This window comes from Schistocerca nitens, chromosome 7 (genome assembly GCF_023898315.1).
Source record: "Schistocerca nitens isolate TAMUIC-IGC-003100 chromosome 7, iqSchNite1.1, whole genome shotgun sequence".
Taxonomy (NCBI): domain Eukaryota; kingdom Metazoa; phylum Arthropoda; class Insecta; order Orthoptera; family Acrididae; genus Schistocerca; species Schistocerca nitens.
Window position 1 is genome coordinate 203,612,645 of NC_064620.1, and position 288,358 is coordinate 203,901,002.

General features: G+C 41.8%; 1 protein-coding gene and 1 non-coding gene across 2 annotated transcripts; both read left to right on the forward strand.

The window, feature by feature from the left end:
• The first annotated feature begins 12,046 nt into the window (after nt 1-12,046).
• Nucleotides 12,047-135,668, forward strand: LOC126194633 (T-complex protein 1 subunit theta). The gene is made up of 9 exons (XM_049932801.1): nt 12,047-12,214; nt 57,320-57,622; nt 78,590-78,788; nt 91,139-91,200; nt 91,278-91,415; nt 105,978-106,223; nt 119,063-119,266; nt 130,326-130,562; nt 135,292-135,668. Exons 1-9 carry the CDS (start codon nt 12,155-12,157, stop codon nt 135,478-135,480), a joined length of 1,638 nt encoding a protein of 545 aa, XP_049788758.1. The 5' UTR covers nt 12,047-12,154; the 3' UTR covers nt 135,481-135,668.
• Nucleotides 135,669-200,495: 64,827 nt separating this feature from the next.
• Trnat-agu (transfer RNA threonine (anticodon AGU)) lies at nt 200,496-200,567 on the forward strand. Its single transcript has one exon. It is a non-coding gene; the product is annotated as a tRNA-Thr (tRNA).
• Nucleotides 200,568-288,358: the final 87,791 nt, after the last annotated feature.

Here is a 288,358-nt window from a genome sequence, read left to right on the forward strand (position 1 = left end):
CATTGATGCTCTTGATCAGTATTTCGACCCTCAGGTGTTGGTCGCCTCTGCTCGTTATAAATTTTTTGCACAAAACTCCAGTCTTCCCATTCATACCGGCAACGGCTCATGGAGTTGCTTGGTATGACCCGGACATGCAAATTTGTCTGTCCCTGTGGAAATTCACATGCTGACACTATGTAGCAGGGTGCTATTCTTCAAAATTTTACTGATTACCGACTTTGTGCGTCGTAGACAAGTAGATAAGAAAGTCGTAGATAAGAAAGTTCAGTGTGAATACGAACTGGTAAAGTACTCTCTTCCTTTTGTGCCACCATTCGCCGAAATATAGTTTCGATATCTCGAGGGGCTTATCTAGGGCGTGAGACCGGAAGTGAATGCGCTACATAGAATCCATATTCTCGAGACCGGAGACAGGTAGAGACCTCCTCCCAAGTCTAAAGAAAAATTCAATATGATAGCTAAATTTCATACACAGTAACATATAGTGTATTACTCACCAAGCGCAAAATCATAGCGACCCTATTTTTCATTGCAAACTTTTGGAATTTTGTGTAGTGTCTTACTAAAATGTGTATATCAAAATAAGTATGACCATTAGCGAGATGATGGGAAATTCACCACGAAGCTGACACATAACGCTATAAGTAATGCAAACATCAAATATATTCACTAAATAATTTCTGTAAAATCGTTCGAGAAACATTACAGGGCGCGCGCGCTTCGGTTCTGTAAGCGCAGAGTGTCGTCAATTGGCGCGTGCGAAGTATGTGTACGCATCACAATATGCGCAGGATTAGCGGAACGCGGGGGGCGTGCTGTAGTGTCGTGTCTCGTCACACGTGCTATATGCATCTCAATTTGCGCTTAGCCTAAATAACCCACCTCACGTCCACGACAGCTCTGTCCCATAGGCAAGTTGCAAGCCTGCCCTCAGTGCTACATTTCCCATGATGGGGATGTCTGTCGTTTTCGCCGCGCCCGATGTTTGTTTTCAAGAAGGTTAAGCACATTCGAGAAGTTAGCTCCAAGAGATTGTGCGGCCTATCTGTCCCTCGGTCCACTTGTGGCTCGGAGGCAATGGATGTCAGTCAGTTAAGATCGCCAGTCACGGTACACCACTCGTATGACAGTCCAAACATTTTTGGCCTTAACGTCTCTGACATTTTTGGTCTCCAGATCTCAGATAATGTGGCAATGGTTAACTATTACGACAACATCACGAAGCTCGGTGACAAATTCAGCCAGCTTTTCGAGGACTCTTTAGGTAGGGCTAAAGGTTTTTTCGCTCACATTACCTTGAAGGATGCGACCCAGCGATACTTCATCAAAGCTCGGGAACCCTCACGCTATTCGGAACACCGATGCAGCGGAGTTGCGTTGTGTGCAGGGCCTGGGGGTGCTTATGTCCATTTTTGCTAGTCAATGGGCGTCACCTCTATTCATTGTCAGGAAACCCGATGCCCGTCTTTGCCCATGCGCTGATTTTACATCCACCATTAATGGACGGTCTATCATAGATTCCTATCCTCTCCGTAGTCCCAAGCAGTTAATGGGCAAATTACAAGGGGGCATATTCTTTTCCACGATCGATCTCTGGGTTGCTTACTTGCAACTCCCGTTGGATGATGAGACGAAGTCCTTCCTTGTTGTCAGCACTCACATCAAGCTGTTCCAATATCAGCATCTCCCCTTTGGCAGTTTTTCTGTCCCGGCCATCTTCCAACGATTTGTGAAGCATCTGACATCGAAAATACCGTTTTGTGCCAATTATCTGGACCACATTGTTGTCTCCGACAGGATTCCAGAGGAGCATCTCCAGAACCTGGAGAGCCTCTTCCTGACTCTTACTGGTGGTGTTATCAGGTGCAACCAGGAGAAATGCGGGTTTTTTGTACCCAAATCCAATATCTCGGTCACATCATCGACGCACAGGGTGTTTGCCCTTCTGCCACATAGTTGGAGGCTATTTAGGTGCTCCGTTCCCTGAAGAATCACTCTGAGCCTCAAGCTGTTCTCGGAAAGATATGACATCCAGTACTTGAACAGAGAAAATCTCCCACCCAGCCGAGAATCGAACCAGGGCTCGCTGCATGGCGTTCTGCTGCATGGGGGCGGACTCTCCAAAGGTAGAAGTATACAAAACATGTAATATATCTGAACAGAAATGGCAAAAATCGTTCAAACATTTGGAAAACAGCCTGCAGGTAAAGAGTCTGAACAAATCAGCCAACCCAGTGGTGTATCTAGAAACAGTAATGCAGTCATTTGCATCAGTCAACTACCATTCTGTAAGCAATGGTACAGAAAACACAACCCCAGCTGAAGTGACAACAGAAACAAAAACAACAGAAGCAGTAGGATTAGCTGCAAAAATGAAACCACCAGAAAGTGTACCAGAAGTGGATCCCCTCCACACCCACATCAAACGGTGATCATCACAAAAAGTTCTACTGTCACCTCTGCAATATGGTCAGTTTTCAAATGTAGACATCACAACAACTGTGATGTCATCCATACACATTGTAAGTAGGCTATTTAGGTTTTTATGTTGGTAACGCCACGTAGTACTCTGTATGAAAATCGCTGACTGCACTGTGGGCTGTCTGTGGCTGATTGGACTCATTGTTGGTATATTCGCTTGTGTAGTGTTGGGCAGTTGGATGTAAACAGCGCATAGCGTTGTGCAGTTGGAGGTGAGCGGCCAGCAGTGGTGGATGTGGGTAGAGAGATGGCAGAGTTATGAGAGCTTACGATCTGGACGTGTGTCCATCAGAAAAAGGAAATTTGTAAGACTGGATGTCATGAACTAATATATATATATATATATATATATATATATATATATATATATATATATATATATATTTTCTGATGGACACACGTCCAGATCGTAAGCTCTCATAACTCTGCCATCTCTCTACCCACATCCACCACTGCTGGCCGCTCACCTCCAACTGCACAACGCTATGCGCTGTTTACATCCAACTGCCCAACACTACACAAGAGAATATACCAACAATGAGTCCAATCAATATATATATGTTGTTGTTGTTGTTGTGGTCTTCAGTCCAGAGACTGGTTTGATGCAGCTCTCCATACTACTCTATCCTGTGCAAGCTTCTTCATCTCCCAGTACCTACTGCAACCTACATCCTTCTGAATCTGCTTAGTGTATTCATCTCTTGGTCTCCCTCTACGATTTTTACCCTCCACGCTGCCCTCCAATGCTAAATTTGTGATCCCTTGATGCCTCAAAACATGTCCTACCAACCGATCCCTTCTTCTAGTCAAGTTGTGCCACAAACTTCTCTTCTCCCCAATTCTATTCAATACCTCCTCATTTGTTACGTGATCTACCCACCTCATCTCCAGCATTCTTCTGTAGCACCACATTTCGAAAGCTTCTATTCTCTTCTTGTCCAAACTGGTTATCGTCCACGTTTCACTTCCATACATGGCTACACTCCATACAAATACTTTCAGAAACGACTTCCTGACACTTAAATCTATACTCGATGTTAACAAATTTCTCTTCTTCAGAAACGATTTCCTTGCCATTGCCAGTCTACATTTTATATCCTCTCTACTTCGACCATCATCAGTTATTTTACTCCCTAAATAGCAAAACTCCTTTACTACTTTAAGTGTCTCATTTCCTAATCTAATTCCCTCAGCATCACCCGATTTAATTTGACTACATTCCATTATCCTCGTTTTGCTTTTGTTGATGTTCATCTTATATCCTCCTTTCAAGACACTGTCCATTCCGTTCAACTGCTCTTCCAAGTCCTTTGCTGTCTCTGACAGAATTACAATGTCATCGGCGAACCTCAAAGTTTTTACTTCTTCTCCATGAATTTTAATACCTACTCCGAATTTTTCTTTTGTTTCCTTTACTGCTTGCTCAATATACAGATTGAATAACATCAGGGAGAGGCTACAACCCTGTCTTACTCCTTTCCCAACCACTGCTTCCCTTTCATGCCCCTCGACTCTTATAACTGCCATCTGGTTTCTGTACAAATTTTAAATAGCCTTTCGCTCCCTGTATTTTACCCCTGCCACCTTTAGAATTTGAAAGAGAGTATTCCAGTCAACATTGTCAAAAGCTTTCTCTAAGTCTACAAATGCTAGAAACGTAGGTTTGCCTTTCCTTAATCTTTCTTCTAAGATAAGCCGTAAGGTCAGTATTGTCTCACGTGTTCCAACATTTCTATGGAATCCAAACTGATCTTCCCCGAGGTCGGCTTCTACCAGTTTTTCCATTCGTCTGTAAAGAATTCGCGTTAGTATTTTGCAGCTGTGACTTATTAAACTGATAGTTCGGTAATTTTCACATCTGTCAACACCTGCTTTCTTTGGGATTGGAATTATTATATTCTTCTTGAAGTCTGAGGGTATTTCGCCTGACTCATACATCTTGCTTACCAGATGGTAGAGTTTTGTCATGACTGGCTCTCCCAAGGCCATCAGTAGTTCTAATGGAATGTTGTCTACTCCTGGGACCTTGTTTCGACTCAGGTCTTTCAGTGCTCTGTCAAACTCTTCACGCAGTATCTTATCTCCCATTTCGTCTTCATCTACATCCTCTTCCATTTCCATAAAATTGTCCTCAAGCACATCGCCCTTGTATAAACCCTCTATATACTCCTTCCACCTTTCTGCCTTCCCTTCTTTGCTTAGAACTAGGTTGCCACCTGAGTTCTTGATATTCATACAAGTGGTTCTCTATCTCCAAAGTCTCTTTAATTTTCCTGTAGGCAGTATCTATCTTACCCCTAGTTCAAAATGGTTCAAATTGCTCTGAGCACTATGGGACTCAACTGCTGTGGTCATAAGTCCCCTAGAACTTAGAACTACTTAAACCTAACTAACCTAAGGACAACACACAACACCCAGCCATCACGAGGCAGAGAAAATCCCTGACCCCGCCGGGAATCGAACCCGGGAACCCGGGCGTGGGAAGCGAGAACGCTACCGCACGACCACGAGATGCGGGCTTACCCCTAGTGAGACAAGCCTCTACATCCTTACATTTGTCCTCTAGCCATCCCTGCTTAGCGATTTTGCACTTCCTGTCGATCTCATTTTTGAGACGTTTGTATTCCTTTTTGCCTGCTTCATTTACTGCATTTTTATATCTTCTCCTTTCATCAATTAAATTCAATATTTCTTCTGTTACCCAAGGATTTCTATTAGCCCTCGTCTTTTTACCCACTTGATCGTCTGCTGCCTGCACTACTTCATCCCTCAGAACTACCCATTCTTCTTCTACTGTATTTCTTTCCCCCATTCCTGTCAATTGTTCCCTTATGCTCTCCCTGAAACTCTGTACGACCTCTGGTTTAGTCAGTTTATCCAGGTCCCATCTCCTTAAATTTCCACCTTTTTGCAGTATCTTCAATTTCAATCTGCAGTTCATAACCAATAGATTGTGGTCAGAATTCACATCTGCCCCTGGAAATGTCTTACAATTTAAAACCTGGTTCCTAAATCTCTGTCTTACCATTATATAATCGATCTGATACCTTTTAGTATCTCCAGGATTCTTCCATGTATACAACCTTCTTTTATGATTCTTGAACCAAGTGTTAGCTATGATTAAGTTATGCTCTGTGCAAAATTCTACAAGGCGGCTTCCTCTTTCATTTCTTCCCCCCAATCCATATTCACCTACTATGTTTCCTTCTCTCCCTTTTCCTACTGACGAATTCCAGTCACCCATGACTATTAAATTTTCGTCTCCCTTCACTACCTGAATAATTTCTTTTATCTCGTCATACATTTCATTTATGTCTTCATCATCTGCAGAGCTAGTTGGCATATAAACTTGTACTACTGTAGTAGGCATGGGCTTTGTGTCTATCTTGGCCACAATAATGCGTTCACTATGCTGTTTGCAGTAGCTAACCCGCACTCCTATTTTTATTTTTTATTCATTATTAAACCTACTCCTGCATTACCCCTATTTGATTTTGTATTTATAACCCTGTAATCACCTGACCAAAAGTCTTGTTCCTCCTGCCACCGAACTTCACTAATTCCCACTATATCTAACTTTAACCTATCCATTTCCCTTTTTAAATTTTCTAACCTACCTGCCCAATTAAGGGATCTGACATTCCACACTCCGATCCATAGAACGCCAGTTTTCTTTCTCCTGATAACGACGTCCTCTTGAGTAGTCCCCGCCCGGAGATCCGAATGGGGGACTATTTTACCTCCGGAATATTTTACCCAAGAGGACGCCATCATCATTTAATCATACAGTAAAGCTGCATTTCCTCGGGAAAAATTACGGCTGTAGTTTCCCCTTGCTTTCAGCCATTCGCAGTACCAGCACAGCAAGGCTGTTTTGGTTAATGTTACAAGGCCAGATCAGTCAATCATCCAGACTTGCCCCTGCAACTACTGAAAAGGCTGCTGCCCCTCTTCAGGAGCCACATGTTTGTCTGGCCTCTCAACAGATACCCCTCCGTTGTGGTTGCACCTACGGTATGGCCATCTGTATCGCTGAGGCACGCAAGCCTCCCCACCAACGGCAAGGTCCATATATATACATACATATATATATATATATATATATATATATATATATATATATATATATATATATATATATATATATATACACATATATATCAGTTCATGACATCCAGGCTTACAATATATATATATATATATATATATATATATATATATATATATATATATATATATATATATATATATATATATATATATATATATATGATCACTTTCGAACATTATTAAGGTAAGTACATTGTTCTCTATCAAAATCTTTCCTTTTGCTAACTATGCCTATCAGTAGTTAGTGACTTCAGTAGTTAGAATCTTTTATTTAGCTGACAGTATTGGCGCTCTCTGTAATGCAGTAGTTCGAGTAAAGTAGATTTTTGTGTGGTAAGTGATTCATGAAAGGTATAGGTTATTGTTAGTCAGGGCCATTCTTTTGTAGGGATTATTGAAAGTCAGGTTGCGTTGTGCTAAACATATTGTGTGTCAGTTCAGTGATGATCAGAATAAGTAAAGAGAGAAATGTCTGAGTACACTCAGTTTTGCTCAGCTGTTTGAAAATCAAATAACGTAGAAGTTTACCAGCACAGTAATTCATAATTTTCCAATGGGGACCTTTCATCATACATAATTTTCCAAAGGGGACAGTTCAACGTGAGCACAGTCACTCACTAATTCGGTTCCATTTAGGACATACCTGACAGAAAGCGATTGAAGGGTAGTGGTTTTAAGGACAGAGGGAAAATGCCGTGGGAAAAAACCCTGCACTACTTTGGGTGGTTAGAAGTGCTGCTGGGTGGTTTGTGCCACTAGTGACGGTTTGTGCTTGGGAGAGGTATTGCCATTGTAGCAGTCTCTGACGAAATCTCCAGGCACAGCTGCAGCATCAGTGTACCTGTAACATACCACGTTGTCATCTGAGTGATCAATTTGATTACAAAATTTTCTGCAGGTTGTGTGGAGTTTGTTTGTATCTTGCGTGTTCGACTTTTCTGTTAAAGTTTTCTAGTTGGCTTTAAGAGCAAAGATGGCAGTACCAGTCAGGTTTGCTGTGATATAGGGGTTTGCATATGTAGGAGTATCAGACCCAGTCCCTACAGAAACAACTGAGTAGTTATCAGCATCAGAAACATTTGAGCAGGCATCAGCATAACTACAAAACCTGCAGTATCAACATTGGCTACAGCAGTACAAGCAAAGGGAGAGGAGACATCCAATGTAGAAGAAACACAATCAAAATATTGTATGAATTAGGAAATAGTGCAGCCTGCTAGCTTGTATAATTTTTTGACTGAAGGCAGAACGAAGGGAAGCACACAACATAAGCGATACTAGTACAAATAATATATTTAGTAACATAATTAATATTTAGACACTGGTGTAAGGGTCCATCTCTGTGTTACAAAAGTCTACACAGGCATACCTCTTTTACAGAGACATTCACTGTAGTTTACAGAAAAAATCTGATAAAGGTTTTAAATTTATAGCACTTCACCAAAATGTACAATATACTTTCAATAAATCAGATGAAGCTACCAAGATGCAAAGTGTTCTTGTTAAGACAGAGCATGGGCTAAAGGGAAATGAAATTACGCTGTGTAATCTACAAGGGTATAAAATGGCCCATTAGTGTAGAAGTAATCACAAACGTAGTGATGTAGCTGTATATGTTGAGGATAACATAATAGAATGTTCTGCATACCATATACCTAACCATGCAGAACTAGTGACCGAAGCAACAGCCATTCAAATAAAGCTCTTAGGAAATTTAATATGATGGGAGGAAATGTTTCTGCAAGAAGTTGCCTTGATATATCAAGCTCATTCAACCTGCAGACGCACATAAAGAGGCCAAAATGATGTATATGTACACTAGATACTATTATAGATCATGTAATCAGTAACATACCTGAGAACATACTGACTGTCTCTAATGACTTGGATGTCAATGAGATGTTAAATGTTAATTTTCCTTCCTTTCTTCCTTCCTTCAGAACGCCCTTAGTGTACAATTTGTAAACAAAGTAATTGGTGACCATTATGACCAATCAATATCTTAGTTTTATGGACTATATCCAAGAAAGCCATTTGACTACATACTGAAATCAACAAAAAAGTCTGTGGTACTTTCATTGAGTTCAGAGCATGAGTAAACAATTAAACTGGTAGCAAAATAAGCATACTTCGAACAGATAATGGAAATGAGTTTGTCAATCAGCTTATGAAGTAATTGTTGAAAGCGAATGGAATTCTACATGAAACGACAATTTCTTACACATCAGAACAAAATGGAGTTGCGGAACTCCTGAGTCAGATGACTGTTGGAAAAACAAGTCAGAGTTGACTGATACAGGATCGAGCAATTTCTGGGCTGAAGTCGTTAACAAAGCAGTTTATCTGAAGAATCGATCTCCAATGAAAGCAGTTCAAAATGTTACCCTAGAAAAACTATGCAGGGATGATGTAATAAATGACAGTCATTTAGGAATCCTTCAACGTCGAGCGTTTTTACATATGCCGATAGAAAAACGAATGAACGTAGAAGACAAATCCAAGGAACTTATCTTTGTTGGGTATTGCGAAGCTTCTAAAGCATAAAGTCTCACTGATCCAAATTCACCAAAGACAGTCGTGAAGGCCCATGACGTGCAATTCATTGAAAAATCATAGTGCGACTGCGGAAACAGCAACCCAAACATTAATCCAATTGACGATAATGGCATGGGAAACGCCCAGCTGGTGGTAACACATACCATCGTTGAAGGGGCAACGAAACAATCCCAGCCAGTTGATCTTGAATTAGCGCAACGTAACAATGAGCAGATAGTGAATGTCAACTTAGATAGGGAAACTAGTCAATCAGATACAGAAGCTGAACAGTCAGAAATTAGAAATTCTTAATGCGAAAGAAAACTGAATCCTTCAAATTTCAGGTAAAATCTGTTATATTCAGCCATCTCTATCTGTGATAGCAATTGAAACATAGAGCCTGTACAGCGCTGTATGTCTATACTATGAAACGTGTATGTAATTATTTTCATTACAGTCAGTAACTGCAAACAGCTACACTATTTGTGACAGTAATTGAAACAAGGAACATGTACAGCGTCATAAAAATTTTCTAAATTGAATGTTCTGTGGGATTATTTTCGTTACAGTCAGTAAGTGCAAACAGAGATTTGCCTTAGAAACTGCACTTGAAATATATACATACACTACTAGCCATTAAAATTGCTACACCAAGAAGAAATGCAGATGATAAACGGGTATTCAATGGACAAATATATTATACTAGAACTGACATGTGATTACATTTTCACGCAATTTGGGTGCATATATCCTGAGAAATCAGTACCCAGAACAACCACCTCTGGCCGTAATGACGGCCTTGATACGCCTGGCCATTGAGTCAAACAAAGCTTGGATGGCGTGTACAGGTACAGCTGCCCATGTAGCTTCTACATGATACCTCTGTTCATCAAGAGTAGTGACTGACGTATTGTGACGAGCCAGTTGCTCGGCCACCATTGATCAGACGTTTTCAGTTGTTGAGAGATCTGGAGAATGTGCACGCCAGGGCAGCAGTCGAACCTTTTCTGTAACAAGAAAGGCCCATACAGGACCTGCATTATCCTGCTAAAATGTAGGGTTTCGCAGGGATCAAATGAAGGGTAGAGCCACGGGTCGTAACACATCTGAAATGTAACGTCCACTGTTCAAAGTGCCGTCAATGCGAACAAGAGGTGACCGAGACGTGTAACCAATGGCACCCCGTACCATTACGCCAGATGATACGCCAGTATGGTGATGACGAATACACACTTCCAATGTGCGTTACCGCGATGTCGCCAAACACGGGTGCGACCACCATGAAGCTGTACACAGAACCTGGATTCATCCGAAAAAATGACGTTTTTCCATTCGTGCACCCAGGTTCGTCGTTGAGTACACCATCGCAGGCGCTCCTGTCTGTGATGCAGCGTCAAGGGTAACCGCAGCCATGGTCTCCGAGGTGATAGTCCATGCTGCTGCCAACGTAGTCGAACTGTTCGTGCAGATGGTTGTTGTCTTGCAAACGTCCCCATCTGTTGACTCAGGGATCGAGACATGGCTGCACGATACGCTACATCCATGCGCATAAGATGCCTGTCACCTCGACTGCTAGTGATACGAGGCCGTTGGGATCCAGCACGGCGTTCCATATTATCCTGCTGAACCTACCGATTCCATATTCTGCTAATAGTCATTAGATCTCGACCAACGCGAGCAGCAATGTCGCGATACGATAAACCGCAATCGCGATAGGCTACAATCCGACCTTTATCAAAGTCGGAAATGTGATGGTACGCATTTCTCCTCCTTACACGAGGCATCACAACAACGTTTCACCAGGCAACGCCGGTCAACTGCTGTTTGTGTATGAGAATTCGGTTGGAAACTTTCCTCATGTCAGGACGTTGTAGGTGTCGCCACCGGCGCCAACTTGTGTGAATGCACTGAAAAGCTAATCATTTGTATATCACATCATCTTCTTCCTGTCGGTTAAAATTCGCGTGTGTGGCACGTCATCTTCCTGGTGTAACAATTTTAATGGCCGGTAGTGTATACACTGAAAACCAAAGAAACTGATAAATCTGCCTAACATTGTGTAGGGCCCCCGTGAGCACGCAGAAGTGCCTCAACACGACGTGGCATGGACTCGACTAATGTCGGAAGTACTGCTGGAGGATACTGACACCATGAATCCTGTAGGGCTGTCCCTAAATCCGTAAGACTGCGAGGTTGGAGATCTCTTCTGAACAGCACGGTGCAAGGCATCCCAGATAAGCTCAAAAATCTTCATGTCTAGGGAGTTTGATGGTCAGCGGAAGTACAGATAGTGTGGCTGAATACCACACATTTTACTTGGAGATTTATAATAAGAATGTTATGGACGATGCAGCGGTTTCATACACTGTTAGTTGCATTTATAATACTACATGTGGTCTGAAGATGATGGTTAAGGTACTGGTACTGGTCGCAATTTGTAAAGATTTTTTTAAATGTTAAATGTGATTAAGACAATATACAGAAAATTTTAGAAAGTGTATTAGAAAGTTTTTGTAAATTTACGATCTATATTTTATTGTTTGCTTACCCTCGCTTGCTCTTATTCTGCTAATATATTCACGTATCACTTACTTCGTGTTTTAGTGTACATGTATGAATTCTTTTTTATAAGAAACTCAAGAATGGATTTTTGAAGATTGCTGATTAGTCAAAATAACGATATATGAAACGTAAACTATAGACTGGCGTATCTTATCTAGGTCTCGCCAAAATAATGCTATATGAAACGTAAACTGTAGATTGGCGTATCTTATGGAGCTACAATGGACTGGCGCCAATGAAATTTAGGCTGAACTTTCCTGCAAGTTGGAAGCTTGGCAGAAGGGACTGTGGCAGAAGTGTGTAAATGTGTTTTCTCTTTCTTTTGTGTGTATTAACTTTCGGCGAAATTCTTTGGTAGTGTTTCGGTGTAGTCCTGTGTCAGAAGCGTGTGTGGTAGCGTGCATTGCCATTTACGGCAGTATTTCTGTAAAAGAGAGTTCTTGATTGTATTTATTATTTAATCATGGCCTTACATGTTCCCAAAGCGCCAGGAATGGCGCAGATGCTTAAAGACGGTGCCAGAGTAAGTATGTGTTCGGAACGAACGTAATGTTTGTTATGAAATTGGTGACTTTCTAGAAGTATCATCGTCTGCGGATAACGACTGTTATAACGTTAGCAAGCTGGTTTCATAAACACGCATCTTGTGCAAGCGTCAGCATATTGCAAAATAATGTGGAAGCCCGAGAACGGCGTGTAGGAGTATTTGTAATTTTTGGCTCCCTAATAACTCAGGGTTGGAGACTTCAACTAATTCCATAAGCCACCGATTTAACGTTTCTTAATAGGCGTTCTGTTTAATGCCGTACCTCGTTGAACGTCGAATTAAACATCACGTTCAAGTCATGTTAATAGGGTAGCTGAAACACCTGAAAATATTGTCCCAAACGCAATAGTGAGTTTGAACAAATTCGCCATTAGGACACCGATATATCTCGTAGTCATCACATCTCAGAATGGAACTGTCATTGAAATAAAAGTGATTAACTCCAAACTTCAAGATATTGATAATTATACTCATTCGATGGTCAAATACACGACGCCCAGAAAATACAAAGAACCACATAGATGGCCGTCAGTCATGAAATCCTAACGCACGGAGGAATTTCAGATGTTTTTATTAAATAAGAAAAATCGCTGTATGGTGACATTTGTCTAGAGTACAAAAAGCAGTTGATATGTACGGGGACATATATATATTTGGATGAGTATCTGGACAAAAATGGAACTAGTGGTTGGCTGTGGCCTGTAATAGAAGTATCCTGTCATTTGCATGAAGCCTACTAGTCGAAGGAAACCATGAAAAACCTAAAACAGGATGGCCGAACTGTGCTTCGAATCTCTATACTAGTGCTTTGTGTCTCCATACTCGCAAATACGAGGTCACTCTGCAGGAACTTATGTTAAAGCTGCTTCTCAATTGTCAACACTGTCACAGAATAAAATGTATAAAATTAGTTTTACACTCTGCTGTCATTTCTCAACATCACTACAGAAAGTTCTGCAGCTTCCCATTTAATTGCAAAAAAAAGTCCGTATTTCTCCATAAGAAGACATATGTTGCATTTAGGATGATAATATATTGTCATATGCACAATTTCCTCCCCCCCATGAACCATGGACCTTGCCGTTGGTGGGGAGGCTTGCGTGCCTCAGCAATACAGATGGCCGTACCGTAGGTGCAACCACAACGGAGGGGTATCTGTTGAGAGGCCAGACAAACATGTGGTTCCTGAAGAGGGGCAGCAGCCTTTTCAGTAGTTGCAGGGGCAACAGTCTGTATGATTGACTGATCTGGCCTTGTAACATTAACCAAAACGGCCTTGCTGTGCTGGTACTGCGAACGGCTGAAAGCAAGGGGAAACTACAGCCGTAATTTTTCCCGAGGAAATGCAGTTTTACTGTATGATTAAATGATGATGGCGTCCTCTTGGGTAAAATATTCCGGAGGTAAAATAGTCCCCCATTCGGATCTCCGGGCGGGGACTACTCAAGAGGACATCGTTATCAGGAGAAAGAAAACTGGCGTTCTACGGATCGGAGCGTGGAATGTCAGATCCCTTAATCGGGCAGGTAGGTTAGAAAATTTAAAAAGGGAAATGGATAGGTTAAAGTTAGATATAGTGGGAATTAGTGAAGTTCGGTGGCAGGAGGAACAAGACTTTTGGTCAGGTGATTACAGGGTTATAAATACAAAATCAAATAGGGGTAATGCAGGAGTAGGTTTAATAATGAATAAAAAATAAAAATAGGAGTGCGGGTTAGCTACTGCAAACAGCATAGTGAACGCATTATTGTGGCCAAGATAGACACAAAGCCCATGTCTACTACAGTAGTACAACTTTATATGCAAACTAGCTCTGCAGATGATGAAGACATAAATGAAATGTATGACGAGATAAAAGAAATTATTCAGGTAGTGAAGGGAGACGAAAATTTAATAGTCATGGGTGACTGGAATTCGTCAGTAGGAAAAGGGAGAGAAGGAAACATAGTAGGTGAATATGGATTGGGGGGAAGAAATGAAAGAGGAAGCCGCCTTGTAGAATTTTGCACAGAGCATAACTTAATCATAGCTAACACTTGGTTCAAGAATCATAAAAGAAGGTTGTATACATGGAAGAATCCTGGAGATACTAAAAGGTATCAGATAGATTATATAATGGTAAGACAGAGATTTAGGAACCAGGTTTTAAATTGTAAGACATTTCCAAAGGCAGATGTGGATTCTGACCACAATCTCTTGGTTATGAACTGCAGATTGAAACTGAAGAAACTGCAAAAAGGCGGGAATCTAAGGAGATGGGACCTGGATAAACTGAAAAAACCAGATTTTGTAGAGAGTTTCAGGGAGAGCATAAGGGAACAATTGACAGGAATGGGGGAAAGAAATACAGTAGAAGAAGAATGGGTAGTTCTGAGGGATGAAGTAGTGAAGGCAGCAGACGATCAAGTGGGTAAAAAGACGAGGGCTAATAGAAATCCTTGGGTACCAGAAGAAATATTGAATTTAATTGATGAAAGGAGAAGATATAAAAATGCAGTAAATGAAGCAGGCAAAAAGGAATACAAACGTCTCAAAAATGAGATCGACAGGAAGTGCAAAATCGCTAAGCAGGGATGGCTAGAGGACAAATATAAGGATGTAGAGGCTTGTCTCACTAGGGGTAAGATAGATACTGCCTACAGGAAAATTAAAGAGGCCTTTGGAGATAGAGAACCACTTGTATGAATATCAAGAGCTCAGATGGCAACCCAGTTCTAAGCAAAGAAGGGAAGGCAGAAAGGTGGAAGGAGTATATAGAGGGTTTATACAAGGGCGATGTACTTGAGGACAATATTATGGAAATGGAAGAGGATGTAGGTGAAGATGAAATTGGATATATGATACTGCGTGAAGAGTTTGACAGAGCACTGAAAGACCTGAGTCGAAACAAGGCCCCGGGAGTAGACAACATTACATTAGAACTACTGATGACCTTGGGAGAGCCAGTCATGACAAAACTCTACCATCTGGTGAGCAAGATGTATGAGACAAGCGAAATACCCACAGACTTCAAGAAGAATATAATAATTCCAATCCCAAAGAAAGCAGGTGTTGACAGATGTGAAAATTACCGAAGTATCAGTTTAATAAGTCACAGCTGCAAAATACTAACGCGAATTCTTTACAGACGAATGGAAAAACTAGTAGAAGCGGACCTCGGGGAAGATCAGTTTGGATTCCGTAGAAATGTTGGAACACGTGAGGCAATACTAACCTTATGACTTATCTTAGAAGAAAGATTAAGAAAAGGCAAACCTACGTTCCTAGCATTTGTAGACTTAGAGAAAGCTTTTGACAACGTTAACTGGAATACTCTCTTTCAAATTCTGAAGGTGGCAGGGGTAAAATACAGTGAGCGAAAGGCTATTTACAATTTGTACAGAAACCAGATGGCAGTTATAAGAGTCGAGGGGCATGAAAGGGAAGCAGTGGTTGGGAAAGGAGTGAGACAGGGTTGTAGCCTCTCCCCGATGTTATTCAATTTGTATATTGAGCAAGCAGTAAAGGAAACAAAAGAAAAATTCGGAGTAGGTATTAAAATTCATGGAGAAGAAGTAAAAACTTTGAGGTTCGCCGATGACATTGTAATTCTGTCAGACAGCAAAGGACTTGGAAGAGCAGTTGAACGGGATGGACAGTGTCTTGAAAGGAGGATATAAGATGAACATCAACAAAAGCAAAACGAGGATAATGGAATGTAGTCAAATTAAATCGGGTGAAATGAGACACTTATAGTAAAGGAGTTTTGCTATTTAGGGAGTAAAATAACTGATGATGGTCGAAGTAGAGAGGATATAAAATGTAGACTGGCAATGGCAAGGAAATCGTTTCTGAAGAAGAGAAATGCGTAAACATCGAGTATAGATTTAAGTGTCAGGAAGTCGTTTCTGAAAGTATTTGTATGGAGTGTAGCCATGTATGGAAGTGAAACGTGGACGATAACCAGTTTGGACAAGAAGAGAATAAAAGCTTTCGAAATGTGGTGCTACAGAAGAATGCTGAAGATAAGGTGGGTAGATCACGTAACTAATGAGGAGGTATTGAATAGGATTGGGGAGAAGAGAAGTTTGTGGCACAACTTGACTAGAAGAAGGGATTGGTTGGTAGGACATGTTTTGAGGCGTCAAGGGATCACAAATTTAGTATTGGAGGGCAGTGTGGAGGGTAAAAATTGTAGAGGGAGACCAAGAGATGATTACACTAAGCAGATTCAGAAGGATGTAGGTTGCAGTAGGTACTGGGAGATGAAGAAGCTTGCACAGGATAGAGTAGCATGGAGAGCTGCATCAAACCAGTCTCAGGACTGAAGAGCACAACAACAATAATGCACAATTTGCACTTCCTTGGAGTGATTGATGTATTGGCTGACTTAGTGTTAGTATGGACTGTTTCTGCATGTTGCCAAACTGAGCTATGGTGCCAGTAAAGCAAGCCATAAGAATATGAGCGTGTAGTAGGCATTGTGACTGCAGTGTGGCTCTTGGTGTAGTGCTTACCTTGCAGAGAGACAGCGTTAGTTCTTCCAGCACCTCTCATTTTTCCACAACTGTGCTTGTGCTGGCTGATGATTGTCTTCTGACTCTCTCAGCACCCCCTAAAATTTGTACAAATTTATGTTCTGTGTATAGTAGCTATTATATCACCAAAATTAAAGAGTGGTATTCCTTGTTACTGTCGTAGGGATATCTGTATTTACCTCAAAATATACCATTGCATTAAAGATTTTAAGTTTCCTATGTAATCTGTGAAAAATATAACCCCCTCCTCAAGACGTCCACTTCATGGGATGTAGTGGACGACTGCTATGGCTGGCTGCTTAACTATCTATCTAGCAAATGCTTTAATTATGCGCACCTCTAGAACATCTGCTCCCTTGGGTAAACAAGGCAAACACCATGCCTATCGTGGCAGTCAGTAGTTTTAAGACCTTAGGATAGTGGCAGTTAACAGCTTTTGAAAACTCTACAATTTTATCTAAGTTGATTTGACTTGAAAACTTAGAACATTTAATCTAGTTGTGGCAACATGGACACGTGGATGTTTATTTTTATGATACAATATTTTTGCGGCATTCTTGTTTATTTCATCAGCAGATGAATACTCATTCTTCAACTATACATTTATGACTTTGAGATAGGCTATTTTAATTCTGCGTTGAGTAGCTAAAGTTCACAGATGTTCCTTGCTCTATCCACTTAATGTTTTTAGAGTGAATTACTTTACTGTGGATGACATTTTTAACCTCTGCGTAGGTAATGGCCTGTGTGTGTGGGTTTCCAGTCTTTCTTCAAGAGTAGCACAGCTAGAAAATTTAATCTGCCATATACATTCATCCTCTATGGTTAACTGAGCATTTGGATTAATCCTATTGAGTTGTTACTGAAAACAACCTAGGTCCTCCCTGCCATGTCTCCACAAAACAAATGCTTGTAGCCAGGAGACAACCGTCTAATTGAACTTACAGAAATGTCAGCTAATAGTGGATAGTATGATAGGCTATACATACAGGTGATAGAGATTCCTAACATGCCGATAATTGCAAGTGGAAGGCGGTTTGTGTTATACTTATTGATATCTGGAGACACGTTTTAAAGGTTTCTACTAGTCTGTCACTGAGGGGCAATAGCAGGTGACAGTGATTAATGAAGTCCAGTTGTGCTCGAATTTTCAAAATGTGATGTCATTCCTCTGCACTGTAGCAGGTGGAAATGAAATTTTACTTCAGCCAGCAGTGAGCCAGAGTGTGGATCGTACAGTCATAAAACCTTAACCGCAACCTGCTCCATTCTTGAACATGTCTTTCTCAGATGCGCATGAAACAGTGGGTTTCTGCTACAAATTTTGCAACAGCACAATATTACCAACATGGTCCATCAAACTGCACATAAAGCAATGCCCAAGTTATAATCTGAAGGCTTGTGGATTTGAAGGATGTGCTGCACAAACAGTTCCAATCTTTATCATTCAGAATACATTGTGAAATTCATGGTTCCACTTGATAGGGTTTTTTCCCATTCCAATTACAAATGGGGTTCAGAAATGATTGAATACCTTTGTACTGGCTGTAATTAGTTTGTCTCCCCCCTGCCCCCCATCTTATGTTTTGTTTGGTCTTTTGTGCTGTTTTGTCCCCATTTTTCTTGGATCTTCTTTCTCTAGTATTGGCCTCATTGTGTCATGATCATGGTATGGTGTGGAGATATGGATGATTAAACAGCAGTGCCAGCTACTTGTAGTGCTTAGCGCCTCTGATGCATACCCTGGTCTCATCCCTCCCTCCTTCCCCCTTCGGTTCTTTACGCTTCCTGCCACCCCAATGTTCCTTCTGCCTCTTTGTTTGTTTTCTTCCTCCAGTGACTGGGCTGTGCTGCTGGTATTCCTCCCTTAGTTTCTGCCACCACCTTAGATCGTGGGACCGATATCATTGCTGTTTGGAACTCTCTCTCTCTCCCCCCCCCCCCCCCCCGCCCTCAAAAAATCAAGTAACTGACCAACAATTTTTTAACACTAAATATACAGAGTTCAGTATGACCCCTGTCTAAATTTCTTTTTGGTTTTTGAGTGTAACATTTATGAAAATAGAATCATTACTGTCACACTGAACTGTAGTGTGTGTTTTTGTATTAGTTTACTGCCTTCATATCCAGTGTAAATCACATTGGCTCTATAAGGCACCAGTGTTACATGGTTTTGTGTGTGTGTGTGTGTGTGTGTGTGTGTGTGTGTGTGTGTGTGTGTGTGTGAGAGAGAGAGAGAGAGAGAGAGAGAGAGAGAGAGAGAGAGAGGGGGGGTGGGGGGGGGGGAGACCTGGTGCCAGGAGGGTTATTTTGAGCCATTTCAACTGTTTCTCAGTACCACAAGCACTTCGGGATATTTAAAGCAAGTTGCCAATCTTTGCACCATTTCGAAATCTTATCAAGCTCTGATTGAATGTTTATGTGGCTTCTTTGAGACAGTACTTTGTTATAAAGAGTACAACTGCATCATCTGCAAGAAGCGTGAGGGTACTATTAATATTGCCTGCAATGTGATTAATATACAATATAAACAGCAAGGGTCCCAACAGACTTTCTTGGGGTACACTGGAAGTTACTTCTGATGGTGACTCTCCATTCAAGATAACATGCTGTGTCATTTGTACCAAAAAGCCCTAATCCAGTCACAAACTTCACTTGATATCCCATATGAGCCTGCTTTTGACAATAACTGTAGGTGTGACACTGAGTGAGATGCTTTTCAGAAAATAAGAAATACTGCATCTGACAGCCTTGGTCCAAAGGAGAAAAGTGCAGTTGCTTTTCACATGATAAATATTTTCAGGATTTGTGCTGGTTGGCATGGAGAAGGTCATTCTGTTTGAGATACCTCACTGTTTGAGCCCAGAATACATTGTAAAATTCTACAACAGATCAGTGTCAGGGATACTGGGTGGTAGTTTCACAGATAACTTCTATTACCCTTCTTGCAGAGGGTGTGACACTCTTCCAACTACTGGACATAATTATTTGTTTGAGGGAACTGCAATAGGTTATAGTTAGAAGAGGGGCTAACTCAGCCACAGATTCAGTGTAGAATCTGTAAAGAATTCAATCTGGCCCTGGGGCTTTGTTTAGTTTTATCTATAGTGAAGGGGAAGGAAATAAAAATTAATGACACAGCAGTGGGACTTGGACACTCCTTATAAAACTAATATGTATATCAAACAATGGAAAATCCAGGATGGAATGTAACAATATTATGAAAAGGAAATTTGCTACTCACCATTCAGCAGAGATGCTGAGTCGCAGATAGGCACAACAAGAGTGTCACAAACACAGCTTTTGGCCAGTGAGGCCTTTGTCAAACACACACACACACACACACACACACACAATCTACCAAACCACACACACACACACACACACACACACACATGGCTGCAGTCTCAGGCAACTGAAGCTGCAGTGTGAGCAGCAGCACCAGTGCATGATGGGAGTGGCGACTGGTTGGGGGTAAGGGGGGGGGGTGCGCAGGGACGGGATGGACAGAGGGTAGGGCAGCTATATGCAGTCGGGAGGTTAGAAGGGGAGGGGAGGGGGATGGAAAAGGAGAGAAGTAAAAAGATTGGGTGTAATAGTGCAATGAGGGCTGTGTTGTGCTGGAATGGGAACAGGGAAGGGGCTGGATGGGTGAGGACAGTGACTAACAAAGGTTGAGACCAGGAGGGTTATGGGAACATAAGATATATTGCAGAGAAAGTTCCCACCTGTGCAATTCAGAAAGGTTGGTGTTGGTGGGAAGGGCCCATATGGTACAGGCTGTGAGAAGCACTCATTGAAATTGTGTGTAATGTTTGGCAGCGTGCTCAGTTACAGGGTGGTCCACTTGTTTCTTGGCCTCAGTTTTTTGGTGGCCGTTCATGCAGACAGACTTCTTGTTGGTGTTCGTCCACATAGAATGCAGGACAGTGGATGCAGCTTAGCTTGTGCATCACAGGACTGGTTTCAGAGGTAGCCGTGCCTTTGATGGGATAGGTGATGTTTGTGACTGGACTGGAGTAGGTGGTGGTGGGAGGATGTATGGGATAGGTCTCACATCTAGGTCTATTACAGGGTATGAGGCTTGAGGTAAGGGGTTGGAAGCATATCTTTGTGACTTCATACCAATTTTAGTGAGTTTCCGTCTTTCGCTATTGTCTGCTCTCTCAGATTTAGTCTTGTTTCTCCCCTCTTACATCCATTTCATCCCCCCCCCCCCTAGGGGGTCCACAACTCTTTTGTGCCCCCTGCGGGTCCGGGGTAAAAATATGCCCGAGGTATTCCTGCCTGTCATAAGAGGCGACTAAAAGGAGTTTCAACCATTTCGGCCTTCCATGTGATGGTCCCCCTTGGGGTTTGACCTCCATTTTTTTCAAAATTCTACAGAAGTACGAGCCTTTTGGGGAAGGACGCCTTACGTGATGTACCACTGGTCCTCAGTGCACTAAGACCTTGGCACTCAGCATTTGTACCGGCGTTGTAACCATACCCACTATTCCTCAAATTGGGCCTAAACGCCTGATGGGTTGTACAAGTTACGCCCATAGTGCGTCCCCATCTGCACCTACGATCATGATGGACTTTCCATGGCACCAGAAATCCAGCACGGTAGCCAGCCCGTTGTGGTGGGGTCGTCATGTACCCTCTAGGTTGTAGCCCCCTGACAACACAGGGATCGTACTGCCGATACCTGAGCTGCACCCTCCCCACGTCGGCCAAGGAGTAGATGCCCGTCTCCTTGGGGCATCAGGACTCCCGGCAACGGTCATCCTGCCAGGTGGCCCTTGCTGAGACTGGGTGGCGCCCGTGGGGAGAGCCCCTGGTCGGAGTGGGTGGTATCGGGGCAGACGTTTCGCAGATGAAACGTCAACACGTATCAGGTAGCTCTGCGGCGGAGTCTTTCAAAAGGAAAGGTACTGTCTCTAGTTCTGGTTCTCCTGCCCTTTCCCCCTTGGCCACTCCCTGGGAGGAGGGACAGGCCCGCCGGCTTGGGGCGAAGTACTTCCCCCGCTATTTGGTCTGTTCTCGAACCGATGGGGGGACGTTCGCCACCTCCAAGCCCATGTTCTTTGTTCAGCACATTGAGGACATCTTCGGGGAAATCGAGGCTCTCAGTAAGATGCGTTCGGGGTCCGTTCTTATAAAGACCACCTCCGCCACACAGTCGGCGGTGCTCCAGGCGTGCGACCGCCTAGGGGATATCCCAGTGTCCATTGTCCCGCATCTGGCACTAAATAGGACGCAGGGGGTTATTTTTCATCGGGACCTCCTGCTGCAATCTGATGAGGAGCTCAGGGCCAACCTGGAGCGCCGAGGCGTGCATTTCGTCCGGCGAGTCCAGCGCGGCCCCAAAGACCGTTGCATCCTCACCGGAGCCTTTATCCTTGCCTTCGAGGGGGACGTTCTCCCGGAGAAGGTAAAGGTGATGTGCTACCGGTGCGACGTGTGACCTTACGTCCCGCCTCCTATGTGCTGTTTTTGGTGTTTGCGCTTTGTGCACATGTCGTCACGGTGTGAGGCTGAGCCCCTTTGTGGCGATTGTGGATGTCCTCTTCGTGAGGAACATACATGCACCCCACCACCTCGGTGCGTTAATCGTCCTGGCATCCACTCGCCTAGATCCTCAGACTGCCCCGCATATCAGGAGGAGAAGAAGATACAAGAACTCACAACTTTGGATCGTCTCTCTTATTCTGAGGCCAGGAAGAAGTATGACCGCCTCCATCCCTTGCCGTTGACCACTTCGTTTGCTTCAGTTGTGTCCCCTCCTTCCGCGGTATCGTCACCCCTATCCTGTCCCCCCTCCGCCTCCTCCCCCCATCCGGGGTCTCTGCCTCCGCCTCCCAAATCCCTCCCTTCCAAATCCTCCTCCCCCGTGGCCCCCGCCCCCTCTGCCCCAGGGGCCACCCACCCTTCCTCCTCCTCCTCCTCCCCCCCCCCCCTCCCCGCCGCCTGAGAAGCGATCATCTTCTCAGGTGTCCATCGGGGAAACGTTCCGGACCCCAGCTTCCGAGGTCCGGCGTTCCAAAACGGACCCCGCGCGTAAGGACCTTCTTCGGGTCCAGCCCACCAACCCTGTGCCTCCTCGGACTTCCAAGAAGGCCCCCAAGAAGTCTCTACCCCCCCTCTCCACCCTGGCGCGTTTCGTCTGACGCTCCATCCGTGAGTCGCTGCTCCCGGCCGTCCTGTTTCGCCGGGACGCTCTGCTGCCAGGCGCTCAGCTGGCCTCTCGTCCGCAAATGATGCTGCCCCTCCTGCACCACCAGGGACAGCGGCCGCTGCTGGCGACGACTCGATGGAACAGGATCCACCTCCCGCCGGTTGTAGCTTTGTTCTCTCGAAACCTGGCCCTCCGTGGCCGTCGAGGTGACCAGCTCTTCCCCCGTCTCGTTCCCCCTCTTTTTTGACTAGCGATGGCCTTGTTACATTGAACATAAGAGGTATTCGATCTAATCGGGAGGAATTACAACTGCTCCTCCGCCTGCACTGTCCGCTCGTCCTTGGTCTCCAGGAAACCAAGTTGCGCCCGACTGACCGTATTGCCTTTACCCACTATACCTCGGAGCGGTATGACCTCACCCCTGTGGACGGTATCCCAGCTCATGGTGGGGTCATGTTGCTCGTTCGGGACGATGTCTATTACCATCCCATCCCATTTGTATCCCACTCCAAGCAATAGCTGTCCGTATTACTCTTTCTGCTTTTACTTTTTCAGTTTGTACCATCTACACTCCATCGTCATCCGCTGTTAGTCGGGCTGACATGATGCACCTGATCGTTCAGCTTCCCCCGCCGTTTTTATTGTTTGGCGACTTCAATGCCCATCATCCCCTTTGGGGCTCTCCTGCATCCTGTCAAAGAGGCTTACTCTTGGCGGATGTCTTCAACCATCTCAATCTTGTCTGCCTCAATACTGGCGCTGCGACTTTCCTCTCAGACTCTACTCATACCTACTCCCACTTGGACCTCTCGATCTGTTCTACCACTCTTGCCCGTCGGTTCGAGTGGTATGTCCTTTCTGACACCTATTCGAGCGACCACTTCCCCCGTGTCGTTCGTCTCCAGCACCACACCCCATCCCCACGTCCTTCGAGCTGGAACATACCGAAAGCTGACTGGGGTCTTTACTCCTCCCTGGCGACCTTTCAGGACCACGATTTTCTCAGTTGTGACAGTCAGGTCGAATACCTCACGACTGTTATCATCAATGCTGCCGAACGTTCCATTCCTCGTACTACCTCTTCTTCACGTCGCGTTTCCGTCCCCTGGTGGAACAAGGCTTGTAGAGACGCTATCCGTGCTCGACGATGTGCTTTACGCACCTTTCGCCGCCATCCTACGTTGGCGAATTGTATTGGATACAAACGACTCCGAGCGCAATGCCGTAGAGTCATCAAAGACAGCAAAAAAGCTTGTTGGGCCTCTTTCACCAGCTCCTTTAACAGTTTTACTCCCTCTTCTGTCGTCTGGGGTGGCCTGCGCCGGCTGTCGGGCATTAAGGCCCACTCCTCGGTACCTGGCCTGACCTCAGGTAATGAGGTCCTCGTTGATCCTGTGGCTGTCTCCAACGCCTTCGGCCAGTTTTTCGCGGAGGTTTCAAGCTCCGCCCATTACCACCCTGCCTTCCTTCCCAGGAAAGAGGCAGAAGAGGCTCGGCGACCTTCCTTCCACTCGCTGAATCTGGAAACTTATAATGCCCCCTTTACTATACGGGAACTCGAACGTGCGCTTGCACTGTCCCGGTCCTCTGCTCCGGGGCCAGATGCCATTCACGTTCAGATGCTGGCACACCTTTCTCCGGTGGGCAAAAGCTTCCTTCTTCGTACCTACAATCGCGTCTGGACCGAAGGTCAGGTCCCCATGCGTTGGCGTGACGCCGTCGTTGTTCCTATACCCAAACCCGGGAAGGATAGACACCGTCCTTCTAGTTACTGCCCCATTTCTCTTACAAGCTGTGTCTGTAAGGTGATGGAGCGCATGGTTCATGCTCGGTTAGTTTGGATTCTTGAATCTCGATGGCTGCTTACCAATGTCCAATGCGGCTTTCGTCGCCGCCGCTCCGCTGTTGACCACCTTGTGACCTTGTCGACATTCATCATGAACAACTTTTTGCGAAGGCGCCAAACGGTAGCAGTGTTCTTCGATTTGGAGAAGGCTTATGATACCTGTTGGAGAGGAGGTATCCTCCGCACTATGCACAGGTGGGACCTACGCGGTCGCCTGCCCCTTTTTATTGATTCCTTTTTAACGGATCGAAAGTTTAGGGTACGTGTGGGTTCCGTATTGTCCGACGTCTTCTTCCAGGAGAACAGAGTGCCTCAGGGCTCCGTCTTGAGCGTAGCCCTTTTTGCCATCGCGATCAATCCAATTATGGATTGCATTCCACCTAATGTCTCAGGCTCTCTGTCGATGACTTCGCGATCTACTGCAGTGCCCAGAGAACATGCCTCCTGGAGGGCTGCCTTCAGCGTTGTCTAGACAGCCTATACTCATGGAGCGTGGCAAATGGCTTCCGGTTCTCTGAAGAGAAGACGGTTTGTATCAACTTTTGGCGATATAAAGCGTTCCTTCCGCCAGCCTTACATCTCGGTCCCGTTGTTCTCCCATTCGTGGAAACAACTAAGTTTCTAGGGCTCACGTTGGACAGGAAACTCTGTTGGTCTCCGCATGTCTCTTATTTGGCGGCCTGTTGTACACGTTCCCTTAATGTCCTCAGAGTTCTTAGTGGTTCATCTTGGGGAGTGGATCGCACTGTCCTGCTTCGCTTGTATCAGTCCATAGTCCGATTGAAGCTGGATTATGGGAGCTTCGTCTGCTCGGCCATCCCTCTTACGCCGTCTCAACTCCATCCACCATTGGGGGTTACGTCTTGCGACCGGAGCCTTCTACACTAGTCCTGTCGAGAGTCTTTATGCTGAAGCTGCCGAATTACCATTGACCTACCGGCGCGACGTACTGCTGTGTCGGTATGCCTGCCGGCTGTTGTCTATGTCCGACCACCCCTCTTACCAGTCCTTCTTCTCCGATTCTCTCGACCGTCAGTACGGGTTTTGTGTGTCTGCCCTGCTGCCCCCCGGAGTCCGCTTCCGTCGCCTGCTTCGACAATTGGATTTTGCCCTCCCTACCACCTTCAGAGAGGGTGAGAGCCCGACACCACCTTGGCTCCAGGCTCCGGTTCATATTTATCTCGACCTCAGCTCTCTCCCGAAGGAGGGTACTCCGGCTGCAGTGTATTGCTCACGGTTTGTCGAACTTCGTGCTCGACTTGCCAGTCACACCTTTATTTATACCGATGGCTCCAAAACTGTCGATGGTGTCGGCTGTGCCTTTGTCGTCGGGGCCGCCAACTTTAAATACCGGCTCCTCGACCAATGTTCGAGCTTTACGGCCGAGCTTTTTGCTCTCCATCAGGCCGTTCAGTATGCCCGCCGCCACCGCCATTCATCGTATGTACTCTGCTCTGACTCACTCAGTGCTCTTCACAGCCTTGGAGCTCCCTATCCGGTCCATCCCTTGGCTCAACGGATACAGCAGTCCCTCCATTCTTTCGCTGATAATAGTTCTCCTGTCAGCTTTCTGTGGGTTCCCGGACATGTAGGAGTGCCTGGGAATGAGGCTGCGGATGCTGCAGCCAAGGCTGCAGTCCTCCTGCCTCGGCCAGCCTCCCATTGTGTCCCGTCATCTGACGTTCGTGGGGATGTTTGTAAGAGGCTTGTGTCGTTGTGGTGGGATGCTTGGTCATCCCTCCAAGGAAACAGGCTCCGGGCAGTAAAACCGCTCCCAACTGCTTGGACAACCTCCTCCCGACCATCTCGGCGAGAGGAGGTCCTTCTGACCAGGTTGCGGATTGGGCATTGCCGGTTTAGCCACCGCTACCTGCTTTCCGGTGACCCAGCCCCACAGTGCCCTTGTGGTCAGGCATTAACAGTGCGCCATGTTTTATTGTCGTGTCCCCGCTTTAGTCAATCTCATGTTGTCCTGTCCCTGCCGCTCGAGCAGCTGCTCGTGTTCTGCGTTTTATAACTTTGACTGGCTTGTCCAAAGACATCTAACCTTTTTACTTATTTTATCTACATCTTTGTTAGGTCTTTCTGGTGTCCCCCCCTCCCCTTGAGTTTTAATAGATTCCCTGTGCTCTAACAACAGTGACTGGGCACTAATGACCTCAGTAGTTGAGCGCCCTTAAAAACTCTTTTGTGGATACGTGCGTAGCGAGCACGCGACCCCGAGCTAATGTGGCCCTCCCTCCTTTCCGGGCTGCATACCTTCCTTTTCCGCATCCTTCCCTATCCCCCATCTTCGCCCCCCCTCCCCTCCCCTCACCTCTGGCTCTTTCCTTCCCTTTCTCCCCCTCTGGGAGTATGGTTTGTGCCTACGTCCGGAGACGGATGCTCATCAATGTAACGCATTCTTCGCCTTCTCTGCTTGTATGTCTTCATCCTTCCTTTGTCCTTCTCTTTACCTTACCTCTTCTCTTTACCCTTTTCTCCGCTGCGGCATTTGAGACCCCTCTTCTTTCAATCCCTTTCTTTGTTTTTCCCTTTCTCTTTCTTCCCCCCTGTGCGTGTCTGAAGGCCGACCCAGACGGGGTAACGCGTAATTCCCCGCCCCGGGTAGACAGGTAGGACACGTACGTACCCTCTGGTAATGGCCAGGCCCAGGGAGGGGTGATTACCCGAGCTGATACCTTCTGAAAGTGCCGATTGGTCCCTCCGTCCGTTTGTCGGGAGGTGTGACCTGAGGTGTGAACAAACACCTAAGGCGGGAGTGCCCTCAGAGAGGGCCCCCACAAGGGAGGAGCGTGCCATCGGAGACGCCGGTAATCGTGGGGGATTCTTCCGCAATGGTTTCCTCACCTTCCACTATGTCCGCTCACAAGCGTAAGTTCATTGAGTCTCAGCCACAGACAGTTCTTCCATCATTGCCACAGTTCCTTGTTGTTTCTCGGTCTGATGAAGGTCACGACTCCTCCACGGTCAACCCTTTCATTATCCAGAAAGGTGTCGACGCAATTGCAAGTCTGGTAAAGTCTTGTTCCAGATTACGGAATGGCACCTTGTTGTTACAAACGGTCAGTGCCCTCCAGGCACAAAAATTGCTGCGTACTTCACTTCTCCACACCTTCCCTGTCCGGGTGGAACCGCACCGTACTTTAAATTGCTCGCGTGGAGTCTTTTATACACGCTCCCTTGATGGATTGTCTGACAACGAAATTCAGCACTACCTGTCTGACCAGGGCGTAACGGCTGTTCATAGAGTTATGAAAAGGGTTGACACGAACATCATTCCAACCCGCACTGTCTTCTTGATATTTGACAAAGTTCAACTCCCATCGAAAATCAAAGCAGGCTATGAGATAATTTCCGTTCGCCCTTATGTCCCAAACCCTACGCGTTGCTATCGGTGTCAGCGGTTCAATCACACCAGCCAGTCCTGTTCCAATCCGGCCAAGTGTGTTACGTGTGGCAAGGATGCCCATGAGGGTGCTTGTCCACCTCCATCCCCTCGCTGCATCAACTGTATGGGTGACCACGCTGCTTCCTCTCAAGATTGCCCCCATTTTTAAAGACGAAAAGCTCATCCAGGAAATAAGAGTGAAGGAAAAGGTGTCGACCTTTGCTGCTCGAAAGTTATTCGCCAGTCGACAGCCCACCGTGCCTCAGACAGGAAAATACAGCACTGTCCTTGCTTCTCCTCAGCTAACAAAGGAGGCGGCCACGCAGACTTGCGACCTCACCTTTAGTGCCACGGTTGTCAGATCCGCCAGCGCAAAGATTGCCCATTCAACCTCACCACTTTCGCCTGCCCACTCTCTGGCTCACCCTTCGTCGGGTTCTGCTAAATCTCGAGCCCAAAAGTCAGACACCAAGACTTCGAAAAAAGAGCATACTCGTGAAGATTTTCTACGTACCCCAACTTCACAACCATTGGTTCCTCCTTTATCTAAACATCATACTTCCAAGAAGGCTACAAAGAAACCCAGTTCATCTCCTTCTCTGCGAAGGCGTGTCCCATCTACAGCACCACCTGGCGGAAATCGCCCTCGGCAGTCTTCTGTGTCGCCGAGGCGCACTGCTGGCGGCTGATCAACCGGCCGATTGCTGGTGGCAGGAGCTGCTCCTGAACAACCTATGGATCAGGATATTCTGCCTTCGGCTGAATGCCATTCCATGCTGTCGGTTGCAAGCTCTGAGCAGTCGTTGAGTTGACAGCAACCTTGGTCACATTCGTCCATTTTCTGTTCACCCTATGTCCATTATCCACAGGAATATCCGCAGCATTCGAGCCAATCGGGATGAATTGTCGACCCTCTTATGATCCTACTCGCCAGTCATCTTCTGTCTTCAGGAAACAAAGCTGCATCCCCATGACCGCTTTGTTCTCCCTTATTTTCAGACCGTCCGATATTATCTCCCCTCTGTTGAAGGCATTCCAGCCCATGGAGGACTCATGATTCTTCTCCATGATACTCTCCATTATCACCCAATCCACTTAAACACTTCCTTCCCAGCTGTCGCTGTCCGTCTTTCCCTTTCTGGATACACATTCTCTCTTTGTACTGTATACATTCCATCGTCCACACCAATGGCACGAGCTGATCTCCTTCATCTTCTTGGTCAGCTTCCACCCCCCTATTTGCTGGTTGGGGACTTCAATGCCCACCACCCGCTTTCGGGATTTCCACATCCTTGTCCACGTGGCTCACTATTCCTAGACGTCTTCCACCAAGCGGATCTAGTTTGCCTCAACACTGGGGTCCCTACATTTTTGTCTGCCTCCACGGCAAATTATCTCATTTGGACCTTGTGGTCAGTACTGTTCCGCTAGCTCGGCACTTCGAATGGTTCGCCCTTGACGATACACACTCGAGTGACCACTTTCCATGTGTCCTTAGACTGCAGCCTCAACTGCCATATATGCGCCCGCGACGCTTGAAGTTTGCCCAAGCCGATTGGACACTTTTTTCGTCTCTAGCGACATTCGATGACCGTCACTTTCCCAGTGTCGACGATGAGGTCACACATATTACTGACGTTATTCTTACAGCTGCGGAACGTTCTATACCACGCACCTCGGAATTGCCCCGGCGCCCCCCCCCCTTCCCCCGTTCCTTGGTGGAACGAGGCATGCCGTGACGCAATACATGAGCGGCGACGTGCTCTCCGCGTTTTCCGCCACCATCCTACTTTGGCCAACTGTATCTGCTATAAGCATTTCCGTGCGCGATGCCGTCGTGTCATCCGCGATAGCAAGAAGGCAAGCTGGAAATTCTTTATTAGCTCATTTAACACCTTCACTCCCTCCTCGGAAGAATGGAGTCGGCTTCGACGGTTCTCAGGCGCGCCTAGTTTCTCCACGGCCTCTGGGCTCACTGTCGTGCATGATACATCAGTGGACCCCGTTGCAATTTCTAACTCATTGGGTCAGCACTTTGCTGAGATTTCGAGCTCTTCAAATTACCCGCCAGCGTTTCTCCCGAAGAAACGTGCAGCGGAAGTGCGACCTCTTGCTTTCTCCTCTCAAAATCGCAAAAGCTACAATACTGTTTTCTCCATGCGGGAACTCCAACATGCACTCTCTTCTTCTTGCTCTTCTGCCCCAGGACCGGATGGTATCCACGTCCAAATGTTGCTGCATTTATCAACCCATAGTCTGCGATACCTCCTTCGCCTTTATAATCGAATTTGGACCGACAGTACTTTTCCCAGACGATGGCGGGAAGCTATCGTTGCTCCTGTTCCGAAACCTGGAAAGGACAAACATCTCCCCTCTAGCTATCGTCCCATTTCTCTCACAAGTAGTGTCTGTAAGGTTTTGGAGCGTATGGTGAATTACTGTTTAGCTTGGTGGCTGGAATCCCGCAGTCTTTTAACACCTGGCCAATGCGGATTCCGAAAGCATCTTGTTGCTCTCTCCACTTATATCATGAACAATTTTCTCCGGAAACGCCAAACAGTAGCAATATTTTTTGATCTGGAGAGAGCATACGATACCTGTTGGAGGACAGGCATCCTCCGCACACTGTTCTCTTGGGGCTTTCGAGGTCGGCTGCCCCTTTTTCTTCGCGAATTTATGGCAGAGCGCACATTTAGAGTGCGGGTGAACACTACACTCTCCCGTACTTTCTCCCAAGAAAACGGGGTACCCCAGGGCTCGGTGCTGAGTGTTGTACTGTTTGCCATTGCCATAAATCCAATTATGGATTGTCTCCTTCCTGATGTCTCGGGCTCCCTCTTTGTGGACGATTTTGCGATCTACTACAGCTCTCAACGGACCAGCCTTCTTGAACGACGTCTTCAAGGATGTCTCGATCGCCTCCACTCTTTGAGCATCGAAACCGGCTTCCGTTTTTCTCCCAGTAAGACCGTTTGTGTTAATTTTTGGCGACGTAAGGAGTTTCTTCCGCCGTCCTTGCATCTAGGTCCTGTCAACTTTCCGTTTTCAGACGTCGCTAAATTCTTGGGTCTTATGTTTGACAGAAAACTGTGCTGGTCCTCCCACGTTTCCTATCTTTCGGCTCGCTGTCTGCGATCCCTCAACACCCTCCGTGTCCTGAATGGTACCTCCTGGGGAGCGGACCGAGTGGTCCTTCTCCGCCTCTATCGTGCCTTAGTGCGCTCAAAATTGGACTACGGAAGCATAGTCTACGCCTCTGCTCGGCTGTCTATTCTTTGGCGTCTCGACTCTATCCACCACCGTGGATTATGTTTAGTGTCTGGAGCTTTTTACACCAGCCCTGTGGAAAGCCTTTATGCTGAGACTGCTGAACCTCCGCTGTCCAATCGGCGAGCAGTCCTTCTGAGTCGTTATGCTAGCCATCTGTCTTCCATGCCTGCTAATCCAGCCCATGACATTTTTTTCGACGCCTCCTTTGATGTAGGGTATGCAGGCCGCCCCTCTTCCCTACTACCACCGGGAGTCCGCTTCCGTCAACTGCTCCATTCTCTTTCCTTCCGCTTTCCTAAAACCTTCTTGGCAACTTCGGGTACAGCACCGCCTTGGCTCCGTCCCCGGATCTGCCTGCTCCGTGACCTTTGTCGATTTCCGAAGGATGGTACCCCTTCACTTGTTTATCGTCGGGCATTTTCTGCTCTATGTGCACAAATGAGGACGGCACATTTATTTACACCGACGGCTCAAAAACATCATTAGGTGTAGGGAGTGCCTATATTGTTGGCGACACCCCAAATCTCTTTCGGCTTCCTGACCAGTGTTCGGTTTATACTGCAGAGCTTTACGCTGTTCTCCAGGCTGTCCACTACATCCGCCGCCATCAGCGGATACAGTACCTAATCTGCTCAGATTCTCTCAGCTCTCTCCTCAGTCTCCAAGCTCTTTACCCTGTGCACCCTCTGGTCCACCGGATTCAGGACTTTCTGCGCTTGCTCCACCTGGGGGGCGTCTCGGTGGCGTTCCTCTGGCTCCCGGGACACGTTGGTATCTGTGGAAATGAGGCGGCCGATGTTGCAGCCAAGGTGGCAGTCTCTTTTCTTCGGCCAGCTATTCAATCGATTCCTTTCGCCGATCTACGGAGCGTTTTATGTCGTCATGTTGTTCATTTATGGCACGCGCATTGGTCAACACTTCCCCATAATAAATTGCGGGACGTGAAAGCTCTTCCTTGTGCTTGGACCTCTTCCTCCCGAACGCATCGTCGGGAGGAGGTAATTTTAACTAGACTCTGGGTAGGGCACTGTCTTTTTAGCCATCGACATCTTTTAAGCGGCGATCCTCCCCCACTCTGTCCCCACTGCTCTCAGCTGTGGACGGTAAGACACCTTTTAATTGAGTGCCCCTATTTTAATCCGTTACGCTCCCGTCTACAGCTGTCGCCTGATATATCGTCGATTTTAGCAGATGACACGCGCTCAGCCGATCGCGTTCTTGAGTTTTAGTGCCAGTGAAATGACGTCAGTCATTTAAGCCTTTTTTGGAGACAACCAACCCCATTCTGTAGTGGATTTTTAAGCCTTCCTTCTGTTTTTAGTTTCTCCAATTTTATGACTTTGTTCCCATTGCTGCTGGTTTTCAATTTCGGTTTTTTACTGTTTCCTAAGTCACGGGCTGGGCGCTAATGACCATAGAAGTTTTGCGCCCTAAAAAAAAAAAAAAAACAAAAAAAAAAACACTGAAACTTGTTCCCCCCAGGAACTAGAGCAACATGTCCATTGTCACCTCAGAAAGCTCTTGACCCTGCTCACTTCCTACTCCCACCTTTCCCACCTTGAAGTACCACTGTCCACCACCTTTACCAAACCACCTCCAAACTTCCCCCACGCCCCTTCGTAGCTGACACACCCTGTCTCGCAGACCTACTACATTTACCCCAACCTCCAAAACTCACTCCCACCACTACACAGAGTCTCGAACCTAAACAGACCTAAAACACAGTCATGAACCTTTCCTACAGAAGCTTTAGCCCCACAGAAATATCAGTCCTTTCCAAAGGCCTCACCTTTTGCCCCACTCCCAAATTCAATCATGCAGGCCTTGTTAAAGACCTTCTCTCCTCCCGGTCGCTACAGTGGAAATACTTTTCGCTACCACCCCTACCAATCAGACTCGACCAAAGACCAATGTCGAACCCTGACTAACTCAGTTCACTCCTCCATCATCCAACCATGATCTCCCCCTCAAATCAACCCCTATTAACTTTCCAGAGTTTCTTAACCTCGAACCTTGTGTCACTATCATTCCCCAAATCTCTCAACATGCAAACTAACCTTACATCTGCAGAAGGAACTGCAGTCCACCATCTAAAAACTGATCCCGACCTTATAATCCTACCTGTGGACAAAGGTGCCACCACTGTAGTTTTGAACTGCAAGAATTACTTGGCAGAAGGACTCTGCTAGCTGTCAGATACAGCCACCTACAAACCTTGCCACAGTGACCCCATTCCAGAAATCCAGCAGAATCTCCAGTCACTCAAATCCTTAGGCCTATCACAGAACCTCTCCCTGGAGTCCATCTCCTACCACTCCCCACACTCCTACCTTCTACATTCTTCCTGAAGTCCATAAACTGAACCAGGACGCCGCATTGTGGCTGGTTACTGTGCCCGCACTGAGAGAATCTCTGCTGTCGCAGACAAGCACCTTCAACCTATTACTCAGAACCTACCCTCCTCTATAAAAGATACCAACCATTTCCTCCACAGACTCTCCACAGTTCCTGTCCCTTTACCACACAGTGCCCTGCTCGTCACTATTGATGCCATCTCCCTTTACACTAACATCCCTAATGCCCCTGGCCTTACTGCTATTGAACACTACCTTTCCCAATGCTCAATTGATTCCAAACCAACTACTTCCTTCCTAGTTGCCATCACCAACTATATCCTCACACACAATTACTTTTTCTTTGAAGGCATTACCTACAAAGAAATCTGGGGTACAGCTATAGGCATCCACATGGCACTATCCTATGCCAACCTATTCAAGGGCTATCCTGAGGAATCTTTCCTACGTGCCCAGAATCATAGACACCTCACCTGGATCAGATTCATTGATATCTTTGTGATCTGGATCCATATTCCTCCAGAATCTCAACTACTCCCCTATTTGCTTCACCTGGTCCTACTCAACCCAACAAGTCACCTTCCCAGATATTGAACTCTACCTCAAAAGATGGCTACATCTGTACCTCCATCCACATCAAACCACCTAACCACCAGCAGTACCTCCACTTTGACAGCTGCCACCCGTTCCACACCAGAAGTCCTTTCCATACAGCCTAGCCACCTGAGGTCGTCACATCTGCAGTGATGAGCGATCCCTCTCAGAATATACCGAGGGTCTTGCTGAAGTCTTCACAGACCATAATTATCCTCCCAACCTTGTACAAAAGCAAATCTCCCGTGCCTTGTCGTTTGTCTCCCTCCACCTCCCAAAGTCCCACCATCTGGCTATAAAAGGGTATTCCCCTCATAACTCAGTACTACGCAGGACTGGAGCAACTGAATTACATTCTCCACCAGGGTTTTGACTGCCTCTCGTCGTGCCCCCCCCTCCCCCCCCCCAAACACACACAGCGGTATTCCGCCGTCCACCGAACACAGTGTACTTATCCATCCCTACACAACCCCTGCTCCAATCCCTTACCTCTTGGCTCATACTCCTATAATAGACCTAGATGCAAGATGTGACCCATACATCCTCCCACCACCACCTCCTACTCCAGTTCGGTCACAAACATCACCTATTCCATCGAAGGCTGTGCTACCTGTGAAACCAATAATGTGATCTACAAGCTAAGCTGCAACCAGTGTGCTGCATTCTATGTGGGCATGAACACCAACAAGAAGTCTGTCTGTATGAATGGCCACCAACAAACTGTGGCCAAGAAATGAGAGGACCACTATGTTACTGAGCACGCTGCCAAACATGGCATCCTTCATTTCAATGACTGCTTCACAGCCTTGTGCCATATGGATCCTTCCCACCATCAGCAGCTTTCCTGAATTGCACAGGAGGGAACTTTTCGTGCAGTATATCCTACATTCCCATAACCCTCCTGGCCTTAACCTTCATTAGTCATTGCCCTCACCCATCCAGTCCCTTCTCTGTTCCCATTCCAGCACTACACAGCCCGTAATGCACTACTGCACCCAGTCTTGTATATTCTCTCCTTTTCCACTACCCCTCCCCCCCTCTCCCCCCTCCCCAACTCTTTCCTGCCCACCATCTCCCAACTGTACAGAGCTGCCCTACCATGTGTCCATGTCATGTCATCCCTGTGTGCACCCCCCCCGCCACACCCCCCCACCCGACCCCAGCAGAACTTCTGTCTGCCACCCCTACCCTACTATCCCTCCACCTCCCTGCCCCAGCCTCCTCCTTACCCCCACCCAATTGTCACTCCCATCATGCACTGTTGCTCCCAGTGAGGCTTCAGTTGCATGAGACTGCACTGTGTGCGTGTGCGTGTGGGACTGGCCGAAAGCTTTGTGACAATCTTTTTGTTGTGCCTATCTGTGACTGCATCTCTGCTATATGGTGAGTAGCAACTTTCCTTTTGTAATGTGTGTATCTTCCTTAGTAAACAAATATTTGAAAATGGAGTTAATTTCTCATTTTGCTTTTCTCTCCTCAGTTTCGTATGGTGTCTTCCATTAGTGTCTGCACATTTTTGGAGCACTGACAGTCTTCTTGTATTACCAAGAATTTTATGAGACATCTTTCTTAAGGTTCTGTTACAGTAATCATTGAAGGCTTCATTCATTGTCCTCTTGACAGCCAGATGTACGAGGTGCGGCTAGAAAAAAACCGGACTGATGCTGGAAAAAACATTTATTTACAATTATTTACAATTTCATGTTATCTCCTTCAATGTACTCTCCTCCTCCGTCTCTACACCGCTCCATATGAATTTTCCACTGTTCATAGCAATGCTGCAGATCATTTTCGGTAAGTCCATACATTACTTCCGTCGCTTTTTCTTTTACTGCTTCAACAGTCTCAAATCTAGCTCCTTTCAAAGCTGACTTGACTTCAGGGAAAAGAAAAAAGTCACAGGGGGCCAAATCAGGTGAGTAGGGTGGATGATCTAAGATGGGAATGTTGTGTTTGGCCAAAAACGTCTTCACTGACAACGCACTGTGAGCTGGGGCATTGTCTTGGTGAAGGATCCATGACTTTTTTCTCCACAAATCGTTCAGTTTTCTCCGTACTCGCTCACGTAGGGTAGCCAGGACGCTAATGTAGTAATGCTGATTCACTGTTTGTCCCTCTGGTACCCAATCAATGTGCACAATCCCTTTGATGTCAAAAAAAAAAAACAATCATCATTGCCTTGAATTTCGATTTTGACATTCGTGCTTTTTTTTGTCGTGGAGAACCAGGAGTTTTCCAATGCATCGATTGGCGTTTAGTTTCGGGATCGTAAGTAAAAAACCACGATTCATCGCAAGTAATAACATTTTGTAAGAAGGTGGGATCACTTTCAATGTTTTCCAGGATGTCAGAACAAATCATTCTTCGGCGTTCCTTCTGTTCAATTGTGTGACACTTTGGAACCATTTTTGAACACACTTTGTTCATGTTGAAACTTTCATGAAGAATCTGCCTAACACTTTCCTTGTCAACTCCTGTTAACTCAGACACTGCTCTGATTGTTAAACGGCGATCTTGTCGAACAAGTTTACCGATTTTTTCAATGTTTGCATCAGTTTTTGCTGACAATGGTCTGCCAGTGCGAGTGTCATCACTGGTGTCTTCGCGGCCATCTTTAAATCATTTAAACCACTCAAACACTTGTGTTCGCGATAAACAATCATCGCCGTACACTTGTTGTAACATTACAAACGTTTCACTTGCAGATTTTCCTAGTTTGAAACAAAATTTGATGTTAACACGCTGTTCTTTCTGTACACTCAACATTTTCCGACGCACAGACAAAACGTCAACTACTTAAAACAGATGCCACGGGCAGACTGAGTGCAGGAGGCAGATGAAACTCGAGCAGTAGGCGGAGCGAGAGTCACGTGACAGGCCACGCGACTTTCAGCCTTATTGCATTCGTTTTATTGTTTCACCAGTACTAGTCCGGTTTTTTTCTAGCCACACCTCGTATTTCATTCAGCATCTACACTCATGCTCATAAATTAAGGATAATGCTGATACATGGTGAAACAACGCTCTGATTGATGACGTTGTGAGGAATAGAGTACTAGAGCGATTGGAGGCTGGTCAAACACAGCAGGTCGTAGCACGGGCTCTCCATGTGTCACAAAGTGTGATCTCTAGATCATGGCAATGATTCCAGCAGACAGGAAACGTCTCCAGGTGCTACAGTATATGGGACATCCACAGTGTACAACACAAGAAGAAGACCGATATCTCACCATCAGTGCTCGAAGACGGTCACGGAGTACTACAGGTAGCCTTGCTCGGGACCTTACTGCAGCCACTGGAACAGTTGTCTCCAGACACACTGTGTACAGATGACTGAACAGACATGGTTTATTTGCCTGGAGACCTGCAAGGTGCATTCCACTGACCCGTGGTCACAGGGAGCCCGTAAAGCCTGGTGTCAAGAACATAGTACATTGTCATTGGAACAGTGGTTCCAGTTTATGTTGATGGGCGAACTGTAACAAGTCAGGTGTATCGGGACGTCATTTTGCACCAGTATGTCCGCCTTTTCAGGTCTGCAGTGGGTCCCGCCTTCCTCCTGGTGGGTGATAATGCACGGCCCCACAGAGCTGCCATTGTGGACGAGTACCTGGAAACAGAAGATATCAGGTGAATGTAGTGGCCTGTCTGTTCTGCAAACCTAAACCCCATTGAGCACATCTGGGATGCTCTGTCAATGTATCACTGCATGTCTTCAAACCCCTACGACACTTCAGGAGCCCCGACAGGTACTGGTGCAAGAATGGGAGGTTATACCCCAGCAGCTTCTCGACCACCTGATCCATAGTATGCCAACCCATTGTGCGGCCTGTGTACGTGTGCATGGTGATAATGTCCCACATTGATGTCGGGGTACATGTGCAGGAAACAGCGGCCTTTTGTAGAACGTGTTTCGGGGTGGTTTTCCAACTTATCACCAACACAGTGGACTTACAGATCTGTGTCGTGTATGTTCCCTATGTGCCTATGCTATTAGCACCAGTTTTGTGTAGTGCCATGGTGTGTGGCACCACATTCTGCAATTATCCTTAATTTATGAGCATGAGTGTATATAAAGCACTATGCTTTTAATCTTAGTAGGCAGAAGTCAGTTTTTTAGATTTTTACAGTCACTAGCCTATATTTACATACAGTATTTCTGTTGGCAATACTGGAATTTTGCCTCCTGAAGGTAAATTCTGATTGGCCATCTTTTATATTTACTGTCAAAACATTTGCTCAAGTGTGGTAGTTTTCCTGAACAAATTGTCTTACTTATAGTTCACTATACATACTGCAATTCATTAATATGAAATGGACTAATATTCTGGAAGTATTTTATGCTTGCACAAAAGGTTTTGTGACTTCCACTGTAACTTAACCTGTGTCTGGTGTAGAAAGGTGCAAATAATGTAGTGATAAAAATATTCAACAATAATTATAGTGAGTTAAAGCTGCTGGTAGCCGATAAGAATGAGAACACACTTATTGTGCAACCTGTGGACGAGATTCAGATGGCTCATTAGTGTGTGATCTGTTGAGCCATTGTTCAGCAGACTTTTGAGTTCTTGTACCATAATTACTGACAGCAACAAGACCATTTGGGATCTGATCTGAGGAGTACCTCACAGATTAGGAGCAGCAAACATCTGTGTACAAGACTGGGTCAAGTTTATTTTATAGCTGAGACATGCTGATCCTCTTGTCATAGTTTTTATTTATGTGATCTGTAGCAATTTGTTTCTGAAGGCTACTATGATTTTTAGAAATTGCGTCTGTGCTTGTGAGAAACTACAGTGACATTCAGCATTGAAATACTCACTCTCATAATATTCAGATGAAATTAAGAAATACAACAGCCACACGTTGAAACATTGGGATTTATGTGTTATGCAGATTTGAAACAAATAATGTTCTCTTCAAGCACATTTTGTAGTGTCATCTCCCTCTTCCATGGCTGTGACATTTATACATTAATCTCAGAATATAGGTGAATGACCTGAACTTTGTCTTTCCCAAATACACCGTTGTCTAATATTTCATTTTGAACACTACCGGTAATAATCAGGTCAGTTTTAAATATAGCTGTCAATGACCTCCTTTGGAGAAATGTTTTCCACAATGCAGAGAAGGATGATACACACATTGATTGTTGCTGATGTAATTATTATCCAACAAGCCTGTTGAGGAAAATTAGGCAAAGAAACTTTTTTTGCAAGTATCTGAGACTAAATTTATCTTGGAAGTTAATGTTCCATTTTTCCTCTTTTAACTCTTAACTGTAACATCAGAGTGACATATTATTGCGTACTTCACCATATACACTCCTGGAAATGGAAAAAAGAACATATTGACACCGCTGTGTCAGACCCACCATACTTGCTCCGGACACTGCGAGAGGGCTGTACAAGCAATGATCACACGCACGGCACAGCGGACACACCAGGAACCGCGGTGTTGGCCGTCGAATGGCGCTAGCTGCGCAGCATTTGTGCACCGCCGCCGTCAGTGTCAGCCAGTTTGCCGTGGCATACGGAGCTCCATCGCAGTCTTTAACACTGGTAGCATGCCGCGACAGCGTGGACGTGAACCGTATGTGCAGTTGACTGACTTTGAGCGAGGGCGTATAGTGGGCATGCGGGAGGCCGGGTGGACGTACCGCCGAATTGCTCAACACGTGGGGCGTGAGGTCTCCACAGTACATCGATGTTGTCGCCAGTGGTCGGCGGAAGGTGCACGTGCCCGTCGACCTGGGACCGGACCGCAGCGACGCACGGATGCACGCCAAGACCGTAGGATCCTACGCAGTGCCGTAGGGGACCGCACCGCCACTTCCCAGCAAATTAGGGACACTGTTGCTCCTGGGGTATCGGCGAGGACCATTCACAACTGTCTCCATGAAGCTGGGCTACGGTCCCGCACACCGTTAGGCTGTCTTCCGCTCACGCCCCAACATCGTGCAGCCCGCCTCCAGTGGTGTCGCGACAGGCGTGAATGGAGGGACGAATGGAGACGTGTCGTCTTCAGCGATGAGAGTCGCTTCTGCCTTGGTGCCAATGATGGTCGTATGCGTGTTTGGCGCCGTGCAGGTGAGCGCCACAATCAGGACTGCATACGACCGAGGCACACAGGGCCAACACCCGGCATCATGTTGTGGGGAGCGATCTCCTACACTGGCCGTACACCACTGGTGATCGTCGAGGGGACACTGAATAGTGCACGGTACATCCAAACCGTCATCGAACCCGTCGTTCTACCATTCCTAGACCGGCAAGGGAACTTGCTGTTCCAACAGGACAATGCACGTCCGCATGTATCCCGTGCCACCCAACGTGCTCTAGAAGGTGTAAGTCAACTACCCTGGCCAGCAAGATCTCCGGATCTGTCCCCCATTGAGCATGTTTGGGACTGGATGAAGCTTCGTCTCACGCGGTCTGCACGTCCAGCACGAACGCTGGTCCAACTGAGGTGCCAGGTGGAAATGGCATGGCAAGCCGTTCCACAGGACTACATCCAGCATCTCTACGATCGTCTCCATGGGAGAATAGCAGCCTGCATTGCTGCGAAAGGTGGATATACACTGTACTAGTGCCGACATTGTGCATGCTCTGTTGCCTGTGTCTATGTGCCTGTGGTTCTGTCAGTGTGATCACGTGATGTATCTGACCCCAGGAATGTGTCAATAAAGTTTCCCCTTCCTGGGACAATGAATTCACGGTGTTCTTATTTCAATTTCCAGGAGTGTATTTTCCATTATTGTTGTAATTCTAGAATTAACTCAGTTTCTACCATTCACACAAACTGAAAAAAAGGTCAGTTAATTATTTTCTCTACCTTTTTAAAGTCCTTCCAAGTGGGACAGCATAGTAGTTAAGTCACTGGACTTAACATTCAGGAGGTGCTAATGTGTGATATTGCATAACATTCATAAACTACACAAAATCTATGGGTGGCATCGGATGATGAGCATCAAGGAGCTTAGCCAAATGTGGTGTAGTAGTACATGTGAGCTCTGAGCACGAATCAGTGACGAGAGCAGAATATACTACAGGAGTTCGTTTAACCACCTAGGTCAGATAGATTACATAATCTTTCCAAAACTGTCCATTAGGAAGTGACCTGTATGCTGACGAGTGCCTGTTAAGGCAAAACAGTTGGTAGCAGGCAACCTGTGGGCATATAGCCACATAAAAAAAGTATTGGGGTTGCTGAGGAATGAGTCAGTGTTACTGGGGAAGTTTATACAGTTCCTTAGCTTTTTGTGGAAGCTAGATGAATCCTCCAAATGCTTCTTTTAGTTTTGTTAAGTCATTTCTGGTAGAAGACAGTATTCCTATGGATTTGGTCAGTTTCTTCTCAAAGCCTTCTTTAGCCTAAGATTGTGATCACACTATAATGAAGAAGTTGTTAATGGGATGGCAATGATCTTTCAAATTCCTTTTCTGAATGTTCTGTTGGAGTAGGACAGTTAAAAGAAACTGACATGGAATTATACGAAGTAGTAACTGTTCCGAAAGAACAGATACCAGTGATGACCAAGCAGCTTCTCTAGAAAGAAATGATAATTAATCAAAACTCTCAGCTGCCAACAGATGTTGTTGATTTACCTCAATGGGGACAGCTGAAAATATATGCCCTGACCAGGACTCGAACCCAGGATCTCCTGCTTACATGGCAGATGCTCTATCCATCTGAACCACCGAGGGCACAGAGGATAGCGCGACTGCAGGGACTTATCCCTTGCATGCTTCCTGTGAGACCCACATTCCCAACTGTCCACAACCTACATTTGTAATGTTCCACAGTTGGGAATGTGGGTCTCACGGTAAGCGTGCAAGGGATAAGTCCCTGCAGTCGTGCTATCCTCTGTGCCCTCGGTGGTTCAGATGGATAGATCTGCCATGTAAGCAGCAGATCCCGGGTTAGAGTCCAGGTCGGGGCACACATTTTCAGCTGTCCCAGTTGAGGTATATCAACACCACCTGCTGGCAGCTGAGTGGTTAGATTATCATTTCTGATGTGGAATTGCTAAGCTGAATGCAAACACAATTGGAAATTTTCTGAGGTGGTGGGTTTGTGTGATTCAGTTTTACAAGCCAGTGGATACATTTAAAACTTCAGATCTGCAGAAAAAGTAGCTTAACTAAGGGATATGTGAAGTGAAAAACATAATTGTATCGAAACCTTTGTTTTGGGCTAATATTTGAGTTGCATAATTTGTTCAGGCTTATTAACGCTATCTGTTTGTTCTAACTCAGCAGTTAATTTTTTATGATCTTCATTTGATCATTTTAGGCAATTTTATAAAATGGATTTTCAGTTTCCTGTTGGCACATTACTTCATTCCCTTGGCTCTCAACTCAAGTCACCTTTCCTATTGTCCTTAAGTTTTGTAGTCTAGTTAGTTTATCTTTGAGTTATTTGACTTTCCTGTTTTGTTTCTAAATCTTCTGTCATAATTTGTAGTTCCCTCACATCTTCTCTGGATCTAGGTTCTTTAATCCATCTGATGTTGTTGTTAATGTTCCATAATTTATTTATTATTTTTCTGATTATGTTCTCGGTATTGAATAGGATTGGGGAGAAGAGAAGTTTGTGGCACAACTTGACCAGAAGAAGGGATCGGTTGGTAGGACATGTTCTGAGGCATCAAGGGATCACCAATTTAGTATTGGAGGGAAAAAATAGTAGAGGGAGACCAAGAGATGAATACACTAAGCAGATTCAGAAGGATGTAGGTTGCAGTAGGTACTGGGAGATGAAGCTTGCACAGGATAGAGTAGCATGGAGAGCTGCATCAAACCAGTCTCAGGACTGAAGACCACAACAACAACAACAACAACAACAACAACAACCCTTTTTAAATGCCTGAAGAATGAAATGTCTCGTCCTGACGGTGCTTGTTACTTGCTCTATTTCCTTGTAGACTGCTGCATTTAAAGTTAGTCTCCAGTGTCTTGTTTTCTTGGTATTCTTTTTTTATTTACACACATTTTGATTTTTCTTCTATCTTGAATATTCTGCTCGACACGTGTGATATTTTGTCACTTGTAAACCCCCCTCCCATGCTCCCCGTGGAGATCAGCATTCGTTTTCTTGGTATGGACTTGGCAAACCCAGATTTCTTGAGCTGGAGGCTGTTGAGTGCCACTAGCCCTTTGTAACTGTAACCTTTAGGCATGCCTTAATGACCCCTGTGGGGGAGGTGGTGGAATGTTTTGTGTCTCAGGGAACTGGGCTCTATCCTTAACTACCTGGATTGCAAGGATGGTAAAAACCTCTATATAAACACTTCAGTCTCAAGGTGTGCTGCATGACAATGAGATTGGAATGCTGTTTAGGCGGAACAGTTATTAGTGGGCAGGCAACCTCTGGGAAACCGGCTGTACCTCTGTTGTATAAGGTTTACCCAGGCAAGCATGGGTCTGTCTGGATGTATGCTTGCTTCCCCTTCTGCTCATGTGGTTTCAATGTAGTCTGAATCACTTTTCTGTACTCCCAGTAGTTTGAGTGATCCAGTGGGAACTATTGACACCCAAACCCAAAGAGGTCTCATGTAGCTAGTCCACCTGAGAGGTCTTTGAATATCAGTCCAAGCTGTAATGATAATGGAACACATTCTGTGGGAAGGTAATAAACTTATTGTTGTTAAACTTGTCAAAGGTGACTCTGCATAGGTTCAAGTGCCTTCTGACTGCACAAACATTGTGGCCTTTCAGGCAGAGATGGCGAACTATCGATGAATAATTAAGAGATGTCAAAAAGAGTTCATGGCAACAGTTCCTGACCACCAAGAATTGTTCCACTAATAATAAAGTTGAATGGGAGACCATCAGGAGGATTTCTTTCTTTCTTCTTTTTTTTTTTGGGGGGGGGGGGGGGGGTGGGGGTGCCCAGTAGGTCCTTTAGTGGGAGTTGGAAGGCTCCAGACTAACACGAGACATTTCCCAGTCTATAGCAGCTTATTTTGCAGTTACCTCCACAACCACTGTGGTCTAGGGGTAGTGTCTATATCTAATAATGAAAACACCCTGGGTCTATGTTCAAACCCAGCCACTACTGAAAAGAAGCCACCCTTGTCCTGCCAACAGCTTCGTCAAAGAGGATGGAGGAATGGACTGAGGCTCAGGGCACTCTTTGCCCTTGGCGTGGGAAATTGCCCCTAAAAGGCAGAGGGATCAGCAGTGATCAACGGCATGGGAATGCAGAAGGCGATGGAAACAACTAGATTAAAGAGACATATCTACATGAAGTGTGGCCTATATTTGAAGAAAGTGTCATGATGATCTGTACCTTTGCAAAAGACTCTAGATTAGTCCTCCACTTGGATTTTCACCTGTTATGTGCTCAGAATTCGTTTACTGGGTATGGGCTTGGTGACCCCTGGGGTTCCTGAGCTGTGGCAGGTAAGTGCTGCCAGTCCCGTCACCTTAAGCTCTGGGTGTGCTTCAGTGACCTCTGTGCAATGTGGCAGTGGAACATTGTGTGTCATAGGGAACGGGGATCTTGGCCTGACCCGCAGATCACGAAGATGGTACAAACATCTATAGAAAACCTCCCAATCTTAAGGTGGGCTGCACACTGATGAGATGCAAGGCTGTTGAGGTGGAACAGTCGTTAGTGCACAATCTCTGGGGATCCTGCTGTACCTTAGTTGTATAAGGCTTACCTAGGCATGCGGGACTATGTCTAGGTCGACTTTTATTTCCCTAGCAACTCGTGGGACCAGCATAGACCCTTCGAAAATTTCCTCCCCTTTCAGTGGAAAGGTTGGGCACTGGTAGATACCAACACACAGTCAAACAAGAGGGCTCATGTAGCAAGTCCTCCAGACTTAGGAATTACGTAGACTCTTTCAATATCTATACGAAGACAGTAACTTGTTCTCAAAAGAACAGTTACTATTGATGACCATACAGCTTTTTCCTGGAATAAATGACAACCTCAGCTGCTGACAGGTGTTGTTTATATCTCGATGTGGACAGCTGAAAATGTGTGCCCCGACTGGGACTCGAACCCAGGATCTCCTGCTTACATGGCGGATGCTCTATCCATCTGAGCCACCGAGGACACAGATGAATAGCGCGACTGCAGGGACTTATCCCTTGCATGCTTCCTGTGAGACTCAAATTCCCAACTGTCCACAATTCTACATATGTATTGTACCTTATAGACATGTGAGTCTCACGGGAAGCATGCAAGGGATAAGTCTCTGCAGTCGCGCTATTCATCTGTGTCCTCGGTGGCTCAGATGGATAAAGCGTCCGCCATGTAAGCAGGAGACCCCGGGTTCGAGTCCTGGTCGGGGCACACATTTTCAGCTGTCCACATCGAGGTATATCAATAACACCTGTCGGCAGCTGAGGTTGTCAGTTAGTCATCTTTCAATATCGAGTAACAAACACGTGCTGGTGGCCAGAAAGTGTTTCTTATAATTAATTGGAAAGAGAGGAACTTTCTTAAAGTTTCACCTTTTTTTAATACAAAATTGGTTAGAGAGAATTGCTGGAAGCTTAAAATCTGTCAGGCACTTGCGAAACGGGACCGTGTTGGTAGAATCGTCCAATTTGCAAACAAGTGAAGAACATCCAGAAAGCTCTTTGCCTCGGGAAGTGTGCTATAGAAAGTGAACTGCACAACACCTTGAACTGTAGTAAAGGTGTTGTTACATGTAGGGATTTGGTCCACATTCCCCAAGAAGAGCTGAAAGCTGAGTGGTCCCAAGAAGGCATCGTTGATGTACAGAGCATAATGATAAGGGTGGATGGCGATCTTGTGAAATCAGTCATTTATACTGACTTCCAGTAGCACAAAACTTCCTGAGCATGTTAAGGCTGGTTTCTTCCGACTCAGCATGTTGTCTTATTTTCCTAACCCAGTGCACTGTTCTACATGCCAGCACTTTCGGCATATCACCTCAGGTTGTAAGGGAGCAGCCACTTGGGACAAATGTGGTAAGACCACCCATGAAGGTGTTGGTTGTTCATCTCCTCCAAAGTGTGGTCTTCCTTGAAGAAAGGAAGATACAAGAGATCAAAACAACTAAGAGTGTCTCGTATGGTGAGGCCAAAAGGATCTATGAGGCTATGCAGCCCCCAGAGTTTGCAACCCCCTCTTAAACAACCAGTTCAGAAGACCGATGCTGCTACCCAAATGGAGGTTGCTAGTGTCAACACTAGCACCTACTTTGCCAGTGCACCTGTTGTTGCAGTTCCTTCAAAGCCTATACATCCTCCCAAACCATCAGACAAGTCTGTTGTTGCTAACATTGTGGAGCTTGCAGAGCTCCCTGCTCCTCCAGAGGTTCCACCATCCAGCACACTGCTACTACTGCCGTGATTTTGGTTCCAAAGCCTACCCAGGGCAGGAAATCAAAGGCCAAGTGTCAGAGTTGGGAAGAAACCAGTCAGACAGTAACGGCATCATACTATCTCATGTCTATCTTGACCCTTTGGTAGAGCTAATGGAGCTTGATGTTGGACTGGGGCAATCATCTTACCCCAAGCTGGAACCCCCACCCATTATGGGCTGCCTTCCGCGGCAGAAAGACAGGGTGAAAGTGCAACCCCCATGATGGTTCCTCTATTACAGTGGAACTTTTCATGACACTTGTAGACGAAGTGAAACTACTAGTGCTAGAATGCCCCACGTGCCTGTGTTTACAAGAAACACATTTTAAAGCCACCAGCACTCCTGTGCTATGCGGCTGTACCATTCACTGAAAGGATGACGTGACTGGGGAGAGAGCCAGGGAAGGGGTTGCTGTGTTTGTCAGTAACATGCATCATTTGGATTACTCTTTACTCACTGTATCTACCTCTGCCAAATGCAATAGACTTTCCACTACATATTCACCTCTACTTGCCCTAGGGGTCGGGTTTTGGAGAGCCTCATGATGTCTCATGAGCTCTGCCTCCTCAACACAGGTACACACACTCATTTTTGCATTGGTATTCAGTCAGTCTCAGCCATCGACCTCTCTTTCTGCTCTCCAGCCCTCGCAGACTGTTCAGTGGGAGGTCTTGGATGACATTCATTCCAGTGACCACTTTCCACTACATATTCACCTACTGGATTCACCTGAAGAGAAGCCACCAACATGGATGTACAGCTGGGCTAACTGGATGCTGTACAGCCAGCTGCTGTGTTTGAGCATCACAACTGTGTCCATGAATGGGTGGACCACATCATGTGAGTGATCCATTATGCCATGGACTTATCCATCCCAAAGTCCTCAAGTCATCGTAGGAAGCTATCTGTACCTTGGTGGACAGATGAGTGCTATTCAGCCATCCAGGGAAGATGCGTGGCTCTTTGATAATTTAAATGCTGCCGCACAGCAGACAGCCTCATAGCATTTAGAGTCGCGAGAGCCAAGTCTCGACCCATAGTTAAGGAGAGCAAGAAAAGATCATGACAAGCATTCCTGGACTCTGTCGACCGTTCCACTTGTTCTGCAAAAGTATGGGAAGCCATCAGGAGGATTTCTGGTAAGCACAGCCGTTTACCAATAGCAGTGGTGCTGAAACAGGGAGATCTCAAAACAGCACCCAGAGACATCATTCAAACACTGAAAGAGAATTTTACACAAACCACTGACAACCAAATCCAGTACTGCATATTTAGACATTTGCCAGCAGCGTCATAGGAAATCATTCTTGAATGTTTTAATCTTATGTGGCATACAGGTAACTTCCCCAGTTTGTGTGGAGAGGCACTGTTTGATTCCGCTCCTCAAACCAGGAAAGGACCACACATGTCCCAGAAGTTATCGGAGAATCACTTTAGCAAGCTATCTAGGAAAGACCCTGGAGTGAATGGCTGACCGTTGTTTGGTCTAGTTGTTAAGAGACCAGGCAACTCCTTAGCTGCTCTGTGTGATTCTGGAGATTTCGGTCTACTGTCAACAACCTAGAGGCAATTATTCAGCAGGCCTTCCTTCGTAAACAGTGTGTCGGCATATTCCTTGACATCAGTAGGGCATACATTACTACTTGGAGACACTGTGTTCTTACACAACTGTGTCACTGGGGCTTTTGTGGCCATCTCCCTATCTTCATACAATCTTTCCTATCTCAGCAGTTTTTAGGACCAGAGTTGGTGAGACACTGTCAGATCGATTTGAGCAAGAGAGTGGTGTCCCTCAGGGCAGGGTTCCAGTTTTATGCAGATAAGTGTGCATGTGTGTATGTTCATTTTAATCATTGTTGTCGTATTTTTAATTTATCTGTTTTGCATATGAGGGACATCATCCTACATTTTAGACACTCAGTGAGGTTTCTAGGCCTCATTTTTTACTCAGAATTGTTGTTCGCCATGCCAGAGATACCTAAAAGCCAGAACCGTGAAGGCATTGAATATCTTAGTGACTTAGCTACAGGTCTTGGGAGTGTACAACATGCGTCTGCTCCAGTTTTATAGGGTTTTGGTGAATTCACAGCTGGGCTATGGATGCACAGTGTATAGATCAGTGTGGCCTTCATATTTGAAGATCATTGACACACTCAACCATGAGAGGATTTGGCTGGCTACAGGTGCTTATAGGACCAGTTCCATACCCATTCTCCGTGCTTAGGGCAGGGAACTACCATTCGCCATCCGGTGGCAGCTCCTCATTGTGCATCAGGCTTGTAAGTTCTCCACAGCCCTGGCCTCGCCCGCATACCAAACTGTTGCTCGTTATCCTCTGGAACATTTTCTATCCAACTGTCCATGAGCCACATGCTCTTTGGATCTGCATGTAGCATGTGCTGGAGTTACTTGGTGTGGAGCAAATACAACCCCAAAGCCATGGTTTTTACCATCTGCTGCCCTGGTTACTGCAGAGGCCCAGCATAAGTTAGATTTAATGCAGTACAGGAGAGACTGGTATCCTCCTCCTGTTTTTAATGCAATATTTTCTGACATTTTATGTAAGCATCACAGCTATATAGCTATGGGTCTGAGCAGAGGTACTCTGTTGGTTGCTCTATCTATTTCCTGGACCGTGACTGCCTCTAGAATGTACTGTTTTCGTTGTAGAATTATATGCTATCTTGCAGGCACTGAAGCAGATGAGACATTTTGCCAGTAGTAAATTTCTTGTCTGTTCTGATTCTCTGAGTGCCCTTCACTCTCCAACGTTTGTACCCTTGTTACCAGCCAATAAAGTAATCCAGAATATCCAGGATGCCCTCCTCCAACTAAGACGATTGGGGAAGGTGTCTTTCTGCTGGGTACTATGGCAAATGGGTATTGCGCGAAATGAAAGGGCAGAGATAGCAACCAAGGAGGCATGTCCTGATCCTCAGTTCTTTCAGTGTGCCATCCCCCTGCATGGTATCACCTCGCTGCTGAAATACAAAGCCATGCGTCAATGGGAAGACGATTGACTGGAAGTGACCAACAATAAGCTCCATATAGAGAGCCCACAACTTGGCTGTGGCATACCTCCTTCCAGCCATGTCAATGGGATGAGATCCTCCTTAATTATCTTTCCATAGGCCATTCCCTGGGATGCATGTTCTTAATCCGGTGAGAGGACCTTCAGTGTGTGGTGCTTGTGGCGTACATACCACTGTACGTCAGTGGATTTGCTGAAGGATCTACCCGCTATTTAAGTAACATTCAAACGAATGTCATTTAAGTTTTAAAGTTTTGTGAATCATCCAGCATCCTTCCTAGATTTTAAGGAGATTGTTTCAATGCATTAACAGGGTGACAAGCTCATCCATATTTTTTGTAAGTAGTCAGCCACTGATGTTTACCTGTACCTATGTTGTAGCTCCCTTCTCGTTTTACATGTGTTTTAACCTCATGTATACTTCTACTTTTTCACTGTTGTTTTAGCGCATGTGAGATAGTGATTTTGTGGTCAGTTCAAGTGCATGAGTGAGCAATTTTCCACTGTTTAGCCACATTTGTTTGTTTTAATGAGTGTAAGTGCACTGATAACCTCACAGTTGAGCACCCATAAGCTCAAGTGATGGGGTAACATTCTATGACTTGGAGCACAGAATGTCAATAGTATGAGTGTAGTAGCAAAGGCTAGAAAATCTGAAAAGGGAAAGGCTTAGTCTAAGTATAATGGGAGACAGTGAAGTCAAATGGACTAAAAATGAGGATTTCTAGTCAGCCGAATACAATGTAATATCAACAGCTGCAAAAAATGGTGTAACAGGAGTAGGATTAATGGTGATTAGGAAAGTATGGCAGAATGTGAGTTATTGCGGACAATTAAGTGGTAATGTTCTTCTCATTAGAATTATCAACAAACCAACGCCAGTAACAGTAGTTCAGGTGTACATGCTGAAGGATATTGAACGGGTAGTTCAGTATGTAAGAGAGGATGATGATTTAATAATCTTGAGGGATTGTAATGTGGTTATTGGGGAAGGAGTAGAAGAAAGATTCTTTGGAGGTTATGGGCTTGCCAGTAGAAATGAGAGAGGACAAAGACTAACTGAATTCTGCAAGAAATTTCAGATGTAATATTGAGTATCTTGTTCAAGAAACACAAGAGGAGGATGTATACTTGGAAAAGATCTAGAGGTGCGGAAAAATTCCAGCTGGATTACTTCATGGTCAGACAGTGATTCTGAAATCAGATATTGGACTCAGATCACAATTTAGTAATGAAGATGAGTAGATTGAAGTTTAAGTGAATTGTACTGAAGAATCAGTATGGAAGAAAGCAGGATATTGAAGTACTGAGAAATGATGAGACGTATTTGAAGTCTGCTGAGGATGTGGATACTGTGATAAGAAATACCATAGCAGTGAGTTCAGTTGAAGAGGAGTGGACAAAACAGGGAATCACCTATGTTGGACAATCGACCATCAGTACAAGGAAGCTCACAGCAAAGAAACACTAGGTTAGAGAAGAAATACTTAAATGGATCGATGAAAGAAGGAAGTACAAAAACATTCAGGGAAAGAGAGGAATACAGCAATAAAAATCCCTGAGGTAAAAATAAACACGAAGTGCAGGACTGTCAAGGCGAAATGGCTGCAGGGAAGACATGAAGAAATAGAAAAAGAAATGCTCGTCAGGAGAACAGACTCGGCATATAGAAAGTCAAAACAGTCTTCACTGAAATTAAAAGCAAGGGTGATAATGTTAAGAGTGCAGTGCGAACTCCACAGAGGAAAGATTGGATAGGTGGAAAGAGCACAATCAAGGGCTCTGTGAGAGAGGTCTGCTTTGATGACTGGATAGAGGAAGAAACTGGAGTTGAAAAGGAATAGGTAGGGAGTTCACTATTGGAGTCAGAATTTAAAATGGTGCTTGAAGACTTGAGCTCAAATAAGGTGTAAAGGATAGATAACATTCCATTGGAATTTCTAAAATCATTTGGGGAAGTGGCAACCAAACAACTGTTCAGGGTGGTTTGTAGAATCTACGAGACTGGTGATGTATCACCAGACTATCGAAAACATCATCCACACAATTCTAAGGATAGCAAAGCAAATTAAGTGCAAGAAATCTCACACAATGCATCCAAGCTGCTGACAGGAATAATATACAGAAGAATAGAAAAGGTAGTTGACAATCTTTTAGATGATAATCAGTTTGGCATTAGGAAAAGTGAAGGCACCAGAAAGGCAGTTCAGACTTTGAACTTAGTAGTGGAAGCAACACTGAAGAAAAATAGACATGCTCATAGGATTTGTAAACCTAGAAAGGCATTCAACAGTTTAAAATGGTGTAAGATGTTCAAAATTCTGAGGAAAACGAAATTAGGCTGTAGGGAAATACTGGTAATATACAATATGTACTAAAACCAAGGGGAACATTAAGATTGGAAGACAAGTGATTAGATTAAAAAATGATGTAAGACAGGGGTGCACTTTTTTGTCCCTGCTGTGCAATCTGTTCAATGAAGAAGCAGTGATGGAAATAAAAGAAAGGTTCAAGAGTGGGATTAAAATTCAGGTTGAAAGAAAGTCAATGATGCGATTCATTGATGACATTGCTATCATCATACAAGTGAAGAAGAATTACGGGATCCGTAGAATGGAATGAACCAGTTGCGGCTTGTAATTAAAGGCTCTGAGGCGGAGCTGCCCCAAAATATATATTGAAATAATTTTCTCAATAACATATTACAGAATTTAAAGTATCGGAACACATTTCACATATTTCCCACACAGATCAGTGTTTTCAGATCTGTTGATATGTGATGTCATTTTTTCAAACAGTTAGTAACTAGTCTTAAGGTTGCACCTTGAAATACCACGTAGCTCATGTAGTAGAGGTTTGGGGGCAGAGTACAGCTCTTATGGGCATCCTGAAGTCTGGTGTTTCAGCCTAAGGGTGTCCTCCTACCAACCTGCACACAGTTTTCACGTTCCACTACTTACATCAAAAGGGAATGGACAGAGTAGCTGAAATACACCAACGACTCCGTGTCTCTATATATCTCTGTTAGAGATATAGCAAGAGAACCACACTGGAAATGGCTGCGGAGAAGCCCTTGGACGTTGGTGCGCCAGGTACATATAGGTAAGACCTCGGCTGGTGACCTTGTGCTGGTGAAATGTCAGAAAAATCATCAAACTTTGGCCGAAAAACCTGAGACAGAAGCAAACAAGCAGTTCGTCAACAAGTGGCCACGAAAGCCTTAACAATTTTGTATCTCTGTTACACTTTGATTCATCTTTAATCAATCTTTAATACTGTTTTGATAGTGTTTAAGACAGTTTCTTTTTTTCTTTCTGCAGTTGGCTATTCTATTGACTGTTGGTATAAGTTTGCAAATGTCTTGCCAGAGTGCACTAGAGTGTGGTACCTCCACCTAATGAGAGTTTCATGAATGCCTAGAAGAGAAAGTGTGTGAGTGTGAAATACACCACTTGTACAAAATATGTCCCATTGCTTTAGTTTCCTTGCTCGTTTCCTTGTATTATGCATGACTTTAGTGAGTTTTACTTTCTTGCGAATAACAGCAGCATACCACAAGTTCAAAAACAACACAGTATGAATTCAGTGTGCAGTTTACCTTGTAAAATTTTGGAACATGTGATTAGGATGAAAGTGAGGGAACTTGGTGCACCCTGATCTGATGTAAACGTGAATCAAAAACAAAACAGTATAAATACAGGCAAGGGTATACATACAAGTCTAACAGAGCAGTGTACAGTGCAGCTGAGTGGCTGTGTGTGTTATATCACTTGAAATGCATATTTTTGTAATACACAAGTTTAAAGAAAACAAATATGGTACATAAATTTCCATGGCGGTTGCTCGGGTTGACACAGTGGCAGCCAATCATAGCACAATATCTGTGACAACATGGAAACATTACTGTTTCGCCACACAAACTCATAAACACCATATTTGAGGGAACAAAACATTGTCTGAAGTTTAGAAATGAAAATACCAAAAACATTAAGCATTCAGCAAAGCTAACATACACCACATTAAAGATCTCTTCAAATCACATCGTTTAGTACAATTTGTTGTTGCAAACTGTTGGGAAATGTGACATTGAGGGATAAATAAGCTACCTATAGATTTTATCTTGGAGTTAGCATATGATATTATTTAGTATTTGATTATGAAACTGAAAGAGGACACAATATGTAAACGTTTGACTAGAGTGTAATATGCGCTGCCCGACCGCCCCCACCCCCCTTCCCCCCTTCGCCCCGTTTCTTGAAATCTTTGGTTGTGGTGACAGATCTGTAGTGCAGCCTGAAGTCTAGGTTATTTTTGATAGATAAGTCTAATGACTACAGAACACGGATTGATAGTAAACTGGAAAAAGACAAATGGAATGAGAAGTAGCAGAAATGAGAGTAGTGAGACACTTAACATTAAAATTGATCAAAAAGTCAATGGAGTTAGGGAATTGTGCCACCTTGGAAGTAAAATAACCCTTGATGGACAAAGAAAGGACAACATATAAAGCAGGCTAGTAGAGGCAAAGAGGGTATTCCTGAATTCCTGACAAAGATAATTGTACTGGTATCGAGCATAGGTCTTAATCTGAGGAAGAAATTTCTGAGAATTTACATTTGGAATGCAGCATTGTATGGTACTGAATCAAGCACTGCTGGAAAACCAGAACAGATGAGAATGACCATTTGAAATGCGGTGTTACAGCAAAATGTTGAAAATTAGGTGGGCTGATGAGGAATGAGGAGGCTCTCTGCAGAATCGGTGAAGAAAAGAACGTATGGGAAACACTGACAGGAAGTAGTGACAGGATGATGTGACATGTTAAGACAAACTCTGAGGTACTAGAGGACACTGTAGAGGGTAAACACGTTAGGGGAAGACAAACTGGAATATATCCAGTGAATAACTGAGGACATAGGGTGCAAGGGCTACTCTGAAATGGTGTAGGTAAGGAGAGGAACTAACAGCAAGCCACTTCAAACCAGTCAGAAAACTGATGACACTAAAACTGCCACTATCAGTCAGCATTCCACTTTCCAGTGCTGTATGGTAGCTGCTGAGATGGGCAGTTTGGACTTCAGTTCCACCACTGATGAAGAATAAGACTGCCCTCTCTTCATGTTGGAGCTTGATTCTGCATTATCTGCAGCTTGTGATACATCACATGGCCACAGTGGAGTTCTTTATAGTATGTTACAGCAATCTCACAGGGTGGAACAAAGAACTCCTGTTTGCCCTTCTTAATATCATTTGGGTGTCTGGACACTTCTCCAAGTTGTTTTAATTCCCCTTTTAAAACCTGTTAAGGATCACACAGGCCTGAGTAGTTATCATAGTGTTGTCCCCATTAGCTGCGGGGAAAGACCTGGGAGCAGATGGTCAACTGGCATTTTGTCTGGCTCTTAGAATTCAGGTGGCTTCTTAGTTGGTTTCAGCATGGGTTCAGGAGGTATCACTCCACCTTTGATAACCTAGCCATCCTGGAGGCAGCTCTACAATAAACTTTCCTTTGGTGGCATCACCTCCTGGATAGGTGCAATATTTTAGCATAAAGAAGGCCTGAAGTAGAACATGGAGGCATCTTATCCTTTGGCAGCTCCATCTTCATCTATGTCTACGTAGATACTCTGCAAATCACTCTTAAGTGCCTGACAGAGGGTTCATCATACTTCTTTCCAATTTCTCATCTCAATTTCTGTTGATACTTCTTTGAATTCAAGCCACTTCTGGTCTACACTTACATTGTTAATTTGGAAGGAGTGGAGATTGTCTATCAGAAAGGCATCAAGTGAATTTTTATCTGCTTTTTTGAATAAATATATTTTTTGTTTATTTTTGGAGGATTTAGGGGTTACAATATTCGGTCTCACTATGATAACCCTGTGTTCACTAATCCCTATACCCATTTTGATGCTCATTATTAGCTCAGGATTATTTGTTGGTAAGAGGTCAAGTATGTTTGCACAACCATTTACAGTTTGTGTGGCCTCATGAACTAATTGCTTGAAATAATTTTCAGAGAATGGATTTAGCATAACTTAGGGTGATGTTTTATGTGTACCGCCATAAATGATGTTTTTGAGGATGTCTTCCCATTTTAATGTGGTCCCTCTCCTCACCGCGTGTATTTCGGATATTGAGTTGGTGAAGTCTTCTTGAATTGCTTTGAGCTAGAGAATGGTGTCCCATAAGTGTGCCAGTAGGTGAGTTCTATCCTGTGTTCTTTGTCTGTTGAAGACTTCTCAGTCTCTTGTTCCCCCCTGAGCCTTGTGACAACTCGTTAGTTTCAATTGGCTCTTTGACAGTTGGATGAATGGACTGAAAAGGACAGGTATACACTAATGCGCGCCCCCCTCCCACACACACACACACACACACACACACACACACACACACACACACACACACACACGTGCGCGCGCGAGTGTATACCTATCCTTTTTCCCCCCTAAGGTAAGTCTTTCCGCTCCCGGGATTGGAATGACTCTATACCCTCTCCCTTAAAACCCACATCCTTTCGTCTGTCCCTCTCTTTCCCTCTTTCTTGATGAAGCAACCTTGGGTTGCGAAAGATTAACATTTGTGTGTTTTTCATTGTGTCTATCAACATGCCATCGCTTTCTAGTTTGGTAAGTTAACAGCATCTTTGTTTCTTATATATAATTTTTTATATTAGGTTTACGTATGTGGTTAGGGACTATGATACCTAACCTTCAAAGAGTTAACCATGGGAGCTTGTTTTTTGTAATTGTCTACTAAAGGTTTACAAAAGCAATAGTGTTTGTGATAGTTTTCTTTTATTGAAATAATGAGTTTTTTCTTGACGCCGGCCATGGTGGCCAAGCGTTCTAGGCACTACAGTATGGAACCGCGCGACTGCTACGGTTGCAGATTCGAATCCTGCCTCGGGCATGGATGTGTGTGATGTCCTTAGGTTAGTTAGGTTTAATTAGTTCTAAGTTCTAGGGGACTGATGACCTCAGCAGTTAAGTCCCATAGTGCTCAGAGCCATTTGAACCATTTTTTTTCTTGACATTTACTTGTAATTCAGCTGATAATTTGTATGAATTTTTGTGATATTTTTGATATTTGTTATTTGCTTCTGTTTTATGTTCGAAATTTTAACATACCTCATGTCTTCTCTTTTGAAGTCTGCCAGACAGATCTTTTACATGAATTTTAAGTGGGCTAAATTTTTAGCGTCTTGTGTGACAATTAGTATCAGTTCTTCTAAATAGTCTCTTAATTCAATGGTTCGTGCAATTTCTTGATAACTGTTGTTTCTGATTAACTGAAGTGGGTCATAATTCTTTTTTCATTGGTTCCATTATCTTTTTCATTAGAAGTGTGAATTACTGTCAGTCCTTCTTTAAATTCTTTATGTTGTGACAGTCTTTATGTTGTTGTTGTATTCTTAAGATTTATATCAGTTTTATGGAGTATCTTTTTTTGTAAGAAATAATGATCTATGGTGCCAGAGCTACACATGGAGCTTTCAAAGTTTGCCTTAACTTTCTCTTGAATTTATTTGATCAGCTTTGGTTTACCTTTTTTTCTCAATTTTCAGTATTTTTCTGGTCTGGAAGAAGCTGTTTATCGAAACATAAATGCATGCAAACAGTTCTCACAAACAGTAAGAACTGCATATGGGCCAAATGGGATGAATAAGATGGTGATAAATCACATAGAAAAACTGTTTGTTACAAATGATGCAGCTACAATAATAAGGGAGTTGGAAGTGGAGCATCCAGCTGCTAAATTAATGATACTTGCTTCACAAATGCAGGAGCAAGAAGTCGGAGATGGCACCAATTTTGTAATTATTCTTTCAGGAGCTCTGTTAGAAGCAGCTGAAGAATTACTGAGGATGGTGAGTTTACGAAACACTATTTTATATATTGTTTTATTTAATGTGCATTTAATTGTTTTATTTAATGCATCACTAAAAATTAATGTTTATATTTGTTTCAAGTTGCAAAATAGAATTTAGACTGCAAATGTAGTGTATTGAGCCCTCTCTCATCACCATAATATCTGTTGTATTGACACGGAAAACCCTGAGGACATTCTTGAACTGTGTGCTGGACAGTGCTTTTCAGCACTGCAGTCACAACTTGGAAAAGTGATTTTCTTCCACTTATGCAGACAATCAGAACAGCTGCCAGTGCCGGTTCTTATTCGGTTAAGAACTGAGCAGATCTTGCATGGCAAGTTAAGACTATAAAATGTATAAATTAAAGTCTGTAGATAATGAGGTGAAAAAAATTAATCTCAGTGGCTGCTGTGAAAATTTCCAATAGGTTGGATAACAAAACTTTACTTCTTTGTAATCATATTATTTGCATCAGTCACTTCATAAAGACAACAGTATTTGTCTTTCCAGGCCATGGCTGATGGATTTCATGTCAGTGCCATGGCTGGAGTAATTTGTTAAATCCTAAGCCTAGTAGATGGTTAGACTTACTGCACCATCTACTGTTGTACAGTAGATTTCCTACGTTCTCGGTTAATGGGTTTACAGCATGGTTGAAATTGGGGTACAATCATAAGCTGAGGGTGTGAAGAAAATGGGGGGAGGGGGGAGGGAAGGGGAGGGGGGATTTCATGTGATACATTAATGAGGAGGAAGAAGCAAAGACAGAATATATTACATAGGTTTGGATGATCTTTCAGCATTTGGTGAAGGAGAACGTTAAATTTAGCAGAGAGAGGAAGAAGTGATAAGGTTACTCACATCAGATTTTCATTCTGCTGCTCAAGGTTTAAGTTACGTTACCTAGAAAAAACTTCACTCTACAATGTATCTGCCTTTATGTCTGATGGAGCTAGATGGTGCAATAGTTAAAACGATGGGCTTATATGCAGGACAAGCAGGTTTCAAATTGCTGCCTGTTCAGTAGATTTAAATTATATAGTGTTTTCAAATCACTTCAGCTAATGCCAGAATTATTGTTTCACACAGTGTGGATGATTTTCTGTTCCTTATCTGGCTCAATAAATAATAAAGAGAAGAAAAAGAAATTGGATTGGGCATATATTAAGAAAGAATGACGGACTGATAAAAACAGTTTTAGAAGGTTATGTAGAAGGGAAAAGGAAGCGAGGAAGGAAGAGATTCCAGATACTGGATGACATGATGGACGGTACAACATACAGCAGCCTTAAGAAGGAAGCAATGGATCGCAGAAAATGGAGAGGCAAAGGACCTGCTAATATAGCAGATAACTGATGATGATGATCCAGCTCAAGCTTGTGATTTGTGTCCAACATTTCATTTTTCTTGAGACTTTGTCGTAGAATTCCTTCCTTCTATTATATCTTGAATAACTGCACACAAAGTAATTCCCTATAAATCTTCTCTCTTCCAGTCCCTGGTTTTTTGTGTGAGAGATTGCATCATCATCTTGGCAATCCTCTCTCTTACTGGTTTTACTACAAGCTGACATATACTTTTTAGTTTGTAGTATTTAAAATTCACAATGTTCATATGTCTTTTTCTGTGTTATAGATGCTGCACTGTTTACATCCCCTTCCTGTTATTTTTGACTTCATCTGTGCTTTCAGAAGTTTCCACTAATTTTGTTGACTGTTCTTTCTTCTGAATCTAGTAGTATTATTTGTGACTGAAGAGAACCACTTTCTTAGAAACTACCAGAAGTGGGACAGTTGGACTAGGGCTGACAGGGGAATGATACATTAAAAATCATTTTTTCCTGCCAGTTTCATTAGAAAACTGTGGTATTGGTATATTTTTCAGTTGTGCATCAGTTATCTAAAACAGTATTTTCTATTTTTCATCACCCCATTGTGAATGTTTCTTAGTAGTTCTTGCCCGATTTACCACATTTATCGTGTGATTCTCCTATTTTCACTGCCCTTGGAAGATTTTTCTGTGCATCTTTTAACTTTTCCTGCCAATATAGTCCTAAATTTTGGATGCCCTAATCTTTGTTCTATTTTCCTGTATTTTAAAAATAAGTATCCGTTTATTGCCAGAAATTGTAACTTGATAATTTTGTGTGGAATACTATTATGAGTCCTGTGTAGTACACACTAGGGCCTTGCAACTGCATGGCCTATCCATGTGGCCTGTATGTACCTGTGCTGTGTGAGTGACAGCGTGAAAATGCTTTGCAAATACCGGCAAAAGTTGCCGAAGAATACTGATTCTAATCTCAGCCTCATGAGTGTATGTGCACCAGTCGCATGGCTGGCACAGTCGCAAGAGGCTTTGTCCACAGTCATGCGGATTTCATGTGCCTGCATTCACTTTCACATATGTTGCAAATTTGGTTTGTGCACATGGGCAGTGTGCTTTATCACCGGGCTTATTATTTGTAAATAACAAGTATTATGCAAAACATTATTCACTTACATGAACAAAAACACTTACTTGTCATCTGTGAATAAAAAGTGTATAGAATAATTGATAAATTTAAAATCCAGTTGCATTTATTGTTCAAATTCTTTGTAATTTATTAAACGAATTTACTTTTCATTTCTTTTAAATTAGTTTTCAGGACAATTCTTTTGCAGTGTCTCATGAGAAACTTTACTTGATTTACAGATATTTACCCTTGTGACTCTAAAGAAAATATGCTCTACACGTACAATGCACTCCTGAATTTGTCTTTAACTCTGCAGTAGGTGCGTGCTGTATCATTACAGAGTTAGGTGCGTTTGGGACTCCTGTCCTGCATTTGTGTTTATGAATTACTCATTGACATGATTATCAAATTTTCTTTAGTTGCTGTTTTTATGTTTGTATTATGTATAGGGATGGAAATAAAACACAAATTTCCAAAGAAATATTTCAATAGTTTATTTCAGAGACAGTTAACACATACGATATGCAAATGAGGCACACACATCCACCTTTTACATTAATGACACCATTTTCTAGTTGACTTGGTTTTCTGTCTTCCACACTTGCAGCAACGTCCTTTGGAACCTTCTCGGGGATTGTCTTGTGGTGTAACTGTTGAATTTATGCCTAGTAGAACACATGCATGCCACCGTAATTCAATGGGAATTTGAGGGACAGCAGATCTGTACTGAATTTGAGGTTTCATCATTTCCCAGGCCAACATCAGCAGAAACTCCATTCTTTTCAATGATTTAGGTGTTCTAGAACTTGCTCGGTATATGCACAGTGTGTTCATGGCAGAAACATTAAGTAAATTACAGAAAACAACCATAGACCGCATATGAGTCTTTCATGACACATCATTTTTTTAAATTAGTTGATCAAGTAAATCAACTCCAAACTTTGTCATACTGTAAAAAGTTACAATTTCTTGTTTTAGTGAATCTCTTGTATCTTTATCAATGGTATCATCGTGATGTAATGTAGATATCAAGAGAACAGCTTATTTAACTTTAGGACAGTATGAAACAGGCATGAAACTCTCTTGGAAGCCAATTAAAAAAGAATCTGTTTCATACATCTTGCTCACCAGATGGTAGAGTTTTGTCAGGACTGGCTCTCCCAAGGCCGTCAGTAGTTCCAATGGAATGTTGTCTACTCCAGGGGCCTTGTTTCGACTCAGGTCTTTCAGTGCTGTGTCAAACTCTTCACGCAGTATCGTATCTCCCATTTCATCTTGATCTACATCCTCTTCCATTTCCATAATATTGTTCTCAAGTACATCGCCCTTGTACAGACCCTCTATATACTCCTTCCACCTTTCTGCTTTCCCTTCTTTGCTTAGAACTGGGTTGCCATCTGAGCTCTTGATGTTCATACAAGTGGTTCTCTATCTCCAAAGGTCTCTTTAATTTTCCTGTAGGCAGTGTCTATCTTACCCCTAGTGAGATAAGCCTCTACATCCTTACATTTGTCCTCTAGCCATCCCTGCTTAGCCATTTTGCACTTCCTGTCGATCTCATTTTTGAGACGTTTGTATTCCTTTTTGCCTGCTTCATTTACTGCATTTTTATATTTTCTCCTTTCATCAATTAAATTCAATATTTCTTCTGGTACCCAAGGATTTCTACTAGCCCTCGTCTTTTTACCTACTTGATCCTCTGCTGCCTTCACTACTTCATCCCTCAAAGCTACCCATTCTTCTTCTACTGTATTTCTTTCCCCCATTCCTGTCAATTGTTCCCTTATGCTCTCCCTGAAACTCTCTACAACCTCTGGTTCTTTCAGTTTATCCAGGTCCCATCTCCTTAAATTCCCACCTTTTTGCAGTTTCTTCAGTTTTAATCTACAGGTCATAACCAATAGATTGTGGTCAGAGTCCACATCTGCCCCTGGAAATGTCTTACAATTTAAAACCTGGTTCCTAAATCTCTGTCTTACCATTATATAATCTATCTGATACCTTTTAGTATCTCCAGGGTTCTTCCATGTATACAACCTTCTATCATGATTCTTAAACCAAGTGTTAGCTATGATTAAGTTGTGCTCTGTGCAAAATTCTACCAGGCGGCTTCCTCTTTCATTTCTTCCCCCCAATCCATATTCACCTACTACGTTTCCTTCTCTCCCTTTTCCTACACTTGAATTCCAGTCACCCATGACTATTAAATTTTCGTCTCCCTTCACTATCTGAATAATTTCTTTTATTTCATCATACATTTCTTCAATTTCTTCGTCATCTGCAGAGCTAGTTGGCATATAAACTTGTACTACTGTAGTAGGTGTGGGCTTCGTATCTATCTTGGCCACAATAATGCGTTCACTAAGCTGTTTGTAGTAGCTTACCCGCATTCCTATTTTCCTATTCATTATTAAACCTACTCCTGCATTACCCCTATTTGACTTTGTGTTTATAACCCTGTAATCACCTGACCAAAAGTCTTGTTCCTTCCGCCACCGAACTTCACTAATTCCCACAATATCTAACTTTAATCTATCCATTTCCCTTTTCAAATTTTCTAACCTACCTGCCCGATTAAGGGACCTGACATTCCACGCTCCGATCCGTAGAATGCCAGTTTTCTTTCTCCTGATAACGACGTCCTCTTGAGTAGTCCCCGCTCGGAGATCCGATTGGGGACTATTTTACCTCCGGAATATTTTACCCAAGAGGACGCCATCATCATTTGATCATACAGTAAAGCTGCATGCCCTCGGGAAAAATTACGGCCGTAGTTTCCCCTTGCTTTCAGCCGTTCGCAGTACCAGCACAGCAAGGCTGTTTTGGTTATTGTTACAAGGCCAGATCAGTCAATCATCCAGACTGTTGCCCTTGCAACTACTGAAAAGGCTGCTGCCTGTTTGTCTGGCCTCTCAACAGATACCCCTCCATTGTGGTTGTACCTACGGTACGGCTATCTGTATCGTTGAGGCACGCAAGCCTCCCCACCAACGGCAAGGTCCATGGTTCATGGGGGGAGGCGTGAAGTGCTAGGGTGCTTTAATCCCACTAGGTAGATCTTGGCCTTTATGACTTCGTGGAGGAGTCAATGTGGCCCGCGGACTAAAGTTTGGAGACCCCTGCTCTAGAGTTATCCCAGAGCATGCTAGTGTTTTTTCTAAAACTTCTTAGGGTTCCTATTAGGTAGAGTATGCCAAAAAGTGCTCTTATTTCAGTCTCATCAGTGAAGTTATCATCTCTGTCTCTGAAATTTGCTTTTCAAATTTCTTACATATATATTTGTGCAGCTAACTATAATTTTGAAAATGCTGCTGTCTAAGAAAAGATAACTTATCTTCAGAAAGTATTGCTGATGCTTGCATCTTGGGGCCATGTAGATGAGTTGTTATATTCTCTGAGCTTGTTCTCATGTTTCTTTTAGGAAAAGACATAGACCACTTTGTTTTACTGACCTTCTCAAGATAATAGGAAGTAGTAGTAGACTCACCGTTCTTATTATCGTATTCATCTGCAGATCGTTCAGTTTCAGTATCACGATCGCTTTCCATTAGTTGATCATCTTCGTTTGAATCAGATTCTTCAGAATCAAATACGTCATTTTCATCACTCTCTGCATCTTCTTCGAGCCACCTCATCCGCACTTCAGGGTCGGAAGACACATCCACTCTTGTTTTGTTCAGATCTGACGTCACTAAAATAAAAACATGTTTATGATTATCAATTTCTGTAAATTATGGTACGTGTTGAAGGCTGCATAAGTAATCACTTTAGTTAACGTAGATATTTTATTCAGATTAATAAAAATTTTTAATATTGTACTTACAATGAATTTAGTGTGAAAAATGTTAAAAAAAAAAAAAAAACACCTACCATAAGAGATTGTTACGTAGATAGGCATGTGGTGGACAGTTGTACCCCAACTCAACTTCAACGTCCTGCTGCTCTGTGTAGCTGTCCAACTGACATTAGCTGTTAACGGATCTTCAACAATGCATCCATTTGAAAGGTACTGAGTGAGGGAATGCTGCAACTTTAAATGTAACGGAAATAATCACAATGTAAAACCGCTGGGTGACGGGTGTATCCACGCACTCACTCCAGGGTTAATCATGACTTTGACGTTTGACTTTGTTTACAGTCTTCAACAAAAATTGAGAAATCATCAATTCTACTGTAGTTTCTGGCAGTTAATTTGTTGTAATTCCACTTTAACTCCACTTTTCAAATCATATTACAAATAAAATCTTTTTTTTTTCTTTTTTCTTTTCCCCTTTTTTTCCCTTTTTTTTTTTTTTTTTTTTTTTTTACCTCATAATGTCATTTGAAACTCGTGACCTGATTTCTTTGACATTTCTGTGGCTACTACATATCTGAAGTTTGTTGTAATCCTCTCTTGATCATGGACAGTAATAGAGGTGTGACCTAATCATCTTTAAATGGTAGGTAATACTTTGCTACAATAATTGCAGTTGGTGTAGAAAGGTGAAAAAGTGTTCCAGTTGTCTCTTGACACTTTTAGGACACAAAAGTTGCAAGTGTGCTATAGTATTATGAACTCTTTTATATACTTGCACCCAGTTTCCCTTTTGAAATTTTTGAATTCAAAGCTCTATGTAATACCATAGACAGATATATGATGCCCATGTTCTAATGGAAAGCCTACTCATAATTAATCCTAAACACTTTGGATGGCTTTGGATGTCCAGCATCATTCCATAAACATTTTGAGAGACTTTAGATTTTTTGTTTGGTGGTGATGTTAGTCATTAGGAACCACTAAATTATTGCTTGGGTCACTCATTCTGTAGCACTACAATCACGAGTTCTGTAATTATATCAAGGAGATGCGCATATCCTATAGTTTTAGCTCTCTAAGAAAAAGTGTTGAATATTGAGTCTTTTTATTGGCTGCATTCTCAGGCGTTTGTAGAGTTCATGTGCCATGTTAGAAGTGGGAGAGGGAGACATATTGGCATGTACAGAGACAGTTGAAGGGGCCCAAGTCAGTAGAGTTAAAGGTGTAAAGCACTAGCCAGGCCATCTGTGGCAGGTAAAAAAGATGACATACATTTTAGTCAGGCCAAATGGGCAGCTGAGATTTCATGGCTCTGTGCTGCCAGTTGTGAGCAGGTTGCCTCTTGGACAACGCATGTGGCTGCCTTCAGTCTCTGCGCACTTGTCGAAGCACCAAACTTGCTTGCATCCTGAAAAAAATTTCATGACTACTTTCGACAGCTTGTAGAAGATGGGAATTTCCATTTCTGGAGAGAGATACAGTTTGTATTCGAATTTATAGCCCTCTCTTTGTGGCACCTTATTTTGTAAACCACAGCATTGGGTTATTATGGAAATGGCAAATTTTTCTCAAACATCCATTGGGTGAAGAAAAATCCTCCGTTCTTGGTTTACGACCTTTATGGACAGTTTCTTGCTTGATTATTCCCAAGTGGTTTACTATTTGTCTTGATTCAAATATGTACCAGTAAATGCTTGGGATTTAGTGTAATCAACACTTATGACAAGTGTTCTTGCTATTGATGAGCTATTTTTGACCTTAACTATATGACTTAAATTTGAATAACAGTGTTACTTTTAAACAATTTCCTATAACAGACTCTTTACACTTATTGTTGATTATTTTCCTTTACTTTCATCACATTTTTCCACTTTACTCATCATCTACATTATTTTCATAGTTCCTATTGATATTACTCCACATAACTCTACTGCTCTAGCTCACAGAAAAAAAAAAGGAAACCACATATTCACGCTTGAATGGAGGAATTCAAATTGTTAAAACTGCAGTGCCCAGTAAATGTTAATCTGGTCGCAAAAGGACTTGGTGTGGTATATATGGCACCCTCACAACTGCCTACACTGCCTACACTGCCTGATACAGCGTTATGGTTATTTGGGGCACTTCGCAGAATTACATCGGAGTGCAACAACAGTAATAGTTACCTTCATGAGAGCTGTATGCCCACCTGTTTTTGGTCTAGTGCACACCATTGTACTCCACGTAAAGAGAAATCATAATGAAATTTCCTGGTAGATTAAAACTATGTGCCGGATCGAGACTCTAACTCGGGACCTTTTCCTTTTGCGGGCAAGTGCTCTACCAAGTGAGCTACCCAAGCACGACTCACTGTCCTCACAGCTTCAATTCTGCCAGTACCTCGTCTCCTACATTCCAAACTTGACAGAAGCTCTTTTGCGAACCTCTGGAAACATCCCTCAGGCTGTGGCTAAGCCATGTCTCCGCAATATCCTTTCGTCCAGGAGTGCTAGTTCTGCAAGATTTGCAGAAGAGCTTCTGTGAAGTTTGGAATGTAGGAGACGAGGTACTGACAGAATTGAAGCTGTGAGGACGGGTTGAGAGTTGTGCTTGGGTAGCTCACTTGGTAGAGCACTTGCCTGCGAAAGCCAAAGGTTCAGAGTTCGAGTCTTGGTCCGGCACACAGTTTTAATCTGCCAGGAAATTTCATACGAGTGCACACTCCACTGCAGAGTGAAAATCTCATTCTGGAGAAATCATAATGACTGATGCAATACACAGCATTTGGCACTTTATTGCTGCTTTTGTTTTTCTCTGAAAAGGATATGTTGCTATTCACCATTTAGAGAACATGAAACATGACACACACACACACACACACACACACACACACACACACACACACACACACACACACGGCCACTGTCTCTGTCCATGTGGCCAAATGGCAGCAGCAATCTGGTGTGGATGGTGGAGAGTTGGGTTGGCAGTGTGGGGTGGGGGAAGCTGCAGGGCAGCTTGTGGGAGCATGTGGGGATGTGTGTTGGGACAGGGTAGGACTGCTGGGTTCAGTTGGATAGTTTTGGGAGGGGGGAGGAAGGAGAGTGGAAGAGGAGGAAAGTAGATGAGGGTAAAAGGATCATTGGGTGGAATAGAAGGCTTGAGTGGTGCTTGAGTGGGAGCAAGGAAGGGGATAGGTAAGTGGAGGACAGGGACTAGCGAAGGCCAGAGGTTACTGGAGCTTAGGATATATTGCAGTAGTAGTTCCCACCTGTCCACTTTCGAAAAGCTGGTGTTGGTAGGAGGGATCCAGGTGGCACAGGGTGCGTAGCAGCCATAGAAGCACATCGTGTTGGGCAGCACGTGCCACAACTATGTGGTCCAGCTCTCTCTTGGCCATTTATGGAAATTGACTGCTTGTTAATTGTCATGACCATATAGAAAGCAGCGCAATGTTTTGCAGCTTAGTTTGTGGATCACATCACTGCTTTCACAGGTAGCCCTGCCTTTGATGGTATAGGAATGCCTGTGACTGGACTGAAATAGGTGGTGGTTAGTGGATGTATGGGATGGTGTTGTATCTAGGCCTGTTGCAGGGTTAAGAGTTGTGAGGCAAGGGGTTGAGAGCAGGGGTGGAGTGTAGGATAGGGCTGGACAAGGATATTGTGTAGGTTTGGTGGGCAGTGGATTTCCATTGTGAGAGGGGTGGCAAGCATAAAGGGTAGGATATACCTCATTGCAGGAAACGTTGAGAGGTAGTCTATTCCTCATTTCAGTGTATGATGAGAGACAGTCGAAACCCTGACGGAAATGTGATTCAGTTGCTCCAATCTGGGTGATGCTGACTCATGGAGTGAGTGCTCCTTTATGTCCAGATGATGGGTTTGTGGGAGATGACTGGAGCGACAAGGAGATCTGTTTCTGTATGAGTTTGGGTGATTTCAGTTGGAAGGCCCCATTGAGACCCTTGGTATATTTTGAGAGGGACTGTTTATCACTGCAGATGCAACACCCTCAGGTGGCTAGATGTGAGGGGCTACTTGGAATGGAATGGTTGGCAGCTATTTGAAGTATATGTATGTCTGATGGTATGTAGGTTTAATATGGACAGAGGTACTGATGTAACCCTCTGTGAGGTTGATGTCAACATCGAGAAAGGTGGTTTGTTGGGTTGAGGACCACCAGGTGAGGAAAATGGGGAGGAGGAGGAGGAGGTGGTGGTGGTGGTGGTGGTGGTGGTGGTGGTGATGATGATGATGATCTGGAGGAACATGGATATGGTGTCCTCACTCTTGGTCCACATCACGAAGATGTCATTAATGAATCTGAACCAGTGAGGGGTTTGGATCCTGTGGGTTAGGAAGGATTCCTCTAGATCTCCCATGAATATCATATTTACCCAAATGTAAGCCTACCTTGGACACAAGCTGCACCCTAGAAATGAGAACTGAAAAAAAAAAAAAATACTTGTTGCACAGTACAACCGCTGTTAACCAAACTAAAGGGGGGGGGGGGGGGGCGAAGCCATGTGGGATAGCAGTTTTTTCAGTTCTGCCATGAACATCTTATAAGTGCTACATTATTTTGTTTGATAATATTACAATACGTATTTTTGACAGGGTTTGGAAGGAGAAATACTGTTTCTATTATTTCTTGATTCTTGATTTCTTGCGAATCGTCCACAACAATCCATTCATCAACTTTGCATGTATCCAAGTCTTTGCACTCGGGAATTCTTTTTACTTTTTCTGTCATGTATTCAAAATTTTTCTAAGTCCTCTCCTTAAAAAGTATCATACAGTTTTCCCCTGTCCCCTTGAAGAGTTTCTGGTTTCACATTATTCCATGCTTGGGCAAACCAGTGAACTACTGTACATTTACATATTTTTACTGCATTCAACACTTGATTCACATTTTTGTTTTGCATGTCGCCATCCTGCAGGATGTTTCTCAAACACCGCTCACGGTAGTGCAGATTAAATTCTGCTATTGTGCCTTGATCTAGTGGCTGAATTAGACTGGTAACATTTGGGGGAAGGAAACCCACAACAAATCAACACTTTTTAACTAACAAGGATATCCAGGTGCACAGTCATTTAATATGTGCTTTTTTGGCAAGACCTTTTTTAGGTAAAAACTTTTCAACTTTCTGTAGAACTGATAACTAAAACATTCAGCCAATAGTTAGCAAAACATTCAAGGTATTTCTTGGGTTTCGTAAAAACCTGGTAATGTATTTCGGTCGAATATCCTTCAACATTTAAGGTTTCTCAACTTTCTGATATGCACTCTAAATGTGCCAGAATTGTTTGATGCCAAAAGAACAGTTTTCCATTTTCCCATGTTGTCTCCGGAGGCAGACATTTCTTTTAATGAAGTTAAGAAACTTGTGGGCATCATCTGAAAATCATCATCCATTTCATTGGCACTGAAAATATGGTCCTTAGTGTAGCCTCGGCTGGTAATCTTCAAATTCTGTTTCAAAATATCAATTGCATCCGGGTCTACAGATTTCTCCACATACATTAAATTGCCAAATGCCCTATCTGTTTTCAAACCTGTCTAACCATCCAGGTAATCATTTTAGCTTTTTCTTGCATTGTTGAGCCACAGAAAGGCAAGCCTTTTTTCCAGATAAAGAGCCTTGCTTACTTTTTCAAGTCAAATGCTTTCAGTGTTTTTCTGCAAAGGTTTTTCACAGCTTTCTCTTGAAATTTAGGCTTCACCCTTTCCACCATATTGCAGTGGCTGTGGTGTTCAGAAGTTCAATGCAATGTTGCTTCGGACATGCATGCAATAAGCAAGAAATCAGGGTTAGAGTCCTGGTCCGGCACAAATTTCCATTGTCATTATTCCATTATACAGCTGATAGTTGTCTATATCCGCAACTGCAAATACATATCTTGTAGCTCTATAATTAACCACGTAGTCAGTGTAGCCAGATTTAGACTGGCGAGTTGGTAGCTGAGGAAGCAACTTAAGGTCGGGTGCCTACTCTCCCTATAAGCTTTAGCTCAGAACACTGTTACCCTTGAATTATTTCCATGCAGTACAATATTAATTTTTTGGTTTGTGATTTTTGAAGATTTTCGGATGATCTGAGTTTCAGGTCAGAGCTTGGTTAACTGAGGCTTTGCTATAATTTGCATGGAATTAAGATTAGTCTGTTGGACACTTAAAATTGCTGATACATTGCAGACAGTACCAGAAGTCAGAATTCATGATGTCTATCAAAATATTTCAAGTGGAACTTGGGCAGCTGGGGTCATAAGACTTTCACAGACTGTACCGCTACTAGTGTTTGTCATACGCCAGTCTTTCCATATCCCATGAATGTCTTCTGAAGTATTTCTTCTTTCAGTAATGTAGTGTTCTCATCCAAGAAAGTTACATTTTGGCTTGACAGGGTATCACATTTGATTTAAGGGATGTAAATTTGGCAAAGAGCAATAGACATATTCAAGACAGTTTTGTGTCCTCTCTGGAAGGATTGGACTGGGTACTTCATTAGAATACTTTTTTAACATTTATACACAATCATTTCCAGCACAAGTGACCCATACCAAGTGTGAACTGAACTGTAAATATTGTCATCACTTTGGAAAATCTTTGTCCTGCGACGTCTCTTATGTCTCTGTGTTGTTCGACAAGGTATGGCATGTCCACCTAAAATACAAGGGGCCATAATTAGAAACTACAAATGGGTGGGCCATGAGCAGTGAAGTCAGAGGCAAGTCTCGCTGGACCATATTCTGGAATTCAGCTTGGATTTTTTCATGTTTTCTTTTATGGTCAGTGAAATTCTAGTATAAAGCCTCTGAAGGTCATCAGCTTCTTTCAACATCTAGGAGGGTACCTCTCTCTCTCTCTCTCTCTCTCTCTCTCTCTCTCTCTCTCTCTCTCTCTCTCTCTGGGGAAAGAGGCTCACAAAGGCTTATGGTAAACCAGACACACGTGCTAAGGAGAAACCCCCAATAAAGAGGCAAATAAGAATACAAATTTAAAGCCCATAACAGAACAAAAATAAGTGAATAACTCACATAAATGCATATGTAAAACACACACACACACACCAATGTCTTTTCGTTAGTAGTAGCATAGGCTCACTGACTGGTTGGATGGATACCGTCACACATCTACAAAGAAAATTACTGGTAAAAGAAAAGCAGAAGTTCAATACAGAAATTTTATGGAACTATCATAAACATGTATGTACTGTTTTTAACCATCACTCAGATGATTGTCATCATCACTTGTTTCATTGTCACTACTATCTCTTCATAGAGAGAATTGTCCTCTAAGCCATCAAATGCATTAGAAACACAGCATTTTTAAATGCGTACTGGACATTTTTATTCGGGATACCTTCCCAAGATTGGTCAATCCACTCATACACGTGAGACAAGATTGCGTGCGTAACACATCCTGTAGGCATTAAATGCATATTTTCTTTCATTAACCATTGCATGTACATATTTTTAAGTTTTTCCTTAAATAGTTTGTTTAAACAAACATGTAATGGTTTTATAATTGACATTGTCCCTCCTCGAAATACAACAAAATCCATTCTATCCTTTACTACTTTTCTCTTTACAGTCACAGTAGTATGACCTGCACATGTATCTAGTACAAGCATGTTTGGCAAAACCTAACAAGGCACCAGGACATAGTTCTCATAAAAGTCTAATCCAATCTGATACCACATCTTCTGTGAACCAGCCACTTTTGGTTTGTACATACAATAATGTGTTTTGGATATACGTCAGACTTACATAATGTCTTGTGTTTTAAAACAATGAATGTTGCAGTTTGTGACAACTGGCTGTGCAAGCGAGCTTGACAGATATGCGCTGCTTTTCACCAGCTGCGGGCAGCATCTTGACATATTTGTTGCCTTCTGCTTCTACAGTGTATTTTGTTGGCATATCAAAATACAACAGAGCTTGGTCTGCATTACCTGTATGACCAAGAAGATAATTATTTTTGGTGCGCTGTCTGATTGTGAAACGCTGATATTAGAGTTTTTCCACGTAGTTTTCTGGTGGCAGCTTCTGTGCAATGGCCTTAAGACAAGAAAATCACCAACATTTCACAAAACAGGCAACCCAATTTAGGCTTCATTTGAAATTTGTGATGACAAGCAACTTGGATAATTTCTGTGCTCACGAGTAAGCACTTCTGTCACTGCCCCCTCACAAAATAATTCAGCACAACTTGTAACACATAATAGCAGCCACATTTTTGCCCAGAAAATGTACTTTTATTTCTGGAACAATCAAAAAGTTGTTCCTTTTGATGTCTCTATCTCGAGTTAACTCATCGATCCCGGATCACTGACATGGAGCACAATTTGATGTTTTCTCAGTGAGAGAAATAACTTCTTTTTTCAACCTTGTAGTATGGTGAACATTCTTCACCATGATGGGCTAAAACCTGGTACTTCACAAAAGTGCTTAAGTAGACAGAAACTGAGGATGAAATCCAGATGTACTGTCTGCAAACATTGTAAAGAGCACTGCTCTCATTGGCCCAGAGGTTAGTGGAAGTAACAGAAATGAAGTTACGGGAGGGGTTGAACGTGGGCTTGTGCCCTGTGGAGCGGATAACAATGTGATTCGTATCGATTATCTGTTATGGTAGAAATATCTCACAGAAGTAACTAGATTCCGTAAAAGCTCATTTATAAGGGTGCTCACGTTCAAATGTGGAACTTATTTCTATTTATGAATATGAAATTAAGGCAGTTACTATTGTCGCATCATGAATATTGCTAGCATAGAGAAATAGCTTGATTACAACAGGAGCTGTCGAAGTGTAAAACTTTACTTACCATGTTTGCCAACTTCTTGCGAGTTTCTTAAAAAGGTCCAGTTTGATTTAATTTTGTGTGTGTGTGTGTGTGTGTGTGTGTGTGTGTGTGTGTGTGTGTGTGTGTAGATATTTATTTTTATTGCTATGAATATTTGAAAAACTGCTAAATTCAGAGATGAGCAATATTAAATTTTAATTCCCCCGTCATAAAAAAGTAATTCACATTCAATACTCAAAAACTAACACAACAGCTTCTGTGGCAAAAAACTACTTACAGCAGCTTCTAGTTACATTTTTCAGAACTTCCTTAGGCTTCGCTCATGAAACTAAGCTGCAGCCACATTTTTGGCTTGCAAAAATCTGGAAAAAAGGTTGGCTTTAATTTGGGTGAATACTTGTAGGTTGGCATGGGATGACATGTGGGCACGCATTTCTGTACCACTGATTCATTTGTAATTGATGCCTTCAAAGGAGAAGTAATTGTGGTTAAGGATGCAGTCGTTCATGGTGACCAGGAAGGAGGTTGTAGGTTTGGAGTCAGTCGGGCTTTGTAGTAGTAGTAGTAGTAGTAGTATTCAGTGGTGGTAGTTCCATGGGCATTGGGATGTTTGTGTAGACAAAGATGGCACCAACACTTATGAGCAGGGTGCCATGTGGTAAAGGAAAATGAACTACGGTGATTTGTAGAAGAAATATTTGGTGTCTTCTATGCGGTAGGTTATGGGTAATAGGCTGAAGGTCCACTAGAGCCGAGATTGTCTCAATAGGAGCACAGTAACCAGCCACAATGGGGCCTCTTGGGTGGTTGGGTTTGTGGACTTCAGGAAGCAGGTAAAATGTAGCAGTCAGGGAGTGTTGGAGTGAGGTTGACTCAAGGGAGAGGTTCTGGGATGAACCTAAGGATTTGAGGAGGGGCTAGGAATCCTGTTGCATTTTGGTGGAATGTGGTCAGGTGTTATAGGTGGATGAATCTTGACAATTGGCAGAGTCCTTCCACCAGTTAATCCCTGTGATTCAGAAACAACAATAGTGGGGCCCTCGTCAGCAGGATTATAAGGTCAGAATTAGTTTGTAGGTGGTGGATTGTTTTTCCCTCTATGGATGTAAGATTGCTTTTGATTCTGAGGTGTTTGCGGAAAGATGGTGAATCAAGATTTGAGGGTAAGAAATTCTGGAATATTAACAGGGTGGTGATTTGGTGGTAGTGGGGTGGATCACAATTCGATGGAGGAGTGAACTGAGTCAAGCATGATTCAGTATCAGTTTTGGGTTGAGTCTGATTGGTAGGAAAAGGAAAGGTCATTAACAAGTCCAACATGATTGAATTTGGGAGTGGGGCAAAAGGTAAGGCCCTTGCAAAGGACTTAAACTTCTGTGGGAGTAAGGCTTTTTCAGGAAAGATTCATTACTGTTTGGGTTTTGAGTTCTGTGCAGTTGTAGAAGGGAGCTAGTGTGTGGTAAATGCAGTAGGTCTGAGTGTCAGGGTTTGTTGACTAAGAGGCAATGTGCGATGCTTGGGGGCTTATGTAGAAGGGGTGGTTAGTGGTAGTCCAAGGTGGGAGTAGGAAGTGAATGGTTGGAGTTTGAGGGGGCATTGTGCATGTCACTCTGTTTCCATGATGGCAAGAGTTCCAGTGTGACAGATGGGATGCAGGAATTTGGGATTGCAGAGCAGGAGAATTTTATGGATGGAGAGGAGATATTGCAAGAAATTCTGGGCCAGTTTTACATGGTTTTGCAAGACTAGGGTGGTCAGGACTATTGATTAATGTAATTTGAAAGATAGTGGTCGTGGAAGACGAGTTGCAGCCAGTGATGGGTAATTTGATAGTCAGGCCATTTGATGCTGTTCCACATGTTAGGCAGCAATGCAGGAACAGTGTGTTCTGGCAGGGATAGGAAATTTTTTGGTATTGGCACAGGTGGAAGGAGCAAGGAGCCATAGTGGAAAATGAAAACAGTAAAAACCTGTAAAATACATGGGAAAAATTCAGGAAAATATGTAAAATTATGTGGGAAAAACTCAAAGGGTGGAATGGATGAAGTATTTTGGACTTGTGATGTTCGCGTGCTTTATTTCTTCATTGATGGTCCTCAGTGTCGATTTACTGCGTTGCTATACTGGCTGAAAACAGGGGGGTGGAAGTTCAACGCTGATTATTATAAATGATGTAGCCGACAGTTGCACAGTTGCATTTCATAGCTATTTACTTTCATTGTTCACAACCCCCCTCCCCCTAATACACAGTTACGTGGCCAGTTAACTATTGGAAAATTTTGATAAGCCTCATTAATAGTTTGCAAGCATACATCAGCATACTGCTACAATATTTTACTGCTGAATATCTGATCAGTAAAAACCTAACTACACAGTTCTCGCAGAATAATACGGTACATATTGAACAGACACTGTCATTGTTTTAACACACGGCCTATTCATCTTAAACCTATTTCACAGTTAAGTTGAAGCATTATTGTTTTTCTAACCAATACGGGTTCCTTGTGTGTAACTCGGCTGTGGACTGACTATCTCTGGACCAAAATACGGGCCTTTATATATCATCACAGTAATAGGCACTTAAAACTATACATTGTTCGATGTTGAAGTTCCAGGAATTACAATTGAAACATACTTGATTCAATTCACTGAATATATAGAAAACTCCCTTCTTTTTAACAGTTTCTTCTACTGCAAGGGTTAAGCTGAATTATTTGTTTAAATGATGAAATTAACAGATATAGGTGTACAAACAGTACTTTTGTCAAAACTCGTAGTTACTTTGGAATTTATTAAGGGCTGGCTTTAACATGTTTTCGAATAAAGCCAAATAAATATTTAAAGAATACTGTTGTTGTTCTCCAAATGTTTAAAATTATTATATAAAAACAAAGATGATGTGACTTACCATACGAAAGCGCTGGCAGGTCGATAGAAACACAAACAAACACATTCATACACACAAAATTCTAGCTTTCGCAACAAATGGTTGCTTCGTCAGGAAAGAGGGAAGGAGAGGGAAAGACGAAAGGATGTGAAGGAGAGGGAAAGACGAAAGGATGTGGGTTTTAAGGGAGAGGGTAAGGAGTCATTCCAATCCCGGGAGCGGAAAGACTTACCTTAGGGGGAAAAAAGGGCAGGTATACACTTGCGCGCGCGTGCGCGCACACACACACACATCCATCCGCACATACACAGACACAAGCAGACACGAAAATGTCTGCTTGTGTCTGTGTATGTGCGGATGGATGTGTGTGTGTGTGTGTGTGTGTGTGTGTGTGTGTGTGTGCGCGCGCGCGCGAGTGTATACCTGTCCTTTTTTCCCCCTAAGGTAAGTCTTTCCGCTCCCGGGATTGGAATGACTCCTTACCCTCTCCCTTAAAACCCACATCCTTTCGTCTTTCCCTCTCCTTCTCTCTTTCCTGACGAAGCAACCATTGGTTGCGAAAGCTAGAATTTTGTGTGTATGAATGTGTTTGTTTGTGTTTCTATCAACCTTTGTTTTTAAATATATTTTTCCCGCGTGGAATGTTTCCCTATTATATTCAAATTATTATATAATGTAGACTGGCAATGGCAAGGAAAGTGTTTCTGAAGAAGAGAAATTTGTTAACATAGAGTATAGATTTAAGTGTCAGGAAGTCGTTTCTGAAAGCATTTGTATGGAGTGTAACCATGTATGGAAGTGAAATGCGGACGATAAATAGTTTGGAAAGAAGAGAATAGAAGCTTTTGAAATGTGGTGCTACAGAAGAATGCTGAAGATTAGATGGGTAGATCACATAACTAACGAGGAGGTATTGAACAGAATTGGTGAGAAGAGAAATTTGTGGCACAACTTTACTAGAAGAAGGGATAGGTTGGTAGGGCATATTCTGAGGCATCAAGGGATCACCAATTTAGTATTGGAGGGCAGCGTGGAGGGTAAAAATCGTAGACTGAGACAAAGAGATGAATTCACTAAACAGATTCAGAAGGATGTAGGTTGCAGTAGGTACTGGGAGATGATGAAGCTTGCACAGGATAGAGTAGCATGGAGAGCTGCATCAAACCAGTCTCAGGACTGAAGACCACAACAACAACAATTTATATTTGTTTGTAGGTCAACAATAGAATTTAAGTTGTGTAACAATTACTGATTTCACCCAATAACAAGAGAGATTAACTAGGAATAGTCTAAATAAATTAGAAAATCAATTACATACCTAAAACTAAGCACAAAATTAGATCTGGTGTTATATTCTTTAAAACTGAGGGTCAACATTTTTGTTTTATGACAAAGCAGATCATACTCGTGTATGTTAATGGTAATTAGATGTGAAAATATGAATTTTAAGGAGGCAGGTGGCAAAACAAGAGGGGAAGTAAAAATACACTATGTGATCAAAAGTATCCAGACACCACCAAAAACATACATTTTTAATGCATTGTACTGCTACCTATTGCCAGGTATCCATATCAGTGACCTCAGTAGTAATTAGACATTGTGAGAGAGCAGACTGGGGTCCACCGCAGAGCTCACAGACTTCGTATGCGTTCAGGTGATTGGGTGTGACTTGTCATACAGCTGTATTTCCACACTTGTAAACATCCCTAGGTGCACTGTTTCTGATGTGACTGTGAAGTGAAAACATGAAAACATGACGGGACACGTGCAGTACAAAAGCTTACAGGCTGACCTCATCTGTTTACTGACAGAGCACCCAACAGTTAGTGTCATAATGTGTAATAGGCAGACATCTATCCAGACCGTCAAACAGAAATTCCACACTGCATCAGCTCCACTGCAAGTACTATGACAGTTAGGCGGGAGGTGAGAAAACTTGGATTTCATGATTGAGCGGCTGCTCATATATCACACATCATGCCGGTAAATGCCAAATGACGCCTTGCTTGGTGTAAGGAGCATAAAAATTGTACTATTGAACAGTGGAAAAATGTTGTGTGAAGTGACAATTCATGCTACACAATGTGGCGATCCAATGGCAGAGTGGGGGTATGATGAATGCCCGGTGAATGTCATCTGCATGTGTAGTGCAAACAGTAAAATTTGGAGGCGGTGGTGTTATGGTGTGGTCATGTTTTTCATTGTTTTGTGTGGCACTATCACAGCACAGGCCTACATTGATGTTTTAAGCACCTTCTTGCTTCTCACTGTTTAAGAGCAATTCAGTGATGGTGATTGCATCTTTCAACATGATCGAGCACCTGTTCTTAATGAACGGCCTGTGGCAGATTGGTTACATGACAATAACATCCCTGTAATGGACTGGCCTGCACAGAATCCTGATGTGAGTCCTACAGAACACGTTTTGGGATGATTTGGAATGCCGACTTTGTGCCAGGCATCACTGACCGACATCAATATCTCTCGTTAGTGCAGCACACTGTGAAGAACGGGCTGCCATTCCCCAAGAAACCTTCCAGCATGTGATTGAATGTATGCCTGGGAGAGTGGAAGATGTCATCAAGGCTAAGGGTGGGCAAACACCATGTTGAATTCCAGCATTACCAATGGAGGGCGCCACGAACTTGCTTCATCACAGACTTCCCCTTTTTTTCAGTCTCTATTCTGTCATTAGCAACAGTGTTTCAGACACGTGAAATTGGAATATTACAGTCTGTGAAATCCTTGTTTGCCACTAGGCAGATTACAGCTAGGTTATCTGTGTAAAAGAGTGAGCCTTCACTTTCCTACTATTTTGCCATATTAACTTTGACTACACTCTATTGACATTTGTCAGTGTCTTTTGTGGCTTGTGGTTGCTACCAGTTTCTCACTCTTTCTTTAACTGCAAACAAGTAATTGTTTTTTGATCACTTGTGGAACTTCTGTTGGTTTTCAGAAATCTTTTATCAGCAGTTCCAGCAATCAGATAAGAAGACTTGTATATATATAATTTTTTGTATCTCAATTATTTACAGGGCTTAACCTCATCAGAAATTGTTGATGGATATGAACTTGCCTTGGAGAAGGCATTAGAAATCTTACCAACACTCACATGTTACGAAATTAAGGATTATAGAAAAGAGGAAGATACAGCAAGAGGTATTAAGCCAGCAATAATGAGCAAGCAGTATGGAAACGAAGATTTCCTTACAAAGTTAATAACAAAGGCTTGTGGTAAGTTTTGTGCTAAAGATTAACAGTTTATCTTAAAATTGCGGGCGTGTGTGCATTTGCGTGTGTGTGTGTGTGTGTGGGGGGGGAGGGATTTCATATACTGGATTCATATTTTGGAAGAACAGTGTTCAAGTCCCCTTCCTGCCATCCTCTTTAGTTTCATGGTTTTGTTTATAGCTGAAACTAATCACATAACATTATTTATTTATATATTTTTGTTGTCTGTAGAATCATAGCAGTATGTGTTTCAAACTTAACTTCGTATGGTGCCTAACGCACAAGAAGTCTGTATGCTGTAGAATTAAAATGAAATGTATCTTAACTTAAGCTGTTGTAGCAGTCTGTTTGCTGTTTGTAGTTTTGTCCTTTACCAGCTGCTGGGCTGCCTCAACTGAAGCAACAAGGTAATACAGGGTTAGCCAGTGAAACGGGCAGATTGGAGATGGCCTTGACAGCTGGAATGTGAGTGGTGGGGGTAATGGTGACCGGCTCCGTTCTACCTGCATGTCCTGCCATTTAGTTGTGATGGATCTTTGGATGGGTGAATATTGCAGCTAAGTGGTTAAAGCATATTATACGAATGGTGAGAGTTTGGTGAAAATGCGACGTGCTTTTTGATGCCATTTCAACCGCGCAGCAGGCCTGTTCCCCTGGATAACGCAATTCGTTCATGGATAAACAACCTTGAACAGACTGGATCAATGTCTAAAAAATGAGGTGGGAGTGCAAAAACCGTTCGAACCCCTCAAAACATCGCTGCTGTTCAACAGGCAATACTCAGAAGTCCACGCCGATCTGCCAAGCAACATGCTCTGTCTTGGAATAAGTACCATTTCGGTGAGAAGGATTCTTCATAAAGATTTACATTTTCACCCATACAAAATACAGATCGTGCAATCTCTCAAACCAAGTGACTATCAAAAACGATTACAATTTGGTGAGGAAATGGCCAGAAGACTTGAAGAAAATGACTACCAAGTAAAGAACTTGTGGATGAGCGATGAGGCACATTTCTGTCCCCTCTGGATTTGTTAATAAACAAAACTTTAGATACTGGTCAGAGGAAAACCCTGGTGCACTTCATGAAACGCCTCTTCATGCTCAAAAAGTGACGGTTTGGTGCGGAATGTTCGCAAGAGGAATCGTAGGCCCATTTTTCTTCGAGGATATCAATGGAAGTGCTGTGACCGTTAACTCTGTGCATTGTGTTGTAATGATCCAGAACTTTCTTACGCCAGAACTCGCCCGTTTTTCCAGTGAATGAACACACAATGTTCCAACAAGATGGGGCAACAAGCCACACTGCAAGAGTTGCATGAATGCTGTGAATGCTTCGTTTCCAGGCGGCATCATTTACCGAAACGGGGATATCCCTTGGCCCCCTCGCTCTCCAGATTTGACAGCCTGCGACTTTTTCCTATGGGGTTACTTAAAAACAAGAGTTTTTCAGAATGATCCACCCAGATCTATCCCAGCCATAAAACAATGAATTTGGGACGAAATTGGAGGAATACCAGTCAATATGCTGCAAAATGTCATGGGAAACTTCCAGGCCCGCCCGCAGAAGTGCATAGATTTTAATGGAGTACATTTGGCAGATGTTATATTCAAAAAAATATTTTTTTTCGCTTATTGTACAGTAAATGGCTACCTTTTACTTTATATTTATAACCATTAAATTAAAATATAAATTTTCTTAAAGAATTAGTTACTTATTTAAATCTTCCCGTTTCACTGGCTAACCCTGTAGTATGCAAGGGTGCTAATGGAAAAATAAATATTTAAATGGAAAACCTTGCTGCAAAACAAATAATGGGAAGCACGAAGGTTAACATCTTATCTATTCTAGAAGCACTCAGTGGTCATAGGCACATGGCTAAAAAGTTAATGAATTCGTGGTCTCGTAGTGATATGGCTATTAAAATCTTGGCCTCCATCTGTGTCAGCTGTTCAGCTAAAATATGCCAATTTGTGAAGCCTGTGAAAGGTAATGTAGGCCTCAGAACTTGCAGCATTTACAGTGTACACGATATTAGTTTTGGCAGTGCGTAAGCATGGTAGGCCAACACTGAATTGAACATGAACCATTTGTGACTATGCTACCCATTGAAATTGGCAATAGCTAAATATGCTTTAGAAAATTGGCTTGATGTGACATTCAACATCACATCTATTGTCACGAGGGCTAACAACTTCTGGGATAGTGTAATTAAAGAAGATATGTTTATATCTAATAACAGCTTCATTAAATATGGTGATTTGCAACTGAGTGCAATGTGTAACCCTGCCGTCGAGAGTACAGTGTAACTACCAATGGTGTCATAGTTTGGACTGTGGCTGAGAACAAATCTGCTCAAAGCTCCTAAGTGTATAACCAGTTGATACGGCTAGAAGCCCGATCATATTTCGTTGAAGACTGAAAAGTATTGTGCACATTCTGTTACATTTATAAATTATAGAGTGCAGCAAGCAGTTGTCCTTTTTTTAGATTTTATTATGCAGATCCAGATTTCGGCTAGTAACTACCATTCTCAATGCTAAAAATGAAAGAAGTACATAGTCAGATGATGTAATAAAAAGTTACAACTAATGGCACAACTTACATGGCTTGTATATTACATACCACTATTTTCTATTCTTAATGCATGTCAGTCCCTCCGAATGGAAGGTAACCTTCTGTTACATTGTTCTAGTTGCCTACATTTTAATGTCACTCCTACTCTGCTGGTTGGGGGGAGGGGGGTCTGTTGCATGAAGTTTGTGAGATGAGAAGAGGGCCAGGAGGGAGAGATGGAGGGGAAGTAACTAATGGAGAGAGAGAGAGGGAGCAGGGGACAGGATACGAATGTAACATGAGTGAGCTTGCTCTGGTGTAGGCAGGGAGTTTTGAGTATAGCATACAATGAGACTGCGGAGAGGATTGGGAGTGGGAGGTAGAACAGAGGAAGGAGAGACTGCAGAGAGGAGAGTGAGAGTGCAAAATGTGTGTGGGGGTCAAGGGGTCAGGAATGAAGACGAGTGTGCTGCAGGTGTGATCAGTGATAAAGGTCAGTAGGATTGTGGGATTGAAGGGTGTATTGTGAAGACTGTTCTTGCCTATGTAATTCAGAGAAGCTGGTATTGGATTTTGGAGGGGAGAGGGATGCAGGTGGCATGGGTTGTGAAGCAACAATTGAAGTCAGATGAGTTGTGCTCAGTAGCATGTTCTGCCACTGGATGATCATTTCTGCACTGGGCTACAGTTTGGCAGTGGGCATTCATTTGTGTGGGCAGCTTGTGAACCCTCCATGAAACTTCTGTCTATCCCTCATAGCACCCAGATCGCACCTTGCTGACTTCCATCTGTCGCATCCCCCCAACCTCAGTCTCAACATTGCGTGATTCCAGAATCTAAGCAAACCCACAACACTGTTGGTAGCTCATTACCAAAAAGTTCTGTACCAGAGCCAGAGACTTAGGTCTTCAACCCTATTGTAGACCTTACTTTCTGACCCACACCCAAATTAAACAATGCCATACGGGTTGGTTTAAGATTTGCTCTCTTCCTACCGTGGCAAAATATTTTTGCCACTCCCCCCACTCGGACAAAAACGGACTAAACACCAACTCTGAACGTGGCCTCTCCCAGTGTTTGGTTGGCTTCTTCTAACCATAACCATCCCTCACCCCCACCCACCCTGCTCCTGATCACTTTCCAGGAACTACTTACCTCTAATCTGCCCTGCACTTCTTTTGTAGGTCCTTTCCCTACAACATAAACATCTTGGTGGATTAAATGAGAGCCATCCACAACTTTGAGACAGGCGCTGTGGACAAAGGCTTCAACTGTCACGTTGAACATTACTGGACAGAAGGTATTAGCCAACTGTTGGACTCTTCGCCTACAGGTCCTGCCACAGTGATCGGATCCAACTCTCTCTCTCTCTCTCTCTCTCTCTCTCTCTCTCTCTCACACACACACACACACACACACACACACACACACACACACACACCTGCTGTTAAGCAGCCCTCCATCCTCTCCCCTTGTTGCCAGTATTGCCACAGAGTGGATTAATTTAAGGCACATGTTTCACCAGGGCTCAACCTGTTAGAGATCCAGGATGCCCTCCTCCAACTATAGCGACTGGGGAAGGTGGTGTCTTTCTGGTGGGTACCAGGGCACTTGAGAATTCTGGGGAATGAAAGGGCTGATCGAGCAGCCAAGGAGACGTCATGACCGTCAGGTCTTTCCGTGTGCTGTCCCCCAGCATGCCCCCACCTCGCTGTTGCAGTATAAAGTCCTGTGTTGCTGGGAACATGAGTGGCTAGAAGTGACCGATGACAATCTCCGTGTCGTCAGGCTCACAACTCGGCCGTGATGTACTTTCTTCCAGCCATGTTGATGGGACGAGGTCCTCCTTACTCGTTTTTGCTTCGGCCACAGCCATATGACACATGGATTTTTACTCCAGTGAGAGGACCCTCCGATGTGTGGTGCTTGTGGCTTGCAGATCACGGTGCACCACATTTTATTTGCTGACCAGCGGACTGCAGTGGATGTGCCGGCAGATCTGAAGTATATTTTATGCAATGATCAAATGAATGTGGTTCACATTTTAAATTTTTGTGAATTGTCCCACATTTTTAACAAGATTTTGGGGAGATGTTTTTAATGCGTCAACAGGGTGGCTGGCTCACCCAAGTTTTTTGTAAGTGGTCAGCCAGTCACATTTCCCTGTGCTGTTCTTTTAGCTCTTCTGTGTTTTGTTTTCCCTGTTTTAATTTCTTGATTAGCTATCTGGCATCCTCATTGGTTTTAGTGCATGTGGGAGTGCCTGTGCGATAGAGTAATTGTGTGGTCATTTTGTGTGCATGTGTGTAAGACAGTTTTTGTTCTTGTCCACATTCGTTTATTTTAATCATTGTTAGGGTGCTGATAACCTCGTCGTTGGGCGTCCATAAGATCCCCCAAACCACACATCTGGCTTCTGCAATAACAGTTAACAGAAATTTGACAAACTGAATACTATCCATGCAGTGTAACGTGACACTTCACAAGCATATATAATTGAATCTGCCTATTCTTCTGCTTCCAGCTTTCCTGTGGGAAGTTCCAAGTTACTTATTGCATGTAGTGCTTGCAGCTGGGTGGTAATCTCTAAAGGTATAATTAACACCATAAAAAAGTAGCATGAAGCCAGTGTTACTGAGATTGTACACATGGACAGTGATATTGGCAGTACAATAGCTTCTGTGGTTAATCCTCCACTTGTTTTAAACAACAAATTGACTTTCTGTATGGCAGATTCTAAAGTGGAATTCTTACTGTTTGCACCTTACAATGAAATATGAAAATAACTCGATGGTTGTTTTTGCTTCAGTTTTACAGTATTCCATTAGCAATCTTGTTGCTCTCAAAGTATAAATTTGGACATGAATTGTAATGAGGAAGTAAGTAGCTGGGTTGTGTAGGGAGTGGCAAGTTGCTGGACTACCATAACAATAACTTCAATTTAAACAACTACAATTTATTTATCAAAATGACTGTGCATTTTATAACTGAATATTGCCAGTGGAGATTGGCCAAATCTGAATATGAGAAAACAGTGAAGCTTACAATAAAAAGACACACCAGTGAACTGAAACATGTACACAGTTATTATGATGATGATGATGATAATGACGATGACAACGATAATAAAATGGATGATGATGATGATGATGATGATGATGATGATGATAATAATATCAATTCCAAGGATCTCCCAGAGGCTCAGTTTGTAAATCGAAATATCAATACAAAAACACAGTAGCTCTGATTAATTATAATGATTATTCAAATCAATTTACAACAAGGAAAGCAATTTCACTTCCAGATTAATAAAAAATTTTATGACCTATCGCCAGAAGTAACATGAATTTTCTTAGTTGTAGAGGGCAAAGGTTTAAAAATGAACACGAGCGCGCGCGCGCGCACACGCACACACAAATATGTTTAGGTCTTGGGGTGTTTTAAATTTGCCCGCAGCAACATTTGTCAGCATGATTGAACAACTCTGAGGCATAAAAATTTCCAATGAAGCCGACAACTTACGTCAAAGTAAATCCTCTTTGGCAAATCAGTGTGCTATTCTCCCATATAGCACGCTCCACTGAATGAACAAAGTACAAACACCAGGTCACCACACCGTAAAGAAATACAAGGACAAAATATTTATTACTGAAAACTGCAAGAGACAACCAAATATTTTATCAAAAAGTGCTATAGATGTATTCCCTATATGAGGGGCGTTTGAAAAGTTCGTGCCGAGTCCGAGAGATGGCACCACCGGAGCGTATCGAGGTCATGTTTAGTTAGTAGCATCTTTGAAAAGAACACATGCTAAGTTTCAGCTGTATTGGTCTATTTCTTTGTGTTTGGCATCCCTGTGAATCAAGAAAGTAGAGTGATTGTCAAAAAATGGACGAAAAAGAATTTCGTGCGGGGATTAAACTTTACTTTATGAAGGCAAAACGCCTCAGGAGACTAAAGAGAAGCTTGATAAACATTACGGTTAATCTGAACCTTCAATTAGAACAGTTTATAAGTTCTTTCAAAATTTTCGGAGTGGCCATATGGGTACAAGTGATGCTGAACGTTCTGGACGCCCTGTGGAGGTTAAGAGTCCAGAAATCATTGATAAAATCCGTGATATGGTGATGGATGATAGAAGAGTTAAGGTGCGTGAGATTGCTAGTGCTGTGGGCATCTTGAGTGAACGGGTACATAATATTTTGCATAAATATTTGGACATGAGAAAGCTATCTGCAAGATGGGTTCCGCGATTGCTCACGCTTGAACAAAAACGGAATCATGTGAAGTGTCGCAAGGATAGTTTGCAGTTGTTCAGGAAGAATCCGCACGACTTCAAGCGTCGTTTCGTCACTGGATGAAACATGGATACACTACTATACTCCTGAGACCAAAGAACAATCTAAACAGTGGGTTTCCAAGGGAGAATCTGCACCAAAAAAGGCGAAGACCATTCCTTCGGCCGGAAAGGTTATGGTGACAGCCTTTTGGGATTCGCAAGGGATAATCCTCAACAACTACCTGGAAAAGGGTAAAACTATTACAGGTGCATATTATTGATTGTTATTGGACCGTATGAAAATCGAGCTGCAAGTAAAATGCCAGCGATTGGACCACATAAGTCTTTTCCATCACGACAATGCACCAGCACACAGCTCAGCAGTTGTTAATGGATATAGGATTCCAACTCGTTTCACATCCCCCCTATTCTCCAGACTTAGCTCCCTTGGACTATTATTTGTTCCCCAATTTGAAGATATGGCTAGTGGGGCAAAGATTTTATTCAAACGAGGAGGTGTTGCAGCAACTAATAGCTATTTTGCAGACTTGGACAATTCCTATTATTTGGAAGGGATCAACAAACTAGAACAGCATTGGACAAAGTGTATAAGTCTAAAAGGAGACTCTCGAAAAATAAAAAAGGTTTACTTCAAACACGTAAGTACTTTTTATTTTTGTACGGACTTATCAAATGCCCCTCATAGTGCAATTCGAATGATTTTTACATGTTGTTGTGAGCCATCTAGTTTAAGTCAAGAGACATCCAATTAAATAATTTGGCATTTTCTGCGCAACTGATAATTACAAGGAAGGTTGCAGTTAGTTAATAAAACTATTGCTCTAACTAGATCTGCTTAACAGAAGTTTTGTTTCCTTTTTTCATTCCTGGGCAGTCATGCCCAACAGCCAAAAGTGTTGCAAAGTTTCAAACAGCATAAGGTTAACACTATGCTGGATGGCAGTAGGAGGCTTTAAAAGCAAAAACAAATAAGTTCACTAGACGTGAGACTAAACTAAAGCTCAATGGCTCTCATATCTAATGGTGTAGTTGTCCTTTTCTGAAACATTCAGTGTGCCAAACTGACATAGCCATAATTCATAGTGCATTGTGTGTCCAGGATCTTGAGAGGTAACTTCATGAATGGATGGATAAACTTCAGATTATGTGTTGTGACTTAATATTAGGAGAGAGAGAATTGTAGAAATCACCTGTAAAATATCTTAAGTCTGTTATGATTAAGATGAAGCGGTGAATTCTGCTACTGCTGTTTGTGAGAATTCCATAAAGAATGCTTACACAAATCATTTCTATATTTGCAGGTTGAAACATGTGTCATGGTTTTCTGTTTTCTACAAGAGTAATTCAGAATATGGTATTACCATGTATGTCCAAATAATCGAAGATGACTATGAATGCATGACGACCCAAGCCCGTTTCCCCGTTGAACAAGGGATTGCAGAACAAAATGTATACAAATACTAGATTTATTTTGAAAACTTTCAAATGGTTCCTAATTACAGGTAACTGAAGGACACAAACTACTGATACACACAAAATAAAACCATATAAAGATGGCCCATCTGCCCCTTAGATACAGATGCCACTTAGTCCTCCTTACACAGAATCTACAGTAACACTGCCACTGTTATGGATAGCTTATATTTATTCCCATAGTAGATTGTGCATTTGTTGCAAAGCACGTGTTAAAGCAATTCAAAAAGGCTGACTGTTTGTGGTTCAAAGTGCTGAGCTAAAAGTGCCAAGGAGTCTTGAACGGCCACTTTCGTGAAAAGCTACATCAAATCGAAGCTCACGAGTAGGTCCTCCCTTTGTAGTCACATGTCCCTGAGTATTTTTATGAATTCGGCTGTGTTTCTCACATGGTGGCTGCAGTGTCCCATAAGGGGTTTGAGCAGTGTCGCTAGCTATTTTGATATTTTACGACTTCTAGGCAAATACAATATCAAAACCATTCTCCTCCCAACACCAAAGACAAGGGAGCTCCTAGGTTCTGCCAAAGACCTGCTGAAGCTTAACGCACCAGGAATATACAGCATACCATGCAAATGTGGTAAACAATACATTGGACAAACACAGTACTGTATATCTAAATGCTGCGAAGAAAATATCAGATCTGTGCGACTAGGTCACACAGAAAAATCAGCCATAGCAGAACACAGCATAATTGAAGAACATACCTTCAAATCTGAAAACATGAAGGTGCTGTGCCGAGCATCTGGCTTCTGGGAAAGTATTATGAAAGGATCCATAGAAATAAGGATTCACGACAACCTGGTTGACAGGGATGAGGGATACCAACTCAGTGCAGCATGGAACCATGCGATAGCGGCAATCCGTTGGGAGCACCCGTCAACGTCCTCCACTGCGGACGCAGACAGAATGCTTATACCGAGAACCGAATGCAGCCGCTGGGGGCGACTGCTACCCCCACCACTGCGCGCGCACTGCCAGTCCACCGCAGCCTCCCGGGGCCTAGTGGAGGGGGGCGACTGCGCATATAAATGCACCGCTCTCCGTGAATCTCGACACTTCACCAGTAGATGGGTAGTATGACACTTCCTGAAATGTTGCGATATATCAATGCTACCATACAGCTGGAGATCTGAGAAACCTTCATCAACTGCTGTACAGCTGTTTCTAATGGTCTTCGAGTGGATTAGTCATCACCACATCTAACACTTGTTGCAAAATCATGCCTCATGCGATGTCGATAAGATTTGTTTAATTTCGGGATTTCTACCTTCATTGCAAGTGTCAGATGCCCCTTGAAACACCAAAGATAAACATTCCACAATTCTTTAGAACAGCACCAGGTGTCCTGCTCCTGACTATAAAAAGCCATTTTATAACCAACTCATTGGTAATGCATCCTTTTCCATTGTAAGGAAATATGACACCAGGCAGCAGTTTTTTCTTTGGCAAACTTTTCCAGTTTAGGATGATATATGGTTGCATCTTCGTTCCATCGGCAAGTGCACACATCACCACAGTGATCCACGTTTCTCATTGCCCATAGTTTGAACCAATACACTCTTGGCACTTCTCTTTGCAGTCGTAGCAAAGAACATCCTTACAGGTAAGGATGTTCTGTTGTCAGTCTTATAAAATGTTGCTGATACTCGACAAAATCACATATGATGCTGGAAGACACTGAGCAAGAGACGTTCATCATCGCAACACAAGTCCATTACATTGTGTCATCCATGTACACCGTCAAGAGCTGGCTTTAAATTGAATACTCTGTTCCTGTGCTAATTCGTGTGCTTTATTTTGTACGAAATTGCAGAAAACTTCCATTCCTTGAGAATTTTTGAAATATCTGCTGTGGGCCACTGAAATATTTCCTAGTCAGTTTCACATTATTCAGATGTCCTTCGCCCTTTTGCCACCTCCAAACATTGGCTTTCTTGACTTTGTACTTCCTTGAAGACCCACAATCCCCTGTTGCTTGTACATGTCAGACAACAATGATTTTGAAATTTGTGTAATGGTAATGCCTGCATCCAATTGAAAAACTCGATGCTGAAACTGTTGTTCCACAACACACTCCGTTACACACTTACTACGCAGTTCAGAAGTGGGCTCTCCAAAGACAAACAACTGTTAAAAAAAAAATGCTGCATCAAACATTTCCTGCTGTCGTACAGTGATGCTCAAGGTGCCTGCGGATGTTTAGGGTTAAAGCAGTAGGCATGGCAGACAATAGAGTTACAGCTTAATGGAAGCTTGAGGTTCTATTTGGTAAAGGAAAGAAACTCCACATTACGTGCTGCGAATGCAAAACTATTCCCTACTTCTGGACACGAAATTTTGGAAAAAATCCTTGTCTTGAATTCGGAGATATACAGTAAATGATAATGTCTACTTAAACAGTTTTTATAATGATTCTACAATTTCAGTCCAGAAAGTTCAGTGAATGTGTTTATATTGCAAATGGATTGTTGGCTTGCATGAAACAGCAGTCACTGTCATTCGAAATAATCCCCATTGATGGTAATGCTTTAGGGATAGTCTTCAGGTGGGTTGTAAAATTATGTTGGACATTCAAAAGTCCAAAGACCCCTGGTCTTTCAGCGCTGTTTTCAGTATAGGGAACAAGAATAATATATGAATGTGTGGTGTCTGTTCTTTTGGATGTGTGATACATATTATGTAAACTGAAGATTGAAGAGGGAGCAAGGACAGGAAAGAGAAGGAACTATTGACATCAGCTGCATAGGGACATTGGGTGGAATCAGTGGTGCTAAATGAAAATGCATAGTGTCTGTTTTTTTGGTCTGAGTGACAACTCACCTTTTGGCAAAGAACTGCTGCACCAGAAGGGCATTGTGTGGCCAGGTATTGTCATGGAGAAGGGTCCAGCCACCTTGTTTGGCATAATGGGCTTGTACCCAGTGGATTTGTTACAGCAGATGTTTCAGTATTTCCACATATGTAGCATTGTTTAATGTAGTCCCCACAGGGAAGAATTATTTATGGATTAGACGCTCACAGTCAAAGAACATCATGAGCATTGTTTCGATTTGGGATCACTCATTGCACACCTTCTTGCTTTTCGCCAAGCGTGAACTGCACCACTCCACATTTCGACACTTGCCTTTGGTGCCATACCCCAGGCACCAGGGCTAATCACCTGTGACGATGGCCATCGTGAAAGTTGCGTTTCAGTTAGTCGTGAGGTCTCTACAGGTGCCATGTTGAATTTGTATTTGTTCTGGCATCAGAGTGTGAGGTATGAGTCTGGAACAAGGCTTGCATTTACCCAAATCCTGGGACAATGTGAGGGGCTATCTCACGGCGAGTTCACGCATCTTGGGCTGTCATTTGTACTGTCACATGATAATCCTGGGATGAAAGTGACTTTACTTTGTGTACGTTGTGCAGTGTTGGCGCAGTCACAAGCCAGCCAGTTCGGGTAGGGTCTCCTATTGTCCCTCTTCCTTCTTGGAAGTGTTTAAACCACTCACAAAGTGTGTGTGTGTTTGGGGTGAGGGATTTGATGGTGGCTCCGTCTTATAACTGTGAGCCGTATGACGTCATTACTCAAACTTTGTGTACAAGCATAAAACACTGATTTATATTCTTTATTCCGATCACATACCATTCTTAAATCTAGTGTAAATATAAAAAATCAGAGTTTGTAGCGTGTAATGTTGCAGAATCTAGAACACAAAAAGTGTCGAATAAACATTATTGTTGAAAACATCATGGGATTTCACAATCTGATCCAGTGCATGACCTGGAAAACTATACAGTTAACATCCACTGAGAATGCCTGATGATGATTAATAACAATCATACCCTATATTTGCAAGAATATGGGGCATCAGATGCTATGTTTGTTTTTAACGTCAGACTCGGGAATGTCAACTGTCTTTGTTAGAAAATATTGAAAACTTTTGTGAAATAGTGTGCCATTTTCATGTATTCTTATAACTGCTAAATTTTTATTTTTGTATTATGTATTACTGACTTAAGTTCTGTATTTTTCAGTGTCAAATGTTCCTGAAAAGACTACCTTTAATGTGGATAACATCAGAGTGTGCAAGATTTTGGTAAGTTGTGTCCTGTGTGGTTAAATTTGACTAGGCATTAATAATGAAGGCATTTACTTATGTGCTGCTTGCTTTAGGGTTCGGGACTGCAAAATTCAGACGTTGTGCAGGGGATGGTATTTAAACGTACGGTTGACAGTGATGTTTTGAAAAAATCACCAGCCAAAGTGGCAGTATTTACGTGTGCAGTGGACATCATGCAGACAGAAACGAAGGTAATCCTTCTTTTCATTGAACTTCTTTCTTTCTCAGTATTAGAGGAATACACCTGTGATAATTTCTGTTGGTATAACACTCATAATTAAGTGCAGTAGTTTAGTGTCAACGGTTAGAAAGAATAGCTTGTGTGTGTGTGTGTGTGTGTGTGTGTGTGTGTGTGTGTGTGTGTGTGGCCGGGGGGGGGGGGAGGAGGAGAGGAGGTGGCTAATTAAAGACCAGCTTTTGTTATTGCTGAGAAGGGAGATTTTGAACAATATTTTTATCCAATGGAAGTGCGCTATGCACGTAAACTGGAAAAAGATGGTTTGAAAACTAATGGCATTATCTGCGATTTTACATATGTGTAAGCATGAACTATCAATCAGCTGCAGGTGAGTGATAGCCTATATTCATTTGTGCGATTTTCTCTTGTTTTCCCCTAACATCTCTGTAGTAATGTCCTCCTTTATCATAAGTTGTACATATTTCCAGTGTCCCTTAAAAAATTTAGGAACTATTTTCTGGTGGTTGACCCTGGGATTGGTGTCAGCATTGCATTTATCACTTTATTTTTTTGCGTTCACGACTTATGCTTGGGTGTAATGAGTTTGATAAGTTTGTCATATAGTGCCCTTTCATGGGTATATCTTGCAATTTCTTAGCAGTAAAGATGAAAACACCATGATGCTGATTTATACAGCAGTCTCCTTGCCCATCAGCTTCCACATGTCGAGTCTTTTGACTAATTTGATACTCAAGAAGCTGAGGAGTGAACCAACTGAAGAGACTTGCAACTTTAATGTTTCTTATTTTTTTCCCTTTTCAAATTGAAACTTAATTTGAATTGTAATAAAGATTTGTGCAGAATTTCTACTAAATTATTATCCTATCACCATGAATTGTGCATGAAAATATGTATTTTTTCAGAGCTTATGTAACTAAAGAAAAATATATGCTAGGTTTTGTTGACCAAAAACTGGCAGTTTCAGAATCCAACAACTACGGTTTTTATGGGAGCTGCTTGGCCAATCTTAAGTCAACTTCATTATTAGAAAGTGATGTGCACAAAGCAGAAAAGTAGTGATTTTTGAAATCAGACATATAATTTAATATTTAGTCTGTGTTTAAATGTTTGCCACACTATTTCATCAAGTTACCTTTTTTTGGTTAATTGAAGGAACTCAAGGTGAACCTTTTTTGGTTGTATGCTCACTTTCATGACAAATAAAGCAATTACTAACACAACAAGTGGTGCTAAATTGTTCTAATATGATAGCTTGCATAATTTAAAGTTGCAATTTAGCATTACACAAGTTTGTCGCTCGTGGTGGCAGAGCTGTTCTAGGCCCTTCAGTCCGGAACCGCGCACCTGCTACAGTCGCAGGTTCGAATCCTGCCTTGAGCAAGGATGTGTGTGATGTCCTTAGGTTAGTCAAGTTTAAGTAGTTTCTAAGTCTAGGGGACTGAGGACCTCCGATTGTTAAGTCCTATAATGCTTAGAGCCATTTGAACCATTACACAAGTTTATTGCAGTATGTGTGGCAGATTTGTACTAAGTATTTGTGGTAGGACAAGCTCTGCCAAGGTTTAGTTAGGTTGGATTGTGATAACTTGTTTTTCACTATTTCAGTTGGTGTGCAACTCTTGAGTTGCAGTTAGCTGATGCCATTGCTTTCGTAACAGTATATTGGCTTACTGCAAAACTCAAATTTGGCAGTTTTAAGTAAAAGTAATTTCAATTAGTAACTTAATTGTTAAAATACACCTTTTCAAGTGAATGCTGCTATAAGGTGTTTTTGGAAATGTGTGCTTGTGTGCACACGCGCGTTCACAGAATTGTTTATCCTGGCAACAATGGGACAAGAACCATACCAGGCCACTGTTTCTGATTCTGGCTCACTGTAGATAAATTTATATATTCAGGAAAATATCACTGCTGCTTCTTAATATGATACTTGTTGCAATTACTTTCTGCTACCCATAATGAATTCTACAGTCATTAAGTACCATCACCATACCTAAACTAACATGAAAATAAATTTTAAATGATGCACGTGCAGAGCAAAGTGCATGTGTCAATCACATGTGGCATAATGACACTGTTAGCTCCGGTGTCTCATTGTACACTGTTTCTTGCCTGCTACTCCTTATATTCTTAAGTGTACGCCACTAAAAAAATATTTCATTACACATTCGTCATAATGTTTCTTTTGTGCTATGTACTCTAGTTCTCACTTATCATCTGTGCTTTTTCACAGGAAAACTGTTAGCAGTGTTTGAGTGAAGTCATGCAAATAATAATAATAATAATAATAATAATAATAATAATAATAATAATAAACTACAGGAGTCATACCACACAATATCCACCAATACATCAATGCAATACAGCTACATCCAAACATATATATACAATTACAGAAATCCGTAATTATTGATACATGTTCAATTACCCGAAAGTTCCTAAATGCAATATAACATATACCGTACAGCAAAAAGGAAGTGACGCTTGATAAAGGTCCGCGTCACTCCATTCCTCACCAGACTTAACGTCTGAGAAAGTAAAGATAATAATAATAATAATAATGCATGTCTGAAAGAACAGACACCAATTGAAACCTGCAGCTGTGATACATTAGATGTGAATTGAAGACGGAAGGGAAGGGGAAGGGGAATCCATTGCCCATCTAGGCAGTCCACAGTGTGGACACACAAATACATCCGACCTTACGCGGAATCTGAGTAGCGAGGATGGAGGAAATGGACAATGACTGCAGATAGGTGGCACTCGGTGGGAGTGTGGGTCAGCCATGAGAAGTGTCCAGGTAGTACGTGCAGTTGTGATAACTGTCCTGGATGGCACAGTGGGTAACGTACCTGCCTAGTAAGCAGGAGATCCCAGATTTGAATCCCAGTCTGGTAAACCTTTTCACTCGTCTCTGCTGATTATGTGTGATTTCCCTATGCAGCTGACTTCAGTAATTCCATTTCCCTTTCCCTTCCCTTTCTTTGTCCCCTCCACTTTCAATTTATATGTAGTAGTACTAACTACTACTAGTACTACTACTACTACTACTACTACTACTACTACTACTACAACAACAAATAACAATAACAGTAATAAAGGGAGGTGCACCAGTGGTCTACGGATAACATCTTTGACTAGTAATCAAAACATCCTCGGTCCTGGGTTTGAACCTTGCCAACTGCTTAAATTTGGTATAAAAGTCATAAGCAATGGTGTGGCTGATGATTTTTGGCATAAGAAGTCACCCTCGTTATGCCAGCAGCCTAGTCAAAGAGGGCAGAGGAGTGGACAGAGGTTCAGGGTACACTCTTGCCCTTGGGTGGGAAATTGCCCCTAAGAGCAGAAGAATCAGAAATGATAAATGGCATGAGAATGCAGAAGGCAGTGGAAACCACTGCATTAGATGACACGATGTGTATCCCCATGAACGTGGCCTGTAATTAAAGAAATGTAATGATCATCTCTTCATTGGCAAAATATGGTGGACTGGGTCCACATTTGTATCTCGAGGAGGGGACTGCCAAGGCTGAGGTGAAAAAGATAGAATAACCAATAAAGGATAAAGTTATAAAAGCTGACTTGTGAAATGGCAAAGTTTGAATGTGGCAGGGAAGCTAGGAAATCTGAGAAGGGAAATGCTAAGGCTCAATCTAGATATAATGTGGTGTGGTGAAGTGAAATGGAAAAAAGACAAGGATTTCTGTAGGCAGAGCATGAAAAGATAGTGAGTATATAAGGATATTGAATGGGTAATTCAATTATAAGGATAGATGAAAATCTAATGGTCGTGGGGGTTGGAATGCAGTTGTAGGGAACGGAGTAGGAGAAAGGGTTATGGGAGAATATGGGCTTCATAGTAGGAATGAGAGTGGAGAAAGAATAATTCAGTTCTACAATAAACATCAGTTAGTAACCGCGAATACTCCGTTCAAGAATCACAGAAGGAAGATGTATACTTTAGGAGCAGATACTGGCTCCGATCACAATTTGTTACTGATGAAGAGTAGGCTGAAGTTCAAGCTATTGGTCAGGAAGCGTCAGTGCACAAAGAAGTGGGATACTGAAGTAGTAAGGAATGAAGAGAGACTCTTGAATTTCTCTAGAGCTGTCTGTAGTGTAATAATGAATAGCTCAGTAGGCAGTTCAGTTGAACAGGAATGGACGTTAGTTAAAAGAGCAAAGGAAACCATAGGTATAAGGAAGGCAACAGTGAAGAAACTGAAACCATAGACAATAGATCTATCTACATCTACATCCATACTCCGCAAACCACCTGACGGTGTGTGGCAAAGGGTACTTTGAGTATCTCTATCCGTTCTCCCTTCTAGATGAGATACTTCAGCTGATTGACGAAAGAAAGAGGTACAGAAATGTTCAGGGAAGTTCAGGAATGCAGAAGTCAGTCACTCAGGAACAAAATGAATATCAAGTGCAGAGAAGCTAAGGCAAACTGACGGCATGAAAAATGTGAAGAAATTGAAAAAGATATGAGCATCGGTAGGATGGATTCAGCATACAGAAATAGGAAAATAATCTTCGGCGAAATTAAAAGCAAGATACAAAGAGATTTCCACTTTTAAATGAAAAGGAGAGAGAGTAGATCGCTGGAAAGACTACATTGAAGGCTTGTACAAGGGGGAAGACTTGTCCGATGACGTGATAGAAGAATAAACTGGAGTCGACAGGGAAGAGCGATGGGATCCAGTATTATGATCAGAATTTAAAAGAGCTTTGGAAGACTTAAGATGAAATAAGTCAGAAGGGATTGATAACATTCCATCGCAACTTCTTGAATCATTGGGAGAAGTGGCAAGTTGTAGAATGTATGAGACTGGCGTTTGGAAAACATCATCCACACAATTTCCAAGATAGCAAGAGGCAACAAGTGATAGAATTATTGCACAATCAGGTTAACAGCCCATGCATCCAAGCTGCTGACAAGAATAATAAACAAAAGAATGATGGTTAGTTTGGCTTTAGGAAAGGTAAAGGCACCAGAGTGTCAGTTTTGATGTTGCAGTTGGTAATGGAAGCAAAACTGAGGAAAAATCAGGACACGTTCATAGGATTTGCCGACCTGAAAAAGTGTTCTACACTGTAAAATGGTGTGAGATGTTCAAAATTCTGATAAAAATGGAGAAAAACTATAGGGAGAGATGGGTAATATGCAGTATGTTCGACAACCAAGAGGCAATAATGAGACTGGAAGACTAAGAATGAAATGCTTGGATCAAAAAGGGTCTAAGGCAGGGACATAGTCTTTTGTCCCTACTGTTCAGTCCATACATCGAAGAAGTGATGAGGGAAATAAAAGAAAGGTTCAAGAGTGGGATTAAAATCCAGGATGAAAGGATATCAATGATGAGATTTGCTGATAAATTGCTACCGTCAGTGAAAGTGACGTCATAGTACTGGATGTGTTGGAGTGAACAATCTAATAAGTACAGAACATGGATTGAGAGTAACTCAATGAGAAGTAGTAGAAATGAGAACAGCGAGAAACGTACCAGAATTGAGGATCATGAAGTAGACGAAGTGAAAGAAGTCTGCTAATTAGGTAGCAAAAAACCCATGACAGACAGAGCAATGAGGACATATTAAGCAAACTAGCACTGGCCAAGAGAAATCCGCTAGTATCAAACATAGGCCTTAATTTCAGGAAGAAATTTCTGTGAATCTACAATGAGAAGCAAAAAGATTGCCCGGCCTGAGTCCAAGAACAGCACATTGTGCATGCCCAAGTTAAGAAGTGCCAGACCCTGAGTCTGTGAGCTTCAGCTTGGTGTTTACATTGTCAAATAGAAGTAATACAATAGTTAGAATACAGTATATGGCGAGATTAATTGCAAATTCTCATCGTATCATTTCTTTTGAAAATCATTATTCAAGCACTTATAAACATTTGAAATATAAGAACTTAACATCAGTAGAATTAATATGACTACAACCGTTTCACATCTGTTTCAATGGCTGAGTTTATGAACGTAAAGGATGAGTGTTCGAATCTAACTGGATTCAGCTGTCCCCCCTCCCCCCCCCCCCCCCCCCCACCACCACCACCCCCACCACCATCACCACCACCACACCTTTATGTGCAGGTAATATTTTGAACTTTTAATTCACTACAAATTGTGCAGTTGTAGGCATTTTGAGGGTAGCACATTTTACCAGAGGGTGGAGGGGCTTGGTGTGGGGAAGGGAAGTGCCATGAGGTGCAAGCTGGTGCTATATAAGACTTACTTCCCACCCATACTAATTTATGGCTCAGAGACTTGGACTATGACTATAAGAGAGGAGAGTAGGATACAATGCAGTGAAATGAAGTTTCTGAGAAGTATGCTAGGGAAGACGAGGAGAGACCTAGTGAAAAAGGAAGATGTTAGGAAGGAAATTGGAGTGGAGAAGTTGACTGAGAAAATTGAAAATAATAGATTAAAATGGTTTGGGCATGTGAATAGGATGGGAGAGTGAAGAATACCAAGAAGTATGATGGAGTTCAAGATTAAGGGCAAGAGGCCAAGAGGAAGACCGAGAACAAGATGGATTGATACAATAAAGATGAGTTTGAGGAGGAGGAACCTGCTATGGAACCAAATTGTGGAAGAGGGACAGTGGAAAGACCAAGTAAAGTGGCGAAGTACCATTGATACCCTAACCCAACCAGATGTTGGATAGAGGGGAAACGAAGATGATGATGTAAGATTAGTGAGTGAATAATTGCTCTTTCTGAAAATGGTGTTACTGCATCTGAGGCAGGGCATCGTTATGGTGTTGATACTTCTACAGCAAGGAGATGGATAAACGATTTAGAGACAATGGTAATGTAATGAGATGTCCAGTACCTAGAAGATGACAAGTCTGTAGGTGGAGATAGGTGGAGAATTGGTCAGCATGGTCCAGTGTGTTCCATTGTCAGTCATCTGGGAACTAAGGAGAGCTTCACATTTCCCAAACTCGTTGAGAACTGCTCTCAGAAGATTAAAGGACCATGGAATCAGGTCCTGTCATGCTCTTATCAAAGAACTGTTGTGTGACAAACAAGCTATGGGTAGACTAGAAATTGTGAACTCGTGGGAAGATGTCAATTGGAGGAATGTCATTTTCCCCAATGAGTGCACATTGATTCCATGAGCAGAAGTCCTGCTCTTGTTCACCACACATATCGGCAATGATATGACACGCGCTTTGTGGCCACACATGCTAGAAGTGGATGCATGGGTGTGAAATTTTGGGGCTGGATATCTTACAAGGGTGCAGAAACTTTAAAATTTATCAAAGGCAAGTTCAATTCAGCATGCTGTGAACATAGCCTTGAAAATGTAATCACCCTGGAGCTTGACTTTAGTACCATGAAGGATGTCTCACTCACCTACACAATAATCATCCATCACACACTATCATCAGGATACGGAGCTGGTTTCAGAGGAGGAACAATATTATTCAGTGCCTTCCTTGGCCTCCAAAGATACCTGTGTTCAATTCCACAGAGCACATATGGGCTCAGCTTAAGAAGACTCTCTGGGACAATTGACCAGACCTCCTCTGGGAACTGTGAATGCCCTGTGGGATTTAGTTCATTCTTCATGGGAGAGAAATGCCACAAATGAGGACTGGAGAAACTTGTAAATTCTATGCTTTGAAGATTCCAAGCTGTTCTTGATGCCAATGGCATGTGGACAAAACAGACACTGTACGTATCCTACTCTTCATTTTATTTCATTTTTCTGTTAAAGGCATGTATAGGTATTTGGCCAACAATATTAATTTCAAAATACAAATCTACTTGCTACTATATAATTTGAGTTTTTACAAGAGTCAGATGAATATCAACCTTCAGGGCTGATTATTTTTATTATGGGATGTCAGGTAAATATTACCTTCAAAGAAAGATTAATTTTAGACATCAAATTCACAAACCATAATTAGTTGTTTATTGAAAAGAATATTGAAAAAAGTAAAAAAAAAATATAATTCAACAACAAAAAGCAAATAAAGCAAGAAACATTTGTCACACAATTAAAAAGGCTGCAGTGATATTCGATATGACACATACTACAGCTATCGGCACAGTACGCTGACATGCTGTCAACGAGCTACAGATCTCTTCTTTTTAGCGTAAGGGCCGAGCAGGCCTACTGTAGTTGAAGAATGAATATTAAACTGGAAACAGAGACTGAAAGGAAGGCACATCTACTTGCTTGTATAAAATATGCCAGTCAGCTAGAACAGTTCTCTTAGCTGAAAACTATACACACACCAGGTGACGGTCGAAGTAATTACAAACAAATACATCCATTTGCAATATTTTTGACTATGACCATTTGTCTGTTTAAAGATTAGACTATTATAAAATGGAATCTTTTGAAAGAATGTGGAACCTAGAAAAGCCTACAACTGCACAATTTGTAGTGAATTAAGGCTTAAAATATTACCTGAACAGATCTAAATTAAAAAACATTTAACTCTATTTGGATTCGAAAGGTCATCCTTTATGTTCGTAAAACATCAGCCTACCCACTCAGCTGTTGAAATGGATGTGAAATACTCAACAATGTAGTATTTCTACTGATGTGGAGTTCTCATATTTCAACTGTTTCTACATGCTCAAAGAATGATTTTCAAAAGAAATTATATGATGAATTAATTTACAGTGAATCTTGAAATGTACTGTATTCTAACTATTAAAAAATAATGCTTCTATTTGACGATATAACAACGAAGCTGAAGCTCTGCAGACTGCTGGACTTGTGAACACTGGCACTTCTGAACCTGGGCATGCGCAATGCTTTGTTCTTGGACTCTAAATTATTCAGGCTGGGTAATCTCTTTGCCTCTCACTGTATATAGGGAGCACAGCATAGTATGTTAGTAAGACGTGGGCTGTGGGAAAACCAGAACAGAAAATTTTTATGAATATTGATATTTCCAGTTTTTGTGCTGTCATAAAGGTAAGCTATTAGTTTAGTACAAATTACTCATTAAATATGTGTGTCAGTGCATTTTTAAGCTTACTATTAAAGCTATAACTTTCCTTTGTGTATTAGTCCGAAAATTCGAAAAGATTGTAGAGTTGGTGGTGGTGGTGGTGGTGGTGGTGGTGGTGGTAGATGTATTTTTTTCTTTGGCACAATTAACTTTGAGAATCCTGCTAAATTGTTCTGTTTCCCTTTCCAACAATTTAATTTGAGTGTGGCGATTCACTGTTAAGTTTGTATTTCTGGAAAGTAGCGTAAATATTAATTTGTTTGATTTAGAATCTTTTGCACTAGTTGATTGTTTACATGCAGCTTGTGTACAATAAAGTTACGTTCTATTGTGATTAAGATAGTTTAACAGACACTGCACTTGAGTGAGTGCTAAGTTTTTGTTGTGAGCAGAAATAAATAACTTTTTACATTGCGTCATACAGCTGAAGCGCTAATCTGTAGGCCAAATTTTTGCTGCTCATAAGTAATGAAAATTTGTCTAGTGTAAATTATGTTAGGTGATTTAATTGTATTTTTAATCATGTAATCTGTGTTGCAATGTGTGATAAGTGTGGATGCTGCCACAGGACAATCAAAGAGGGATTGGTATGTGTAGACTGTGTGTTGGAATTTCACGGGGGTGACTGTAGTGGGGATCTGAATGGGGAACTCAGTGAGGCTCTCCCATGGAACTGTAAGCTTTGCAGTAAAGACAAGAGAATCACTGAGCAGGAGGCAAAGATTCGTGCCCTTCAGGCTGAATTAAGTCACACGAAATTTGAATTAGATAGGTTGAAGGGGAAAAGGATCTTGGGAGCTGGATAGAGCCTAAAGGTAACAAGTAGTGGGCAAAAGGAGAACAGTCCTTAAAAGTTCATCTACATTTGAGCAACATAGCTAATAAATTTGAATTGTTACCTGAAGTAGGTGGGGAAGAGCCTCATCCAGCTGTCAGTCACAGTGGGGTGCAGCAGACATCTAGCAAGGAAACTCAAAGTAGGTCGGTACTGAAAGAGAGTAGGAAGAAGAGTCTTGCTGCTAGGTAGTAGTCATAGGAAGAGTGTAAACCAAACAGTACAGGACAAATTAGGGACAAAGTCACAAGTATTGTGAAGCCAGGTGTCAGCCTTAGCTGGGTGACAGAGGACATAGGGAACTTGTTCAAAGGGTATCAGATTATTATGGTTGGTGGAGCAGGGAACAGCCTGGCTAAGAACAATAATTACAGCATTGGGGATGACCTTGATGAAAAAGGAGTAGCAACTACACACTCAAAGGGTTTTTTGTGGAGGTCCTGCAGCGCCATGACCAGTGCTGGGTAAACTTGCTGTGAAGTGTGAACATTGAGTTGAGCAGGCTGTTGTTGACTGTAATGAAATCTCATATGAGTGCAGTGCCAGTCACTGCAATTGGGAGATGGGAATATACTAGATGTGGCCTACGCCTGAGCAGGAGAGGGAAAGATAGGTTGGTTGAGCTTATTGCAGGTAATACTGATATACAAGGGCTGCCATCATACATAGCAAGATCCCTATGGTTACTGGTGTCAGAGGGGCACCTGTTGTAGGTTAGAATTAGGATTCAGGCACCCTGTCGTGAAAGAAGTGAAAATAACAAAGCCCCAGAAAATGCTTAATAACACACAAAGAAGTAAATACAGCTTATTTCATCAAAATAGTAGAGGACTGAATAACAAGGTAGAAGAGCTTCTTGGTTGTCTGGAAAATGTAGAACACTCTGAAAAAGATGACCCCTCTGCCTGTATGAGCACGACATAACCATATGTTGAAATGAAATGAAATGAAATGAAATGTCGTGTGGCTAGGGCCTCCCATCGGGTAGACCGTTCGCCTGGTGCAGGTCTTTCGATTTGACGCTACTTCGGCGACCTCCGCGTCGATGGGGATGAAATGATGATGATTAGGACAACACAACACCCAGTCCCTGAGCGGAGAAAATCTCCGACCCAGCCGGGAATCGAACCCGGGACCTTAGGATTGACATTCCGTCACGCTGACCACTCAGCTACCGGGGCTGGACAACCATATGTTAGATAAGTTACATAGGAAAAGGAGTTGTAACATATATTGAGACAGAAAGCAAGTTCAAAAACATTGAGACAAGTAGATTTTGAAGTGATCAGCAAATAGAAGTATGTGCATGTGAATTAATGCTGAAAAATAGTTCACTTTTAAATATAACTATTAAAAGATCCCCACTGAACATTTATGGGGAATTCCTTTTTGTGCTATCTGTCAGACAGCAGCAAGCAATTAATAGTCTGTGGTGACGGCAGTGTAGATTTCCTAAAGAATTCCTATAGGAAAAATGATCTTGTGATATGGATTATAAAATTTGATATTAACTTTTCAACATGTGTGGATAAAGACGGTACGACTCTAATTGATAATGTTTTCTTTGATGAAACTCAAAGTAGTAAAATAACTGTTTATCCCGATAAATAACATAGTGCCGTACAGTATTGATACTCCTCATTGGAAATCAGAATAGTTAATGACTCCAGGGCAAATATTTTTAAAATTAGTTTAAAGGAGATGCTTGGAATGTAATTTACAATGAACCAAATGCTAACAGAAAATTTAATCTATTCCATGATAAATTCGTATCATTATTTGAAAATAGCTTTCTGCATAAGCTAATCATAAAGGACACTAAACACGCATGTAAAAAACCATGGATCACTAGAGGAATAAAAGTATGTCGTGAAAGGAAAAGGGAAATGTATCTTCTGGCAAGAGCAAGTTGGAGTCCTGCAGTAGTTGCACATCACAAAAACTACTCAAAATTACTAAGAAAGGTTATTAAAAAAATCAAAGAATATGCACAGAATGTCAGAAATCAGTACTTATGATAACAGAGAAGGCCATGTGGAATGTGCTGAAATGAGACAGGACAACCAGCCATAGAACAAGATATCACCACTATTGAACTGAATGGGGGGCTATAATTGAGGAGTCACAGGTAGCAAACCCATTTAATAAGTATTTTTTAAATGCAGTATTATGAAAAGAAAAATCGTCACTCACCATATAGCAGAGATGCTGAGTTGCATATAGGCACAACAAAAAGACTGTCACAAATAAAGCTTTTAGTCCGTAAGACCCTCATCAAAAAATCAAATAGATGACAGACACGCACACGCACACGCAAACGCAACTCACGCGATTCACGGATTGTGTGTGAGAGTTGCAGTTGCGCGGGTGTGGCCGCGGGTGTGCGTGTGTGCGTGCGCGACGAAGACCTAATGGGCCGAAAGTTTTATTTGTGACAGTCTTTTTGCTGTGCATATTTGTGACCCAGCTTCTTTGCTATATGGTGAGTGGTAACTTTCCTTTCCATAATATTGTTACATTCCATCCTGAATTTTCAGTTTCATTTCTAAAATACATTAGAAAGCCTAGGGACAAGCAGTTAGAGTAAAATCACAGCAGTTCATTGAAAATGTAACTTTCATAAAATTCAGTCATGTGAATGTATCAACTACTTCTCCTCCTGAAATTAAGAAAATGACAGATTCTCTCAAAAATAGCTCATCTGGTTTTAATAGTGTTTCCAGTAGAGTACTAAAAGTTTGTTTCCATGTAATAAGCCCAGTCTTATCTGCAATATGTAATGCATAGCTAACTCGAGGCATTTTTCGAGACAGACGGAAATATGCCATTGTTAAACCCCTGTTTAACAAAGGTGGTAAGAGAGCTGTCAATAACCACTGGCCTGTTTCACTGCCAATATCATTCTCCAAAATTTTTGAGAAGACGGTGTAGTCTAGAATAGTATCTTACCTTAGCAACAATAGTACCCTGAGCAAATCACAGTTTGGGTTTCAAAAGGGTTGCTCTATTGAGAATGCCATTTACGTGTTTACTCGCCAGATTTTACAAGCGTTAAATAATAAAATAGTGCAGGTTAGTATTTTCTGTGACTCCTCTAAGGCTTTTTAACTGTGTGAATCACAGTAGTCTCCTAGATAAATTGATGTTTTATTGAATTCATGGTATAGCCAACCAATGGGTAATGTCAAATCTGATCAAAAGAATACAGAATACTTAGTAATTCAAGAAGTATAGTTCAGGGACATAATTCTGACTGGGACAAAAAAATATATATATATTATCATAACATATGGGGCTCCCTAAGGTTCAATTTTAGGTCCACCAGTGTTCCTCATACATGTAAATGATCTTCCATCTAGTATACAAGAAGCATAATTAGTTCTTTTTGCAGATGACACTGCAATCTAAGCTTACATACAGGAGCAGAAGAAATGGTGAACAAAGTTCTTAAAAGTATCATTGACTGGTTTTCTGCGAAAGGTCTCGTTCTCAATTTTAAGAAGACACAACATATTTAGTTTTGCACATCTAGCGGTACTACACCAATGATAGTGTAACATATGGTGAGGAACCAATAAATAGGGTGGAAACTTCAACATTCTTATGGGTCCATGTTGATGAGAATTTAAATAGGAGAGGAAAAAAAAACCACCACACACATTTTGGAACTCTTAAAACAACTTAGTCACATTTGCATTTAGAATCATTGCAAATATCAGGGAGAGAGAAATCAGTAAGTTGACGTATGTTCATATTTTCATTCAATAATGTTGTATGGAATAATGTTCTGGGGTAGCTCATATTTAAGAAAGTCTTCATTACAGAAAAAACAGGCTGTAAGAATAATATGTGGTGCTCACTCACGACCATCTTGTAGGCCTCTGTGGGGTATTCTGACTACTGCTTCACAGTATATGTATTCCCTCATGCAGTTTGTTGTAAATAATACACTACACTTCAAAAGGAACAATGAGGTACATAATTAAAATACCAGAAAGAAAAATGACATTCATTGATCCACGTAAAGCTTGTCTTTAGCACAATGTTGCAACAAAAAATTTTGATCTCTTACCCAGTGATATAAATTGTCTGACAGCATAGTAAAACAAACTTACAAAGTTTCTCCTTGACAGTTGCTTCTTTTCCACAGCATAATTCCTATTGCTGTAATGTGTGAAAGGTGGTGGGTAGAAATTACTAACTTGCATCTGTATATCTTTTATTCTTTTTGGAAAAAGAAACCCCCTTAGACCCCTTAGAAATGTTCAGAAACTAACTGTATGTACAAATTAATATGTGATGTGAATGTAAAATGGCTGTTTCACATTGTTACAATCTACCTTGCAAAATGATCCATGGAACATGTAACTAACAAACTATCCAGTGTAGTGATACATTGATAGTTGCCATGTTTACAAAATTCTCATATTCAGTATACCTGTAATCCATAATTTATCAGTCTCTTCAAAAGAGTCAGATCACAACATTTGTCTTGTGCAGATTGCTATTCTGGCACAAAGAAACCATTACTCCATTTAAAGATAGACAATTTTGATGATGCCTGTATCCTGATGTTTGTAAGTGACATATTTTCTGTGTGTTGCAGCAGTGTATCATAAATTTTGTTCTTTGTAAGATTGTGTTTAAGTTATTTTAATATTAGGATGTGTATGCACTTACAAAAGACGTGAATATGCATAATTTAGAAATTTTATTTTGTTTTTATTTAAGGGCACTGTACTCATCAAATCAGCTGATGAGTTAATGCAGTTCAGCAGAGGTGAGGAAAATTTATTAGAAAATCAAATAAAAGCCATTGCTGATGCTGGTGCTGACGTTATTGTAAGCGGAGGAAAGTTTGGAGACATGGCACTCCATTACATAAACAAGTATAATATGATGGCTGTTAAATTATCCAGCAAATGGGACATCAGAAGAGTTTGCAAAACAGTTGGTGCCACAGCTCTTCCTAGACTAGTAAGTTCAACATTCTTCCTGTGATAATATAAAGAGCACTTACTCATTTCTCAAAACATAATACAGTAACACATTAGAAATTGTTCATAGTCTAAAAAACATCCGGTTAACATCAAGTAGTACTTGCACATGAAGGTTTCCTTACGCACTTAATTATGTTTATAATGATGTGAATATAATAGAGGGAAACATTCCACTTGGGAAAAATATATCTAAAAACAAAGATTATGTGACTTACCAAACGAAAGCGCTGGCAGGTTGATAGACACTCAAACAAACACAAACATACACACAAAATTCAAGCTTTCGCAACCAACGGTTGCTTCATCAGGAAAGAGGGAAGGAGAGGGAAAGACGAAAGGATGTGGGTTTAAAGGGAGAGGGTAAGGAGTCATTCCAATCCTGGGAGCGGAAAGACTTATCTTAGGGGGGAAAAAGGACAGGTGCTCGCTCGCGCGCGCGCGCACACACATATCCATCTGCACATACACAGACACAAGCAGACATTTGTAAAGGCAAAGAGTTTGGGCAGAGATGTCAGTCGAGGCAGAAGTACAGAGGCAAAGATGTTGTTGAAAGACAGGTGAGGTATGAGCGGCGGCAACTTGAAATTAGCGGAGGTTGAGGCCTGACAGATAACGAGAAGAGAGGATATACTGAAGGGCAAGTTCCCATCTCCGGAGTTCTGACAGGTTGGTGTTAGTGGGAAGTATCCAGATAACCCGGACGGTGTAACACTGTGCCAAGATGTGCTGGCTGTGCACCAAGGCATGTTTAGCCACAGGGTGATCCTCATTACCAACAAACACTATCTGCCTGTGTCCATTCATGCGAATGGACAGTTTGTTGCTGGTCATTCCCACATAGAAAGCTTCACAGTGTATTAAAGATAACACTATTTTTTTTATATTTGCATAGCAGTATATTGCAGACTAGGTCTCGTGTCAGGTACTGATCATAGTCTATCTTCAGTATGATTCTCAAGCGATGATTTGCAGCTTGATCAGATCTCTCCAATTGCCATTACATACATGTCTGAAGCATTCAGTTAGCAATTCTTTCATATTACATGGTGACGTGGTCTTCAGTCCGAAGATTGGTTTGATGCAGCTGGCCATGCTACTCTTTCTTGTGCGAGCCTCTTCATCTCCAAATAGCTCCTGCAACCTACATTCTTCTCAGTCTGCTTACTGTAATCATCTCGAGGTCTCCCTCTACTATTTTTACCCCCAACACTTCCCTCCAATACTAAATTGATCACTGTCTCAAGAGTGTGTCCTATCAACCAATCCCTTCTTTTGGCCAAGTTGCACCACAAATTTCTTGTCTCCCCAATTCTGTTCAGTACCTGCTCATTAGTTACTTGATGGACCCTTTAATCTTCAACATACTTCTGTAGCACCACAATTTGAAAACTTCTATTTTCTTTTTGTCTAAACTATTTATCATCCATGTTTCACTTCCATACGGGGCTGCACTCCAAACAAATGTTTTCAGAAAATACTTCCTAACATTTAAGTCTGCATTTTTAAATATTCTATTTTCATCAATTAAATTCAATATCTCTTGTGTTATCCAAGTATTTCTATTAGGGCTAGTCTTTTTACCTGTTCGATCATTTGCTGCCTTCACTATTTCATCTCTTACAGCTACCCATCCGTCTTCTACTGTATTCTTTTCTCCTGCTCTAGTCATCTGTTGCGTAATGCTCCCTCTGAAACCCAGCAGCCCCTAGTTCTTTCAACTTAATCCAAGTCCCATCTCCTTAATGTTGTACCTTTTTGTAATCTGTTCAGTTTTAATCTATAGTCCATAACCAATAAATTGTGGTCAATCCACTTTTACCCCTGGAAATGTCTTAAATTTTAAGTTCTGGTTCTTAATCTCTGCCTAACCATTATATAATCAGTCTGAAACATTCTTGTGTCTCTTCTATGTTCTTAATCCAAGTGTTGTGATGACTGAATTATGTTCTGTGCAGTATTCTACCAGGCGTCTTCCACTTTCATTCCTTTCACCCACTCCATATTCGCCTACTATTTTTCCTTATCTTCCTTCTCCTACTATCGAATTCCAGTCCCCCATCAGAATTAAATTTTTGTCTCCTTTAACTATTTGAATAACTTGTTTTATCTCATCATACATTTCTTAAGTCTCTTCATCTGCAGAACTAGTTGGCGTAGGAAATTGTACTACTGTGCTAGGAGTGTGCTTTGTGTCTATTTTGGCTATGATAATGTGTTCACTGAGTTGTTCATAGTAGCGTACTTGCATTCCTATTTTCATATTCTTTATTAAACCGCCTCCCGCATTACCCCTATTTGACTTTGTGTTTATAAACTTGTATTCACCTGACCAGAAGTTCTCTTTCTCCTGTCACTGAACTTCACTAATTCCCACTATATCTAACTTCATCATATCCATTTCTCTTTTTAAATTTTATAACCTACCTTTTCGATTAAGTGATCTAACATTCCATGCTCTGATCCATAGAATGCCAGTTTCATTTCTCTTGATGACATCTTGCTTAGTAGTCCCCACCTGAGATCTGAATGGGGACTATTATACCTCCAGAATATTTTTACCCAAGGGGACACCATCATCATTTAACTAGACTGCATTGGGAGGAATTATGGCTGTAGTTTCCTGTTGCCAGCGGTTCGCAGTACCAACCCAGTGAGGATATTTTGGTAGATGTTACAAGGCTAGGTCAGTCAATCATCCAGACTGTTGGCACTGCAACTTCTGAAAGGGGCTGCTGCCTCACTTCACGAACTGAACATTTTTCTGGCCTGTCAACAGATAAATCCTTCACTGTGGCTGTACCTACGTTATGGCTATCTGTATTGTTGAGGCACACAAGCCACTCTAACAGCAGCTATGTGCATGCTTCATGAGGGTTTACATGGTAGGATAGCCCCAACAGGCTGCATTACATGATAGCACAATGAAATGAAATATACATATTTACAGTGACCTTTCGAGGTATCCTACACACTCGTCCTAGGAGTAGGCAATTTTATAAACAGTAGTTAGCAAGGGAAGTTTGCAGTCTCATAGACAGTGGTGTCCAAAGTTAAAGCAACAAACGGAAATTTTGCAATTTTGCAGGTTTGCATTTATTTTGCCACAAAATGGTATAAACAGGTGATAGCAAAGTAGAAACAGTGTAAAAAATACAGAAAGTAAACAACTGCAACATGCAGAACAGTAGACGAACGTGTTCTTTGTTTTTTCCAACTTAGCAGATTTGCATACACTTTCCGACAATTGTTTAATGTGTTCACTATGGGATGTGACTACCTCTGGCAGCCATAAAGGTCTGACAATGATGGAGCATGCAGTGAAAAACGTCATCAATGTCACATTGAGGCAATAACGCCCATTCTTCCTGCGGAGCTGCTCGCTAGTTTGGAGATTGGTTAGTGGATGCTGACGTGATATAACCCATCTCCCTAGTGCATTCCAGAAATGCTTTATGGGATTCAATTCTGAGGAGCAAGCAGGCCACACCATGTTTGCAGTATCTTCTGTTTCCAAGAAAACATCAACCACTGTGCTCTATGAAGTCTAGCATTATCGTCCATCAGTACGCGCAGCATCTTGCAGCAACCAAACATGAAGTCCCAAGACCTTGTCACGGTACCTGACAGCAGCTAAACCTTGCTGATTTACCTGTCCATTTCATTAAGAGGTATTTGAGTGGTCCACAGAATCCATGCCCCCACGATTAGCGCTCCTCCTCAATATCGTTCTCCTTCCACAATGTTCAGGTCTCAGAATGGTTTTCCACATTCCCTTCAGATGCGAATCCATCAAGAATCACTTCCCAGACCAAATCGGGATTATTGTGTGAAAGTGCACGCTGAAAGTGATGTGATCTGGTACTGAATTAGAAACGTGAAACTCTGAAATACCTGACAGTAATGCTTGTCTGGGGCTCTCAATTTAAGAAGTGCTGTGTAAATTGTGTATTGAAGTTCACTTCATGAGATTATCAGGAGTGTATTGGGTGTCCCACTTGTATGGGGTCCCAGAAGAAGCATTATAAAATTCTTAATAAAACAGGACATGAAACCAAATTTGTACATGAAATACCTTTATGGTTGAGAAATGAAGCTATAGTGCAAGAAGTGCTACATGTTTGTGAATGTTGCTGCCAGAGTATTTGGCATGATTGACTGGTTTTCCTGACAGATGTTCTCATGTAACTCATTTATGTTGTGTGGTTTGTTCTTGTACACATTACCTTTAAGGTGACCAACAGAAAGAAGCCAGGCATCAAGGTTTAAGTCAAATGACTATGGGGCCTGTAATCCTTTGGAAATCACTCTGTGTCAAGAAGAAATGATTCCACTGCACCCATACTCTATTTAGATATGTGGCATGTTCGCCCATCTTGGTGGTACCAGCCAAGTGTCAGTTCCTCATCATCCAACCTACTTCACAAATTCATGAAGCAATATCTACTAAACTGGTGACTAGCATAAAAAAAATGGTCTGATGCTGCACTGCAGTGATAATGCACAGAAAACTTAAACAGAAGACCCATACACAGCTCATGAAACTCATTGTCGCCACAGTTCACAGCTGCTGCCATGTCGATGAGTTACATGAGAACATCTTCTGTGAAATGCAATACTCAGGCAGAAACATTCTCAAAAATACAGCGACTTGTTGAACTGTGTATACTAGTGGAAGAAGTGATTTCCAGCACCTTTTGTGATGTACCTTCATTTCTCTGTCGTAAAGGAATGTTGTGCACAATTTTTGTTTCAGTGAGTGTGCGTGTGTGTGTGCGTGTGTGCGTTTGTGTAAACCAACCGAACACAGTAGAATGTGTTATGAGATATTAAGATTTTTATAATACGTTTCCCGGGGCTCCTTAAGAGCGGGAAACCCTGTATTTCTGGTACTGTCACAGAATACATGTACCCAGTTTGGTACTCAACATTTCATGTTGAACAAGTGGTCATCTACAGAAACTTGCAGTGATACCCCCACCTAGTAGTCTGAGGAGTAGCTGTGAATAAGGAAAGAACAGGATTAAGATATGTAAAGGCCTGTACACTGCATGGAGATATAAGGCCAGTTAAGGAACAACTTACTGCAAATATCACTGGGAATAATTAAATTACTTGGACATGTGGACTGTTGTGAGTAGGCAAGATTCTCTATATGCTTCCCAGAACATAGACAGTTATGGAGAAGGTACGACCTGGTTCCAGTGAAAATCTTTGAACAAATGAGAATAGAAGTTGCCAGCTTGAAAGCAAACCAAATGAGGACTTCTATCAATCCTGAAAACATCAATTGTGAGCTGAAGACCAAATTGAATGAGGTGGCACAGTGGTTAACACACTGGACTAGAGTTTGGCCACCCTGATGTAGGTTTCCCACCATTTGCCAAAATTGCTTCAGGTAAATGCCAGGATGGTTCCTGTGAAAGGGCACAGGCAATTTCCTTCCCAAATCCGAACTTGTGCAGCATCTCTAATGACCTCATTGTTGACGGGATTGCAAGCACTAATCTCTTTATCCTCCAAAGAACATATTGTGAAACATTATGCTCCAGTTCTTCAGTTTCAACATTTCGTTTAATTTTGATTTGGTAACAGGCATGTGTGGATTGTTTCATTCATCCTGAAACATTTATAGAGCATGTGTTGCCACTCGGTCTTTAATATTAAGATAGGCACTTTCAGTGCAGCCTCAGTAGGCCAGGCTTGAAAATGAACCTGTAAGTTTTGAAACTAGTCACCTAATAAATACTGCAACTGTTGACAGAACCATTAATAAACATTTTAAGAAATTGTGCTCCAGTCTTTAGCTTGCCCTCCCATCGTCGTCGTTGTTGTTGTTGTTGTTGTTGTTGTTGTTGTTGTTGTTGTGGTCTTCAGTCCTGAGACTGGTTTGATGCAGCTCTCCATGCTACTCTATCGTGTGCAAGCTGCTTCTTCTCCCAGTACCTAGTGCAACCTACATCCTTCTTAATCTGTTTAGTGTATTCATCTCTTGGTCTCCCTTTATGATTTTTACCCTCCACGCTGCCCTCCAATACTAAATTGGTGATCCCTCGATGTCTCAGAACATGTCCTACCAACCGATCCCTTCTTCTAGTCAAGTTGTGCCACAAGCTCCTCTTCTCCCCAATTCTATTAAATACCTCCTCATTAGTTATGTGATCAACCCATCTAATCTTCAGCATTCTTCTGTAGCACCACATTTCGAAAGCTTCTATTCTCTTCTTGTCTAAGCTATTTATCGTCCACGTTTCACTTCCTGACACTTAAATCAATACTCGATGTTAACAAATTTCTCTTCTTAAGAAACGCTTTCCTTGCCATTGCCAGTCTACATTGTATATCCTCTCTACTTCGACCATCGTCAGTTATTTTGCTCCCCAAATAGCAAAACTCCTTTACATACTTTAAGTATGTCATTTCCTAATCTAATTCCCTCAGCACCACCCGACTTTGACTACATTCCATTATCCTCGTTTTGCTTTTGTTGATGTTCATCTTATACCCTCCTTTCAAGACACTGTCCTTCCTTCCTTTCCGGGCTGCATACCTTCCCTTTCCGCATCCTTCCCCATCACCCATCTTCGCCCCCCCCCCCCCTCTCACCTCTGGCTCTTTCCTTCCCTTTCTCCCCCTCTGGGAGTATGGTTTGTGCCTACGTCCGGAGACGGACGCTCGTAAATGTACCGCATTCTTCGCCTTCCTTGCTTGTATGTCTTCCTCCTTCCTTTGTCCTTCTCTTTTCCTTACGTCTTCTCTTTACCCTTTTCTCCGCTGCGGCGTTTGAGACCTCTCTTCTTTCCTTTCCCTTTCTCTTTCTTCCTCCCTGTGCGTGTCTGAAGGCCGACCCATGCATTTTTGTGCGTAGCCGGTGACGGGATAACGCGTAATTCCCTGCCGCGGGTAGACAGGTAGGACACGTACGTACCCCCGGTAACGGCCAGGCCCAGGGAGGGGTGATTACCCGAGCTGATACCTTCCGAAAGTGCCGATTGGTCCCTCCGTCAGTTTGTCGGGAGGTGTGACCTGAGGTGTGAACAATCACCTAAGGCGGGAGTGCCCTCAGAGAGGGCCCCCACAAGGGAGGAGCACGCCATCGGAGACGCCGGTAATCATGAGGGATTCTTCCGCAATGGTTTCCTCACCTTCTACTATGTCTGCTCACAAGCGTAAGTTCACTGAGTCTCAGCCACAGATAGTTCTTCCATCATTGCCACAGTTCCTTGTTGTTTCTCGGTCTGACGAAGGTCACGACTTCTCCACGGTCAACCCTTTCATTATTCAGAAAGGTGTCGACGCAATTGCAGGTCCTGTAAAGTCTTGTTCCAGATTACGGAATGGCACCTTGTTGTTAGAAACAGTCGGTGCCCTCCAGGCACAAAAATTGCTGCGTACTTCACTGCTCCACACCTTCCCTGTCCGGGTTGAACCGCACCACACTTTAAATTCCTCGCATGGAGTCGTTTATACACGCTCCCTCGATGGATTGTCTGACGAAGAAATTCAGCACTACCTGTCTGACCACGGCGTAACGGCTGTTCATAGAGTTATGAAAAGGGTTGACACGAACCTCATTCCAACCCGCACTGTCTTCTTGACATTTGACAAAGTTCAACTCCCATCGAAAATCAAAGCAGGCTATGAGATAATTTCCGTTCGCCCTTACGTCCCGAACCCTACGCGTTGCTATTGGTGTCAGCGGTTCAATCACACCAGCCAGTCCTGTTCCAATCCGGCCAAATGTGTTAAGTGTGGCAAGGATGCCCATGAGGGTGCTTGTTCACCTCCATCCCCTCGCTGCATCAACTGTATGGGTGACCACGCTGCTTCCTCTCGTGATTGCCCCGTTTTTAAGGACGAAAAGCTCATCCAGGAAATCAGAGTGAAGGAAAAGGTGTCGACCTTTGCTGCTCGAAAATTATTCGCCAGTCGACAGCCCACCGTGCCTCAGACAGGAAAATACAGCACTGTTCTTGCTTCTCCTCGGCCAACAAAGGAGGCGGCCATGCAGACTTGTGACCTCACCTTTAGTACCACGGCCAGCGCAAAGATTGCCCGTTCAACCTCACCACTTTCGCCTGCCCACTCTATGGCTCACCCTTCATCGGGTTCTGCTAAATCTCGAGCCCACAAGTCAGACACCAAGACTTCGAAAAAAGAGCATACTCGTGAAGATTTTTTACGTACCCCAACTTTACAACCATCGGTACCTCCTTCATCTAAACATCATATTTCCAAGAAGGCTAATAAGAAACCCAGTTCATCTCCTTCTCCGCCAAGGCATGTCTCATCTACAGCTCCACCTGGTGGAAATCGCCCTCGGCCGTCTTCTGTGTCGCCGAGGCGCACTGCTGGCAGCCGATCAACCGGCCGATCGCTGGTGGCAGGAGCTGCTCCTGAACAACCTATGGACCAGGATCTTCTGCTTTCGGCTGAATGCCATTCCATGCTGTCCGTCGCAAGCTCTGAGCAGTCGTTGAGTTGACAGCAACTTTGGTCACATTCCTCCATTTTGTGTTCACCCTATGTCCATTATCCACTGGAATATCCGCGGCATTCGAGCCAATGCCCACCACCCGCTTTGGGGATCTCCACATCCTTGTCCACGTGGCTCACTATTGCTAGACGTCTTCCACCAAGCGGATCTAGTTTGCCTCAACACTGGGTTCCCCACATTTTTGTCTGCCTCCACGACAAATTTATCTCATTTGGACCTTGCGGTCGGTACTGTTCCGCTAGCTCGGCGCTTCGAATGGTTCACCCTTGATGATACACACTCGAGTGACCACTTTCCATGTGTCCTTAGACTGCAGCCTCAACTGCCATATATGCGCCCGCGACGCTGGAAGTTTGCCCAAGCTGATTGGACACTTTTTTCCCAGCGTCGACGATATGGTCATACATATTACCGACGTTATTCTTACAGCTGCGGAAAGTTCAATACCACGCACCTCCGAATTGCCCCGGCACCCTCCAGTTCCTTGGTGGAACGAGGCATGCCGTGACGCAATACGTGAGCGGCGACGTGCTCTTCGCATTTTCCGCCACCATCCTACTTTGGCCAACTGTATCCGCTATAAGCAGTTCCGTGCGCGATGCCGTCGCGCCATCCGTGATAGCAAGAAGGCAAGCTGAAAATTCTTTATTAGCTCATTTAACACCTTCACTCCCTCCTCGGAAGTTTGGAGTCGGCTTCGACGGTTCTCAGGCGCGCCTAGTTTCTCCCCGGTCTCTGGGCTCACTGTCGCGCATGATACATTAGTGGACCCCGTCGCAATTTCTACCTCATTGGGTCAGCACTTTGCTGCGATTTCAAGCTCTTCAAATTACTCGCCAGCGTTTCTCCCGAAGAAATGTGCAGCGGAAGTGCGACATCTTGCTTTCTCCTCTCAAAATCGCGAAAGCTACAATATACTGTTTTCTACATGCGGGAACTCCAACATGCACTCTCTTCTTCTCGCTCTTCCGCCCCAGGACCGGATGGTATCCACGTCCAAATGTTGCTGCATTTATCAACCCATAGTCTGTGTTTCCTCCTTCGCCTTTATAATCGAATTTGGACCGACAGTACTTTTCCCAGACGATGGCGGGAAGCTATCGTCGTTCCCGTTCCGAAACCTGGAAAGGACAAACATCTCCCCTCTAGCTATCGCCCCATTTCTCTCACGAGTAGTGTCTGTAAGGTTTTGGAGCGTATGGTGAATTACCGTTTAGCTTGGTGGCTGGAATCCCGCAGTCTTTTAACACCTGCCCAATGCGGATTCTGAAAGCATCGTTCTGCAGTTGACCATCTTGTTGCTCTCTCCACTTATATCATGAACAATTTCATCCGGAAACGCCAAACGGTAGCAATATTTTTTGATCTGGAGAGAGCATACCATACCTGTTGGAGGACAGGCATCCTCCGCACACTGTTCTCTTGAGGCTTTCGAGGCCGACTGCCCCTTTTTCTTCGCGAATTTATGGCAGAGCGCACATTTAGGATGCGGGTGAACACTACTCTCTCCCGTACCTTCTCCCAAGAAAATGGGGTACCCCAGGGCTCGGTGCTGAGTGTTGTACTGTTTGCCATTGCCATAAATTCAATTATGGATTGTCTCCTTCCTGATGTCTCGGGCTCCCTCTTTGTGGACGATTTTGCGATCTACTACAGCTCTCAACGGACCAGCCTTCTTGAACGACGTCTTCAAGGATGTCTCGATCGCCTCCACTCTTGGAGCATCGAAACCGGCTTCCGTTTTTCTCCCAGTAAGACCGTATGTGTTAATTTTTGGCGACGTAAGGAGTTTATTTCGCCCTCCTTACATCTAGGACCTATCAACCTTCCGTTTTCAGACGTCGCTAAATTCTTGGGTCTTATGTTTGACAGAAAACTGTGCTGGTACTCCCACGTTTCCTATCTTTCGGCTCGCTGTCTGCGATCCCTCAACACCCTCCGTGTCCTGAATGGTACCTCCTGGGGAGCGGACCGAGTGGTCCTTCTCCGCCTCTATCGCACCTTGGTGCGCTCGAAATTGGACTATGGAAGCATAGTCTACTCCTCTGCTCGGCCGTCTATTCTTCGGCGTCTCGACTCTATCCACCACCGTGGATTACGTTTGGTGTCTGGAGCTTTTTACACCAGCCCTGTGGAAAGTCTTTATGCTGAGACTGCTGAACCTCCGCTGTCCAATCGGCGAGCAGTCCTTCTGAGTCATTATGCTAGCCATCTGTCTTCCATGCCTGCTAATCCAGCCCATGACATTTTTTTCGACGCCTCCTTTGATGTAGGGTATGCAGGCCGCCCCTCCTCCCTACTACCACCGGGAGTCCGCTTCTGTCAACTGCTCCATTCTCTTTCCTTCCGCTTTCCTAAAACTTTCTTGACAACTTGGGGTACAGCACCGCCTTGGCTCCGTCCCCGGATCTGCCTGCTCCGTGACCTTTGTCGATTTCCCAAGGATGGTACCCCTTCACTTGTTTATCATCGGGCATTTGCTGCTCTATGTGCACAAATGACGGGCGCCACATTTATTTACACCGACGGCTCGATAACATCGTTAGGTGTAGGGAGTGCCTATATTGTTGGCGCCACCCCAAATCACTTTCGGCTTCCCGACCAGTGTTCGGTTTATACTGCGGAGCTTTACGCTGTTCTCCAGGCTGTCCACTACATCCGCCGCCATCAGCGGATACAGTACGTAATCTGCTCAGATTCTCTCAGCTCTCTCCTCAGTCTCCAAGCTCTTTACCCCGTCCACCCTCTGGTCCACCGAATTCAGGACTGTCTGCGCTTGCTCCACCTGGGGGGCTTTTTGGTGGCGTTCCTCTGGCTCCCGGGTCACGCTGGTATCTGTGGGAATGAGGCGGCCGATATAGCGGCCAAGGCTGCAGTCTCTCTTCTTCGGCCGGCTATTCAGTCGATTCCCTTCACCGATCTACGGAGCACTTTATGTCGTAGAGTTGTTCTTTTATGGTACGCACATTGGTCGACACTTCCCCATAATAAATTGCGGGACGTGAAAGCTCTTCCTTGTGCTTGGACCTCTTCCTCCCGAACGCGTCGTCGGGAGGAGGTCATTTTAACTAGACTCCGGATAGGGCACTGTCTGTTTAGCCATCAACATCTTTTAAGCGGCGATCCTCCCCCACTCTGTCCCCACTGCTCTCAGCTGTGGACGGTAAGACACCTTTTAATTGAGTGCCCCTATTTAACTCTGTTACGCGCCCGTCTCCAGCTGTCGCCTGATATATCGTCAATTTTAGCAGATGACACGCGCTCGGCCGATCGTGTTCTCGAGTTTATTAGTGACAGTGAAATGACGTCAGTCATTGGAAGTTTTTTTTGGGGACCACCAACCCCTTTCTGTAGTGGAATTTTAAGCCTTCTTTCTGCTTTTAGTTTCTCCAATTTTTTTTTAGTTTCGTTCCCATTTCTGCTGTTTTCCATTTTCGGTTTCTATTATTTCCTAAGTCACAGACCGGGCGCTATTGACCATAGCAGTTTTGCGCCCTAAAACCTAAAACCAAAACCAAGACACTGTCCATTCCGTTCAACTGCTATTCCAAGTCCTTTGCTGTCTCTGACAGAATTACAATGTCATCGGCGAACCTCAAAGTTTTTATTTCTTCTCCATGAATTTTAATACCTACTCCGAACTTTTCTTTTGTTTCCTTTATTGCTTGCTCAATATACAGATTGAATATCATCGGGGATAGGCTACAACCCTGTCTCACTCCCTTCCCAACCACTGCTTCCCTTTCGTGTCCCTGGACTCTTATAACTGCCATCTGGTTTCTGTACAAATTGTAAATAGCCTTTTGCTCTCTGTATTTTACCCCTGCCACCTTCAGAATCTTTATATTGCGAAATGAATTGTTTCCGGTGCAGTATATGCTCATTGCATCAAAGTATTATATTGTTTCATTGTAATATTTAACTGTGTAAAAAGATGTTTGTCATAAATAATAACTATAACAACAACAACAACAACAACATTTGGAGCACAAACTAAGAAAATCAGCTTGTGGCATGTTGCTTGTATGTACTGCAGGCTTATTGTTGTTTATTCTGGCACATTCCAGTTCAGATTTGAAGCAGATCTTGGAATTAGTCCTTTGTCACAGTTTTATTTTCAACAAATGGCTACAGTTATGTAGCTGTTTTTTGTTGATGTAGTCAGTCAGCTAGTACACACAGCTAGGTGTTACTTATAAACATAAGTTTGCCATTTCATTTTGCAGGTATATGTTGATTTATTTGATGTATTTTATCGATGCTAGCATGAATTCAGCATAATAATTATGATCAAAGACTGACTTTTTTTAAATTTATAGACAGCTCCAACTAAAGAAGAATTAGGGTATGCTGACCACGTGTATGTTGATGAACTTGGTGACACTTCGGTAGTAGTTTTTAAGTTAGAAGGACGAGAGTCTCGAATTGCAACCATTGTTATTCGTGGCTCAACTGACAATTATATGGATGATATAGAACGTGCTGTGGACGATGGTGTGAATACCTTCAAGGGCATCACAAGGGTAAGTTTGGCTTGCGGATACTTTAGTTTCTTGCTTTTTAGAGTTGTGATAGCTATACTGTTACCTTAATTGATTTTATTTTGTGGACTTAAGCACAGACTCAAATGCTGTAATCTCTAAGAGTTATATATCAGATTTAGTGTTATTATCAGCCCTAATGCATGTGGTGAAGTAACAGTAGTTGTGGGTACGAGTGTCAGGATTTTAAAAGCGGAAGTACTTGTGTGTGCATGTAATAATGATCCTATGACTGAACTCTTTGCACAGTTCCAAGAAAAGGAAAAAGTGTCCTTCGTTTAACAATAACTCAAAGGAATAGGAGTTTGATGATACTGTACTCACATTGTTTATAGGATACAACATATGTTGGAACTAAATAGGGAGCAGCCTACAAAATTTTATATAAATATTTTTAACAACTGATAAAAGGAAAATTGCTACTCACTGTATAGTGGAGATGCTGTGTCGCAGATACACACAGCAAAAAGACTGTTGTACCTATCTGCGACTCAGCATCTCCGCTGTATGGTGAGTAGCAACTTTCCTTTTCATAATATTGCTACACTCCATTCTGAATTTTCCATTGTTTAAGGAACTTTAAATGCGAACATTTTTAGGTTAGGCTTTACCGTGACTGTTACTGACATTAAATGAAACAACAAGTTCACTGTTGCCAGTCACCGTTTTATTTATTTCCACGACGTGTTTCGAAGGTTTAAACCTCCATCATCGGGTGGATTTACATTAGTAAGTATTACATTTGTGTGTGTGTTGTGTTAAGATTTTGGAGGAACTTGTGGCATTGCCTAGTGGAGAAACGAGACGCTATTTCAGAATATGGTTTAGGATTACTTTTGACGAAAAATTACACTGATATCTAATGGTAAACATTAAATAAATAAACTACAGTACCTTCAGTGATCACAGGTTCCTTTTGCTGTCGTAACACATCACATGTATACTGCCACATTTGTAAACAAATATGGCGTCTGGAATCAGCTGGGTGCAAGGTTCGTATAGCAGAAGTGAAGACATAATCGCAAAGTGCAAAGAATATACATAACTATATTATTACAGAATAATTGCTTTAAGCATTTAGTGGTGTTTGTTTTGAGGTGTCAAATATATGTGTGTGTACTTCAGGTGGTATATAAATCCAATTCTGACAAGTTAAAACAGCAAACATTCGTACTCGTTTATACAATCAGGTGAAATGTTAAAATGGCTTAAACTTCATACTTATTGATAACAATTAGGTGAAATGTTACAGACTATAATTACAATGATCATATTGGCTACAACAGAAAAATCATACATACATTACACTCTTTGATTGGGGTTAATAAACAGATGTGAAGTGAGGGGCTGGAGGCAGAAGGAGAGGTAGAGAGAGAGGAAAAGTGTGTGTGTGTGTGTGTGTGTGTGTGTGTGTGTGTGTGTGTGTGTGAAAGGGAGAGGGGGGGGAGAGAGAGAGAGAGAGAGAGAGAGAGAGAGAGAGAGAGAGAGAGAGAAAAGAGTGATTATATGAGAGAAAACATTTACATGGGAAGGAGTCTTAAGATTGCATGTTGCATATATTAGCTGCCTAAAGGTTGGGGTAATACATTGGTTAATGCTATAAAATATGCAGATAGATATACATTTGTGCCAGTAGTTGATGTACATACAGTTTTAAGCTGACAAGGGGTACAAGCTGTTGGTGTGATGAATTATCTGTGAATGAGGTCAATCTCTTGTAGTCTTGGCAGCTGTAAATATTTATGGTAAATATTAGGTGTGTGTGTGTGTGTGTGTGTGTGTGTGTGTGTGTGTGTGTGTGTGTGTGCGCATTTTTATGAGTGTAGGCAGTTGCTGAAAACGGAGATGATACTATTGTAAATATTGTCCTTTTTGTCATTTAAGATAGATTCTGGTTGTTTCATTTGATGTTTGTATATTTGGAGTGTTTCAAGGATGTCTAGTTTTCTGCCTTTTGGTTGGATGTGTAAGATGCTAATACTTGTGTTGTTAACATGGTGTTTTGTTTCATGCAGGTGGGTAGCTATTGCTGATGTGTGATATTTTTTGTTTTTTAGTGCTGCCATGTGTTCCTTGAACCTAATCTCAAATGATCTGCCTGTCTGGCCTATGTAGAAGCAGTCACAGTCCAAACATTCAATTTTGTACACACCTGTGTGATGAAGTGGGTGTCATGTGCCGATGTTGTGGGGTAACTTCTGTCCAATCTTGTTGTCTGTTGTAAAGGATATGCTTATGCCTTTCCGTTTGAAGGCATTGGCAATCTGGTATGAAATGTTACCCAGAAAGGGGATTGTATGGAAGATGTTATTTTCTTTTTGTTTTTTGTGTTGTGATTCCTTTGCCATTATTGAGTGTTTTAGGGTGTCTACTATGGAGCTGTTATAACCATTTTCAATAGCTGTTTGTTTCATTATTTCAATTTCTTGATCACATTTATCTTCTGAGAGTGGTAGTTGGATAGCTCTATTAATCATGTACCGGAATGCTGCCATTTTGTGTGCTGCGGGGTGGCAAGAGGAGTTGTGGATTGTGGTATGTGTTGTTGTAGGCTTCCGATAAATTTCAAACTGATGTCTGTTATTCTTTATTCTAATGGTAAGGTCTAGGAAATTTATACTGTCGTCTTTTTGGTGTTCAACTGTGAATTTTATGTTTTCATGGGAGTTGTTGAAAAACTGATTCAACTCACTGATGTCATCTTTAGTGCCTTTGATTAAAATGATGGTATCATCTACATATCTGTAGTAGTAGATGATATTTTTGAGGAGGTGGTGATTGGAATTCAGGATTTTGTCTTCTAGGTTACTTATAAATATTTCTGCTAGCAATCTGGAAAGATTTGAGCCCATTGCCAGACCATCTGTTTGTTGGTAGATTTTATTGTTAAATTTAAAATAGTTGTGTGAAAGTGTGAATTCAAGCAGGTCCATTAGTTCATTAATGTTAGTTGAAGGGATATTTTTGTGTTTATGCAGGTTGGTATTAATTATCTGTAGTGTGGGATCTATTGGCACAGAGGAATATAGGTTTTGTATGTCAAATGAGGCAAGTGTGGCTCCATCAGGTACATATATGTTTTTGACATATTGTGTAAATTCTGTTGTGTTTTTAAGTGTTCTCTCATTATTGAATGTGTATGCTTGTTTGAGAATTCTGAAGAGTATTTTATTGAGCTTGAATGTTGGGCTGTTCCTACAGTTCACTATGGGCCTGATGGGGGTCCCGTTTTTGTGGATCTTTGGTTGTGATCTAAGGCAAGGTGCTTGTGGGCTCATTGTTACAATGTTTCTTGCTTCTTGGATGGTGAGTAGGAAGTTAATGTTGTTTGAAATGTGTTAATTCTCCTTTTGTATTCTGGCTGTTGGATCTTTATGTATTTCAGTTATGTTGCTGGTTTGGAAGAAGTCTAAAGTTTTTTCTATGTATGTTGTTCTGTCCATTACAACAGTTGTGTTGCCCTTGTCAGCTTTTACAATTATTGCATTATTCACGTTTAATTTAGTCTTAATGGTACGTGTAAGGGCTTCTTCTCTTTTCTTGTATGCTGGGAAAGGTTTTGCAATTTCCTTTTCAATGATTTCGTTAATTTTGTGGCAGGCTGATATTCTGTCAGTTTGCTTCTTAAAGGCGATGGTCGAGATCTGTGTTGCACAAGTGATGAGCTTTTCTTGGTTCTTTTGATCCAGCGGAGCTTGAACATTGTGTTTTAAGCCTTTGCAGAGTAGTGCCTCTTCTTCTGCAGTGAATTTTATGTTCGTGTTGTTGAGGAAGGGTGTGTAGAATGTGTGTTTCTTTTGGCTGTTTTGGTTCGGTTTGGGAGGTAATTGTTGCTTTATAAGATTGGCTTGTTTTCTCTTCTGTGTAGTTTTCGTTTTCTGTACGATGAACTCAGTGTACTCTTTGACTCTTTTGGTTATGGAATCATATTCTAATCTATGAAGCAACTTTCCCAACTGTAATTCTGCATTATAAAGCTGTGTATTGAACATCTGTTTTTTAATATAAAGTTCTTTCAGTTCATTTTTCACCCAGAGTTTTCGTGCGATTTCCGGTGTTTTCTTCGCAGTAGTTGTGTTTGTTTTGATGTCAATCTTGACATAATTTGGGATGACGTTATTCTTGAGACAATTCCTATTGAAGTGTATGTGTTGTGTTGTCATTGCGACCTTTTCTGCACTGTTTTTGTACTCGAAAATAGCCTTGATTGCCTGACTGGGCAGATTAACTTTAAATGCGAACATTTTTAGGTTAGGCTTTATTGTGACTGTTACTGACATTAAATGAAACAACAAGTTCACTGTTACCAGTCACCGTTTTATTTATTTCCACGACGCGTTTCGAAGGTTTAAACCTCCATCATCGGGTGGATTTACATTAGTAAGTATTACATTTGTGTGTGTGTTGTGTTACGATTTTGGAGGAACTTGTGGCACTGCCTAGTGGAGAAACGAGACGCTATTTCAGAATATGGTTTAGGATTACTTTTGACGAAAAATTAAACTGATATCTAATGGTAAACATTAAATAAGTAAACTACAGTACCTTCAGTGATCACAGGTTCCTTTTGCTGTCGTAACACATCACATGTGTACTGCCACATTTGTAAACAAATATGGCGTCTGGAATCAGCTGGGTGCAAGGTTCGTATAGCAGAAGTGAAGACATAATCCCAAAGTGCAAAGAATATACATAACTATATTATTGCAGAATAATTGCTTTAAGCATTTAGAGGTGTTTGTTTTGAGGTGTCAATATATGTGTGTGTACTTCAGGTGGTATGTTGTTGTTGTGGTCTTCAGTCCTGAGACTGGTTTGATGCAGCTCTCCATGCTACTCTATCCTGTGCAAGCTTCTTCATCTCCCAGTACCTACTGCAACCTACATCCTTCTGAATCTGCTTAGTGTATTGATCTCTTGGTCTCCCTCTACGATTTTTACCCTCCACGCTGCCCTCCAATGCTAAATTTGTGATCCCTTGATGCCTCAAAACATGTCCTACCAACCGATCCCTTCTCCTAGTCAAGTTGTGCCACAAACTTCTCTTCTCCCCAATCCTATTCAATACCTCCTCATTAGTTACGTGATCTACCCACCTTATCTTCAGCATTCTTCTGTAGCACCACATTTCGAAAGCTTCTATTCTCTTCTTGTCCAAACTGGTTATCGTCCATGTTTCACTTCCATACATGGCTACACTCCATACAAATACTTTCAGAAACGACTTCCTGACACTTAAATCTATACTCGATGTTAACAAATTTCTCTTCTTCAAAAACGATTTCCTTGCCATTGCCAGTCTACATTTTATATCCTCTCTACTTCGACCATCATCAGTTATTTTACTCCCTAAATAGCAAAACTCCTTTACTACTTTAAGTGTCTCATTTCCTAATCTAATCCCCTCAGCATCACCCGATTTAATTTGACTACATTCCATTATCCTCGTTTTGCTTTTGTTGATGTTCATCTTATATCCTCCTTTCAAGACAGTGTCCATTCCGTTCAACTGCTCTTTTAAGTCCTTTGCTGTCTCTGACAGAATTACAATGTCATCGGCGAACCTCAAAGTTTTTACTCCTTCTCCATGAATTTTAATACCTACTCCGAATTTTTCTTTTGTTTCCTTTACTGCTTGCTCAATATACAGATTGAATAACATCGGGGAGAGGCTACAACCCTGTCTCACTCCTTTCCCAACCACTGCTTCCCTTTCATGCCCCTCGACTCTTATAACTGCCATCTGGTTTCTGTACAAATTGTAAATAGCCTTTCGCTCCCTGTATTTTACCCCTGCCACCTTCAGAATTTGAAAGAGAGTATTCCAGTTAACGTTGTCAAAAGCTTTCTCTAAGTCTACAAATGCTAGAAACGTAGGTTTGCCTTTTCTTAATCTTTCTTCTAAGATAAGTCGTAAGGTTAGTATTGCCTCACGTGTTCCAACATTTCTACGGAATCCAAACTGATCTTCCCCGAGGTCCGCTTCTACCAGTTTTTCCATTCGTCTGTAAAGAATTCGCGTTAGTATTTTGCAGCTGTGACTTATTAAACTGATAGTTCGGTAATTTTCACATCTGTCAACACCTGCTTTCTTTGGTATTGGAATTATTATATTCTTCTTGAAGTCTGTGGGTATTTCGCCTGTCTCATACATCTTGCTCACCAGATGGTAGAGTTTTGTCATGACTGGCTCTCCCAAGGCCATCAGTAGTTCTAATGGAATTTTGTCTACTCCCGGGGCCTTGTTTCGACTCAGGTCTTTCAGTGCTCTGTCAAACTCTTCACGCAGTATCTTATCTCCCATTTCATCTTCATCTACATCCTCTTCCATTTCCATAATACTGTCCTCAAGTACATCGCCCTTGTATAAACCCTCTATATACTCCTTCCACCTTTCTGCCTTCCCTTCTTTGCTTAGAACTGGGTTGCCATCTGAGCTCTTGATATTCATACAAGTGGTTCTCTTCTCTCCAAAGGTCTCTTTAATTTTCCTGTAGGCAGTATCTATCTTACCCCTAGTGAGACAAGCCTCTACATCCTTACATTTGTCCTCTAGCCATCCCTGCTTAGCCATTTTGCACTTTCTGTCGATCTCATTTTTGAGACGTTTGTATTCCCTTTTGCCTGCTTCATTTAATGCATTTTTATATTTTCTCCTTTCATCAATTAAATTCAATATTTCTTCTGTTACCCAAGGATTTCTATTAGCCCTCGTCTTTTTACCTACTTGATCCTCTGCTGCCTTCACTACTTCATCCCTCAGAGCTACCCATTCTTCTTCTACTGTATTTCTTTCCCACATTCCTGTCAATTGTTCCCTTATGCTCTCCCTGAAACTCTCTACAACCTCTGGTTCTTTCAGTTTATCCAGGTCCCATCTCCTTAAATTCCCACCTTTTTGCAGTTTCTTCAGTTTCAATCTGCAGTTCATAACCAATAGATTGTGGTCAGAATCCACATCTGCCCCTGGAAATGTCTTACAATTTAAAACCTGGTTCCTAAATCTCTGTCTTACCATTATATAATCTATCTGATACCTATTAGTATCTCCAGGATTCTTCCAGGTATACAACCTTCTTTTATGATTCTTGAACCAAGTGTTAGCTATGATTAAGTTATGCTCTGTGCAAAATTCTACAAGGCGGCTTCCTCTTTCATTTCTTCCCCCCAATCCATATTCACCTACTATGTTTCCTTCTCTCCCTTTTCCTACTGACGAATTCCAGTCACCCATGACTATTAAATTTTCGTCTCCCTTCACTACCTGAATAATTTCTTTTATCTCGTCATACATTTCATCAATTTCTTCATCATCTGCAGAGCTAGTTGGCATATAAACTTGTACTACTGTAGTAGGCATGGGCTTTGTGTCTATCTTGGCCACAATAATGCGTTCACTATGCTGTTTGTAGTAGCTAACCCGCACTCCTATTTTTTTATTCATTATTAAACCTACTCCTGCATTACCCCTATTTGATTTTGTATTTATAACCCTGTAATCACCTGACCAAAAGTCTTGTTCCTCCTGCCACCGAACTTCACTAATTCCCACTATATCTAACTTTAACCTATCCATTTCCCTTTTTAAATTTTCTAACCTACCTGCCCGATTAAGGGATCTGACATTCCACGCTCCGATCCGTAGAATGCCAGTTTTCTTTCTCCTGATAACGACGTCCTCTTGAGTAGTCCCCGCCCGGAGATCCGAATGGGGGACTATTTTACCTCCGGAATATTTTACCCAAGAGGACGCCATCATCATTTAATCATACAGTAAAGCTGCATGCCCTCGGGAAAAATTACGGCCGTAGTTTCCCCTTGCTTTCAGCCGTTCGCAGTACCAGCACAGCAAGGCCGTTTTGGTTAATGTTACAAGGCCAGATCAGTCAATCATCCAGACTGTTGCCCCTGCAACTACTGAAAAGGCTGCTGCCCCTCTTCAGGAACCACGTGTTTGTCTGGCCTCTCAACAGATACCCCTCCGTTGTGGTTGCACCTACGGTACGGCCATCTGTATCGCTGAGGCACGCAAGCCTCCCCACCAACGGCAAGGTCCATGGTTCATGGGGGAAGTCAGGTGGTATATAAATCCAATTCTGACAAGTTAAAACAGCAAACATTCGTACTCGTTTATACAATCAGGTGAAATGTTAAAATGGCTTAAACTTCATACTTATTGATAACAATTAGGTGAAATGTTACAGACTATAATTACAATGATCATATTGGCTACAACAGAAAAATCATACATACATTACACTCTTTGATTGGGGTTAATAAACAGATGTGAAGTGAGGGGCTGGAGGCAGAAGGAGAGGTAGAGAGAGAGAAAAAGTGTGTGTGTGTGTGTGTGTGTGTGTGTGTGTGTGTGTGTGTGTGTGTGTGTGTGTGTGTGTGTGTGAAAGGGGGAGAGAGAGAGAGAGGGAGAGAGAGAGAGAGAGAGAGAGAGAGAGAGAGAGAGAGAGAGAGAGAGAAAAGAGTGATTATATGAGAGGAAACATTTACATGGGAAGGAGTCTTAAGATTGCATGTTGCATATATTAGCTGCCTAAAGGTTGGGGTAATACATTGGTTAATGCTATAAAATATGCAGATAGATATACATTTGTGCCAGTAGTTGATGTACATACAGTTTTTGTTGCGTGCACGGCGCGGTTTAGGTGCGCTCGCCGCGGCTGCGGCGCGTGAGCTGGATGTCCTTGGGCATGATGGTGACGCGCTTGGCGTGGAATGCGCACAAGTTGGTGTCTTCGAAGAGGCCGACGAGGTAGGCCTCTCTGGCCTCCTGCAGGGCCATGACTGCGGAGCTCTGGAAGCGCAGGTCGGTCTTGAAGTCCTGGGCGATCTCGCGCACTAGGCGCTGGAACGGCAGCTTGCGGATGAGCAGCTCTGTGCTCTTCTGGTAGCGCCTGATTTCTCGCAGGGCGACGGTGCCCGGCCTGTAGCGGTGGGCCTTCTTGATGCCGCCGGTGGCGGGCGCTCTTCCTCGCCGCCTTGGTGGCGAGCTGTTTGCGCGGCGCCTTTCCGCCGGTGGACTTGCGGGCCGTTTGCTTTGTGCGGGCCATAGCGGTTACAGTGAACTTGTTGTTTCATTTAATTGTTTAAGGTACTTGTGAAATGGAACAAGAAATGGATAAGTCACTTTGATTGGCAAAGTACCTAAATGAGCAACATTTCTTTAAACACCATTCTAATATATCTAGTTCTGCAAATAATTATTATTAACACAATTTTTAATTTTCATTTCGGGACACTCGGATTGCACAACATTTGGAAAGGGACCCTGTCTAGGTTAGTTGTGAGGATAATTAAATAATAGAAAAGTTCTGGTAAAATTTAGGTTATTATTCCACCGAACAAACACAGTTCACTCTCTGATCCATACAAAGACAGTACTAAAAGTTTCAACCTGCTAGAATCGATGTGGCGGTTGGCTGGTGGCAAGATGATGGCGAAGCACAGAGCACGCATACAACCACAGCTATGGCTCTTGATGTATTGGCACTTTAATTCTTCTTAGCATCGCCATACTTTTCCATTTAGTGCCTATGGAATTTTGGAACAGCATAGCCGAGGCTCAGTGAAGCTATGTCTTCCAGGAGTGTCTCCTCGCTCCAGAAAGTGTTGCTCAAACCAGTGCCAAACTCCAACTACTACTGTGCCCGTTATGCCGTGCAGTGCCCGCGGGCATTTTCCCGCGCTCGCCTGCCATGCACCTTTTACCGCTCCCTGACAGAATGGGTATTCACCTGAGGTTTTGCATTCTATGTATCCTAACACATTGCCTAAGTATCGACCAGATGCACAGTTAAAATTTTAAACATCTTACAACAGTTTCAACATTTGTTACATTTCAATTCTATTACAATATTACTTGACATTTGACATAAACATTAATATTCACATTGAAGTTTATATACAGTTTTCTTAACATAATGGCATGAAACAAAAAGAAATGAAATCAGAACATCAATTACACAAGTTTATCGTAAAATCAGATGAAAAGAATTACTTATATGTACAATAGTACAGTCGTTGTTATTACAGGTGGACGTGATTATTTAGAATGTAAAAAATTTCTACATTTTAAATGGGAATTATTTCTAGTGCCATGGTATGTTTACTCAGTATTTGTGTAAAGTTTAATTTTATTGAGGTATGGTGATGACTTCTGTAGCTGAATGGTTATCATCACTGCCTTTGGTGTGGAAGCACCCAGGCTCGATTTGGTCAGTCAGAACAGGCCTAAGGCCTAATCCATGAGGTGGTGGTGGTTGATGTGAGTTGTCAGAGTAGACTGTCTGGGACAAATTTTATTGTCAGGCCTAGATCTGAAGTTGAGAAAAATAGTTATCAGTGAAAACACTTTTAGGGTAGTGCGACATAGGTTTACCCGACAGTGAGGGTCTTGGGTACACAAGAAAGGTTTTTCAAAGAAGTTGGGGTTACTGGCAGAGTAGTTTATGGTAGAGCAGTTTACATTTTTGGGTAAAACAGCTCTGATGGAGAAGGCAATTAATGTACTCCATGTAGTTTTCTCTAGGCAATGATAGTACAATGACAAAACAAAACAGGTTAGCAAAACGATGCTATGTTGAGGGATACTATGAGGCTACATGACTGCATATGTCTTATGAATGTGGGGAACGCATTTGACAACAATAATATATATTGTTGTTTGAGTGTCACTGGGAAGGAATTGAGACTTAAGACTTTTGGGATCCAATGATCAGCTTGTATCCCTTCAACTGGTCAAAATTGAATTTAGGATTAGTAATTGTGGCTTAATAAAAAGGCAAAGAATGTGGCTAAGTGATTAGTATGTAGCTTTATGGGCTCTGAAAAATAATGTAAGAAACAGATGTTGAATAATGACATCCATGAGTGAGTGAGTGTTAGTGTTATATGAATTAATGACATTAGGTCAATATTGATCTGCTGTACTTGCCAGCTGTGGTTTCCTACTCATAATTTTTAAATAAGAGAGTATTGTAGTAAATTTGTATGCTGAGAAGAATTATTTCTAATTTTGTCCCTTTAGGATGGAAGATTTGTTCCTGGAGCAGGTGCAACAGAAATAGAACTTGCACGCCAAATAGCGTCTTTTGCAGAAACTCGACCTGGCTTGGAGCAATATGCCATTAAAAAATTTGCTACTGCATTGGAAACCTTTGTAAAATGTCTTGCAGAAAATTCTGGTGTGAAGTCAAGTGAAGTTGTCTCAAAACTGTATGCTGCACATGAAGAAGGAAAAAAGAATCATGGATTTGACATTGAGGTAATTACACGATTGAGTACTTTTTATCTATTATCTTATTGAAGGACATTGTGCTTAGTACTGAGAGTTGCTATTGTGTTTTCATGCATATGTTACTTGTATTAAACTGTTTGCATTAAGAGATTATTTTGTTGTTTACACATTAATGGGAAGTCTGTTTACAGAAAATGGATCAGTAATTTTAGGAAAATGTTCACATATCATTCCCCCTGTCAGCATGGCTCTGATGGGCTATATTAGGATACTTTTTTTTCACTTTATCAATATGACTTTAAAATCACTAGAAAAAGAGTTGTCCAAATGTTAAACTTTATGGTTCATTGGTAATTAAAATCCCCACTCGGAAGGTGCTAAGTTATGCACATATCTTGTAAAAGGTCCTCAAAAATAATGCCACTGTGCAGTGGTTGATGTACCTGCCTTCAAAACAGGAGATCCAGCTTTGAATCTTGGTCCGGCACTCGTTTTCACTCATCGCTGCTGATTCCACGTAATGTCCCGATGCAACTGACATCATTAATCTCTTCCCTCCCCTTTCCTTTCTCCCCCTCCACATTCAATTTATGTGTAATGAATCACAGCTGTGGATTTTGCGCAAACAAACAGAAAAATAATTGTGTGACTTAATTTTTTAAATTGATAGTTGTAACTTTGAAGTTGTAACTTTAATTGTCCCTAGTAATAAGTGACTGAAGCACTGGAATCCCAGTTTGATGGAGCACTGTTTTTAGATTGATACTTGAAGTTCTTGACGTATAGAAAGTAAAAACTTCTTTGATCTAGTATTTAATACCTATGGGCGATTTACCATATTTCCAGAAAGTTTTACTATCATATTATTGGAAGTGCTAACAGATAAATGTAGGAAATATTTGATGACAAGCCTGACATTTAAACCTTACAAATTCTTATTAGAGTTACACATGAAGGGAAAGAAGAATGGGAGAGAGATGAGTTTGATTTTTTTTAAAAAAAGTGGAAATACTTTAACAATAATGGGATTTTGATTGAGAACTGCTTATGATTAGATACAAAACAAACAAATCCAAGAAGAGACAGAACAAGAAATCATCAAACAATTAATCTCTCACAAAATGCATGAGAATATTTATAATAGTGGATATACATAAATCTATTCACCAAGTTGCGGTAGATGGAAAAAGGTAAAATTTTCTCGCTGTAGGAATTAGGGGTTCCTTCTACACTCTTTTTGACAGCTAGCCATTTTTGCATCTCTCTGTTTCCATCTGTTTCTGCACAAGAAGTAGAATTTTCTGTATCAATATTGTAAAATAAAGGGTGTTTCAAAGAGATTTATCTTGTTCCACTAGACTAATCTTCTATGTGAGTGAAGATATAAACGTACGGTAAATTTTAACTAACAAATGAGGCTACAAAATTTTTATTTTCAAAATAACCATCTGAAACTGCACGAGTAAATGTTCTATAGCCTGCAGTTACAACCCTGTGATATTTGTTATATCTAAATTTAGTATGAAAGTTTTCATTTACCTTCTACAAATGTTGATGATGGCCTCCACTTGACACATGACAAAAATCCAGGGGGATGTCACACTTGAATGAGCACACCTGGTGTTCCTGCATTCACTGCTGTTGCTATAGAGTGAGTGGGAGGGGGAGGGAGAGGGGGTCAGACAATTTTGGAGGCCAACAATACTTTATTGAGGCAGGTGATTATTAGAAATGCTCTTACATACTTCTGATAGTGTGGTGGTCCTCCTGTTGAAAGCTGAAATTTTCAGCATGTTCTTGCATGATCTCCAATATAATCTGGTACGTGATTCCTGTATTTTTTCTGCAAAAGAGAATGGGCTGCAAATATTTCCTCATGAAACATATGAAGCTCTGGAGAGTGTAACTCATGTTGACTGTGGTGTGTGGTTGCTGTGTTTTTCAGATTCTTTCATTGCGCCAGTTCATTTTTCCACTTCAATGAAACAGTCTTATGATTGAACATTAAATGTGAAGGGAAGTTGCTGTCCTCCATTTCTGCGCCCAGAATGTATTTGCAAAATTCTATACATGAAGACCTTTTAGCAATTGAAATGTTTAGTTCGAAAAACAAATGTTGTTACAAAATGCATCTACCCAACACATGAGGAATGGCTAACTCTTGACTGGCAGGATGAGTAGACTTCTATGGATCCTACCCAAAACACTGTTGAATGCACTCTGCTTCTTCAACAAGTACACGGAAACAGCCTGTGGATTTTCTCTTACATAAACAACCGTTGTCTTGTAACTGCTGGTGCCATGGTCAAATTTTGTGAACTGTAAGAGGTACTGAGAGACTATCAACAAAAATCATACTGCACAGCTTTAAGGTGATTGCTCCTGTTGAAACGACAAAAACAAATTCTTTTTGTTGTGATATTGTCACTATCTTGAATCCATACACATTGGATAGTGAATAAATGTGTGAGCTATCTGCAGGAGAGAGATCCCTACTGGTAACTATGTGAAGCAGCAATTTGTAACTGGCTCTAAGGTAAACTTGTTTTCATGTGCAAGTTACAATTTATCTTAAGTTTTTTGCCTTCATTATGTAGTTATAAACTTGTGAAATTGTATAATCATATTGAAATATCCTACTTGTTTAGTTCATTGAGTATTCTCACGAAAAATGCATGAAGATTTGTTTTTGATGGAATGTAAATAATGGAAGGAGCAGAGGTAACAACGCACTGTGTGATTGAGGTGTTCAGTGGTTAACGGCGTGTGAGTGGAACAGAAAAAGTTAATGAGCTCTTGGATGATACCCTCCTTCAGATCTAATAGAATACACACATGGCTGCGTAGCCACATTATTGTGGCCAACTAGATTGCAGCTAGACTGCTTAATTGAGATATTTCTCAGGGTTGTATATGACTGTTCTGTCTTCCTTTGAGATGTTTGTGTTATTGAGAGCTGGGGAGGGGGGGGGGGGAGAGGCAAATTGAAGGTAAGGAATACCTGGTGGTGTAAACAGGGTTAGGGGTTGTTGAGGAGCGATACAGTCGGGCAGATGCATGAACTGGAAAAGGCAAGGTTAAGTGTTGGCTTTTGGCCAAATTATGTCAGGAGGGCTAGTTGGTGTGTGTGTGTGTGTGTGTGTGTGTGTGTGTGTGTGTGTGTGTGTGTCAATTTTTCAGTTGACTACTATAAGGAGACTTGTTGATTTGCTCCTGTCATTATTTATGATACTGCACTTCACTGCTTAGAAAGCATTGATGGCACAACAGTGGGCAGTAAGAATATGTGATGTTAACTGTGCCTTCACCACACACACACACACACACACACACACACACACACACACACACACACATACGCACTGCCGGGGGTGGGTGGGGAGTACACCTGGAAAGATGAAATTGATTTTGATCTGATGATGGCCTGTGCCACCTGGGGGTTAGTAGATGTACTGATAAAGGTTTCAGTGTTGTCTGCCAATGTGTAGCGTAATAGCTACCAGCGCAGCAGTGGCAGATTGTACAGCTACCACAGTACAGATGAGAGGGTTTGTGAGCCCAGATTGTGAACACAAACTGTTGTGAACCAATTGTTAACAGTGGGACCAGCCCGTCTTACACTCACACCACAGCATTGATGTACATGACTCGACTGGTGCTGTCAGAGGATCACCTGGAAGTTGGTATGCTGGATCGTGTTCTGCAGCAATGATGGTAGATTCTGCCTGCCCGCAAGTGATGGTCTCTTGAACGCACAATGTAGACCTGATGAATGCAACCATAGAGTGCATTTGTCTAAGACACACTGCCCCCACCCCAGGCTTTATGGTCTGGCTTTTGGCCAACTTCCCTGGCCAGCACAGTCTGTGAACTTGTCTCCAATTGAACACGAGTAGGATATGATGGGACAAGATGTGACTTGTGCGACTTGTCAACCAAGAACTCTTACAGAACTAGCTGAACTGGTTGAGCAGTGAGGCATAACATATCACAGAACAATATTTGCCATCTGAACAGTTGACTCGATGTTGTAGTCAGCACCTGCATTGCCGCCTTCGGAGTGTACACCAGGTACTAATATGGGTGTTTCAACATAGGTTGATACATGGTACCTCAGAACCACTTGTGTTATTGATCTGTATATGTACCCCATATGCACTGTTGCAACAGTAAAATGTGAATGAATTTGAAACCTCTAAAAGGGTGTACTAATTTTTTTTCTGGCAGTGTATATTCACTAATGAAATTTGCCATAAATAATTTGTTACAATTAAACTGTCTGACAGGTAGTAAAGAAAGTTTTAATGTAAGTTAAAATCATTTCTTCTAGACAATTGCCTCTATTCCATAGACAGTTTTATTTAAAGCCAATAGCTTAAAAAACCTGGTTTTTAAGTTTAGTTGCATGAGTAGGACTGAAAAAATAAGACATTCTATTATGTTAAAACTAATAATATATAAATATCCTACAAACTTCCCCATTCCACATATTTTAGAACCATATAAGATGATGGCCTGCACAATGTTAGGAATATAAACAGTGAGATAATTTCTTTGATTGATATAAATTCTTTGATCTTAATGTTAGTATCATTGTGCACAATGGTGCCTTTTTCAGTGTTGGTAGGCAGTGGGCCAATAACCTGAAATCTAGGTGAAATAATTTGTGAAACGTGGTGAAAATAGCTGTTATTCCTGTGTTTTTTAAGCTTTGTGAATTATTATTACAATCTTTTGTTTTCTCTTTTTTATACAGGGTGAAGGTGCAGCTATCATAGATGTTGCCGAAGCAGGAATTATTGATTTGTATCTTACAAAAATGTGGGGACTGAAATATGCAACTAATGCAGCATGCACTATACTGAAAGTTGATCAAATAATAATGGCAAAACGAGCTGGTGGTCCAAAAGCACCTCAAGCAGGAGGCCAGAATGATGAAGATTAAAGACATTCCTCTTATTTAAACAGTTGTTACTAAACCACAATCATTATTACAAAAATCACTTCTTTACTTGTCTGAAATGTTACATTATTGGCTCTGTCAGTTGCTTTTGTACAAAACTATTTAACTCATTAATTTGCTCACATTGATCTGCATTACCAATAAAGTTTTTTTATTTAAGAAAACTACAATTACTCTTTGTTCTACAGTGCTACAACCTTAGTTCTCTGGCAGTAACATTGATTTTATTGAATTTTTCGATTAGTGGAGAAACAAGAGTATGAAGGTCACAGCATTTTGCTTCGGGAGACTTTTAGCCTGAACTATTGAAATTATATTTGTGAGGGTCCGGTGTTGCACATTACTGTAGAACTGTAATTATCCGTTCAGAAGTTTATTTCTTGATTTATGTTTTGGACTAATTTCCAAATTAAACTCACTAAATGCATTCCTTTCTGGAACCACACTTGGATACTTGATTTTCAGTTGACAGTAAATTAGACATTCCATTTGATGGACCAAGGATTTCAGTGACACACTATAAGTAATGTTCACTTTTTGTAATTAACATTAGTGTGAAGTTTACAGGAGCTCAGCTCAATACATGAAGTCTTAAAGAATAACAGTAACTGAAAAAAATCATTGTATTGAAAATACTTATTTGGAGTCAGTGTTACAACACTGTGTTCTCTTTGTATGTTCTTTCAAAGCCTCCATCCAAGCACCCGGCAGTGGCCAGCATACCAAGCTCACACATGGTGTCAAACTTGGCATGTGGGTGCCACTGGAAACTCTGAAACTCTCAATAAAACTGAATCTGAATTAGCATTAATGACAACATATCATGGGTCTGGTGATGAACACATCAGCTTTTTTTAAAAATACAAGAAAGATGCTAAGACTTTGTACCCTTCCACATTGTATGTTAGTAACTGAACAAAACTAGATTTGAGATCAATGGTAAACTTTCTTCTCACATATGGAAGAAACAAGAGTACAAGCTCATCAGGTGGGCAGCAATAATGAGCAAATGTTTCAACTTGTTTATTACAGAACATCATTAAATTTTTACAATAATAATGGAAAAATTGATCAATTTCTATATAGAATACCATAAACTGGGGCAGCTTTGCCACATTTATGTTCTGCCTGGTTTACGTAGTAATGCAAAAAGGTTTTGAAACCATCCTAAGACATGTCCTGATCTGTAGTTTTGTAGCATGTGAAGATGTGTGTTCATAGATTAAAACTATAAAAATTCTGTCTGTCCAAGTTACCTGACAAACTGGACAACTTCGTTAATTGTATTAAAATCAGTGTGAGTCATCAAAGCAATTACAGGAAAAGAAGTTTAAAGAACTGGAAACAGTTTACACATTGGTATTAAACACTGTAAGGAAGGTTAAACAAAAAGGTACATACAAAAATTAAAATCTTAGAAGTTTGACTTTACATCAGAAAAGAAAAAAATTGCCTTGGTTTTGACTGTAAGGAGGATTAATTATGTGTACAATGTCTTACATTCAGGGATGCTTCATCTGGCATATCTGGGAACTAAAAACTTTTCTCCTTGTGTTGGACTAAAGAACAATAATTCGAACTCTCCATCTCAATTGAATTGAGTAAGTTTACCAAGAAAATGCTTGATACTTCTATCATAACAAACGTTCCAAGCCTTAGCCATGTAAAATTATGGTCATTCTGGCATTTGTTTCATTATGTTTATCAGTGGGTGAATTATGATCCTCTTCACAGAAAAAAATTTTGAAAACTTCATGCTCCCAGTTTAGTTCGAATGAGCCTTTGGCAGTTTAATGACATGTACAGAAATCCAAAAATGCTTGATTAAAAAAAGTGTGAAAAGGGAAGAAAGAAAACAAAATTCTAGATTGACAAAGTTGTCCTATTTCTACCAAGCTTTCTGGTGCAACTTTCCCGAGTTACATTATTATACTAAATACACCACACAGTTTTATTTCTAAAAGTGATTCTGAAATGTAATCATACAGGATGCTCTTAAGTTCCCTTTACAAACTTCTAGCAATTGTAGAGGGTACTGAGTGGATAATATTTTGAATTGGAATCCATGTGTGAAATGTTTTGTTTTGTGCTACAACCATCCAAAAACATGTTGGTAATGTGACCACTTCTACAAGTAATTAATTAGGCATGACACAGTACATCACTTGTTTTACAATTCCATTCTGGTTAGAGAAACAAAAACGAAATTGAATTATTTTTCATGAACACTTTTTTACTGTTAACCTTAAACCATTTTTGGCCATGGGTTAGCATTCTGATCCAGTAACGAGTATGGTTCAATTTGGCTTCCATAGAGTTCAGTGCACACATTTACCTACGAATGATGTACAAACACAATATCTCAGCTGGCTTCTGCAATCTTTACTGCAATGACCACAACTCGTACCAACATATCTTGTGCCTCTGTAGAAGTCTCATAAATCAAACTCTTCATTCAGCTCCAGAGGGGAAAGACCAATGGAATGAAATCCAGTGATCATGAAAGCCGCTGATTGGACCACCTCAGCCTATCTACCTGCGTCTGAATCGTTGGTCCAGATGTTTCCGAACATGATGTGAAAATTGAGCGCATCTGCCATCATATCGAAACCACACGTAAAAGGGGCTCGAAACAGGTCAGAGAGGTAGGATAGACATCAAATGATAACTGATCCAATGTAAGCAACCCCTACATTATTGGATACCTACCTAGCAAACATGTTTTCAAATGGCTGTCTACTAGGTCCCTTCTACAAGTCCTCGAAGTTTGTAAGGAGAAGTTTAGAGCTCTGAAGACAAGAAGTACTGTAGTTTTCGCTTACAGCAGAATGAGTGAGTAGGACGAGACACTTTTGTAGACTACCAGAAGATGCGTGTTATACAAGCTGAAAGAAAATACACTGCAAAGACCAGGAAACAATAACTAAACCTAAAATGCATACCAAATCATTCATTGTTTGTCCTGTGCAATGAAAGATTGGTGCCTCTATTGGATAATTAAGGGCACCAAACACAAGTGGCAAAGTTGCTCTGCTTGGCAAAGTTGTCCCAGTTTATGGTACACTTTTTCTTTTAAGCTATTTAGAGGTAAATTTTGATCACAATTTTGTTGTAATTGTTCAGCTGTATTATTTAAAGTACACTGCTTTAAGTGTTTCAGTATTTGGCTATTATTATTTTCTGACAAAATTTGAAAATATTTATCTGCTTACGAATCCATACTCTTCATGCCTTATGTAAAATAAAATTCTATGCCAATGACAAGCTGAATACCTCTGTCCACTAATTAATTATTGAGTGTGATTCATATCTGATTCTACCTTTGTGTACATACTTTGCAAGCCATTGTGAAATGCATAGCAGAGGATACTTTGTACCATTGCTAGTCATTCCCATTTCTGTTGTACTCGCACATGGAGCAAGGGGAAAATTTACAATCTGTATTGTGTGTACGGACCATAATCTCCTTTATTTTTTTCGTTACGTGATATGAAAATTGGAGTCAGTCAGAATTGTTCTGCAGTGCGCCCCAAATTCCGGTTCTCTGAACTTTTTCAGTAATGCTCAGTCTTCTGTGAGAGATTCATCTTCTTCATTGTTTTCAATGCCAAAGCATACTGTGGATGGATGTTTCACATTTACATCTGTGAAAAAAACTTTGACTGCAAATGTGGTTTGAGGAACAATACGGGGCTTACCTCAACAAATGCTTCAAAACTTTACCTTGCGTTTTTACAAATCATTTTTAAAGTTACTGCCTATTCTTTCATTCATGTGTTCCCGAATCCAGGTAGAAAGCATTACTATCTCTTCATTAACTGAACTGTTGTACAAAAACTGCCTAGGTGACGATGACGTCATTAGAGATAAAGCACAAGCTAGGATTAGGTAAGGAAGGGGAAGTGAATCAGACATGCCCTCTCAAAGAAACTATCCCGGCATTTGCGTGAAGTGATTTAGCAAAATCACAGAAAGCATAAGTCAGCATGGCCTGATGTGGTTTTGAACCGTCGTCGTCCTGAAAGCGAGTCCAGTGTGCTAACCCCTGCGCCACCTCACTCGGTGAGAGGAAAGTAATTTGTTGCAAATACCATGACTTAGTACTGACGTATCTTTGATTTGTTGGCTAAGATTGAAAAACTGATGTGACTGTCTTTCAGAAGTTTCTGCAAGAATTGTTTCGGCAACCATGAGCCAGACAACCTTGAGTAACTGAGGTAATACCTCTGTATGTGGTGTAACATGTCATTTACACTACATTTCTTGGGTGTCCTTTTGAAGTTCTTCAGATGACTTGGGTGATATTAGTGATGATAATTGTGAACAGTTCTACTAGTACATTAGTTAAATGGAAAAAGTCTTGTCAAGGCAAATGCGGTGCTGCAATGTTCTCTGACTGTTGCTGTAACCTTCAAAGAAATATGCCTGAGACAAAATGCATTTGGATCTCTTTGTGAGTGGTTATCATTTTTCTGGAAACATTTTACAAATATATCACACCTTGGCAATAAAAGTGAGAAAATTAAAAAAAAAGGCAATTTTTGTCACCGAAAAAATATTGAAATGTACATGAAAAAATATTGAAATGTACTGCCAATAATATTTACTTGAAATTTTAAGGACGCTTATATCATTTCAGTATAAATTTGAATTAAAAAAAAAAAGTCCATGTTGGAATATCAAAAATATTATAAAAGGATAGTGTGCTACTTACCATAAAGATAACACATTGAGTTACAGACAGACACAATGAGAAGACTGTTACACTTTAAGCTGGGGACTGTTTAACAACCTTTCTTTAGGACATGCTGATTTTAACTGTTTCTTGGTAATTTATGCATGGGTATTTTAATCATGTACAAAAATATGTATGTTTCTGTACTCAGTCTAGTAGTATACACAAAAATACACAGGCGTGTTTCCTTTTCTTTGTTAATGAAACTGGAGTATGAACTTAAGTACTAGTATTTTATTAGGTATGGCTTGAAAAAATGACTGACATATTGTAACATACAGAAAAGGTGGTAAAGATGTTTCCTGCCTCATTAAGAGCCAAAGTTCTGATGCTGTAAGAGTGAATACAAATGTTAAAATATTTTCTCGTAAGCCTAAAAGTGTAAAGATGCTAAAATGAGAATTTTGTTTTTGAATCCCAGTAATAATTATTCACATTCCTCTCAGCAACATTTGAAAATAGAAAAAGTGATGTTTTTAACAGCTGCTGCAATTTATAGTGCCATAATAAGTTCAAAATATGACCACATTTTTATTTTGAATGTGCTTCTGCACTTCATTCACAATGCACAATCATTTCTCAGTGTTTATGCAGGCCAGCCACTTGGTGGCACTGCAGTAGCAAAACTGCAAAAACGTGCTGAAAAATGTGGGAGCTTCATGATTCAACAGCGAGTTAGAAAAAGAAAAAAATATCAGAATTGGGCTATTTGCAGTGTCATATTATTCATTTTAGTCGTAGATGATCTGCGGTGTTGGTACTGTAGTTCTTACAGTTGTTTACAAATTATCTGTTTTGATTGTGTATTGATGGTTATTGTGTGGAATTAACACAGTAGAAAAAAAATCATGGTAGTTTTGCCTAAAAGAAAGGTCTACAGTCAGAGTTAGTGAAAAGAGTGGGAAAACGACATGGAGTTCAAACGTTGATTGAAGCCTGTGCCAGGTAACGCAACTAAAGCCTATTGTAGCCATTGCCAGTCCGAAATGTGTATAGAACTTAATGATTTGAAGAAAGATTTGGAAACAAAAAAAAATGTAGAGCAAAATATGAAATGATTTCTCAAAATAAGCAGCTGACATTTTCATTGGTACCAGTGAAAACAGACAGCTGTTGTGCAAGAGCTGAGTGTACGTTAACTTTGCACATTGCTGAATATAGTTCAATTTCCAACATCGATCACTTGACTGATGTTGGGGGAAAAAAAAAAATAGCCGTAAGGCTTAGAAATCAACAAATGATATGAAATTATGTAGAACCAAACAAACAGAGCTAATAAATTATATTCTAGCACTCTTAAGTGACTTAAGTGGCCAAAAATGTAGCTCATTAGTAGGTGACTCAACGGATTTGAACGTCAGGAAATAGTCGTAAGGTAGTTTGAAACAGAAATAGTAGTATCTGGGTTGTAGCTTCGCAGTTTCTGGAAAGTTCTGATGCCATTGGAATGGTGTCAGTTCTGAAACAGTGTTTAAGTTCATGACCTCAAACTACACAACATTTAATTACAGTAGGAACTGATAATGCAGCTCTAATGACTGGTTCCAGTCTCAGCATGAATGCAATTGTGAAAATGCAATGTAATCTTCCGTATCTGATTTTGATACATTGTGTCTGTCACTCAATACTGTTGGGAGTAACGCTCACATTGGAAATTACTTTGCCACGAAACATAGAGTTTCTGGTCCGTGAAACATACGCCTGGTTCTCATACACATCAAAGTGCCAAACCGAGTATAAAAATGTATTTGAGCTTACTAATTTCCGTGATGCACCATTAAAAATATTCAAGGTGTGTGACACACAATGGCTGTCTATCGATCCAGCTATAGCAAGAATTTTATTGCAGTGGGATGAATTAAAATTGCATATTATGACTACTGACTACTAAAGACCAATGTCACACAGCAGAGGTGCTTTATAATATACACTTTTTGAAAACTGTTCTTAGTGAGGTACAAGAGAGATTCAAAATCTTTGAGAGAGAAAAAGCAAACTCTGTAAAATAGTTAAGTTCTGTGGCAGATTTGCTATGTTCAGTCGTCTGCCAAACGATTCTGTTGCCGACGGCAGCAACAACCGACTTAAGACTACATAGATCTCAAAATTAGAGACCACCTCATTACCGTCCCATACCTCGGAAATTTTTTTTTTAGTCACATGTGCAGAAACTTCATCATATGTCAGTGTTGATTTTAATGTGAAGTTAGGAGAAGAAATCCAAAAACAACTTCCAATCAATTACAAAGCTTCAGAAGGAATGACACTCTTGAGTGAGAAAGAAACTTTGAAAGGATCAGAAGACACTTTGCTTCATTAACTGATAGTGTAAAGGAAGTGGGATACTCTGAAGAAAAAGCTGACAAAATCTTGCAGCAGGTGGCAGATATTCTCTTTGTTGATTGGAATCTCCTAAATTATTAGATTTTGGGCTAAAGTAGCCGAATATAAAAAAGTGATTGGAATAAAGAATTTAAGTGATTTCACTATTGCTGTTCCATCCCTATCACATTCTAATGCTGAAGCAGAAAGGATGTTTAGCTTCATACTGTGAAAAACAGACTCTCCAAACAAACTGAATGGTAAATTCTCTTCTTCGCATCAGAAACCAACTAAAGATTAAAAACATGAGTTGCTTGACATACGATGTTCCAGAAGATGTTATTAACCAAGTTGGTAAAGGAAGACCAAGTGAAATTGGAGAGGCTTCAACTTCTTTTTCAGTTAGCACAGTTGATGATCCTGGAGACTTCTTATGTGATTTTGAAATTTAAGTAGAAACATCTAACTAGTAATTATATTTTCTTTTATGAATGCGTTGCATAATACGTACACCGTGACATGTCATCAAAAGTCTGCTCAATATACTCATCATTGCGAGCAAATTTTATTATGGGACCAGCCGTGAGATCACAAAAAATTAGCTGTTTCATACTTTTTTTTGGGGTGTCATTGACCTTTTAATATGGAACAGGCAGGATTGGTCTCAATAAAAGTTGGAGTTATGAGTGCGTTATCCGGGCTTTCAAGGTAACACATTTAAAATGTCACAGTGTATGAATTTTATTAACAATTTCATGTACATAATTAAGCTAGAAGTTTTTAACAGCAAAAAGTATACTTTTGTATTTACGGATAGAAGGTGTGAGACATGAATAATTTGCAATTTAGGCTGGTGGAGCTTTTAAAGGCATTATTCAGAGATTTAATTTTTTCAGATTTTTGTAACTGCATATGTTAGAATTAATTTTGTTGTTAATAATAATAATAATAATAATAAATCAATAAAGTAATGTGAGTTTTAGTATATCATACCAAGTTTGTGAAATATCACTAGAATAAAAGAAAAATAGGATCATTAAAAATATCTTGTAGTACATTACTATCTGGCAATAACCCAGAGCTCAAAATAAACATAATTTCCCGCCCCTGACATTATCTTTGCCATTAAGTAAGTTTACCAACATCTAACGGATTTTAGTGAACATTATTTTACATATCTAGTGGAATTTTTAACACTAGCGACTTTAAATTTTATGCAGTGACCCTAACCACCACTGGAGCAATATCGGAGAAACAAATGCTACAGCTTTTCGCTATCTCTGAGGTAATGGTGTTGGACTGTAAAGTGAAGATTGCACTGGTTCTTGGTTTCAGTCTCGAATGAAGCCAGTGTTTTTACCTATTCTACGACAAAGCTACAAGCACCCACACCGAAAAACATTAAGGAAGTCTCGAGAATACTCCTGCATCATAAGTCCTCTGCTTCCAAGATGCCACATTGTAAGAGGAAAAAACTTATGATATTGCACACTCGATAATCCCTTTTTCTGCTGCCAATTCTTGGTTTTTGTAAATACACAATTTTATTTATGAAACTGTGGTGCGGAACAATTTTCTAACTGGGCTTCTTAATCCATCTAACCCAAGTGCCAAATTTCCATACTACTTTAGCATGACACAAGACAGAAAGTAAGTATGACCTTTTGGAGCCCAAAGTGTGTAATAGCTTGCTAATGTGTTCTGATTTGGGATGATCATATTATATACACTTTGTTTTATTAAAACAGATTATAGCGTAAGTTGTAGTTCATTTGTATTTGTTTTTGTGCATATTTTAATAGTGTTTTTCCATTAGTTTAATGACCACAACAGTAAACAACAAGAGAGGAATGAAATATCAACAACATATTGTCAACATTCTCTAAAACACACTGACAATGGCTAAGTAATTTTCCAATTCCATGTCTGTAGAAATCTACTTGTTCGAAGTTAAAGTTATTGCCAAACCAGGTTTGAAATGAATTTTCGTCTGGAAAGGAATTTTGTTGATGGTTGTTAGACTGGGAATGGGAAGGGTAAACATTTGAGGGTGCACTGGTGAGTAACAGTTTATTTATTTAATTTGCTCGTAACACGTAATTTTTACATGCGTGTGCCTTTCTCAACAAAGTATATAAAGAATAAAAGTGAAATTTTTACAATTAGAGTTTTCATTTTACATTATTTCTTATTACATTATAAATGTATGTAAAGTATATAAAACAATAAAAATTAATTTCTTATTACATCATAAATGTATATAAAGTATATAAAAAATAAAAATTAATTTTTTCAATTAGAATTTTCTTTTTACATTATTTCTTATTACATCTGCATTCTTATTACATCATAATTCATTTAGGTCCAGATTATAGGGGCATTTTTTAGTAAGCCACTGCTTGACGCACTTTAAAAGTATGGCCCGTCACTATTTTGATTTCATCCGGTAATGAATTGCGGAAGACAGCTCCGTGGATATAAGGACTTTTAGCTGTTAGAGTTAATCTTCTGGTAACAGTATGAAAATCTTTTTTATGCCTCATTTCATAGTGGTGGATGTCCATATTTCTTTTAGTGATCTTAGTGTCTTCTTTCACTAGCATTATGGTTTCTAGTATATACATGGCATAAACTGTAAGAATATTGTGTCTAGTGACACTTTTGCTACAATCCTTAAGGCTCGCTTTTGCCGTATGAAGACTCTTATGATATTTGTTTGGCATGTGCTGCCACACAGCACTATCTTATATGACAAGAAAGAGTATACTAACCCATAATATACAGTCCTTAGAGTTTCCAAATTGAGATATGGTGATAATCTTCTTAGTAGATATAGACTTGATGTTATTTTTTTGCAGACATAGTCAGCTTGCTGCTTCCATGAGAGTCTGTCATCTATGTATAGTCCCAAGAATTTACAATCTGAACAGCTATTTGACAGAGTTTCCTTAGTCTCAATGTTGTGCCTGTTTATACCACTGGGCTTAAAATGAATGATATTTGTTTTTTTCCATTTTTACTTTCAATTTGTCTTTTTCGAAGTGTGCTCTTGCCTTTTCAATAAAGGTACGAATTTCTTCGACTAGGCCGGTCTCACTGTCTGCACAACAGACACCAGATGTATCATCGGCATACATAGTGACCAATTACTTACTGTCTAGAGAACTTGTGAAATCATTTACGTAACATATGAATAGGACTGGACCTAAAATGGTGCCCTGGGGAACCCCAAGATGTATTTTCGTGTACTTGACCTTTACTGCTCTAGTATTTCTCCATTGTAATATAGGGTTTCTGTGCACTGTTGCCTGCCTTTTAAATATGTTTCAAGCAATTGCATGGGTTTTCCAGTGACACCACTCTTGGCAATTTTTGACAAGAGTACATCATGGTGTACTCTGTCAAAAGCTTTTGAGAGGTCCAAGAATACTCCTGCCTTTTCAGACTTTTCATTTATGTTTTCAAGTACGTGGTGAACAAATTTGACAGCTGCTGACTTGGTACTTCGACCCTTCCTGAAACCATGTTGGAAATCACCTAGTATGTCAGCGTTATTGTAGTGTTCCAGGATTCTTTTTAATATTATTTTTTCTATCAGTTTGCTAAATGTTGAGATAAGGGCTATGGGCCTGTAGGTCTGTACATGCTTTCGTTCCCCTTTTTTGTGTAATGGTTTAATTACAGCCAGTTTCAACCTGTCAGGGAACACACCTTCTTCAAGTGTACAGTTTATAAAATGAAGTAGTGGTTTCAACAGTTCATGTTTGCATTTCTTCATTAGATATGGAGAACTTTCATCTATTCCTGCTGATTTTTTGTTTTTGAGGCTATCAATGTGCTCCAAAATATCATAAGCACTTTCTGCGGGTAGTGTACTACTGCAGTTCTGTTTGTAACTACTCGTGAATATGTGCTGTTTATCCTGTTTCATACATACATCATTTTCGACAATGTCTATGAAGTAATTATTGAAAATATTGCTGACCAGAAAGGGATCAGAAATGAAATTATTGTTTGTGGTTAATTCTACATTATTAATTTTAGTGTCTGTTTCCTTATTTCTTATTTTATTTACAAGTGACCAGCAAGACTTTGAGACATTATCTGAGTTTCGTATCTCTTGGCTGATTCTTTCTGCTTTTAATTTTATGACTTCTTTGCGGTACTTGTATTTGGACTACGTGTAGGTTTCTTTATGTACCTCTGAGTCAGTTAGTCTGTGTAAGCGATACATGTTTTCCATTTTTTCTTTTAGATCTTTTGTTTTACAGTCTAATGGTACAGGTTTTGATGTTAAAGGTTGGTTTTTGTGAATGTTTATTTTTGTTATTGGCATGGTCCTTTTTAGGTGCCCAGTCAGGATTTCTACAAATTCATTCCATTTATTGTTCCATTGGTAGTAATAACTGATTCCCATGATTCCTGACTTAAATTAAGTCGTATCTTGGCAATGTTGTTTGCAGATAGTATTCGCTTGTGCTCATACATTTTTCTTGGTTTGAACTTGGTATTACATTTTAGTACTAGTGTTTGGCCTAAACGATCTGAAAGGTGACCATTTATGATGTCTGCTGAGATGTTATGGTCATAATTTGTAATGATATGATCAATTGATGTGGCTCTGTTAGACATTCTAGTGGGTGCTAGTCCAAGAATGTCTTTAGCCCCATTGAAGAGGATGTTGTTGTTGTTGTTGTTGTTGTGGTCTTCAGTCCTGAGACTGGTTTGATGCAGCTCTCCATGCTACTCTATCCTGTGCAAGCTTCTTCATCTCCCAGTACCTACTGCAACCTACATCCTTCTGAATCTGCTTAGTGTATTCATCTCTTGGTCTCCCTCTACGATTTTTATCCTCCACGCAGCCCTCCAATGCTAAATTTGTGATCCCTTGATGCCTCAAAACATGTCCTACCAACCGATCCCTTCTTCTAGTCAAGTTGTGCCACAAACTTCTCTTCTCCCCAATCCTATTCAGTACCTCCTCATTAGTTACGTGATCTACCCACCTTATCTTCAGCATTCTTCTGTAGCACCACATTTCGAAAGCTTCAATTCTCTTCTTGTCCAAACTAGTTATCGTCCATGTTTCACTTCCATACATGGCTACACTCCATACAAATACTTTCAGAAACGACTTCCTGACACTTAAATCTATACTTGATGTTAACAAATTTCTCTTCTTGAGGAACGCTTTCCTTGCCATTGCCAGTCTACATTTTATATCCTCTCTACTTCGACCATCATCGGTTATTTTACTCCCTAAATAGCAAAACTCCTTTACTACTTTAAATGTCTCATTTCCTAACCTAATTCCCTCAGCATCGCCCGACTTAATTTGACTACATTCCATTATCCTCGTTTTGCTTTTGTTGATGTTCATCTTATATCCTCCTTTCAAGACACTGTCCATTCCGTTCAACTGCTCTTCCAAGTCCTTTGCTGTCTCTGACAGAATTACAATGTCATCGGAGAACCTCAAAGTTTTTACTTCTTCTCCATGAATTTTAATACCTACTCCGAATTTTTCTTTTGTTTCCTTTACTGCTTGATCAATATACAGATTGAATAACATCGGGGAGAGGCTACAACCCTGTCTCACTCCCTTCCCAACCACTGCTTCCCTTTCATGTCCCTCGACTCTTATAACGGCCATCTGGTTTCTGTACAAATTGTAAATAGCCTTTCGCTCCCTGTATTTTACCCCTGCCACCTTCAGAATTTGAAAGAGTATTCCAGTTAACATTGTCAAAAGCTTTCTCTAAGTCTTCAAATGCTAGAAACGTAGGTTTGCCTTTTCTTAATCTTTCTTCTAAGATAAGTCTTAAGGTCAGTATTGCCTCACGCGTTCCAACATTTCTACGGAATTCAAACTGATCTTCCCCGAGGTCGGCTTCTATCAGTTTTTCCATTCGTCTGTAAAGAATTCGCGTTAGTATTTTGCAGCTGTGACTTATTAAACTGATAGTCCGGTAATTTTCACATCTGTCAACACCTGCTTTCTTTGGGATTGGAATTATTATATTCTTCTTGAAGTCTGAGGGTATTTCGCCTGTCTCATACATCGTGCTCACCAGATGGTAGAGTTTTGTCATGACTGGCTCTCCCGAAGCCATCAGTAGTTCTAATGGAATGTTGTCTACTCCCGGGGCCTTGTTTTGACTCAGGTCTTTCAGTGCTCCGTCAAACTCTTCACGCAGTATCTTATCTCCCATTTCGTCTTCATCTACATCCTCTTAAATTTCCATAATATTGTCCTCAAGTACATCACTCTTGTATAAACCCTCTATATACTCCTTCCACCTTTCTGCCTTCCCTTCTTTGCTTAGAACTGGGTTGCCATCTGAGCTCTTGATATTCATACAAGTGGTTCTCTTCTCTCCAAAGGTCTCTTTAATTTTCCTGTAGGCAGTATCTATCTTACCCCTCGTGAGATAAGCCTCTACATCCTTACATTTGTCCTCTAGCCATCCCTGCTTAGCCATTTTCCACTTCCTGTCAATCTCATTTTTGAGACGTTTGTATTCCTTTTTGCCTGCTTCATTTACTGCATTTTTATATTTTCTCCTTTCATCAATTAAATTCAGTATTTCTTCTGTTACCCAAGGATTTCTATTAGCCCTCATCTTTTTACCCACTTGATCCTCTGCTGCCTTCACTACTTCATCCCTCAAAGCTATCCATTCTTCTTCTACTGTATTTCTTTCCCCCATTCCTGTCAATTGTTCCCTTATGCTCTCCCTGAAACTCTCTACAACCTCTGGTTCTTTCAGTTTATCCAGGTCCCATCTCCTTAAATTCCCACCTTTTTGCAGTTTCTTCAGTTTCAATCTGCAGTTCATAACCAATAGATTGTGGTCAGAATCCACATCTGCCCCAGGAAATGTCTTACAGTTTAAAAACTGGTTCCTAAATCTCTGTCTTACCATTATATAATCTATCTGATACCTTTTAGTATCTCCAGGATTCTTCCAGGTATACAACCTTCTTTTATGATTCTTGAACCAAGTGTTAGCTATGATTAAGTTATGTTCTGTGCAAAATTCTACAAGGCGGCTTCCTCTTTCATTCCTTCCCCCCAATCCATATTCACCTACTATGTTTCCTTCTCTCTCTTTTCCTACTGACGAATTCCAGTCACCCATGACTATTAAATTTTCGTCTCCCTTCACTACCTGAATAATTTCTTTTATCTTGTCATACATTTCATCAATTTCTTCATCATCTGCAAAGCTAGTTGGCATATAAACCTGTACTACTGTAGTAGGCATGGGCTTTGTGTCTATCTTGGCCACAATAATGCGTTCACTATGCTGTTTGTAGTAGCTAACCCGCACTCCTATTTTTTTATTCATTATTAAACCTACTCCTGCATTACCCCTATTTGATTATGTATTTATAACCCTGTAATCACCTGACCAAAAGTCTTGTTCCTCCTGCCACCGAACTTCACTAATTCCCACTATATCTAACTTTAACCTATCCATTTCCCTTTTTAAATTTTCTAACCTACCTGCCCGATTAAGGGACCTGACATTCCACGCTCCGATCCGTAGAATGCCAGTTTTCGCTCTCCTGATAACGACGTCCTCCTGAGTAGTCCCCGCCCGGAGATCCGAATGGGGGACTATTTTACCTCCGGAATATTTTACCCAAGAGGACGCCATCATCATTTAATCATACAGTAGAGCTGCATGTCCTCGGGAAAAATTATGGCTGTAGTTTCCCCTTGCTTTCAGCCGTTCGCAGTACCAGTACAGCAAGGCCGTTTTGGTTAATATTACAAGGCCAGATCAGTCAATCATCCAGAGAGGATACAATCTGCAAAATGCTTGCTTTCCTGGTTGTCGAGTAAGGTGTTTATGTTCAGATCTCCAAGTATGATAACATTTACTTTTCTGCAACCTGACATTGATTTACTTAGAACTGCATCAAGTGATTCCAGGAAAGCATCAAAGTTTCCACTCGGGGATCTATATATACCTATAAAAGTGAACGAAACAGTACAAAATGTGAGTATAAGAGCTGTAATTTTGAAATCTTTGTCAGCATTGAATTTTTTTGTCCGTAACACTTTTTCTGTGGCTGTTATTAACTTACATTTTCTCACGTAAATGGCGACACCACCTCCTTTATTTTGTGTTCGACAGTAGAATGTTGCTAGGTTATAGTCTTCTAATTTGAAATGATGCATGTTGTCTACTGTTTTTTGGTGTCATGTGACTATTACTGCATGTGGAGCTAGCTGTGTGATGATTGATTCAAATGCATCTATTTTGTTTCCTAAACCCTGTAGCCTACATTATAATGCAGAAACGATAAATTGCATTCATTTGAACTGAGGTCTGCTTGAGGTATATGTGGATCACGTTCACTCGCATCTGGTGTTGCACTGGTGGAAAGTTTTATTGTCCTAAAAAAAGTCACTTTCGTCCTGCTGATGTATTGTATTACTGACCTGGTATTTCGTGTTGATTCATCCATAAATTCGTGATTTTTGTCCTTGAGAGGGATGGCCACTGTAGCATAACATTCCGCATTCAGTTTGTTGTTTACTATTTCTTTGATCCGTGTTATAACCAAGTTTTTCCCTAGTTTGTTGAGGTGTAGACCATGGGTTGTGTGGAAACAGTTTGAGAGATGACTTCCCACACAAACTCCTGGATAGTTTTGTTTGTGAAACAAGTAGACTTTGATATCATGTAGTAGATAGAGACAATTGGGGCTGTTTTGTTACTCATTTTTCTTTGCAGAGAAGTTTGTAGTGCATAGCACCCATTTGTGTGATTGGATGGAAAAATTACCTTTTCACACCACCCTTTGCTGGAGGAGATGTCTTTTTTCTTACAGCTCAATCATTAATTCCTTCTTTTATGAATATTTATAATGACACGTCACCAGTAACAATATTTTGTAGGAATGCTCAGTGACCAAAATGATGATGATGATCAAGCCAAAGTACAGTAACATTCACTCATTTGATTTCTGTTGCTTTGAATCAGGAAATGCAATAGCCTACTTCAAAGTAGCCTATTTAACGCAAATGTTGCAGTATATCAGATAATATGTGAATTATCGAGGCTTCCTGAATGTAAAAAATTATTCATGCCACAACGATCTTCCGTGAAACAAGGAAATAGGATTGCACCCGCCAACACATTGAGCCGCACTGAGGTGATATCCTGTGCCCCCCCTCCCGCCAGAAAATTTATATTTCTGCAATTTTTTTTCCTATTTACATTTAGGACATTTTGTAAGGTAGATTGAATAAAAATAAAGTGTTATTGAAAAATATTGCTGAAATGTTCTAAAAAGTCATTCAAATTCTCACTGCCACAAGGCCAAACAACAAAAGTATCGTCTAGCTATCTGAAAAACGAAAAAAAAAACACAGTTTCAAAGCTGCAGACTCCAAAGCATATTCCTTGAAATCCTCCATAGATAGGTAGACGATACTATTGTTGCTTGGCCTCATAGCAGTGAAAATTTGAACAACGACTTAGAACACACAAATTCAGTCTACCTGAATATTCGTTTCCCGATGGAGGTGGAAAAGGACCGCTGTCTTTCCTTCCTTGATGTATCGGTCAGGAGGAAGGTGGATGGTACGTATGTTGGGACATGCCGTTTGTAGGAATCCGACTCACACTGAGTTGTATCTGCAGGCAGGTAGTTGTCACCATTCGGTTCAATGTAAATGTAAAGGGGTACGTAGTACCTTGGTTCACACGGCCCATGTCATCTCAGGCCCTAAGAGTTTGTCAGCTGAGTTAGCCCATTTCGAAGACACCTTTCGTCGGAATGATTATAGTGAAAGACAGGTAAGACGTGAGTTGTGCTGTCGACCAACTGTATACCAGGTGAGTGATGATTATGCCGAGATGGTACCAAAGTCTATGGCCTTTTTTCCTTACCTAGGGAGCATTTCGAACAGGATTGATCGTATGTTGCGGAATATGATGTGAAGTGTGTGTTTAGACCGCCATCTAAGATCAAGGTTCTGTAAAGGATGATCTCGTTTTGCGTAAGGCGAATGTCTGCCGTGTTCCTTGGAGTTGTGGCGTCTTATTGGTTAGACTGTGAGGACTGCGGAGGACCGGTGTACTGAGCATAGGCGGCACACTTGCTTACGACAACCGAGCAAAACCGCCTGCAGGACATTGTCTTCGCACCGGTAATCCTGTAGAATATAACAACAAGGAGATTCTGACAGGCACTTCCAGCTACTGAGATAGTGTGATTAAGGAAGCTGTTGAAATTAAATTAGCAAATAACCTTATAAATTGAGATGATTTTCGTATGAATTCTGTATGGACTCCAGCTCTCGCAGTTGTCGAAAAACAGGACAGTACTATCTCACCTGTTGATTATTAATTTCACTATCGATAACTTGAATGTTACCTTTCCGGAGATTCTTTGAAAACCGCGGTTTTAGGCTAGGCGCAAATTGAGAAGCGTATAGCACGTGTGACGTGACATGACACTACAGCGCGACACGCACGTGCCGCACGTGTCGCGCGGATCCAGCGCATATTGCGACACGTACTCCATACTTCGCACGCCCCCGACTGGCGACGCTCTCCGCTGACTGAACCGAAGCGCGCTCAACCTCTTATCTTTCTCAAACGATTTTACAGAAACTATTCTCTGAAAATATATGATTTTAGCCTTACATGTAGCGTTATATGTCAGCTTCGTGACGAAGTGCTGATCACCTCGCTAATGACCATTCTTATTGTGATGTACACATTTTAGTAAGACACTACGCAAAACTCAAAAAGTTTGCAACGAAATTTAGGGGTCGCTATGATTTTGCGTTTGGTGCGTATTACACCATATGTTTCTGCGTATGAAATTTAGCTAATATGCTGAATTTTTGTTTAGACTTGGGAGGAGATCTCTATCTGCCTCCGATCTCGAGAAAATGGATCCCATGTAGCGCACTCACTTTCGATCTCACGCCCGCGACAATGAAATACTCGCAACATCTCTCGTATCTCCTAAACCACTCGAGACATCGAAACGAAAGTTTGGCGAATGATAGCACACAAGGAGGAGAGTGTTTTGCCAATTATTAAACACACGGAACTTTCTTATCTATGGCGATATATCACTACTTATACTTCTTTTTTTATTTATTTCACTTCAGTGACTAATTTCTTAAGAGTTATCGACAGCTAGCGAAACAAGAGCTTCCTAGTATGAAAATAAACATGAAATTTCTTCTTTTATGTTACTGCAAATCGATACTACGAGGTTTTTTGTAAGCTATTGAACTGTGTGATTGCCAATTACTTGTTTAATGAGGCCCTCCGTTTCGGAATTCTGTCGCAATAGCTGCTGTGAGATGAGTTGGGCAAATTACATTGTGACAAAGGAAGTACAATTAAACCAGTCACCAAGATAATTGTGGCCTTTACTCATAAATGGTGATGCTTCTTCGAATGAGAAAAGGTTAACAACTCACACAAAAACAGATTGGCAACTCTGTTGGAATTTTGGTGGAATCCCCGTAACCCATCGTATTTTTAAGACTGAGCGATTGGAATGGAAATTTCCTAAAGGATTTTATTCCTTCTCTTGATCTGAGCAGTATTAAAATAATGACGAGCGTTCCTTCAGGCGGAATGATAGGCACATACCAGATACTGTTTACTCAGCTAGGGCTTGCCAAACTGACGGGTGATCACGAATAAAATGGTTGTTATTGAGAAAAATAAACAATTGGTCTGTCGCACAACACAATGGTCAGTGTATTGTCAGCAGCGGAGGATAATGCGCGCGACAGGAATGCACAAGCTAGCCATGTGTGCCTTGTGAGATGGAGTTCGAAAAACATTGTCATGAAAGTAGATCTGCCTTTGTCAGCAGCACATTTCAACAAATTAAATATATCTAATCATAACACTCTTTTAGGATATTCCTACTTTCGTAATAATAACGACCATTTTCTTCATTTGTGTAGCCTGTCGTATAATTAGTTTATTAATGCTGATAATGTCCATGCAACAATTGAAATGCTTTTTCTCATCAAGACGAACCAATTAAAACATTGTTTTTTGTGACTGCTTTTCGACTGTTTCTAGCTTGCAGTGGAAATATGTTGTTCACATGCATGTAGTACAGTGTGTCGTATTACATTATTACATACATATCAGAGTAATCACAGTGAAACTTCTACACTTAAGATCTTGGACGCTTTTTACCACAAGCACAAAGGGATCACACCTGTGGAGATTATCCCATTCAAAATTTTTGTAACAGATCGTACAGACACGCTAGCTTACTAGGCAGCGAGAATATAACCTTGCCTTACTTCCCTGCCTCGATTCTTAATCACATGATTTTATTATATTCCTTGCTTCCTTATTCACTACCCTCTGTCCCTTCTCGCGATCTGAAAACATCGCGGAGGCATATGGTGCAATTCCAGCGGCCAATGCTCATCAGTTACTGAAGTATACATTTTTCTTGACAGAAGAAAAACAAAACAAAACTATGCAGATATAAATAACAAAGGTATAACGTGCTAACGAAGAAAGCTGGAGCGTTTAAATGGCGAAAAACGAAACACTACCCAAAGGCAATAAAATTCAGTACACAGTACGGCAAAATTTATCGTATTGGCAATACTACCACTGCTGATATGCGCCGTTCCGATGTGAGCATATGGTCGGGCTACTTTTTCGCTCCCCGCCTCTAAATTCCCACGGTGCTACCGAGGCACGCGCGACGCGCGGCGCGAGAAACTGTGCCTCAACCACAACGCCGCACGACCTGGCGCAGGCGCGTGTCGCGTCCCAGTCGCGTCGCGTTGCAATATGCGCGGTCCCATTTGAACCAGTGATGTTACAAAAACACGCGCTGCGCTGCGTCGCGCCACACGCGCTATACTTGTCTCAATTTGCGCCTAGCCTTAAACAGGTTTCAACAGCGCTTACTTGCTACAGTTTTGCCTTGAAAATTGCAGGGTTTGATCCTGTTGAAATACCGACGATTGTCGACAACGCCATCAGGCTGCATTTTAGCAAGTTATTTTAATCATATAAACGCTTCGAGCTCCTTCTGCTGCTTGCATCCCTCCATTAAACCCAAAGCAAAACAATATGTTGCAAATGTTAGACATTCTTCCACTTGCGACTCTATTTTGTAACGCTTAGACAACTTTCGTAAGACTGTGAAGTATGCAAATTCTAGTACGTAACTGCACGACAAAGACTAGAACTTCAAATGTAAATGATACTTGGTAAATGCTGTCATAGTACCGACTCACCTTGTGTAGCTGCACGGTGTCCACTCGATTAATCAAAGTTATCTCGCGCCGAAAATACAACTACAATAAGAAACAGTTTTCTGATAACAATGTGAGAGCAGAAACATGCCGAAGGGCGCCGCGCCGCGATTACTTGATCTGATGGCCAATTACCGCAGTAGGGCGAGGCAACTTTCGAGCATAGACTGTTCTGATCGTGACGCAGCTACGAGCTCTTTCGCGGAAGGTTTTGCTATGTTGTTGCGATCCGCCATTGGTTTCTATATGAAGTACTGCCTCAGTTGGCACAAATTTATTTGAACTGTTAACTTCACGAGGAAGTCACGTCCGCAGCTAATTAGACTCAATGTCAGCCGAGGGCTACTTTTACAAGAAATACAACTCTGCCTCAGTACATTACATGTTAGAATTTACTGTACACTCGTACTTGTTAAAGATGCTCTGCTTGTCATCCTCATATTTGGATGCGGTACTGAGCTCTCCTCTGTGGCGAGTTATGAGTTATTTCAATCGTCCCAAGATCATCTGATAAAATTTGACAAGACAGCGCGATTCGCTGGTTCGGTTCCTCAATCTATATACTTCAATTCTGTGATGATTGAAGACAGAAAATCCCAGAGGAATGAGGTCAGATTACCTTCGTGGTGAAGTTACAGGCACTGCTCAAAGTATCTAAACTGCATAACATTAGATGGGTGTCAAGTGGTTGCCTGCCTGCAGGCGTCTAGAGCTACTTCGCAGGTTCTCTCTGTGGAGCCACATTTCTAAAATTCTCAATAAATGTGGGCAGGTGTCACCAAGAGTATTGCCGAAATGGGGTATCTTAGAGGGACTCTTTGCCGTTGTATTCACACAGGTTTGAATGTCGTACCCCTCCATGATGAGGCGGCCAGGAAAAGCATAAGTCGTCTCAGGTCACGTTCAAACTTCATTGAATGATTCTGAGTGATCCCTACTGGTTCTATCCTATACACCAAAGCGAAAATTGCAGTCGCACCGCACTCCAGAGGGGTGGAATCACATTCTGTGCGGTTTCCGGCCCACGATGTCCTTAGAGGAAGATGGAGGTATCTGGGGGGGGGGGGGGGGGCGTCTGCGATGTCAAAGGCTGTTAAGAACGTCGTCCTGTCGCCCATCACACTGCAAACTGTCGTTTTCGACCGCGAAATGTGTGAGAATCAACGCCACAAGAGAAGGGTTTCATTGGCGCTCTTTATACTACCCCCTATGGCCTTTCGTTTCCGTTCTGAGCAGCGGTGTGTCTGAAATATTTCGTCGGCCATCCATAAGAAAAACTCGTGATTTAAACGCCGAAAGTCGCTCTTCTGACCACCATCGCAAGGCCATCAAATGAAGGCTTGAAGTGTGGTTAAGAGGGAGTGTGACGACCTTGTGACGCGGCCACGCTGGCGTAGGGTGAAATTTTGATGAAGTCTGGTGCCTATGTGACATCATTAACCCACCTTACTCCTCGAATTAACTTCTAAGCCCTGGCCTTTTTTTCGCATGTGTCGACACCTTTCTGTTTTAAGCGTCATCGAGCCCGAGGGTAATGTCGCAGGGCGCCACACTTTTGCACCATTACAGAGGAAGACTGTAAGCATCTTTGAGCCAAATTTCAAAAATGCGTCGCAATGGAAGACGATTACCGGATTTTGAAAATGTGACCCTTTAATTGCGTATATCGGACCATAATAGTGTAAGATACAGGGTGTTTCAAAAATGACCGGTATATTTGAAACGGCAATAAAAACTAAACGAGCAGCGATAGAAATACACCGTTTGTTGCAATATGCTTGGGACAACAGTACATTTTCAGGCAGACAAACTTTCGAAATTACAGTAGCTACAATTTTCAACAACAGATGGCGCTGCGGTCTGGGAAACTCTATAGTACGATATTTTCCACATATCCACCATGCGTAGCAATAATATGGCGTAGTCTCTGAATGAAATTACCCGAAACCTTTGACAACGTATCTGGCGGAATGGCTTCACATGCAGATGAGATGTACTGCTTCAGCTGTTCAATTGTTTCTGGATTCTGGCGGTACACCTGGTCTTTCAAGTGTCCCCACAGAAAGAAGTCACAGGGGTTCATGTCTGGCGAATAGGGAGGCCAATCCACGCCGCCTCCTGTATGTTTCGGATAGCCCAAAGCAATCACACGATCATCGAAATATTCATTCAGGAAATTAAAGACGTCGGCCGTGCGATGTGGCCGGGCACCATCTTGCATAAACCACGAGGTGTTCGCAGTGTCGTCTAAGGCAGTTTGTACCGCCACAAATTCACGAAGAATGTCCAGATAGAGTGATGCAGTAATCGTTTCGGATCTGAAAAATGGGCCAATGATTCCTTTGGAAGAAATGGCGGCCCAGACCAGTACTTTTTGAGGATGCAGGGACGATGGGACTGCAACATGGGGCTTTTTGGTTCCCCATATGCGCCAGTTCTGTTTATTGACGAAGCCGTCCAGGTAAAAATAAGCTTCGTCAGTAAACCAAATGCTGCCCACATGTATATCGCCGTCATCAATCCTGTGCACTATATCATTAGCGAATGTCTCTCGTGCAGCAATGGTAGCGGCGCTGAGGGGTTGCCGCGTTTGAATTTTGTATGGATAGAGGTGTAAACTCTGGCGCATGAGACGATACGTGGACGTTGGCGTCATTTGGACCGCAGCTGCAACACGGCGAACGGAAACCCGAGGCCACTGTTGGATCACCTGCTGCACTAGCTGCGCGTTGCCCTCTGTGGTTGTCGTACGCGGTCGCCCTACCTTTCCAGCACGTTCATCCGTCACGTTCCCAGTCGGTTGAAATTTTTCAAACAGATCCTTTATTGTATCGCTTTTCGGTCCTTTGGTTACATTAAACCTCCGTTGAAAACTTCGTCTTGTTGCAACAACACTGTGTTCTAGGCGGTGGAATTCCAACACCAGAAAAATCCTCTGTTCTAAGGAATAAACCATGTTGTCTACAGCACACTTGCACGTTGTGAACAGCACACGCTTACAGCAGAAAGACGACGTACAGAATGGCGCACCCACAGACTGCGTTGTCTTCTATATCGTTCACATCACTTGCAGCGCCATCTGTTGTTGAAAATTGTAACTACTGTAATTTCGAAAGTTTGTCCGCCTGAAAATGTACTGTTGTCCCAAGCATATTGCAACAAACGGTGTATTTCTATCGCTGCTCGTTTAGTTTTTATTGCCGTTTCAAATATACTGGTCATTTTTGAAACACCCTGTATTTTCTTACATCATCAGAAAAATGTGTCTGTGCTCTGTCACGCATGTAGTACATTCCCCAACTTTGTGCAAGGTGAGGTAGGCTGTTGTTGAAATGTGAGCCCAACTTGACATGGATTTAATCGAAAAAATTTACATTTCAGTATATTTGCACTAACTAGGACAATACTTCCCATAGAAGTCAGTGGCGGCCTGTAATCACCCTTTAGCAATTGTCTCGCATGCTGCCCGCTTGCAGACTCGTGTTTCCTGGCACTGTTTTTCTTATACACTGAAGAGCCCAAGAAACTGGTACAACTGCCTAATATCGTTTAGGGCCCCCGCGAGTACGCAGAAGTGCTGCAACACGATGTTGCATGGATTCGACTAATGTCTGAAGTAGTGCTGGAGGGAATTGGCACCCTGAATCCTGCAGAGCTGTCCATAAATCCGTAGGAGTAAGTGGAGATATCTTCTGCGCAGCACGTTGCAAGGTATCCCAGATATGATCAATAGTGTTAATGTCTGAGGAGTTTGGTGGCCAGCGTTAGTGTTTATAGTCGGAAGAGTGTTCCTGGAGCCACTCTGTAGCAATTTTGGATGTGTGGGGTGTCGCATTGTCCTGCTGGAATTGCCCAAGTCCGTCGTAATGCACAATGGACATGAATGAACGCAGGTGATCAGACAGGATGCTTACGTATGTGTCACCTGTCAGAGTCGTATCTGGACGTATCAGGGGTCCCATTCACTCCAGCTGCACACGACCCACACCATTACTGAGCCTCCACCAGCTTGAACAGTTCCCTGCTGACAAGCAGGGTCCATGGATTCATGAGGTTGTCTTCGTACGCATACACGTCCATCCGCTCAATACAATCGTCCAACCAGGCAACATGTTTCCAGTCATCAACAGACCACTGTCCGTGTTGACGGGTCCAGGCGAGGCATAAAGCTTTGTGTCGTGCAGTCATCAAGGTACACGAGTGGGCCTTCGGCTCCGAAAGCCCATATAGATGCTGTGTCGTTGAATGGTTCGACGGTTTACGGCCCAGCAGTTTGCGGAAGGGTTGCACTTCTGTCACGTTGAACGATTCTTTTCAGTCGTCGTTGGTCCCGTTCTTGAAGGATCTTTTTCCGACCGCAGCGATCCGAGATTTTATGTTTGACCGGGTTCCTGATATTCACGGTACACTCGTGAAATGGTCGTATGGAAAAATCCCCACTTCATCGCTACCTCGAAGATGCTGTGTTCCATCGCTCGTGCACCGACTATAAAACCACGTTCAAACTCACATCAATCTTGATAACCTGCCATTGTAGCTGCAGCAACCGATCTAACATCTGCGCCGGACACTTCTTGTCTTATATGGGCGTTGCCGACCGCAGCGCCGCATTCTGCCGGTTTACATATCTCTGTGTATTTGAATACGCATGCTTAGACCCATAGTGTATAAATATCTATGGAGTGAGCATAGTCTACTGCCCATGTTCTCAACATCAAACCAGGCTAGTCAGGTGGTAGTGGGACGTCGCTGCTTTGTCTGCAATTTGTGGTAACAGTGAAACTTTAATATTACACATATTCACCTGTTTTTACATACGTTTTAGTAGTAATAACAGCCCTGGTGCAGTATTGTTGTTGATACGGATGTAAAGAGAAGTACGTGAAAAGAGGACCAGCCACTTTTCGTAGGTCCGAACAACAAATCTCTAATAGTGAAGATCATATTGATGATAGGCGCTTTGTATGTTCAAAAATATCGAGACGCTGTATTATAATGTCTTGTATTGTAGAGCATGTTTCTGCGAATTCCTTTTTTTTTTTTTTTTGTCCATGTGTTTGCGAGAGAAATGCTAGATAAATTTGGAAGTGCGTTTAAGCTGCCAGTCAGTGTTTACGTATTCGTGCTATGTTCATCTGCAGATAAAGTGTATATGACACAGTTTATTCAGGTCCTCAAACCCTTGTCTGTATCTAAGTACTTCTGCATGAGACAGTTTCCTGCATTATATAACTGAAGATAATGGACAAGCAGATGGTGTTAATTGCTTATTTACTGTAGCAATTTCATTGCTACAAATGCGCTTTATTTACCCCTTTCTGTGATGCATCGGCGCCCAATACAGTGTGATTGTAACGTAATTAATTGGAACAAATATTCCATAATATGAATAAGTGGAATAGAAAACATAAAAAGCTATTGTTCGCTGTCTCTTCTTTTCACGCACCCGGAAAAACGTAAGTAAAGTGGAACTGAGCTATGATACTGTGGCGAAAAAGCACAATACCCTTGCTTAACTATTTCAGTTCCAGGTATGAAATTGTTAAAATTTCTATAAAACGCTTATGCAAAGTTTCAGGACACTTCTGAAGGTGATCTGTCTGTTCTAGCAAAGTAAAAACACCCAAAATATGCTGAGCACTATACGGACTAACATGCGCCGTCCCAATACCACGTGACTTGAGCAGCAGGAGATGTTGCGGACAGATTTCTCGTTTTGCGCATCCGAATGCTCGCTCTATAGATATTTATACTCTCTGCATATACTAGTTTTTTTTGCGCTTCAGTGTATTACAGCAGTGGTTTCCAACCTTTCAGAGACCATTACCCCTGAGTGCAGTCAAATATTTACTCGTACCGCCTCTCCCATCAACATTAACGCCTAGCTAAACTTCAGAATGAAACAGAATTTTCGTTGAACACTTTCATTTCATGATAGAAGGTTGTATACATGGAAGAACCCTGGAGATACTAAAAGGTATCAGATAGATTATATAATGGTAAGACAGAGATTTAGGAACCAGGTTTTAAATTGTAAGACATTTCCAGGGGCAGATGTGGACTCTGACCACAATCTATTGGTTATGACCTGTAGATTAAAACTGAAGAAACTGCAAAAAGGTGGGAATTTAAGGAGATGGGACCTGGATAAACTGACTAAACCAGAGGTCGTACAGAGTTTCAGGGAGAGCATAAGGGAACAATTGACAGGAATGGGGGAAAGAAATACAGTAGAAGAAGAATGGGTAGCTTTGAGGGATGAAGTAGTGAAGGCAGCAGAGGATCAAGTAGGTAAAAAGACGAGGGCTAGTAGAAATCCTTGGGTAACAGAAGAAATATTGAATTTAATTGATGAAAGGAGAAAATATAAAAATGCAGTAAATGAAGCAGGCAAAAAGGAATACAAACGTCTCAAAAATGAGATCGACAGGAAGTGCAAAATGGCTAAGCAGGGATGGCTAGAGGACAAATGTAAGGATGTAGAGGCTTATCTCACTAGGGGTAAGATAGATACTGCCTACAGGAAAATTAAAGAGACCTTTGGAGATAAGAGAACCACTTGTATGAATATCAAGAGCTCAGATGGCAACCCAGTTCTAAGCAAAGAAGGGAAGGCAGAAAGGTGGAAGGAGTATATACAAGGGTGATGTACTTGAGGACAATATTATGGAAATGGAAGAGGATGTAGATAAAGATGAAATGGGAGATACGATACTGCGTGAAGAGTTTGACAGAGCACTGAAAGACCTGAGTCGAAACAAGGCCCCCGGAGTAGACAACATTCCATTGGAACTACTGACGGCCTTGGGAGAGCCAGTCCTGACAAAACTCTACCATCTGGTGAGCAAGATGTATGAAACAGGCGAAATACCCTCAGACTTCAAGAAGAATATAATAATTCCAATCCCAAAGAAAGCAGGTGTTGACAGATGTGAAAATTACCGAACAATCAGTTTAATAAGCCACAGCTGCAAAATACTAACACGAATTCTTTACAGACGAATGGAAAATCTAGTAGAAGCCGACCTCGGGGAAGATCAGTTTGGATTCCGTAGAAATACTGGAACACGTGAGGCAATACTGACCTTACGACTTATCTTAGAAGAAAGATTAAGGAAAGGCAAACCTACGTTTCTAGCATTTGTAGACTTAGAGAAAGCTTTTGACAATGTTGACTGGAATACTCTCTTTCAAATTCTAAAGGTGGCAGGGGTAAAATACAGGGAGCGAAAGGCTATTTACAATTTGTACAGAAACCAGATGGCAGTTATAAGAGTCGAGGGACATGAAAGGGAAGCAGTGGTTGGGAAGGGAGTAAGACAGGGTTGTAGCCTCTCCCCGATGTTATTCAATCTGTATATTGAGCAAGCAGTAAAGGAAACAAAAGAAAAGTTCGGAGTAGGTATTAAAATCCATGGAGAAGAAATAAAAACTTTGAGGTTCGCCGATGACATTGTAATTCTGTCAGAGACAGCAAAGGACTTGGAAGAGCAGTTGAATGGAATGGATGGTGTCTTGAAAGGGGGATATAAGATGTACATCAAGAAAAGCAAAACGAGGATAATGGAATGTAGTCGAATTAAGTCGGGTGACGTTGAGGGTATTAGATTAGGAAATGAGACACTTAAAGTAGTAAAGGAGTTTTGCTATTTGGGGAGCAAAATAACTGATGATGGTCGAAGTAGAGAGGATATAAAATGTAGACTGGCAATGGCAAGGAAAGCGTTTCTGAAGAAGAGAAATTTGTTAACATCGAGTATAGATTTAAGTGTCAGGAAGTCTTTTCTGAAAGTATTTGTATGGAGTGTAGCCATGTATGGAAGTGAAACATGGACGATAAATAGTTTGGGCAAGAAGAGAATAGAAGCTTTCGAAATGTGGTGCTACAGAAGAATGCTGAAGATTAGATGGGTAGATCACATAACTAATGAGGAGGTACTGAATAGGATTGGGGAGAAGAGAAGTTTGTGGCACAACTTGACCAGAAGAAGGGATCGGTTGGTAGGACATGTTCTGAGGCATCAAGGGATCACCAATTTAGTATTGGAGGGCAGCGTGGAGGGTAAAAATCGTAGGGGGAGACCAAGAGATGCATACACTAAGCAGATTCAGAAGGATGTAGGTTGCAGTAGGTACTGGGAGATGAAGAAGCTTGCACAGGATAGAGTAGCATGGAGAGCTGCATCAAACCAGTCTCAGGACTGAAGACCACAACAACAACAACTTTCATTTTTAAAACGACGAAAGAATGATATATGATTTTTGTGGGTATTTATTCAACCACGAACAAATGAGTCAATAAGACATTAGGGTGCTGCTTATTTCTAACAACATTTTTTTAAAGAATGAAGAAGCAATTCTCAGTGCATCGCGAGTGAGACCTGCAGCTCCTCGGAAAAGAGAGCTAACCACCCACACTGAGGGTAAACATTTATTACAAAACATGCTTCCTCTGCACCTCTCCTCAATCCCGTGACACTTGCTTCACCAGCACCCAGCACCCACCTTTTAAAATCAACCATGTTACCATGTGCGGGCTATATGTAGGCCTACGGTTAGTAAATCACTTGATTTCTAGGCTCTTTACTTCTGAACTGCAGAAACTGAAACACTTCAGGCTCACAGTGCTTTGTATCTGTCAGTGTAGCAGCCTATATATAGTTACTGCTGCCTTCATTGACTATAGTGAAGTGAATAACGAAGCAATTTCTAGTCTGTTGCGGGAACTATCTACTACCCGGAGAAGGCATTTTCATCAGTTATTTAAATGTACGTGATGTATTTGTCTCAATGTTACCATCTTAAACAAATGGTACAAAATACAAAGTATGTGTGTAGTGTGTGGGCTATGTGATGAAGTCATCGTTCATAGGTTCGTACAACAAGATGTAACTTCCACCATACTGTGTCACGCGTTAATACTTGTATTTGAAGAGAAATGTGATTATTGTTAACTTACGTAATCAATATTAGAGACTTATGAAATAGTGTTACTGATAATAGTAATGACATTGTAAAAATTACTTAGTTTCGTGATCGAAACACAATTGAACCCTTTCATTTTTACCTTTCAGAATGTTATACGTTATTCCCCAAGAGGAGGTAATTACATCTCGTACATCTAGGTTGGGAAGCTCTGTGTTACAACATACTTTCATATATGACGATTTTTCAGATTCCGCTGTTGAGTGATCCATTCTGTACACACTGTAAGAATTTTTATTATAATGTTTATAGACATATAATAAATCTCGTGTGACTCACCGCATGGTGCAAATATTTTCACCTGATGCCTTTTCAGTGAAGAATGTGGCATTTTAAGTTGGTGCTGTCTCCAGTAATCGGACCTAGATAGAGTGTGTGAAAGGCGTTAGCGCTACATTTCTGTTATGCAGGGGGTTATAAATTTGTGACAAGTAATGTCTATGGGAGGGGGAAGGGCAAATGATATGTTAATTGTGTGCAGAATGCTATCGAACCAGACCCGTAAACACTTGAAAAATATTGGTTGATAAAGTAGAAGTTACGTCGAAACAAAATGTTCGTATTGAAGCAATAGAAGTACAATAGATTTGACAGCAAAATTCGTGGAACAATAACAAAGTTTAAGAGAAAAATTTGGTGGCATAATTTCAGGATATGGTAACCGTCTTAGAAACGGAATTTGACATGTGGGTACAACATACAGACAATCGGTTTGTAAAAGTTTGATTATAAATTCAAAGAGTGGTACGAAGGGCAAGAAAAAGAATTCTGCTAGTGGAGAAAAGTAAAAGTACAAGAACTGTATGATAAGGTGCAGGAAGTTTTTGGAGATCATAAGTTACAGACAGATGTGCGCATTGCAGAAGTAATTAGATCTGGTTTCTTTCAGAAATTTTGTGTATGTGTTACTTTGTAATGCACTGATACAAGGCGCAGTCATTAAAAACAGTCAAAGAAACTGTCATATCCGACGCAGAAAAGATCAGACAGGATGTAAAACAAATCAAGGCTCAAGCAAAAGAAACATGTGTTCGAACCCCCAAGGCTAATAATACAAAACAAGTATTGCTAACAGAATTAAATCAAGTGAAAGTACAAGTAGGTATGCCCCAACTATTGGAAATTTTGTGAGAACTACTAGTGGCACGGGGAACAGAAGATAGTGTGCTGAGACATCATCAATTTCCCACATTCATACCTGGATGCAACAAGACATTTACAATGGTCGTTATAAAATCCTTCAACTGTATATGCAAACCTGAAGAGTAATCGTTATCTCTTAGCTGATGAATGTTGTCAAATGCAACTTGATGTATTGAAAACTCCCTGAACTTTTATCATCAATTTAATCCAATGGTAGTCATCTAGTGTCTATGTTGTATTAAGAATCATCGAACATAGCGAACACATCCCCAGAGAAAATATGAACTGGAGAAAAATTTAATGGTTGTGAGTTATCCCTAAAACTGTGACAATTTGGAAGCTTCACCTGTTATTTTATGTGTAACAGATATTCTCTGTGCAACTGTCCGGTATGTCGTGGTCTTGTATGGCAACACCTTACCGTACACGTGAAAAGCCAGTGAGTTTTGTACACTTCTCACACAGTCAGAAGTTGCTGCCTGATGGAGAGTGGCATGTCATCACATTCAGCACAAAGGTAGACAAGTTGCGATACAAGCGCGAAGGCCCCCACTGCCACAGTCAGTTAGTATAAAATCCTTTTGGGCATTACGCCATGTCATTTTGAAACTAAAACTACTATCAAAACCGACCATTTTTGCATCAGTCTTTCCAGCGCAACTAAACTACTCGTTCGTGAGGATGGTTTTCCCTATATACTGTCTTATACTGGTTGTCAAGCGACAACTTTCGCCACTTATCCGTACGTCAATGGGCAGTTCCAAGTCAAGACGCCCGACGATGCGCAGCATAGAAGAAGGGCTCTTGCCTGTGCTATTCTAGCAGAAGACTGGCATACAACAGCACATCGGCAGCTTGTATCCAGGTCTACATTTTCCTGCAGCAAAATATCAATGCTGCATTTCAAAACTCTCGTGTGTACTTATTTCTGTTGGTGAATCCCGGTCTGGAGGGGCGCTGGCTGGCGAACATACTTAGAGGATCGCTGGCAGTCAGGCTGTCAGCAACTTATTGCCGACTGAAAAAGGACGCATATGCAGAAGACGATCTCAGGAATCACCAGGTCGTTGACCTTAAGAGGACTATTGGACAGACGGTCGAAACTTCGGTTTTAATAGTTGTTTCAGCTTAAAAAATTACGAGGCCTAATGGACAAAAGTATTTTACTCAAATAGAAATGTTACGTTTGTTGTGTTGGCAGAAGAGCCAATACCGTTTACGAATGGAGGCCGAAATGCACGCGCCTTAGCTCACGCAGCCTGGCGTGATGAGGGAAGAACTATACTGACGTGAGGTCTGGAACATGACAAGGAATGAGAATTCAGAAAGCGGACGTAATTAGTTTGATACTTAACTTTAATCCATTAATGATGAACGTCGCTCTTGACGGTACATGATTCACAACATTATCTGTTCAGAATACATTCTTGTAACTGAATATGGCGCCTTGCTAGGTCGTAGCAAATGACGTAGCTGAAGGCTATGCTAAACTGTCGTCTCGGCAAATGAGAGCGTATGTAGACAGTGAACCATCGCTAGCAAAGTCGGCTGTACAACCGGGGCGAGTGCTAGGAAGTCTCTCTAGACTAGACCTGCCGTGTGGCGGCGCTCGGTCTGCAATCACTGATAGTGGCGACACGCGGCTCCGACGTATACTACCGGACCGCGACCGATTTAAAGGCTACCACCTAGCAAGTGTGGTGTCTGGCGGTGACACCACAATGTTTGCTACCCAAGTGCTTTGGCTAAGCATTTTTAATGAAAATGAAATGAAATGATCGTGTGGCATTGTTGGCCGGGGGCCCCATGCGGGGAAGTTCGGCCGCTGTATTGCAAGCCCTTTTTAGTTGACGCCACTTCGGCGACTTGCGAGTCAATGATGATGAAGAACACACAACACCCAGTCATCACGAGGTAGAGAAAATCCCTGACCCCGCCGGGAATCGAACCCGGGACCCCGTGCACAGGAAGCGAGAACGCTACCGCAAGACCACGAGCTGCGGAAAGCATTTTTAATTATTAAATGGTTTGGCAGTATGGCAGTCAGGTGAGCTTTTTGTCACTAGTGATACCAAGAAATCTCATCATTTCACCAAAGGTTGGAGTGTAGTCCACTTTCACTTCAAAACTGACAATCTGTTTATTCTGCCCATTCCTCCGGCTTCCTGTCACCAATAACTGTCTTATGCTTAGGTGGTTCAAATGGCTCTGAGCACTATGCGACTTAACTTCTGGGGTCATCAGTCGCCTAGAACTTAGAACTAATTAAACCTAACTAACGTAAGGACATCACACACATCCATGCCCGAGGCATTATTCGAACCTGCGACCGTAGCGGTCGCTCGGCTCCAGACTGTAGCGCGCCTCGAACCGCACGGCCACTCCGGCCGGCTGTCTTGTGCTTACTTTAAGAGCGGAGAAAGAACTAAAAATTTACGACCATCCCTTACTGTGGAGATAATGGCGTTACAATAGAGGTGACAATAGTCGTGCAATACCTCCTAACATCGTCTTGGACCTTCTTTTGCCCGGTATAGTGCAGCAACTCGACATGGCAAGGACTCAACAAGCCGTTGGAAGCCACATGCAGAAATATTGAGCTCTGCTGCCTCTATAGCTTCCATAATAGTGAAAGTGTTGGCGGTGCAGGATTTTGTGCTCAAATTGACCCCGCGATTATGTCCCATAAATGTTCAATGGGATTCATGAGTGCATGGCTACGTGGGGGTCTGCGCCACACTCGAACCCTACTATCAGCCACTGACAACAGAAATCGGGACTCATGTGACCGGGCAACAGTTTGCTAGGGTCCAACCGATAAGATAGTGAGACTGGGAGAGGGGTGCAGGCGATGTCGTTCTGTTAGCAAAGTCTCCCGCGTCGGTCGTGTGGTGCCATAGCCCATTAATGTCAAATTTCGCGGCACTGTCCTAGGTGATACGTTCGTCGTACGTCCCACATTGATTTCTGTGGTTATTTCACGCAATGTTACTTGTCTGTCAGCGCTGACAACTCTACGCAAACGTCGCTGCTCTCTGTCTTTAAGTGAAGTCCGTCGGCCCCTGCGTTGTCCTTGGTGAGAGGTAAGGCGTGAAACGTATTCCCGTCGTGCAATCGTAATCACATGGGAAACCTTTTCACATAAGTCAACAGAGTATAAGTGATATCGCCGCCAATGCAATGGTCTTTTATACCTTGTGTATGCGATACTGTCGCCATCTGTATATGTGCCTATCGCTATCCCATGGCTTATGTCACCTCAATATATATCCGAAAGTGAACAAGTCTTGCGTTTTTTGTTTGCTACTTGTAAGGTAACTTGTTTAGGTATAATTTAAGAATTGTATATGTGCATATCACTTTCCCATGGCTTTTGTCTCTTCCCCAGTGTAAAGCCCAAAGTGAATAAGTACTGCGTTTTTTGTTTGCTACTTGTAACGTGACTTGTGTTAGGAATAATTTAAGAAATGGAAATAGCCTAATGAGAAGAAAGCGTCACAGGCGGACTTGCAGGAGGACGAAATGTCACAGGTGGGAAATAGAATCTTCAAGACATACACAGTTTGATACCTGGGGTGCAGAGTAGATAATGATAGGCTCACGTAAGGCGCTGAAACAGGAACACGGCCAGAAGGGGGTTTAGGAGAAGAAATTACAGCCAGTCTCCATGAGTGTAAAAGCTGTTTATAGTTGTGAATGTTAAAATGAGTCTAAAATAGTAAAGAAACTCGCGAGACAAACTGCAATCGGCGCAATGTATGAGGAAATACGCGCCAGGCACGTGTATATGCTCGCAGTCAGTTCTCTTAAATGTGAAACAAATCGGGTTACAATTCATTTCTCGTCTTTGTAAGAGCATTTTCGATGTTAGGATTACGGCTCTGCTACTGTGAATAGCACCTGTTTTGTTACTCTGAGATTTTACTCGTATTATTGCGTATTGACATTAACAGGAAACGAGATTCAACATGAAATACATTTGTCATTTAGTGTTAACAGTGATGATGTTCAAAAAGAGCTCCAAGCTGTTTCTGCACTTCCCATTTATTTCATTCCTCAGCGACTTGTATTTCTCTATTCCTGAGTTTCCCGAACTTTTTTGTACTTCCTCCTTACATCGATCAACTGAAGGGTCTCTTGTTATCCACCTTCTTTGTACCTATGTTTTTCTTTCCAACTTCTGTTATGGCCCTTTTTAGAGATGTCCATTCCTCTTCAACTGCACCCCCTACTGAGCATTTCCTTACTGCTGTATCTGTAGCCTTAGATAACTTCAAACGTATCTCCTCATTCCTTAGTACTTCCGTACCCCGTTTCTTTGCGTACTGATTCTTCCTGACTAATTACTTATCTTCAGCCTACTCTTCATCACTATTATATTGTGATCTGAGTTCACATCTGCTCCTGGGTACGCCTTACAATCCAGTATCTGATTTCAGAATCTCTGTCTGACCATGATGTAATCTTCCTGGAATCTTCCCTTTTCACCCGGCTTTTTCCGAGTATACTTCCTCCTCTCGTGATTCTAGAATAGAGTGGTGACTATTACTAGCTAAAATTTATTACAGAATTCAATTAGTCTTTCTTCTCTCTCATTCCTTGTCCCAAGCCCATATTCTCCTGTAACCTTTTCTTCTACTCCTTCCTCTACAACAGCATTCAAGTTCTCCATGGCTATTAGATTTTCATCTCCCTTTACATACTGTATTACCCTCATATACTTTCTCTATCTCCTTCTATTCAGCTTGCAACGTCGGCATGTATACTTGAACTGTCGTTGTCGGTGTTGGTTTGCTGTCGATTCTGATAAGAACAACCCTATCACTGAACTGTTCACAGTAACACACTTTCTGCCCTACCTTCCTATTCATAACGAATCCTACTCCCGTTATACCATTCTCTGCTGCTGTTGGTATTACACTGTACTCGTCTGACCAGAAATCTTTGTCTTCTTTCCATTTCACTTCACTGACCCCTACTACATCTAGATTGAGCCTTTGCATTTCCCTTTTCAGATTTTCTAGTTTCCCTATCACGTTCAAGCTTCTGACATTCGACGCCCCGACTCGTAGAACTTTATTCTTTCGTTGATTATTCAATCTTTTTCTCATGGTCACCTTTTCCTTGGCAGGCCCCTCACGGGGATCCTATGGGGAACTATTCCGGAATATTTTGCCAATGGAGAGACCATCGTGACACTTTTCCAGTTACAGGCCACATGTCCTTTGGATACACGTTACGTGTCTTTAATGCATTGGTTTCCATTGCCTTCTGCATCCTCATGTCGTTGATCTTGCCGATTCTTCCGCCTTTAGGGGCAGGTTCCCGCCCCTCGGACAGGAGAGCGCCTTGAACCTTGTCCGCTCCTCCGCTCTCTTTGACAAGGCCGTTGGCAGAATGAGGGTGACTTTCTATGCTGGAAGTTTTCGGTCGCCAATGCTGATTATTACTCAGACTTTAAGCAGTGGCGAGTTTCAAACCCGGGACCGAGGACGTTTTGATTACTAATCAAAGACGCTACCCCTCCTAACATTTTCATTGAACTGGAATTTGCAGTGCTGTACGAAGTGGCCTCCTGATTCATCTCTGGCCACCCATACGTAACTTGATGGAACCAGAACTTATAAGAGGGCATACAGTGTCTCACTATTAATTTCACAGCACACGAATGGTGTGAGGTATCGCTGTTGAGTTAATACATCCTTGCCTCCGACTAGGACAGCGACAAACCTAATACCGAGTAGTGTCCTATTGACACTGCCAACCGGATACACCGGTGTCATGTTTTTGTGGGAAATGCGTCTAAAGTGTCCCTGAGCACCACAGAGAAAACAGCTATCCCGTCTCACCTCTTTTATCCTTTTGCTCTAGACACGTCAGAAACTTCGCAGCCCCCCCCCCCCCCCCCCCCCGATCGTGACCTACGTATCTAATGTCCTCTAGGCCAAGTCTTCTGCCTTGGAACATTTGGGGTGATTGGGCAAACATGATGCGTCATCGGTCCAGTTGATTGATTCCTTTTACCACATTTGATACCACCTCTAGCTTAATGTATGAAAGCCGGCCGAAGTGGCCGTGCGGTTAAAGGCGCTGCAGTCTGGAACCGCAAGACCGCTACGGTCGCAGGTTCGACTCCTGCCTCGGGCATGGATGTTTGTGACGTCCTTAGGTTAGTTAGGTTTAACTAGTTCTAAGTTCTAGGGGACTAATGACCTCGGCAGTTGAGTCCCATAGTGCTCAGAGCCATTTGAACCATTTTTTTTTAATGTATGAAAGACTCAACAACTTGGTGATAATTTTAACCATATTCATATCTTCAGCAAATGGTTCCCTCACGCCTTGTTCATGCCCCTAACGAATGTTTGACAGTCACCTCATAGCCCTGTTCGGAATCACTTGTTTGCATAGTTAATGATGGAAGATTTTTACAATTTTTCATGATGGTGTTGCCCTGATCGTCAGTTGAACCAAACTGCCTCTGGGGCACAGATACAACATCTGTAAGTTTTTGACATCCCCTACTCGAAACACGTTCTTCTGCTGATTGAACAGTACTAAACAGTACAAAAACTGTACTGTATCGAGGATAGTCTCCACTAAGAACACTTGCTCCTTCATCATCCCTAGTAGAGGTTGAGGTAACATTGAAAATCATATACTCCATTGCACTGCCTCTATACCTGGTCCTGCTAACTTATGATCTTGACAACCATGTTTAAATTAGCTCTACTAACATGTACCAAAGTTGTTGACAGCATATCAGTTAATGAAAACTCTATTTGGCAACTCTCGCATGTTGTTCCTCCAGCACATCAATGTTTACTGCATCCTTAGTCAACGAAGTTAAATCATACTACCAATTTACATAATGTTCTACCCTGGCTTGTAAGTAATTTAATTGTTACAAGAAGAACTTAATAAACATTCTAGTTTCAGATAATGCTTTACTGCAGCACTCCCTCGCGTTACTTTCTGCTGCTCCCCCCGTGATGCTAACCACAGTGGCTCGTCCACTACCTGGAGAAGCTGTTGGGTCAACTTGGGTACCGTACCTGTCGAGCCAGTCTGCAAATGGCTTCAGAGGCTAATTCGTCCTTCTGCAGACAGTTCATATCCAGCACATCTCTAACTGCCATTCCTGCAACACCAACAGAAAAGAGCACAAGGACGTAGAAATGCCAGAACTATCTTACACATAACAGTACGCCCCTCACAACACACGGCCAAACTCTGCTACCAATTGTGGTGCAGGAAGCAGGGGGAATGGAAAGCGACTGGCGGTTGTTTGGGAATAAATACTTAACAAGTTTTAAATTAATGAATAAGAGAAATCGATAAATCAGAGTGCACGAGTAAATGTAAAACATAAGCAGGGCACGAAACAACAGGCAACCGTACCATTAGCAAATACATGGGCTGGAAGAAATGATAAAAGCAAAATATCAATGTTCCGGCTTAGGACACAATTTCCAAAAATAAATCAGCTGGAGCCAATACAGTTAGCCCCAAAACTGAGACAGGGATAAATAGTAAAAGATAATTAAAGCAAATGGAATCATGCTACAAAATAAAACTAAACTAAACTCCGTCCGAACAGGCCTTTGAAGGCCCAACGGTACCGACCGGCCTGCCGCCGTGTGATCCTCAGCCCACAGGTATCACTGGATGCGGACATGGATGATGATGATGTTTGGTTTGTGGGGCGTTCAACTGCGCGGTTATCATCTTCCGTACAAATTCCCAACCTTTGCTCAGTCCAATCTCACCACTTACATGAATGATGATGAAATGATGAGGACAACACAAACACCCAGTCTTCTCGAGGCGCGGACATGGAGCGGCATGTGGTCAGTACACCGCTCTCCCCGACCTTATGTCAGTTTACGAGACCGGAGCCGCTACTTCTCAATCAAGTAGTTCCGCAGTTTGCCTCACAAGGGCTGAGTGCACCCCGCTTGCCAACAGCAGACCGGATGGTCACCCATCCGAGTACTAGCCCAGCCCGACAGCTCTTAACTTCGGTGATCCGACGGGAACCGGTGTTACCACTGCGGCAAGGCCGTTGGTATGCTACACAATGCTGGCTTTAATATAATAAGATCAGACCAGTAATCCGAACATGGCCAGCAATTAGAAGTCAACAGACGTATCAGTTAGCACAACTGCCAATAAAAAAAGTACACTTTTAGGGTATAATCTCCCCAAAATGTCATTTCTGCTAATAAAATTTCTGATAACACCACTAGGCTTTGCAGCACTCCTGCCATTATGACAACATAAAAAGTAAGCTTCAGCTGAAACATAGCCAGAGAGTTATGTCTAAACCCCGGTATTTCCGCCTAGTACGGTCAGTACGATACTCTGTAAGTAGGCTGTTTAGGTTTTTTTATTGGTAACGCCACCTCTGTATGAAAATCACTGGCTGTGCTGTGTGCAGCCTGTGGCTGCTTTGCATTGTTGTAATACTCGCCATTGTAGTGTTAGGCAGCTGGCTGTGAACAGCGCGTAGCGTTGGGCAGTTGGAGGTGAGCCGCCAGCAGTGGTGGATGTGGGGAGAGAGATGGCGGAGTTTTGAAATTTGTCATGAACTGCTTTATATATGATGATATCAAGGTAAATACATTGTTTGTTCTCTATTAATATCTTTCATTTGCTAACTATCCCTATCAGTAGTTAGTGCCTTCCATAGTTTGAATCTTTTATTTAGCTGGCAGTAGTGGCGCTTGCTGTATTGCAGTAGCTTGAGCAGCGAAGATTTTTGTGAGGTAAGTGATTTGTGAAAAGTACAGGTTAATGTTAGTCAGGGCCATTCTCTTGTAGAGATTATTGAAAGTCAGATTGCGTTGCGCTAAAAATATTGTGCGTCAGGTTAAGCACAGTCCAGTAAAATTGTTTAAAAGGGGATGTTTCATATGTCGACCCTTAGCCGAGGATACCTCACTGGAATCTTCTGATTTTTTTCTTGTAGTTTGTGTAATTAGTGTAGCTTTTGTTTATTGCCAGCGCGTAATTATAGAGAGAATTTCCATTGTAGTTGTAGTTTTTCATTGTTGTACAGTAAAACAGTTGTGGCATGCATGTAGATTTGCACCAAGTATTTCGCAGCTGCAATTAACTAGATATTATTTTCAGTGCCATGTTAATGTGTTCTCTTGTTTTTGCTCTTCAAATTGTGCTTTTCTGTGTTATCGTGTGAAATATTGTGACAATAATGGCGTGTGAAAAACGTAATGCTAGGCTCCAAAGTAAACTGCGAAATGACAGTGAAAACGAAAGCAGTGTGTTAGCGCCACCGAGTAATGAATTAACTGATGTTCAAAGTAATAATTTGGTAACTGTGCATAGGGAAATGGAGCGGGCAGCAAACAATGGCGTAGACAGTGAAACAATCAGTGAGCAGGGAAGCATTATCGATCGATCGGTCGGCGACAGCTCGCCTCAGGAATCCGAAATGACAGGAAACAATCTCGCAAATGCTGTGGATTCAGGATTTGGGTCCTCACCGTTTTCTCAAATAAGTCAAGACACATTTTCTGCTTGTCAAAATGTGAATGTTGCCGGTGCAACTTCACTGCCGAAAAGCACTGAGGAACGTGTTTCAGACACCAGTGCATTGTTATTACAGTTAATGCAACAAATGGGACAAAGGCTACAAAAGTTAGACACAACGCTTGAACAAAATCAGAAACAAATGGAACAAAATCAGAGTCAAACACAGCAAAAGTTAGACACAGTGGAACAAAATCAGAGACAAACACAGCAAAAGCTTCAAAAGCTAGACACAATGGAACAACACCAGAGACAAACACAGCAACAGCTTCAAAAGTTAGACTCATTGGAGCAAACTCTTGAACAAACACGTGAGGATTTAACTACTGAGTTACATCACATTGAATCGAAATGTCAAAAAGTCTGTAACGACGTAAAAACCCAAATTTGTGAGCATTTTCAACCTATTTTTTCGCGTCATGAAAATGCACTACAGAATCACGAAGCAGCCATAAAAGAACTACAAACTATTGTTCATGAAAATCATGAGACCTTGCAAGCTAAATTTGACTCAGTTGCATCTACCGATTCGGTTACGCAACTTGCAAAAACTCAGGAAAACTTAAAGGACACAGTAGATACTCTGAAACTTGGTTCAGAAAAACACACTGAGGAAATAAGTACACTATCGGATAAAGTAGCCGAACTTTCAGATCAGTTCACTAATTTATCTACGAAGGTAGATGATAATCTGAATGACACAAAACCGGTACTCTTTAATGACACAGAAGAGTGCGAACAAATTAGGAAATTCAATCAAAATCAAATCAATATACAGTACAAAAGAGAAATCCGGGAAGTACAAGATCAGTTGGCACAAGTAATACAAAAATTACAAATTTCAGAAGACACTCGCGCTCCAACACGGGAAGAGGGACTTAGAAATACAGAAAAGACGCAAAATAATAACACAGGGCATTTCGGAAGTTATGAAAGAAACTGGCAATGTGCGCCGAATTTTGAGATGGAACGGCCGACACGACCTAATAATGACCGATATGCGACTCGCCGACATGATGATTTTGACTATAAGCTGTTCATTACTACACGTAAATTTAAAACATTTAAGAATTCTGCCAACGACATTCATCCACAAGCATGGCTCCATCAATTCTCTAATTGTTTTCCTCCCAACTGGTCGTTAGAACACAGATTAGAATTTATGTGTGGCTACTTAGAGAATGAACCAGCTGTAAGAATGCGATCGGTCATTCACGATTGCCACAGTGAAGGAGAATTTTACCATGCCTTCCTCTCAGCATATTGGTCTCAAGCCACACAAGACCGAGTAAAACATAGCATCATAATGATGAAACATTTCGAACAATCTGAATTTTCCAGTCTTGTCAAATATTTTGAAGACACGTTACATAAGAATCAGTATCTTTCAAACCCATACAGCCCCTCAGAACTCATCCGCATTTGCTTAATCAAACTGCCTGAACATTTACGACATATTATTTTGGCAGGACGTTGCAAAGACGACATTGAAGCATTTCAAGGACTCTTACAAGAACTGGAAATTGACACTGACAATCGCGGAACGCACGAGCACAACAATTACAGATCACATCCGTCGCAATTCCGCGATGAAAGATATAATAACTGGACGCGACAAGGCTATTCTCACAACACAAATCGTGACCGAAACAGACACCACCCATATAACAACCGTTGGCAGAGTAGTAATAATTACAGGGAAAGATCACCTCTCCGCGGTAATGACTATCACAGAGACAATCAGAGAAACAGGCAATATGGGAACCAAAACAGTTATTATTACGGGAGAAAGAATAACTTTGGACGCAACGGTCCAGCGCGCAGTTACGATTCAGGGAGAAATTCTCCACCACTTAACCGAGAAGAAAGAAACTACAGGAACTACCGACATGACGACAGACGATATGATCGTAACGACAGACCTGAATTGCATCAGAACTGGCGGGATTTAAACAGGGCTGGGCCCTCTGGGCAACGTGAATTTGTAGAAGCTAGGTCTCCTAATCCCAATAACGACGTGCGCCAACAAAGAGACAGACAATGACTCGCACAGCAGGCAGCCGCGTGCGCCGGCTGGGTGGGAGAAAAATAACATAGACGGTAACCTTGAGAAAAATTCCAGCATTCTTTACTGACGTATACAACATGATAATTGCTTTGAAGTTGAAACTCTGTGTACTAGGAAGTGTAAAGGATTGCACCACTTTTCACATGTAAAACTGTTTATTGAGTGATAATCTGTTTTTTTAACTTAATTTTTGCTACAAAATTTTTCACTTTACATCGCTAGTATGCTTTGTCAGACTTAGAATCTGTTAACATGCAACAATGTTTGAAGTTAAATATCCAGTCAAGAACCAAGAGAACTTATTTAAACAGAAATTACGAATGCATTGTTGTAGTGAACAGACTACACGGTGTTGTATTTGTACATTCTTGCTTGTTAGTTGCACGATTACGTAACGACTATCAGGCTTACATACTTAGGACACATACTGGTACTGCTAATGAGATTTTAATGCAACATTTTGGTTTATTTGAAAATACATTCTGGATTTAAAGTACTTTCTGTGAGATACCAGATGACACAGTGGTTAGTTTATGTGACAGCTACACGACTATATCACGACGCTACTAATGTGTGACACAATTTACATTGTTGCTTTTGCGGTGTATCTGTTTTATATCTGCACAATTTTTCTGAATTCTTCTGGAAAAAAAAAACATGTTTTAGTAGTAACTTTTGTGGTATAGCAACAATGAGACAGCCTTTTTCGAGGCACAACAATACGTTACAGTACAGTACTTTCTTCATCACGCCAATAAGCATAACAACTACGATATCTGTACACAAAGCATTTCATTTTTGTTTATCATGAGGTAAGTACATTGACTTCTGCAGAACTTAGCTTTCGGAGGACGATAACTACGACACTTCCACAGAGATTATGTTGCAACAAGACGCACATTTAGCGCTACAGGACACGTATTTGAGTCATTGATTTTGTACTTAAAATTTTTATTTTTTAAAGATATTTGGAGTACAATGATACAAAGGTTTTCCGTGATACATTTCATTCCATTGCTGTAATCTGTAACACCTGAGGGTATAATTACATTAATCCTCAGGGGGGTACACGCCTACTTTGTGTACCATGTGTTTGGCAAGCACAAGGGGCCCTAGCTAATATGGTATTTGCTTATACAACTTTACACATCGGTACCATATTTCTCCAACACATAAATTACACAGCTATCTGATTATTTGACAGAGAAACAAACATTCTTTTTACTACGTCAGTGACAGATGTTTACGCAATCACACAGTTGGATAACTTCACACTTACGAAATTGTATTTTGTCTGTACTTTGTGAACTGTTCATATTTTTTCGGAACCATTGTGATACTATGAGAGCGTTGAATGATGTATTTGGTATGAGATCATGATTTTTAAGGTACGTTTGAGGTAGATGACACTATTGAAATGAGCAGAGAATATGTTTTAGGGTTTTGAAATTATTGCAGAAAGGTACGACGATTTTGAGAGTTGACTGAGGTGTTATGATGTTATTTTTACGACGACGATGTGTATTATGCTGTTGAGGTATGTTTATGATCAATAAGCTGATGCTATATAAGGAATGTGATTACGTGTTTATATGTATATGAATAATCAATAGAAGTTAGGGACTCTGGTTGGAAACCGAGAATCGTACTTTATGAGTTATGAAATGTGTGTAAATGCGTGAATGTATCACAATGACGGCGAAAATTTCTTGGACACTGTTATATTCATAGGATTTTGTTTCTACACATTTGCAACGTAAATTCTCGACCTGTGAAATTTTTATATGAGACTGTCACTGTAGCGGAAACTGCTGTCGTAAATATTTCGTTAAGAAAGGTAAGTGACCGTGAAGTAATTAGTTGTGAGCGGCCAGGTGTGCCAGCCGCCTTGAGAAAAAGCCATTATTGCGAGCCCTTTTCAGCGGCACAGGTAGAAAAAAAAGGGGAGGCCATTATCCTCGCTATTGACGTTCCTTTGTAGAAAGCATCGTAAATACGACACGCTAATAATAACTTGGAAACATTTTTACATCTGCACACCTGATTCTGACAAGCGTCTTTCTACGAGAGTTGAGAGAATTTCTACTAACTTATGAAATGTCACATGACTATTGAATGATATTTTTATGCTTTGGTTTGCGTAATTGCTTATTTCATTTGATATCTGGTTTCCAGCTGTCTTGCAGCATTGGTTTCATAAAATAAAATAAAATGCATTTGCTAATGTGAACACTTTCTGTCAACAGATCTATTAAATAATAATTTTGTAATCCACATTCTTAAAAAAAAGGAGCACTTGGAAAGGAAAGAACAATAGTAAGGGACTAGTAACAGTAACTGCACACATAATTTTCTTTTCAAGTATATGGTAATATTTTTTTTACAATAAGTTGTTGTGGTGCACCACTTTAATTACATAGTCATTAAGATGTGAATAGACATTTCCCTTATATGCATTGTTGTCTTTAGTGTACTATTTTTTTCTGCTTGATCTTTGCCATGCTTAGGTATTAATTATAGCATTTGCTGCTGCTGTTTGTCATGCATAGTGCTACTAAATTTCACTTTGTATTATTCTGTTAAGCTAGTTTTACTACTGATTTATTTTTCTTGTTTGCTGCTCATTGCCTTATATTAGTTGTAATTTATGCTGCTTGCTTTGCCTTTTGTATTTTTTATCATTGCTGTTTGTGTTAATTGTTTTCTGCTGCTGCATTGCCTCGTTCCTTAGTTTAGCATCTGAGCTCAGTAGATTTAAGTTAGCTTAAGAGGGGGTAGACTATATAAGAGACTGCGTTGCGATGAATTGGAAGAAATGCATTGAGAAGTCATACGAAAAAAGTACAGAAAACAGGTATAGATAGGACTTTTTGGAAATAGTGAGGAACGAAGGGAGATCTCCGAGAAGTAAAGAAAGTTTTGTTTGCAAAATACTGCAGTAAAAGAAACCCTGTCCTTTCCTTGTGTTATCCCACTATGTGTTTGTGTTCCCTTGTGTATTTATGTTTTTCCTGTATTTATATGTTTATCTGATAAGACTTATGTTGTAGAATTTTTCTAATACCAAGCTACATTCACTATGATGAGGAATACTGTTATCCTCAAATATAATTGGCATTGATAATATGTTATTTACCTTGTAAATATGCTTTAGACATTATTTATTCTGTTTTGTTTTAATGCTCATATGTGAAGGTGATGTTTCAAAAGTTATTCTGATCTTTATGCATGTACTTATGTCATTATTTTTGTAACACTGATGTATATGTTTATTTCTATTCTTTTGTAAAGCCCCTATTACTACGAATGTTATCTGTACTATTATGTTTTTAATGATGTTTTCTGTATCTTTGTTATTGTGTTCTTATGTTATAAAATTGTACTTGACACCAGTTCATCAAATTAAGCAACTTGCAAGTCACATTTCACTGCACACGTTTCTGTTGGTCATAGTATAAGGACAATATGTGAGAAGTAGGGACTGTTAGTGTTTTCACGTGTGTTAATAATTCAGCAAGGGACTGGATAACAGCATTGCTGGTTCTAAGGACAATTCCAAAAACTTTGTGAGTGCACAAGTGGTGGTTTATGGACTTGCTATATTATCCGCAAGACTCTTCAATGGTGATTGTGCACCTGCACAGTCACAACGGATGGCTGCTGGCCATCTCTACAAGGACTACAGTGGGTCTGCATCTTTGATGATCCATCAATACCATTATTTCTACAAGGACTGCAGTGGGTCTGCACCTCTGGTGGCCCACCAATACCACAATCTCTACCAGGACTACAGTGGGTCTGCTCTGTGATGACCTACCCACCAATACTCTTCCAAACTTCGACTGACTCCGCTGTGGGTTTGCTCTGTTGTGGCCCATTACCTGTCAGCATGTCAAGAGTCAGCACTGTCTTTCCGTTCGAAGGACAACGCTACTTCTTCAAGACTGCATGGAAATCCACTACTTCCGTGTGCATTTTCTTTTACTGCTCAGACTTTGAGAAAAACACTGCAATGTGATGAATGATCAGGACTGTCTTTATGGACTGTGAGAAAATTTTAGCTTTTGACCAACATTGTATCAATAAGTGTGTGCATTTGATTTCTTTGTTATTGTAATTATGAAAAAATTTTTCAAATCTGTATTGGGCACTGCCCAAACCAATTTGTAAAATTTTTTGTGGAGAGCATGGGGGCTATGTAAGTAGGCTGTTTAGGTTTTTTTATTGGTAACGCCACCTCTGTATGAAAATCACTGGCTGTGCTGTGTGCAGCCTGTGGCTGCTTTGCATTGTTGTAATACTCGCCATTGTAGTGTTAGGCAGCTGGCTGTGAACAGCGCGTAGCGTTGGGCAGTTGGAGGTGAGCCGCCAGCAGTGGTGGATGTGGGGAGAGAGATGGCGGAGTTTTGAAATTTGTCATGAACTGCTTTATATATGATGATATCAAGGTAAATACATTGTTTGTTCTCTATTAATATCTTTCATTTGCTAACTATCCCTATCAGTAGTTAGTGCCTTCCATAGTTTGAATCTTTTATTTAGCTGGCAGTAGTGGCGCTCGCTGTATTGCAGTAGCTTGAGCAGCGAAGATTTTTGTGAGGTAAGTGATTTGTGAAAAGTACAGGTTAATGTTAGTCAGGGCCATTCTCTTGTAGAGATTATTGAAAGTCAGATTGCGTTGCGCTAAAAATATTGTGCGTCAGTTTAAGCACAGTCCTGTATAAAATTATTCAAAGGGGACGTTTCATAACTCTTAGGTACTGCAGTCCTAGAGCACACGCCATGTTTAACCCATGCTTGGGTCTCGTCAGCTCGACCTCCCCTGTAGCCACGATGCCGGGCGCCGTCCTCTCGCCTGGAACAGGAACCAATGCTTCATGTTCATAACAATCACTTGAGCTCAGGCCCAGAGTCCACTGCGCTGCCTCCATTGCTGAGCACACGAAACTGCTGCCTGTAAAGCCGACGACCGTCTCGGTTGCCCGCTTGTTGTGCTTCCTTGCTAAGCTGTCTGCTTACTGTCATGTCCCTGCTGAGGCTCCTCACAGCTCCGGCATGGTGGCTCTGGAAATTGAGTGTTATGCTCCAGTAAACTCTGGGCAATCAGCTGACAAGTCAAAGCTCGATAACCCCCTCTGGGAAGCGGGAATACAGTGGCTGTAATTCACAGCACAGAGGAATGATGTAGGTAACATATATAGAAACTTCATTTATTTTTTGTGTAACCAGTCGTAAATGTGAGCGGGCTTCTGAAGTTGGGGCTCTTTGATACGGCTGCTACTAGTTTGTGCTACCACAGACCGGGAGCGAACTCTAAAATTAAGTTCACCCGTTTCGTGACAAGTGAAAGAGACTCAACAGAAGAGATCCATTTTTGACAAATGAGCACCCAATCGTTAGCAAAAGACACACAAACGAAAATGTCATAAAATAGAATACTACTTCACTTTAAACACTTGTAACCTCCACCTCAATTATCGACCTTAATGACAGTGAAAAATTAAACCACATGTACCTAATGAAATTTGGGAAAAGCAATCGTCACCGAAGTTAATCTGTCGGTAAACAGGGAGGAAGGGTTACATCTAAATGAAAGGAAAAATGCTAATGAAATTAGTGGAAATTAATTTTGAAAATGGGTAAAGTTAATAAAGAAAGTAAAGAAAGTAAAAAAAAAAGCATCACCTTCTTAGCTTCTTGTGCAAAAATGTGGTTGATGCAACAATCGGCTTCCAATACGACCAGCCATTGCTGTTTTACGTACACGGAATAGCGACGCTATACCGTTTTCTGCACTCTGATAATCTGCCGTAGTCAAATACTGTATGTCTTCAAGCCACTCTGTGGACTACGAGTAGGCCCACATTTTGACATCTGTTTCATCCTTCTGGCATTCATTTTTCGGGAAATTTATTAAAATACATATGACAGTTTTTGATCGTAATGATCCCTCAGACTTGACAAAATATAGAATCCGGCAATGAAGAGAGTTCTCCCACAGACAACAGTACAGACAACGTAACACCCTGTGAGAAATTGAAAAGATTCACGTCGCTGTTTCACTTTCGAATACCATCCTTTTGTGAGCCTGTACTTCTCTGTATTCTAGGGGTGGGAAATGAGGACGTATGTCTCGACACACTCGAGAACTTTGTAACCTCCCCCTCACTTATCGACCTTAATGACAGTGAAAAATTAAACCGCGTGTACCTAATGGAAATTTGGGAAAAGCAATCGTCACCGAAGTTAATCTGTCGGTAAAGAGGGAGGAAAGGGTTACATCTAAATGAAAGGAAAAATGCAAATGAAATTGGTGGAAATTAATTTTGAGAAAAGGGTAAAATTAATGAAGAAAGTTAATGTGCGGACGTCACGTTAACAATTAATTGGCGTTAATTAGATATTTGAGATTTGGGGAAAATTACGGTCGCCAGTCCTATGGACAACTACTATAATAACTGAAAAATAAAGGTTATTGCACATATAATTAGCACTAAAAGCGTGGCAACTGAAGGTTGACACATGTTGTGTGAAAACTGAAAGTTTGTCAGAAGTAATAAATTTCGCTACACTCTGACTTAATTTAGCAAAAGAATTAATAAAACTGGAAAATTGAAAGTTAATTTAGTGACTGAAATTAATAGTGAGATTTGTTTATGAAGCACTACGAAATTCAGTAAAATAAGGTTAGTCTTGGGCTACCTCAACTATCATTTCAAAAGCTACTTGAAGCTACGCAATCTAGAAATAAGAGGTTTAACTTTGAACTTGAATTGAATGATTCTGAACGATTAACAATAGTAACATTTAGTACGTACCAAGCCGAGCTGCAGTCACAGGTAAGCTAAAATATGGTAACAAATCTTTCACTCTTAATTTCTGCTTGCGTAATCTAAATATTGTAGCCAGCTATGAATACATTAACTGAACTTTGAAATTAAAGCAGTGAAATTGAATGATATTACTTTAATGCTGGCGTCTGAATTTCAACAACACTCGGGTTCATTTCGGAAAAGGAAGGGACCCTGCTTGGTAATGCAATTGGGACAATGAGCAACGAAGGTTCATGCTAAGTTGCCGTAATTTTGTGATGCAACAGTTTTAAAAGCTGAGGTCTGCCATACAGTTCTAAAACTTTACGTGCTTCCAGTCTTCCTTGTCGGTCGATTGAAGGTTTGAAGTCGTCGGTCGAGGAGGTGGCGACAGTCGCTCATTGTCGGCCGTCGCTGTTGCAGAAGCTGGATGTTGGCGCGCCTTCTTCTCGACACTGTCACCAGGCGAAACGGGCTCTTGATGTGCGCCAGCTAATGCTTCCCGTCCGCGACACCGTGCTGGAAACTATCAAAGCAAGTCGAGCGCAATTACATGCTGCCAAACCCTGAAAGCGCGGCAATTCGCGGGAGCGTCACTCAACACACCTGCTCCACCGCCCTACTCCAGCCAGACTCCGCTCTGTTAACACAACCCAAGATCCCAAACACTTTGGTTCTCCACACGACCTATCGATGTAATCGTTCGATAGCATAGTTTTCGCTAGGCGAGACCCAGCGTAAAAATACGAATAATATTTACAAAAAAAAAAAAATGGCTCTGAGTACTATGCGACTTAACTTCTGAGGTCATCAGTCGCCTAGAACTTAGAACTAATTAAACCTAACTAACCTAAGGACATCACTCACATTCATGCCCGAGGCAGGACTCGAACCTGCGACCGTAGCGGTCGCTCGGCTCCAGACTGCAGCGCCTAGAACCACACGAATAATATTTACAAAACAATCCCATTATACATCGACATAAATGCATAAATATATAAACAAATTGTAAAACAATTACAAAATATGTAAAGACACAGAAAAGTCTTATCTTCAGGTAACAAAATAAGGAAAACATTTATAGTACAATAGACGGAAATAGGAGGTTATGCATTTCTGGCGTTACACACTGTCCAGTCACGTTAATATGACCATCTATCAAAAGCCTGAATAACCATCTTTTGCAGCGCAGATTGCTGTGAGATGTGCAAGAAGAGTGTCAGAGTAGTTCTGGAAGGTGCCGAGAGTGATGTTGAGCCATGCCGACCCAGGTGCCATGGCCAGCTGTGTTAGGTTTCTCGGATGCGGATCCATGGTGCGAACAGCCAGATCATGGTGGTCTCACAGATTCTGATCTGGGTTTTAATCCGGGGAGTTTGGTGGGCAAGGGAGTACCTTAAATTCATCGCTATGCTCTTTGAACCACACATGTACTCTGCGAGCTGTGTTACATGTTGAATTGTTCTGCTGGTAGATACCATCGTACCGAGGACAAAGAAACTGTGTATAGGAGTGGACATGGTAGCCAAAGATAGATGCATACTTGTGTTGATCCTCTGTACCTTCCAGAATGGCGTGATCTCCCAGGGAATACCACACAGATATTCCCCAGATCATAACGCTCCCTCATCTGGCCTGGACCCTTCCAACGACCCAACTGCCATCCGACCGATGGAGCATAAAACGTGATTAATCTGAAAAGGCCACTTGTAGCCACTCAGTGGACTCCATTTGTGGTACTGGTGTGAAAATTGTAGCCTTCATCGGCGATGAACAGCAAAAATGGTTCAAATGGCTCTGAGCACTATGGGACTTAACTTCTGAGGTCATCAGTCCCCTAGAACTTAGAACTACTTAAACCTAACTAACCTAAGGACATCACACAGACCCATGCCCGAGGCAGGATTCGAACCTGCGACCGTAGCGGTTGCGCGGTTCCAGACTGTAGCGCCTAGAACCGCTCGACCACACTGGCCGGCGATGAACAGCAGTCAGCATGGGTGCAAGAAACAGGTGCCTGCTGTGGAGGCTCGTATGTAGCAACGTTCGCTGAGCAGCCGTTGAGGAGACACTGTTGGTATCCCGTTGGTTCATATGGGCTGTCAGTCCATCAGTTGCACGTCTATTCACCCGCAATTATCTCCGCAGCTGCCGTTCGCCCCTGTCATCTATAGCCCGTGGTGCACTACAATTGGCTCGACGCAGTTTTTGGATAATGCTATTCTGCCAAGCACCGTGTACCTTAACCATGACAACACGCTAACAGTTTACAAACTTAGAACTTTCGGAAATGCTTCTACCTCTGTCCCGAAAGCCAACGATCATGACCTTTTGGATGTCAGATAAATATTTGTTCCCATATTACACATCATAACAACGACTGCTCTGTTTTCCGCTTCCGCTCGACATGCGTTATACAGGGTGGTCCATTGATCGTGATCGGGCCAAGTATCTCCCGAAATAAGCGTCAAACTAAAAAAACTACAAAGAACGAAACTCGTCTAGCTTGAAGGGGGAAACCAGATGGCGCTATGGTTGGCCCGCCAGATGGCGCTGCCATAGGTCAAAAGGATATCAACTGCGTTTTTTAAAATAGGAACCCCCATTTTTTTATTACATATTCGTGTAGTACGTAAAGAAATACGAATGTCTTAGTTGTGATAGATGGCACTGTAATAGTCACAAACATATGGCTCACAATTTTAGAAGAACAGTTGGTAACAGGTAGGTTTTTTAAATTAAAATACACAACGTAGGTACGTTTGAACATTTTATTTCGGTTGTTCCAATGTGATACATGTACCTTTGTGAACTCATCATTTCTGCGAACGCATGCTGTTACAGCGTGATTACCTATAAACACCACATTAATGCAATGAATGCTGCAAATGATGTCCGTCAACCCCAATACATTTGGAAATACGTGTAACGACATTCCTCTCAACAGCGAGTAGTTCGCCTTCCGTAATGTTCGCACATGTATTGACAATGCGCTGAAGCATGTTGTCAGGCGTTGTCGGTGGATCACGATAGAAAATATCCTTCAACTTTCCCAACAGAAAGAAATCCGGGGACGTCAGATCCGGTGAACGTGCGGGCCATGGTATGGCGTTTCGACGACCAATCCACCTGTCATGAAATATGCTATTCAATAGCGCTTCAACCGCACGCGAGCTATGTGCCGGACATCCATCATGTTGGAAGTATATCGCCACTCTGTCATGCAGTGAAACATCTTGTAGTAACATCGGTAGAACATTACGTAGGAAATCAGCATACATTGCACCATTTAGATTGCCATCGATAAAATGGGGCCATTTATCCTTCCTCCCATAATTCCGCACCATACATTAACCCGCCAACGTCGCTGATGTTCCACTTGTCGCAGCCATCGTGGATTTTCCGTTGCCCAATAGTGCATATTATGCCGGTTTACGTTACCGCTGTTAGTGAATGACGCTTCGTCGTTAAATAGAACGCGTGCAAAAAATCTGTCAACGTCCCGTAATTTCTCTTGTGCCCACTGGCAGAATTGTACACGACCTTCAAAGTCGTCGCCATGCAATTCCTGGTGCATAGAAATATGGTACGGGTGCAATCGATGTTGATGTAGCATTCTCAACACCGACGTTTTTGAGATTCCCGATCCACGCGCAATTTGTCTGCTACTGATGTGCGGATTAGCCGCGACAGTAGCTAAAACACATACTTGGGCATCATCATTTGTTGCAGGTCGTGGTTGACGATTCACATGTGGCTGAACACTTCCTGTTTCCTTAGATAAAGTAACTATCCGGCGAACGGTCCGAATACTTGGATGATGTCGTCCAGGATACCGGGCAGCATACATAGCCCACGCCCGTTGGGCATTTTGATCACAACAGCCATACATCAACACGATATCGACCTTTTCCGCAATTGGTAAACGGTCCATTTTAACACGGGTAATGTATCTCTAAGCAAATACAGTCCGCACTGGCGGAGTGTTACGTGATACCACGTACTTATACGTTTGTGACTATTACAGTGCCATCTATCACAAAGCGAAAAAAGTGGTCCAACTAAAACATTCATATTTCTTTACGTACTACACGAATATGTAATAAAAATGGTGGTTCCTATTTTAAAAAACGCAGTTGATATCCGTTTGACCTATGGCAGCGCCACCTAGCGGGCCAACCACAGCGCCATCTGGTTTCCCCCTTCAAGTTAGACGAGTTTCGTTCTTTGTAGTTTTTTCGTTTGACGCTTATTTCGTGAGATATTTGGCCCGGTCACTATCAATGGACCATCCTGTATATCGTCCACAGCTGGTGCTGGCATCTGCCTTCTGTGACTGGTTATTGCATGTTAGCGTCGAATATAGTCGGTACTCACATTAATATGATTGGACCGTGTGTGACGCGATCTTCATTATTAATTATTTTGCGTACCTCATTAAGTAAAATAAACGTTAATGTACTCTCTACTGTGCACGATCTTGTTAAGACAGTGCTTCGTCTCCTAAAGAAGTTCCAAATCCGAAATATCTATGTGTCCGAAAAGAGAAGATAAAGCATGAAGGTAAAACAGAAGTAGGTAAGTAAGGAAGTTATTACAAATGTCTGCTACAAAGAAAGTCTAGCTAATGTGTACCATGCTTACGGCGATACAGACGGTTGCATACATATAACTGTCACTTCTATAAAATGAGTGTTATTAGCCGTTCGTGGACTGCTAACTTACAAAAAAGAGAAACTTATAGTTCTGCCTGACTGCCTTGAAATATTTCGCAGTTTTTCAAATGGTGAAAAATTTTGCCTATTGTATTTCGGTTTTTGAGACGTAATGGAAACAAATACGATATTGGACTTTATTTCGTAGGCGATGCGTGACCTAGTCTCGGTCCCATGATTTGTCTTTGTTGGCATCAGTATGTGCAACAAGTAATGCGTTTATTCAAGCTCTTTCCTACTCACGAGAGAGAGAAAAAAAAAGATGCAGCCCGAAATAAATGACCGTATTTTCCTAGTGTGTTGTTTGGTGTTGGCATTGTGCTAGACTGCATGTATGCTATTCAATGTGAAGAGAAGGTTATGGCTCAGCCTGTTGTCCCATTCCGCCGAAGACAAAGCCTACTGTCCTCAAACACTCAAGAGAGCCGCCGAATCGTGATATCGGACACGTTTTTATATTCCCAAGGAATATTTTATGCCCACTCATCTAGAAGTTGTAACGCCGGAAATGCATATCCTCCTATTTCCATCTATTGTACTATAATTTTTTTCCTTATTTTGTTACCTGAAGATATGACATTTCTGTGTCTTTATGTATTGCAATTGTTTTACTATATATATATATATATATATATATATATATATATATATATATATATATGCATTTATGTCGATGTATAATTGGTTTGTTTGTAAATATTATTTGTAATTTTACGCTGAGTCTGGCCTAGGGAAAAGTATGCTATCGAACGATTACATCGATAGGTCGTGTGGAGAACCAAAGTGTTTAGGACCTTTGGTGGTGTTAACTCTGCCGCGTGGAGCGCGGACAGAGCAGAGGGAGTCGGGCTGGAGGAGGGCAGTGGAGCAGGTGTGTTGTGTGACACTCCAGCGAGTTACCGCGCTTTCGGGGTTTGGCAGCATGTAATTTCGCTCGACTTGCTATGATTGTCTCTGACACGGTGTCGCGGACGGGAAGCATTAGCTGGCGCACATCAAGAGCCCGTTTCGCCTGGTGACAGTGTCGAGAAGAAGGCGCGCCAACATCCAGCTTCTGCAACAGCGACGGCCGACAATGAGCGACTGTCGCCACCTCCTCGACCGACGACTTCAAACCTTCAATCGACCGACAAGGAAGACTGGAAGCACGTAAAGTTTTAGAACTGTATGGCAGACCTCAGCTTTTAAAACTGTTGCATCACAAAATTACGGCAACTTAGCATGAACCTTTGTTGCTCATTGTCCTAATTGCATTACCAAGCAGGGTCCCTTCCTTTTCCGAAATGAACCCGAGTGTCGTTGAAATTCAGACGCCAGCATTAAAGTAATATCATTCCATTTCACTGCTTTAGTTTAGAAGTTCAGTTAAGGTATTCATAGCTGGCTACAATATTTAGATTACGCAAGCAGAAATTAAGAGTGAGAATTTTGTTACCATATTTTAGCTTACTTGTGACTGCAGCTCGGCTTGGTACGTACTAAATGTTACTATTGTTAATTGTTCAGAATCATTTAATTAAAGTTCAAAGTTAAATCTCTTATTTCTAGATTGCGTAGATTCAAGTAGCTTTGGAAATGATTGTTGAGGTAGCCCAAGACTAACCTTATTTTACTGAATTTCGTAGTGCTTCAAAAACAAAGTTCACTGTTAATTTCAGTCACTAAATTAACTTTCAATTTTCCAGTTTTATTAATTCTTTTGTTAAATTAAGTCAGGGTGTAACGAAATTTATTACTTCTGACAAACATTCAGTTTTCACACAACATGTGTCAACCTTCAGTTGCCACGCTTTTAGTGCTAATTATATGTGCAATAACCTTTCTTTTTCAGTTATTATAGTAGTTATCCATAGGACTGGCGACCGTAATTTTCCCCAAATCTCAAATATCTAATTAACGCCAATTAATTGTTAACGTGACGTCCGCACATTTACTTTCTTCATTAATTTTACCCTTTTCTCAAAATTAATTTCCACCAATTTCATTTGCATTTTTCCTTTCATTTAGATGTAACCCTTTCCTCCCTCTTTACCGACAGATGAACTTCGGTGATGATTGCTTTTCCTAAATTTCCATTAGGTACACGCGGTTTAATTTTTCACTGTCATTAAGGTCGATAAGTGAGGGGGAGGTTACAAAGTTCTCGAGTGTGTCGGGATATACGTCCTCATTTCCCATCCCTAGAATACAGAGAAGTACAGGCTCACAAAAGGATGGTATTCGAAAGTGAAACAGCGACGTGAATCTTTTCAATTTCTCACAGTGTGTTACGTTGTCTGTACTGTTGTCTGTGGGAGAACTCTCTTCATTGCCGGATTCTATATTTTGTCAAGGCTGAGGGATAATTACGATCAAAAACTATTTGTCATATGTATTTTAATAAATTTCCCGAAAAATAAGTGCCAGAAGGATGAAACAGATATCAAAATGTGGGCCTACTCGTAGTCCACAGAGTGGCTTGAAGACATACAGTATTTGACTACGGCAGATTATCAGAGTGCAGAAAACGGTATAGCGTCGCTATTCCGTGTACGTGAAATAGCAATGGCTGGTCGTATTGGAAGCCGGTTGTCGCATCAACCACATTTTTGCACAAGAAGCTAAGAAGGTGATGCTTTTTTTTTAACTCGTCACATCGCTTCCTGATTTGCTGTTCCAATAAACTGTTGTTGTTGTTGTTGTTGTTGTTGTTGTTGTTGTGGTCTTCAGTCCTGAGACTGGTTTGATGCAGCTCTCCATGCTACTCTATCCTGTGCAAGCTTCTTCATCTCCCAGTACCTACTGAAACCTACGTCCTTCTGTATCTGTTTAGTGTATTTATCTCTTGGTCTCCCTCTACGATTTTTACCCTCCACGCTGCCCTCCATTACTAAATTGGTGATCCCTTGATGCCTCAGAACATGTCCTACCAACTGATCCCTTCTTCTAGTCAAGTTGTGCCACAAACTTCTCTTCTCCCCAGTCCTATTCAATACCTCCTCATTAGTTACGTGATCTACCCACCTTATCTTCAGCATTCTTCTGTAGCACCACATTTCGAAAGCTTCTATTCTCTTCTTGTCCAAACTAGTTATCGTCCATGTTTCACTTTTATACACTCCACACAAATACTTTCAGAAACGACTTCCTGACACTTAAATCTATACTCGATGTTAGCAAATTTCTCTTCTTCAGAAACGCTTTCCTTGCAATTGCCAGTCTACATTTTATATCCTCTGTACTTCCACCGTCATCAGTTATTTTGCTCCCAAAACAGCAAAACTCCTTTACTACTTTAGGTGTCTCATTTCCTAATCTAATTCCCTCAGCATCACACGATTTAATTCGACTACATTCCATTATCCTCGTTTTGCTTTTGTTGATGTTCATCTTATATCCTCCTTTCAATACACTGTCCATTCCGTTCAACTGCTCTTCCAGGTCCTTTGCTGTCTCTGACAGAATTACAATGTCATCGGCGAACCTCAAAGTTTTTATTTCTTCTCCATGGCTTTTAATACCTACTCCCAATATTTCTCTTGTTTCCTTCACTGCTTGCTCAATACACAGATTGAATAACACCGAGGAGAGGCTACAACCCTGTCTCACTCCCTTCCCAACCACTGCTTCCCTTTCATGTCCCTCGACTCTTATAACGGCCATCTGGTTTCTGTACAAATTGTAAATAGCCTTTCGCTCCCTGTATTTTACCCCTGCCACCTTCAGAATTTGAAAGAGGGTATTCCAGTCAACATTGTCAAAAGCTTTCTCTAAGTCTACAAATGATAGAAACGTAGGTTTGCCTTTCCTTAATCTAGCTTCTAAGGTAAGTCGTAGAGTCAGTATTGCCTCACGTGTTCCGATGTTTGTACGGAATCCAAACTGATCTTCCCCAGGGTCGGCTTCTATCAGTTTTTCCATTCGTCTGTAAAGAATTCGCGTTAGTATTTTGCAGCTGTGACTTATTAAACTGATAGTTCGGTAATTTTCACATCTGTCAACATCTGCTTTCTTTGGGATTGGAATTATTATATTCTTCTTGAAGTCGGAGGGTATTTCGCCTGTCTCATACATCTTGCTCACCAGATGGTAGAGTTTTGTAAGGCCTGACTCTCCCGAGGCTGTCAGTAGTTCTAATGGAATGTTGTCTACTTTCGGGGCCTTGTTTCGACTCAGGTCTTTCAGTGCTCTATCAAACTCTTCACGCAGTATCGTATCTCCCATTTCATCTTCATCTACATCCTCTCCCATTTCCCTAATATTGTCCTCAAGTAAAGCGCCCTTGTGTGGACCCTCTATATACTCCTTCCACCTTTCTGCTTTCCCTTAGAACTGGGTTTCCATTAGTATTTTGCAGCTGTGACTTATTAAACTGATAGTTCGGTAATTTTCACATCTGTCAACATCTGCTTTCTTTGGGATTGGAATTATTATATTCTTCTTGAAGTCGGAGGGTATTTCGCCTGTCTCATACATCTTGCTCACCAGATGGTAGAGTTTTGTAAGGCCTGACTCTCCCGAGGCCATCAGTAGTTCTAATGGAATGTTGTCTACTTTCGGGGCCTTGTTTCGACTCAGGTCTTTCAGTGCTCTATCAAACTCTTCACGCAGTATCGTATCTCCCATTTCATCTTCATCTACATCCTCTCCCATTTCCCTAATATTGTCCTCAAGTAAAGCGCCCTTGTGTGGACCCTCTATATACTCCTTCCACCTTTCTGCTTTCCCTTAGAACTGGGTTTCCATCTGAGCTCTTGATATTCACACAAGTGGTTCTCTTTTCCTGTAGGCAGTATCTATCTTACCCCTAGTGAGATAAGCCTCTACAGCCTTACATTTGTCATCTAGCCATCCCTGCTTAGCAATTTTGCACTTCCTGTCGATCTCATTTTTGAGACGTTTGTATTTCTTTTTGCCTGCTTCATTTACTGCTTTTTAATATTTTCTCCTTTCATCAATTAACTTCAATGTTTCTTCTGTTACCCAAGAATTTATACGAGCCCTCGTCTTTTTACCTACTTGATCCTCTGCTGCATTCACTACTTCATCCCTCAAAGCTACCCTTTCTTCTTCTACTGTATTTCTTTTCACCATTCCTGTCAATTGTTCTCTTATGCTCTCCCTGAAACTCTGTACAACCTCTGGTTTAGTCAGTTTCTCCAGGTCCCAACTGCTTAAATTCCCACCTTTTTGCAGTTTCTTCAGTTTTAATCTACAGTTCATAACCAATAGATTGTGGTCAGAGTCCACATCTGCCCCTGGAAATGTCTTACAATTTAAAACATGGTTCCTAAATCTCTGTCTTACCATTATATACTCTATCTGATACCTTTTAGTATCTCCAGGCTTCTGCCATGTATACAACCTTCTTTTATGATTCTTGAACCAAGTGTTAGCTATGATTAAGTTGTGCTCTGTAGAAAATTCTACCAGGCGGCTTCCTCTTTCGTTTCTTAGCCCCAATCCATATTCACCTACTACGTTTCCTTCTCTCCATTTTCCTACTACCGAATTCCAGACACCCATGACTATTAAATTTTCGTATCCCTTAACTATCTGAATAATTTCTTTTATTTCATCATACATTTCTTCAATTTCTTCGTCATCTGCAGAACTAGTTGGCATATACTACTGTAGTAGGCGTGGGCTTTGTGTCTATCTTGGCCACAATAAGGCGTTCATTATGCTGTTTGTAGTAGTTTACCCGCACTCCTATTTTTTTTTCATTATTAAACTGACTCCTGTATTACCCCTATTTGATTTTGTATTTATAACCCTGTATTCGCCTGACCAAAAGTCTAGTTCCTCCTGCCACCAAACGTCACTAATTCCTACTATATCTAACTTTAACCTATCCATTTCCCACTTTACGTTTTCTAACCTACCTGCTCGATTAAGGGATCTGACATTCCACGCTCCGATCCGTAGAATGCCAGATTTCTTTCTCCTGATAACGACGTCCTCCTGAGTAGTCCCTGCCCGGAGACACGAATGGGGGACTATTTTACCTCCGGAATATTTTAGCCAAGAGGACGCCATCATCATTTAACCATACAGTAAAGCTGCATGCCCTCGGGAAAGATTACGGCTATAGTTTCCCCTTGCTTTCAGCCGTTCTCAGTACCAGCACAACAAGGCCATTTTGGTTAGTGTTACAAGGCCAGATCAGTCAATCATCCAGACTGTTGCCCCTACAACTACTGAAAAGGCTGCTGCCCCTCTTCAGGAATCACACATTTGTCTGGCCTCTCAACAGATACCCCTCCGTTGTGGTTGCACTTACGGTATGGCCATCTGTATTGCTGAGGCATGCAAGCCTCCTCACCAACGGCAAGGTCCATGGTTCTTGGGGGTTGGGGGGGGGGGGGCTTCCGATAAACTATACTTCAAAATATGTCTTAACGAGTGTATGTGCGGATTATCACACATAGAAACTCATACATGGAGGTGGCGAATGTCCTGGGGTAGCGATATGTACGTATACAGCTGGCGGCAGTATCGCATATACAAAGTATAAAAGGACAGTGCATTGGCGGGGCTTTCATTTGTACTCAGGTCACGTGAAAAGATATGCGACATGGTTATGGCCGCACGATGGGAATTTACAGACTTTGAATGAAGATTGGTAGTTGAAGCTAGACGCATGGGACATTCAATTTCGGAAATCGTAAGGGAATTCAATATTCCAAGATCGACAGTATCAAGAATGTGACGCGAACACCAAATTTCAGGCATTACCTTTCACCGCGAACAACGCAGTGGCCTATGGCCTTCACCTAATGACCGGCAACTGCAGCGTTTGGTTAGAATTAACGGTGATAACGGACAAGCAACAACGCGTGAAATAACCATAGAACTCAATGTGTTATGTACGACGAACGTATCCGTTAGGACAGTATGGCGATATTGGCTTTCGTGGAATATGGCAGAAGGCGACCGACGCGAGTGCCTTTGCTAATAGCACGACATCGTCTGCAGCGCCTATCCTGGGCTTGTGGCCATACCGGTTGACCATTTGCAGCCGTTCAAAGACTTCATGTTCCCAAACAACGATGTCATGTCACCGGGACAAAGCTGTTCGCTACTGGTTTGGAGAATATTCTAAACAGTTTGAGCGAATGATTTGGCCACCCATATCGCCCTACGTGTATCCTGTTGAACGTTTATGGAACATAAAGGACAATATTCTGCACTGGTAACGTTTTCGCAATTATGGACGGCTGTAAAGGCAGCATGGCTCAATATTTCTGCAGGGGAGTTTCAGCGACTTGTTAAGTCCATGCCACATCGAGAAGCTGCATGACGCTGGTCAAAAGGATGTCGGACACGACATTAGGAGGTATACCATGACTTTTGTCACCTCAGTTTACAAGAAAGCAAAATCTGTAAAATACGATGTAGCGGCATCACAGTTTAAGATAGGAAAGTTAGATTTGGTGCAACATTTCTGAGCGCACAAGTTACAACCAGGTGCGGGCCTGGTGACAGTAAGTTATGCTGACCAGCAGTTGCCAAGTAGAATGGAGGCCACAGGAACGTTGAACCGCTGAAAAGAGTAAACGCAGTGGTTTGCATGTCGCAAGTTACAGGCAGAAGGGGCCCCATGGCGCAACCCAGGTGTTGGGTGTACGTGACTCGGAGCAGCACGTTAGCAAAACAGGGGCACACAGCTGCGTATAAATAGGTGAGGGTTTCTAACGAGATTGATTCAAGTGTGGCAGCTCTCCTGGACGGCAGGGCGTATCACACCACTGGGCTGCACACAGCAACAGATGGGGCGCCAGTGTCCCAGTCCACGGCGGGTCGTTCGTTCGACCCTCTGAGGCCGATGCGAGGTCCGCAGCCAGCCAGCAGCGGGCCACTCTTCAGCTCGCTACGACAGGCAGTCGTCTCGGCTCCCGACACACGCCGGAGACATCCCAAGGCGAGGGCCACAGATTCAGACGCCGGATCCCACCTGCAGCTCACACCGAGCGGCACTGAGTCGGCAGGGATGCAGACCGCTGAGCCAACTCCTGGCATCCTGACGACACCACAACTCCCCTGGCGTACAAGGCCGGCTCGACACAGTATTGCATTACAGGGTGATTCAAAAAGAATACCACAACTTTAAGAATTTAAAACTCTGCAACGACAAAAGGCAGAGCTAAGCACTATCTGTCGGCGAATTAAGGGAGCTATAAAGTTTCATTTAGTTGTACATTTGTTCGCTTGAGGCGCTGTTGACTAGGCGTCAGCGTCAGTTGATGCTAAGATGGCGACCGCTCAACAGAAAGCTTTTTGTGTTATTGAGTACGGCAGAAGTGAATCGACGACAGTTGTTCAGCGTGCATTTCGAACGAAGTATGGTGTTAAACCTCCTGATAGGTTGTGTATTAAACGTTGGTATAAACAGTTTACAGAGAATGGGTGTTTGTGCAAAGGGAAAAGTTCTGGACGGCCGAGAACGAGTGATGAAAATGTAGCACGCATCCAGCAAGCATTTGTTCGCAGCCCAGGAAAATCGACTCGCAGAGCTAGCAGAGAGCTGCAAATTCCACAATCAACTGTATGGAGAGTCCTACGAAAAAGGTTAGTTATGAAACCTTATCGTCTGAAATTGGTTCAAGCACTGTCTGCAGCTGATAAGATTAAAAGAATCGATTTCTGTGATTTTATCCTTGCTCAAATGGAAACAGATGAATCTTTCGTTTCAAAGATTGTGTTTAGTGATGAAGCAACTTTCCACACTAACAGGAAAGTCAACCGTCACAATGTCTGTATATGGGGCACTGAGAATCCGCGGGAAACAACTCAGTATGAACGTGACTCGCCTAAGGTGAACGTTTTCTGTGCCATTTCAGCCAATAAAGTTTTTGGTCCCTTTTTCTTCGAAGGTGCTACTGTAACTGGACTACAGTATCTGGAGATGTTAGAGAATTGGCTGTTCCCTCAGCTCGAACAAGAAGCACAACAATTCATATTTCAGCAGGATGGAGCGCCACCACATTGGCACTTATCTGTCCGTAACTACCTGAACGTCAACTACCCGAGGCGATGGATCGGCCGCCAGGCAGCCCGTGACAGAGGACTTCATCAGTGGCCTCCAAGAAGCCCTGATCTTACCCCCTGCGATTTTTTCTTATGGGGGTATGTTAAGGATATGGTGTTTTGGCCACCTCTCCCAGCCACCATTGATGATTTGAAACGAGAAATAACAGCAGCTATCCAAACTGTTACGCCTGATATGCTACAGAGAGTGTGGAACGAGTTGGAGTATCGGGTTGATATTGCTCGAGTGTCTGGAGGGGGCCATATTGAACATCTCTGAACTTGTTTTTGAGTGAAAAAAAACCTTTTTAAATACTCTTTGTAATGATGTATAACAGAAGGTTATATTATGTTTCTTTCATTAAATACACATTTTTAAAGTTGTGGTATTCTTTTTGAATCACCCTGTACATGGGCCGCTGGGCTGCTTCCTCAGCATTGCGGGGCCCTGAGACGCACCAAGACGTACCGAGAGGAACGATGTCACTGTAGCTGAAAAACAATAAATTACTTGGAAAGTTCTCGGCAATTTATAATACGGTACATTCTACCTCCTGGACCCCACCCACTACATTTGGCGTCTTCCTACCACATTTGGTGTCTTCCTGCTACATTTCATCATCCTGATACATTCGGTGGCAGAAGTCACCACTACAACGACGCTCCAGTTAAACCCAATGTGGTGGGCAGACAAACTTCTGCCATCAGCCTGTATGAATGAAGGAAGATCACGTGATGCGATAATAGTGCTTGTTGTGCAAAAAATACAAAGGCGCAAAGGCCATGTGCCGCAAATATTAAGCACTTACGGAAGTGTGAGAATCTAAGAAAAATAACAATACACTCTAATGTAGTTAGGTGATGAACTAAATTCATTCCAAATTGAAGTATAGTAAGTTACTAAAATGCCGTAAAAGAGAGGCTAATTACACTACATAACTTCACTTATTTTCATCTCACTTGGAATGAAATTCATCCCTCCTGTTTTTTAGTGATGCAAACCTGTCTGTTAAAAACTGGCTGAAGTCTGCCATCTTCAACAGGAAATTTCTTTCGATAAAAAGAATCACCAAGGTCTATATAAAGTAGTTTAAGGAAATTTCCTTTCTTTTCAGAGCAGAGAAGCATCTTTTTGCTTCGACTGTCGTTTTTGGATTTGTAACAATTAGCTTCAACGCTTTCACACAGTGAACGTCGTCTCTAGATTGTTGCCCGTTAACTCCGGCAGAATGACAGCCTAGACAATGACGCGAATTCTTGTCCTAATAGATGCAAGATGATTGATAGTGCAGTTTCAGCTTGTCCAAAAATGTATACACTGAAAATACTGTCCTTATGGTGCCAGGGAACCTGGAACAATACAAAGAGAATTCCTCTGGAAGGAACAATGACGAAGTTACATCATGGCCTGAAAAACTAAACGATATTTAGCCTTGGGAAGTATGATGCACACTCAATTAGTGTCTGTTATCCGCACAGTTTTGTCCAGTTTCCTTTTCTCCACTGAGCAATCAGTAAGTTCATTACCGCTGGTGCGGTCAATTTCTTCTCGATCTTGATGATATTACTATTGAAGGCTAATATGGCCTTGTGTGCAGAACACGCATCAATGCCTCCGCGCTGTAGCTGACTGAAGAGATCTTCCATTAGTGGTATAACGTTATGGAAGAATTTAACCAATAAGTAAAACTACAACCTTAAGCAACTATCTTATGACCAATAGCCTAGCGAATTGTAGTTTCTCTTCGCAGAGTCACCTTCCAATATGGTTCATAAGCTCAGTTATTTCTGCCAATCGCAAACTGTGTTTACAGATTGGGACAGAAAATTCCGCTTAGTAGCGGACGATCGTGGCAAACGCTTCCTCAACATTTCATCAAGATCGAGGCCCGCTGTGGGCTGTTGGAGAAGAGTGCACAAATTATTTGCAAACTTAAAAAAAAGCCTTAACATTGTCCTCTACAAGATTAACTTGATGGATACAGTAATTCACAAAACGAATATTTTGTCGTATGTCTGTTCAGTTAATTTTTGAGGACCATTTTTTACTTTGCTTCTTTAATTTTTGAAGTAAACATGCAGATAATGTCTTGCATCATGTTTTGAAACTGTCCAGATTTGTTTGTTTCTTACAACATAACAGTACACAGTGGCAGTATGGAAATGGCACAATTTCAGAGACTTTACTGGTCTCATACAGATATGATGTTATGTATACAGACTGAAGCAGCGACTGAAAATTTGTACCAAAGTCGGGAATCGAACCCATATGTTCTGCTCACTAGGCAGGTGCATTAGCTACTAAGCGATCTTGGAACAGCGCCTCACACAAGTGCATGGACTACCCTGGCACGCCTCCCTCCTCCACTGTGGCAAGGTGGCTTAGTGGCTAAAGCACCTGCCTAGTAAGCAGGAGACCTGGGTTCGATTCCCAGCCTTGGTACAAATTTTCGTTCGCCACTTCAGTCTATATACATAAAATCTGGAATAGACTATCTGACAAAAAAACTCAAGCACCCAGGAAGGGTGGAGAAAACGATTGAGAGGGTGTGTAATGTTATCGCAGTGATTGCAAAATCAAATCAGATTTACAATGAAACCGTCTCTGGCCTGGGTGCATGCGCTGACTCGGTTGGGATGGGTGTTATTAAGCTTTTGTATCGTCTCCTGAGGCAAGCTGGTCTACAATGGCTGGCCCTGGGATGGTCTAGACGTACGGAATGGTCCCACACACGTTCTGTTGGGGACAGCTCTGGGATCGTGCTGGCCACGGAAAACCCCAGCATCACGCATACAGTTTATAGAGACGCATTTCATGCGTAGACGAGCAAGCACCGTGATAATCTAGATGAGAGGTAAGCCATGATTACGCAGGATGTCCCTGACGTAGGTTGTATCATCAGAGTTCCCTTAATGACTGCCAGCCGTGATCTGACGTCATACTAGATGGCCCCTGTAATATCCCCACGGAAAATTACCCTCTACCACGCACTAATTAATAATGATTAATCAAATCATCCATATTTATTTACGTTTAAAAAGTATCTGATCAGATTTTCTAGTAAGATATGCGCCGACAGCTCGTCGACGCCAAGGTAGTTTTCTAGTACGTTTATTCTCTGGAACAACAGAGGTAGAGATATGTATGCTCCATGGTTATTATAGTTGGGATAGAGAGAGGGAGAGAACGGAATTTTTTCCCAAATCGGGTTGTTAAAGAAGTTTTTGGGTACTCTTCTTCGCATTAAAGCGAACAAGGGAAATTTGTGCCGCTAGTGGGAGACATAAAGAAATACTAAACCTGTGAAAATAAATCTCGTGAGATTTAAAATACCAGAAAACGGAATCTGTACAACAAAGGATTTAATATAAACCGTTCATCTGAAATCAGGTTTGTGAACATTTTATTACAGAGTGAATGAAGAATGAGTTCTCTGTATGAATCATTGATGATTGTCTGGGCCTGTAATTAATTGGGAAGTTTCAGCTGTGACGAAGAGAACCTGCAATCTATGAGTTTTACAAATCGTCCAAAAAGGCTTCGTCCACATCTGAAATATTAGATCTGTCGTAAATTGAACGGATTGTTCAAACGATCGATTTTCCCAACTGAATGCAGCGCTTAATAATAATAACAAACGTAAAGATCTTTTCTAGCAAAACTGCCGCTGAATATTAAGACGAGGGGCTCTACCAGAGATTCGACGAGGCTGATCTCAAGTAATATATTTTCATTGTACACAGATAAATTATAGAGAAAAAAAAGAGAGAGAGAGAATGAATGTAATTCTAGAAATTACTTACAATCCTCCAGTAGTATAATTGTTTGTCTGTCCTTTTACGGATCAGCCAATCATAATCCACGAAGCCCTGACTTTACTGTACTGATTCAGGCGTGAGAGTGAAGGAGCGATAAAGACGACAGTTACACTTCTGTACAGACAAACACTACACCAAGTTAGCGGCAAGCTGCATTCAACACACAAAGACTTTCATCACGATTCAAAACATCACAAAACAATAATAAGAAAGAGTTTTAATTAGAATGGCCAATCCGTGACAGGACACGTTTTTGGACGTTGTTAAAATAATTTTGTTCTTTGTTTCATGTGAACGACGACGAGACAACCTAACTTGGAAAAAAGAGAAGAAATACTCGCAGCTGAATTAGTGGGGTCTACGAATAAACAGCATGCAGGGCGCAGAAAATTAAGGCCAGATCTATAATTTTTTTTACTAAAGCTTGCTTGTATGCTGGAAGTAGACGTAGATTTGAACATTGACTAATTGTGTTCATACCAGACGTAGTTTGACCTGCCCTAGTTGCATTTAAATATGTGTTCATACCAGACGTAGTTTGACCTGCCCTAGTTGCATTTAAATATATAAGTAATATATGAAACTGTTATTGTGTGGAGGGAGATATATATAAATCTTGACTGTAGAACATTTATATGGTTTTAACTAGGGCAATGTTTAAGATGAGTCAAGCAGAGCAGAGCAACACGCAACAGCCTTCAGCTGTGAGCACCGACGATAATGAGGTAGTAAGAAGTGTTGTAGAACCGATCGCTACAGATAGCGCAATAGAACGCCCGGTAGACACGGCTGGAGATGTAACAGCAGGGATGCAACATGGATTAGATCCATTAGTAATTATAATGAGACAGATGCAAATGATAACCGAGAGTATGAATAATATGAAAACCGATATTAACGCGAGATTAGCCTCAGTTACTGAAGGGCAAAACCAATTGAATACAAAATTAGCCTCAGTTACTGAAGGGCAGGAAAATTTGCAAACCGACATTAATGCGAGATTAGCCTCAGTTACTGAAGGGCAAAACCAATTGAATACAAAATTAGCCTCAGTTACTGAAGGGCAGGAAAATTTGCAAACCGACATTAATGCGAAGTTAGCCTCAGTTACTGAAGGGCAAAACCATTTGAATACAAAATTAGCTTCAGTCACTGAAGGGCAGGAAAATTTGAAAGCTGAGATTAAGCAGCACTTACAGGCCAGTTTTTCCGAATTAGAGCAGCGGATAGAGGAAAAGACAAAGGAACTAAAAGATCAGGCCGAAGAGACGGAACGAAAATTAACTGCACAAATAGAATTGGTTAAAGCTCAATGTGAGGGATCTACTCAACGTGTACGTGTAGAAATGAAGGAGTATGTGGCCATTAAGATAGATACCGTACGCGAACAGGTGGAAATGGTTCCGCAGTTAGTACAAAAGCAAGATGCCATGTCATGTGCAATTGCGCAACTTCCTGAATTGGCACGTACGCAGACGAACCTAAAGGAAAGTGTGGAACATCTGACAGAACGTCAAGACGTTATTGACCACCAGATTAATGTATTAACGGGTAAATTATCCGAAATCACATTAGAAAACAAAAGGCTAATGTGTGAAAACGTTGAGCAAAATGCTAAAGCAGCATTCCAGAGTCTACGCGCCAAACACGAAGAGAATTTGTTTGCGAAAGGACTTGAGGAAGTGCGACAGCAGTTAGGTGATGATCTCGAGCATTGGAAACAAACGATCGAAGAATCGATACGCGTTTCACAACAAGGCTCAGAACAAATGAATACAGGTCGACAGCAGAAGTTGTCAGCGACTATAGACCCAGTTACTGCACATTCGCACACAATACCGACATGTGTAAGTAACTCGAATATCAAATTGCCACGAGCTAGTTGTTCGCGTGATGTCCTAGCGGATGGAGATTACGAAAGCCTTTGTCATGCCGAAGAAAAAATGATAAAGCATCGGCAATTTCAGATTTTTAACACTGACAAAAGGGGGGTCCATCCGATTGTTTTTATTCGAAGTTTTAGAGGAGTGCTACCCAGAAATTGGTCGGAGTGGCAGAAGATCAGTTTCGTTACTGGGTATATACAAGGTTCGGGGGCGATCTGGGCCTCGGACATGACTTCTGTTTGCTCGACGTATGAAGATTTTGAAAAAGCGTTTTTAGCGAAATTCTGGTCAGAAGGAGTACAGGAACGCCTAAGGCAGGAGGTGCTCTACCCCGAGCCTTTCTCTTTTTCGAAGGGAAGCCTTAGGAAATATTTTGAAAAATATATAAATAAAACAAGATATTGGGACAGACCTATGCCTTTGCCAGACATAATAAACATACTTAAGGCAAGATTACCAACTAGCATCCGGAATCAATTAATTTACGGCAACGATAAAGACCTGGAGTCGTTCCTCACGACGTTAGATCATATAGACATTATAGAAGAGAACAGCCAAAAAGCACGTAATAGCAGATTCCAATATAGGGAGATAGAACCTCCGGCTAATGGTAGGCAAGGGAACGCACAGAGATCGATAAATAATGGAGAAACCCCTCAAAATATCAACAATAATACCGGCAATAGTCTTGCGAGGGGCTATCCAAGGAATAACAGGAATGGGAAAAGATACAATCCCGTATGGGGAAACGAAAGGAATTTCAGACCCCAAGCATGGAACAATAACGGTAATAGAAAGTGGAACCAACCGGGGGGAATAAACTCAAATAACCAACATCAGTGGGGACGGACATCTACGAATCAACCGGTGATTACCGAAGTGACGGATGATGTCAACCACCAGGCGAATCAAAATCCAACAAACTAGTAAGGACCCACTCGTGCCCCGGAGGAGCGGTCAACAATAGGTTGAGGGGCAACAGGATATGTGTACCAATGCTAACGTACAATGATGGACGATTACTGGCAGATGAATTGACCGAAGACTTAGAACCCAAAGATGAAGATAAGGAACAGGTGGCAGTAGCCGAAGTGCAAGTCATTTTGGAGACTGTACCTATAACGGCTGTTTTAGACACAGCTGCAACCACGAATGTTATTTCAGAGGCTCTATTCAACAAGATCAGAAATATAAGGAGAGTACCAATTTTTCCAGTTCAAAATTGCAAAATAATAGGCGCCGTTGGGGCTCGATCGGCGAATGTAAAAGTGCAGTCACTACTTAGTGTAGAAGTAGGAAATGTAGCAATATTAAGCACATTCCTTGTTGTGAAAAATTTGGTGGTAGACTGCATTATCGGAGTCGACAGCCTACGTCAATACGGATGCAGAATAGATTTTAAAACAGGAAAAATTTGGTTAAATATAAATAAACAAGAAATTGAGTTGGACTTGTTGAAAAAGGAAGGCCTTACCAGAAAATATAATAGTGGGATCAGTGTGCAAGTAATCAGGACTGCACAGAATTCTAAACGGCACGTAAATAATGAGTTCCAAGCCAAAGGAGATTTCGGTCAATTAGTGTATGAGAAGTTAAATGAATCCGACTGCATCACTGAAGATCAGAAGAAGCAGCTCAAAGAATTATTATTAGTGTATGACAACGTGTTTGATGAAAGGCCAGGAGTGATTAAAGGATACATATGCCATCTCTACGTTAAGCCGCACGAAACATATTGTCGAACTTTCTATCCTGTTCCCTGGAGGTTAAAGGCTCAAGTTCAAAAAGAAATAGATCGCATGTTGAAATGGGGTTTGATCGAACCCTCCACAACCCCTACTGCTCACTATTGTTGGTCGTGCCAAAAGCATACACGGGATCGAACAAAATAAAAGGGTTATTTCCTCATAACGACTTAAAAAGATATAATGAAGATTAGAAGATAGGGAGGAATGGTGTTCCGAGTGACAGAGATGAACGCTCGTAAAAAAATATAACAATAAACTGTGTGTGTGTAGTGTTAAAAACCTTTAAAGTGAAGTAGTTAATCAATGACATAGAATATAGAAATAGTGACTAATTATTACTATTGAGTGTTGTAAAAAGGATAGTGGAGATAGGCTTCACCTGTGGTTTGAGTGAACATAGAACTTTAGCTTTGCTAATGTGATCAAGATGTATAAAGTATCTGACTGACCTGCGAGAAGAATGAAATGTTTCCCGCAAATGACGCTGAATAATAATAATAAAAAAAGGGTTTAAAGTGAATATTCATATATAATCTCATGTGAACGCTTAGATGTATAAACGTGAGAAGGGATGTGTTGTGGTAGTGAATCGTGAGTGACAGTTAACGCCGCAAAGACAATTTCCCGCGCAAAACAGTTGACGTCGGCGCGAGAATTAAAATCGATAGAGACGACACAGATATGCTTTATAAGAGACTCGCACCAAGCGCGAGAATAAACTCATTCAGGTTGAACTTTAAAAGGAATAAGTGTCACAATTAGGAGTTAAGAGTTTTTAAAATTATTAATATTTATAGAATTAATAGTTGTTAAATGGTTTGTGTTCGTTTGGGAATTCTGTTTGAAAAATCCAGTTCCATAGATGCGCATGGATGAACGCAGTATGAATCAGAGAGAAAATGAAAGAAGCGAATCCGCATTCCTCAATGCTAATAAATTTTACAATTCAGCACCAAAGCGAAGAAATATATGTGTTTAGAATAAAAGGTTTTGAGGATAGCTAAATTATATGACTTATTAAGGGAATATGGATGATGTCTGGTATAAAATGAACTACACTTTCCATTATTCGATGATTTGAATCCAAAATCTATAGTAAGTTACATGAATCCTTTAAATTACGAAGGACAAATCAGTCATAGAAAATCTGTTAAAGCGTTTGGACTTATAAGTACCAGTGGGGAGGTAAAGTCAAAAGGAGTATTCAAACGAAAGTAAATCGTATGATGCTTTTGGCAACATCATTAATTAAGAGTTAAATTCATTGAAGTACGTCGTAACAAAAAGGATCCATGAAGCCATAAGGATTTTGCTTTCAAAAAGGAGAATCTTGGACGGTGCAACCTAATCAGTTCTCTTACAGGAAGAGTCTTCCTTTTGGTCAATGCTAATTCTTTTGGAATGAATGTTGCATGTGAATTCGAGTATCCCTGTTCCTTCTACTCTTCCCATTGTGGGCCGCGTAGAAGATCAACTACAAGGGGGGCCGCGTAGAAGACCGACTACAAATGTGGACGTCGGGGACATGCAAGACCCGGGGGAGTTTAGCACCGCAAGATATTGTACTAGGAGCAAGATTGTAAAACGCAAATTCACGTTATTTATTGTAAAAAGTTTTTTGCTAGAGGCACAAACTACCTTTTTCCAAATTGTGAGGCAAATTGATCCCTATCTTTTCTTTAAAGACAAATGTCAAAATTAATTTTGTTCTTCTATAGGCTTTCCTATCTCCTATGTATCGTAGGCTGGGGGTCTAAGCTTAAGAGGTTTTCCAAGGTTTCCCTGCTTAAGAAAGTTCCCGAATGGGTAGACCCTGACAACAGTCTATGAAAGATCATCTTCCTTGGTTGTGCACAGCAAACATAACACCGAGATGCACGTAAAAGCAATACAGCCGCGATACCTGTCTCTTCATTTCTTCTGTTTTCCACATTTCTTTTCTTCGTCTGTCTCAAACATAATATTCTTTTTCAGTCGGAGGACTGACAATCATCACTTCCGGGTTATCCACATTAATAGATAGCTCGCGAAGTGTGTTCGGTGAATCAAAATTGAGCTCACAAACTTCGCTCGCTGCGAGGGGCATTGTAATATCCCCACGGAAAATTACCCTCTACCACGCACTAATTAATAATGATTAATCAAATCATCCATATTTATTTACGTTTAAAAAGTATCTGATCAGATTTTCTAGTAAGATATGCGCCGACAGCTCGTCGACGCCAAGGTAGTTTTCTAGTACGTTTATTCTCTGGAACAACAGAGGTAGAGATATGTATGCTCCATGGTTATTATAGTTGGGATAGAGAGAGGGAGAGAACGGAATTTTTTCCCAAATCGGGTTGTTAAAGAAGTTTTTGGGTACTCTTCTTCGCATTAAAGCGAACAAGGGAAATTTGTGCCGCTAGTGGGAGACATAAAGAAATACTAAACCTGTGAAAATAAATCTCGTGAGATTTAAAATACCAGAAAACGGAATCTGTACAACAAAGGATTTAATATAAACCGTTCATCTGAAATCAGGTTTGTGAACATTTTATTACAGAGTGAATGAAGAATGAGTTCTCTGTATGAATCATTGATGATTGTCTGGGCCTGTAATTAATTGGGAAGTTTCAGCTGTGACGAAGAGAACCTGCAATCTATGAGTTTTACAAATCGTCCAAAAAGGCTTCGTCCACATCTGAAATATTAGATCTGTCGTAAATTGAACGGATTGTTCAAACGATCGATTTTCCCAACTGAATGCAGCGCTTAATAATAATAACAAACGTAAAGATCTTTTCTAGCAAAACTGCCGCTGAATATTAAGACGAGGGGCTCTACCAGAGATTCGACGAGGCTGATCTCAAGTAATATATTTTCATTGTACACAGATAAATTATAGAGAAAAAAAAGAGAGAGAGAGAATGAATGTAATTCTAGAAATTACTTACAATCCTCCAGTAGTATAATTGTTTGTCTGTCCTTTTACGGATCAGCCAATCATAATCCACGAAGCCCTGACTTTACTGTACTGATTCAGGCGTGAGAGTGAAGGAGCGATAAAGACGACAGTTACACTTCTGTACAGACAAACACTACACCAAGTTAGCGGCAAGCTGCATTCAACACACAAAGACTTTCATCACGATTCAAAACATCACAAAACAATAATAAGAAAGAGTTTTAATTAGAATGGCCAATCCGTGACAGGACACGTTTTTGGACGTTGTTAAAATAATTTTGTTCTTTGTTTCATGTGAACGACGACGAGACAACCTAACTTGGAAAAAAGAGAAGAAATACTCGCAGCTGAATTAGTGGGGTCTACGAATAAACAGCATGCAGGGCGCAGAAAAGTAAGGCCAGATCTATAATTTTTTTTACTAAAGCTTGCTTGTATGCTGGAAGTAGACGTAGATTTGAACATTGACTAATTGTGTTCATACCAGACGTAGTTTGACCTGCCCTAGTTGCATTTAAATATGTGTTCATACCAGACGTAGTTTGACCTGCCCTAGTTGCATTTAAATATATAAGTAATATATGAAACTGTTATCAGATCTATAATTTTTTTTACTAAAGCTTGCTTGTATGCTGGAAGTAGACGTAGATTTGAACATTGACTAATTGTGTTCATACCAGACGTAGTTTGACCTGCCCTAGTTGCATTTAAATATGTGTTCATACCAGACGTAGTTTGACCTGCCCTAGTTGCATTTAAATATATAAGTAATATATGAAACTGTTATTGTGTGGAGGGAGATATATATAAATCTTGACTGTAGAACATTTATATGGTTTTAACTAGGGCAATGTTTAAGATGAGTCAAGCAGAGCAGAGCAACACGCAACAGCCTTCAGCTGTGAGCACCGACGATAATGAGGTAGTAAGAAGTGTTGTAGAACCGATCGCTACAGATAGCGCAATAGAACGCCCGGTAGACACGGCTGGAGATGTAACAGCAGGGATGCAACATGGATTAGATCCATTAGTAATTATAATGAGACAGATGCAAATGATAACCGAGAGTATGAATAATATGAAAACCGATATTAACGCGAGATTAGCCTCAGTTACTGAAGGGCAAAACCAATTGAATACAAAATTAGCCTCAGTTACTGAAGGGCAGGAAAATTTGCAAACCGACATTAATGCGAGATTAGCCTCAGTTACTGAAGGGCAAAACCAATTGAATACAAAATTAGCCTCAGTTACTGAAGGGCAGGAAAATTTGCAAACCGACATTAATGCGAAGTTAGCCTCAGTTACTGAAGGGCAAAACCATTTGAATACAAAATTAGCTTCAGTCACTGAAGGGCAGGAAAATTTGAAAGCTGAGATTAAGCAGCACTTACAGGCCAGTTTTTCCGAATTAGAGCAGCGGATAGAGGAAAAGACAAAGGAACTAAAAGATCAGGCCGAAGAGACGGAACGAAAATTAACTGCACAAATAGAATTGGTTAAAGCTCAATGTGAGGGATCTACTCAACGTGTACGTGTAGAAATGAAGGAGTATGTGGCCATTAAGATAGATACCGTACGCGAACAGGTGGAAATGGTTCCGCAGTTAGTACAAAAGCAAGATGCCATGTCATGTGCAATTGCGCAACTTCCTGAATTGGCACGTACGCAGACGAACCTAAAGGAAAGTGTGGAACATCTGACAGAACGTCAAGACGTTATTGACCACCAGATTAATGTATTAACGGGTAAATTATCCGAAATCACATTAGAAAACAAAAGGCTAATGTGTGAAAACGTTGAGCAAAATGCTAAAGCAGCATTCCAGAGTCTACGCGCCAAACACGAAGAGAATTTGTTTGCGAAAGGACTTGAGGAAGTGCGACAGCAGTTAGGTGATGATCTCGAGCATTGGAAACAAACGATCGAAGAATCGATACGCGTTTCACAACAAGGCTCAGAACAAATGAATACAGGTCGACAGCAGAAGTTGTCAGCGACTATAGACCCAGTTACTGCACATTCGCACACAATACCGACATGTGTAAGTAACTCGAATATCAAATTGCCACGAGCTAGTTGTTCGCGTGATGTCCTAGCGGATGGAGATTACGAAAGCCTTTGTCATGCCGAAGAAAAAATGATAAAGCATCGGCAATTTCAGATTTTTAACACTGACAAAAGGGGGGTCCATCCGATTGTTTTTATTCGAAGTTTTAGAGGAGTGCTACCCAGAAATTGGTCGGAGTGGCAGAAGATCAGTTTCGTTACTGGGTATATACAAGGTTCGGGGGCGATCTGGGCCTCGGACATGACTTCTGTTTGCTCGACGTATGAAGATTTTGAAAAAGCGTTTTTAGCGAAATTCTGGTCAGAAGGAGTACAGGAACGCCTAAGGCAGGAGGTGCTCTACCCCGAGCCTTTCTCTTTTTCGAAGGGAAGCCTTAGGAAATATTTTGAAAAATATATAAATAAAACAAGATATTGGGACAGACCTATGCCTTTGCCAGACATAATAAACATACTTAAGGCAAGATTACCAACTAGCATCCGGAATCAATTAATTTACGGCAACGATAAAGACCTGGAGTCGTTCCTCACGACGTTAGATCATATAGACATTATAGAAGAGAACAGCCAAAAAGCACGTAATAGCAGATTCCAATATAGGGAGATAGAACCTCCGGCTAATGGTAGGCAAGGGAACGCACAGAGATCGATAAATAATGGAGAAACCCCTCAAAATATCAACAATAATACCGGCAATAGTCTTGCGAGGGGCTATCCAAGGAATAACAGGAATGGGAAAAGATACAATCCCGTATGGGGAAACGAAAGGAATTTCAGACCCCAAGCATGGAACAATAACGGTAATAGAAAGTGGAACCAACCGGGGGGAATAAACTCAAATAACCAACATCAGTGGGGACGGACATCTACGAATCAACCGGTGATTACCGAAGTGACGGATGATGTCAACCACCAGGCGAATCAAAATCCAACAAACTAGTAAGGACCCACTCGTGCCCCGGAGGAGCGGTCAACAATAGGTTGAGGGGCAACAGGATATGTGTACCAATGCTAACGTACAATGATGGACGATTACTGGCAGATGAATTGACCGAAGACTTAGAACCCAAAGATGAAGATAAGGAACAGGTGGCAGTAGCCGAAGTGCAAGTCATTTTGGAGACTGTACCTATAACGGCTGTTTTAGACACAGCTGCAACCACGAATGTTATTTCAGAGGCTCTATTCAACAAGATCAGAAATATAAGGAGAGTACCAATTTTTCCAGTTCAAAATTGCAAAATAATAGGCGCCGTTGGGGCTCGATCGGCGAATGTAAAAGTGCAGTCACTACTTAGTGTAGAAGTAGGAAATGTAGCAATATTAAGCACATTCCTTGTTGTGAAAAATTTGGTGGTAGACTGCATTATCGGAGTCGACAGCCTACGTCAATACGGATGCAGAATAGATTTTAAAACAGGAAAAATTTGGTTAAATATAAATAAACAAGAAATTGAGTTGGACTTGTTGAAAAAAGGAAGGCCTTACCAGAAAATATAATAGTGGGATCAGTGTGCAAGTAATCAGGACTGCACAGAATTCTAAACGGCACGTAAATAATGAGTTCCAAGCCAAAGGAGATTTCGGTCAATTAGTGTATGAGAAGTTAAATGAATCCGACTGCATCACTGAAGATCAGAAGAAGCAGCTCAAAGAATTATTATTAGTGTATGACAACGTGTTTGATGAAAGGCCAGGAGTGATTAAAGGATACATATGCCATCTCTACGTTAAGCCGCACGAAACATATTGTCGAACTTTCTATCCTGTTCCCTGGAGGTTAAAGGCTCAAGTTCAAAAAGAAATAGATCGCATGTTGAAATGGGGTTTGATCGAACCCTCCACAACCCCTACTGCTCACTATTGTTGGTCGTGCCAAAAGCATACACGGGATCGAACAAAATAAAAGGGTTATTTCCTCATAACGACTTAAAAAGATATAATGAAGATTAGAAGATAGGGAGGAATGGTGTTCCGAGTGACAGAGATGAACGCTCGTAAAAAAATATAACAATAAACTGTGTGTGTGTAGTGTTAAAAACCTTTAAAGTGAAGTAGTTAATCAATGACATAGAATATAGAAATAGTGACTAATTATTACTATTGAGTGTTGTAAAAAGGATAGTGGAGATAGGCTTCACCTGTGGTTTGAGTGAACATAGAACTTTAGCTTTGCTAATGTGATCAAGATGTATAAAGTATCTGACTGACCTGCGAGAAGAATGAAATGTTTCCCGCAAATGACGCTGAATAATAATAATAAAAAAAAAGGGTTTAAAGTGAATATTCATATATAATCTCATGTGAACGCTTAGATGTATAAACGTGAGAAGGGATGTGTTGTGGTAGTGAATCGTGAGTGACAGTTAACGCCGCAAAGACAATTTCCCGCGCAAAACAGTTGACGTCGGCGCGAGAATTAAAATCGATAGAGACGACACAGATATGCTTTATAAGAGACTCGCACCAAGCGCGAGAATAAACTCATTCAGGTTGAACTTTAAAAGGAATAAGTGTCACAATTAGGAGTTAAGAGTTTTTAAAATTATTAATATTTATAGAATTAATAGTTGTTAAATGGTTTGTGTTCGTTTGGGAATTCTGTTTGAAAAATCCAGTTCCATAGATGCGCATGGATGAACGCAGTATGAATCAGAGAGAAAATGAAAGAAGCGAATCCGCATTCCTCAATGCTAATAAATTTTACAATTCAGCACCAAAGCGAAGAAATATATGTGTTTAGAATAAAAGGTTTTGAGGATAGCTAAATTATATGACTTATTAAGGGAATATGGATGATGTCTGGTATAAAATGAACTACACTTTCCATTATTCGATGATTTGAATCCAAAATCTATAGTAAGTTACATGAATCCTTTAAATTACGAAGGACAAATCAGTCATAGAAAATCTGTTAAAGCGTTTGGACTTATAAGTACCAGTGGGGAGGTAAAGTCAAAAGGAGTATTCAAACGAAAGTAAATCGTATGATGCTTTTGGCAACATCATTAATTAAGAGTTAAATTCATTGAAGTACGTCGTAACAAAAAGGATCCATGAAGCCATAAGGATTTTGCTTTCAAAAAGGAGAATCTTGGACGGTGCAACCTAATCAGTTCTCTTACAGGAAGAGTCTTCCTTTTGGTCAATGCTAATTCTTTTGGAATGAATGTTGCATGTGAATTCGAGTATCCCTGTTCCTTCTACTCTTCCCATTGTGGGCCGCGTAGAAGATCAACTACAAGGGGGGCCGCGTAGAAGACCGACTACAAATGTGGACGTCGGGGACATGCAAGACCCGGGGGAGTTTAGCACCGCAAGATATTGTACTAGGAGCAAGATTGTAAAACGCAAATTCACGTTATTTATTGTAAAAAGTTTTTTGCTAGAGGCACAAACTACCTTTTTCCAAATTGTGAGGCAAATTGATCCCTATCTTTTCTTTAAAGACAAATGTCAAAATTAATTTTGTTCTTCTATAGGCTTTCCTATCTCCTATGTATCGTAGGCTGGGGGTCTAAGCTTAAGAGGTTTTCCAAGGTTTCCCTGCTTAAGAAAGTTCCCGAATGGGTAGACCCTGACAACAGTCTATGAAAGATCATCTTCCTTGGTTGTGCACAGCAAACATAACACCGAGATGCACGTAAAAGCAATACAGCCGCGATACCTGTCTCTTCATTTCTTCTGTTTTCCACATTTCTTTTCTTCGTCTGTCTCAAACATAATATTCTTTTTCAGTCGGAGGACTGACAATCATCACTTCCGGGTTATCCACATTAATAGATAGCTCGCGAAGTGTGTTCGGTGAATCAAAATTGAGCTCACAAACTTCGCTCGCTGCGAGGGGCATTGTAATATCCCCACGGAAAATTACCCTCTACCACGCACTAATTAATAATGATTAATCAAATCATCCATATTTATTTACGTTTAAAAAGTATCTGATCAGATTTTCTAGTAAGATATGCGCCGACAGCTCGTCGACGCCAAGGTAGTTTTCTAGTACGTTTATTCTCTGGAACAACAGAGGTAGAGATATGTATGCTCCATGGTTATTATAGTTGGGATAGAGAGAGGGAGAGAACGGAATTTTTTCCCAAATCGGGTTGTTAAAGAAGTTTTTGGGTACTCTTCTTCGCATTAAAGCGAACAAGGGAAATTTGTGCCGCTAGTGGGAGACATAAAGAAATACTAAACCTGTGAAAATAAATCTCGTGAGATTTAAAATACCAGAAAACGGAATCTGTACAACAAAGGATTTAATATAAACCGTTCATCTGAAATCAGGTTTGTGAACATTTTATTACAGAGTGAATGAAGAATGAGTTCTCTGTATGAATCATTGATGATTGTCTGGGCCTGTAATTAATTGGGAAGTTTCAGCTGTGACGAAGAGAACCTGCAATCTATGAGTTTTACAAATCGTCCAAAAAGGCTTCGTCCACATCTGAAATATTAGATCTGTCGTAAATTGAACGGATTGTTCAAACGATCGATTTTCCCAACTGAATGCAGCGCTTAATAATAATAACAAACGTAAAGATCTTTTCTAGCAAAACTGCCGCTGAATATTAAGACGAGGGGCTCTACCAGAGATTCGACGAGGCTGATCTCAAGTAATATATTTTCATTGTACACAGATAAATTATAGAGAAAAAAAAGAGAGAGAGAGAATGAATGTAATTCTAGAAATTACTTACAATCCTCCAGTAGTATAATTGTTTGTCTGTCCTTTTACGGATCAGCCAATCATAATCCACGAAGCCCTGACTTTACTGTACTGATTCAGGCGTGAGAGTGAAGGAGCGATAAAGACGACAGTTACACTTCTGTACAGACAAACACTACACCAAGTTAGCGGCAAGCTGCATTCAACACACAAAGACTTTCATCACGATTCAAAACATCACAAAACAATAATAAGAAAGAGTTTTAATTAGACCCCCACACAATGGTGCCAGGAGTAACATTACAGTGCTCTCCAAAACATTAGAAGAGTGGGACCTCTCGCCAGGTCGCCACCATACTCGTCGACAATGTTCATCAGTGGCAGTGCAGAACCACGGTTTATCGCGGAGCACAATGCGACGCCGTTCGTCAGAAGTCCATGCTTCCCGGTCACGGCAGTCGTTTGTGTCTTGGTATTAACGGCAGCCTACGCACGTGACAGTAGTTCTCTAGTGTGGCTGCCACTAGCCACCCATCAATGGTGCGGGATTACGCATACTGTTGCACGGAGTCCATTCCTTGTTCTCGGAAGCAGGGTCACATGTACTGCACAGTACTGCACATGTACTGCACAGTACGGTGGTCGTCAGACTTTCCAACGCAGTCCAGCATCGTGCCCTTGTCCGATCCGAGTGCTCCACATATCTGGATACTGCACAATTAGACCAGCAGGCCAAATGAAGCCTCTCAATGAGGCACTTTTTGAAACCCTCTCAGGTGCAGATAACACTGTCTAATACCAGGACGCATCATTTCCGTCTCCTTCACAATGATTACTCATCTGACGCTGTTCACGACCCTTATATACCCTACCAGGCATTGTAACAACACTAAACACGAAAAACACTAACGTACTTTGGTGACTGTTGTACCTCTCACAGAGAATTGCAACTCTAATCATTTGCATATGAACAATGGTGTGTACATGCTTGAAGTTACGTTGACATCCGATCATGTCTTCTGGGTGCTTCAATTTTTTTTTGTCAGACACTGTATGTGGAATGCAGTTATATAAAAGTGTGAATCTGATATATAAATTGCCATTCAATATCTTTCACAGCTTTGGGGAAATTGGAAATTTGTGGTAAGCGCCTATGGAACCAAACTGCTGAGGTCATCGGTTCCTAGGCTTACACACTACCTAATCTGAACTAAAATAACTTACTCTAAGGACGACACCCACACATACGCTCCAAGGAGGATTCGAACCCCTGACGGGGGGAGTCGCGCACACTGTGGCACGGTTCCCAAGACCGCGCAGCTACCCCGAGCGGCAGCTTTGGGGATACAGAAATTTTATAAAAACTCAAAATTGTCAATAGTTAAAAACAAACTGCAGTTTGCGTATTATCAGAATGTGTGTGGCGTGAATGATAAGAGTACGTGCCTAACGAATCTTGAATTTGTGATCAATAAAGAACGTCTGAGCCTGTAAAATAATGTTGTGCAATAGTGGAGTGAGTCACGCACACTGAGTGAAAGGAAAAATGTGAAAACAGCCGATAATTTCCATAAGACGAGTAAAGATATGGTTATCTGAAGTTCATTTGGCATTTTGGAAATAATATTTCTGCACATAAATTCCATTTAAGGGTTGTGCCTGCCCAGTTAGGGCAGTTACCTAGTCATGTGAGTACACGTACAACTCTCTTTGGCCATCACTACAATCACTCAAGAAACGTGCGTTTTCGCGTTCTGGAGCGAGGAGACGTACAGTGTGGACTGCAGCGAAGGGTGAATCACGAGTGCGTTAGGTTGTGTCTGCTGGGCCTCCGATGATTTTGTTAAAATGTCGCTAAAACGCGTTTTGAAGAGATCGAGACAGCCAAAACTGAACACGATTGGGATATCTGATTTCAACGACAGTTCTGATAAGTTGTTTTGATGAAATGAAACAGCCAGGACTTCCTTACTACATTTAATTCCGCGAAGCATATTGCACAGACGTTTAGAAACGGACTCCGGTCGTGAAAGCCTTCTTCAAAATGGCTCTGAGCACTATGGGACTCAACTTCTGAGGTCATTAGTCCCCTAGAACTTAGAACTAGTTAAGTCTTGTCGATAGAGCCGAGCGGATAGGCACATCGGAACACCTGGACGCTGAAATGAAACATTTGAAGCAGGCCTTCGATAAAAATGGCTACTCAGGGAAAGAGATAAATAGAATTTTGCGACCAAGGAACAGAAGACCGAAGGACAAGGATGAACCACAACGACGGAAAAATATAGTTTCTCTCCCTTTTATTAAAAAAGTAACGGATCAGATCGGTAGGATTTAACAGAAACATGACACCAGACCGGTCTTTAGACCAACAAAGAAAATAAGTCAAGTACTCCGATCTGTGAAGGATAAACGCCCTCCTCTGTCGACATGTGGTGGATACTAAATTCCGTGTGCGTGTGGTAAAGTTTATACTGGAACTACCAAGAGGAGCATAAATACACGGCTAAAACAGCACAGAAGTCTTTACCCACTAGGGAAAATCGAGAAGTCAGCTGTAGCAGAGCATGCTCTTCAGTCAGGAAACCACGAAGTAAGTTTTCTGAAATAGAAAAGAGGAGGCAACGAAACTTAGCGACATATGGACAGTTGCTCGGCAGAATTGCTAATTAATTTTATCTTTGACAAGACGACAATCGATAGTTAAGTTTTATCTTTGACAAGGATTATTTCTGCTCGTCACGTGTTACTTCGACCACGCCCACTTTCCTACAGCATATACCTCGCTCTCGGATGTCCGACCAGTCAGTCGGCAAGACTCAGCGGAGCACCGCCTCTGAAGATGTCCAGCGCAGTCCTAGACGAAACGTCAGAAACAGAAGAGTTTCTTGGGCCACGACCTCACATCCCGAAAGGTTTACCAGCAGCTAATAATAATCATTCTTATCGAATGCATGGAATGCAAAAACAGATCAAAATCGTAATACTGGACTCGTCCTTTAATCACAAAGTAATTATTATGGCAGTCATCTGCTGGTAAAACAGCGGATATTCGCGTCGCTGTAGACTTCTATCACCATAAGAATTCGTACCTTCTTCGTGGCTAAAAGAAGAAATGTGAATAAAATAATGGGTAGCCGAAATTCACTGTATTTTGCAAGATAAGCAAAGAAAGCAATCACGTTTTGCGTGATATTTGGACCTGTAATAATACAACGATGTGATAAAAATATATTCGAGAACAGTCAAAGAGCACAGAGAGAATTCCAGCACTTCCACGAGACGTGTCGGAGGTGTAAGCGAAGCGCACAGGGTCCTGACGGCGTCTCATTATGAAATTCTGAGCACGGCTCAGAACAAAAGCAGTGCTGCGAAACAAAGCTGTCTGCGTCATTCCGCCTTATCTGCCAGACCACAGAGAGACGCCGGCATGAAAAGAGATGAGACGCGAAAAGTTCGCTGCCTCGCAGAAAAGAACAGCTATGCGAGATTGTATCTCGTCTCTAAGGCCTATCATTAAGCGCTTTTTATGGGACAGCTGCCTCTCCTCTAACAGTAACGTCGATCGATGCACAAGCGCAGATAGGGGTTTTGTGCGAGTTCAGAGGGATGGAAAGAGAGCTATAAACTTCAAATGCAGCAATAAAAGAAAAATATAGTTACACAATTATAGCTGACTGATTGGTGTTGGCTTTAGGGCGTTCATTAGCGTCCTACTGAAAATAATTAGTAAACTACCAAGCCCCAAAAAATTTAAAATAATAAGGTTACGGTGGAGCAATGAAGTGTAAAACAAGGAAAGTCATTCCCGTTTTCAAGACGCGGTGGCTCGGCTGCTGTGAACTTCACTTGGCTGTAAAGTCTGGTTTTGCTAAGAGCAAGAATTTTGCGCCACGCGGTCAGGAGAGAATGTTTTACGTCGGCAAGGATGCAAAGGTTAATTGCGTCGTGTGTTAGTGTTTTCCCAAGAAATGATAGCGCGACCACATTAAATGTTCAGTTCACACGTGCTATATGGGAAGAGTTTCAAAGAGTGTTATTACTTTAAGCAAAATGCCAATATAGTGTACAGTACTGATGAATCGCGTGGGATAAAAACGTTTGCTGACAGGTAAACATACGGGTGGACCGAAAGTCATTGCCTATTGTAACCCATTCAAAACATTGAGGTAATCTTGTTTGTTTGTGATAATTATACGTATGAGCAACATAGTGCACTACTATATTTTTTCAGATAATTATTGATGTACACACCAGAGTATATTGCTATTAAGTCAAACATCTCTGGCATTGTTCATTGTTTATTTTAACGTGTTGTGAAGGTATTTTCTAGTGAGGAAAAACTTTTTGCTTTAAAAACATGGTACAAAAGTGGTTATATTTTAGTAACAAATGTTGACAACTTACGCCATTCCGGAACTACAGATAACCTACGACGATTTCAACTCAGTTTATTTTCAACATGATATAACCCTACCGCCTTACGCAACAGCTGTGCGATACTACACTGGTGGGAAAGTTACTGGACGGCGAGGGCCAATGGAAATGCCACCCAAATCTCCTGATCTCACTTCAATGGAGTACTTCTTTTGGGTTATGAAAACCAGACTTAACGCAGCAGGAATGGTTTCACTTGCTTCAGTAAGCTCCACACGTTCCGCTGCCTGATCTTGGGCGGCACAAACTTACTCATCAAAGAAAAGCTGCGATAAACTATGAGTGCATCGCGTGTGTCCGCAGACTGCGTCATATTTGCTTTGAAATAGCTTAAAGTTTATTACACTTCAGTTTTCCAATACTTGATCATTTGTATTTAAAGTTCAAATGTAATTTCAAACGTGACATTCGCACTAACAAACAGTAGTTATATCGAATTCACGAGACTCTGTTACTAAATCTCAATACAGTCATTACGTAGTCTACATTTCACTTGATATTCGTTGTGTTGTTATGCACTCCCAAAATGGGAGTGTTTAGAAACGGACTCCGGTCGTGAAAGCCTTCTTCAAAATGGCTCTGAGCACTATGGGACTCAACTTCTGAGGTCATTAGTCCCCTAGAACTTAGAACTAGTTAAACCTAACTAACCTAAGGACATCACACACATCCATGCCCGAGGCAGGATTCGAACCTGCGACCGTAGCGGCCTCGCGGTTCCAGACTGCAGCGCCTAGAACCGCACGGCCACCTCGGCCGGCAAGCCTTCTTCATTCTATAAAATGATTATTATTGTTTAAATCATTGTATTACCCTTTCGGGGTAAATTCTTCGCTATTAGCCTGAAGCCCAGTATCCTGTACTTGTTTCGGTGGTATATACTCCAAAATTGTAATGATAAAAATAAGTCCGGTATCACGGAGAGGGTGATACGTTGTTAAGATCTGCAAGCGCTGTAAATGGTGACAATTCGATCTTCCTGATTTTGCGCACAATTATACTTACACACTTTAATCATCATACCAGCTTCTGCTTTACATATGAGCCTTTTCTGCTTCCTTTACGTTAAGAGAGGTCAGTTACGCAGTTCTCGAAAGCTGCCACGAAGAGACATGAAGGTTGTTGAACGACACTCCCACCAATGGAGTCTCCGCTTCATGGTCTGACTCCTATTTGTGTTTTCAGCATGCAGGGTGCCAATTGTTAAAAACGAGTCAAAAGCCAAGATCGCACAAAATATGTTTTATTCAAGATAACCAGTGTCAACAGTCTCGGCTGTAATGGTTTTTGAATGGTTTGTAACAATTAATACAGATCGCCCTTCAATACTCTTATAATGAGAAAGTTCATGGAATGGTCAATATTCAGGAATACAACCGGAACGTTCATCTGAAGCAAAACATTTCATATTGACTTCTGCTTTATTTCGAATGGTTTCCGATGTAGAACACATTTAATATGCATCTAATTTTGGGCTCGCGAGGCCCACTTATATCGCGCCCAACCATTCTCTTTGACGCTTTTCTGTGGCCCAACCTACCTCGTTCCTTTAAACCTCTTTGTTTGGGATGTCTTTCTACCATTAAACTAGCCCGTTGAACGCGCAAGATGTGCTGTGAGTTAAGTAGTGCGAGGGACTGGGAGTGTATCAGAAAGAAGCATCGGTTACAATTATTTTGACACGCATTGGTTAAAACACCGCACATCTACACTAATGAAGAATATGCAGTTTTACGGCTTGTGCTATAGTAGTGCTCCTACTGTTGTCGAAGAATGTCGTCAGCGCTTTCCGAAACCCTGGGGTCCAGTCCTTCCACTAAAATCCTTATTGGCGATTTTGGGGCCCCGAGGTTTCCCGATTACAGTTACAACAGGCGTCTGACAAAGCATCAATTGAAAAATACATATTTACATGTAGCAGGACACTGGTATGTATAGGAGACTGCTGTGTGCTGGTAGGGTAGGGCTACGCTGCACCATTTGAACAATGTGTCGCTGTTCCTGCACAGGTTGTTGAACCACAGGTTCAGAAGAAAAATAGGAACTTGGAAGAATAGCTGTTTCGCGCATTGTACTAAAAATACTGGTAAACACTCTGCGGATCGGCGTTCTCCATTTAATGCACACAAAATGATTTATTCGTAAAAAGTTTCAGAATGAAAACAAACGACGAACTTTACATGAAAATGTAAAGGTTCTCTAAACTCAAAGTTTACGATTTTGAAAAACCAATTCTACAATATAAAGCTTTCAGATAAAAAAAACAATAATTTAATTTAAAGGAACTACAAAATGGCTCTGACAACAACCCCTTACTGGGCAAGAGATCAGTAAGTAACACTTCATCTACATCTACATCTACATTTGTACTCCGCAAGCCACCCAACGGTGTGTGGCGGAGGGCACTTTACGTGCCACTGTCATTACCTCTCTTTCCTGTTCCAGTCGCGTATGGTTCGCGGGGAGAACGACTGCCGGAAAGCCTCCGTGCGCGCTCGAATCTCTCTAATTTTACATTCATGATCTCCTCGGGAGGTATAAGTAGGGGGAAGCAATATATTCGATACCTCATTCAGAAAAGCACCCTCTCGAAACCTGGACATCAAGCTACCTCGCGATGCAGAGCGCCTCTATTGCAGAGTCTGCCACTTGAGTTTGCTAAACATCTCCGTAACGCTATCACGCTTACCAAATAACCCTGTGACGAAACGCGCCGCTCTTCTTTGGATCTTCTCTATCTCCTCCGTCAACCCGACCTGGTACGGATCCCATACTGATGAGCAATACTCAAGTATAGGTCGAACGAGTATTTTGTAAGCCACCTCCTTTGTTGATGGACTACATTTTCTAAGGACTCTCCCAATGAATCTCAACCTGGTACCCGCCTTACCAACAATTAATTTTATATGATCATTACACTTCAAATCGTTCCTTACGCATACTCCCAGATATTTTACAGAAGTAACTGCTAGCAACGTTTGTTCCGCTATCATATAATCATACAATAAAGGATCCTTCTTTCTATGTATTCGCAATACATTACATTTGTCTATGTTAAGGGTCAGTTGCCACTCCCTGCACCAAGTGCCTATCCGCTGCAGATCTTCCTGCATTTCGCTACAATTTTCTAATGCTGCAACTTCTCTGTACACTACAGCATCATCCGCGAAAAGCCGCATGGAACTTCCGACACTATCTACTTCATTACACATAAGCCAATTAGTAACAATTTTAGCAATTAACAAAGAGTCGAACGGATGACGAGAATCCCCAAAATTTATTTACAACGAATAACAAACCCCAAGGGGCGTCAGCCATACTAATAATAATTTGCCTCGAAGAAAGAACAAGATGATGGCAATAAAGGTCACGAATTCGATCCTGGAAAGTGAGGCGATAATAACCCCTTCTTATTAAAATAATTTTGAACACTATGTGATAATTGATATAAGCGGGGACAAGAGACCCCCCCCCCCCCCCATACTCCTAGTGAATACGACAGGTGAAATTCTGCCCACCAACAATTTTAGGAAAGCATTAACGTATGAATCTTTTTTTCTTTTAGAAATATAAAAATACAACAGCGCTAAAACAATATACCAATCTCAATATGCAACTTGGAGGTATTGCAATATACAAAATTGAAACCCTATTCTTCTAGAAAGAATTTAGGGACTGCATGGAGAGAATAAGCTATCAAAGCAAACACTTTAAAACTGTGTCAAAGACTTTGAAGGGTAGTACAAAACGAATACACCTTGTCTTGCATATGAATTCCGTGTACTGAATGGGTTCCGATAACATCCTAGCGCCGGCCGGAGTGGCCGTGCGGTTCTAGGCGCTTCAGTCTGGAACCGCGTGACCGCTACGGTCGCAGGTTCGAATCCTGCCTCGGGCATGGATGTGTGTGATGTCCTTAGGTTAGTTAGGTTTAAGAAGTTCTAAGTTCTAGGGGACGGATGACCATAGATATTAGGTCCCATAGTGCTCAGAGATATTTGAACCATTTTTTGTCTTCTATCTCGGAAACCATTTGTAGTAGGGGACACGGCCTTATGAAGCTTTTTGGTTCAGACGATCGTTCCTGTCATATCACTAGATATTGACCATCCCTCCAAGGACACAGTGTATAATCAGATGCTATCAATGTATCTCTTAAAATATTTACAATGCTTATTACATTGAGAAGTGTAGTACGTTAGCGTAACTTCACATTGTGAAAACTTAATGAACATTTAAGAAACGTACTATATGCTACTACAGTATCCACCACTATTAAAGCTCTGCACCGAGCAGCGGCGCCATCCATTACTCGCGCCCGAGAAACGCATCGTTGGCCGCACCTCTCCGTGCCCGGCCCGCTGCTTGCACCGCAGGCCGCTTTCACGCGCGCGCGCTTCAAACCATAGCGACTGGCCGCCTGTAATACTCAGCGATTGGTCGCCCAGAATATACAGCAAATCCAGCCGCCGGCTCCGCTAACTATGGAGCTTTATTTAACGACGCTGCTGACGTCTAAAGCCATCTACACCTACAATTCCTTCATCCGTCCCATCCTCTGTTATGCCAGTCCCACCTGGATATCCGCCCCCCCCCCCTCTCAAATTCTATAAGTCCCACCAGATACTCGAGCGCCGTTTCGCCTTCCATGTAGGCTCCCCCCCCCCCCCCCCCCCCGTCCTTCACGCGGATCCTCTGATTCTGTTACCCCATCTGCTCGAACATATCCGAGGTCTCTACATCTCCCGCAGACTTTGATCCCCCTCCCCCCTAACCCCTGGTTGCTCCACTCCTCTCCAACCCGACCTGCTGTCGCGCCTTCCCCATTGCGTCCCACCCATCCTCCATGTCTACGCCCTACATCTCCTTTCCCAAGTTGGCTTCCGTCTACTCCCCCTCCTGGATGATGCCCTCTCTCCCTCCATTTATCCCTCCTATCAACTCTGATCTTCACCTCCCCACCTCTGCCCTTTTCCTGGGCTCCCTCTCTCCCCCTTTCCATCGTGTTTTTCCCCACCTACCCTCTCTTTGCCTCCGTTCTCTTCCCACAAGTCCTTTTGCTTTCCGTTCCTCTGCCTTCCCCCCTCCTTCTCCCGTTCTCCCTGCCCTCCCCCGTTTTTTATGTGTCCTCTCCCTCCATCAGCTCCTCCCCTTTGTTTTTACTCTCCTCCCCCCTTTTTCCCCTCATCTATCCGGGTTCTCTCCCCCCCCCCCCCCTGCCACCCAACCATCTGCCTTAGGCTGTGGTGTGTCATATTCGTGTCTACTCTATACTGCAGCGTTTATGTGAGGGTTCAGTGTTGTGCATCCCCTTTTTTAAGTGTTGTGAACAGAAACCAGACTGTCGCCGTGTTTTTTAATTGTGCTTGTGTCTTCATTAGCATTGTCAACCCTGTGTTTTTGTTTTAACTTCAACAACTTTCCGCCCTTTTACAGTTTTTAAAAAGTCGCCCCCTCCGGGGGGGGGGGGGGGGGGAATCGAAATTCAATAAGAAAAGAAGTCTACAAGCCAGTTCTCATCGTGCTACGTTCTACTCCACAACTCGGGAGTGCTACGCTGCTACGCTGGTCTCAATATTTCCGTAGAGAACTTCCAACTGCCTGTTGAGTTCGCGCCACGAGCTGCTGTACAACGCCGCACAAAAGGAGGTCCGTGTTGTGTTACTAGAGGAGGCCGAAATGCACGCATTTTAGCTCACGCAGGCTGGCGTGAGGAGGGAAGGACTATACTGACGTGCGTGAGGTCTGGAATATGACAAGGAATTAGAATTCAGAAAGCGGACGTAAATAGTTTGATACTTAACTTTAATCCATTAATGACGAACGTCGCTCTTGACGGTACATGATTCACAATATTATCTGTTCAGAATTCATTCTAATTACTGAATATGGCGCCTTGCTAGGTCGTAGCAAATGACGTAGCTGAAGGCTATGCCAAACTGTCGTCTCTGCAAATGAGAGCGGATGCAGGCAGTGAACCATCGCTAGCAAAGTCGGCTGTACAACTGGGGCGAGTGCTAGGAAGTCTCTCTAGACCTGCCGTGTGGCGGCGCTCGGTCTGCAATCACTGATAGTGGCGACACGCGGGTCCGACGTATCCTAACGAACCGCGGCCGATTTAAAGGCTACCACCTAGCAAGTGTGGTGTCTGGCGGTGGCACCACAGTCCGACACGGTATTCGGTGGTATTCTATGACTTTTGTCACCTCGGTGTAATCAATCTCACGGAACCGACTTAGTTTATTGAAGGGTGCAGTGTTTTCTTATTCGCGTGTTCGAACCTAATTCCCATGATTAATTGCGTTCCCAGCAAGAAAAGCGTTGCCAAAACTAGTCTCAACAGTAAAATTTCACCCCGAATGTGGTTGCTCCCAAAATGAGTTCTCTCGGTTGTCTTCTCTTTTCTTCCGGTAACTTGCTCTCGAGGCCTCCCGCGCTTCTCTTTCCGCCAGAACTGTGAATAGCGGCGCTATCGGCACAGCGAGCGGTAAAAATTGGTCGTATATCCGGCTGGGCACTTGAGAAAAGCCGCGCCTCTATTTATCAAGAAGTTGGCCCGCAGAACAATGGTGAGTGGTGCGCGCGGAACTTCGCAAGTAGCCGCCGCGCGGGCCCAACTCGCCCCCAACTCCCGTAAAGAAGGACCCTGGAGCGCAGCCCGCCGTAGCCGCCAGCGGCAGGCGCGGGCCGCGGCCGCCCTCTGCACACACATCACTCCATTGTTGGGCGCTCCCAGCAGCGTCTCCCTGTTGCCACAGTGCAACTGACGTCACGGCCCTCCGTGTGTCTCCCATCACCGGCCAGAGAGGCTTCGACCGCACTCTGACACGTCAGCGGAAAAAAAAAAAATTACGGCGCATCTCCCCCGCGGTCGCAGGCGTACTGTGTTTCGCGAACACTGGAGTGCGACGGAAATCCCGGCGGACGGGGTGGGGCTACAGTTGCCAACCGTCCCGTGCAATAAGGAATTTTCCGTACGTGACGATACAAAAAAATCCAGCATGCAGCTTGTACGAGACAACAACGCACAGGATTTAATACTTTTCCGCTAATTCTTTATCTTATCCGTATTAATGCCAAACCTATACTTCGCTAACCAATAAACTCAGGCACGAATTTTGTCACTATATGTTTGTCATTATCACGGTGCGGCACATTACTTACACTAGTGGCCATTAAAATTGCTACACCTCGAAGATGACGTGCTACAGACACGAAATTTAACCGACAGGAATAAGATGCTGGGCAGGGCTGGCGCCGGTGGCGACACCTACAACGTGCTGACATGAGGAAAGATTTCAACCGATTTCTCATACACAAACAGCAGTTGACCGGCGTTGCCTGGTGTGATGCCTCGTGTAAGGAGGAGAAATGCGCACCATCACATTTCCGACCTTGATAAAGGTCGGATTGTAGCCTATCGCGATTGCTGTTTATCGTATCGCGACATTGCTGCTCGCGTTGGTCGAGATCCAATGACTGTTAGCAGAATATGGAATCGGTGGGTTCAGGAGGGTAATACGGAACTCCGTGCCGGATCCCAACGGCCTCTTACCACTAGCAGTGGAAATGACAGGCAGCTTATAACCGAATGGCTGTAACGGATCGTGCAGCAACTTTCGATCCCTGAATTAACAGACGGGGATGTCTGCAAGACAACAACCATCTTCACGAACAGTTCGACGACGTTTGCAGCAGCATGGACTATCAGCTCGGAGACCATGGCTGCGGTTACCCTTGACGCTGCATCACAGACAAGAGCGCCTGCGATGGTGTACTCAACGACGAACCTGTGTGCACAAATGGCAAAACGCCATTTTTTCGGATGAATCCAGGTTCTATTTACAGCATCGTGATGGTCGCATCCGTGTTTGGCGACATCGTGGTGAACGCACATTGGAAGCGTGTATTCGTCATCGCCATACTGGCGTACCACCCGGCGTGATGGTACGGGGTACCATTGGTTACACGTCTCGGTCACCTCTTGTTCGCATTGACGACGCTTTGAACAGTGGACTTAACATTTCAGATGTGTTACGATCCGTGGCTCTACCCTTCAACGATCCCTGCGAAACCCTACATTTCAGCAGGATAATGCACGACCGCATGTTGCAGGTCCTGTACAGGCCTTTCTGGATACAGAAAATGTTCGACTGCTGCCCTGGCCAGCACATTTTCCAGATACCTCACCAATTGAAAACGTCTGGTCACTGGTGGCCGAGCAACTGGTTCGTCACAATGCGCCAGTCACTACTCCTGATGAAGTGTGGTATCGTGTTGAAGCTGCATGGGTAGCTGCACCTGTACACGCCATCCAATCTCTGTTTGACTCAATGCCCAGGCGTATCAAGGCCGTTATTACGGCCAGAGGTGGTTGTTCTGGGTACTGATTTCTCAGAATCTATGCACCAAAATTGCGTGAAAATGTAATCACATGTCAGTTCGAGTATAATATATTTGTCCAATGAATACCCGTTTACCATCTGCATTTCTTCTTGGTGTAGCAATTTTAATGGCCAGTAGTGTATTTATTATTAGACAATATATTTAGGAGTTGAATCTGCCTTCAAGACACAAAGGATTTAATGACATTACCTACTAGGGTAGTCTATGCAGTTATGATGATTACTGTGTTTGGATGGCGCAGTGGGCAGCACATCTGCTTAGTATGCGGGAGACCCGGGTTCGGATCCCAGACCAGCACAAATTCTCTACTTTTCACGTCGATTTAAATCTGCCCACAAGCAGGTAATTTCATTAATTCCTTTGTGTCTTGATCCATAATGGCTGCGGGATCAAATAACGTCTGTTCTTTCGGACATGTCCAGAAGTACAAACACCACATTTGAATTAGCCTTATTTAACCCGTAGCCTAATTCAGTTCTCAGAGAAACTTAAGTAATACAATTTATTTACTAGCAAACGACTCCTTTCAGTTTGAGAAGTCGCAACAAGGATAATGATGCTTTACTTAAACGAGCTAATCCAACTGTAGCTCCAAATGAATGGCAGTTACGCGTAGACGACAGATATCAATCATAAACGGTTGACGCTCGACGTTAGCTTTTTAATGTACGAATACGATTAACATTGAAGTAATAATGTCTAATTCACCCTAGTCGAATGTTGCTCGGGTTGGAAGCTTCTGTTGATGTCTTTTCCATGTTTGTGAACTAAAATTTAATTTTTTATTCTTTAATATTTTCAGCTTTCCTTATGCAAAACTCAATGTATTTCGTGGAGGTATGTACCATCTATGCAACTAAATGAAGGCAGTTTGTTTGTTGCCATAGGCGTTTTGCTTTATTTATTTGGGTAGCATTATCAGTGGCCTGAATAAAAAAATTGCACACAGCAAATTACACCCCCACCCACAAGCAGCCCCCCCCCACAAAAACACACACACACAAACTTATATTTAAAAAAATAAGAATAATTATACATTGGCACACAGCAAATTACACACACACACACACACACACACACATATTTATTTTAAAAAACCAGCAGAATACACACACGAGCGCGCGTGCAAGAACACACACACACACACACACAACGAATGAAAATCATGAAACACAACAGAAACAGAAGACTGACAAACCCATAACAACAGTTAGCAACACTACACACTGAAAACACACTTTAGTTGATCACCAAATGGAAGTGAAAGTGAAACATGTGATGTGACAAATGTGTATGAAACAACGCCAGAAACCGGCCAGCTGGAGTATGAAGAACAACAAATACATCTCCAGGAACACATACATGTGTTAACAGCGCTAGAATTCGTAACTAACACCGAACTATACATTCACAATACGAAATTTGTGCTACAAAAGTAGCTTCTAACATATAAAGCAAGAGAGAAACACGAGGAAATGTAATATATTAGCATGTTATATCTATCACATATTACGTTTATTATATGTATAAAAAGAAGCATGTGTTTCAGGCTACTGATGATGCTTCCCAAATAAATGAAGCGAAACGCGTATGGCAACAAACTGCCTTCATTTAGTTGCATAGACGGTACATACCTCGTGGAGGTGAATTTAGAGCAACTAAGGGAAAGACGGAAAACAGATAAAAGGGACTACCATGTATTTCTTTTTTATTAGTCGAAACATTGAAACTTCCTGGCAGATTAAAACTGTGTGCCGGACCGAGACTCGAACTCGGGACCTTTGCCTTTCGCGGGCAAGTGCTCTACCAACTGGGCTACCCAAGCACGTCTCACGCACTCTCCTCACAGCTTTACTTCTGCCCCGTCTCCTACCTTCCAAACATTGTTCGACACCTGTGTGCTATTTTCTGTAGGTCAAATTTATTTCTGAAAAATACATTTCAAATGAAAATGGATTTTTGTAGTTCGGCTTTTCTGTACCCTTTTCTTTATCGTTTTAACAGCACGTCATATTTTCTATCCTGTTGTGCGTCTCTGGTAGATATCCCTTTCTACGCAAAACGAGATTTGAGCAAACACTTGTGTCTCCATTGAATGAGTGTGGAGAGGTAAGTGTTTGGTCAAATCTCGTTTCGTGTAAAATACTCATGAAGAGAAACAAAGGCGAGAATGAAATATACAGAAAAATAAAAAAAATAACAAGGGAAAGAGGTATCCACTAGAGATGCACAGCAGGACGGAAAATATAAGACGTGCCAAAACGACAAAATAGAGCACATAAAAGCTAACCTGTAAAAATCCGTTTTCACTAGCAAGTAATTTTCAGGAATAATGAACCGTGTTAGATGGTCCGAGATTTCCACTGGGATCGATAGACTGATTTGTCTTCATAGACTGTCTTTGACGGTACGGATGAGACTTTCGAGGGGAGCCAGAGAGCATAACGCCTGCGGGCAAGGGTGGTAAGTGGATCCGTGCGTGCGAGCGTAAGGCCACCGGCACACGGACCGTGCATCCGAACCTTGAGCGTTGAGCGTGCCGAGTTTCTGACGTCATAGCGTGGAAGTCTTTCCGAACGTGCAGAGCAGTATCTAGCCCAGTGGTCGTCAAACTGCGGCCCGCGGGCCGCATGCGGCCCACATCTGTTTTCGTGCGGCCCGCAACCCTCCTCGGCTTCGCACGGGTAGCATTAGTTACCTACTTGTCTGGCATAGCGGTGTTTTGTTTACGGAAACTGCGTAGAACTGTGATTAATGTTGGGGAAGTAATTAGTTAACTGAAAACCATCCACCACTTTCATTTAATGCGCCACCTGCCGGTGTTCCGCAGCGCTAAAGGCGTGAGCGGCCTGCTAGCCAACAATGTGAGCAGTGCATCAAACACGCCGAGTGCCCACGGCCGCTCGTTTGTCGGCGGCGGGCTCGTCCCGCAGCCACCTTATTGTTAGCTTTGTCTTGTCAGTTCTGAACTAAGTTACGGTGTCCCTGAGGGTTCAAAATGGCTCTGAGCACTATGGGACTTAACATCTGAGGTCATCAGTCCCCTAGAACTCAGAACTACTTAAACCTAACTAACCTAAGGACATCACACACATCCATGCCCGAGGCAGGATTCGATCCTGCGACCGTAGCAGCAGCGCGGTTACGGTCTGAAGCGCCTAGAACCGCACGGTCACACAGGCCGGCTGTCCCTGAGGGTTCGTCGCGTATTGAGTGTAGGTGTTCATATTTGGTGATATAATTATTAGTGGAATAAATAATGTCTGATGTACCCTCAAGAACAGTGACTAAGTGGAAAATATGTGAAGGGAAAAGAAGTTCCCAAGAAAAATGGGAAGAAGAATTTTGCTTTACAAGTGGACACAAAGAAGGTACTGCTACTTCCGTAATATGCCGGGATACGATTGCGGGACTGAAGAGATACAATTTATTTCGCCACTACACAAGTAAGCATAATTATTTACAGTAGCTTTTCCTTTGAATTCAAATGAAAGAAAGAAAAAAATAGCTCATCTAAAATCCACCATTCGTCGTCAACAAAACTACGTTAGCAGCAGTTGGGCAAAGTGAGGCTGCCACAATAACATCACACCAAGTATGTAATATTGTGGCAAAAAATATGAAAGCTTTCACTGATGCTGAATTAGTGATTGCTACTGAAACTTTGTTTCAAAATTTCTCCAACAGTAAACAAATATCATCTGAAATAAATAAGCTCACACTTTCAGAATCTACCTGTCGACATCGTATAGAAGATATTTCAAAATATATGTTTTAGGCAGTAATTAATAAAGTCAAACTGTGCAAATACTTAAGTCTTGCATGTGGTTCCAGTGCAGATTTAGCTTTGATGGCTGTTTTCATTATTTGTGCGTTACTGCACAAATTATGGGGTAATAGAGGAAAATTTTTTAGCAATTATAACCATGAAAGGTCACACAAACGGATGTGATTTTGTGGATGCAATTAAAGAATTTGTAAAAAAACCGACTTATCTATGAGCAAATTAATTCAGTGTGTACACATGGTTGTCCGTCAATGACGGGCGTCAACAATGGTTTGATAGCACTGTTTAAGAAGGAATGGAATTTGCCAGATTTACTCTCCATTCACCGCTTACTGCATCAAGAAAGTTTGGCATGTCAAATTTCAAATACCAAATTGAAGAATGTTACGCAAACGGTTATGTGTTATAAATTTCATTCGTGCCCGTGAACTTAATCACAAGAACTTCTGTAGGAATTGCAGGCTTGTTACAGTGATGTTCTCCTGCATACTGCTGTCAGATGGCTAAGCAAAGGAAAAGTGCTGGAACGGTTTGTCAATTTGAAATCTGAAATTATTTTATTCTTACAACAAAGTGGCAAAAATTATCCTGAACTTGATGATGATGAATGGTGGATACTTACAGCTTTTTTGACCGATATTACAAAAAAATTCAACACACTTAACTTGGAATTACAAGGACCAAACAAGATAATTGGGCAAACGAGTAACAAAATTTTTGCATTTGAAGCCAAACTGCAATTATACACTCCTGGAAATTGAAATAAGAACACCGTGAATTCATTGTCCCAGGAAGGGGAAACTTTATTGACACATTCCTGGGGTCAGATACATCACATGATCACACTGACAGAACCACAGGCACATAGACACAGGCAACAGAGCATGCACAATGTCGGCACTAGTACAGTGTATATCCACCTTTCGCAGCAATGCAGGCTGCTATTCTCCCATGGAGACGATCGTAGAGATGCTGGATGTAGTCCTGTGGAACGGCTTGCAATGCCATTTCCACCTGGCGCCTCAGTTGGACCAGCGTTCGTGCTGGACGTGCAGACCGCGTGAGACGACGCTTCATCCAGTCCCAAACATGCTCAATGGGGGACAGATCCGGAGATCTTGCTGGCCAGGGTAGTTGACTTACACCTTCTAGAGCACGTTGGGTGGCACGGGATACATGCGGACGTGCATTGTCCTGTTGGAACAGCAAGTTCCCTTGCCGGTCTAGGAATGGTAGAACGATGGGTTCGATGACGGTTTGGATGTACCGTGCACTATTCAGTGTCCCCTCGACGATCACCAGTGGTGTACGGCCAGTGTAGGAGATCGCTCCCCACACCATGATGCCGGGTGTTGGCCCTGTGTGCCTCGGTCGTATGCAGTCCTGATTGTGGCGCTCACCTGCACGGCGCCAAACACGCATACGACCATCATTGGCACCAAGGCAGAAGCGACTCTCATCGCTGAAGACGACACGTCTCCATTCGTCCCTCCATTCACGCCTGTCGCGACACCACTGGAGGCGGGCTGCACGATGTTGGGGCGTGAGCGGAAGACGGCCTAACGGTGTGCGGGACCGTAGCCCAGCTTCGTGGAGACGGTTGCGAATGGTCCTCGCCGATACCCCAGGAGCAACAGTGTCCCTAATTTGCTGGGAAGTGGCGGTGCGGTCCCCTACGGCACTGCGTAGGATCCTACGGTCTTGGCGTGCATCCGTGCGTCGCTGCGGTCCGGTCCCAGGTCGACGGGCACGTGCACCTTCCGCCGACCACTGGCGACAACATCGATGTACTGTGGAGACCTCACGCCCCACGTGTTGAGCAATTCGGCGGTACGTCCACCCGGCCTCCCGCATGCCCACTATACGCCCTCGCTCAAAGTCCGTCAACTGCACATACGGTTCACGTCCACGCTGTCGCGGCATGCTACCAGTGTTAAAGACTGCGATGGAGCTCCGTATGCCACGGCAAACTGGCTGACACTGACGGCGGCGGTGCACAAATGCTGCGCAGCTAGCGCCATTCGACGGCCAACACCGCGGTTCCTGGTGTGTCCGCTGTGCCGTGCGTGTGATCATTGCTTGTACAGCCCTCTCGCAGTGTCTGGAGCAAGTATGGTGGGTCTGACACACCGGTGTCAATGTGTTCTTTTTTCCATTCCCAGGAGTGTATATAAATGAACTCGAAGTAAAAGATCTGTCTAATTTTCAAACTGTTGCTATGCTCACATCAGGCTTAACTATCGCCGAAGCTGTTTACCGAAACATGAACGAATATTTGGAAGCCTATTTGGAACAAATAAAAAAGAGATTTGCAGATGTTACATATATTCGTAGTTGTTTCATTCTCGTAGAGGACCATTGGCATGCTGGACATGATGATCTCAAATTATTCTGCCAACTTGGATTTCATGAAACTAATTTGCTAAATGAAATAATCGAACTTCAGCATGACACACAGCTTAATGTTCTGTTTATAGAACATCGTGAAACACAACAGAACACTGAATTTTCGAAATATGTGCCTAACAATTATAAAAATTTACGAGACTGTGCACAGTTCATTTTAACACTATTTCCTTCAACTCACCTTTATGAAACTTCATTTTCAAAAATGAAGTACCTGAAAAATAAATATCGTAATCAATTGTCCAGTCATTTATAAGACGCAATGAGGATTGCATGCAGCCCAAACGACGCAGATATAGACGACATAGTCAAAAAAGTTCAACATCACAAGTCTCATTAACGAAAAATTGTATATTTGTATTTACGTTTGTTTTGCAATTATAATGAATAAAAACCAGATTAAATAAGAGACCTTTAGCTTTCTAATATAGCCTGTTGCATGTGCAATGCATCTGTCCTTTTCTTTTTTTTAATTTCCTATTTATTTCTAATCTGAGATTAATGCAATTATAATAAAGTTTTTGTGGCCTTTGAATAATGTAATATAATATTTTAATAATACATCTATCTCATCTTGCATGAAAGTACTTTAAAATAAATTTCAGGAACAAGATACACTGATACCAGATTTGTTTTTGTTAGTGGCTCAAAATTACTAACGATTGCCTTCCTTCCCTTCACCCTTCTTATGCTCCTGCCTAGCTACATGAATATTGTGAGATTATACAAGTGATGTGAATTTTATTTTCACAGAGATAATTAAACTGGAATGAATTGATCAGATGCACTGTATGTTTTTTTCCAGTTTACTGAAATCTGATGAGCAGCATTTTATGCAATTTTCAACACTCGTAAACATGGTGACAGTCATTGTGTGAAGGTCTGTGAATGGCACATGTCAGCATTGACTCATGCTACCACTACAATTATTCCAGTCGGTCTCAACACTCGACTCCTGTGAAGACTGACTAAAAATGTAATTGTTGACAACGTGACACAACTACTCGTATGTCTCCTACGAATATGTCCCTCATAATCTAATAGTTGTCAAACCGGCGCATGGGGATTTAAAAATCTTTTTCCCTGTATTGCAGAATTTCAGTGCCATAAACATGGCTTATTGCTGTCAGCAACTGCACAGCAATGTTATTTGGCGAAGGAGTTACATATATCCGGCAGTTACGAGTGGTTTGTTTCTGAAAGTACTATTTCATTTTAATAGTTGCTAACGTTTACAGTTTCTGAAGAACGATAAATGATATATATCCAAATCCAGTGAAGAATAAATCGTTTGCAGCTGTCGGCTGTACCTGTCTCTTTCGTCAAATAAAAATATACTGGAAGAATTGTAAGTAGGAGCGCGTAAAGTTGTTCTATCACCTTTACAGATACCACTTGCTACAGGTGCTGATAGATTTGTCGTTGCAGTGGGAGGGGACGTAATAATGGAAATGTTTTCTTGTTTGTTTCTCAATGCTGACATCAAATGGGTGCGTGTGCCTCGTTCAAATTATCTGCTATTGTATCAATCTTAAATGAAAGTGCGTTGGATTCGTGAATACGCCTTATAGAGACGGTCATATGCTGTATATATTTGTTAAAAGAAATAATTAGTCATTAGCTCTTAAAAATGTATGTACGTGTGTGTGTGTTTATCCTCCACTTCTCCTCCTAAACCCCCAGATCGATTTCAGCCACACTGATACACATATTATTTTCAATCTGTAAGGAAATATTGTGGGGTAAGCAAAGGCAACGTCTTATTGGGGCGGGGGATGGTAATGTGGAGGGAGAAGGGAGAGGAGGACATGGACACATACAGGGGGAGTGCGAAATGGACAGATAAAGGGGTGAGGGAAAGTCGAGAGGGAAGACAGGGAGTGAGGGAAGGAAGAGACAGAATAACACAAGATTGTAATACATATCTAGCCAATGCCAGGTACCTCATCTAGTTGTTGTTGTTGTGGTCTTCAGTCCTGAGACTGGTTTCATGCAGCTCTCCATGCTACTATATCCTGTGCAAGCTTCTTCATCTCCCAGTACGTACTGCAGCCTGGACGCCATCATGATTTATCCATACAGTAAAGCTGCATGCCCTCGGGAAAAATTACGGCCGTAGTTTCCCCTTGCTTTCAGCCGTTCGCAGTACCAGCACAGCAAGGCCGTTTTGGTTAATGTTACAAGGCCAGATCAGTCAATCATCCAGACTGTTGCCCCTGCAACTACTGAAAAGGCTGCTGCCCCTCTTCAGGAACCACACGTTTGTCTGGCCTCTCAACAGATACCCCTCCATTGTGGTTGCACCTACGGTACGGCTATCTGTGTCGCTGAGGCACGCAAGCCAGCCTCCCCACCCAACGGCAAGGTCTATGGTTCATGGGGGGACCTCATCTAATATGAAATAATAAATTAAGGCTGTTGTAATTCAGTCAAGTGAGTTGAAGAAAAACGACTTCCAAAACATGTAGTAAACAGTTGTGATCGTGTCTCATGTTACATAATACATTTAAGTGTAAGTCCATTTGCTGTTATTAACCGTCTGTTCACAAAGACAACGCAGCATTTCATCGGGTAATTACAGTGATACAATTTACGGGTCATTGAGGGTGGCAACAATCTGAAACAAAGAACATTCTACACGTAGTGCTCCGAATGGTATCGACCTTAACAACAAGTGCTAGAAAGTCAGTGGTAAACTTCTCGCTTCTTTACAATAGCTAGTCTATCGGAGGTTCATAAAACACCGTTTACGTTGTTTGCCAGTTAATAAAAAGACCTGGGAATCTGCGGCCCGAGTTGCCACATCATATTGTTAGTTTTGGCCCTTGAGCAAAACAGTTTGACGACCACTGATCTAGCCTGTCATATTCTGAGAGTGCGTTTGAGCGTTGACCAATGAGATGGCACAACACCAACTACGTCACATGCACGCCATCTCCGTTCAGCACAAAGTTGTGAGGCGCCATATTGGCAATCATTTCAAGCCTATACGTATATATGCCGTTTCTGAGCACCAGAAGACTGAGAATCACTGGAAAACCCGTCGTTAACTGTGTAATCCGCTGTAATAAAATAAAGAAACATCATATTCGTGGCAAAAGAAGTACTGTAATTTGCTTATTATGAGAGTATGCTATTTGAAGGGAGCAGTACACTGAGGATGCACCCAAAACGCATTGTTCTTGGTGCAATTTATTATAATTAAATTTCAGTTAGTAACATAGCGACGATTAAAGCTTTCAGCAAGTGGTAAGATGCTAGGAATGACAACTACCGGAATGATGTTGGTTTAGTGTGATGAGTAGTGTTAACGTTTATTGAATATTTTATGTTTGAGCGAAGGTTCGCGACTCGTCAGTACATAAATTTTTTCCCTAACATTTGTGTTTTTATTAGGTTCTGTTACTTTAATTTAGTTTAATATAAGTATATACTATAATTTTTGATGTTATGTAAATATAAGTTCTCCTTTCTTTGGGTGTTCTATTGGCTTGATCTACAGGACATCTTGCGCTACTTGTGTAAAGCTATTTTGCTCCTTTTTCTTTTACGCTTCGTAATTCATGTGTTGCAAAGATTCTGCTACTGGGTAGGAACAGTGATCAAGTAAGACTGACCTTGGGGTTTTACTAAAATGTGGGAACGATGAAATAATGTTCATCTTATGTGAAGAAGTATTGCAAATTTGTATCGCACTGTTTGTAATGGAACTTTTATAAGCCTATGTGCTTATTGATTGGACATGGTAGTTTCCTTTTCGGGGACAATGGATGAAATGTGCGTTTTACAAGAGCTAACGTGAGAATTTTCGCGCGCCCGTTTAGTAAACAGTGTGATTTACGAACTAGAAACTTCCCGCAACTGTCGCCAGAGTGCGTTGCGATCGCGTGTACCACGTTGGGGCCCACGTACCGTACATCTACATCTACATCTACATGATTACTCTGCAATTCACATTTAAGTGCTTGGCAGAGGGTTCATCGAACCACAATCATAGTATCTCTCTACCATTCCACTCCCGAACAGCGCTTGGGAAAAACAAACACCCAAACCTTTCTGTTCGAGCTCTGATTTCTCTTGTTTTATTTTGATGATCATTCCTACCTATGTAGGTTGGGCTCAACAAAATATTTTCGCATTCGGAAGAGAAAGTTGGTGAATGAAATTTCGTAAATAGATCTCGCCGCGACGAAAAACGTCTTTGCTTTAACGACTTCCATCCCAACTCGCGTATCATATCTGCCACACTCACTCCCCTATTACGTGATAATACAAAACGAGCTGCCCTTTTTTGCACCCTTTCGATGTCCTCCGTCAATCCCACCTGGTGAAGATCCCACACCGCGCAGCAATATTCTAACAGCAGACGAACGAGTGTAGTGTAAGCTGTCTCTTTAGTGGACTTGCATCTTCTAAGTGTCCTGCCAACGAAACGCAACCTTTGGCTCGCCTTCCCCACAATATTATCTATGTGGTCTTTCCAACTGAAGTTGTTCGTAATTTTAACACCCAGGTACTTAGTTGAATTGACAGCCTTGAGAATTGTACTATTTATCGAGTAATCGAATTCCAACGGATTTCTTTTGGAACTCATGTGGATCACCTCACAGTTTTCGTTATTTAGCGTCAACTGCCACCTGCCACACCATACAGCAATCATTTCTAAATCGCTTTGCAACTGATACTGGTCTTCGGATGACCTTACTAGACGGTAAATTACAGCATCATCTGCGAACAACCTAACAGAACTGTTCAGATTGTCACCCAGGTCTTTTACATAGAACAGGAACAGCAGAGGTCCCAGGACGCTTCCCTGGGGAACACCTGATATCACTTCAATTTTACTCGATGATTTGCCGTCTATTACTACGAACTGCGACCTTCCTGACAGGAAATGACGAATCCAGTCGCACAACTGAGACGATACCCCATAGGCCTGCAGCTTGATTAGAAGTCGCTTGTGAGGAACGGTGTCAAAAGATTTCCGGAAATCTAGAAATACGGGATCAACTTCAGATCCCCTGTCGATAGCGGCCATTACTTCGTGCGAATAAAGAGCTAGCTGCGTTGCACAAGAACGATGTTTTCTGAAACCATGCTGATTACGTATCAATAGATCGTTTCCTTCGAGGTGATTCATAATGTTTGAATACAATATATGCTCCAAAACCCTACTGCAAGCCGACGTCAATGATATAGGTCTGTAGTTCGATGGATTACTCCTATTACCCTTCTTAAACACTGGTGTGGTTCAAATGGTTCAAAATGGTTCAAATGGCTCTGAGCACTATGGGACTCAACTGCTGAGGTCATAAGTCCCCTAGAACTTAGAACTACTTAAACCTAACTAACCTAAGGACAACACACACATCTATGCCCGAGGCAGGATTCGAACCTGCGACCGTAGCGGTCGCGCGGTTCCAGACTGTAGCGCCAGAACCGCTCGGCCACCAGCGGCCGGCGAAACACTGGTGTGACCTGCGCAATTTTCCAATCTGTAGGTACAGATCTATCGGTGAGCGAGCGGTTGTATATGATTGCTAAGTAGGGAGCTATTGTATCAGTGTAATCTGAAAGGAACGTAATCGGTATACTATCTGGACCTGAAGACTTGCCCGTATCAAGCGATCTGAGTTGCTTCGCAACCCCTAAGGTATCTACTTCTAAGAAACTCATGCTAGCAGCTGTTCGTGTTTCAAATTCTGGAATATTCCATTCGCCTTCCCTGGTGAAGGAATTTCGGAAAACTGCGTCCAATAACTCCGCTTTAGCGGCACAGACGTCGGTAACAGTACCATCGGCACTGCGCAGCGAAGATATTGACTGCGTCTTGCCGCTTGTGTACTTTACATACGACCAGAATTTCTTCGGATTTTCTACCAAATTTCGAGACAATGTTTCGTTGTGGAACCTATTAAAGGCATCTCGCATTGAAGTCTGTGCCAAATTTCGCGCGTCTGTAAATTTTAGCCAATCTTCGGGATTTCGCGTTCTTCTGAACTTCGCATGCTTTTTCCGTTGCCTCTGCAACAGCGTTCGGGCCTGTTTTGTGTACCACGGGGGATCAGTTCCATCTCTTACCAATTTATGAGGTATGAATCTCTCAATTGCTGTTGCTACTGTATCTTTGAATTTGAGCCACATCTCGTCTACATTTGCATAGTCAGTTCGGAAGGAATGGAGATTGTCTCTTAGGAAGGCTTCTAGTGACACTTTATCCGCTTTTTTAAATAAAATTATTTTGCGTTTGTTTCTGGTGGATTTGGAAGAAACGGTATTGAGCCTAGCTACAACGACCTTGTGATCACTAATCCCTGTATCAGCCATGATGCTCTCTATTAACACTGGATTGTTTGTGGCTAAGAGGTCAAGTGTGTTTTCGCAACCATTTACAATTCGCCTGGGTTCGTGGACTAACTGCTCGAAATAATTTTCGGAGAAAGCATTTAGGACAATCTCGGAAGATGTTTTCTGCCTACCACCGGTTTTGAACAAGTATTTTTGCCAACCTATCGAGGGAAGGTTGAAGTCCCCACCAACTATAACCGTATGAGTGGGGTATTTATTTGTTACGAGACTCAAATTTTCTCTGAACTGTTCAGCAACTATATCATCGGAGTCCGGGGGTCGGTAAAAGGAGCCAATTATTAACTTAGTTCGGCTGTTAAGTATAACCTCCACCCATACCAATTCGCACGGAGTATCTACTTTGACTTCACTACAAGATAAACCACTACTGACAGACACAAACACTCCACCACCAATTCTGCCTAATCTATCTTTCCTGAACACCGTCTGAGACTTCGAAAAAATTTCTGCAGAACTTATTTCAGGCTTTAGCCAGCTTTCTTTACCTATAAAGATTTCAGCTTCTGTGCTTTCTATTAGCGCTAGAAGCTCAGGAACTTTCCCAGTACAACTACAACAATTTACAACTACAATTCCGACTGTTCCTTGATCCAAGCACGTCCTGTATTTTCCATGCACCCTTTGAGATTGCAGCCCACCCCATACTTTCCCGAGGCCTTCTAACCTAAAAAACCGCCCAGTCCACGCCACACAGCCTCCGCTACCCGTGTAGCCGCCAGCTGAGTGTAGTGAACTCCTGACCTCTTCAGCGGAACCCGAAACCCCACCACCCTATGGTGCAAGTCAAGGAATGTGCAGCCAACACGGTCGCAAAACGGTCTGAGCCTCTGATTCAGACCCTCCACCAGGCTCTGCACCAAAGGTCCACAGTCGGTTCTGTCAACGATGCTGCAGATGGTGAGCTCTGCCTCCATCTCGTAAGCAAGACCGGCAGCCTTCACCAAATCAGATAGCTGCCGGAATCCAGAGAGAATTTCCTCAGATCCAAAGCGACACACGTCATTAGTGCCGAAATGTGCCACCACCTGCAGCTGGCTGCACCCTGTGCTCTTCATGGCATCCAGAAGGACCCTTTCCACATCAGGAATGACTCCATCCAGAATGCACACGGAGTGCACACTGGATTTCTTCCCCTGATTTGCCGCCATATCCCTAAGGGTCCCCATTACGCGCCTAACATTGGAGCTCCCAACTACCAATAAGCCCATCCTCTGCAATTGCCCGGACCTTTAAGGCTGAGAGTCATCCTCTGAAACAGGGCAGGCAGCTGCATCTGGCTCAGCCAGAGACAGTACCTGAAACCTGTTTGTCAGACGCACCAGGGAAGCTTTCTGATCAGCCTCCGGGGACGTCTTTCGCTGCCTGCCATGCCTTGGAACGACCTCCCAAACAACCACAGGCGAGGGCTCAGCCCCACTGCAGGCAGCAACCGGAGCAACCACAGCGGCAGACTGATCTGGGGACAGACGGGACGAGGTTGACATCCCCGTGATACCCAAGTCCGGCTCCCCACAGTGGTGCCCATTGGCAACAGCCTCAAGCTGTGCGACCGAAGTCAGCGCCGCCTGCAGCTGTGAGCGAAGGGATGCCAACTCAACCCTCATCCGAACACAGCAATCACAGTCCCAGTCCATTCTAATCGATGTTGAACAACAGTTACTGAAACACGAGTCCGTGCCTAGATAACGCAAGGGAAACATGCAAAGAATGTATGAACTAACCTGTACAAATGCCTAACGACTGCGCTACAATCTGCCTGAATTTACGATTACAGTAACTAAAACTCGAAATTACACCTCCTATACTAAACTCACACGCAATTTAAGTAAGAATCTACGAAGTAAACACCTTTCTGCGCTGTCGATGTGCACCAACTTGGAGCTCAGGCCACACAAGTCGCACTGTTTCTGAGCGTTCAGCAGCACGATGAACTCAGCACGCTCAACGTTGACGTTCGACAGTACAGTCCGTGTGCCAACGGCTTAACGGCTGGCGAGTGGATGTGCTTTGGTGAAGCTGCTGGAAGCAGAGGAGCGTGCGTGTCGGAAGGCAGGCCCATGCACAGACTTTCACGAGTTCGGAGGAAGAAGACGGCACGCCGTGGCAGCCATCTTGTGTAGAATGATGAACTGTGTTGTGAAGCTGATCTTGTAGGGGGGGGGGGGGGGAGGGAAATATGGACAGCGCCGGTAGCGAACCAGTTGATTTGGTTTGGTGAAAACCAGGCACGAAATGTAATGTGCTGTATTGGCCGAGTGGAACCCGTTGTTCTGGTAGTCAGGTGCGAGTAGTACAAAGGCAGGACCGGTCCAAGGGGCGAGTGGATGTTAAACAATTTTAAGTGAGGTTAGTCTGGATGTGGCACTTTGTTAAAAGATTGTCTTTTCTGTTATTGTAACATGTCACTGTGTACAGTAATATAGTGCACTGGAAATTTTCTTGTATGAGGACCTTGTGTATTGACACAGTGTATTAATTACCAGAAGTAGTGGAGAGCTCTCACGTTAATATGTTGGTAACTATTCTTGACAACGTGAGAACTTAAGCTGATCATTTTCTGCAGGAGCTTTGGTTATATGTTATCAAGCGCCCTGGTAAATGCTTTTCATAGAATGATTTAACTTGTGGAAATTTAATGACAAGTGTTCTCTGGAATAGCTAGTTTATAGATTATTGTAAAAGAACTGTCTTCATTAAAGCTGCCGACGAGCTACAACTTTGGGGAGTAACTTATATAGTTATGTGATCCGATTCTTAATAATCAAAAGCGGTTAAGAATGCTCTGCACACTGAATTGTGTTCGCTTCTGGTATTGTCTGAGCTTTCTTTTTTTAAAATTCAGCTTAAAAGATTGAAATTCAGCTTTGTTCAGTGGAGGTTGTTTTAGAATATTGTTTAATATTGTTTAAAAATTTTTGGATACTGTATCTGCATAAGCTCTTGTAATTGAATGTTTGGAAACAAAGCAAAAGGATTTCAATGTGAGATGAAACGATGAACTAATGATTGTTAGATTTTAAATAAAGGAAGAGACTAACTCTTCCATTTAATAAAATAAATGAAAAGTTAGGGCACAGTGTTGACTGTTCAGCCAATGTATAAAAAAGTGTTGGGCTCCTGTAAATTAATAAACTTTTGTAATAAGGAGTGTTAGATTTTTATTGTACAACCAGTCCGTTCCACATCCCCTCTAAATCTGTGTCTCTTCCTATCACTGGTAACAGAGTATGGTTGTGGGTGCATTTGCTGAACAGTAAAAAGAAAAGAAAGTGATACAGTTTTAAACATGGCTGTTACTCAGCAACTGTGTAGTAGTTTCAACAAAGGATTATATCAGCCAACCAGTAGCAAATAGCCTAGGTTTCGACACCTACTGAAGGTGTCATCATCAGAATGAAATTTTCATACATCGTAAAATTACATTGCTAAAAAGCAGTGATAAGAATTTAGAGCAGCTATGTTCGAGTCAGAAGTGAAGTAAAACGTTACAGCATTTTCCACGTGTAACTAGCTAGGAACAATATCTGACAATTTCATTCTGATGAAGACACTCTTAGTAGGTGTCGAAACCTAGCTCAGTCGACCTAACAGATATTTGCAACCAGTTGGCTGTATAAACCTATGTCGAAAACACAGTGGATAATTTATTTTAAGGCAGTATTTTATTTTCTTGTGATTAGAAACTGTAATGTAGTTCTGTTTCAGGAGGCGGCGTTGTGTACAGGGAGATTCCTGGGGTTAGCGATTTAAAAAAGGAAAGCCCGATGTTCGAGATGAGAATTCGCGGAGAGGAATGGCAAGGAAATGTGACGAGCTAGCGTGGCGGCTCCGTGCCGTAGCTGACTGGCTGATAAACATCACGCCAGAACAGATAGGTGAGGTAAAGTATGGCAGTCTCTTCTGTTGTTGCTGCTTTGCGCGAGCTCGGCGGTATGTTGGCCTTCTTTAGATCTTCCTGTAGACAGATTAAGTGCTTGCAGGTGAAGTTTGTTCATTGAGGGCCTCAACTTAAGGGTTTGCAAACAGTTGAGTTACAGTCCAAGCAAAAGTTGGAAGTGCAAAGGCTGATGAGCGTGTTTGTTGATTATCATGCCGAGATTGCGAAAGTTTTGGAAGGGAGTCGTGAAGTTGAGGAAACCAGTTCAGGGGTGCGAAAGGAAGCCGAGACGGAACCGTTGACCCATTTCGCCTCAGATCAGTTTGCAATATTACTGATCCCGTTGCTACCAGCGTTGCAGAAGATAGGGACTTCGGCGGTAGATCCATTTCCGCAACTGAAAGATAGATTGTGGTCTCTTGTGGAAGTAATGTAGTTAAGAGACGTACAGAATTTGAGGGACGCTGATGTTATGAAAATTTGTCTCCCTGAGCAGAGGAATACTGCAGTATAGGATGCGCGAGATTATTTAGCAGCAGGGGTATGTTAAACAATTGCAAGAAATTATTTCTAGTGAATATGTTCTGAAAAGACTGATGCATGAACTCATTCAGATTCGTTATTCACGATTTCAGGGCGCCACTGAGACTTTGTCTGGTTATGTGTATGATATTAGTATGTGATCGGAGGCATTGTGTATGAATGTGGCGGGAACGGTGGTGGTGCAAAATATTTTGGAAGAAATCGCACTGAAGGACAGGTCGAGAGCCTTTTTTTTTCCTAATAAACCTAGAACGTTGTTGGAAATGGAAAGACTTGGAAGCCAAGTTGAATGTGTCAGGCCGGCAGATCAGCATCTGGCGCCGAGCGCGGACAAGTATAGAGAACCAGGGAGGCAGAGGAAAAACGAGGTAGCAAGGGGGAGTGACGCATGTTTCAGGTGTCGCAAAGAAGGGCATATGGCGCATGATTGTCCTCAGATGCTAAAGAGAGACAGAGCGGAATTATGACTAGAGCGACGGGCTAAGTCCAACAGGAGGAAAGTACCGATTAAAAGTGTAATAGGATAAGAATTATTAGAAACAGTGGTTTGCCTTTTATATATGTTAGTGTATATGATGAACCAGTGTGTGCCTTGCTGGATTCGGGAAGTTCGGTTTCCATAGTGTGGGATCTATGGTAGAAGGCTAATCTTGGGTTGTCTAATCTTCCGAAGTTACCCAAAAGTAGTATGAAACTCGAGGCTGCAAAAGGGTCAGCACTGAGGATAATTGGAGAAATTGTTGCAAAAATTAGTATCCACAACGGTTCGTGGAAAATGAAGAAAGTTGTGGCTGAAAAACTATCCAGTGATCTGATATTAGGATACGACTTTGTCCCAAAGGTGGACTTCAGCTGTGATTGGGCGGCAAGGCAATTTTCATTTAGGTTCTGGTCAGGGATGGTGCGCCCGTTCTGTAAGCATCAGCTGGGGAAGAGTATTAATGAGGTACAAATAGGTCAGGGTTTGATTCTGGAGCAGGTTGATGTAGGGGAACTACTGACCCAAGAAAAGGATGAATTTGGTAAGATCCTGGAGAAATATGAAGATGTACTGACGGATAGATTAGGTATCGTATATCACTGACCATGAATCAGTGAAGCAGATGTCGTACAGGTTGCTCCCCGTAAAATGCAGGAACTAAAGGAGATTATCCATAAATTACTACAACAAGGAGTTAGTTGGCCATCTAATTTGTCTTATGCGTCACCTATATTTCTGGTTCCTAAATCCGGGGGAGGGGGATTTCGACCAGTAGTGGACTATACACAGTTAAATAAGAAAGTGACTTTGCAATTAGCCCCGTTACCAAACCTACACACATATTTGGCCTGGTTAAAAGGAGTTCAAACAAAAGCGCTGCGAACTTATGCACCAAACTAATATAATTGCTACAGTACTTGTGAATAGTGCGCGAAATTAAAGAAATGGCAAGCGATGTCCTCCAATAAGAGGGTTGAATTACCTGTAAAAGGTGTCTTTCATCACACTGCGATAAAATGAAAAGCCGAGAGCAGAAATATTTTGAAGGCATAGTCATGTCTCATCTGTCTTTGTAGTTTTAAAAAGGTCTCACAGAAATGCATGTGACGTTACAGAAACAATACAAAGCTTACTCAAAAATAAGAAGCAGTTGCTTCAAAGTAGTAACAGATGCATGTTTGGGAGAAGAGCAAAGTGGGTTTGGGAAAGAACGTTGGTACCGCGATAATACTTTTAGCGTCAAGAGAATTTGAGAAAAACCATGAAAAATCTAGAAATACTTGTTACTTTCACTGATTTCGAAAAAGCCTTTACTGGGTTTTGAGAAATAGACTACGGACAATAGTGGACACCCCATGCGTCTTATGCGGCTAATGAGAGGCATACACGAAGACATCAGAGCATCTATAAATACAGAGCTTCAAAAACATGTAAGATGATAATAAATCAGGGTGTCATAGAGAAATGTAGCATGTCACCGACTCTTTTTAACACCTCTACTGGAGAACTGGAAGAAGGAAGTCCATGAAGGTTACAGCTGAATAGGAGGTACCATCTAAATGCTATGTGTATGCAGATGATGTATTCGTTTACAAAATACAGAAGCAAACTTACAACATTCTGTGTATAAGTTACATGAGATGGGAGAAAACATTACAATCTAAAAATATCCGCGGCTAACAGAAAAATTATGGGCTGGTGCGGAAAATTCCCAGTTCAAACTAAGACTGTTATCGGAAACAAGGTACGTGAGCGACCCTTCAGTTTTAGTGACTTAAGTCTGGACATAGAAAAGAAAACCAACAAATTCCAAAATATTTTTGGAATTATAAACAAAACTTTAAAAAATAAAATAACAGAACCACAAAATTGGAACTGTTCAAAACAGTGGCAATACCTTGCTACTTTATGGCAGCGAATCCTGGACTGAGAGAAAAAGAGGTAAAAATAACGTACAGTCAACAGAGATTTTTAAGAGCTGTTAAAGGTTGATCAGGGAGAGAACACATAAAAAATGATAACATTCGGGCAGAATTGGGAATTTATAATTTAAATTAGGAGATTGAGAAACACAGAAAAGAATGGAGGCAACTCAAGTTGATGGATGAAGACAGTGTTACATTAGTTATAAACAAGTACAAGCGCTCAGGAGTAACAAATGTATGACGGCCGAGAAAAAGCTGGAGTTAATTATATGAAGTTGGAACAGACATATTGCCTAAGCCTGAAGTGCACAAAAAGAAGGTCTATCGACGGCTACAACTGTGCCGCTAATGAATATTTGTCCTTTTCATTATGAATGTGCACCATGTAACACTTTGTGTGTTGTGAATAAGTAACATTTTTGATACAAATTGACCTCTCTTTAACATCGCAAACATGACACACGAAGTGTATAAATTACGACACGACGCTTCAGTGTAGCTTGCTCATTTACAGGTAGGTGGAATTCCTTTGGACACACGACAATACTACAGAGGCTATTAAGGAATTCACTTCCCGACATTTATGGCTGTGAAGGTGTTTCAGGCAGCGGGATGTCGTCTTTTCCCCTTTTGTTCTGGCAATTAAAAATTAAAATGAGGAGCGCCGTCACAGCTAAATTAGTTGTTTCGCTTATTTCTAAGATGCGGGATAAACAGCACGCTTTCCTTTGTGATGAAGTCTCTCTGTTGTGCCCGCTAACGAAGCAAATGGAACACAGTCGGAAAGAACGGCCGCTGTTTAAATGTCTCTCTATTTTCCTCTTCCCTGTTTTGACTGCTACAACGGATTTCGATATAAGAGACCTGTTGTGTCAGACTTGGTAGATGTACATCATCTGTGAATCACATATAATTGTGGTACGTTTATGATTGCGTACCCAAATTTTAACTCAATGGAGAGCCAGAACGTATATGAATTTTTACACAGTCACAGTAGTCAGGTAACACGAAATACCAAGCTCAGATACGTTCGCTCTAAAATCTCTTACGATCTTAGATCAGGGGTGTTCTAGAAAATGTTGTATAACCTTGAAATAGGAAGGCTTTCGGCCAAAGCAAAAATGAATACTTGTATTGATCGGAAAATGAATATTTATTTATCCAGTGAAATTCACCCACATGTAGAGAACGATACGGTTTCAAGCACCAGTGTAAATGAGAACGTTCCAGAGAAAGTTTTTCAGTAAAATGTCACAGACAAGTAAAAAGTTGCTAATAAGGATCAAACTGCAACGGGAGAGCATGATTGCAAATGCATCGATACAGTAACTGGATATTTTCTGTGGGCTTATAAATCCCACCTCTCTTGACGAAACGAGTCCTAAAAAAAAACCTAGTCTTAAACTTTTATTTTGTGTAATCGGTGGTTTCCAATATGAAATGAAAACCAGATTCGGATTTTCTATTGCGAAAAGAAGCAATGTGAAACAGTGATCGCGTCATTAGTATGAGCACCAAATGTTTCTAGATTTCGTTTTGCTTGACAACATTCGATATTAAGTTTGACTCACCTGTATTACCGTCATTTGTGTCAACTCCTTCATTTATTGTTTCAATATTTTCTCTCAGCAAAATATCGCTGTATCTTCTGACATCTCGAAGAGTTTTTCGAATAGTTTTGTTTAGTTCAGAATATTCTACTAAGTCTCAATTTTTATATATTGCCCTAAGGCCCTAATTTATGCATTGGCCTGTTGTTTGCTCGTGATTTAATGATTGTTTCACATCACTTTCATTTGCCATGGAATGAATTTTCTTTGCATTGATAATAGTATTGCGAGCTAACATCCCAAAGATGTTCGGGCTCACATGCGGTTCCTCTTCGACAATGTCTTGGCTCAAACTCGTCTAGGGGTTGAACCGTACGTGTCGCATTACACGCCCTAAATTAGACACTTGTGACCCTTTGGTTAAATTGTCTGGCTGATGGCAAGTTTGCAAAATACGAAGTTAACATAACATATAATAATAGTAATAATAATATCGGGATCTAAATTCTTATCCAAAATTCTTGAAAAAGTAATGTATTGTAGAGTAGCTTCACACCTTTGTAAAAATAAAGTTTTAACAAAATGTCAGTTTGGTTTCCAGAAGGGTTTTTCAACGGAAAATGCTATATATACTTTCACTAATGAAATATTAAATGCTCTGAGTAACTGGAAGTCACCCGTTGGGATTTTTTGTGATCTATCAAAGGCTTTTGATTGTGTAAATCATGGAATACTTCTAGATAAGCTCAAGTACTGTGGTATGAATGGGACAGTGCTCAAATGGTTTAAATCATACCTAACTGGAAGAGTGCAGAAATTTGAAATAAACATTTCACATAATATGCAAAAAACTGGTGATTTCTCAAACTGGGGAACAATCAAGAATGGAGTGCCGCAAGGTTCGGTCTTGGGTTCTCTGCTGTTCTTAATATATATTAATGACTTGCCATTCTATATTCACGAAGATGCAAAGCTGGTACTTTTTGCCGATGATACAAGTATAGCTATCACACCTGACAGACAAGAATTAACTGGTGAAATTGTAAATGATGTTTTTCAGAAAATCATTAAGCGGTTCTCTGCAAATGGGCTCTCATTAAACAGTTCCACACAGTAAATGGAATGACCCCATTAATAAATGTAGACTTCGATCAGAAATCGGTAGCTAAGGTAGAATATTCAAAATTTCTAGGTGTATGCATTGATGAGGGGTTGAACTGGAAAAATACACTGAGGATCTGCTGAAACGTTTGAGTTCAGCTACTTATGCTATTAGGGTCATTGCAAATTTTGGCTGTATACATCTGAGTAAATTAGCTTACCATGCCTATTTTCATTCTCTGCTTTCGTGTGGCATCATATTCTGGGGTAACTCATCATTGAGTAAAAGAGTGTTCATTGCACAAAAGTGTGTAATCAGAATAATTGCTGGAGCTCATCCAAGATCATCCTGCAGACACTTATTTAAAGAGCTAGAAATCTTCACTGTAGCCTCACAATATATATATTCACTTATGAAATTTGTTATTAACAATCCGAACGAATTCAAAAGTAATAGCAGTGTACATGGCTACGACACTAGGAGAAAGGATGATCTTCACTACTCAAGATTAAATCTAACTTTGGTTCAGAAGGGGGTAAATTATGCTGCCACGAAAGTCTTTGGTCACTTACCTAATAGCACCAAACGTCTGACAGATAGCCATATAGCATTTAAAAGGAAATTAAAAGAATTTCTTAATGGAAATTCCTTCTACTCATCAGATGAATTTTTGGATATAGTAAGTGGGTAATTTCACAACACCCCAAAAAGGAAAAAAATTAGTGTCATGTAATATTTTGTCTGATGTAATATCTTGTATAGACACCTTTTATTAACCTGATACGTTTCACATCATTACGAAGTGTAGTATTCATGATCTATGGAACAAGTACTGATCTATCCTAATCCAACCCATAGATGATGTAGGCCACACAGTTGCGATTTAGTTAGAAGAATGTTTAAACAGGAAGGAAACTAATAGGAATGTGGTCGTATTCAGAGTTACTGTTACACTCGAGCGCATATCCATTTGACACAGTTCGGTCATTCACAATCTCATCGCCAATTACAAGTTCGATACTCCACTTCGTTAACTATGCGAAAAGTTAGAGCTCACACGAGGCGCGCGGCTGCTCACCGCTCAGAGACTAAAGAAAGTTGACATGTTCTCCAGATCCTGAGTAAGAATTCGTTCACCATCTTCGAAATTACTGCTCTGTGCTACCAGCGCGATGTCATCAGCATAGATGAATTCAGTTGATGTTTTGGCTGGTAAATCATTAATGTATAAATTGAATAGTGATGGGGCTAAAACAGATCCCTGTGATAGTCCATTACTTAGTTTTCGTTTGTGGCTTTTGGAGCTGCCGGAAACACTTCAAATTGCCTTTCACTAAGCATGCTGGATATTAGATCCACAATTTCTCGACTTGGTACAACTTGCAGTAGCTTGTAGATCAGTCCCTGTCGCCAGACAGTGTCGTACGCAGCTGTGAGGTCGATGAAGACAGCAGTTGATTTCAGATGGCCTTGAAAACCTGCTTCAATATGGGTAGTTAGGGCAAGAACTTCATCGGTGCAGCTGCGTCCTTGTCTGAAACCAGCTTGTTCAGGAGGGGTAGCAGCCTCGACGAACGGTGCTATTCTGGTTAGGAGGACTCATTCCAAAAGTCTGAATGTACAACTGAACAGTGCTATAGGGATTTAGCTCTCAGGGCTGTCTTCAGGCTTGCCAGGTTTGAGAGTGGCTGTAACTTTCGACAGTTTGAATTGTCTGGGAAATTTGTTCTCTTTGAGTATGTAAGTGAAGAGCGAAGTGAGCGAGCGTATGCAGTGTGGGCCCGTATTCTTAATAAATTCATTATAGATGTTGTCGGGGCCAGCTTTACCGACTTTCAGTTGCTTGACAGCACTTTCTACTTCCACTATGGAGAAAGACCTGGAAAGCGGCTCGTTTCTTGGGGCACTGCGCGTGAGGTTAGAGAGGTTACATTTTACTGCTCTGGTAAGACTCTTGTCTCTCTTTGCCCTTGTGAGGTCTCCGATCCAGTTGGCAATGAGGTCGGGACTGAATTTAGGATAAGGCTTTTTGAGATGTTGCTTACCAGTTAGCCTATTCAAGACTCTCCATGCTTTCCTACTTGACTTGGCAAAGTTCGTTTCTTTGAGTGTTGATCCCCTTTTCTCTCGTCTGTTCCTGTTTAAAGAGTGGAATAGCTGTGAGCCCGCTGTTAAATTTCTAGAACTTTGGTATTCTTGATATAAGGGCCCACCTTCTTGGTTCCAGCCAGGCACATATTCCTTTCTGTAACTCCTAGGAATGTTTGACTTAGCATCTTTGATAACTAATCTAACGAATTCATCGTAGTTGTTTGCTGTTGTCTGCAAGTTCTTCTCACCTAATTTGGAGTCAAGGTCTTTTGAGAAACCATCTCAGTTATCTCGTTGAAAATTCCATCTGTGTAGGGGCATTGAGTTTACAAGGGGAATTTTTAAACCAATTTCTGTCAAAACAGGACGGTGTTGGCAGTTTGGGAAGTTAGACAGAACAGTACGAGTGGCGTTAAGTGGTTGATCTAGCTGATCTTTGGACACAAATACCAAGTCTGGGTTGTAATTTTCTACCAGCGTGCAGAGTGGAAGGTTCCCTTGTCTTTCACATCAAAGACCAAGTGCATGCTGGTAGTTTCTGCCCATTGAGCTGGTGACTCCCCACTGACATCCACGGTCTCGTACAGCCAATCCGTGTGATGGCTGTTAAAGTCTCCAGTGTATATACAAGGGTGATCGAAAGCCGGCAGAACTGTGAAGGTCGAATTCACACTTGGAGGCTTGTACAGGTTGACAATTTTTAAGTCGTTTGTCTGGATTACTGTTGTGTAGATGTGGTTAACTTCCGTAGAATCAATTACATGCACTCCGTTTAGGCTTGACTTCACGTAAGTGGCTATTCCGTATTGTGGATGGTGGATAGCTTCGACCAGTGTATAACCAGGTATTCGTCCTCTACGCTGAAGATCTTGCTCATCTTTGGTATGTGTTTCTTGAATGTTGACAGCATCAATGTTAAGTTCATGCAGTTGTTTCTGTAGAGACATTTGGCAGAACTTATGCCTTCAATATTAAGCTACATAATACGAACTTGGTGTTCCTCGCTTCTAGTTGGATGATCCTGAAAAGGACGGTTATTAGTTATGTTTCCGAACATATTGTATATCACCTATGTCACTGTTGCTCGTTTAGCACCACCCAAGAGTCACGTGTAGGTGTAGATAACAGTGAACTGCAGAGAAAAAAGTGTGCTAGTAACCTCTGTTAAAATTTACACATTTCGTGACAATCAGTGACAGTTTATGCTGTCGTAATGGCTGGCAAGTATGTGTAATGCAAAGGACAGTGAAGTGGGATAGGTAAGAGTCTGACATAAAGAGCGGAAGACTACAAGACGTCGCTGACCGTCGTGGCTAACGCCGATGCGATTGGAGGCAAGAGCAGTACGTGGCCATCGCGGCTGCTTCTACGGGCGACAACACCGTAGTGAACTCAGTGCCCATTCAGACGGCAGGAGGGCAGCAGCGGAGGACATCCACCTCATCAGCCGCACACGCAACCCTCAGGCAGAGCAGAATGCACTGCAACTTTACTGTAGATAAGTGCATACAGCAAGTAGTAATTAGCTTTATTTTACATTTTAACTATAAGAAATCAGTAATATCTTAAACTTGGGTGAAAAAGAAGAAGTTGTGTTTCTAAAGAACAGGGAGGTTAGTCACCCATCTCTAGAGAGAGAGAGAGAGAGAGAGAGAGAGAGAGAGAGAGAGAGAAAGAGAGAGAGGACGCCACTGATGTGTCAGATTCACCTGGGGAGGTGTCAGATTTACACATTTGATATATTTAAATTTGGATACCATGTGTCTGACATGAGTGGACCAGATGAAACTCACCGCACTGTGTCGGCATACACTGCGCCTATTCACAGTGGTGGTGAATCATGAAGTGAAAAGAGTGTAGTAAATGCTATTGATAGGGACGATAAGGGGCTGAGATACCTAAGAGAATCGCAGAAACCTTCAAAAGCAATAAAAAATTCTATCACAGAGAATAAACATGCAGTCAAAAATGCTATTACAGAGAATAAACAAACAAGTAAAGAATAAGTAAAATTAACAAATATTAAAATTGACAAACTGAAAAACGAGATTCCCTTTCAAACCTCAACAGTATTTAAGAGGCTCTAAGAAACGTAAAATTTACTAATTAATATTTTCACAGAAGGATTGTGTAAGGGTAGAGAGCAGATTCAAGATGGCCACCGAGTGAGATCACAGGTATTTACTTCGTCCACTAAAAGGCTTATTTTTGAGGAAATAGTGTCAAATTTAAATATTCTTGGTTTCGTATACTTTCTGTAGCGTACGTTCTTGTCACACAACTGAATGTTACCGTCCCAGCAGAGCTTGTTCTTGAGAAAACTTCGTGTCATCTGAAGTTCCGATAATCGCGACATAACCGGAAATTTTGCGTGATATAAACACAAAAAATTCTGTTCAAGTTTTCTTGATAGTGCAAAATTCGTTAAAAAAGGCAGCTACTAGTTTCATCAGTGTCTGTTATCGCAATGAAAGTGTAATAAAACGTTTCTAAATCGTATTTAACATATTTCGTATTCCAGAATGGGATTTTCACTCTGCAGCGGAGTGTGCGCTGATATGAAACTTCCTGGCAGATCAAAACTATGTGCCCGAACGAGACTCGAACTCGGGACCGTTGCCTTTCGCGGGCAAGTGCTCTACCATCTGAGCTACCGAAGCACGACTCACGCCCGGTCCTCACAGTGTTACTTCTGCCAGTACCTCGTCTCCTACTTTCCAAACTTTACAGAAGCTCTCCTGCGAACCTGCAGAACTAGCGCTCCTGAAAAAAAGGATATTGCGGAGACATGGCTTAGCCACAGCCTGGGGGATGTTTCCAGAATGAGATTTTCAGTCTGCAGTGGAGTGTGCGCTGATATGAAACTTCATGGCAGATCAAAACTGTGTGCCCGACCGAGACTCGAACTCGGGACCGTTGCCTTTCGCGGGCAAGTGCTCTACTTACTAGTTAGATAGAAGCGATCTAGGCCTAAATTTTCCGAGTTATAAACGTTTAAAAACCTGACCAAACACGGTTGATAACGTAAATTCTCTAAACGCAAAATAATTACTAATTCATTCTTCTGTCAATGTGTCTCGAAATCAGTACAAGAAAAACAACAACAGCACATAAGACCTTTGTGTCATTTTTTGTTTACATACAGGCAATCTCGCGTTCTTGACAAGTTTAAGACATTCTTTAAACTTAATTATTCTTTCGAAACTGACCATGAGTGAGAAATGTGGGAACTGTTATAGGGTATTGTATAGTATTGTATTGCATTTGAACTGGGGACCTAGAAACGACAGAGAGGCTCCGTCCCCGCCGCAGCCGCAGTGGTCCACAACCCCGCGACGACTACCGCAGTCCACTTTACCCCTCCACCGCCCCACACAGAAACCAGAGTTACTATGCGGTTCGGCCCCCGGTGGAGCCCACCCTTCCCCCCCCCCCCCCCCCCCCCCCCGATGAACGTCTCACACCAGACGAGTGTAATCCCTATGTTTGCGTGGTAGAGTAATGGTGGTGTACGCATACGTGGAGAACTTGTTTGCGCAGCAATCGCCGATATAGCGTAACTGGGGCGAAATAAGGGGAACCAGCACGCATTCGCCGAGGCAGATGTAAAACCGCCTAAATACCGTCCACAGACTGGCCGGTTCACTATTGGTCAATAGTGCAACAAGGGTTACTACAACGACTGCACCAGTAACTGATCATGTGACCACAAATACAGAGAGGGAAAAATGTGATGTAGCTGTAAATGATCTTGGACTATCAGACCATCTCTGTCAAATAATAACAGTAAAATCAGACATCGAATCGTTTCCTAAACTACAAGCTCACAAACGACATCTGTCAGAAATCCAGATAAAAGGTTTTTAAAGAACTAGCAAAAACAAAGCTGGGATGAAGTGTTTAAGGAAACCAATGTGAATATGAAATTCTCTAAATTCTCTACATTATTTAAATTGAACTTTGAAAAGACATTTCCAAAAGTATTCATGTCTGTATCAATGTCTCACAAAAACAGATGGATAACAGCAGATATTAACAAGTTCTCCCACACACTTAAATACCTCAGTTCCATGAAAAAGAATTGCAATCATCCAGAATTCTTAAATTTCAAAAATGAATACAAAAAGAAGGTGCTGATTGCAGCAAAAAAGTCATTTAATGACAAAATAATATATAATGCAGAGAATAAAAGCAAAGCAGTCTGGGATGTTATAAAAAAGGAAACGGGGAGATGCAAATAAATGCAGAATAACGTACTACTAAGGGAGGGGGTAAGGTAATAAATGATCCACAACACATAGCATACTATGTAAACGAGCGTTTTTCAAGTATTGCAGAGAAGTTACAGTAAAAAATCCCTTCCAAAAATATAACACCTGTAAATAATGTTGCACTAAGTACAATGATGTTACTTCCAACCACAGAGAATGAAGTCAATAAAACTGTTCAAAAACTAAAAAAAAGTCAGTAGGCTTAGATGAAGTACCAATGTGTGTATTGAAACAATGCATAGATATTATACAAGGCTCTTTAACAAATATAATAAATGAATCCTTCACATCAGGGACATGTCCAGAGTAGCTAAAACAGGCAAGAGTTGTACCTTTGCTTGAGAAAGGTAATGCAGAACACAGAAAATTACCATCCCATTTCCCTGCTGTCACCGTTCTCAAAAATAATAGAAGCAATTGTGAAAGACACATTATTGAATTACTTGAACAAATACAATCTTTTAAGCGAATCACAGTTTGGATTATGAAGCGGCAAAATACAGATCAACCACAGCAGAATTAAAAAAAGTTGTACTTGAAGCTCTTGACAAAGATAAGTGTGTCACAGGCATATGTTTGGGTCTTTCTAAGGCATTGATACAGTCGACCACAAGATTCTTTTAAATAAATTAGAAGTATTAGGAATAAGAGGGGTACCTAATGACTGATTTCGATCATATCTAGCAGATAAGGTACAAAGAGTAGAGATAACACATACTTAAAATAGATCCAACCATTTAGTAAAACACTTATCAGAACCAAAATTCATTAATATAGAGGTTCTGCAAGGTAGCATATTAGGACCAATACTATTCCTGATATGCATCAATGAATTTCCCAGTAGTGTTACTCATGGTGAAAAAACTCTTTGCTGATGACGGCAATATTATAGTCACTGAGAAAACAAGAGAATTCCTTGCAGAGAAGGCAAATGAAACTCTCATGGAAGTTTACGATTATTCAATAAGCAATAAAGTGCCATTGAACATTAAGAAAACTAATGCCATGAATTTCTGTTTCAAGAGGGAAAATGACAATGTTAAATTAAATGTAGATGTCACCTCTATACACCATGTAACAAATGGAGAATTTTTATGAATGAATACCGATTCTCATTTGAAGTGGTGCGAACACACAAAGATACTTACAAACAGAATGTTATCGGCATGTTATGCCCTTAGAATCCTATGATCAGTGTGTAGCATGCAGTGTTTTTCAGTTACATACTATTCATGTGTACGCTCAATTCTTACCTATGGCATTCTTTTCTGGGGAACAAATGCACAAGATATGAACACAGTTTCCAAATTCCAGAACAGAGCCATAAGAAAAAATAGTAGTCGAGCTCATTGTAAAGATCTGTTCAAAACACTGGGGATTTTAGCTACTCTGGATGAATACATTAACCAGTCAGTTGTACACATCAAAAATAGCATTGGTAATCACTGCAAAAACAGCTCTGTCCATGGCCATCGAACAAGAGCCAGACTCAACTAAAATTTACCAAGAAAAAATAAACATAAAACTCAAAAAAGCATTTTCTACCAAGGAATAAAACTGTACAATAAATTATCATAACAAATTAAAGAAATTGCAAAAATACCCTTATCTGAAAAGGCAGCTAAAAAGTACCTGTTTTGCAGTGCATTTGACACATTGAAGAATTATTAGGTAAAACAGAGTAGGGGTTTGGGAAAAATGTTATACAAATAAATAATAATGATAATAAAAATCCAACATTCCACATAACACCTTACACTATGTTTTTTTGCTTCTTTTTTCCTTTTCTAGAAAAAACTTACCCTCAGACTATGCATAGCACAGTACTAACACCTCTTCCTGTTTCTGAGCGCAACATCTCACTCTTTATAGAGTGATGCTGACTCAGTTTTTCACGATAGCAAATGGGAAGCTGTGACACAGAAAATGGCCCAGAGATCACCAGTGTGTGTATGAGTGTGTAGGGAGTGAAGTGTTATGAAACAATGTGTGTATAGTGTGTGCAGTGACTGATAGTGAGATATGAGTGAACAGTGTGGCATTACATTATTTAATAAGTTATTTGTAAAAAAGATATTGTATACCAGGGGTAAATCTAATGATTGTCTCTAACTAGAAGTCTGTAAATGTATATGTATCGCATTAGCTTATTTTAAATTGGTCTAAACTTGTAAATACTTTGACATGTCCTAGATCCTTGTAAAAAGAGATCTACAGATGAATAAAGTTACTACTACTACATTTGAAGAGTAGTAATGAATCGTATGCATTGTGTTTCAGCGAGTGTGATAAAAGAAACCATAGAACTATATACGAAAATGTAATTGTAAACTAGCAATGGGAGCACACTCGATGTGGGACAGATGGAAGCAAGGTGAGCTATTCGGTTAGTGGGTCAGGGGCACAGCGACCCTCTGCTATTTGGGTTCACAGCAGGTGTCCCAACACAGCCTCCACGCAGCCGAACTCGCCAGGTGAGACAAACAAAAAATATATGGGTCAGTAGAGCTGTTGGCTTCCAGATGAAAGACAGAGAAGATGCTAAACGTCAATGACAAACAAATACAACGATGTATAATGGTACTGTTAACAATAGGAAGTGTCTCAGTTTGAATATTTAATGAATATGTGTTTCTCTTGCAGATTTAGGATAAAATTACTCGTATCTAACAAATGTCAATGTCTTCTGTTACATGTAACAATCTAATTGATGTACACGATGGGAGGGAGAGTAGAATATGAAGGATAGATGCCTTACTACAACAAGACAATGATCGAGGGAAAAATCTCCAGAGCAAGAATCATGACTGGAAGTAACCAACAGCAGAGATGTAAGGACTAGGAAATGCAGAAAGATACATACAATGTTAACATATGTTACATTAAAATCAATAAGTATTTAGGGATGGCAAATCGTCCGGTATTGATAAAGGCCTTTAGTGGAGAGAGGAATGTGCTGACTAATGGATATTCATTATTATGCAGAGAATTTACAAATAAATAATTCAAATAGTAGAACAAAAATCACTAAAATGTATCACACTTTTTGAGGAAAACACTCCCAGAAATTAAAGTAATAAAAATAAGAATAATCTAAGTAGTACATTAACATCACGAGTAACAAAATTAAGTCAGATCAGAATTTAGAGGAAGACAAATAAGCAAGGGACTTTGTCCCTCGATTCTTAGACTTTTAAACTTGTCATTAGATTTGAGAATTTCCCATTTTGGAAAACAAGGGGGGAAAGTATGACATTTATGTTATGTAACAAGTATCTAAAACTTCATAAGATTGTGCAATACAACGCAACACCTGCTGTATGCATGAAGGGACAACAATATGGCGTGGGAATGATGTAGAAGTCATAGTGTGGTACCTTGCTAATTTGGCCTTCTGTCACAGCGTCATTCACATCAGAAACTTTTTATTGGCTGAGAAAGTTCCAGAATGAGTCGCGCGGTTTCCCCCGGTTGCTGGAGGTTATTCCTTAAGTTATTTGGAACAAAAAATGTAGATACAATAATGTGACCAGATCCATAATTAAGGAGCTCAACAGAGTTCCGAAACATGTCACGGTGTATGGAGCGCTACACTTGTGTTCACAGGACACATGATCAGTCTTAAGTAGACAAGTGTAGCGAGTGGTACGTTTGCATAACAACCACGTTGTTGATACTACAGATACACCAGAGATGGTGTACATTTTGGGTTTCTGTGATGGTAATGCGAAAGCTGCTGTTGCCGAATATCACCGTCGGTATCCTAATCGTAGGATTCTGAGAGCCAAAACATTTAGTGGAACATATCGAACATTGCTAGAAACTGGTACTCTTGCCAGTTCACGCGTTCACTCAGAAAGACATCGCGACGTTCAAGAAGAGGAAACCATTCTTAATTCAGTAGAGCGCAGTCCTCGTTCAAGTACAAGACGCCTAGCTACCCGATTGAACGTTTCACAATCTAAGATATGGAGGATTCTTCAGGAGAATGGACTGTATCGTTTTCATGTGCACAAAGTTCACCATTTAGTGCCACACGATTGTGCCAACCGTTTGCACTTTTGTAACTGGTTAAATGGAAATCGGCAGCTCTATCGCTTAATAATGTTCAGTGTTGAGGCAACCTTTACAAGAGATGGTATTAACAACATGGATAACATGCATGTCTGGGCAGAAGGAAATCCCCATGCCATGGTAATGTCTCAGTTGCAACGCAGATTTAGTGTCAATGGCTGGTGTTTCGTTGTGTTTGACCAGCTACCGGGGCCGTTTATTCTCCCGGGATATTTACATGGTCAGATGTACGGTAAATTTTTACGAGAAGACTTACCGCAGCTTCTTGAAGATGTTCCTCTAGAAACAAGATGCCATATGTACGTCCAACATGACGGGGCACCTGCACGCTTCGACCATGTGCTAACAGTTTATCTTAATCAGCAATTCCCACATCGATGGATAAGTCGCAGGGGCCCTATCAACTGGCCTGCCAGATCCCCAGATCTAATGGTCATAGATTACTGCATCTGGTGATGAATGAAAGGCATCGTGTACGAAGTTAAGGTGGAAACACGAGAAGAATTAATACAACGCTTTTTCGATGCCGCAACGTCAATAAGGAACGTGCATTTGAAATTACGGAACGCTTCTCGCTCGTTTCACTTCCTTGCGAATCTTTGCCTTCAAATGCAGGGAAGAAATTTTGAATACTTGCTTTAAATGCAGTCTGAATGCTACAACATTGTTTAAATTAATTATTATGTGCATTTTGGATAGTGAAATCGTGCAATAAAAGTTTTTTTCTGCCATTTTCCTGAGTTTTTCAATTTATGTAGCTCCTTAATTAGGGATCTGATTCCATTACTTTATTTACATTCTTTGTTTCAAATAACCTAAGCAATACCCTCCAGAAACTGGGGGAAAACCTGGAGACTCACCCTGTATAGTAACACAAAATTTCCGTGGCTGTGATTGACTGAACTGGTAAGGTGGGGGGGGGGGGGGTGATTGACTGAACTGGTAAGGTGGGGGGGGGGGGAGACGGGTGGCGGTGGTCGGTCGCAGAAGTGGTTGTTCTCGTCAGTTGTCGAGAATGGGATGTAAAATATTGTTTATCTTTGCATAGTCATGGGTCGGACTACAGGGCGATCGCATACTTGTATGTGCAATGGAAGTTACTGAAGTGTAATCTGCCCACAACTGCAAATTTGTATGGATACAAATACGAGGGTTGGGACTTAAATAGTGACAACTATTCATTCATAACCGATACAAAAGAGTTACATGTTTACACCTGTTACTGTCCTTCGAAGTAGTCACCAGCGTTGTGTAGAACCCTTTGCCAGCGATGTAGAAGGCGTAATATACCGTTAGCAGAGACTGTTCTGTTGATGGTGCGAATGGAGCAGTCTGCTGCCTGTTGAATCTCTGGAACAGTTCTGAAGCGAATGCCACGAAGTGGTTCCTTCATATTCGGAATCAAATCAAAGTCACAAGGACTTGAGTCGTATTACTGTTTGTTTTTGGAGCATCTCCTGCGACCAACTTTGCGAAAGAAGCGGCGACACTTTCTGCACAACCCATGCATCATTTTGCACGACAATTCGCGGGCGCATACAGCGCAAGCTGTGGCTACTCTGTTCGGTCGATGGGACTAGGAAGTACTGTACCATCCACCACACTCCCTGGACTTAAGTCCTTGTGACTTTGATTTGATTCCGAAGATGAAGGAACCACTTCGTGGCATTCGCTTCAGAACTGTCCCATAGATTCGACAGGCAGTAGAACGCTCCATTCGCACCATCAACCTCTGCTAATGGTATACCACGCTTTGCACATCGTTGGCATCAGGCTCTACACAACGCTGGTGACTACTTTGAAGGATAGTAAGAGGTAAAAACATGTAACTCTTTTGTATCGGTTGTGAATAAATAGTTGCCACTGTTTAAGTTCCAACTCTTGTATTTTGTGCAACATATTAAGTGTAGAGTGAAGTGTAATGTGCTAATAGCCAAAATATCTTGTGCAACAAATTAAGTGTAGAGTGAACTGTGATGTGATCAAAACCACAGCAATCAATAAGTAGCGTCCACTGAAAAAGTTAGATTGTGTGCGAGCCAAGCAGTTAATGGTTTCCTCCAGTTGTCACCATTACAGCACCTCATCCGCCACATCTGTACGAGCCCGTTACCGAGCGCATCCACTACAGCGAAAGGAACATGTTTGAAGACGCAAGTTGGCGGCTTTCAGAAAAAAACTGCAAGATGTGTCGGATTTTGGCATCTCCAACGACCACTTCGCATGTACGGTTGCTCTGTTACAACCAGTTGTGGCCCAGCGGTTCTAGGCGCTTCAGTCCGGAACCGCGCTGCTGCTATGGTCGTAGGTTCGAATCCTGCCTCGGGCATGGATGTGTGTGTTGTCCTTAGGTTATTTAGGTTTAAGTAGTGAAAGGGTACAGTACCGCCCGACATTGAAAATAGGTACAACATTCTTCGTTATTCTTGTCAGTACAACATATTTTTTCTAATAATAACTCAATTTCAATTAATACAGCGAAGCCGGATACCAGTGTGGGAAAGAATGACAACTTATTTATTTAATTGATCACATGTGCACTCCCACAAAATAAATCCCTACATCCAGTTTGGTGAGATCTGTGAAATGAATGAATGTATGGTCGTCTGCTAACCGCAGATAGTGAATGTGAGTATATGATCATCTTTGAGACGATCTTTTGGTCACCTTTGGTGGAACCAAAGAGATGAAATTTACCAGAGCTTTGAGCGCCTGAAATGTGGCTGACCAATGGGTAGCATGGTCTTCCCCCACCTTGACGGAGGTGCGAGATCGGCCATGTTTCAGCACTCTGCCGCTGGATCTAGTGTTGGTAAGACCTGTCTTAGGCGTGCTCCGTAAAGACAAAAGAGTGGAGACATGGTATGCATGTGAAATACTTAAGAGTAGTTTGGAATAATAATTTCTCTATTTCAGGAACTTTTGTGGGGAGAATTAAATGCCAGGCAGGTAATATTAAGGGGATCGTAGTAATCTTCGGAAGTGACCAACGGTCACAATGAAACCACGTGTAGCAACAAGGTGAAATACTTCCGAGTGCTTAAGTTAAGCTGAATTACTAGCGTGCGTACTATAAGTTGGAAATATTTAAGAAATGGCGTGTGCAGGACTTGAAATTAGAGACGAGTACTTCCACGTGGTGAGTACTGTGTGAGTCTCAATCTGTTTATGATACAAAGGATAAAGAGAAGTACCCGTCCATGGTATCAGTTGAGGACTCGCGTGTGTGATGAATATGTTCTTAATATTACTTTGCATGTTATGTTTCCGTGTGACGCTTGATTCAAACTATAATACTCTGAGAGAGAAGCAAGGTGAGTCAGCCGTCTATCCAGCAACGCCACTTGGCTTGCATTGCACAGGAAGACGTGCATATATCCTCCAGAGTTCATAGTAGGGAAGAAAAATTACGAAGTGGGGCAGTGTCGTGTGAAACTGGAATGAATACTAATTGAAGTGGGAAAGCTGAAAGTGATTTGATTATAATGTTGTGACTATTCTTTGTATTGTATGTTGCCAGTGTGATGTATTTCATGAAATTTAAGTATGTGTGGTTGGCATGGGAGAGTAACAAGATAGTTTCAGAGGCAGTGGGTTATGCATGTTCCTTTTTGTACCGCTCGGTCTGGAGGAAATTTTCGTAATGATGGGTGTGAGAGTCGAAGTGTGAGATATAGAAAAAGATCCACCATCCTATCCAGAAAGTGCACTGTAGCGTTAAATAATTACGAGACCATAAGATAGAGAATCACCAATGTAAAGCCATGCCCACTGGGCGGAATTTCTCATGTGTTATTGTTGTAGGTTGTAGAATTTGTGTGTTTAGGTTATAGAATTTATCGGAATAAATAAGAACGTGAAAAGAAAAAGATTGGTGGCCTTTTCCTTCGAATAGTATGTTGTCACGACAACCAGAATTTATAATGTGTGCGCCATTCATATTCAGTGCGATGGCCACGTGTTGATCAAAGCCGTTAAATAAGAACGAAAATGTGGTATTGCCAGTGCGTAGTCAACAGTCAGAGTTGTGTAAATTACTAATAGTCAGATGTGCGTTTCCGTATTCGTTGCGTAATATTCATACAGGAGGATAATTTGTAACTTAATTGTATGAGAGTTCATGTTACTCGATAAATAAGAATGAATCCACTCGCTTGGCAGACCACTCATCTTGCAGGCCTGACTGCTTGATGCCACAGTATGAGCAAGGCATGTAGGTGCCTCTCAGTAGGTTCTAAGTCTAGGGGAGTGATGACCTCAGATGTTAAGTCCCACAGTGCTTAGAGCTATTTGAACCATTTGTTACAACCAGAGGCCGGGGCACCTCTTTCCAACACATGGATAGTATTGGTAACTGCATCAAAACAATGACTTCTGTGCCTACCATTTGTTGTGGCAATACGAACGCCCTGCCTAAAAAAAAGCAGCTACAAGGGCATTTCGAAAAGTAAAGATACAATGGCTTGCAGTCCTTAAATAGAACATTTATTTAGAAAACGTCAGTTAAATCTTATTACCTGGATTATTTGTTATTTTCCGACATAATCACCCCCGTTATCCAAACATTTGTTAAGTCGGTGCACAAGCTTTTGTATCCCACAGTCATAGAATGTTGCCGACTGTTGTCGTAACCACATTTAAACTTCATCTTTGATCTCATCGTCGTGGAATGATTTTCCACCAAGATGTGACTTCAGGTAACGGAAGACATGGAAGTCGGTGGGCGCAATGTCCGGCCTGTATGGCGGATGGTCCAATACGTCCCATTTGAATTGTTCGAGTGCTTTGGTTACGAGCGCTGTGTGAGGCCGAGCGTTGTAATGAAGCAAGCGGACTTCACTTGTCAGCATTCCCCTGCGTTTGTTTTGAATTGCCCTTCGAAGACATTTCAAAGTCTGGCAATATGCAGCAGCATTTATTGTCGTTGCAGGAGACATAAATTCCAACAGAAGAATGCATTGTCTGTCCCAAAAAACAGAAGCCATGATTTTCTTCGCTGAAATCGACGTTTTGCATTTCTTGGCTTTTGGTGAATTCGAATGGCGCCATTGCATTGATTGTTGCTTGGATTCAGGTGTATGGTGATAAACCCACGTCGCATCACCTGTCACAATGTGATCAAGGAACTCATCACGTGCTTCAGCATAGCGTGTGAGGAAGTCGAGTGCAAAGCCCATCCATTTCTTCTTGTGTTCTTTCATTAACAGTTTTGGAACCCAGAGCGCACACAATTTCCTGTACCCTAACTTGACAGTCACAACGTCATAAAGAGTTGTCATCGGCACGTCCGGTATGATCTGATGCAATTCTTTCAATGTGAGACGTCTATTTGCACGAATTGCTTCCTCCGTTCTCCGAAGAAGGACATCAAAGATCACAGATGGCCGACCTGTTCTTTGTTCGTCATGAACATCGGTCCTACCTTCAGAGAAATGACGACACCATTTCGTTACATTTTGTCGATTCATAATGTTCCCATAAACAGAAACAATTTCTTTGTGAATATTCGCTGGTCGCTGACGTTTTGCATGAAGAAAACGTCTGACGGAGCGCACTTCGCATTTGGCAGGATTCTGAATCGGCGCAGCCATTTTAAACACGACCTACTCCAACCAGAAGCAACGTTCAACTGTCGAACGATCGCGAGGAGAAAGCTAACGGTTCGATGTTAACACCAGTGTTGCCAACTTGCTCGCCAAAACTCTTCTGTTCCTCTGGTGTACGGTGTATCTTTACTTTCCGAAATACCCTCGTACTTCTAATAGGTGCCTCATGAAAGCATGCTGAGTTCTACTGTGAGTTCTCCCCTTCTTGTCATGAAAAAGTAAAGAATTTTAGGCAGTGAATGATTTTAGGCAATTTGCGCTATGTTATCAAAAGTATCTGGGCACTGATACGTAATGGGAGGCAGACACGCCAGTATAAAAGGAGGAGAGAAGTACTGTCAGTAGACAAGCACGAACAGAAGAACGGGTCGATCAGGAGCGCTCCGTGACCTCGGACGTGGGCGTCATTGGATGCTACCTGAGTAGCAATATACATTCAGGGAAATTTCAACCCTTCTAAAGCTGCCCATGTCGACGGCTGTTGGTGATGTGATGAAGTGCAAACACGAAGGAATAACGACAGCTAAACCAAGAGCAGGCGGACCTCATCTACTGAAGCACAGGGACCATCGAGCATTGAGGAGAATGCGGTGCAAAGGTCGAGCAGCTGCTCATAAGCCACACACTCGTGTAGTCAGTACTAAGCGATGCTTGAGGAAGTGTAAAGAGCGGTCAGTGTGCGTCTGGAAACAAGTGATTTGAAGTGATGAATTACGTTATACCATGTGTCAATCTGCTGGAAGGGTTTGAGTTTGGCGAGTGCCACGAGAACGTTATCTGCCATCATGTGTAGAGTCAACAGTGAAGTACGAAGGAGTTACGGTATGGGGATGGTTTTCATGGCTAGGGTGTGGTCACCTTATTGCGCTTAAGCAAAGACGAAATGCAGAAGGATATGAACACATTTTAGAGCTCATTTGATGAGTGGGGCAACCATAGCTATAGAAGTTTATTTGAATAATACACAACCGTAACCGCTACAGTGAAAATATTTATTTACATCTTATTCGTTCACAACTAGTTTCTCGGCTGTCAAGTCACATCGTCGGGCCCCAAACAACTGACCTTTTTTATTTTAGAAGTGGACGCTATCCCTCAATAAAACGTAAATGTCGCCTATCCTCATGCTAATTATAGTGTAAGAGCGCAATCGTCAACTTGACAGTGGACTACATGGAACATAGGTGGCGGTGAGAGGAGCAAACTGGCGCACAGCATCACCACCACTTCTGTTACGTCTCGCGTGTAGCCCACTGTCAAATTCTTGACGATTGCGTTTTTATGCAATGATAAACATGAGGAAAGGAGACATCTGTTTTTTTATTGAGAGACGGATTCCAAGTCTGTAATAAAAAAGGTCAATTATTTGGCACCCAAGGATCTGTTCGAACAGTGTCCTTCCTAGGTTTTTTCGCCAGAGTAGATCTGATATCACGATCAGAATATCCATTTTTTCTGAATACCGTCGTCAGATGATTAATCTCGAAGTCGAGATGATCCTTGTCCGCAATAGTCCTTCCTCTGTGTACCAAGGTATTCGGCATAGATCTCTTCTGAGCTGGGTGGTGAAAACTACGCGCGTTTAGATATAAATCTGTATGCGTCGGTTTTCTGTACACAGAATGTTTGAGACGTCCATCTGAATTTCGCTCCACCAGCACATCTAACAAGGGTAACTTCCTATCCTTCTCCACCTCCACTGTAAATCTTATGTTCTCATGTATACCATTCAAATGATCAACAAACTGCTGCAGTGCCTCACTGCCATGTGACCAGATTAAAAATGTGCCGTCAACATACCTGAAGAAGCAGGATGGACGTAAGGGAGCACTGTTCAACGTTCGTTTTTCGAAATCCTCCATGAAAAAGGTAGCTATGGCTGATGACAGTGGCGAACCCATGGCTGTTCCGTCAGTCATTTCATAATATTTTCCACTATACAAAAAATAGGTGGTCGTCAAAGTGTGGCGAAGTTAACTTCAGTATTTCAGGAGAGAAATGAAATGAGCAGCCAACAGTTTTAACGTATCTTCCACCGGTGCCTTTGTAAACAAAAAGACCACCACATCTAGGCTGATCATGATGTCATTCGGACCTATCCTCATCTGCTTTATGATGTCAACACACAGTGGAACAAGAACATGTGTATAAACATAGAAGGATAAAAACAAGGGAAAATTTTATGAAGGCAAAAATTAAATGGGTTGGTAGAGGCAAATAAAGTAACGGAATTACCCTGAAACAGTCACAGTCGCGAGGTGAAGTACAACACTCCATCGAATGAACCTGGAAAGCAGGAGAGTAAACAGCCTAATAGACGATCACAGTGAAACTAAGGAAAATTATATTTCCCGCGCTAGTATGGAAGGTACGTCAACAGAAGGCGCTAGTATCAGTAAGGCTTTGCTAATCTAGGCGTAAGACTATAAAAAGTACCTACAGGCGAAAATAAGGTATAATTAAGTAGCACTTAAGTGACAAAATATGATAGCACATAGCATGAAAATTCAGAATGTTTAGAAATTAATAGAAAGTAAAGAATAAGAAGTACTGTGAAAACAAATGTTGCCGTAAAAACAATAAAGGATCCGAAAAGGTTAAACAACTATCTGCGTGAAAGTAATCAGAGCAGTAAAATCGTAACAATACATTATGCAAAATAAGGAAAAAAATGGAAGCAAATTAATTAAAACCGGTATTGTGACGTTTTAAAAAGTGTGATCCTTAGACTCACCCATTTCTAAACTTTTGGGATTCTTTATTGTTTTTATGCCATCTGTTTGTAACCTTTTGGGATCCTTTATTGTTTTTATGACACCCATTTGCGAGCTTTGGGGACCCTTTATTGTTTTTATGGCACACATTTGTAACCATCTGGGATCCTTTATTGGTTTTATGTCAACAGTTTGTAATATTTTGGGATGCTTTATCGTTTTTATGCCATCCATTCGTAACATTTGGGGTCGCTATTGTTTTTGTGGCAACATTTGATTTTTCGGTATTTCTTATTGTTTATGTTCTTCTAATTTTTAAACATTTTGCATATTTATCCCATGCGCTATCATACTTTATCTGTTAGGGTCCTACCCAATTACTTTTACTTATAGTCTGTAGTTACTTTCTACAGTCTGACGCCTAGAGTAGTTAAATTATGCCGACAGTAGAGCCTTCTTATATGATTACATCCTTGCTTTTCTTTTAGAAAAATCTGCGGAAGCCTTAACCAGGCGAAACGCGTTCTTCGTATTAAAAATTAATTTTGCAACCGAGACTTTCTCTTTTAATAATTATGAAAACCGGTTGCTGCACCAATCAGCCTATCATGTAGTAGAATAAATTTTTCATTGAAAGCATAGTAATCCAGTAGAGCCCAAGTCATCATAAAGGCGAAGGATGGACACAGCTCATATTAATGACCACTAATAGGTGTCCAGATATTTTTGATCTGATAGTGTATAATTTTAATTTATCGTGACTAACGAAAATCTGTGCCAGACAGAGATCATGCGAGAACCTCTGTTTGCAGTCTTCGTAAATCGTAGATGAAAACACGAGTGACAGTGAAGATTTGAGTGAGCTCTAACGGCGTGCTTAGATGGTGTTACAGTTGAGACGCCTGTTCACGAAAAGCAGGACATCTGGGTTCGTGTCCCGGTCTGACATAAACGTTCATTGTATCACGACATATCCACTTCAATGCAGGTTCAGCGTTTCTAACCAGTTTCACTGATGTCATCTCTTGTCGTCGCATATTCACTGAAATCCTCATTCAACTGAATCCCAATTCAGCTGATTGTTATTCATTTTAATTTAATGGTGAAAAGCGAATAAACTGTGTTCCACAAATATTTTTAGAAATACAAGCAGTGATCACGAAAATTAATAATATAACCACCTATAAATTTGGTAAAAATACTTCTTCTTCTTTCAGCAGCGGCAGTTCGTCTGTTGCGGTTCCAGAGAAAGTCATTACAACTTTTCCTTTCATTTTAGAGTTTCTTCTACTAATAACTATATGACACATATACTTCTTGTACTCTGTAAACGCCTTAGAGACAAATTTCTATCTTTTCTTTGCTTATGTCTTCTGTGTTAAAAATACTTCGTTCTTCCTGTAGATTGTCATTTTTAGATATAAAGAGACTAGAGTAGTCTTACACAGATCTCATAATACATATTTTTGGGGCCTGTCTCTCACTAAGGAATTTTATATTCCTCAATCGTATCAGTGAACCGTATAGCAAAACTAGCGCAGTCATCGCTTTATAAAATTTAAATCATGTGACTTTCCCCTTTTTCTTAGATAATGTTCTTCGGAGTATTCTTGGTACTTACTCAGGTCGTATCGTGAAAGTGACGTAAATTATGTTACAGACAAGGTATTGCAAGTGAGATACTTGTTCAGTAGGACAATAATCAGTTCTTTATTCAGACTAAATATATCCCTCGTAGTCTTGGTGTTCTGTACACAGATACGTAGTCTATGTAAATATTAAAAGTATGGAGCATAAGTTGCAGCCCGACTAACTTCCAGGTCGGTGTTAAATTCTTAAGACAATATTTTTAGCCATTGGTATAGACTGTTTGTGGGTTCTACAAGATACTTCTTATGAGCTCTACAAATGTTTAACCGTAATATCTTACATGTGGGATCTTCTGCCTCTGTCAAAAGCTTTTTGGTAATAAATGATTGCAAGGTATACTTCTCCTTTCCACCATCACGTTCTAAGGAAATTCATCTTCTATGCAACTAAATATTAATTTCAAAATAATCGCGATATTCTGGAGACAGGAATTCTCTCAACACACTGATGTAAAATTAACGAATTTAGAGGGTAGAGTAAGTACCTAAGCAACAGGTCTGATACGTGTCAAGGAGTACTTATTTATATTACGTGCTCTGTTCACTAAAATTGAACTGTTGATGATTTTGCTTCAATTTTAACTCGTAATAAACCTCAGAATGTTTTTAAGCTATGAGGATACAACGTATACTGTGGAATTACGTTTACGCTGAAGTAAATTGTACAATACAAAAAAAATCTTTCCGTGCGGCTATCAACAGACAATATTTAGATAAAAATATACCGATATCCCGAAACAGTCTGTTTTATTTACATGAACCTCCTTTACGCTCTGCCAGGAGCCTTTGAGGGAAAGTGCGAGGAGGGACAATTGATGCATAACTCGTTCGGAAGACAAACCGTTGTTACAGAAGTTAAATGAAAGCTCGGGTAAGCTAGAGTAAAGAAAGGAGTAAGACAAGATTAAGTTGTGCCCGGTGATATTTAGTAGCAGAATGTGAGTGACAGGCCGCTTTGAAGGATCTACAACAGAGTACGAGAATGAGAAAGTATGATTTCTCCATCATCAGGACGTGGCCTCAGACATCCATTCTATACTTTTGAAGTGTATGTCAACTAACATTGAGGTGAAACTCCGTTGTATAGCAAGTGATCTAAGCTTCATAATTTTTTTTAAAGACGCACCACGAAGTAATTATCCGAGTGGGACGGATATCAGTAGATGTACACGTAATTTACGTATTTTGTTGTTGTTGTTGTTGTTGTTGTGGTCTTCAGTCCTGAGACTGGTTTGATGCAGCTCTCCATGCTACTCTATCATGTGCAAGCTTCTTCATCTCCCAGGACTTACTGCAACCTACATCCTTCTGAATCTGCTTAGTGTATTCATCTCTTGGTCTCCCTCTACTATTTTTACCCTCCACGCTGCCCTCCAATGCTAAATTTGTGATCCCTTGATGCCTCAGAAAAAGTCCTACCAGCCGGTCCCTTCTTCTTCTCAAGTTGTGCCACAAACTCCTCTTCTCCCCAGTTCTATTCAATACCTCCTCATTAGTTATGTGATCTACCCATCTAATCTTCAGCATTCTTCTCTAGCACCACATTTCGAAAGCTTCTATTCTCTTCTTGTCCAAACTATTTATCGTCCATGTTTCACTTCCATACAAGGCTACACTCCATAGAAATACTTCCAGAAACAACTTCCTGACAGTTAAATCTATACTCGATGTTAAAAAATTTCTCTTCTTCAGAAACGATTTCCTTGCCATTGCCAGTCTACATTTTATATCCTCTCTACTTCGACCATCGTCAGTTATTTTGCTCCCCAAATAGCAAAACTCCTTTACTACTTTAAGTGTCTCATTTCCTAATCTAAGTCCGTCAGCATCACCCGACTTAATTCGACAACATTCCATTATCCTCGTTTTGCTTTTGTTGATGTTTATCTTATATCCTCCTTACAAGACACTGATCATTCCGTTCAACTGCTCTTCCAAGTCCTTTGCTGTCTCGGACAGAATTACAATGTCATCGGCGAACCTTAAAGTTTTTATTTCTTCTCCATGGATTTTAATACCTACTCCGAATTTTTCTTTTGTTTCCTTTACTACTTGCTCAATATACAGATTGAATAACATCGGGGAGAGGCTACAACCATGTCACACTCCCTTCCAAACGACTGCTTCCCTTTCATGCCCCTCGACTCGTATAACTGCCATCTGGTTTCTGTACAAATTGTAAATAGCCTTTCGTTCCCTGTATTTAACCCTGCCTCCTTTAGAATTTGAAAGAGACTATTCCAGTCAACATTGTCAAAAGCTTTCTCTAAGTCTACAAATGCTAGAAAGGTAGGTTTGCCTTTTCTTAATCTTTCTTCTAAGATAAGTCATAAGGTCAGCATTGCCTCACGTGTTCCAACATTTCTACGGAATCCAAACTGATCTTCCCCGAGGTTGGCTTCTACCAGTTTTTCCATTCGTCTGTAAAGAATTCGCGTTAGTATTTTGCAGCAGTGACTTATTAAACTGATAGTTCGGTACATATACAGACAGATTAATAAATGATTACAATTTAATAAAAATTGGATGATTTATTTAAGAGGAAGAGTTACACAAACTGAGCAAGACAATAAACCGTTGGCCCACTTCTGTGCCTTATGCAAACAGTTATTCGGCTTGGCACTGACTGATAAACGATGTGCCAAATTCTTTCCAGTTGGCGAGTTAAACCCCCAAAATCTAGAGATAGTTGGAAGGGCCTGCCCTTAATGCTCCAAACGTTCTCAATTGGAGAGAGATCCGGCGACCTTTCTGGGCAAGGTAGGGTGTGGCAAGCAAGAAGGCAAGCGGCAGAAATTTCCGCCGTGTGCGGGCGGGCATTATCTGGCTGAAACGTAAGCCCAAGATGGCTTGCCATGAAGGACAACAAACTGGGGTCGTGGGTGACAATCAGAGAGGTCCTGACACCCCTGACCATAACTTCTGATTGTCGGGCCATATGGCGGACGACAGACAGGTTGGTGTCTCAACGCAGCTCGGGGCGTCTCCAGAAACGTCTTCTCTTGTCATCGGGGCTCAGTTTGATGCGGGTCTCGTCACTGGAAACCAACATTACATCTACGTATTTCCGTCCAGTACGGATAATTCTTTTATGATGTGCCGCTCTTTTTGTCTTAGATTGTATGTCTATTAAGACTTTTATCCATTGTGGATGTGGAGCACTGCGACTGTGGTGTGAACAGGTTTTCAGAAATTACTGCAACCAGGCGACTGGTTGCAGTAATTTCTGAAAACCTGTATGTCTATTGCTGAAGAAGTTGTTCCGCTGTTGTCTGGAGCATATAGCTTCAGCAACTTCCTTGGTTGACCCACTACCTCATTTTGCAAGTTACGTTTCTAATACGGGGTGCGTCAAAAAAATGTGTACACACTTTGAACTGTCATAGACAATTTGTTTCCCGTTCTACAAGATTAAATATCTGTGAGAAAGTAATGTTAAGTTTCTTCAACAGGTGGCAGCAGTGGCAAGGAAGTTACTGCAACATGGCGGACGTGCGTTTGAGCTTTGAAGCGCAGAAGCAGATAATTAAGTGGTACTGGAAGTTTGAGAATGTAGCTGCGGTTCGAAGACAGTGGAGAAGTGAGTATGGTACAGAACCACCTTCAAGGTTAACAATCACACGTCTACGAGACAAATTCGAAATTCATGGAACAGTGTGTGATGTGCATAAAGGTCGATCAGGGCGACCTCGTACAGCTTTAAGTGATGATTCCACAACTGCCGTCTTGGAACTGTTTCAGCGTTTGCCTCAAAAATCTTCAAGGCAAGCGACACGTGAGAGTAATGTAAGTGCTAGTAGTGTGTTACGCATTCTGAAGAAAGGCAAGTTTTGTGTGTACATTCCAAGGCTGGTGCAACAGCTATTTTTTTTTATAAGTGACGCAGATCGCAGGTTAGAATTTTGTGAATGGGTTCAGGAGATGGTGAGACGTGAACCGGGATTTATGGGTACAATAATTTGGTCGGATGGAGCCCAATTCAAACTCAATGGAACTGTCAATAGGCACAATTGTGTGTACTGGGCTGAAGATAATCCTCACATTGCAGTTGAAAAGGCTGTGAATTTGCCTGGTGTAAGTATGTGGTGTGGTTTATCTGCAAGGGGACTCATTGGACCTTTCTGCTTTGAAGGTACTGTTACTGGAGAAACGTACCAGCAATGCTTGCTGACTCCATATTCCCTGCCATTCGTGCATTATACGGTAATGATGAGTTTTATTTCCAACTAGATGGCGCCCCGCCGCACTATTATAGGGACGTGTGAGCATACCTGGATCACAATGTGCCAGGCCAGTGGATAGGACGCAGGGGAGCAATCGAGTTTCCTGCACGGTCTCCAGACCTCACGCCGCTGGATTTCTTCTTATGGGGCACAGTAAAAGATGAGGTGTACAAACGTAAACCACGTAACCTGGACACACTTTGGAATGAGATTCAGGCGGTGTGCGCAGAAATCTCATTGGACCCTTTGGTACGATGTACGGAATCAGTGGTGACTCGTACTCAGAAATGTATTGATGCTGAAGACCACCAGTTTGAACATTAATCGCATTTGCAAAGTACATTTATTTTTCCAATTGGACTTTAAGCTTTCCATTTCCAGAAGTTTAACATTGTAGAACGGGAAATAAATTTTCTATGACGCTTCAAAGTGTGTATACATTTTTTTGACGCACCCTGTGTAATGGACAGAAAGGTTTGTAACAAATCCATCCAATACTGAAATTAATTTTTTCTGCTTGTTTATCAGGAAAAAGGTGGTGGAGGAACAAATATTTTACGAGACGATGGCAAACTTCATCTGCAGTTTCACATGCAGAACTATTTATTTTACAATAGCCCAATGTGTCATGTTTTGTTTCATCTTATTGAGTAAGTGGTCCCAAGAATTCACAAGATAATTAAATATTTGCTGTTTACCCAAATAGATAACAGGATATGATTTACAGTATATGCAAAAAAGCGGGTGTAGCATAATGGTGACTAAAGCACACTTTTTGTAGCAATTCTCCAGTAGCGACCCAGCGACGTGAACTGAGCCAAGCCAGGTAACAGATATTGGTGCAGGAAGCAGGAGCTGTATCAACAGAAACGTATCCAATATTTGCTGTCGTCCACAAAATATTTACTTGCATCGACAAGACCTGGTGACTGTAAAAAGAACGGAAACTAACATATAGTGCAACAAGAAAAGCTGCAAGAGAAGCAATGGGCAAAAAAAAGAGATAACAGCAAAATCGGAGGTTTCCAAATATGAGCCGAAGAGATTTAAATGACAGTTAGATTATAAGCAGAAAGCTTATAAAATCTGTTTCTAATATAAATCAAATTGAAAATGTCCTGTAATTTTTATCACAAGAAGTATGACAGAAGCAGAATTTATAAGCCTTCCGTTCATTTTATGATTGTCGTTTAAACGACTTCGCCTCATATTTAGAGATCTCTGTGTCTCCTAATTATCTTCATTTTACCAGCTTCTACCGAAGAATGAAGCGAATAGATGAGGTGCATGTACATCAGACATTTGCACATACACTACTGGCCATCAAAATTGCTACACCACGAAGATGACGTGCTACAGACCCGAAATTTAACCGACAGGAAGAAGATGTTGTGATATGCAAATGATTAGCTTTTCAGAGCATTCACACAAGGTTGGTGCCGGTGGCGACACCTAGATGTTAAATACCATAGTTCTCAGAGCCATTTGAACCATTTGAACCATTGTTGCTAATAAAGAATCATGGCTTCACTATTATGGTCCTGAAAAGAAATGTCAGTGGGATTAAGGGGTCTTTTGAACAGAACCTTGACCTACAAACGTTCGACGTATTCTTATCATTAGTAAGAAGACGGTTGCTAGTTTTTTTTCCCTAAAATGACCAAGTTAGCGGCTTTCAGAAAAAAGTGCAAGATGTGTCGGATTTGGACATCTCCAACGAACACCGCGCACGTACGTTGCTCTGTTGCAACCAGTTGCCGGCCATTGTGGCCGAGCGGTTCTAGGCGCTTCAGTCCGGAACCGCGCTGCTGCTATGGTCGCAGGTTCGAATCCTGCCTCGGGCATGGATGCGTGTGATGTCCTTACGTTAGTTAGGTTTAAGTAGTTTCAAAGTCTAGGTGAGTGATGACCTCAGATGTTAAGTCCCATAGTGCTTAGAGCTATTTTAACCATTTATTACAACCAGAGGCCGGGGCACCTCTTTCCAACACATGGAAAGTATTGGTAACTGAATCAAAACAATGACTTCTGTGGCTACCATTTGCTGTGGCAATACGAACGCCCTGCCTCCAAAACAGCAGCTACGAGGGCATTTCGAAAAGTAAAGATACAATGGCTCGCAGTCCTTAAATAGAACATTTATTTAGAAAACGTCAGTTACATCTTATTTGTTATTTTTCGACATAATCACCCCCCCCTATCCAAACATTTGTTAAGTCGGTGCACAAGCTTTTGTATCCCACAGTCATAGAAGGTTGCTGACTGTTGTCGGAACCACATTTAAACTTCATCTTTGATCTCCTCATCGTCGTGTAATGATTTTCCACCAAGATGTGACTTCAGGTAACGGAAGACATGGAAGTAGGTGGGTGCTAGGTCCGGCCTGTATGGCGGATGATCCAATACGTCCCTTTTGAATTGTTTGAGTAGTGCCTTGGTTACGAGCGCTGTGTGAGGCCGAGCGTTGTCATGAAGCAAGCGGACTCCACTTGTCAGCATTCCCCTGCATTTGTTTTGAATTGCCCTTCGAAGAGATTTCAAATCTGGCAATATGCAGCAGCATTAATTGTCGTTCCAGGAGGCATAAATTCCAACAGAAGAATGCATTGTCTGTCCCAAAAAACAGAAGCCATGATTTTCTTCGCTGAAATCGACGTTTCGCATTTCTTGGCTTTTGGTGAATTCGAATGGCGCCATTGCATTGATTGTTGCTTGGATTCAGGTGTATGGTGATAAAACCACGTCTCGTCACCTGTCACAATGTGATCAAGGAACTCATCACGTGCTTCAGCATAGCGTGTGAGGAAGTCGAGAGCAAAGCCCATCCTTTTCTTTTTGTGGTCTTCCGTTAACAGTTTTGGAACCCAGCGCGCACAAAAATTACAGCTAAAATGCTATGAATCACTTTTTCGTCATCGGATGAAGAAGTGGAACATTATAAAAATCTGATTTCTAAATTGCGCCAGGGAGAGTGGCATAACTGTCTTAAGCACTGGTTTCATCGAATGCACAAACGTATTGGTGTTATAAGAGCATACGTTGAATAATAATAAAATCAGTTAAATTTATTTAAAGCTTTTCCTCGTTTGATTTTCTAAAAACTTTCAGTGTCGGCCTCGTACGCTCCGTACTATAGAATACGACATTCAGGGTGAATTAGCTGCCACTACCATATCGTTTTATGCAACCCGCAATGTTACAGCTGGCCTGCATAAACCACGCGTGATGTTTTCATATTCTCTCACAACCTACGCGCGAAGTATTAGTCTTGTAGATAAAATGAACAGGACCTTTTTGTAGGAAATTTGATCTAGTTACATTTTTTACTGGGTTAATTTTACGCTAGAGGTAGTAATTTTCGAGCTGTTCAAGAAAAACGTACAGAAGTGACCTTCATATGCATCTCCACTCCCACACTTAGCCGTCACTGGTTAGGATCTCCAGTGTGTTGTTCTTGGCACTCCCTTCTATCACTCTACACATATTTACGACTGCATGAATTATTTCCCATATTCGATCTTTTTTGGTCTTCATTGACTGGCAGTATTACGCCACCAGCTTAGTCGAGAACTTAGAGATTGTAAAATTAACATTTGAGTAAATTTTACCTAACAGTTTTGTGAATTTAAGCAGCATAAAATAAACAATTACATCGTTGTATTCGTCAGGCCATCTCACTACATCACTGTGCTTGTAAGGCGTAAGTTTGGATCGAATTGTCAAGGTAATCAGTTTTAGTGTATCGTTTACTTAAGTCGTTTTCCTTTCATTGCCGTCATGGGCACGTTCAAATAATAGTGTTAACGAAGTAGCCGACTATGCAGAAGCGTCACAGCCCAGTCAGTACAGACTAAAATAGGTCGAAGATTGTGAATAGTTCGTGTAGCCCGGAATTTTCGTACAGTGGTAGGAGGGAGTGCCATATGGGGTGAGTATGGGGTAGATGTGCGTTTAAAGGTCGGTTTTCTACGTTTTACTGGAATAACTCGAAAAACGGTGGCCTCCAGCGAAAACGTATCCCAGTACGAAACTTAACTACGTAAGCGTAGATTTCCGTGACGATTTTCACAGTCAATAAAAATCCATTGCAAGTTTCTTAGGGTGTTTTTTCCCGCTAACTACTGAATGAGAATCGTTTTGTTCTTACATACTGGTGGAAGAGGCTGTTACTGAACACTCATAGGCTATTCAGGATGAGAAAGAAGAGTGTTAGAGGCCCTTTCCCATGTCCCATTCCCTATTTCTACCAGTGGCAAGCAATAAAGAAAATAACAGTCAAGAATGTCTATTTCTACCAATGAAAAGAAATAATGAAAACACCAATAAAGGACGCCCAACAGTCCACCTCCTTATACCCAATAGCCTAACAGAGTTCGACAACAACCTCTTCCGCCAGTATATAACAACAAAATTTATTTCATTCAGCAGTTAGTGGAAAAAACACCCTGAGGAAGGTCTCTTGCAGTAGTAGCCGAAACGTCGGCAGTTTTACACATTGACAATATGGTCATAGACCCAGAAGAATTTTATTGACTATGAACGTTTGACTACGAGGGTTGGAACATTAATAGTGGCAACTGTTTATTTACAGCTCGTACAGAATATATACTTGTTTCAAAGTTTTACTAACCTTCAAATTAATCACCAGCATTGTGTATAACCCGTTGCCAGCCATGTGGAAGTCGTAGGATACTCTTAGCAGAGCCAGTTGTGTAGACAGTTCGAGCGCCGTGGTCTATTGCCCGACGAATTTTTAGCAGTTCTGAAGCAAATGCCGTGAAGTGTTTCCTTCAGTTTAGAAATCGAGTTGAACTCACGAGGGCTTAAGTCAGGGGAGTGCAGTAGGTGTTATGGCAATTAGCAGCCACATCAGTCAAACAAATCAGCAACAGCTTGCACTGTCCGTGCTTTAGCATTGTCCTGTAAAAATCCTGGTCAGGTCATGCTGAAAGTGTCATCACTTCTGTCTGTAAGCTGGTCTAGGCTGTGTTCCAAAAATGAACAGCGTAGAGACAGAAGTGATGACACTTTCTCCAGGTCCTGACCACGCGGTTCTAGGCGCGCAGTCCGGAACCGTACGACTGCTACGGCGCAGGTTCGAATCCTGCCTCGGGCATGGATGTTTGTGATGTCCTTAGGTTAGTTAGGTTTAAGTAGTTCTAAGTTCTAGGGGACTAATGACCACAGCAGTTGAGTCCCATAGTGCTCAGAGCCATTTGGTCCTGACCATCATTTTGCAGGACAGTGCTCAAGCACGTACAGTGCAAGCTGTTACTGATTTGTTTGACTGATGGGGCTGCTAATTGCTATAACACCTACTGCACTAGCCGAACGATCTAGGGCGATACAGTCATGGATTGTGCGGCTGGTCCTGGCGGAAGTTCGAGTCCTCCCTAGGGCATGGGTGTGTGTGTTTGTCCTTAGGATAATTTTGGTTAAGTAGTGTGTAAGCTTAGGGACTGATGGCCATAGCAGTTAAGTCCCATAAGATTTCACCCACATTTGAACATTTGAACCTACTGCACTCCCCTGACTTAAGTCCTCGTGGGTTCAACTCGATTTCTAAACTGAAGGAAACACTTCATGGCATTCGCTTCAGAGCTTCTACAAATTCGTCGGGCAATAGACCGCGCCGCTCGAACTGTCAACACAACTGGCTCTGCTAAGAGTATCCTACGACTTCCACATCGCTGGCAACGGGTTATACACAATGCTGGTGACTACTCTGAAGGTCAGTAAAACTTTGAAACACGTACCTATTTTGTACGAGCTGTAAATAAATAGTTGCCACTATTAAAGTTCCAACCCTCGTATATTATACTTCCTCCAGAAAGGTCCTGCTCATTTCTTTTGTATGACTAATAGCTGGCACATAGTGAGTGACATAATATGAGAATCTCGAGTGTGGTTTATGGCGGTCATTGCAAGTTGCATAAAACGACAGCGGTAGGGGCAGCTGAATCACCCCTGAAGTGAAAACGTTCTAAACACCACGTGTTTTCGGTGTTTTGAGATGAGTACACGTGGGTGGCAGTTGGGTCCCGGACTGCCTGTGAAACTGATGGAGCTGCCACACTGGTCGATGCCACTTGCTTCCCCTGCCGGCTCCGGTCCACTCCCCAAAAGACACTCCTCTCCCTCGGCTCGGCAGTGTCCGTTACGGCCTGGCCCTGCCGAGCGGTCCATTTTCATCAGACGCGCCATCGCCCCGAGCCCAGCAGGCACCACGAAGCGGCGTACTTTCTTCTCCCAGCCCTCTCGCAACCCGGCGCCGTGTAGCGATGTTTATTTCAGATAAGTGGTTCAGAGGCGCCGTGCCACGTCCTGGCCGCCTGAATGCCCGCGGCGCCGCAAGATGGATGGCCGGCGTGTCTTCCGCGCAGAGCTCCGCAGAAACCTGTCCCCGTCGCAAGAGGTAACGTCACTCGCTATCTTCTTCAACGGAGAACACCACTGCCCGCTCCTCAGACGTAAATGCCGTGTTCCGTTGATGTTCACTCTCTGCCGTTACCTAGCCAGATGTTCGTACTGATCAACGCTATATTGCATATTGCACTTCATTTATGACCTACACTGAGCTTGGGTAGACGACAATGTCTTTCGTGCATCTATCTAACTTTTCAGACCTCCCAAAGATCCATTAAGAGGGTAGGACGTCAAACGGGACGACTTGGAGCAGGAGAGACACCACAGGACATTTTAATTTCCACTGTCTATACTTTTAAAAATAAATTAATAAAACTTTGTCAGAATGACCAGAAAAGATTCAGGATTTACACTTATTGTGGTGGAAGTTCAAAAATATAAGAAAATAATGTATTTTTTTACATTTGTATTTCACCTTTTTTCACTTACCATTGGCGGCATTTGTTGCTATAGGTATACTTTTCTTCATAAGTAAGGGAGATTCTTCGACGAATTTTGCACAGCATACAAACCATACTTACAGGTGTATGAAACTCTAGAATTTTCCAAATCTATTAAAAACTGTCGTAAAATTGAGATAATTAACTATAAAATTTGAGTTTTTGCTAAACATGTAGTTTAAAATATAACAGCACATTCATTTTTTCATAAATTAAATAATTTCTAGAGTTTCATACACCTGTAAGTATGGTTTGTATGCTGTGCAAAGTTCATCGAAGAATCTCTCTTACTTATGAAGAAACGTGTACCTATAGCAACAAACGCAGCCAATAGAAGTGAAAAAATGATGAACTTTCATATGTAAAAAAAATTATTTTGTTATGTTTTTGAACTTCCATTGCTATGATTGAGAAACCTGAATCCTTCCTGGTCACGCTGACAAAGTTTAATGAATTTATTCGTAAAAGTTTAGACAGTGGAAATAAATATGTCCTGTGGTGTCTCTCCTGCTCCAAGACGGCCCGTTTGACGTCCTACCCTCCTTAAACTCGACCTTAACAGACTCTCGTCGCGGTACAACCTGCAGTTTCTGAGAAACAATCCCATCAGAAGCCAGGAATCAACATGGGATCAGCCAACTGCCGATGCCGCGTTCCCTACCTCCAGCTTACAGCAAACAACCATTTTAATCTTCTTTTCTTCTCCACTTCATGTGTTAGGCATTCTTGACCTTTCCCGCTTTACAATCGCCTCCAGCAGCTGCTTGGTGGTCATCGATCTCTTCTTTCCATAGGCATGCAATCAAATGCTACATTGGGAAGTCTGGTACTTTCCATTCTTTATATATGATCGGTCAAATTCTGGCGATTATTTAATACTTTACTAGTTGACCAATCCTGCATTGACCAGGTAAATATTCTGTCAATTTTCTATTAGAGACGGCATATGCAATCACTGTCTGCAAAACGTGTTGCCAATAAAGTTAGTATCAAAGAAGTAGAAAAAATTTAATTTCATGCATAATGCTGCAGTTTTCATGCGTCTCATTGTTTATTACGTCATTTATCCTGAACTGTGGTAGGTAGGCGGTTGTCACATCCACAGCGATTGTTGTCTGGCAGTAAGGGATATGTGTACCAAACTTAGTTGAAATCGGTCCACTGGTTTGGGAGGAGATGTGGAACATCTGGTACCGCGCGCCGCGGAATTTGAATCCGCGCCAGACGCCATGGACGTCGAAGACCCATACAGGTCTCTACACCATCGCGCCGTAAGCTGTGGCGTTGCGCGCTTCCTGGCCCACTTTTAGTGTGAGGGCGCCACCGTGGAACACGTGGTCCCAGCAGCCAATAGCGGCGCCCCCGATAGAGTACTTAAGCGCCTGCCTCTCGCCCAACCAGCTCTGCCCCCCCCCCCCCCCCCAAATTCTATAAGTCCCTCCAGATTCTTGAGCGTCATGCGCTCCGCCTCGCCTTCCGTATACGCCTCCCGTCCCCCACGCGGATCCTCTATGATCTCATTCCTTTCCCCCATCTGCTCCTATTCCTCGAACATATCAGCATCCTCTACACCTCCCGCCGCCTTGAACCCCCTCACCCCGTGGTTGCTCCTCTCCTCTCCCATCCCCACCCCCTGCCACGTCTTCACTGTTGTGTCCCCTTCTACCCTCCATCTCTACACACTACATCTCCTTTCCCAAGGTGGCTTCCATCAACTCCCCCTCCCGGATGATGCCCTCTCTCCCTCCATTTATCCCTCATATCAACTCTGATCCTCACTCCCCTTCTTTCCTCCGTCCTTTCCCTGGGCTCCCTCTTCCTCCCCCCATCCATCCTGTGTTTTCTCCCCGACTACCCTCTCCCTATCTCCTATCTCCCCCCCCCCCCCGAGTCCTTTTGTACTCCCCTCCTCTGCCTTCCCCACTCCCTGGCACGTCTGCTCAGCACCCCCCACCCCTTTTATGGATCCTCATCTTCCATTGGCTCCTTTCCCCCCTCCCCCTTCACTTTTCCTCTCCTTCCCCACTTTTTTTCCCATCATCTGACCAGTTTCCCCCCACCTGCTCTCGGGTGTGGTATGTCATATTTGTGCCAACATTTTAGTGCAGTGTTTAAGTGAGTGTTCAGTGTTGTGCTTCTTTCCACAGTGTTGCGAACAGAAATCATGCTGTCGCTGGGTGTGCATTTTATATCTTTTGCGAACAGAACCCAGACTGCCGCTGTGTTTTTTAATTGTCTGTCTATTATTTTTCTGCTTCCTGTGTATTTTATTAGCATCATCAACCCTGTGTTTTATGTTTTAAGCTCCAGAATTTTCTGCCATTTTACCTTTAAGTCACCGATTTTATCGCCAACTTTATTATTTTTTATTATCTTCATCTTTTTAAAACAAATTCTGTAGGCTGAAGAACGGCGTAATAAGCTGCTGCCAGCCCGCCCTCTTTAGGGGGAATCGAAACTCAATAAAGGAAAAAAAAAAGCCCAACCAGCCAGTCTAATCTCGCGTACGTCTGTTGACACATCGCTTCGCGTTGGACAGCTTACTTACTTGTTCTGTGTACGAGTGGACGTGTTTGTTAGGTTTCCTTGAGACTCCGTTCGATCTTGTTGTTCGTTCTGTCCTTCGTTGGTCGTGCCCGTCCTCTCCCGCTGTGTTGTTGTTCGCGGGCCTCTCCGCGGGTCCCGCCGCGCTTTCCTTCATTTCAACTCAGCGACTGTCCCGGTCGCAGTTACAACAGAACATATACGCATATGTAAATCCATTTTTATAATATGTACAGAATATATACTTATTTTATATTTAGTTATTTCCTAATACTTTCATTTCCCATTTTGTTACATCCTTTAGCATTCCTTAAGAATCTCAGTTCTACTGATTGTATTTTATCAGTTGTTTTTGAATCGGGATCCTGGCTTTGCTGCCATAAAGCAAAGGGGGTAAATCCATTATAAAGTTTCATTTTCATTTCCTTCTTAACTTTATTTTTAGATTTTCTTCGAATGGTTCCATATATAACTTGAAATTTGTAAACTTTTTTCTCAACATCCTTGCTGTTATATAAATACATGGTGGGATGCCAATCTAACGTGGTACACGCACAAGCCATCGACAGGTATGTAAATGATTAGATTTACAGTTCTTTATCACAGGTATAAAAACCAACACAGTGCAGTAGTATTCTTCGTGTTCAGTGCCGTTACCAGGCCTGGTAGGGTATGTAAGCGGAGTGAACAGTGCCAAAGGTTCAGTGATCACTGCGAAGAGATCATGGGTACACGTTATGAGTCAGAGTTTTCAGCCCTTGGCAGGGTTTTGAAGGGCCTCATTGTGGGTCTCCATGTGACTGCCTGGTCGAATCGTACAATGTCCAGTTTTCTGGGGCATTCGATTGTGTCAGAGGCTTCCATAAGGGAGGATCACCATATTGTGCACCAAGTACATGGTAACCCCTTCTCATCCGCGTCTGCCACCCGACAATAAGTAATGGTCTTCCTGCAACTGCAGTATATAAGGGCATTCCTGGCGCGATACGAAAAATAAGTGATGAAAAAATTTGTATAATAGCATTTATTCGGAAGCTAAGTACAAAAATAGATAGTTTTACTGCTGAAAAAGAGGTTAAGATAAGGGAATGATTCGACTCACAGACGGAAAGCTTCTCACAGGATTGTCAATGCGGATTTAACATAAGGACACACATATCAATGGAAAGCTAGATTCAGAATTACCACTTGTTGTAATACAGTCTGCTACTGAGGTTTTATCTCAGAAAGGCACTTCAGAAGAATCAGTTAAAGCAAAATTAAATCAAATCAAAACTACTTTTCTTGAGTCGTGTGATGGTGTCACATCTCAGCTTAGTAGTATGCAGCAGGAGCTGTTCACTGCCAAATAAATAGAACATGTTATGCCGCCCTCTGTTACTAGGGAAAGCGATGACTATGATATTCCCACATAAAATGACAGAATGTGTCGACATGAAGTAGATCATGCTGGTCTCTCACCTAACTGTATATCGCATGGTGTGGAGGTAGCTTGTTTTTTATCATCTGAGGCGCTTCAGTCCGGAACCGCACTGATGCTACGGTCCCAGGTTCGAATCCTGCCTGGGGCATGGATGTGTGTGGGGTCCTTAGGTTAGTTAGGTTTAAGTAGTTCTAAGTCTAGGGGACTGATGACCTCAGATGTTAAGTCCCGTAGTGCTTAGAGCCATTTGAACCATTTTTTATCATCTGTTTTGACAGTAGAAAGTCTATTGAAAACCAACAGTTCCAGGTGTTCACACCTAATAAGAAAAATATTCATTCTGTTGTGTTTATAAAATCTTTTAAGGGGCTCCGGAAAGGCTCAAAATCATGAAAAGTTCAATTTTTACTTTTTTGCGTTTTCTGAATCTGCAGACTATTACCTTTTAATAGATATATAATTTATTCAATTCCGAAGACTACAACTATTTTTAAATTTTTTTTGAAATGTGTTCTACATGGGCGTGACCCACTGTGGCGCTGTTAAACTGCTGTCAAATGGTGTTATTATTAACGCCCGTGTTCATCAGGTACATTTTAGTGATGTGAGATAAAGTATGTGTTGTGGCTAACCTGTGATGGTTCAATATATATCGCTCGTGTGATTGTCGATTGTTTCATGTTTATTTACTCTGTCGTTATCTCGAAAATATTCGTAGTTAATTCTGTTTCTTGAGTCTCTGTTTTGTTGAAGTATAATAATGAGTAAAAGTAAAGTTATTAGAAATCCTCTGAAGGCTTTTAAGAAAAGGAGAAATGTTGGAAAGCCAAAGGTATGTGTTATTACTGTAAACAATAAAGACGATGAAAATCCCCAACATAGCTTGTGTCCCAAAGAAGAAGACAGTTGGTGTAAATATAACAAAGGATTGCTAACTGGTGAAGTGTACACTCATAAGCATAGTCTGCCTCATGCAATAATGGAGGTGATAGAACCTATTTTCAGAGACTTAGCAGCACCTGAACTGTTGAAAAAGTGTATTCACGGAAAAACTCAAAACCCCAATGAAAGTGTAAATAGTGTTATATGGTCGAGAATCCCCAAGACTGTATTTGTTGAAATGGAAACACTTCACTTTGGTGTGTATGATGCTGTTGCGACTTTCAATGATGGCAACATTGTAAGGTGCAAGGTATTTTGAAATATGGGAATGAAGATAGGTTCTAACATGGTACGAGCGATGCGTGCTTTAGACAAGGAACGCCTTCGGGCTGCAGACAGGGCTGTAAAGAGTCTAGAAATACAAGCAAGAGTAAACTGGAGAAGGAACAAGAGGAAGCTGGAGGAGGAGTTTGCAGAGGATGAAGATAATCCATCCTATGGACCTGGAATGCACTAAAAAGTTAATCCAATCTTTGTCGCTCGATTCCCAAAACTTTTATTTTCTCATACTAATTACATGTTTTCTAAGGATCTTCCAAACATATTTGTTTCAAACTTTCAGTAAATGTTACACAGTACCTTCTGCATAATATAACACAGCCTTTTTCCAAAAAACTGTATATTTTTGAATATATAAATAAAAAATTGCAAAAAAATGTTGTGAATTTTCATTACAATTGAAAAAAAATCATCTTTAATAACTGAACTAAAATTTTGTAAAATCCCTGTGTTAAGTTGTAGCCCATATTCCAATAAATAATCTGTAAAAAGTTCAACTTCCTACCTCAAATACTTTGTGAGGAAAGATGTAATTTATAAGCGTTATTTTAACATTGCAAGTATAGGGCGTTCCGGAGCCCCTTAAGAGAGCATTACCTAGATAGACCAACAAAAAATACGTCACTACAGATTTTATCCGAGGGAAGCCAGACTTTGAACAACTGGAATGGTCGAAAACTGCCAAATGTGCAAACAATTTGAAAAAAGCATTCATATAGGAAAGCTTCCACAAGAAGTTGTTTAACGCGGATATATTCCACAGTAAGCAAGGCAGTCTTCAAAAATATTTCGTAAAGTATTTAAATAAAATCAGGTATTAGGATGAACGTGTTTCGCACAGAGACGTGTTACGAATATTAGAAGTGAAATTTGGAGATAAAAGTTTGTCCATGTTGCTGAGACTAACTTCAAGTTCATACTAGATTCTACTGCTTTAATACATGAAGATTCTAAAGTGTATAATACCAATATTAATAATGGTGGCCCAAGTGAGTCTACTTTGCTGCACACACAATTCTACAATCACAGCAGAAAAAAAGACTGTCATGCTCACTTTGTGACGCAGCTGGTGGCACAGTGTTCGGCCTTTCGACCGGGGTACGCTGAATACTAATAAAAGAAGAAGTGCCAAAGATAGGCACCGCTCTGGGTGTCATAGTACCGTAGTAAGGTAATAGCAATGCAACAATGATAATAATCAGTGGAATTTCAACACAGGAAACAACAGTCAGATAAATATAAATAGTACTCACCAGCGATGTTGTCCCGTCGAAAACCATGCTGTTGACACAAGCGCAAAATCCAACAGTGAACATTCTCGATGTGTCAGAAAAATCCTGTCCAACTATTTCCAGTTAAACAAACTAGATCCAGCTTCGATATGCTCTTGAGTGACGATTGTGGGCTGGAGTGTGGGGAAGAGAATGAAATTCAATGCATCTATCGAATTATAATGAAAACACGGACATTAGAGATGAGTTAGGTGCCCACCACTATAAAGGCCATGATCAATGTAAAGGTATAGGTCAA

Bases quoted from the DNA above. Each gene is read 5' to 3' on its own strand.
- LOC126194633 (XM_049932801.1), top strand. From the start codon at position 12,155: ATGGCCTTACATGTTCCCAAAGCGCCAGGAATGGCGCAGATGCTTAAA. The intron at 106,224-119,062 runs GTAAGTTCAACA...TTAAATTTATAG, and splicing joins CCACAGCTCTTCCTAGACTA to ACAGCTCCAACTAAAGAAGA. The intron at 130,563-135,291 runs GTAATTACACGA...TTTTTTATACAG, and splicing joins ATCATGGATTTGACATTGAG to GGTGAAGGTGCAGCTATCAT.